The sequence below is a fragment of the Schistocerca nitens genome, chromosome 3, assembly GCF_023898315.1.
Source record: "Schistocerca nitens isolate TAMUIC-IGC-003100 chromosome 3, iqSchNite1.1, whole genome shotgun sequence".
In the NCBI taxonomy this organism is placed as follows: domain Eukaryota; kingdom Metazoa; phylum Arthropoda; class Insecta; order Orthoptera; family Acrididae; genus Schistocerca; species Schistocerca nitens.
The window spans coordinates 985,950,898-986,239,255 of record NC_064616.1 but is presented as its reverse complement, the minus strand read 5'-3'; the positions used below and the strand labels follow the sequence as shown (position 1 = coordinate 986,239,255).

Sequence of the window (288,358 nt, the reverse complement as noted above, 5' to 3'; positions counted from 1 at the left end):
ACAGGAGGGGTAGATTTCGACAGATGAGAGGTGGCGCATGATTTACTAGACGAACCTGAAACTCAATGTCTAAAAATAAATCCTAGACAACCTATTATTGTAGTAATTGTATTTAATGATAAAGTTACTTGTGTAATTGACAGTGGGTCTGAAATTTGTGCAGTGTCGCAGGAATTTGTGAAAGCTCTCCCAGGAAGTAAAGGAGTTGTGATAATGCCAGTAAGTAGGTTAAACATTATTGTGATCAGCGGTAGAAGCAAAAAGGTAGTGAATCAAGAGTTAATGATACCCATTACTATGGTGGGGTTCAGTTGGAACACAACTTTTTGATTATTAAGCGACATAGGGTTGAGATGCTGGTAGGTGCCGACTTTTTACAGAAATACAAAGGACAATTAGACTTTGGAAACAATGGGGCGGTAATAAATGTACGAGGGGAAACTATATCCATTCCTTTTGTTGGAGAAAAAGTGTCCATTGCCAAGACTTGCCATTACGCTTTTGCAGAACCACAGTAAACACTGAAGAGATTCTTGAAGACGGAGAAGGGAAAGAAGTTGGTCCTGTTGAAATAAAATCTTTTAAGCGATTGGGAATCAAAAACGTACTTGATTTAAAGAGATATTTAATGGGGCAGCAAATAAATAGCAGTAACTAAGAAGCATCAAGGGACGTGCATTCTTTGCGTTGTCAGGTGATTGACAATCAACAGGCACCCGAGTTGTTGACAATACTATTTTCCCTTTCTTTTCGTGTTGCCAACCCTCCTCTTCTTCATTCAGAACTTTAGCTACCTTCTTTCCTTCTTCCCTATTAGTAAATGGTGTACTAGAGTAGTACAACATATACAGAGAGCTAGTGTCCTATCAGTAAATGGTGTAGTAGAGTAGTACAAAGTATACAGAGAGCTAGTGTCCCAGTAGAAACTAAAAGGACTAACCAGAAAGAGAGAGGAATGAAAAGAATGCTTTAATGTAATGATACAGTAATATGGCAAGAGTTTTATACACTCCTGGAAATTGAAATAAGAACACCGTGAATTCATTGTCCCAGGAAGGGGAAACTTTATTGACACATTCCTGGGGTCAGATACATCACATGATCACACTGACAGAACCACAGGCACATAGACACAGGCAACAGAGCATGCACAATGTCGGTACTAGTACAGTGTATATCCACCTTTCGCAGCAATGCCGGCTGCTATTCTCCCATGGAGACGATCGTAGAGGTGCTGGATGTAGTCCTGTGGAACGGCTTGCCATGCCATTTCCACCTGGCGCCTCAGTTGGACCAGCGTTCGTTCTGGACGTGCAGACCGCGTGAGACGACGCTTCATCCAGTCCCAAACATGCTCAATGGGGGACAGATCCGGAGATCTTGCTGGCCAGGGTAGTTGACTTACACCTTCTAGAGCACGTTGGGTGGCACGGGATACATGCGGACGTGCATTGTCCTGTTGGAACAGCAAGTTCCCTTGCCGGTCTAGGAATGGTAGAACGATGGGTTCGATGACGGTTTGGATGTACCGTGCACTAGTCAGTGTCCCCTCGACGATCACCAGTGGTGTACGGCCAGTGTAGGAGATCGCTCCCCACACCATGATGCCGGGTGTTGGCCCTGTGTGCCTCGGTCGTATGCAGTCCTGATTGTGGCGCTCGCCTGCACGGCGCCAAACACGCATACGACCATCATTGGCACCAAGGCAGAAGCGACTCTCATCGCTGAAGACGACACGTCTCCATTCGTCCCTCCATTCACGCCTGTCCCGACACCACTGGAGGCGGGCTGCACGATGTTGGGGCGTGAGCGGAAGACGGCCTAACGATGTGCGGGACCGTAGCCCAGCTTCATGGAGACGGTTGCGAATGGTCCTCGCCGATACCCCAGGAGCAACAGTGTCCCTAATTTGCTGGGGAGTGGCGGTGCGGTCCCCTACGGCACTGCGTAGGATCCTACGGTCTTGGCGTGCATCCGTGCGTCGCTGCGGTCCGGTCCCAGGTCGACGGGCACGTGCACCTTCCGCCGACCACTGGCGACAACATCGATGTACTGTGGAGACCTCACGCCCCACGTGTTGAGCAATTCGGCGGTACGTCCACCCGGCCTCCCGCATGCCCACTATACGCCCTCGCTCAAAGTCCGTCAACTGCACATACGGTTCACGTCCACGCTGTCGCGGCATGCTACCAGTGTTAAAGACTGCGATGGAGCTCCGTATGCCACGGCAAACTGGCTGACACTGACGGCGGCGGTGCACAAATGCTGCGCAGCTAGCGCCATTCGACGGCCAACACGGCGGTTCCTGGTGTGTCCGCTGTGCCGTGCGTGTGATCATTGCTTGTACAGCCCTCTCGCAGTGTCCGGAGCAAGTATGGTGGGTCTGACACACCGGTGTCAATGTGTTCTTTTTTCCATTTCCAGGAGTGTAGAAGCTCTTGTGATGTGTAAAGATGTTGTCAGATTAATGTGTCAGAGACAAGAGAGGATTTCGTGCCTAACGAGAAAAAAGAAATTTGTACCTGATGTCTTTTGGAAAGCAGAGAGGTAGACTTACGCGTATTTAATGTTTTTAGTGATGTGTGTTTTTCTTGAATGTAGTGTACGATATGGGTTTAAGAACCACATAAGTTGGGATGAGTTGTGCTTAACGTTTTTCTATAAGGACCTTTTTCTATGTACTATACATATATATTATGTAATTTGGATCATGAGATGATGAAAAGCCACAGTATTTGGCTAGTGTAGAAGGTATATGTGTAGAGCCACAGAAGTTGAGCAGAGTTAGTTGCAGTAATGAGTAATGGATAGCCACAGTAATCGGCTAGGAGATTCAGTAATGTTCTATATGGAATTTTGTATTTTTTCTGGAATGTTGTGTACGAGATGTACAGAGACTCTGAGGTGGCATGAGTTATGTTCATATTTTTCTACAAAGACTTTTGGTATTCTGTATGCCAATAATGATGAGTACTCCTTATATAATATGTGTCTAATGTGTATTGCTTGACCCACAGAAGCTGGCGTATAGTATTTTCAGTCTTCCAGTCACAATATGGTAATTTTTTGTATATAGGATCTGTGTGAGGACTTTGCTAAAGCCAGAGGAGCTGGAAAGGATAATTTGCAGTAATTTTATAGGGACTTTTCTGTAGAGTAGGTATTCTTTGTATATAGTGGTATGTAAGATGTGCCTCAGAGCTACTGAAGTGGACATGAGTAATTTTAGTGATTTTCTAAAATTGTTTTCTCTTTTTGTAAGATGTATATTGGAAGTGTTGACGAATTTCAGGAGGTGGACTGAATGGTTTTCCGTGCTTAATGATCGTGTATCTATTTGTGTAATGCGTAATGATGTTTTTCAGACCCAAGATGGTGGCAGAAGTATTTTTCAGTATATTTAGAGATGATGTATTTTTTCTTTGTGTACAATAGCTTATTAGTGTAAAGTCAACAAGTAAATCTTGTATTCTGAAAGAAAGTTAAGAAAGGGTAAAATTTTGAATTAGCAATATTTGTAACAGTAACTTACTTAATTACACACAGATTTTGAAAATAAGATTTCAGTAGAAGTGCCAATTTTGGGTGCACTGTTAATGTTTTTAAAAGCAGTCATTTTTCACTGGATTAATTAATACTAAATGTAAAGAAATGTTGGATTAAAAATGAATATGAATTAGCTTGAAAAATAATTTGGATAAAATTTTAAAAAATTCCATTAAAAAAGTTTTGCTTTTAACTTTTGAATTTGAGAGGAAAGCTTTAAGAAATATTATCTATTACGATAAATGTGTGTGTTAGGATTAGACTGTAGAAATTGAGAATGGACGCTGAGACGTACTGTATATTACAGATGCTGAGAAAGAACTTAAAGTTGAGACAGAGCTGTACACTAAATACCAGACATGAGCCATTTTTGTGATTGAAGTGTAAGTGCTTATGACACATACTCATTTTACTTCAGTAGTGAAAACGTTTGAACCCCCCCCCCAAAGTATCCAAAATCTAGTGTGGTAGTTATAGACGACGTAATGCTACAACTAGATTTTCAGTAAAGTTTTTGGACGTCATTAGGAGTCAAAACAAAGTTAGTGTTTTTTAGAAAATGAAAGAATTGGATTTAAAAAAGAGTTTGTTATTTCAAAAACTTTTGTACAAAACCGTAGTGGTCGCACGGTTCCAGACTGTAGCGCCTAGAACCACTCGACCACTGCGGCCGGCTGAATAATAAAAGGTCATGTACCAAACTTGGAATCAAACAGATAATACTTAACATAGTTACTTATTTCCTTAGGTGAGGGGAATAAGTGATTTTAGTACGCGCCCCAGTGAGCATTATCACGGTCCGCTTTAGCGACAGGTGTGGCTATGATGCATACGGCAGGCCCCAAGTCAGCCACCGCCGAATGCTACTATACTGCAGGCTTCCAAAACAGCTTGCCATAACGTAACAAAACTTACTGCAAAAATCTGCAGTCGCATAATAGCTGAGACGCTACACACCCCCTGAGAAACTAAAAATTTTCCTGGTCATATTTTTATGTTTCTTACAATTTTTGTGTAATGTTTTTCCTTGGCTGCACCGACATTTCTCATTAAACTGTTTTTACGAAAAAATATTTTGTCATTTGAGAAAATTATTTAAATTACATGACATCACAACATGCTATATCTATTTACATCAGTTGTTAATGGCTAGGGCTTGATGAGATACAGGAAATTAATTTTACAAAAAAAAAAAAATATTTTTCATCAGCTGAAAAGAAATAACACATCTAAAGTTCTTACAGGATTCTTTACAATTTGATACTTTCTTGTTCAAAGAATGACTTTAATAAAATTCAACTTTCGAAATTTATGCATTACGATATTTTTTCAAAATTCTTTAAATTTTCAAACTTTCGATAATTATTCTTTCGTAATGAGAATAACAGTTTAAAAGTTAATATTTATATTTTGAGTTAGGGTGAGAGTAAATGAGAGTGTAGGTGAGTGTTTATGAGGGACGCAACGTCAAATTTCAATTCTATATTGTATTACACCTTACATAACTAGCAAGTGTTATGCCACCAGGGTGTCACGAAAACTGTAAATCCCCCTAACTGACAGATGACGTATGTCTACAAGTGTTTGCTATTGCAATAAGGCAGCCAGAAAAGTAATAAGAGGATAATCAGTTCTAAAGTATATTTCAAGCATAGTTTTCTCTTAGTTTTCGTTTGGTTTGGTTGGGTGGAACTTTTTTTTAACATTTCCAGCATAAAATGACGTAAATGTATCTGCCAATGTTGATTGGAGTAAGTTTAAGCGCGAATATGATCTTGAAAGATTGATCTGAGTGGCTGTTCGTTTTGATCAACCAATCAGAGTAAAGTCTTTCCCACCCATTGGAATCAGTTATATGCCGTGAAAGAAACGGCATTTAGACGGTCGTGGACTAGCTGCCGGATGAGAAATTCATGTCAGACATGACCGAAAAAGTTAGTTGTAAAATGAAGAAGTGACTATTATTTCGCGTTCGGTTTATACCGCCGTGCAAGCACATGTAATTACGGACAGTTCTGTGGAGTATGGGAGATTTTGGAGTGTTTGTTGTAGAGATAACCGCATGTGGAACTATCGCCCTTTGTGAAGAATTCTGCGTGGCATGTACAGTATGCATTTACAGAACATTTTTGGCGAGCATCTTCCTTTGAAGAATCCATTGAAAAGGACCGAGTGTGAAACTCATCTCGTAGCAGAGTATTGACTGCATTAATCTCGTAATATTTCAAGTTGGACTCTGGCTGTCTTGCGTGTGATATAAGCTGCATGAACTAGCAGTAAATGTGCAATCGACGTAAATGTGGGCTTGTTGACACACTATAAAAAACGTTAGTACCGGGAAGCGAATATTTTCAATGAAGGAAGGAAGCATCCACTTTTGCCCGTTATTACAAGAGATTTACAGGTTTAGTTTGTTACCTGATTTACGCCGATTATGCAATCGTAAGTATGGACGATGGTTTTCTTCAACGCTGCTTTCAACATCGTCTACATAATACCTACGAATGCAGAGCGATGGATGTTGAACGAACGCTGTACTGAGGTGGGTGTACATTCATTTGCAGCTTGCTTCACACTGTGCTAGCAAACGTTTTAACACCGCTCCGGTCACCGCGACTGTGCGTCCATCGCGGCGTACTGTCCAGGAGACTCTCGTGGCCTCTCCCGTACTGTCCAGCACTCCCTTGTCCGCTCTCAAAACGATGCTCCTCCCCCACTTCCGTATAGTCTCTCCTTGTGTCCCTTTTCGGACGATCGCTGTGATTGGCTAGAGCACATCTGCCCTGTCTCCATACCAACGCACACTTACAAATTTAATGAAACACATTGGAAATACTGGAATTACATTTAAATAACTTGAAATTAAATAAATATTTCTATGGCTGGACCATAAACACGCTCTAACACATTACCAAATACATCAACAAATTAAATAAACATATATCAAAGGAATAGAACAGAAATAAGCCAGTAGGCTAATGTCTCTGTGCTGCCTAAAACACTGTAAATAATTGACCAGTTTTTCATGAATATTATATATCGAATATGAACTGAGACACAGACAAATAAATATATTTATAAGCATGCTGCTACGGTTATGGCCTGACGTGATCGATATTAATAGACCATTTTGACCTCCAATAACTAATGTACTATTCAAGATACATACCTGTAATTCATACCAATTTAGGTTTACACAAATACCTTTACAAACACACGTCGATCGAGAAAATCGGATGAACCGTTTAGATTTTGGAAATTCGCTGCTGGGTGTTACTTGCATAATTTATCGTCAGATACTAAACTTTAAACTAATAAAGATATTGAAAATATGGTTACACCATCAGAATCGTCGTGTAAATAATGGTAATGTACATGTATGATTTTGAGGTATCACGATCCATCTGGCTACTATGAACTTTGAAATGCCTGCCATGAATGTTTTACAAAGTCCGCCCCCCTCGGCACTCCCGGCCTGGACCACGTGCTGGGGCTGCCCCTCTAAGGTCCGGCACCGCGTGGCCGCCGACGACGACGAGCTGCGGCCCCCCATAAGGCCACACCAATTCCGAACTTAGAATATTTTCAGGTCGCCACGACTCGCCCGTTACCTCACACACCTCCACTTACGGCGTACCAGAATGTTCAGAAGTAGCTCCTTCAGTTAATACAAGTTCATATAAAACAAATTACAAAGAACAGAGTTAAATGATTAAATCGCCTGGCCAATAGTGTTTACAAAATCGTTCTAGTGGTGTGGGAGCAGTATGAATTTTGAAATCTACAACTACATCTACTCTACTATTCGCAATAAAGTGCCTGCCAGAGGGTTCACTGAACCACCTTCAAGCTGTCTCTCTCCCGTTCCACTCTAGAAGGACACGCGGGAAAACGAGCACTTAAATTTTTCTGTGCGAGCCCTGATTTCTCTTATTTTATCGTGATGATCATTTCTCCCTACGTAGGTGGGTGCCCACAGAATGTTTTCGCAATCGGAGGGGAAAACTGGTGATTGAAATTTCATGAGAAGATCCCGTCGCAACGAAAAATGCCTTTGTTTTAATGATTGGCACTCCAATTCACGTATCATGTCTGTGACACTATCTGCCCTATTTCGCGATAATACAAAACGAGCTGCCCTTCTTTGTACTTTTTCTATGTCATCCGTCAGTCCCACCTGATGCAGATCCCACATCTCACACCAATACTCCAGAATAGGGCGGACAAGCGTGGTGTAAGCAGTCTCTTTAGTAGACGTGTTGCACCTTCTAAGTGTTCTGCCAATGAATCGCAGTCTTTGTTTGGCTCCACCCACAATATTATTTATGTGATCGTTACAATTTAGGTTATTTGTCATTGTAATCCCAAAGTATTTAGTTGAATTTACAGCCTTCAGCTTTGTGTGGCTTATCGCGTATTCGAAATTTTGCTCATTTCTTTTAGTACTCATGTGAATAACTTGACACTTTTCCTTATTTTGGGTCAATTGCAACTTTTCGCACCATACAGATATCTTACTAAATCATTTTGTAAGTCGTTTTGATCATCTGATGACTTTGCAAGACAGTTAATGACAGCATCATCTGCAAACAATCTAACACGGCTATTCAGATTGTCTCCCATATCGTTAATATAGATCAGGAACAATAGAGAGCCTATAGCACTTCCTTGGGGAACGCCGGATATTACTTCTGTTTTACTCGATGAGTTTCCGAACTGTGACCTTTCTGACAGGAAATCACGAATCCAGTCGCACAACTGACGCGATACTCCGTAGGCATGCAGTTTGGTTAAAAGACGCTTGTGAGGAACAGTGTCGAAAGCCTTCTGGAAATCTAAAAATATGGAATCAATTTGACATCCTCTGTCGATAGCACTTATTACTTCATGAGTATAAAGACCTAGTTGTGTTTCATAAGAACGATATTTTCTGAAACCGTGCTGACTGCGTGTCAATAAATCGTTTTCTTCGAGGTACCGGTACTTCATAATGTTCCATTATAATATATGTTCCATAACAATACTGCAAATCAACGTAAGTGATATAGGCCTGTAATTCAGCGGATTACTTCTACTTCCATTTTTGGGTATTGGTCTGACTTGAATAATTTTCCAGTCTTTAGGTATGGACCTTTCTGTGAGCGATTGGTTGTGTTTAATTGCTAAATATGGAGCTATTTTATCTGCATACTCTGAGAGGAACCTGACTGGTATACAATCTGGACCGGAGGCCTTGCCCTTAGTTAAGCGATTTAAGCTGCTTCGTTACACCGAAGATATTTACTTCTATGTTTCTCATCTTGGCAGTTGTTCTTGATTGGAATTCAGGACTATTTACTTCGTCTTCTTTGGTGAAGGAGTTTCGGAAAATCGTATTTAATAACTCTGGTTTAGTGGCACTTTCATCAGTGACTTCACCGTTGTTATCGTGCAGTGAAGGTATAGATTGCGTCTTGCCACTCGTGTGCTTTATGTATGACCAGAATCTCTCTGGGTTTTCTGCCACATTTCGAGATAGAATTTAGTTGAGGAAATTATTAAAAGGGTCTCACATTGAAGTACGCACCATATTTCGAACTTCTGTAAAACTTTGCCAATCTTGGGGGTTTTGCGTTCTTTTAAATTTGGCATGCTTTTTTCGTTGCTCCTGCAACAGCGATCTGACCCGTTTTGTGTACCATGGGGGATCAGTACCATCACTTATTAATTTATGTGGTATATATCTCTCATTTGCTGTCTCTTTGAAAACATTCCACAACTTTTCTACACTTACATGATCAGATCAGAAGGAGTGAAGACTGTCTCTTAAAAAAACGTTAAGAGCATTTTATCAGCTTTTGTAAATAGATATACTTCGCGTTTATTTTTGATGGTTGTAGGAGATACGGTATTCAGCCTAGCAGCAACTGCCTTGTGGTCGCTAATCCCTGTATTCGTCACAATACTCACTATTTGTCCAGGATTATTTGTTGCTAAAAGGTCAAGTATGCTTTGGCAACAATTTACGCTTCGAGTGGGCTCGTGAACTAATTGTTCAAAATAATTTTCTGAGAAAGCATTCAGTACAATTTCGGATAACGTTTTACGCCTGCCGCCGGCTTTAAACGTATAATTTTTCCATCATATCGATGGTAGATTGAAGTCATTACCGACTATAATTGTATGAGCGGGGTACTTATTTGAAATGAGACTCAAGTTTTCTTTGAACTGTTCAGCAACTATATCTTCTGAGTCGGGGGGGTCGGTAGAACGATCCAATTAATAGTTTAGTCCGATTGTCAGGTATAGCCTCTACCCACCCAACTGTATTTAATCTATCCTTTCTGATCACTGTTAGATCGTTTGAAAAAATTTCGGCTGAACTTATTTCCGGCTTTAGCCAGCTCTCTGTACCTACAACTAATTGAGCTTCAGTGCTTTCTATTAGGGCTTGGAGCTCTGGTTCTTTCCCAACACAGCTACAACAATTTACAACTACAATACCAATCGTTTCTACAACTACCTTACTGTGTTTTACCTGCCCACTTTTAGATGGACGTCCGTTCTGTGGTTCCCTGAGACCCTCTAATCTAAAAAAAACTCCCAGTGCCTTCCACACAGCCCCTGCTACCCGTGTAGCCGCCTCCTGTGTGTAGTGGACTCCTGATCTACTGAGTGGAACTCGGAAACCCACCACCCGATGGCGTAAGTAAGGAAACTGCAGCCTGCACGGTCACAGAACTGCTTGAGCCTCTGATTCAGACCCTCCACTCGGCTCTGCACCAAAGGACCACAGTCGCTTCTATCGACGATGCTGCAGATGGGGAGCTCTGCCTTAATCTCAGAAGCAGGACTGGCAGTCTTTACCATTTCCGCTAGCTGCCCAAAACCAGACAGAATCTGCTCCGATCCAAAGCGACACACGTCATTGGTGCCGACATGAGCCACCACCTCCAGTTGGCTGCACACTGTACTCTTCATGGCATCTGGAACCACCCTTTCCACATCCAGAATGACTCCTCCCAGAATGCTAAATGGCTTCCTTCCCTTCTTTGGCAGCCATGTTCCTAAGGGGCCTCATTACGCACCTAACAATGGAGCTCCCAACTACCAGCAAACCCACTCTCTTTGAATGTCCAGACCTTGTTGGCCATGAAGCTTCCTCTGGAACAGGATGGACGACTGCATCCGGCTCAGAGACATCGTCAGCCACAGAAAACTCCCGAAACCTGTTCGCCAAATGAACCAGGGAGGCCCTACGATCAGCCCCTTGGAAAATTTTCGCTGCCTGCCAGGCTTTGGACTGATCTCCCACTCGACCACGGTTGAGAGGTCAACCTCAGTGCAGGCAGTACCTGGGGCAGCCACAGCAGTAGACCGATCAGAGGACACATGGGATGTGCTCAATGTCCCTCGCATCCCCATGTTCGGTCCCCCACAGTGACGCCCCTTGGTAGCAGCCTCAAGCTGTGTGACAGAAGCCAATGCAGCCTGGAGCTGTGAGCGAAGGGTCGCCAACTCAGCTCACATCTGTACACAACAATCACAGTTCCCGTCCATTACTGCACTCGCTCCTGTTTGAAGCTCGTAAAAATATGCAACAAACGAATGGTGTACTCGCCTTATTAGCAGTGGGAAATCGAAGTGCTCTCTCACTGACGGTCTAACCGACAATGAGCTGTTCTAACCAAGCAAACAAAAGCCTGTACGATACGAGGGTCGATAGCAACGGCGGTACGGTACACTACACTGTTATTGAAGTAACAGGTTATGCCTAGTAAGCACTCAGACACGCAAGAATTAAAAAAATTAACTAATAACATACCCAGATAACTGAAAATAAGTCGCTCCTGTTTGAAGCTCGTAAAAATATGAAACAAGTGAAAGTTGTACTCGCCTTATTACTAGCCGGCTAGCGGTGCGCTCTCGCTGACGGTCTAACTTAAAATAACACAAATTATGAACGAAACGGCGTATTAAATAAACTCCTTCATTTCAGTTATCCATAAACAATCTTTTGGACAAGGAATAAAATTTTTTAAATGCACTTTCATTTATGAGCGATTTTGTGAGCACTTCTTCTGCCACTCACTCAGGACTAAGGCGCCTTCTTGCACTAATTTCTCCGTCGCACTACACACGCTCACACAGATTTATAGCACGAAGTATTGATCAACTCACATCAGTCTTTTGACCAAGTGCCTCGCAGAAATCGTGTCTGCCTCTGAATTCCAAGCTCCCCCATTTATCGTGACAAATTTGTCTACAAGGAAAACCAAAAGTAGAAATCCGTCACCCAACCATTTCCCAAGCCCAACCAGGATCCTCGCTAAGGATTTCCTCCGGCGGAAAACGATACTTTAGGAACAAAGTTACAAGGCAAACGACTGAATCGCAGTAAGCTCAAATTCCCACTAGTTCTATTTGATTGACTTTAATAAATTCTTCGAGTGAACCGCAGTAAGCTCAACTTCCCAATAGTTCTATCTGATTGACTTCAATAAATCCGTCCTACCTCCATGCACCAAAAATTGCATACCCATACAATTACAGTTACAATACCCTTCAAATTGACCACTAAATTCTTTGCCACACTCTTATACAAAGCATAAATCAATGTATATTTTACGTAAATCCACGAGGTCACTGACCTCCACCCACCCTCAGTGCCTAAACTTCCCCCTTTTGCACACATACAGTGCCACAATAAACTAACAAATTACTAATGTATCCCCAAAATTACTACTACTAATTGCAGATTAGAACAGATTTTCACCTCTGCTCTTTCTCTCTATACCCTTAGCAATGCTAAACTTCTCTCGTTTCGACATACGCGGCAACAACGACCATAACGTTCTATTGTACCAACGCCAGTCAGTCTCACTAGAATCACACACCTCCTTCATATGCTTATTTGTACGAACTTCATTACACAAACTACCCCCATCCACACTATTTACTTCAGCCCTCTCTAAATTTTCTGTTAGTCATTCCACACATTTCGCCGATTCACAACCCACAGCATGCGTTAATAAGTTTCGTTTCGCCTTCATTCGTGACTAGAAACGCGTAAATTCTTTCCTCCGAAGTATTAATACCAGTAGCTTTTACATCATTACATAAATTACCATTACTCTGTTTCTTTAAACAGAAATCATCTACCTCCGCCTATGCATTTTTAACTTCAACTGCTGGCGAGACCAATGCTAACATCGACGCTTTCCGCAGAAACACAATCACCCTCACTTGCAGCTGGCGAGACCAAAGCTACGCAGCCTCACTAACATCGTCGCTTTCGCCGACTCACATATACTTGCTACTATATCACCTACCTTACTGCAATTGCTACTGTTTGCTAATACCTCTTCAGAACTCTCCACACAATTTGCTTTCACAAAATTCATCTTCTCTTTAACTTATTTTGAACCACTGAATCTTTCCATTCATCACCATTCACACACTCATTTATTACACATTCATAACTTACATCATTCCCCGCAAATTTATTCCCATTACTTTTACATAAATCTATCATATATCTTAACATATTCCATATTACATATTAGTTACCTTTTTCCAAACATATCAACATTTGTATTATTACCATTATCTCCAGTCCTTTTCATCGCCTGTTCAGATTGCCATCCCCGGACCTGAGATGTGGCGAACATCAGTTTCCCAACCGGTTGTTACGAGACTGCACTTCTTGCGAATTTCCGCTGTCAAATCCGCCTTCTTTACTCGAGTCCCGTTCACGGAAGTTATCACTCCTGTTCGTTTTCTGACCATTCTGCTCATTCCAGCTACTATGTCCCTGAGAATTCCTTTGATTTCTCTCACGATTATTACATTGGTGATGATTATCTGGATTCCTATTTTGATAACTACCACCTGGTTTGCTCTCAGGTTTGAACTTCAAAGCCCTCTCTAATTTTTCTACAAATTCTAGAAATTCGTCCACGGAATCACATGGACTACGGAGAAGATCCCACTGCAAATTTTCGGGTAATCGCCTTTTTATCGTGGTGATATCCGTTAAAACCCCCAATGGATGTTTCACATGCATAAGCTTGCCAAGTTCGCGCTTGCAAAAATCTCTCATCGTTCCATTACCATACCTGTAACTCGGCCCATTTAAAAATTCATTTTGGATCCGTGTCTGTTTTGACTCACTCCAACATTTATTCCAAAAAACACTTTTCGAACTCTTCGTACGAACTACATTTAACATTTGCCCAAGACTGTGGGTCTCCCTCCGATTGCCGCTTAACGTATCTTATTTTCGTTTCGTCCGACTTGCCATGAACAAAAGCCTCCCTACACCCAACCAAGAAGTTTACTGGGTGATATCTTACGTCATATGAGTAACATTTCACAGATCCGGTATTTGCCCAAGAGATATTTATAACTTGTTGGGAGGCTAACGAATTCAAATCACTTTTTATCTGTTGCATTTATTTTTTAAATTCATTTTCGCTAGTGATACTGGACTCTATTTTATATTTAATTTTGCCCACTTCTTTGTCCCCCTCACCTACACGATTGGCAATGTCACTAATTGTTAAATTTATACTGGTTTTATGAGCATCTTGCGATTTTATACAGTCGTTTACCTTGCCCCCAAGTTCCATCCGTATCTTATCAATTTTTTCCCCAAGATCTTTTTCCACTGATTCGATTATAGATTTTACTCTTACAACTTCGTCTGTAATTTTCCCCATATCCACTCGGACACATTTTAATTTATCATCAATTGCTTTTTCAAGGTTACCCATAATTCAAATGGTTCAAATGGCTCTGAGCACTATGGGACTCAACTGCTGAGGTCATTAGTCCCCTAGAACTTAGAACTAGTTAAACCTAACTAACCTAAGGACATCACAAACATCCATGCCCGAGGCAGGATTCGAACCTGCGACCCTAGCGGTCCTGCGGTTCCAGACTGCAGCGCCTTTAACAGCACGGCCACTTCGGCCGGCTACCCATAATTGTTTCAACTTCCTCTTTCATAGTGGAACCTATTTCAGTTCGCATTGTACCCATATCAGTCCGAATTGTATCCGTAACTGTTCGAATTGTATTGATATTATTTGCCATTGTATTCATATTATTTCCCAATCCCTGGATTATTTGCATTAGCTGAGACATCATATCTCCCCCACATTCATTCCCCTTGCCTTAATTCCTACTAGTTACACTATCGCGCTCTGATTTCGGACTAAACGGCTTACTTCCGTTTCCAGAATTACAGATACTACGTGATTGTTTTGTATTCGCGAGATCTGTAAGTGGAGTTCGAATTCAGAGTTAAACACTATCTCTTTATTTGTGCAGGCACTTATCTGATCTGAGATGGTTCCCTCTGCCATGGTGATGCCGTCGGTTGTAGTGGAAGTCGACAATGAAGACTGCCCTGGAGTACTTGAAGACGCTGCCGTTGTACTGCTGTTGATCTGTGTCCGCCACTGGAGAAGTCGCGCGGGATGAGCCGAGCGGTCTGGGCGCTGCAGCCATGGACTGTGCGGCTGGTCCCGGCGGAGGTTCGAGTCCTTCCACGGGCATGGGTGTATGTTTGTTTGTCCTTAGGATAATTTAGGTTAAGTAGCGTGTAAGTTTAGTGACTGATGACCTTAGCAGTTAAGTCCCATAAGATTTCACACACATTTGAACATTTTTTTTGGAGAAGTCGCCTGAAGTAACTATTGATGATGCCAGTTACCGCGTGTTCCAACCGTCTCCGATACTGCTGTCCGTTAAATGCACTAACCGCTACTGTTCCTGCACTCAACGTATTTAGACTCAGAGTCCCCATACTAATTGCCTTTAACCTGGTAGATTAGGACCTCTATCGATAGCATGTGTTATTTGCGAAAATTACTGCGTAATTTCACTATTTCCAGAAACCTTCTTGCAGAAGAAAAAACCGATCTCACACTGTGTTTCGCGAGAGGTTCACTCTACAGAAATCTCCACTGGTTTTGCGAAGGTTTCTACACATCGCATAGTAAGCTGAACAACAGAGTGCAAAGGAATTACCACTTTGCAGGACACAAATCCCGGATGAGCCCCCAATTGCGGGATTTCAAAAACAAAATGAAATGGTGTGGTGGTGGCCCGCAACTACGTATCCACAGACTCAGAGATGAAATATTAAAATTGGCTGGTTTCGTTGTCTAGGGGCTCGGATACGTAGTTGCCGCATTACAAGCCAAATACTGCTGAATCTACAGTATACAATATGAATATACACACGAATCGAATGGTCGAAGGTTCCTATCACTCGGCAATTGCGAATTTTGAACGTGTTTTAGACATTTATAAATGAAAGACTGCAATTAAATAAATTCTGCAGGTACTGTTTTAACGACTTTAAATGATGAGTAAAATAGCAAAAGTACCTTTAAGAATGCCCTTAATTACTGTAAAACCCTTATTTGTGTCGATGGTCCAGCAATTAAATAAAATATAAGTTGAATGACAGGGAAACAATAGATTCCTACTTCACCTAATTAGTAATGAACAACAACATAGCTCTCGAGATATTCACTTCTAGACTCATACTATGTCGTCACTGTAGAAGCGACGGAAATCTCACCAGTGCACAAGTCGACCACGCGCTAACTGCTCCACTCTCCAAGTCTTTCCTGCGACTGCGCATTCGTCGCTCCGTACTGTCCAGGACCCTCTCGTGTCCTCCAGAACTCCCCTGTCCTCTCTCAAAACGAAGCTCCTCCCCCACTTCCATGCAGTCTCTCCTCGTGTCCTTTTTGGAACGATGGCTGTGATTGGCTAGAGCACTCCCGCCCTGTCTCCATGACAAAGCACACTCACAAACATAATGAAACACATTCGAAATACTGGATTTACACTTAAATAACTTGAAATTAAATAAATATTCCTATGGCTGGACCATAAACACGCTCTAACACACATTATTAAATACATCAACAAATTAAATAAACATATACCAAAGGAATAGAACAGAAGTAAGCCAGTAGCCTAACGGCTCTGTTCTTTCTAAAACACAGTAAACATTTGACCAATTTCTTCATGAATAATGTATATCGGATATAAACTAAGACATAGATGAATAAATATATTTATAAGCATGCTGCTACCGTTTTTTCGTGTAACTGTGGAGTACTTATGGCCTGACGTGATCGATAGTAATCGGCCAGTTTGACCTCCAGTAACTCATATACTATCCAAGTTACATATCTGTAATTTATACCAATTTAGGTTAACACTAACAGCTTTCTAAAGACATGTCGATCGAGAAAATCGGGTGATTCGTTTAGATTTTGGAAGCTCGTTGCTGGGTGTCACTTACATAATTTATCGTCAGATACTGAACTTTAAACTAATAAAGATACTGAAAATCTGATCACACCATCAGAATTGTCGTGTAAATAATGGTAATGTACATGTTTCTTTTTGAGGTATCATGATCCATCTGGCTACTATTAATTTCTTTACAGACTGTGAAATGTCTGCCACTAAGGTTTCACAAAGTCTGCCATCTTTGGCACTCCCAGCATGTCTCCTTCATCGGCACAGCGCGGGCCAGAACAATGCGCTGGGGCTACCCCTCTTGCTCTGGCCAAGGTCCAGGACCACAGGGCCGCCATCGAGCCGCGGCCCGCCGAGAGGCCCCCGCACGGCCACGCCAACTCCAAACTCAGAATATTTTCAGGGCGCGCCAACTCGCCCGTTATCTCACAATATCATACATTTTTAGGTAACTGTACCCGAGGATCACATATAAATTTTTTCGTACTGTAATATAAACGTTTCTAACAGTGTGATCTAGATTAAATTAAGTCGAATGCCAAATGCATAGACTAATAGGCAAGTTTATGCTCAGATTAAAAAAGCTGAGATTTTTTTTTCAGTACATGTCGTTTTGTTTTCTCTATCTTACATTATGGTTCAAATAGATATGGTGATATTGCTAACTGCTTTTGCTTATTAGGGGCTATAAGGCTAAACAGCTGTGATCACATAGGATTGATTTCCACTGACGTTGCACTCCACTGTAGATCATCTTTAAAAGTAGTGTCTTCTTGTGTTTGGTACATAGATGATGTCAGTCAATTCGCGTTATTTATGTTAGATTTTGCAGTCATAATAAAAGGGCAGAGTTGTTCAATGGATCAGTAATTTTAGTTAGGAAATATAAACATTTGTGATAAAGATTGGTTTTAATATACAATAAATGTATAAGCAGCAACAACGTTTATCATTTAGTATAATGAGTTCCCTTAATCATTCATTTCCGTTCAGGTTGGAATTTATATGTTAAAGAGCATTAAGAGATCCTAAGATCGGCTTCAGGGGGTAGTCAGACAGGGTCAAATCTTCATTTTAGCGTTTATTATTTTCCGTTGCACACAGTCATTTTACACCCGCCGGGAGTAGCATCTTGGAAGTTTACTGATGCAAAACTTGAGAGAATTCTGAAGATAATAGCTTCCAGTATCATAGGTGTAACGTTAATATTTTTATAGTTCATTAGATTAACTCTGTACATTTTTAGAAGCATCTCGATTCATTTGATATATTTTTTTGCTTATTGTTTGACTATGCAGTTGCATGATTTAAATTTGAGAAAAGTGTTTCATTGTATTAAGAAAGAGGCATTACCAATGACAATATCTGTGCTGTTGAAGTAGATTATGAGTAATTTAGCCATTACAAATAATTACTTTTTTGTATTTTGGATAATTTTAAATAAATATGGAATTGGTTAAAAAGGGGGCTCGAGCAGACATAGAGAATAGAGCTTCATGTTGCCTCAAGCATACAAATGCCTATGACTACTAGCATCCCACGGGAATGACAGCCCGTACATCATTTCTTGATCCATTTGCCGGGGTGTGAGGAAGTTGTACTGGAAGAACATTCCATTTAAATATTTACTAGCAGTTTTGTACTATAATAATTTTGGTAGCATAGTGGCAAGCTGTAAAGCAATACTTCATTACACCATGGACAGTAGAATGAGGAAATTTCTGTAAACAGTATTTCATTTTATGTATCTTGTCACACTTCCTTCCTACTGTCCTCCCTTTCCTGGCCGGAGTAAGAATGAATGAAAGTATGTGTACAGACAACTATGGAGGATGTGTAGATGGTATGGTAGTGGTTTACAAAGATAGAGCAGAAGGGAAGGCTGTGCAAAGAGGCTATCAGAGGCTTTAGGCTGTATAGCTTAGAGGGAGTTAGGCTGCTCAGCCAATGAGGGCTATGCTCTGCCCCAGTTTACATCGAGATTACATTAGTGGCCAGGTGCCACTGTTTGTCACTTTGTTGCCGGGGCCTGATGTGTGCAGTTGTCTGCACACCAGATGTCATTTTGGTAAGACAGTGCTGTACCAAAATGAGTTACATCATCGTCACTCAGGGTACAAATGTGTTTATTAAAATCAATATTGACACAGAAATATCAGAAGGTGGAGTAATTTTCAGAACTTTGATCGTTTAGCTACTTAGGGCATGGTTACTTGATGGGGTGCAGTCACTCAGCCTGGCATCTTTGGGGTAAAGTTAAGCTGAATGTTCAGTAAGTAAAAGTGGGAGCAAAATGTTTCATTCTGACATATGGTTACGTGGGTTTTTAGCAAAATTAACAATATTTTGTTTGTGTGGTAGTTGTACATGCCTTTGACATGAATAACTGGTTTTTTTAGCGTTCATGACTTACAATGTGGAACTTCTCATTTAGTTGCCAGCTTCAAATGAGTATTAACCGAATGTAAACTTCGTTAAAGTAGCGATTCGAGGTAAATTTTCATATTTTTGCAGTTTGCTTTGTACTGTGGTGTTTTTCAATATACTGAAGCATGTCGCTGTAATGAACATTGAACTTCAGTATTATTTGAGATAAAGTTAAACTACCCACTGTATAAGTATTTAGCTGAGCTCAGAGCCATGTGGAATAATTTTGAAGACATTTTATTTGTATTTAGAGGTAATTCTCTTTGTGGAGTGAGGGTTTGTACATTCTGTGCCAAGTGCAGTAGACACAGTTCGCTGTTGATGGCGCTCATTAAAATGCTTGTTGGCTATTGAGTAAGGTGTGTCAAGTACTGTATGCATAACGAATGTGCTTTTGAACATTTTATATATTTTTAGAAAAGTTTTCTTTGTGATAGATTTTGATGCTATGAGCTTGGCCATGTGTATTCTGGTTGATGTAGTGGGGAGAATAAAGGCTTACATCTGGTCAGAATAGCTGGGAATAGAAATCATATTACATACAAAGTGATGAATTTTTGTACATTTCTGATTTTTTTCATAAATTATCGTTCAGTTTAGTGGTTGTATTTATAATCAAAATAAATTAACTTCGATTATTTTTTGAAAGAAGTTCTGACGTTCTGTACCATGAGATGCTATAGTGCAAGTATCTGGTGGTCTCATTTGTGTGGCCTCTCACTTAGTAATGTTTAAGCAATAGTGTACAATGGAAACTGTGCTCTGGATGATAATTTATGATGAATGATGTAATAGTTTTGGTTTTTTGCTACCATTCCTATCTACCACATACAAACAACGGGCCACAAGTAAATTTCATTTAGGAGACCAACAATTAAAGTACCAGTTTGGAATTAATTAAGCAGTTTTATCTTGCATATTTGCTTAAAGATTGAGTCTAAACTATTTTCATGAAAATCAGAAAAATCTGTTTAATAAATGAAAGAGTTAAATCTTTGTCTGAATTCACAGTACTAGTTTTCAAAATTGAGAACTCTCCAACCTCTCATGTCAGCTAAGGAAAGAATAGCAGAACAGTCAAAAATTACTGAGAAGGACGGTAAATGATCTCAGATAGGAATAAGAGTACAGAAGGTAAGTTAGTTAAATGTCAGGCATAATGCAACAAACTTCCCCTCTACCCCCCAACCACCACTTTGATCTGATTGTCATGGTATGCCACTGCCATACAGAGCATTACCCATTGCGCAACTTTTTGCTTTGTGAATAGTGAAGTTAATACAATGAGCGCGAGATAACGTATTAGGCCATATAAAACTATTTTACGTTACAAGAGGATACTTAATGTGGTTTACCAAGACAGGCAGATCAAAATATAATGAAGATAAAATATCATAAAAATATTTCTGATGTGCATAGAATAAATAATAATGTAGATCGGCTTTTGGAATAACAGAACACCGAAAAAGAAAAACTGTAATGCTTTAACATGGTTATGGAAATTCTTGCACTAGAAAATTTTCTCGCTGGAAAATTGTTACAATAGATAATGCTATAACATTGGCTACCTTGTTACTGTTTTACTGTAATGTGACGCAACTTGTTACATTTCATTGTAACCTGTAACGCAACATATTGCAGTTTTGCTGTTACATGGAGGGTAACTCTGTATAGTTTTGCTTTAATACAGTGTGGAACTTGTTATAGTTTTCAGTTATAGTTTCAGCTATAGTTTTCAGTTATAGTTTTGCTGTAACATGGGGCAACTTGTTACAGTTTTATTGCAATTTGGAGTGCAACCTCAGTAGCTGACACACCCTCCCCTACAGTACTGGCAGTTGTCACCCTCAGTAGCTTACACCCACTGCACATACACACAGTCAGCTGCTGGTGTTAAAACACAGCTTCAGTGCTGTGTGTCTGACAACTGCTCTCATGTTATGGCACATACACTGTGAAATTAAGATATAAATACTAACAGTCTCTGGTTTTAGAACACTAAATCAGTTCTGAGTGCCTATTTGTTTGTATGAACCATCACTGTCTTGCCTCCTTAGCATTATCAGCAAAAGATGAGTCACGTTTTTTACTGCAATATAAAGTTAATATCCTAGCACATGAAAGCCTTTATACTTGGGAAAAACAACGTTTATTTTGTAATTCTGGTCGACAAGTAGCCCTTAAACTGTAAGTTAGATCAGCTAAAGTGCTAGTATGTTTTCAGCAGTGTTATAGAACCAATTTCTATGGAATTTGATAAATTAAATGTGTAGCACAAAGGTCAAACTACTCTCATCTACAAACCTACAATTTATTGCAGTAGTAGCAGTAAGTAAACTGTCACTATTTGTGTGAGTAATACAGACAATTCATGTGTTGAAATGTTTAATTCGAATGTTTGTTGTAGGTACAAAGTGTAGACTGCAGATCGAACTTTTCTTAACCTCTAAGATTTATCAGTAGTACCAATATCCAAGATGTTTGAGTACATGTCGTTTGTACTATATAGCTCAATTTACAAGATAATGAAAATGGGTTTCAAGTTTTTTCATCACTTTTACGAAATTATTTTCTATTTACCAATCATTTCCTTATCATTTCGTGAAAACATCTTCCAATTTTCATTATATTTACTTGAAACCGAGGCAGAAAATACAAACTATACCCACTGGAGATAAACATTTCCAACAAAAAACATAGAAAATATTTCAAGCAAAACTGTTTCCAAATTACAAACTCAATAGCTTGAAATTCATTATAATCCTCTCATTTCTTCCTTCCTTTGTATCTGAATTTCATATTTCCATCTTCAACAAATTGGAAATCAAACCCACTCGTTATTTTCAAATATTTCTTTGACGAAATAATTTCAAGTAGATTATCAAGCTCTATATACATTTTTTCTCCGTATTTTATGTTTAGGTAATCACATCCAGTAATGTTGAAAAAACATCTACTTTGAGCTCTTTAATTTTCAAGAACAATTGTGCATTGCTTACACTGTTGAGCTTTTTGAGTAGAGACGCCATTTGTATAAAAAATAATAACATAAAAAATGAACCATTTATAAAGTACAAACGATTTAAAAATTCCCAGTTAATATTCTGTGTTGTGCATCATATGTTAAATTCTTCTTTCCCTATGCAATTATGTATGCAAGTGTATCATCTGATATATTAGCACTAAAAGTACCATGTAACATCATTGTCATTTTACAAGTTGCCAGAATTTTTTTTACATGTGATGTTTATAGCATAGATAGGATGATTTGTTATGAAATTATTTAGACTTATATCAACATATCCTTTCAACTCTGTAATTCATTCAAAATCATGAAATGAATATTTTGAGATAATTATCTGGTGGCTGTAAATTCCAAATGTCTTGCAGAAACAGTTTGTTCCCTTCCATTTTCCAAATATGTTGTATGTCATTTAACATGATAATACTGGGTGATTCAAAAAGAATACCACAACTTTAGGAATTTAAAACTCTGCAACGACAAAAGGCAGAGCTAAGCACTATCTGTCGGCGAATTAAGGAGCTATAAAGTTTCATTTAGTTGTACATTTGTTCGCTTGAGGCGCTGTTGACTAGGCGTCAGCGTCAGTTGATGCTAAGATGGCGACCGCTCAACAGAAAGCTTTTTGTGTTATTGAGTACGGCAGAAGTGAATCGACGACAGTTGTTCAGCGTGCATTTCGAACGAAGTATGGTGTTAAACCTCCTGATAGGTGGTGTATTAAACGTTGGTATAAACAGTTTACAGAGAATGGGTGTTTGTGCAAAGGGAAAAGTTCTGGACAGCCGAGAACGAGTGATGAAAATGTAGCACGCATCCAGCAAGCATTTGTTCGCAGCCCAGGAAAATCGACTCGCAGAGCTAGCAGAGAGCTGCAAATTCCTCAATCAACTGTATGGAGAGTCCTACGAAAAAGGTTAGTTATGAAACCTTATTGTCTGAAATTGGTTCAAGCACTGTCTGCAGCTGATAAGATTAAAAGAATCGATTTCTGTGATTTTATCCTTGCTCAAATGGAAACAGATGAATCTTTCGTTTCAAAGATTGTGTTTAGTGATGAAGCAACTTTCCACACTAACGGGAAAGTCAACCGTCACAATGTCTGTATATGGGGCACTGAGAATCCGCGGGAAACAACTCAGTATGAACGTGACTCGCCTAAGGTGAACGTTTTCTGTGCCATTTCAGCCAATAAAGTTTTTGGTCCCTTTTTCTTCGAAGGTGCTACTGTAACTGGACTACAGTATCTGGAGATGGTAGAGAATTGGCTGTTCCCTCAGCTCGAACAAGAAGCACAACAATTTATATTTCAGCAGGATGGAGCGCCACCACGTTGGCACTTATCTGTCCATAACTACCTGAACGTCAACTACCCGAGGCGATGGATCGGCCGCCAGGCAGCCCGTGACAGAGCACTTCATCACTGGCCTCCAAGAAGCCCTGATCTTACCCCCTGCGATTTTTTCTTATGGGGGTATGTTAAGGATATGGTGTTTCGCCACCTCTCCCAGCCACCATTGATGATTTGAAACGAGAAATAACAGCAGCTATCCAAACTGTTACGCCTGATATGCTACAGAGAGTGTGGAACGAGTTGGAGTATCGGGTTGATATTGCTCGTGTGTCTGGAGGGGGCCATATTGAACATCTCTGAACTTGTTTTTGAGTGAAAAAAACCTTTTTAAATACTCTTTGTAATGATGTATAACAGAAGGTTATATTATGTTTCTTTCATTAAATACACATTTTTAAAGTTGTGGTATTCTTTTTGAATCACCCTGTATAATCATGATTACTTTTGCGATACATTTGAATTTCAAAAAATATAAAATAAGGTATATCAGAATCCACTGAATTACAATAATTTGTGATATGTGTCTCAAAAATTTTTCTTATCACTCAATCCTGATACCTCTGTAGTGTGGAATTTATGAAAATTAATCGGCATCTTAGGATTGTTGAATATAATTTTTCGGTTTTCAAGCATCTAATTAGGTTCACATTTAACAACTGGTACTTGAATTTCCATGTTCTCAACTACAATTTTGCCTTGTTTTCATAACATACCTTTTGTTTCAAACTCCAGCATGATCATAAGTAGACCATCTAAAAATAACATCATTTGTACAAAGCTCCAAGTAAAACAAACAGTAAGATCACCTACACACATTACTGCTAAATAATCTTAAAAAAACGATCGAAAAATTTTCTGTGGATATAATGTTCCATTTTATTGGTTCCTTATTTCACCATTGTCAAGTATATGTCCTTCCAATCATATATTATCAGCAAGAGACGAAGTTAAATGCAATAAATCTGATGTTGAAATAAAAGGAGAGTACTTTCTAGATAAAATATTATTTCTTTTCTTTATGGTGACTATATCAAATAGTTTTGCTACATATTTTTCAACTAATTTTTAATTATATTCTCTATCTTACGTTGGGTAATTTGTGCCATCAGTGCAAACAGTTCTAAGACTTATGTACAATTGAGCATGATTTGGATGTAGCCAGCCATCACCAATATGAATGTTAATTTCTATACCTCTATTAGGTATAATTATGTTTTTTACTTTTGTCATTTCCAAGGAAAAGAAGAAAACTGACATATCTCAATCTATTCCATTTATAAAGAATAAAATTTTCAAACTCTTTTCTAAAATAATTGGAACAACAGCACTACTGAATTCAATCTAATTTACATATTCATTAGTTACATTTATTCCTAAATCCTGAATTTTATCATGAATTGAAATAAATGAAGGACAACGTTGTTCATAAATTATAGGTATACCAAATTCGATCTTAGATATAAGTGAGCAATAACATTATTTACATGACGAAAATAATCATAATGTTCTACAAATTTTCCATCAGCTATGTATAAATGCATTCTCTCATGGCGATATATATTAATAATGTGTTTTCGTGTTTCAAAGTGTGTTAAGTCGTTAACTGCCCACAAGCTTTCAGTAGAGATCTCCTTTGCCATTCGCAGGTGGTTAACTGTCGTCTGAATACCGCTGCTGTGCTTATAGAACCGCGCCGCCACCAGTGACGTCATTGGTGCCTAGTCCTGCACCATATATGCCACTATTTTAGTGGTGCAACCGCTGCGCCCGCTCAGCTCCCCAGTCACAGGGTCCCAAGCTGTACTTAGCTGCAGTCCACCGTCTTTATTCAGGGTGTTGTCCGATATTTTGATCCCTATTGCTTCATGTATTGCGCTATCCCAGATGCCACTGATCTGTTTAATAATAGAAGAACCATTGAACGCAATTCGGTGTCCATTTTCCAGTTCATGCTCTTTTACAGCTGATTTTTCGGGATAGCGCAGGTGGAAACATCTTTCATATTGTATGCGACGCTGTTGACTAGTGTGGACAATCAGACCTACATAAAAATGCCCACACCTATACAGTATTTTGTATATTCCATGTGTTCTGAGGCCTACATCGTCTTTCATAGGATTCATAAGTTGCCAGATCTTTGCTTGTGACCAGAAGACTGTATCGATTTTATGTGTCTCCTTGAGTTGGCTAAGACGGTTTCAGATCGCTGTATCAAGACCCTTAGAACAGGCTGTTTCTGTGTTGGGTGCTGATAGCTGGGTGGGCTTGCAGTGAACGCTGTGACCGAGACACCCGTTGGGTTTTCGGCGGACATGGACGTCCAGGAACAGCAATGACCCGTCCTTCTCTACATCCATCATGAACTTCACGTGGTCCTGGATGTTGCTGGTGTGTTCCAAATACTCTGTGAACGTTTCGTGCCCATTAGGCCATAAGACGAAGCTATCGTCTACGTAGCGATAAAAACAACTGGGCTTTGCAGGAACCATGTCCAAAGTGATGTCCTCCTACTGCTCCATAAAGGTGTTCGCTACAACTGGAGCTAATGGGCCCTCCCTGTGACGCCATCCATCTGGTTGAAATATTCTCCACCATGTAAAAAATAAGATGAGGTCAGGGTATGTTTAAAGAAATCTACGATGGTGTCGTCAAAGCGCCGGAACAGCAGGTCTGTAGAGTCTGTGAGGTATGCACACGTGAATAGGGAAACCATATCGAAACTAACCATAATACCGCTTTACTAAAGCGTAGACGTTTAATTCGGTCAATGACGTCAGCCATATTTTTTAAATGGTCCACACAATGTCCAACATACGTCGACGGGAGACTGTCCAAATGTTTTGCAAGTCTACACGTCCACGATCTTCTGGTGGCCTTAAAGGTGTATCCTTCTTATGCACCTTTGGTAGACTAGAACGTAGGTGGTCTGAGTGCCAGCGGGACGAGGTTTCTAATAACGCTCTCTTCCAGTGACGACCGTTTGAGAAGCTCCGAAGTCTTCCTCACTATTGTGGATGTTGGACCCCAAGACAGTTTTGGTAGATACCTTCCTCCAGCATCCGTCGGATTTTCGCGACTTAGTTGCCTCCATCCATTAGGACGGCAGCGCTGCCCTTGTCAGATGGCAGGACGATGGTGAGAACAGTGGGCAGAGAGTCGGGAGGCCATTGCGTTCAACTTTAGTCATGTTTGGTGCTGGCGGCTTGGATTTTAAAAGAAAGCCCGCCCAGAATGCCAGATTGGTATCTACACGTTACCAGCTGCCACCACCTGGCATAGAAACATTCTGTTCTGAGGAACTTCGTACATCGAACTGAAACCTTCTCAAACGCCGAAAACCTGCTGAGGGAACTGAGCCACATAAACGAAGTTCTCAAGGAAAACGGTTACAACAACAGACAAATTTCGGAAGCAGTTTTATCTAAGCCACAGTAGCAGAAGACCTTCAAAGAGGACATGAAGAAGATTGCGTTTCTAGCATTTTGTGGCTCAATAACCCAAAGAAACATAAAATCGATACAGTCTTCAGGCCCGAAGCAAAGATCTAGCAACTAATGAAGCGTGTGAAGGGCGATGTGGACCTCAGAACACATACAAAATACCAAATGGGTGTGGGCAGTTTTATGTCGGCCGGACTGTCTCCGCTGTTGAACATCGTCGCAGAGAAAATGAAAAGTGTTTCAGCCTACGCTATCCCCAAAAATTAGCTGTAGCAGATCATGCACTGGAAAACAGGCACTGGGTTGCAGTCAATGATAGTTCTGTTATTAAATAGACCAAGAGCTTCTGGGATGGCGTAATACATGAAGGAATAGATATTAAAATATCGGCAGACATCCTTGATAAAGATGGTGAATTGCACCTGAGAACATATTAGAATCCTATGATTAGGGAGTTGAAGCAGGTGCGGTGCTCACACCACCAAAGCATTGCCATATATGGCACAGGAATGGGCACCAATGACGTCACTGGTGGCGGCGCGGCTACATAAGCACAGCAGCGGCATTCAGACGACAGTCCAACCACTTGAAAATGCCGGAAGAGATCTGTGCTGCAAGCTCGTTGGCAATTAACCAGCTGACTCAGCTTGAATCCCAAGAATATTTTATTAATTCCCTCATCTAAATTAAAATTAATGTTAAATAATTCAAATACTACAAGTTTTGGAACATGATTATCAATAATTGGTTCATTAGTTGGAATAATTTGATTATTAAATCCTAACACACTTCCAAAACTATCTTTTACATCTATAATTAATTTAATATCACTGAGAAATAACTCTATATAAACTTTCAGCTGCTTTAATGAATATACTAGGTTTATTTGTATACTCAAATTCTTCTAAATTATGTAAGCTATTTCGACCAAAAGGAATTTCCATTGTTTCTCTATTACAGTACAGTTTATTATTGTTTGACATTTGGAGTTAAAAGTGATGTGTAAGAGTCAACTACTACAATATGTTTGTAATTATCTCTTAGAGATACAGTTAAACTTTTCTTCAGAGCTGATGCATTACCACCTAATTAAAATGCTCTTCATTTGTTTCAACAAAAACGGATTGGGATCAATAAATAAGAATTCCAGAGAAGAAATTAAAAGTAAACAATTTTTCAGGCAGGATAATAACATTAAGTGGATATGGAAATACAACATTAATGATTGATAACAATATTTTAGCTCCAGAACGGTTAAACTGGGATAAAATTAATCATGTATATGTTTCTTCCAAATGCTTAGATCAACCACGATATCAGAAGTTTATAAAATGTGTAAAAATGTTATTTATATAAAATAATAATAAAATTACACCAGTGGATGAATGTGAAGATAATTCAGTTTTTTTATTTGATAATTCCTTTCTTGAAAATCACTATGCAGTTAGTGAAAATTTTAGTAGAGGTAGACATAAAGGAATGGAATCTTTGTCTTTATCTCAAACCTATTCAGAATTCCTAAACAGATAATGAGATATAATCTAATTTGTAAAATATGTGAGACAACATGACACAAATTCAAATTATATTTACCATGAGTTTGTTGGTAGAGATTTAACTCTTGATGATTTTTGAAAAAAAAATATAACAGATGCTGAAATCAGAATTGTTTACAATAGACATACAAGAAAAACTAATCATGGAAAATATCGAAACAAGATTAAAAATTTTCTGAGAATATAAACAATTTTTTGTCTTAATTAAATGGCCAGTAATACATCATAATTTAAAAAGGTAATAAAATACATTAATAAACCATGCTGAAGTATTTTTACAGTAAAAATTTAAAGAAGCTCTTGATTATTTAGAATAATATGAAAGATTGCAAAAAAAGTATGTCAACATTATACAATATCTCCTGGTCCTACAATGAAGCTAAATGTAGGCCACACACATGTGGTTACTATTAGTTTGTCAAATGTAAAAGTAAAACACATCATCCTATTAATTTCTATAAATCTATTAATCCAATTTAACAAATTGGAGCCTAATGTGTCATCATTCCAGTTAATACCCTGATCCTGAGGAAATTTGTTACAATCTACGATTTTTTAATAATTTACTAATCCACTTACCTCTTTAGGCAATATATCAGCTTAACCTTCCATGCTTCCTCTTTATATGATATATATACATTTAGCACTAAGAAATTATACAGCGATTTGTAGGTATTACTCAAAGGAAAGTGTTTTTCAGCATTTTTATTTACCACAAAGTAGACAAAATTTTCATCAGTCGTAGGGAATGGACGGCTATTGATTGAAAATCACTTGTCAGCAGAAAATACTGAATGCTTATTTTATAGGTAAAGTATTTTATTGTGATTTTTTCTCTCATTTTTACAAATTAGAGAACTTCACTCAGGTATCAAATCTTTCTAAACACTCGGGAACACAAAGGCATATGTTACATGACTTACAGTAGTATCTGGCCTCTTTCCTTACTACCTTTCCTGCAGCTTTCCCTTGTACCCAACAGACATTGAATCTTCAAGCTGGGTTTGTTTTCATTTCTGTTGGTGGCAGTTTCTCAGGAAAATTATGTGCTGTGAGTCTGTTTGCACTTGCAACTCCAGATACTGGATGTGTGCCTTTATTTAGTTCCACTCCTACTTTTTGAAGCAATTACTTTGCTAATGCACACTTTTGAGGTATTTTGATATTGTGAATAATGTTGGCATTCATAACTGCCCTCATAAAAATATGGAAGAAAATCTTTTTCCACCGTTTTAGACAAGTTGTAGTCTAGTACAACGTCTGGCTTTACTATGTCAACATATCTTCTCCTGGATTTTACACTGATGTGTGAAGCAGTCATCTTATGCTCTGTTGACAACATGTGTACATCAGGTTTGTCTTTCCATTTCAAACAGAGAAGGTGTCTTTTGCGATGAAATGTCATTTCTCCTTTCTTTAGTTTTTGTTTTATTAGGTGTCTGGGCAAATCTATCCTGTTCTTCATCACCATTCCAACTTCCAATGTATTTCTTTCCTATAACTCTTCAAGGACTGTAGAACTTGTATAAAATCTGTCCATGTATACCACATGTTCTTTTTCCAAGTAAGAGGAACAGCCTCAGCAGTAGGGATTTGACAGAACTGTCAACATTTTCCTTTCCTCCACCATAAACGCCATCATTCCACATGTAACGCATTTGAGCATTACTTACAACATACAGATTTATCCCATATTTCCCTGGTTTGTCATTCATATAAACACAGAATCCAATTCTTCATATTGCTTCATCCACAGTCAGATTTCGTGATGGATAAAACACTTTTCTGTATCTTTCTGTGAAAAAGTCCCAAACTGATCTTATTTTTTGCAGAGGGTCATAGCCTGGTTCTTGTTGAGGTATCCATAGCGCATTGGTATTCACATGTAACATCCTGAATATGGTAAAAAATCTGTCTTGTGGCATTAGCTGAGAAGCAAATGACGAACCAAGCACAGGGTCTTCGGACCAATAATCCATAAGTTTAGGTTTCTTTAAACCACTCATATACAAAACGAATGTAAAAAATTGATACACTTCATGTATCTTCACTGCTCTCCATTTCTTCCATAAAGATATTGGTTTGATTCTGTTCTGATGGAGAAGTTCAGAAATAGTTTCAGTAGCATATTTGTCTCTGAATTTACCTTTAGAAATATGCTGTGATCAAAAAATTGCAACAAACAGTCTAGTTATGTTGAAAATTTATCGACAGGAACCTGAATTCCACTCGTTTCTTCAAACAGAGATAATTCCGGGAGTGCATCAAAATTACACCATTCATTATGAAGGGCAGACAGTTGAACTGCATGACAATCCTGAATAATATAAACTTGTGCCTCAGCTTATTCATACTCACTACCACAGTCCTATCAGCAGCACAGGTTTCGTTCTCCAGCTCATGTAAGTCATTGTCGTCTTCTGAAAAGTCGCCGATGTCGCCGTAAAGATCGTCGAGTTCTGAGCCATTGTTCTAGAGTTGTTCAGTCTCTAAGTTTAACAAGCCATGTCCGTTAGCCAACCGTAGAACACGCGGTTACATCACAAATAAATAAGTTGGAAGTGAAGAACGTACGAGATACGTCTGTCGGATTTTACTGTTAAAACATAGTGAACATATCTAGTACGTCCATTGGGTCCAATGTCTTAAACAAAAAAATCATTAAAGGTTGAGATAATAAAAACATAAACTACATAAACATAAGTATGAAGATTATACATTAAATGCAATAATTACTAATGTTTTTTTTCTTACTTAAATAATATCAAAATATGCTCCAGAAGTTGTTCGACAGGATAAACGAAATAGAACAAAGGTTGAAGAGCTGAAAGATGTTTTTCAAACATGGAAGAAACAACTGAGAGCCGAATATGAGAAATATAAAGAAGAAGATCAACCTTTTATTGATGCAGTCAAACAAGTTCAACAAGGAATTGAAAGTTTACGTTGTAATATCCTGAAACCTTCTTAAGGAAATAGAGAAGTTAATATGATTTTTCGATAATTAACCACATACATTTTAGAAATACGAAAAATATGGTAAAGTTTTAGTAAATAGGAAACACATTAATCAATAATACACCATTCGAAAGACATCTACCAGGCTATAATTACTGTGCTCCAGAAGCAAAATTAGAAGAAGGATTAGCTCGATGAGATCAAAGTATAGATACATTAGAAATATATAATGTATATGAAAATATGATTATGCCTACAGAGATCAAAAAGATATACAAACTAGGCATGAAACAGATAAACAGCTTGAAACGTCTCTGCGAAGTCGTTTCACAAGACGAATTCGGTACAGCTTATTCACTTTACTATCTGATTTTAGCTCAGTTCATGAACTCTTCCAGAAAGACTGAGTACTCAAGTCGGCCTATTGAATATTATATGTGGGTTTTAATGTGGGGTTTCGGTTTTGTTTTGTGGTAAACGCTGAGTTGGTCATCGTCTGCTGGGAGCAGACGTTGTTGCTTCTCATTCGACGGAGAACACATGATGACCAACTTAGGTTTTCAACACCTGAACCGTGAGATTTACCCATCTTAGTCGTAGGCTGTGTCAAAGGCTGTTTTTGTGTGTGAGGTTGGTGACAGAGGGCTACCCCTCTGTTAGCTTCCGCTGCACAGAGAGCTAGGTAATCTGGAAAGAGAAAGGGGCACTTTTCGATAAATGCTTGGTGAGTACAGATCGTAGCTCTTAAGGGGGGTTTCAGGTTATAGGAAGTGGGTTGAGTTAGGATTTCGTATGTTTAACTGTTGAAATACTTAAGAACTTCAGCTTAACTGAAACGTGTGAATCGAGTTATTTTTCCAAATGTGCCATAATTATATTGCTTTAAATGGGCGATTTTTGGGTATCTGAGTTAAAAGTGTGGAAGTTACTTCGTTCATTTTGAACAACGGTGAAGTACAATTTCAAACGGTAAAGCTGACTGGGAACAACTGGTTAGGATCACTTCAACCATACGTGAGTGTAATACTGTGGCGAAGCGAATATGATTTTTAATGATTTTAATCTTATACTTTGTGGAAGTTGCTTTTGTCTATGTGTGTCGATTTTGTGCCACGTGTTTGGTAATCAATGACCCTTCAGGTCCACCACGGCACCGCAATAGGCTTTATTTTAACAGTTTGCTTTTTAAATGAGCTATAATTGCTTTGCTAATGCACACTTTATAGGTATTTTGATATTGTGAATAATGTTGGCATTCATAACTGCCGTAATAAAAATATGGAAGAAAATCTTTTTCCGCCGTTTTACACAAGTTGTAGTCCTGTACAACGTCTGGCTTTACTTTGTCAACATATCTGCTCTTGGATTTTACACTGATGTGTGAAGCAGTCATCTTATGCTGTGTTGACAACATTTGTACATCAGGTTTGTTTGTCCATTTCAAGCAGAGAAGGTGTCTTTTGCGATGAAATGTCATTTCTCCTTTCTTTAGATTTTGTTTTATTAGGAGTCTAGGCAAATCTGTCCTGTTCTTCATCACCGTTCCAACTCCCAATGTATTTCTTTCCCATAATTCTTCAAGGACTGTAGAACTTGTATAAAATCTGTTAATAGTGTGGAAGTTACTTTGTTCATTTTGAACAGCGTTGAAGTAGAATTTCAAACGGTAAAACTGATATGGAAGAACTGGTTAGGATCACTTCAACCGTACGTGAGTGTAATACTGTGGCGAAGCGTATATGATTTTTAATGATTTTAATCTTATACTTTGTGGAAGTTGCTTTTGTCTTTGTGTGTCGATTTTGTGCCACGTGTTTGGTAATCAATGACGCTTCTGGTCTACCACAGCACCGCAATAGGCTTTATTTTAACAGTTTGCTTTTTTAATGAGCTATAATTTCAGCAAGAATATCTGTTCTCTCGTGCACTTTCTACAAAGCAGAACAAGAGTTGGATTCGGAATGCACCATGTGCTCTAGTTGGGCCGTTTGCAAGCAGCAGAGTAAGTTAGTATGTTGAATAATTATCGCACAATGTCGTGGACTGGTTAAACCTCTCTCCAGAATAGTGCATGCTTAGTCTCATAATGCGATTCTCACCGAGATATTTTTGTGGTATGAATGCAAAGGAGGTGATAGTATCGTTGTTTCCCACCCCCGTGTTTTGTGTTTCTTCTTGCTATAGTTAAATTGTGCTCTGTTACATTCTCACGTAATTCTTACTTAAATATTTCTAGTCAGGCACCAGTTACATGTAGTGAGGATGTGCAACCAAATACTTAGATACAGTAAATACTCTACATGAAAGATAAATTCTGTGATGTGGATCTTACCCACTTACTCCGATTTCCAGTCCTGAATTAATCAAGTTGCTTCATGCACAACATGGAGTGCTATTTACATACTTTTAATTAAATTATTAAAGTAATTAAACTAATAATTTTCCAGCTCCATTTTTTTCTAAATGCGTAGGAAGAGGAAGATAATAATATGTTACAAGCTTCAAGAAACCACAAAGTAAAGAAAGTATGTTAAAGATGTTTCGCTTAGACAGAGAGAGCAGTTAGAGGAATAATGTTTGGAAAAAGAAAATTATGGATAAGTTGAGATACTGATGGAAATGGACAGGAATTTTTTATTTTTTAAATCTATACAAATGAATAACTTCAGTATCAGTTATTCTATGGTATCAAGTGGTAAAACTAAAACTAAATGAATTCAAATTAAAATCAATAATTATCAGTTACGTAGAACTGACAATTATGTAACTAATGTTCAATAAGAAACATAGAAAAGAGAAGTCCTCGAATTTTTCTTATAACATTATGTATAACTGTTATGAACAAAAATTATTGCATCAGAACAGCAGCTATAGCTAAATCAATTCATGATAAACAAAAACATATGCAGAATAAGAAGAACAAAAAGTCATTATTTAGTGACAGGGAACAAAGAAACACAATTAAAAATGTCGAATCATTAATTAAAATGTAGAATAGACAATTGTCAAATTTTGACCTTGAAATCTAGTTAAACAATTCAAAGTTAATAATTTTCGTGATGATTTTATTACTGATCAATTACCTGATAAACCAAACTGTTTGAATAGTAAATTTAGATATTTCTGATTATGTTGACTTTCATTGAATCAGTTATTATAAAGCCAAAAATATTAAAGTTTTGTTTGATTCCATCGGTGGCAACATACTGGAAGAATTAATAAGCTGTCTGGGAAATATTAACTATAATATAAGCCTGAGAGAATAAATCATGATGAACTAGTATGTAGTCATTTTTGGATACTTGTGTCAAAGGTATTGTCAGATTCATTCTACACTATTTTAAACTCAATAAATGGACATCTTTTGGTAATAAGATAAATGTGTAAAGCACTTGAGAAGTAAAATTAGGAGAATTAAAAATTTTAAAATTAGCCTAAAGTAGGATCGATCCAAACATAAGAAATTCACTGTTTCATAGTGAACTTAATCACACTTTTCAAGTAACTATGTTATATTGGTTTTACTGGTGAAAGATTAGTATATGTACGATCCAACTGATAAAAAGATGTAGTTAAAAAAAGGAGTTAGAGAAAATAAATTAAATAAAAGCGTTAAAAAAGCTGAATACACAAGTATTCTAACACAATTGAATAACTATCTCCCTAAAACAGTTATTAATGAAAAGATTAATTGTCTTCATAATGATAACTATGTCACTATAACACATCTCAGTGAAGAGATTTAACAGCTTCATAATTAATTAGAAGAAATTGGTATATGGGAAGCAAATAATTGAATTTTCAGCTATGACTGGAATGAGAAACAACTGTATAATTTTGAATATAAGTGTACAATGAAAAACACTGATACAAAATTTAAAGAAAGACATAATACTTAGTGATTTTGATATTACAGTAAGTGAAAACAATAATCTGTCTGAAACAAATAATATGAATCAGTCAATAATGGTAAATAAATCAAATTTTATAAGTATGAGATTAAAAGATTCAACTAATACTTTACCAGTAGATTTACAGGTAATTTAATAGGGTGAAACTTAATGTGTATAAATGGATGAACAATGTGATGTTTGAAGCCCAAAAAATTTACTGAAACTCATTATCTTAAAGGAAACTAAAAAAGATTAGAAAGATTGAAAGTATTTGCAAAGCATGTAAAAATAAAAGAAGTAGATCTCTTAAGAAGATTTATAAAATTGGTGAAGAAATTATGAATGAATTACATAGGCCAATGAGAAAAATTTTCAAAAGAATAAAGTTGGTTTCACTTGGTACAGCTGATTTATGGTAAGTAGATTCAGTAGAAATGAATTCTGATAACTTAAAGGAACTTCAAAAATAAAAGAAGCATATAAAGGTTTATTAAGTGTATAGATTTTTTAAATTTGCTTAGGCTGTTACAGATACAAATAAAACACCTAAAAATGATTTATAAGCCTTTGAAAAAATTTTGATACTACGAACTTTGAGAAATCTAGACAGGTAATGGAATACAACTTTACAACAAAGATTCTCAAAAACTTGTAAATAAATACAACATTAACCCTTACAAAACATTTACATAATTAAAGGGCATTAATTTCTCAAAGATTAAACAGTAGGTTGGAGGAAAGAAAGTGGAAAAAGTTTGCTTTTCAAGGTAATTACAAAAGGTTTAACTTAGTTATAAACTAGGATAATGATTATACTAACACAAAGCATTTCATAATAAATATGAAATCTAAAAATGTAGATAAGTTTAATTTAAATGATTTAATGTAATTCTGAGTTGTACCTGATGATGATAAACCACAGTTTAGAACAGGATACAAAATGTGTATTAGCAAATTGGCAGGAATTTTTGAAAAAGCTTTTCTGTAAACTGATCAACAGAAACATTTCAAATTGAAGATGTGAAACTTTAAGATCCAGTTACATAAAGACTGAAAGACATGAAACGAATTTTTTATGAATAAGAGCTACAAGAAACGAAACAGCCACAGGTATGTATTATAGAGAAAGTTATAACAGAAAGTGTGAAAAAGTGTGTTAAATGGATAGGATCTGGTAATTCTTTTGATAGTTGGGTAAACGAAGGTAAAATTATTTAACAAAAATTTCTTATATATGACTGGGTAGACTACCAACAGAGAAATTTGCACTTTCGTTTTTAATCTGTTTTTCTTCTTTTGCTGATGATAACGTATCTATATTCATAAATCAATTCACTGACTATTTTGTGAATTATTTATTTCACCTCAATGGTGATGAAATACGTATTTTTATAGATATTTCCAATAATGATTAATATACACCCATAACTTTATCTCCAATAATTTCTTTAATTAAGGTAAATATAGGCCTCTTTTGTTTATTTTATTACCATTATTATTAGTGTTGTTCAAAACCTCCTCTTGTTATTTTAGCTTCGATGGGATATATCGAATATCATTTTTTCATTGCTTGTTTTATTTGTTATCCACTGAGGTTTCTAATAAGATTTTATCAGCTAATGCATTGTTAACTTTAGCCATAGGCTCTTGAGTAGGTCATATAATTTAGTTTTAGTTTTGGCATTATGCAGATCATAGTTCCTTAGCATTAAATTAATCTTGATGGTATTTAATCTCATCAAATTTCGTGTTGTATAGCTCTTTATTTTCTTCTATTCTAAAAGTATATTTAATTTTTTCTTCAACCACTTTATATTTGACACATCCTCTGATTTATACATAGTGTAATTTATTTTCTGAGTAATCACCAGTACTATACGCAGGTAATCATGATTTGATTAACTATACTATACTATACTATACTATAAAGAACTGATCTTTTTGAAATACATCAGTTGGAACTATGTACATTATGTCATTCAACTCTATTTTAAATTTTTTTTAGTCATCATTCTTAGTTTTTAATTTCGATTTTTCTGTTTATAAACATGTTACAAGTTGTTGTTTTCACTTATCTTCTATTTTTAGTTAATTTTCAATTTAGATCATACTTTGTTCTCCTTCTTTTTGGAGTATATTTTCACATCAGTGATGAAACATCAATTGTTGCCCTTTTTCCCAGACATTTTTCTTCTTCTTTTATAGATGATAAACTATAAAAATAAATTGCTGATTATTAATAAATAGATTTCTTACATCTATATTCCAGGGGTCATAATTTTGACTCTGGTAAAATTTTTAAATTTAATTTTATCTTCTTCATCTACATATTTAGTAATAGCATATTTAATATTTTTGTATTTTAGTAATCAACTATATCTTTATCTTCAAAGCAAGGATTATTTTTTCTGTCAGTTAACACCAACACTTCCCTATCATTGTATGTAAGCTTGTTGTTGTTGTTTCCTACGAATGACTCCATTTAATGGAAAAACTTTTTATTAGAGAAATTTTTTCTCCAACACTATTAATTTTTAGTTTCATCTAATATTTCAGATAAATTGCATTATATTTTAAGTATGTATAAATTAAGATACTTATACTGTTTTTAGTGTTGGAAATAATAGTTGCAGATGATGAGAGTGAAGCATTAATACATGTAAATAATTTTGGTTTCTTGTATATACCAGATAATTTCAATAGTCATATGAGTGATGATATAGTCAAAGAACGTTATTACTAATGTTGTTTAAGTAAACAATTAATGTTGAAACAAATGGTGAGTTAAGGAAAGATGCCTTAAATCAGCCTTCTGAAGTTTACACTGAACATTATTTTGAGGTGTAGTAACGAAAATTCACAACGCCTCTACATAATGATGCTGCAGAGAAAAGCATCGTCAAACTTTGGAGGTAGGATGGCTGAAGTAATGATGCATATTCATAAAATTCTTGGAGGCAGACTGCTTCAGGAAGGTGGTGGGGTACTGTAAGACATGTCAATTGCAGAGTGGTATGGAACTTTTTTAATTTAGTGTGTATGTATATGTGGCTACGTGGAACGACATGCCACAATGATCTGTTAAAAGAACATACACATGTGCCACTCATCTTTACAAGCATCTCGCTAGTGACCAAATGGAGAGTAGCAAAATCTTACAGTCCCCACTATAGTAAACTATTATGTCAATTAATAGCTAGCAGCAATAGCACCAAAAGGACACATTAAAAGTGGTGTCAGTTTAAAACCTGCTAAGTAAAAGTCGACAACTAATGGAGGCTTGCATAGGATAAGACATGAGACTAATTTTTGAATTAGAGAGGACACAGATAATGATGCAGCACAACAATGCGCCATAGGCATAGGGTAAATATAACATTTTATGTCGCCAGCTTCCACTCAGTTTTAGTACAATTCTGTGGCATTCTGTACAACATATTACTTTACCAAGCATAATGCACAGTTAATGTTTTTCATGTAACTTTCTATATTTCTATATAATGCTTCTTTTTCATTTTAAATATAAATCAGTAATTTAAATTGTGAACAGCCAGGGTAGTGACCCTGCAACAGAGGGAAGCACTTTACTCCAGCTCTTCATAAGGGCTGCAGCCAAGACAAGTTTCAAAATGGCCAGACTTTCTCCCAAGCAAGAAATTGCAAAGCTACATTTGTTTCGGATGTAGTAATAACTGGGTTACATAGGGAATTAGTAGAGCGGAGATGGATTGCTATACACCAAGGCCTTTCTCTAAAGATGATATCGAGGAAAGTAGCCACCTCAAACCTGGTAAACATGATTTCCTGCAGTTGCAAGAAGAGATGCAAATGTGACTGCAGTTGCAGGAAAGCAGGTTTGCAGTATTCAGTTGTATTCAGAACCTGCAATGACCAGTCCTACGAAAACCTGCCTGAAATTTCGGTAGACGTCGATTTCAACATCTACGATTCCTACGAGCTCGACGACAACAACAAGATGGATAGGCTGTTCGAACAAGTCGAAGAATGATATCAGTTATACCTGCACTCGTATTCACTACGTTCACATGCGGCACATCTTCAGACAGCTTATTGAAAACATAAATAAAATTGCACATGACGCAACATGAAATTTAGCTTAAGATTTTCAAGCTTGGAAAATTTGCCAGACTTTCGAAAGCTGTATCTCAGGAACTACTAGATGTTTCGAGACCATATTGTTCTTAAGTTGTAGAAAATTTAATGTAGTCTAAACTGCATAGAATGATCGAAAACGTCCTTCTTCATTGTTAAAATGAGAAAAACCGAAAAAAGGTGCGAAAATTTTTCAGTTATTGGGAATTTGAAAAGTGATCTGGGTGGCCTCTGAGGTCGAAAACTTGGATTTTGCATTTCAGTCACATCCCAAGACAGGCAGATAAAAAGAAACATTGTAGCACCAGTTAACGCAGCTTACAATATACTAGGTTACTCGAATAGTTAGCTCAGTCCTAGATAAGAACATGGAAGTTACAGGAATCTTCTGCGACTACCCAAAGACTGTTCTTTGTTGTGGCCTGTGTGATACCTATATAACATATGGTTGAGATGGCCTCTATTTCAACCATTATCTTCCATAGATCCCTAGAACAGAACCATTGTGCCTATTAGTTGGAAGAGAGCACAGTTCCTACCCCTCTATAATAAGAGTAACAGAAATAACGCAAAAAACATTTTTTGCATTTAGACATAATGAGTTATCTTGAATAGAATGACCTTCTCCATGCTAACCTCCATGGATTCCGAAAATATTTGTCATGTGAAACTCAACTTATGCTTTCCTTGTACTACATCCTGAAAGTCATGCATCAAGACAGTCAGGTAGATGCACAATTTTTTTATTTCTGAGGAGCGTTTGACTCAGTACCACACCCATACTTAATATATAAATTACAGTCATATGGGGTATCAGTAGTGTATCTATGGGCAATGTGGTCCACACGGACATTCAACCATCTGTGAAGGGCATCACATGCCCATCACGTAGCCCCCACCATTGACGTCACAAGCCATGCCACCCTTACCTATGATATCATCATCATGTGACAAGCTATGGCACTTTTCACTGATGTCATCATGCTTCTAAGCTCTCCCTCCCAAGCCCCTCACCCACCCCCTCCCCTCCTCTCCACTCCCAATCACTCATTACACAGTATTTTAGTGGCCATTAAAATGAAGCAGCCAATCCCAACATAGCTGTCAAATTACGTAAGCTTCAGTTGAGCTGCATCAAAATGGCGACAGAATCAAAGCTATTTTCCTCTTAATTGCGTAAAATGCTATTATGTTCACAGATATTTGTTAGCACTACAATATTACCATACATAAACTTGAGGCGGAACTAGCCCAGTTATGCTCTGTAACCTATCCCTCCCATCCCTCTCCCTCATCTTGTCACCCCCTCTTCCAAACAGAGCATAACATTTTAGCACTCATTAAAATGTAATACCTAATCACACTGTAGCCAGAGAAGCCAAGTAGTGTGTGCTCAAATGTATTCAAACAAACTGAACTTTTTGCGCCACAATGAAAGGTATTTATTCAGAACAGTTCAGTGTCACTTAGACTGTCAGTGAGAGAGCACTGTGAGTTCATGCTGCTAAAAAGGCGAGTACACCGTTCGTTTATTACATATTTTTACGAGTTTCAAACAGGAGTTCCTTATTTTCAGTTATCTGTGTAGTTACTAGTTTATTTTTGTAATTTCTTGCGTGTTTCAGTGCTTAAGAGGCACAACATTTTACTTTAATTTCAATGTAGTCTACAGTACGGATCTTGTTATCGACCCTTGTATCGACCCTACAGTACAGGCTTTTGTTTGTTTTGGTTAGAACAGCTCAGTGTCGGTTAGATCGTCAGTGAGTTCCTGCTGCTGATAGATCTAGTACAATATTCGTTTATTACATACTTTTACAAGCTTCAAATAGGAGCGACTGCAGAAATGTATAGGAACTGTGATTGCTGTGTAGAAATGCGAGCAAAGTTGTTGACTTTCGCTCGCAGCTCCAGACAGTGTTGGCTTCCATCACACAGCTTGAGGCTGCTGCCAAGGGGCATAACTGTGGTGGGTCAGATGCGGGAGTGCGAGGGACGTCGAGCGAGATGCTTTTAATAATTTCCACAACGAAACTCTGTCTCTGAACCCGGCAGAAAGCCAAAAGAGATTCTAGTCATACATAAAGCAACCAGTAGCAAGACGCTGTCAATACCTTCACAGCCCGATAACAACGGTGAATTCACTGATGATAGTACCGCTAAAGCAGAGTTATTAAACACGGTTTTTCGAAACTCTTTCACCAAAGAAGATGAAGTAAATATTCCTGAATTCCAATCAAGAACAACTGCCAAGGTGAGAAACATTGAACTCGGTATCCTCAGAGTAGCAAAACAGTTTAAATCACTTAATAAATTCAAGGCATCCGGTCCATATTGTATACCAGCTAGGTTCCTTTCAGAATATGCTGATATAACAGCTCCATATTTAGCAATTATATACAACCACTCGCTCACAGGAAGTTCCGTACCTAAAGACTGGAAAATTGTTCAAGTTGTACCAATACCCAAAAAGGGAAATAGGAGTAATCCACTGAATCACAGGCCCTATCAATAACGTCGATTTGCAGTAGGGCTTTGGAACATATATTGTGTTCGAACACTATGAATTACCTCGAAGAAAACTATTTATTGACACACGGTCAGCACGGATTCAGAAAACATCTTTGTTTTAAAACGCAACTAGCTCTTTATACTCATAAAGTAATGAGTGCTATCGACAGGGGATGCCAAATTGATTCCATATTTTTAGATTTCCAGAAAGCTTTCGACACTGTTCCTCACAAGCGTCTTCTAACCAAACTGTGTGCCTATTGAATATCGCCTCAGTTGTGCGACTGGATTTGTGATTTCCTGTCAGAAAGGTCACAGTTCGTAGTAATAGACGGAAAGTCATCGAGTAAAACTGAAGTAATATCCGGCGTTCCCCAAGGAAGTGCTATAGACCATCTATTGTTCCTGATCTATACTATCGACATAGGAGACAATTTGAGTAGCCCTATTAGATCGTTTGCAGATGATACTGTCATTTACCGTCGTGTAAAGTCATCAGATGACCAAGACGAATTGCAAAACGATTTAGATAAGATCTCTGTATGGTGCGAAAAGTGGCAATTGACCCTGAATAAAGAAAAGTGTGAAGTTCTTCACATGAGTACTAAAAGAAATGAGCTAAATTTCGATTATGCGATAAGTTACACAAATCTTAAGGCTGTAAATTCAACTAAATACTTAGGAATTACAATTACAAATAACCTAAATTGGAACTATCACATAGATAATGTTGTGGGTAGATCAAACCAAAGATTGCACTTCATTGGCAGAACACTTAGAAGGGGCATCAGATCTAATAAAGGGACTGCTAACACCACGCTTGTCAGCCCTGTTCTTGAGTATTGCTGTGCGGTATGGGATCCGCATCAGGTGGGATCACGGATGACATCGAAAAAGTTCGAAGAAGGGCGGCTCGTTTTATATTGTCAAGAAATAGGGGAGATAGTGCCACACACATGACATGTGAATTGGGGTGGCAATCATTAAAACAAAGACGTTTTTCTTTGCGACGGGATCTTCTCACAAAATTTCAGTCACCAGTTTTCTCCGATAGCGAAAACATTCTGTTGGCACCCACCTACATAGGAAGAAATGATCAGCACGATAAAATAAGAGAAGTCAGGGCTCGCACAGAAAAACTGAAGTGCTCGTCTCTCCCCCTTGTCGTTCGAGAGTGGAACGGTAGAGAGACAGCTTGAAGGTGGTTCATTGAACCCTCTGGCAGGCACTTTATTGCGAATAGCAGAGTAATCACGTAGATGTAGATGTAGAAACTCATGAAAAGGCTGTGTCTTGCTGTATTTCCACTTCTAAAATACATCGAAAACGTACACACACACACACACACACACACACACACACACACACACACACAACGTTTATGCAATGAAATTACTGGTCAAGCAGCATTTGTGAACATCCATATTTCGAACCGTTCAGCGTGGTTGGTCCAAGGTACGGCGGACTGTAAAATTAAATTAAGCGTTGTCCATGTCTAAACTGTTCTATGTTGCTTCTATGTGTCTCTGTGTTCTTTGCACGTCTAAAAAGTCTGCAAGAATAAGAGAGCATGATGAAAAGTAATGCCTCCGAATCTCTTATGTGAGAACTCTTTAAACTTCTTTAAATAAAACAGATGTTACTAACATTCTACATGTTTATTCTCCATGTCTACATATTCTGACGATGAACAGATTTCTCCCAACGAGAAACCAGTTTGCTGGCAACCTCACTATAGGATTTTGACTTCGTTGATGGTACCATGACCTCATGTCTGCTTCCCCCTCTTCATAACTAGATGGAAATCGGATGGGACCAGGTTGGGACTGTATGGAGGAGGACAGATAACACTGAACCCAAAGCGTCAGCTTATTGCAAAAGTCGCAACACTCGTGTGTTGTCTGTTATTCTCACGCTGAAGGAGAGGGTATCCATAAATAACATTTGTTTCATTTAAACAGTTTTAAGATTCTTCATATAAAACATTCGGAGGCATTACTTTTCAGCACAACCTCGTACATTAGCAACACAAGAAAATACTAAGTTAATATCTCGCGTCACAAACTTATTTCCATACACACACACACACACACACACACACAAACACACACACACACACATACTGGTATCTAAAACATGGTTGTGAACCATCATATGAAGAGCCCCGATGAGTATGTCCACATTTAAATTGTTACAAAAGAAATGTGGCTGAAAAGTGACGTTTAGGCAAGTTTGTGGTATTTCCATTTTCAGGCCGACACTTCGTGTAGGGCACCATGGGCTCTGACCTTAAATATTTTCACATCTGAATCGTTCCGTGATGGCTGTCAAGTGTCACAATTTAATTCATCTAATATGTCTGCAAAGAACGTCACAACACAAAAAGGCAACATTTATGGCAAGAGCTACTATACTATTTCCATGTGCACACGCACACACACACACAAAATATTTATCTCCAGTGTTGCCATTTCGATCTCACACTAAGCTGTTGGTGGTTCACAGAATGACTGACATCATCTGACGTTCTTACAAGTTTTTTAGTAATGTGCCACCTCACTATGCATCATTTTAGGAAGGCAGAAGATAATGTGTCATGTTTTATGTTAGAGAAATATAGTCGATGATACTGACAGTTTAATTTTACCTTTTACTGCAAGTGATTTTGGCCTACTCGCTATTACATACAAAAACGTTTGAGGAAGGCTGTGACATTGACCAGTCAGAACTATGGTGCCAAGGTTCTCTAAAATTGTACTTTCATAACTGACTTCCAAATGATGCAAAAAGTTTAATCATAACTTTGCAAAGTACGAAATGCAAAAACACACGACGTAGCCACAGAAAAATGAATTGGCAAAGCTTCGTAATAGGATGACAAGAAGGTGTCTTAATGAGATGTTTATTGCAATGTATCAATTAAAACGAGAATTTTCACAATACACAAGGAGAAATTCATAATAGAAAATGTTTACATACAACACAACATGGCCTGATAGTGGCAAAACAACACAGAGGTAAAACATGGGCAAACCCAATGTTGGAACAAAATAAAGATGAAAGGTCTATACCTGGAAAGTACAATCTTTGCACAAAACTGTAATTATTTACCGAAATAAGTACTGCAAATGAAAATTCAAAATTTGCACCTAATAAATTTGTAGTTATTTCTCGAAATATGTAAGATTTCGAACTCAAAACACATACGATACTACCATCACAATTTAACTGTTCTACAAGATTTAAAACATACACGTGTCTTGCATACTGGCAATACCAATAAAATTAACAGGTTAAGCAGCACTTGTTGATGATCAGAGTTCGATATCCATACCACACTTTGCAACTTCTATGAACCCTTAGATTAGATGTTACACATCGAAACTCTCTATATTATTTATCTAAATTTAACACTACTTTGTGATTGGCTGCTTGATTCTAATGACTGCTAAAATGTTACTCTGTGATTGGGTGAAGAGGGGACAGTCAGGAGGGTGAGGGAGTGGGGAACGACATGATGATGTCATTGGAATGGCTTAATTTTTGATGATGATGACATTGCAAATAAGAAGATTTGGCTTGTTTTGTCAGTGGTGGGGGACACGTGACAGGCATTGATGACCTTCAGCAGATGATTGAAGGTCAATCTCTACCAGGTTCCCCATAGATATACTGCTGGTATCAAGTGAAATTTGTGACTGTACTGAAGATTTCTTGGTAGGTGAACACAGTATGTTATCTTCGATGTAGAGTTTTCGAGAGATGTGGAAGTAGCTTCTCCTGTGCTGCAAGTAACTGCGTTGGGACCCTCGCTGTTCATATTGTGTATTAATGACCTTGCAGATGATATTAATACGGGGGGAACTTCAAGAAGAAAGTGAATCTTTATTATGGCAGACCTAGTAAATTTTGCTGAATGCTACATTACACTTCAAAGTGACTAAAACACATGGCACTATTTTTGAACATAGTTCCCTAGTCTCTGTAAATAACAGTCATAACATTGTGTCAATTGGTCAATTCGTCGATGATGGAAATCTATGCCTTGGTCACAGAGTCATTTGAGAACTATTGTGTGAACGCCCTCATTGTTGAAAGATGGAAATCGCATGATACAAGATGTCAATTGCATGGCAAGCTAGCACCACCCACACCTGTGCAGCCTAGGTCATATTATTGTTACCATTTAATTATTGCTGAAAGCAACATTGCATTTGTTCCATGTATCGCCAGAACTTCACTGTGAACCTGTGGGAAATTTAGATACTTCGACCACGAGAATCGTATTGTCTCAATGTCCTACGCACTTCAGCTTTGGAGTCTGTTTCCAATTGCCAAACCATTTCACTCCCACATTGTGATGCACCTGCTATTCGTACTGCAACAGTCCTGTGTCCAAGTGAAACTGGAATATATCTTTTCTTCTGATAATACGTCACTTCTGTTCCGCAGGGAATTAGTGTGGGACTACATGTGTAACGTACTTCCTGAAGTCCCTACAGAGTAACCTCAGACTTTCGCACATGATTCAGTCATCCATAATGAAGTGCTGTTAGTAAAGTACTGCACAAATATTCATCTAGATCTTGATAAGATTTCAATGTACTGCAGAGTTTTCCAACTGACTACAAATGTTCAGAAAGATAATACTGTACACCTCATAAAGCGAAAAAAATGTAGTATCCCCTGACTGGAGTATCAACAACTCACAACTGGAACTTGTCAAATCATGCAAGTGTCTGAGTGAAACAGGTTATAGAGATACGAAAACGAAAGATCACATAGGCTCAGTCGTAGTTAAAGCAGGTGACAGACTTCAGTTCATTGGTAGAATACTAGGGAATCTGCAGTCCATTTACAAAGGATACTAGTTACAAAATCCTTGTGAGTCACATCCTAGAATACTACTCAGGTGTGTGGAACCTGTACTAAATCTATTGAGTAAATCATGTTACTTTCCTACTTGCTGTACAAAGATTTTCATGGACCACTGACATGGAGGTATTGACAATAGCATACCACAGTTATCTGGATTGAATAATAGCTGTGTCTTTCTTTTTCGGAAGATGGAGTAGCGTATTGCACATACTAAAACTCGAAAAAAATGTTAACACGTGTTCTGCATATTAAAGGGAACTTTGTGGCCCATTATTTACAAACTTCCTTCCTACACGTCTATGAAATCATAAAATTTTGACATAGAAAATTGGAAAAATATATATTGTTCATACACACACTTCCTGACAAAAGAAGTGAAGCACCTCGAAGGAGAGGAGGAAACGAAACGTAACTTCACAAGTTGAAAGGATGTGTGATGTTATTTCACTTTTTACAAAATCGCATCACGTTTACAAAGAAATTTGCAGGTTGAGTCCACTTATCACTATGGCTATGTAGCCCCCCTCAGACTGGATGTGTGCACTGGTTCGGTTGGGAAGGGTGTCATAAAGTCATTGTATCTTCTCCTGAGGCAAGCTAACGCACAACTATCGTAACTGATCCTCGACAGAAGAATCCACCCACTGTTTCTGATGCACTAACCCCTGAACTACTTTCTCTTATTACCTACCTTCTCTTGTGACGTCGCTTGAATCCAGAATACAAGATGGCGGACAGGGCGAGAAATTTAAAAATGATGAAAAATTCAAAGCTGGCGTGAAATTCAAATACAATATTGTTTTTTCTCTAAGTTTAAAATGGCGAGAAATTCAAACATAGGTCTGTGTTTTAGCCTAACTTTAAAATGCCGAGAAATGCGAAGAGAACTTGAGCAATGTGGGGTCGCTACGAGAGTGGGTTGTCACAACAGCTCTGCTGGCAGACGCCAGATCCAACTCGCGGGACTCAATGGAGCCCCCGGTATCTGGCATCTCCTACAGTGTGTCAGCTCTGTCACCATAACTTCGCCACGAGGTACTGCCGGCAGATCTGTCAGGCTGGCATTGCTGCCATGGTGTGTTACGGCTGCTTCGACACAAGGACACCGTTGAGACGTCACATGCTACCTGCCGCTCACTCATACATAGTTTCTTCGAGTTCCGAGGGAGTACTGTGGATATTTTCCACGCCGAATCTTTTATCTGCGAGATTCGAATGACACAGGCAACTTGAGACACCTCATCTCAGTGTCAAACTGTAAACTGAAGAAAACGTTTTGAGGACAAATTCTGGCTATTTTCGGAAGACAGCAATCGACTTTGAAAGACAAAAGAGAGTTGGATGTTTCAGAAACATTTTAGTGAATATAAGTCTTTTGCAGCTTAAGGGGATCATGCTTAACAGGCCAGCTACTGACCCTTCTACGTCTATTTCCTTACTGAGCACTGGCTGAAGAAATATCTCCGGGGTCTCTGCTAGCGTCTCATACTGGCCGACTGGAGTGCAGCCAGCAAATTGCCAGCAGACTTAGCGTGGCGTCCCAGTGGGGTAGGGCCCTAAGTTTGGGTGCTACGATTTAAAGTTCAGAACAAAAATGTGTTACCCCAACCCCACCACATCAGGGAGGGGTGGCAGGTATGATAATGCGCACTAGAGAACAGTAGTCAGACCAGTTATCATAAAAACATTTTTATGTTACCATCCAAGCAACCACATCAGGGAAGGACAGCAGTTATTAAGAAGCAGACATTAGGGAATAGCGCTAAACAGTGTTGCAACCAAACATCATAGTGGTTGCTGTTAAATTAGCATTGGAGAGCAGATCTAGCCAGTCTGGTTTATGGCCAACCCTCAAGTATGTAGGTTTTTCTTTATTGTTATTTTATCCCCTGCACCCCATATGGGCGAAGGAGGGCTGTCAGCGATACAAAATTCCGCTCTTGAGCCAAGAGCTTTAAAAAAAATACGGAAGACGAAAAAAATATTATTAGATGTTTAAAAGCTTGCAGATGGTGTTGAAAACTATATAGAGGATTAATTTTATTGGCATTTACACAAAAACATTTCGACTGTTTTGAATCAAAATCAAGATAAAAATTAAAATATATGATTTACAAACACAGCAGAGAAAAGGTGATATTCTACTAAGAAACAGCACTGTGCTTTCACTTAAAATATGTAGGACCTGCACTGGGACAGAAGGGTTAATGTGTTCTATAGGGTTAAGAGGTGTGGTTAGGGAAATATAGGGGTCTGTTTGGTAGGAAACTATGGAGATGGAGGTAGAAATTGGGATGAATAGTGAGAAGGCAGAAGGTGTGTGGGCAGGGCAGTGGCGTGAAGAGGGAAGTGATGGAGAGATGTGGAGATGAAAAATGTGAGAAGGCGCTGATGTGGACTGGGATACGTGGGGGAGAGTTATAGTGGGTAGGACAGATAAATATTGCAGTGAATCTCATTGTCTGGGAGAGGTAATTGGCTAAAGTCGCTGTGTCTTTAGACATAGCGACGTGGGGACATGTTTGTAAAGGTACAAAAGCAGACTGGGATTGGTGCTCACAGGGGAAATACTAGGGTTATTGGAATCTGTTTTTTAGATACTGCAGGATATCCATAGGTGTTTGATGTGGGTGAAGATGCGTGATAATTTGATAAGATGATGGACAAAGGTAAACAGATGCAGAAAACAAGGTGAAGTGCATGACGTTCAAGGATATGGAGGGACACATAGAACTTCCTTGCAGTAGATACTGATGAAACGTTTCCATAGGAGATGATGTGTCTGATCAAGGTTTTGTTGGGGTGGAGGATAATGGGGGGGGGGGGGGTGTAATCCCCAAGTTTGGCCAGTTAGTAGTTTTAGTCTATTGTGGGCTTTCTGTTGGATGGTTAGTAGGTGAGGTTACCATGTTAATTGTCAGTTGGGGGGATAGCTCAAGACATTTTACTGTGTGAGTTAACTGAATTGGATGGTCATAAATTGTAACGTAAACGTTATGTAGCTGGAAGGTCTGGGAAGTTCACCCTATAACTATTATCTGGATTTTGGAGGGGTTGATCTTGAGAAGCTATTAACCCTTTGTTTCCTGACATAAGAAAAAATTTACTTTTTAACATTTTCTTTGCAGAATTTCTGCTATTGTGGCCTCAAATGACGGTAGGATTTTTTGTAAAATTTTATTTTATTTTTCACAACTTTTTTCTCTCCTGGTACTTAGAAGTACCGTCAGACTCCATGTACAGAATCACAACATGCGCAGAAAAATGCTCCAATTTTTATAACTTGTACCTTATTCCACATAAATATTAAATATTTTTACATTAGAAAATTAATTAACCGAAATATGATATTTCTGAATTTTTTTTTTAAATTTCGCATAAATTTATTCTAGAGCAACTTCACAATACATAGTATCTTAGCTATACATTTTTGACAGTATATACGTATCACATATTTAGTGTTAGTGATACCTCATGAAATTGTAGGAAACAGTTCTTTTTCTCATTGCAGCACAAATACACTTTACATGTACTACATTGTGAATGTGGTCTCGACTGAATTTTATTTTTCGAACACATTTCGCATCGTCCTCTTTTACAACTGAACACTAAAAAATGGTTTCCTCGGTTGCCAAGACGTACTTCCTTCGGAACAGAAAAGTTATCCTTCCTTCTCTTTGGGAGAGTTATTTCATCTTTACCACAGTTTCTCTTTTTGAGATTTGGCACTTGCTGTTCATTCATTAGCCCTAGTGCCACAGCACACCTGAATTCCAGCAGTGGCAGTGCCCCATGTAGATAACTGAAACTGACGTAAGGATTGACAAAAGCAATTTCTATTGCTCCCCAGAAGAAACGGTGCCACCATTTCTTTGATCGCTTGTCAAGACCATAAGTTGAATGTAATCTGTCTGCATGATCCACACCACCCATGTTTTTATTGTAATCACATACAATAACTGGACATGGTATAGTCATACTAGTTCCATCTTTCTGTTTTCTTGTCACTACGCTCTGTTCAATGCCATGGAAGTTTGACGCAAAATATACTACTTTATTTTCCTTCCATTGAAATACTGTTAGGTCTAAAGATGACTCTGTGATTTGATTTAGACATTTTTCTTTAGGTAAATTCCCTGGCAAACCCTTCCTGTTTGTTCTAATTGTTCCACAGGCAAATGTATTTACCGATTTCTGTGTGAGAAAAAGTGGACAGAACAACTAGTGAGAGGTAACGCATTGTTGCTACAATAGAGTGTTCGCGCAACCTGACGGTACTAATAAGTCCGCTTTATATTTTCCACTTTATCTCATTCACTTGTAACGTAATGCTTCAAACTATTATAAAAAACAAAAGAAGGTAAGTACGTACAATGGAAAACTCAACGGAAGTTTCAATAAATTGCGCACAAATTCAGGCAACGCCATGGAAACAAGCACATACAATCTTCTGTTTTCACAGCAGCGCGCGAAAAACAATTTCAAGCTCTGACCGCCAAAGAGGTCTATGTATTGCACAATAACATCTATGAAACAGTAGAGCAGAGTTACTGTTACGTACCGACAGGCTCTCAGATCACGAAACTGCACCACGAGAAAATAATTAGAGTCAAAACTTACTGGTACTTTTAAGTAACGTCAGGCAACAAAGGGTTAATTGCACCAGGAGGTAAACTGATTTAGGTGAATTTGGAGGGATCGTTGAAATTTTTGGGATGTAGAATAGAGGGCGAGGAAAGCGGTCTCATCAGCATACTGAAGGAAGTGGACTGGCAGAGACAATTTGGACATATTGGCAGTATAGAGGAGATGAAGGAAAGGAGAGAGGATGAGAGGACAGAGCTTTGGGGCACACCTGCAGTGTGGTGGAAGGTATGGGAATTGGTGCTGTTTACAATGACAAACGATGGGCGGTTAGATAGGAACAATTCAGTAAGGTGGACATAGTTAATTGGAAGTGCATAAGTTTAAAGTCTGAACAGGAGACTGGAAAGCCAGACATGATCAGAGGCTTTCCCTAAGTCAGCGAAGACAGAAGTAGCTAATTTACAGTTGTTGAGCTGGTGAGGTAGAAGCTGAATGACGTACAAGAGCTGGTCACCAGAGGAGAAGCTGAGATGGAACCCACACTGTTTGATAGGAAGGAGTTGATGTTGGTTCAAATGTTAATAAATGCATTGGAAAAGAATAGATTAGAAGATCTTGCTAAACACTGAGATGATACTGATGAAGCAGGGAGAGGAGGAATCGGTGGATGTTTCTGCAGCATGAGAAGAAGTAGGATTTTAGAGGGTTTCCACTCTTCCTATGAGTACCCTGTAGACGGGAGAGTGTTCTAGAAGGCTATAAATGTGACTAGAAATGGGAGGGGGCAGTCTTTGAGGTGTTGACAGGTAATGTGGTCATTGCCAAGAGAAGAACTGCATTTTTCATGACGAACTTGTTTTATGTCGTGCGTTATGACTGGTGAATTTAATTCAGTGTGTGGTATATTGTACAAGTACTGGAAGCTGAGAGCCAGAGGTGGGACAGTGGTATTTGTGCATTCATGGATTGTATGGAACAGGGTGTAGTCAAATGGAAGTCGACTGAAATTGAGTTGATGTCAGCGAGATAGGGTGTAAAATGGTCATCTTTGCTCAGATTGTCAGGTAAGGGACAGTTGTTGTGAAGGAATGGGTAGTGAGAGATAGAATTACACTAAGTGAGTTGATGAAATGCTTTCCAGTACTTGGAGAGTTAACAGGGAGTGCAGCATTGAATCTTGTGCATGTCTGGCGCCATTCACGGATTGTCTTAGCGTTCAGTAAATTTCTCATCTATTTCTGTATTTTCCAGTGGCGTGTGTTTCCCAGCCAAGAGTCCATAGGAAGGAGCAGTATGTACAACGGAATTCTAGAAAATATTTATGGCCTGTGGTGGTAGTGGAGGTGAAGAGTGGGGCAATGACGCTATATTATCTTGGTAAAAATATGGGCTGGGGCAATGATGATAGACAGGGTTTATCAAAATAAACATCCGATTTGGCACGTCTATATTTCTGAAACTAATAAACATACACAAAGAATTTTGTTTTTTATGAATGGGAAACTCAAAAAGCTTTTCTTAATACCTTTTCATAGGTGTTCAATACGACCACCCCTGAGATACAAGGTATATGTCAATGCGGTATTCAAATTGTTCCCATACTGCAGCGAGCGTACCTTGAGTTACAGGTTCCACAGCTGATGTCTCGAGTTATAGGTTCCACAGCTGCTCTTATTCGATGTCTCAGCTCATTCATTCTTGTTGGTAACCGAGGCACATTAACAGAATCTTTTATTAACCCCCACAAGAAATAATCACATTATGTAAGGCTGAATCATTTGGTCCAGTGCGACCGATCCATCGTTCAGTAATCTTTTGATTTAAAAATCCCCGCACTTCCAGAGGCCAGTGTGGCGGAGCCTCATCCTGTTGGTAAATGAAGTCGTTGGAATCAGTCTCCAACTGAGGGAACAGAAAGTTCTCAAGCATATCGAGATATGAGCTTCCTGTAACAGTATTCTCGGCAAAGAAAAATGAACCATTCGCATTCTCCTGTGAAACTGCGCAAAACACATTAAATTTTGAAGAATCCCTCTCATGTTGTACAGCTTCATATGATTGTTCCGTACCCCGTATTCTCACAGTAGGATGGCCCAACTTCCATTTAAATGGAATTTTGCCTCGTCACTAAACACTAAGCATGGAAGAAAACTGTAATCCTCCATCTTGCCAAGAACGAAATTACAGAACTTTACACGTTGTTGTTTGTCACCTTCACGAAGAGCTCTCAGTAGCTGAATTTTGTGTGGTTTCATGTGTAAACGTCGACGTAACACACGCCAGATTGACGTCGGGGACATGCTGAGCTGTCGAGCTTTACGGCGAACGGATTTCTGCAGACTTCTTGTGAAACTATGGTCCTTCGACGTCTGTGTCAGACACTTGGGAACTGCCAGGCGATTTAGCTTTACACAAACAACCTGTTTCTCGGAATTTTCCATGCCATCGTCTAATTCTCTGTGCTGTAGAAGGTTCCACACCATACCTAGTACGAAAGTCACGCTGAACAGTTATTACTGACCCGCATATAAGCACAAAACGCTTTCTGCTGTCCCGATACCATTTTTACTAGAACTGAAGTGGGCGCACACTGCTGCTGCTTAGCGAGAACCATGTAAAACTCGAGAGTTTGCTCTTTCCAGTAGTACATTGTTCACGCACATATCTCACATAACATAATAGTTGTGATTTTTTAAAATTCGGATGATTCTTTTTGATACACCCCGTATGGTTTTGGTAGGAATATGAGCGTACAAAGCGTCTGATAGGATCTGCTGGCGGAAGGACGTCGTATGTATGATATCGTCACGTTGTTGGAACATTAGACAGTGGCTTCTAATCTGTGTATCAATGGATTCCCTGTAGGCAGTCCAGCTGGCACGAAAGTAGTCTTGAATAAATTTTGGATGGAGACTGGGATGGGGTGGATAGGAGAGCAGTTAGATGGCCACTCCCAACTGGATGGAGGACCTCTGCAGTGAGGTGAATAAGGAGGTAGAGAGAGGCTAGGATGACATCTAGTCTGGTGTTGCTTTCAGGATAAGTGTACTGTTTGGTGGGAACAAAGTCGTCTTGGAGAGTCTGTAAACAGATCTGCAGGGGACTTACTATAGGTGTCGACGTCAGTGACATTAACATAGGTCGAAAAGGTATGGATGATTTGGCTGAGGAAGTTATAGGGAATGGGGTGATTACTTCAGAGATTGATGGTTCAAATGACTCTGAACACTATGGGACTTAACTTTTGAGGTCATCAGTCCCTAGAACTTAGAACTACTTAAACCTAACTAACCTAAGGACATCACACACATCCATGCCCGAGGCAGGATTCGAACCTGCGACCTAAGCGGTCGTGCAGTTCCAGACTGTAGCGCCTAGAACCGCTCGGCCACCCCGGCCGGCTCAGAGATTGATGGTAGCACATGTAACTGTTAGGACTTTGAAGATAAGGGTAAGGATAAGATATTCCTTAGGAGTATTGTACACTAATGAGCCAAAACATTATGACTACTTCCTACCGCTAGGTTGAATGCCTCCTGATGCTGCTGTAGGCACGTGATGCAGTAAGGGAAGAATGTAAGCGGAAGAGAGACGATTTCACAGTCATCATATGAAGATAAGGACCACAAATGCGGAAATCCACTAATGTAATCGGTTTTTACAAAGGACACATTGTTGTGGCGCTGCTGCTGGAAACGAGAATCTCTGAAACCGCCAGGATGGTCGACTGTTTACATACTATTGTACTGAGCACTTATGGAAGGTGGTTGAATGATGGTGGAATAATGTGTAGTCCATGTGATACTAGACGTCCAGGTCTCATCACAAAAGGTAGAGGTCAGAGGATCCCCCTCTGTGTAATCCAGGATAGGCACCGATCTGTGGCACATCTGATGTCAGAGCACAATGCTGATGCAGGCACAAATGTTTTGTCGCACGCCATTCACAGGCTATTGTTGAATATGGAACTCCACATCATATGACCCCTACATGTTCCTGTGTTGACCCAACGACATCGTCAGTTACGATTACAGTGAGCACGACATCACTGAGTTTTCACAGTGAATCAGTAGAAACGTATTGCCTGTCGAATGAACCGCATTTCTTTTTACACCAGTTCGATGCTTAGCTCCATACATGACGTCATCCAGGCGAATAGCAGCTTGAAACCTGCACCATGGCACATATTCAGGCGAGTGAGAACAGAATTGTGGTATTGGGTACACTGAGTTGGGCTTATATAGGACCTATAGTAGTACTCGAAGACACCATGACAACAGCAAAATACGTGAACATTATTGCAGGTTACCTGCATCCCATCGTGGTTGAAGTCTTCTCTGATGGTGATGACATCTTCCAGAAGGATAACTCTCTGGGACACGAGGTCACAATCGTGCTGCAACGGCTCGAGGAGCATGGTAATGAACTCAGATTGATGTCTCAGCCAGAAAATGCCCCTAATCTGTACCCACTGGAACACATATCAGGCACCAGCTGTGCGCTCGCAAACTACCGTACCGTACTTTTTGGGAACTTAGTGATCTGTGAGTAGATATGTAGTGCCACATACGTCTAGAAAACTATCAAGGACTCGCAGAATCCAAGGACTCGCAGAATCCATGCCAATCAGAACCGTTACTGTGCTGTATTAGGAAAGAGGGCCAACAAGCTATTGAACTTGTGGTCATAATGTTTTGGCTCATCAGTGTGTAAGGGTTGTGGACAAACAGGAATGATCTTGTGGTGGCCAACTCCAATTCCACCTGTGGCCAGGTGAAGGGGATTATCTCTACGATGTAGGATATAGGGAGAACTTTGGATAGACTGACAAGGTTGGGCAAATGTTTCATTAAGGATGAAGATATGGACATTGTGCTGAGATAGGATATGCATTAAACAGGGCCTGTTGGTGGATGAGGAATTAACGTTGCGGTACAGGATGCTGTACTGCTGACACACCATGAAGAGACGCTATGTGGCAGATTCTAGGGGTGACAGGTGTACAAAAGTGGAGGCTTCAAAAGAGGGTGTCGAGAGAAGTGAATAACAAGTGAATGTGGTAGAGTGTACTGAACAATGGTTAACTTATATATACACAGCGTTTACATATTAAATGTGGGATTGAAACACATGTGTACGATTGACAAGATGAATCACGACTACTTAAAACATTGCAAAACAAAGTAGACGAAAAATAACGATACAGTAAAAAATAATAGTCTATAACTTATTTGTGTGATGCATTTTTATGGGAAGAAAAACTATACAGCCACCAACAGCAAAGCACTTCCTAGTGGGACAAAGCTGAAGGTTATAGCCACAGTGCCACTAGTGGGCTATTAGGAACTCATGCGGCTGACATCATGTTCAAAAAAATGGTTCTGAGCATGGTGGGACTTAACATCTGAGGTCATCAGTCCCCTAGAACTGAGAACTACTTAAACCTAACTAACCTAAGGACATCACATACATCCATGCCCGAGGCAGGATTCGAACCTGCGACCGTAGTGGTCGCGCGGTTCCAGACTGAAGCGCCTAGAACCGCTCGGCCACTCTGGCCAGCTGACATCATGTGTCATCGTGGCTAGGGTCTGCTCCAGGCACGCACGAGGCCACAAGGATCTGGTTGCACCACATGATATCTCAGCTGGATTCTAGTACTACAGCCAGAGAGGTTCCTGCCACCCCCAGTCCCCACAAATTGCACCATCTCTGTCGTAACTGCCGTCTGCTTCACGTCTGCTGTGCAGCGAGCTACGTTAATTTAAGTATTAACTGTATTTTTTTTTACTTGTCACTTCTTCCGTGTGTTTTTGCTTTTAGGAAGCTTTAATTGTCGAGTGCTAGTAATAGTGTTCCATAGATTTCGTGTTTGTTTTGAATACAGTCAGAGAGAGTCCCTTTAGTCAGCCATAGTGCCAGTAGTGTTAGTGTTTGTTTTCAATACAGTCCAGAGACAGGTAGTGCTATTTTCATTGTTTTCTACAAGAAGTGTCTAGTAACCACAGTTTAGTCAACTATCATCCGCCTTTAGTGAATTAGCAGTCTAGTTAAAAGTTGATTAACTCTCTACAGTAAATTGAGTTCTTAGGATGGGTAGGATGTGTGACTGCTGTGTACGGACGCAGGAGGAGCTGGCCACTGTTCGTGAACAGCTGAACTTGTTGATGGCAGCGGTCAGCCGTCTTCAGGCTGCTGCCTCGGAGTGTAGCGGCAGTGGGGAGTCTGGTGCGTCGCATGGTACACCCCAGGTGTTACATGCTTCACCAATTGTCCCTGCTGTCGAGACATCTTCGCGGGTACCGGGCGCGGTTGGGCCACCCTCTCCCCAAGGGGAGTGGCGGGTTCAGTGGCGTTCGGGGCGCACGAGGAGGAGGGTCAATGTGGAGGCTGGCCGTGTGGCATCGCCCACTCTGCTTGTGAGTGGACATGTGGCCGCTCCTTCGGCAAGGTCTGAGCAGGCACACGGGGGAAGGGGTTTATTAGTTACTGGGAGCTCTAACGCTAGGCAGGTGATGGAGCCCCTTAGGGAAAAAGCGAAAAGGTCAGGGAAGAAGGCCAGTGTTCACTCTGTCTGCTTGCCGGGGGGTCTCATCCGACATGTGGAGGAGGCCCTGCCGGCGGCGATAGAGAGAACTGGGTGCACCCGACTGCAAATTGTTGCTCATGTCGGCACCAATGACTCCTGCCGTCTGGGTTCAGAGGTCATCCTCAGTTCATACAGGCGGTTGGACGAGTTGGTGAAGGCAGAAAGCCTCGCTCGCGTGGTGGAATCTGAGATAACTATTTGTAGTATCGTTCCCAGAACCGATCGCGGGCCTCTGGTTTGGAGCCGAGTAAAGGGCTTAAACCAGAGGCTCAGACGATTCTGCAGAGATCTGGGGTGCAAATTTCTCGACCTCCGCTATCGGGTGGAGAAATGTAGGTCAGGCGTGCACTACACGCAGGAAGCGGCTACAAGGGTAGCGGAGTATGTGTGGAGTGCACATGTGGGTTCCTTAGGTTAGAGAATTCCCTCCCTAGGCCCGACAAGATGCCTCCTGAGACGCGGCAAGTTAGGAGTAGGCAAAATGCAACAGGGAATAACAATATTAATGTGCTAATAGTAAACTGCAGGAGCGTCTATAGAAGGGTCCCAGATCTGCTCTCACTAATAAACGGTCACAATGCCCACATAGTACTAGGGACAGAAAGTTGGCTGAAACCAGATGTAAACAGTAATGAAATCCTAAACTCAGATTGGAATGTATACCGCAGAGACAGGCTGGACAGCGAAGGGGGAGGCGTGTTTATAGCGATAAGAAGTGCAATACTATCGAAGGAAATTGACGGAGATTCAAAATGTGAAATAATTTGGGTGAAGGTCACGGTTAAAGCAGGCTCAGACATGGTAACTGGATGTCTCTATAGGCCCCCTGGCTCAGCAGCTGTTGTGGCTGAGCACCTGAAGGATAATTTGGAAAATATTTCGAGTAGATTTCCCCACCATGTTATAGTTCTGGGTGGAGATTTTAATTTGCCGGATATAGACTGGGAGACCCAAACGTTCAGAACGAGTGGCAGGGACAAAGAATCCAGTGAAATTTTTTTAAGTGCTTTATCTGAAAACTACCTTGAGCAGTTAAACAGAGAACCGACTCGTGGCGATAACATATTAGACCTTCCGGTGACAAACAGACCCGAGCTATTTGAAACAGTTAATGCAGAACAGGGAATCAGCGATCATAAAGCGGTTACGGCATCGATGATTTCAGCCGTAAATAGAAATATTAAAAAAGGTAGGAAGATTTTTCTGTTTAGCAAAAGTGACAAAAAGCAGATTACAGAGTACCTGACGGCTCAACACAAAAGTTTTGTCTCGAGTACAGATAGTGTTGAGGATCAGTGGACAAAGTTCAAAACCATCGTACAATATGCGTTAGATGAGTATGTGCCAAGCAAGATCGTAAGAGATGGAAAAGAGCCACCGTGGTACAACAACCGAGTTAGAAAACTGCTGCGGAAGCAAAGGGAACACTTCACAGCAAACACAAACATAGCCAACGCCTTGCAGACAAACAAAAATTACGCGAAGCGAAATGGAATGTGAGGAGGGCTATGCGAGAGGCTTTCAGTGAATTCGAAAGTGAAGTTCTATGTACTGACTTGGCCGAAAATCCTAAGAAATTCTGGTCTTATGTCAAAGCGGTAGGTGGATCAAAACAAAATGTCCAGATACTCTGTGAGCAAAATGGTACTGAAACAGAGGATGACAGACTAAAGGCCGAAATACTAAATGTCTTTTTCCAAAGCTGTTTCACAGAGGAAGACTGCACTGTAGTTCCTTCTTTAGATTGTCGCACAGATGATAAAATGGTAGATATGGAAATAGACGACAGAGGGATAGAGAAACAATTAAAATCGCTCAAAAGAGGAAAGGCCGCTGGACCTGATGGGATACCAGTTCGGTTTTACACAGAGTACGCGAAGGAACTTGCCCCCCTTCTTGCAGCGGTGTACCGTAGGTCTCTAGAAGAGCGTAGCGTTCCAAAGGATTGGAAAAGGGCACAGGTCATCCCCGTTTTCAAGAACGGACGTCGAACAGATGTGCAGAACTATAGACCTATATCTCTAACGATCAGTTGTAGAATTTTGGAACACGTATTATGTTCGAGTATAATGACTTTTCCTGGAAACTAGAAATCTACTCTGTAGGAATCAGCATGGGTTTAGAAAAAAGACGATCGTGTGAAACCCAGCTCGCGCTATTCGTCCACGAGACTCAGAGGGCCATTGACACGGGTTCACAGGTAGATGCCGTGTTTCTTGACTCCCGCATGGCGTTCGATACAGTTCCCCACAGTTGTTTAATGAACAAAGTAAGAGCATATGGACTGTCAGACCAATTGTGTGATTGTATTGAAGAGTTCCTAGACAACACAACGTAGCATGTCATTCTCAATGGAGGGAAGTCTTCCGAAGTAAAAGTGATTTCAGGTGTGCCGCAGGGGAGTGTCATAGGACCGTTGCTATTCACAATATACATAAATGACCTGGTGGATGACATCGGAAGTTCACTGAGGCTTTTTGCGGATGATGCTGTGGTATATTGAGAGGTTGTAACAATGGAAAATTGTACTGAAATGCAGGAGGATCTGCAGCTAATTGACGCATGGTGCAGGGAATGGCAATTGAATCTCAATGTAGACAAGTGTAATGTGCTGCGAATACACAGAAAGAAAGATCCCATATCATTTAGCTACAATATAGCAGGTCAGCAACTGGAAGCAGTTAATTCCATAAATTATCTGGGAGTACGCATTAGAAGTGATTTAAAATGGAATGATCATATAAAGTTGATTGTCGCTAAAGCAGATGCCAGACTGAGATTAATTGGATGAATCCTAAGAAAATGCAATCCGAACGCTAGAGCTAGACAGAAGATCATTTACAGATATGAGGAACAGCAGTGGACATAAGATTGGACCTTGGGGAATCCTATAGTGACTTCTCACCAGTCACAAATATGTCCCTGGATTATATTGCTTGAATTACTGAGTGCAGCTTCCTGCATTCTTTTGGTTAGAGATGACATTATCCATTGGTTCGCTATACCATCAAACCTATAAAACTTTAATTTATCTAGGAGAATACTGTGATTCACATAGTCAAATCCCTTAGAGAGATCGCAGAAAACACCAACCAGCGATATTTTATTGTTTAATGCTTGTAAAATCAAGTGATTGTGCTTGTAAATGGCATTCTCAGTAGGGCCATCCTTCTGAAATCCAAACTATGATTTACTAAGGATGCTATTGTTGCTAAGGGTAAAGACTATTCTAGAACACATCATCTTCTCAAATCTTTTGGAGAATGAGTTCACCAGTGAAACAGGTTTGGTAGTTATTGACATCTCTCTTATCACCTTTCTTATAAAGGAGTTTAACAATGGCATATTACAGTCTTTCTGGAAAAATTCCTTGAGTTAGTGATGCATTACGTATTTCAGATCAGACTGGGCTTATTACATGGGAACAATCAGATGAACTTTTGTTTTTGAGAGAATGTATAACTTTCTTAATTTCAGAAGGAGAGGTAAGTGATTCATTCATATGACTGAATTTTGTGGAAGTTACTTTTTCAACATACTGCTGTGATTTTGCTCTTGAAGTGTTCCTCCCCAAGCCTCCTACTATATTTAAGAAATAATTATTAAACGAATTTGTTACCTGTGAGTCATAATTTAGAGTCCTTCAATTTAATTCAGTGGTGATGTTGTCTTGTTCTATAGCTGGCTGTCCTGTGTCTCGTTTCACTACATTCCATATAGCCTTAAGTCATTGATTTCTAACATTATGTGCATGTTCTTTAATTCTTTAATACTCTTTCTTAGAAATTTTGAGTAGTTTTTGTAGAATGCAACTATTACAGGGTCCATACTTGCTCTTGCTAAAAAAAATACCCCTCTAGTGATCCATGGGTTTTTATGTGGCTGTTTAGTGTCCTCTCTGATCAGCTTATGTGGAAAGCTATTTTCAAATAATGATATGAGTTTATCATGGAGTATATTAAATTTGGTATTAGCATTTTATTCATTGTAAATTACATCCCATTTCATCTCCTATAAACTATTCTTAAAAACATTTGTCCTAGAGTCATGAATTATTCTAATTCATTTCTACTGAGGAGTATCTATAACGTAAGGTGCTATGTTATTTATCCTAACTAACTATGCATCATGATCAGAGAGAGTATTTGTTACTGAGTAAACAGTAATTTTTTTACTTTGAGTTTCATCAAAGAAAACATTATCAGTTAGAGCCCTAATGATGTGTTGCAAAATTAATTACTGAGACCAAACTGTAGTATCCAAATAACGTTTCCAGATCATTTTTAATCATAATCCTGTAGAAAATCTATTGGAGACACTACAGTCTATTAACTGCTCACTGCTGTCTGAGAGACAGCACAGTAAGGAATCCAGATTCCCCACAAATAGTTGAAACTTCTCAGTAGAGTTCTGTATAAATTTACAGTTAAAATTGAACTATTTTTCGGCATTAATTCACAGGCACACACTTCTATGTGCTGTTCTCTGCAAATTTTATTTGTCTCAGCGTATTTGAACTTGCGTTCTGTCTTAATGTATGTAACAACTTCTCCCTTTCCTATGCTATTTCTACAAGATTAAGCTGCAATAGTGTAATATTTTACACGTAACTTATCTAACAGTACGGTTATGTGGTGCTTAATCAGTCATTATGTTCAGTGCATCATGATGAACTAAAATAAGACAGAATAGAATATCAGCATACTTCAGATTTTATCAGACATGTGATACATACACTATATTTGTGCAACTTTAATTGAAAACTATATTAATCAGAACTAAATACAATCTGCAATTGTTGCTATAACTCTAAAAAAAGGTCAGATGATTGAAACTCATATTTTTTATACTCAACAATCCACGATAACAGGAGATGCTTGCATCTCAACATCACAGACGACACTAGCAACAAAACCCAGCGCAATTTACATTGGGCAGTGCAAAAATGTAGTGAGTAAGCGATCTGCTTCACGCTTTGCTCACAAATACTTTCAAATATAGCAAATATATTTATAAAAAGGTATAACTTTACTGTTCAAGAAATGGAATATGAGCTTCATATGTAACAAGACCATCTACAAACAGCGGAAGATTTTGAACGCAGAAGATAATTTTCATCCCATGGTGCACTGCTCACTATACAGGCTTTGGTTAGTCATTCACCATGTGTGAGCAATGGCCTGCCTTAGGATGTCACCTGACTCATTACATTTTTAATCGTAGACATGCAAACTGTACAATATGCATCCCATTCATGTTAAGTGCACCGCATTTTATCAGTACATTGCTACAGCTCACCTTGGTGTTAGCCTGTGTATGAAACTGAAATGAATTCGAAGTTACACTTTGCTCAAGACAAATCTTTTCCAATGGAAGGCATATCTTCTCACGAGTCCATTGGACATCAACTACCATACATGTAAGGTTATTACTGCGCCAAAAGAATGAAGAAGAACGCATCTGACAATATTTAACCCTTGTATAAAATGAAAGGAGTCCTATGTGTAAGAACAGACGTAAAAATCAAAGCTTCATTTGTAAGGATTTTATTTTTTAAATCGTGACTCATTTCGGGCTAACAGATGCCCATCGTCAGGTGTAATTACCGAAAACAAACAAGAGAAGTGTGCTAAACAAGAATTTTTAAATACGTTTGTTCACATAAAATAATGAAAACTATTTAGTATTATCATATATAAAATTCTAACAGCGGTCAGGTTAGTATGATGTAAAGTGAGAGATGAATAAGTCACAATACCGTCGCGACAACTAAAAAAAAAAAAAAAAACAAAGAAACCGCCTATGTGAACTGGCTTGGTATGAGATAAGAACTAGAACACTAACGTGATGTGCTGTGACCCAAATTGCTGGGAGACTGGGTGAAGCAGAGGCCACCATAGGGCATGCAGTGGAGTACGCAAAGGAAGGAGCTAAAGTGTAAACTTTGATGTGACAGTACTATGGCCATCTGTTAGGACGACTGGAAGTAACCGTCTAGCCAGGTCATTCACATTTGAATTGACAATTGTAAGTGCAAAATTAGAGAAATAATATTATTAAGTGATGTACAGCCACTAAATGGCATTTGCTTCTCACTTAATGGCAAACATTTTATGGTTCAGTTAGTTTTTACTCTGCACACTTTTCAGAATTCTACTTCCAATAAAATTCTGAAAACTTTTAACAGCTTTATTAACTACTGATTATGGCATACTACTGGAACCTTGCTAAATGTTTAGCTACTATATAGCGTGTGTCTATCACTTATGTCAAAAAGATTTATTGTTAGTTTAGGTTTTATTCTGCACAGGTCTCTTTAAGCCACTAGCATTTTATTTACTGGTTTTTACCATCTACTCATTTTGTTTCCTCATTTTAATGTGTTAACTAAACCTTTAAAATAATTATGCTTTTCTAAGTGACTGCATCATATACATCACTTTATAATATTTTCTCTCCAGTTCTGCATTTCAAAAGTAAAAGCCTTAGAAATAAAGTGGTGATTTTCATTTCTATTACGATTCTCTGTTGTGGATGTCCCACCAACAGGATTCAGTTAGAAAGGTCCTGACAATATAAAAGTATAGACGGATTAATGAGCGTACAGTGACTGCATGCACTGATTTCATTTCTTCATTTTTAACATTCTTTAAATTAAGCTGGTGCTAGCTACATTCATTGCTTTTCTGTGTAAGCTTTAGAACTGAGGACCGCACCAGAACGGGGTAGGAGTCGCAAGCGACATGGCAAAAGTGATCCCCTTTGGGGAAAGGGAACAAGGTCTTCTCAGAATTGCGAATAGTGGAGTGGGAGGTGTAGCTGCCCTCACATTGCCTTAGGAAAGCCATCTCGTCTAGTGTGATACTGGCACGCAGCCTATTGTGCAGTTTATTGTCATATCCAATTTGGTCACCCAACCTGAAACGATTTGTTCTGAACAACAGGACTGCCAGCAGGAGGTAGGTATTTAGACCATGTCTGCGTGGAGAAATCAAAGAAAGCCACGAAAGTGAAAGTGTTTGACAAATGAAGGAATGGTAAACCAATCATGAATCTCAAGTTCTGGTTTATGATGGTCTTAACATTATGGAGCTGTTAATTATGGTGACAGTAATGGTGTTCCACGTTTGACTGGTTATCAGGAATCGTGGTACCAGCATTGAAAATTTTGGAAGGTTTGTGGTTCATTGCCTCTAGAACGAATGGGTACTCCTCGAAAGGGTAAGAGGGGAAAAAATGAGAGAGATAGCTGCCACTTGTACCTCATACAGAGAATTTAGACATGCTCTCCTCTCGAATGATTTGTCACAAGAGGTGCAGCAACAGATAAAACACGAAATGTTAATGTGCGATAATTTGGTAGCATCTGGCTTCAAGAGACCTGTGAAGTTCTTTGAAGAAATGATTAGAAAAAACCAATTTTTCGTGTTCCTTATCGCCAAGGCGATTCTGTTCCATACTGCTACATGAAACTGCCAATTAATTACTAAAAAGTACTAGAGGGATGCTGCAGCAAAGATGTGGAAGCATTGAAAAATGTGCTTCGAGAATTAGAATTTGTATTTGATGAGTATAATGCAAGGGAGAGAAGAAGAGATCACAACAATAATTTCAGTGGGCCTCCATGTTTTATAGTATAAGCTACTATTGTTTGTAAAAAGTGAAACAGTCATAAGAAGTGGTCTGCAACAAGCTACGATAATAGGATATGTAGAACAATGGAACAATAATAAGTGATTTAAATAGCAGAGAGGTGGCGTGCACATAGGCCCAACTACGTCCTCTTTTGTGTGACCCAACGGGTCAGTGTTAAACAACATTCAGTCGGTGCAGAGTTGTCATATGAAGTGGAAACTTGTAACCAAGTGCCACAGTGCCTCACTGACATCACAGGGTGGAATATCGGCGTGTGAGTGATTCAAATGAGGAAGAATGATTGGTGTCTGGGAGGTGAGTCTGTCGTTCTGTGACACTGCAGAATTTACAGGGAACTTTGCTTCTACAGTGAGACGTATGTGGAACCAGTGAAGAGAAGAGGGCTGCACACAGCACTGGGAGGATACTGAATGACACAGTGAGAACACAGCGTGAGATGATCACCCTCTTATCCACTTGGCCATAATGGACAGAACAGTTTTGTCCACAGTGTTGGCGCGATGTTGGAGCACTGCAACAAGTGTAGACACGTCTGTGTCAACAGTTCGACGCCGTCTTCTGTGGGCTGGATAGGTGGCATGCTTTTATGTCGTCTTCCATTGACCAGAACCAACAAATGCGACCGACTGCAATGGGCACATAAATGCTGACACTGGCATGCTGAGAGGCAAAATTTAGTGTTTTCAGGCGAGTGCCATATCAATTGTCCCACAGTGATGGCCACTTACATGTTTGACACTAACATATGTGAATGCAATCGGGCAGACTCTGTTGTTGAACAGCATAGCAGACAAACAAGTGTGATGCTTTGGAACGCCATTGCCTCTAGCACGCGATCTCGCCTCCTATGTTTTGAGGGTAATCTTTACAACTATCCTTGAATCATGGAGATTTTATAGTCTGAGGCACTGCCCCTCCTGCAGCCAGTTCCACATGCTGTATATCAGTAGGACAGTGCCAGATAATGCGTAGTGAGGAATATGCATTCCTTCTTCAAAGAACCATTGCTTCCTGGCCTGCTAGTTCGCCTGACATGTCTCCCATCGAACATACATGGGATATTATAGTCCATTGGCAACTTGTTTGTTCAGATCTTCCTGCAGCCACAGTTGGTGCATCATGGATGCACATACAAATTGTGTGGTAGAGGAGTCCCCATCACCATATTCAGGTGTTCTTTGATTCCATGGCACTATGTCTAGCAGCTCTTACTGCAGCACATGGTAGCGCTGCTCCATACTGAATTTGCACAGTGGCAGTGCATGTACAGGCTTGTGATGCCAATCGTTTGTGTAGTGTTGTGTCCCTAATCGGTGGAATAAATTTCATTGTGATCACATCTGTCGGTCTTGAAGTTTCACTTCTTCTAAACAGTAGAGTACTAACAGACATAGTAAGTGATATCGACTGTCAGGAGGAGGTAATCATTTCTGTAACCACCAACCACAGAGAGGAGAATACAATAGCTACTAGAATCATAAAAATGGACAGCGATTTGAGCAAAATTTGCCGCACCAGATCAAGATAGGGAGCAGGTAGATACCACTGACATCAGACTGCCTAACCCAAAGAATGAAGAGTGTGGGGGTACCTCATCAGAACAATGACTAAATATAACTGCGAGGGATGCTGCCATTAGACTCACCAACCAATTCAGAATCAGCAGATTAATTTGATTTAATATGATAATAAATGGAAGCCTATTAGAGGAAAAATGCTACTAAAAGTGATACTTGACAATGGGAACCAAATTTCAGTTATATCAGACACAGCATTTCAATGATGCATCAAGAATTTTTGTTGCCCTGTGCTGTTTTTGAAGAAAACGAGAATCAGAGGAGCCATAGTGAGTAAATTCACTGAAGTAAATCGACAGACTAGATTTCCCAACAGAAAATTTCTTGATGGTACCTAAATAGGGTATCGATTTAATAGTAGATATGGATTTTCTCATGATAATCAAGTAATATTAGGTCTTGGCTGTGAGGAGGCCATTTTACAGAAAGGGACAAAGCAAGCTATACAGCACAAATTCCAATGAACTGCTTGAAGCTTTGTTTTGAACATGAAGATTGTGTAGAACTAAAAGTAAACAGGAACTATTCAGTGAGGTCAAATCGAGCATAAAATTAATGGACACTTGAAACAGCTTCAAAACATTCATTCATGATAAAGGGAAGAACTACAGGAAATATCACGTACCAATGACGAAGTATTTTCACTAAAGCCGAGAACAATCAAAAACCTTCAGTATGTGTTTAAAGTGAAAGATCATCAGAAATTTTTCGTACCTCTACACCCCATGTCACTTGCCTACAGACATAATGCTTTCGTAGAAATTCGAAGAATGTTAGAAGATGGACTGATTAAACCAGTTGTTTCAACTCACAATAGTCTGCTGTGGGTGGTTGATAAAAAATACAGGTCCATTTGCCTTTTACTGGATTCTCAACAAATCAATAAGATAATTGCACCAGAAACAGACGGGTCAGAGAAACTCGAAGAATTATATTAGAACAAATAAGCCTCGGTCACAAATATTAAATCAAAATTGACCAGGTTTCGACGCTACTATGAGCGTCATCTTCAGAATTAAACTAACTGTTCTAAAACATATTAGGTATATAATACATTAATAAAATTAAAGTTTGTACTGACTCGAAAGAGTGTCGTTGCAATCCTTGTTCACTCAAGTACGAGCAGCCCTTAGCGGCTCGCCACTTATTTACAACTATTCATGACGTCGCCTTTCCGGCTTAGATTTTTTTTAAAATGTGACTTGTAAGTACTGCATCTCTTTCCAGTCAGTAAAAACTTTAATTTTATTAATGTATTATATACCTAATATGTTTTAGAACAGTTAGTTTAATTCTGAAGACGACGCTCATAGTAGCGTCGAAACCTGGGCAATTTTTATTTCATATTTGTGACCGAGGGCTTATTTGTTGTAATATAATTCTGACACGGTCATTGAACCTTAGCAGCTATGTTCAAAGTTTTACTCGAAGAATTACTACAAAAGTTACACAGAGTGAAGTTTTTCTCCTCAATAGACTTGAAGTAAGATTTTGGCAGATACAGTTACATCCTACGTGAAATAAATATATGGCCTTTCTTTTGTTTGGACGATGCTATCAATTCTGGTCCTTCCCATTTGGTTTAACTTATCATCTGCAGCTTTCATTCGCAGATTACATGGCACCCTCAATGAATCATTGAAAAAACATGTGCCAAGTTATGTTTATGATGAATAAATCATGGAAAGACCATAACAGATTTCTAAATGGGCTGATCAATACCTTATAGTATTATGGTGTGACCACCATCGCAGAGAAATCCTGATTTGGGATAACAAATGTAGGATTCTTACAAGGGAAACTCCCCATAGCACTACTTTCACACTTAGTCATAAGTTGGCAAAGTGGTTAGCCCGTCACAAACTGAACACAAAGCAAGCATGAAAACAGGAAGGTGTGCTGAACTGTGAAAAAAGAAGCAAAATAGAAACAGTGAATTGTCCAAGCTCATTATGTTCAACATCGGGCATAGCTATGTACCTGCGGCGTCGTGGTCACTGTGTTGGACTGTAAATGGGAAGATCAAATTTCAAATCCTGCTCATACTCCAAATTTTTTTTTTCATAAAATTATGAACTGTCCATCCAGTCGCTGATGTATCTTTTGTCCTTCTGTAGTTCTTGAAATAGTCATACTATACATTAGTTACGGAATATGTCATATGGTAAGTATATATTACAGTCTCAAGTAAACGTGATGAATAGTGAGAGCAGATGAGATGCCGCATCGACCTTTTACAACAATGGAGACAACAAATAAATGGATGTGAACTATGTTATACCAAAGGAATTCAAAACTTCCAAAACGAAACGCAAGAGTCATAACATGTGACACTTGTGTAGAAGAAATAGGAGGTGCAAACGTCTAGAGGTTCCTTTTTTACACCTCGGTGTTGCAAATGGACGCTACACCACGACACAGACACAAATCTGAATATAGCGAACAGACACATCAATAACCAGACGGACACTTGATAATTTTGTAAAAAAATAAATAAAGTAAAATTTGGGGCATTAATGAAGTTTGAACTCGGATCCCCTCCTTCGCATTCCAACACCATAACTGCATAATCTCGACGCCATGCCTACACAAGTATGCTCGATGCTGCACATCTTGAGCTTTGACCATTCACTGTTTCTATTTTGCTTCTTTTTTCACAGTTCAGTGCACCTTCCTGTTTTCATGCTTGATCTGTGTTCACTTTTTGACAGGCAATCCACTGGGCCATCTTATGACTAAATCTGAGGGGGATGCGATGGAGAGTTCCCCTTGTTAGGTCACATTGTCATAGCAGAGGGGATATCGCGACTTCTGGACAAGATCCTGGCCATCATACTATTTCTATCACCAAGAAAAGATTGAGATGATTCCTCGGTCTTATTAATTTTTATCATCGTTTCATAAAGGCTGACAGACTGGCAACACGACGGCTGTGTGGAATTATGGGAAAGAAAACACATTCGGTATGCTCCGCAAGTTAAAGGCACCGATATTTTCACCCCTCAAATTAACAAAAGATTTTTGCATGACCAGTGACAGTGCCAAGGAAGAGTCGGCCTAATGATGTTGTAAGAATTCGAAGCGGACGGAAAATGTTAACACAACACCATAGCATTGGTAGCCTTGTGCTGACAAAGAGCGGAAAGAATTACTCTGTAACTGAACTGAAGGCACTGTTAGTGGTTTGGGTCTTCAATAAGTTTTGGTACTTAATGTACGGACATAAAACAAGAATATATATATATATATATATATATATATATATATATATATATATATATATATATATATATTATTATTATTATTATTAGCGAATGTCCCCATGGGAGAACGATAAGCAGGTGATTAACATTTCTTAATGTTCTTCTTATTTTCCCAGTATTTCTTCATTGCCTCCCCAAAGGCCTTCTTCCTTTCTTCGGTCCACTTTGGTCGGAAAGGTTTAGATTCCGTCTCTGGAGTAAACTTCCACTTGTCGATTTTTCTTCTGAATGTATCCCGGTCTGATGTGTTTGTTATGTCAATTTTTGCCTTTTTCAAATCCTTCTTAACTTCAGTTACCCAGGGTATTGTTGCCTTAAGTGATGTCATATAGTCCAATAGACGTTTAGTTAACCTGTTTCCAGGTAATCTGTCTATATGTCCATAAAACTTCATCCGCCTCTTCCTGATATCTGCCTCGATGTTTGATATTTTTTCGGTTGTCTCGGTAGTCTGCAGCCTGTATCCATCTTGTGTGTATCGTGGTCCTAGGATTTTTCTAATAATTTTTCTCTCTACTTTCTTAATTTCGTGTAAATCTAATTTTCTATTCAGGGAGAGTGTTTCACTTGCATATGTGACTGTTGGTTTGATGACTGTGTTGTAGTGTCTGATTTTAGTGCCTTTTGATAGACATTTCTTGTTATATATATTTTGAATAAGTCCGAATGCTTTCTTGATTTTCTGTAATCGGTTTTTTTGTGCTATTTTCTCAAGTCCTGTTGGTTCAATAACTTCACCGAGATACTTAAAGTGCTTGACTCTAGTTATTTCACCATACTTTGTTTTTAGTTTCGAAATATCTAATTTTGAGCAGATGAATTCTGTCTTCTCAAAGGAGATTTGCAGGCCAACCTTCTCAGCACATTCTTTAAGTGTCTCAATTTGTTTTACTGCTGTTTCTTCACTGTCAGTTATAATTGCCAAGTCATCTGCAAACGCTAAATAAGGGATGTTCAATTTTCCTTTACCTCTTCCTAGTTCAATTGGCTTCCACAAGCTTTGTTTCCTTAGTGTTACTTCCCACTCTTTCATAACTTTGTCCAAAACTATATTGAATAATAGTGGTGAGATCCCATCTCCTTGTCTTACTCCTGTTTTAATTGAGAATGGTTCCGAAATTTCCCCTCTGAATTTAATTTTTGATTTGGTTTCTGTTAGTGTTTGTTCAATTAGTTTTCGGGTTTTAGTGTCTAGGCCTCGTTCTTCGAGAATGTGACATAGAGACTGTCTGTCTATGGAATCGTATGCCTTTTTGAAATCAACGAATGTGCAGATTATTGGTTTTGACCTGATTGCTTTAATCTTTAAAATAGTTTTAAGGTTGAATATCTGTTCCGGGCATGATCTATTAGGACGAAAGCCTGCTTGGTAATCTGAAATTGTATGTTCTAGTTGTTCTTGTGCCCTCTTTAGGAGACATGCAGATAGAATTTTGTAGGTAACTGGTAAAAGTGAAATGCCTCTGTAGTTGTTTACGTCTGATCTCTCTCCCTTTTTGTGCAATGGGTGAATTAGTGCACACTTCCACTCCTCTGGGATATTTTCTGTCTGCCAAATTTCTTGGATGATGCTAGTGATCTCTTTTAACGAATTTGGACCAAGGTTTTTCAGTAGTTCAGCTACAATTCCATCTTCTCCCGATGATTTATTATTTTTGAGTTTTCTAATGTGACTATAAATTTCTTCTTGAGATGGTGGTAGTGAAGTCTCATTCGTGTGTTCTGGTTGTAATCTGGGGAATCTTGTACTTGGTTGTGGGCAATTTAGGAGTTGTGAGAAATATTTAGCTAGTTCTTGGCAATTTTCTTTGTTAGTTAGTGCCAATTTTCCATTCTGTTTCCGGAAGCAGAGATTTTGTGGAGTGTATCCTTTGATTTGATTTGCGAATATTTTATAAAAATCTTGAGTGTTGTGGTTCTTAAAGTTTTCTTCAATTGTGTTTAGCTGTTCATTAAGGTATTTTCTTTTAGTTTGTCTAAGTATTTTAGCTGTTTGTTTTCTCACTTTGAAAAATGTTTGTTGTGTGGTTTCTGATTTGTCACAATTGTAATTTAAAAAGGCTTGTTGTCTCTCTTCTAATGCGTTATCACAATTCGAATTCCACCATGGATGCTTGGATATTTTCTTTAACGGAATCAAATCTCTTGCTTTCTGTATAATTTTCGTTCGGAAATCTTTCCAGTTGTTTGTTGGTTGTTTATCCCATGCTTCTGTAATTTCTGATTCCTTGATATTTTTCAAGTCAAATTTGGGAATTAGTGGTGATTTCCTTTGGCGTTTCCTTTTTGGAGTGAATTTAATTTTAACTCTGGTAAGGTAGTGGTCAGAATCTATATTTGCCCCTCTGCGGACTTGAACGTCGTGTATTTCTTTCTGGAAGTCATAGGAGATCGCAACATGGTCTATTTGAAATTCACCAAGCTGAAGGTTTGGTGATCTCCATGTTTTTTGTTTCTTGGGGTCTTTTCGAAGTGATGTTGTCACGATTTTTAGGTTGTTTTGCTGACATAACTCGATGAGTCTCATGCCGTTCTTGTTTGTGAATTTGTGTGCAGGGTAATTACCGACTGTTTTTTTATATTTCCTCTCTTTGCCAATTTGCGCGTTGAAATCCCCTAGAAGAATTTTTACATCCTCCTCTGGAATTTTGGACATTTCAGTTTCGAGTTTTTCCCAAAATTTTTCTGTCTTCTCCGGTTCTTTTTTGTTGGCAATGTTGGTAGGTGCATGAACATTAATAAATGTATATATTTTGTTGGTGTGCTTGATTCGCATGGTCATTAGTCTGTTACTGATTTGATTTATGTCTATAACAGAGTCAAGGGTGTCCTTATTTACAATAAAAGCCATGCCAAATATTGCAGCTCCTTTGCCAATTTTCTTGTCTGTTTTACTTTTAAAGATACGGTAATTGTTGTAGTCTATTGTTTCTGAATCAGTGAATCTGGTCTCTTGGAGAGCAAGGATTTGAATTTTCTGTTTGTTGAGTTCTGTTGTAAGATTATGAAGTTTGCCTGTCTGAATTAGTGTCTGAATGTTAAAAGTGCCAATAAATGTATGGGACTTTCGTGGACGTTTACTAGAGAACTCCGACTTTCTCTGTCGTACGAGCCCAAGCTCCCCAGAATCCGATAGCTTGGTTGTCGCCACAGGGCGAGTGGATTGGCCACCTGGGGTAATATTAATTTTACTTGGACGAATCATACTGCTTGTAATTAAGTTCCAGCTAATGCTGGGTAGTTAGAACCAGGGATTGTTAGTTCCTGGAGCTTGGTGTTCAGCCGCACCTCACATGGTGAACAGACGCTGGCCAGAGTACCGGTGGTTGCCACACAGACGTGTCTGGGCTTTTCAATATGCTTTATCTTGTTGATAATGCTTGCCTCTTCCGCCAGTTCCGCCGTACCGATGATCTTCATCTCCGTCTTCACTACCGTTGAGGTCTTCGCCGTATCCCTGGCAAGGGACCCTCACAAGGTACTATCACCCGGGCCAGGTGAACCAAGGTTTTTTTACGAGGTGTTACTCCTCCCCCCCCTCCTTTTACAACCGGGCTTGGGACCGGCTTAGGCGGAGTTATATATATATATATATATATATATATATATATATATATATATATATATATATATATATATATATATAATGCACTTTAGCTCTTGGTGACTGCAAAATTAACTCATAACAGGTTAACAAGATGGGTACTATACAATAGTGAGAGAGTCACCAATTCGTTATGCTCATCTGCAAAGCTTTACTCTCTGCTCAAAATTAATAGGCTAAGAGACACAATGCTGCCAACATAGTATCAATCTCATGTGTACCTAATATATTTTACAGGAAACGAAAGCTGAGAGAAAAACAGGCATCTATGACCATCGCAGCCAGTAGTAACAACTCGCACGCTTTTTTCTGCGACATGAAGTGGATCTTTCAAACGGATTTTCAAAAATAATTTGCTTTTTGTTTCCCAGAATGTTTTCAAGTATTCACAGATTATCAAATAGCTTTGCACTTCCATTCCCCCAATGTTTTACGGTATTTACGACTGACATACAATTTTCTTCACATATTTTATCACAGCTTCAATGAACCAAGTTCGGAACATTATTCAGACATTTCTGACACATTGTAATGGGAAAGGTGATTACATAACATGAAATTCCATGAATTAGATGTCGGGAAATAAATTATAAACAGTAGGTAGTACTTAATGACACACTTGCTGGACCCACGCAACAATATTTATTCGTTGGTATTACAGACAAAAGGGATCCTGTTCTACGTCATTTTTTACAAATCGCTAGGAGTCATGATGCACCCTGAAATTCGGACTGGCCGTGTAATGGATTCCACCGACTGGCTCTGTCAGGCGCTAGAATGGTGACAACCCTCTGTCGTGGAGGATGGATAGATGTTTTCAAGAGAATGAAGAATTCGAAAATGAAAGTTCCAAAACTAGCTGCAATAAGGTACTATATTTTTAATATATTACACGACAGGCCTGTTTCTTCTTATTGCCGTCCAACGTTTAGTTGGAAGTAATGACCGTGTTGCATCTATGGTAAATTTTTGTATGGTCTTGGTAAGTATAATATTTTTATAGTTACGAAGCGTAAAAATACGGTTTTGTCATATACTTTGACAGTTCACTATTTTGACAGTGCTTTACATCACAGTAACGAACTAATTATTTATTCTCGGATGGCTGTCTACCTGTGTTTGCCTTCGGCAGCCATTTTCTCTGTGGCAGTGATGACTTGTTGAGAACATCTGCACACAAGCAGATTTTCCATTGGTAGTGGGGAATAAAGTAAGAACACATCTTCATATAGTTACTGAAAAATATGGTTTGGTTAGTCGTCCAACGGCTCTGACAGTGATTTTGTGAGTCATCGTATGAAAGAGTTGAGTGGACAGTTCAAATTTTTGCATATTATATTTATTTAAAATGTGATGCAAACGGGTTGAATGGACAGTTAAACATTTTAGATACTATATTCACTTAAAAAGTGTTGACCAGATAACTCCTGTTTTCATGAATATCAAAGATACAGACTGCAATTTTTGTTTACTCACTCAGATAAGGGCACTTTAAAAGATAAACCTGCTGGGAGCTGGGCTCGATCTTAGGACCTCGTTGTACGAATGAGTGCGTTTAGACGTGCGCTACCAATCCCCAAATACAATCAAATTGTAGTATGTGTTACGAACAGCATCAGATGGATGGGAGAACTGTCATCCCCTCTCCTGTAAGGAGAAAGACATATAACTTAGCATTTCTGATTTTCGAACTTCTGTAAGGACATATTATTCATGCAGAAGTGATAGGCGCCATCCGGAAACCACTCACCCTTCGATCGCTGACGAGAAACCGTGGTTCTGATTTTTGAAACTAATTGAGACCCACCACAGTATAATGCTGTCCTTCTACATCTGTGTTCATAGCAGAATACGTGTTAGCTTCTAAATCGAAGAGATCAGTGTACGAATCATTTAACCCTCTAATTGTTTTTCGTTTTTATCATTGTTTTCACATACTACGACTGCCGCTATGAAAAAGAAAGTCGAAAATTGGAATCTTCGACTTGAATTTATACTTTTCAAGAGTTACTCAACATAATTTCTTTCGCTGTTCACAATATCGAATTAATTCCTGTTTCTTGGAAAAGATATTCGAGTTCAATACATGACGATAATCTTTATGCGCGTTGTTCTAGTGGGTGCCAATGACGTCAGAGGTTGGTTTTTGCCCACTATGCGAAGGTCTCCCGTTCGATACTCACCAGAGACAGCAATTCTCGCTAAGACGAAAAGGCTTACTTCACATCTGGCAATACCAAAGGAATAACGCCGAACCCGCCATTATTCGGAATTCTCATCAAATATGATGCCCTCCCTCTACCGACTGGAATGAAATCGGATTAAAATAGACCATGGAGGAGACGGTGTAGGGGCCATTTTAAATTTTTTACGTTGCTTATTCACAATTTATAGCTTTTGCGTCATTACTGAAAAAAGAAATAAAAACATAATTATGTGTTTGCATACGAAGGTTTCGAGAAATTCGAATGGTGCAACGCAATTCTCTGTTACACGTGTTTATTTTCTTACTATTCAGATTTGTTTCCAGATTATAGAACAACACTGTGAATGACATGAATAATTTCCTCATGACCTTCGAGATACTCATTCGTATTGAAATTATATATGTGTTTGTTTTTGTGACGAGAAGAACATAATGAGAAGTATACAGAAAGGCAAGAAAAATGTTAAAAAGGCAGTACTGTTCTCGAGCTGTCGTCGTTTGCTGGCCAGTGGTATGTCAGCTATTGAAACTTACTAAATATGCTTATATTTTAACAAAACTCTACTCTTATGATTTTTCATTTCAAAAATCGTTGTCTTAACATTACGCCCCATAAGTTACCGTATGCTTATCATTAATTATTTTAATAAGATACTGACTTTGGATCAATTAGCTGCCGCAGTAAAAGTTCACATTGGATTGTCAACAATTTGGTTTTGGGTACTAAACAAAAAATGGGCTTCAGTTCGTCATTCTTATTCCAGTACATACAATATTCATTTCTGTATTACATATGCAGTTACGAGGTGCTATTAATAAAATTACTAACCATTGCTCCCTGGAACTCGATGGTTTATTTTTCTTTTAATACCGTTAGAACTCTTGTTTTGAGATCAATTCACGATGCCTGGTAGCTTATTATATTAATGTGTACTGTGCATCTTTGGAAGACCATATAAACGCGTTAAAATGGAGTTCTGAAGAAGGTCTTCCATTATGTCCTATTGTAAGCATTATCGGCACTCCAACGTATGACTTAGCAAGATATCTTGCGTCTCTACTGAGCAACCTGTGGGGAAGTGATCACATCATATTCACAACTCTGGTGACCTTATTAATAAACTGAAGTCACTTCGACTCAACGAGTAGCTCTTATTAGTAAGCTTCTATGTAGTCTCACTCTTCTGTAGAGTCCCTCATGAATTCATTGTCACTCATCAGCAGTAAGTTCAAAGCTGAAGTAACAGCGCTAGTTCATCGTGCACTTTCCTCAAATTGAATGTGTTGCCACGGGTAGTCCTCTCTCCCCTCTGGTAGCAAAGTTTTTTATGGAAGGCGTTCAGGTGAAGGCACTTTACTGGGCAGAACTTAAACCAGAAGTCTTATCTCGGTATGTGGTTGATACCTTTGTAGTGTGACCCCAAGGTCAAGAGGAATTGGCACGGTTTCTGTAACATCTAAATTATATCCAAAAGAGCATCAAATTTACGGTGGACGTGGAAAAGGCGGCTGTCTGCCATTTCTGGGCGCCTTGATCAGTTGGAAAGTGGATATATCATTGGGGTATTCCGTCTGCCGTAAACCCACACATACAGACTTGTATTGGCACGCTTTGAGCTGCCATACCCATTACAAACGATGGGCGTCCTTCGAACTTTGGCGCGCTGGGCACACAATGAGTCTGATGGAAGGAGCTGGAACATCTACAATCAGTGCTGAAAGAAAATTGATATTTTCCACATCAGATTAGCACATCTATATATAAGAAGAAACATGACCACCCACAAGATCTAGAGGGGAAGGAGGAGTTCAAGTCTAGGACGTTCATCCCGTATGTCGGCAATGTTTCATCGAAATTAGGCATACTCTGGAGGAAACATGTCAAAGTAATCTTCCGCTCACTTACAAAGACTTGTGCTCCTCTCGGTTCGGCAAACGACGATCTGCGATTGCGAAGGGCTGAAATCTACCGAATACCTTGGCAGTGTGGCGAAGCCTACGTTGGTCAGACAACGCGCACAGTGCGTGGAAGATGCACTGAACATGATCGCCACACTCACCTTTCGCAGCCATAGCCGAGCATTGTACCTCCACAGGACATTCCAGGGATTATTCTGGCACGGAAATCGTGGCCTCGACGAGATCCTTCTGGGATTCAGTTATTATGTAATCGGTGGAAATACGTTTAACTGAAGATCTTATTAATCATGACGGAGGCTTTCAACTGGATAAGGCGTAGGACCCAGTGACTTCCTTAAGTTCTTCAGAAAGAAAACTTTTATGACCGAAGACACACGTCTAGCGAAAGTTAATTTTACTAATTTTGGCATCTGAATTTTAACTCCGCGAGTGCGCATTCCTGCAGAGAGCGTGCATGTTGCACCACCGTTACGAATGCGCCTGCGCGCCATAGATGGAGCAGTATTCGAAGAGGGCAGGAAAATCGACAGGGGTCGCTCATGTAGCGGCTGCCTTTGCAGATGCGTCTCAGCGGTAATTTTTAGTACAACGTTAGTGATGTGAACCAGCAGTCTCCAGTGCAAGAACACTCACCAGAAGGGGGCTGAATGGCTCTCAGCTGAAATATCGTGACAAGAAGTCGACCTTATCCAGCTGCAATCCCTAAACTTCCTTCGGTAATATTATAGTTGTAACGTTAACCAAAAGCGTTAAAACCATTGGAGACGACATTTAGAATAAATTCTTCATTTTACGTTCCATTGGCCCCGCAGCATAGTATACGTCATTGTAAGACATAATCAATATGAAAGCTTTAAAACTAGCTGCAGTAAGATAATGTCTTTTTAATATTTTACATTGCAGTCATGTTTCGGCTTATTACCATTATCAAGTGACATCCAGTTGGAAGTGACGACCAATCAATCTTGATACCGTAACTGTCCCGTTTCTTCATATCGTCTCCGATCTCTAAATTGTGATTCTGATACCTTCACTTTGTAAACGCATACACCAATATTCTTAATCACACACAGTTTATAACTTTCTTTGGTACGCCATCACATTCTAGATAAACTCATGCAACATACATGTTGTCTTGTACCCTCAGGATGAAATGTGAATGGTTCACTACTAAACACTGACTGCTAAACCACGTTTTCACTTTACTGATTGATTTTCCGTAACTATCATCCTGAAAGCCCTACACTGGACACTGATGTTGTTGATGACAACAATGATAAAGAAGAGGATGATGAAGATGCGAGATGTCCCACAATTTCTACTCTGTAGTATAAGACACGAATTCATAGTTTGTTAACATGAACACAGCTATACACACAAACAAATTTGGAAAGAAAATATTTCACTCCAGACCCTGAAATTGACGTTGCTGGCTGATGCTGCAGCTGTTGTTCAAGCTCTCCTGGTTTGTGAATGATATAATGATGTTCAGATTATGATCCAATTTGCAAGCTCACGCACTTAGACCCACTGCCAGTCAAATGATATGCATTGATGAGTAGTAACAGTGTGTGAAAAAAAAAGAATTAACAAGATGGATGAACAAACTGCTGAGTTTGTATGCACACAACCGAGCGAGGTGGAGCAGTGGTTAGCACACTGGACTCGCATTCGGGAGGACGACGGTTCAATCTCGCGTCCGGCCATCCTGATTTAGGTTTTCCGTGATTTCCCTAGATCACTCCAGGCAAACGCCGGGATGGTTCCTTTGAAAGGGCACGGCTGACTTCCTTCCCCATCCTTCCCTAATCCGAGCTTGTGCTCCGTCTCTAATGACCTCGTTGTCGACGGGACGTTAAACACCAATACCCTCCTCCTCCTTTGTATGCACACATTAAACCCCCTCTCTGGTGCTGGCAGCATGAGTTACCAATAGCACATCTTAACAGGTGGTGCACCATGACTGTGGTGGATTGAGGGGGTGAGTGGAGGAGGGTTGTAGATGTAGGTCATTAACCAGCTAAGGAAAAGTGTGTGTCTCAATTTTGTAATGATCTACATTTACATCAACCTCTGACCATGCTCACCTCCTCTTCTACCTGTCACCACAGTCAGGCTGATGAGGGCTATCAGAAACACATGCAGCAGGGAGAAGATTTTACATGTGGATACAAACTCAGCATTTATTCAATCTGTCTAATTAACTGCTTTTTGCACATAAGGTTTCCGTTCATCAATATGTATCACTCAACCATCAGCAGATATGTGTGAGCTGGCAGATTGAATAACAGTATCTACACTTTGTCAGAGATGTTGTTTAGATACTGTTGTTGGTAGTGGAGGTAATACAAAATAGGCTGTTATGCGAGCTGTGCGTGTTAGACCAGTACAATAACGTTATGAACCACATTTTATAGAACTAAAGTGTGACTCAAAACAATATATATTTGGAATAATAGTACAAAGTACTGATTTGTCATACTGTTGCATTCACAATAAGTAAAATTCCACATGCCACATAGAATGTATTTTTACTAAGAATACACTGATCAACAGTAAATGATTTGTTATGCACAAAACTTTTACATACAGTGTGTTCACATTTCTTATCGAGCCACCTTTTCACACTGTATAAGACAAATGTCTTTACTGTTTCAAGATCTACACAAATATTCCTAATTATGTACACTAGGCTTATCGTTATCTTGTTGTACAATATTTTGTGCACAGAAAACTAAATATACAGGGTATCCCTCCTAAGTGTCGTCAGGCACATTTTTTCTGGTGTTTCAGCAGATATTTGCAATTACGCTTTTGCAGTGTAAAGCTGGAATCAGCCCAAGTAAATATTACTCATCACGTGTTTCATGCAACACCCATTGTCTAATATAGCGTCGGTTTCCTTACCGATAAAAAAAAAATCTTAAAGCGGAATTTTAAGTCCCCGTTTGCGTTTGCTATAGCGACCCCAAATTAGTAATATATTTGATATTTGTTTAATTGGTATTTATTGACAGGGATAGAAAAACACGAAGAATAGCCAGTACTCCAGTAGCAACAGCTCTGTGCCGGCGCGAGGTGACTGCTACCACAGGGTAGCCAAAATCTAACATAACAGTCGCGACACTCTGCTGTAAAAGTTGTTACTGTTTGACAGCTGGAGTTACACTAGCACTCCAAGCGGCGAGAAAGGAGAACGTCAGATGCATCGTAAGTGTAATGTTTGTTTTGCATCCCTTTCCTATATGATTTACGAAACACTTGAATTATTTTTTTACCTCCAAGAGTTTGTGTAATATTAGAAGACAGAGATGTTTCTATAAACGATTCTAAAACAATCGCAAGTTGGGATAAAAATAATGAATCCAATGGCAAGCTACAACACATTCGTAAAGAAACACTTGTCCCATTGGATAGAACTGCAGCTTACCACGTTGATATCAAAGAAACATAAACATACAGATTCACACGTAAGAAGTACATCACACGTAAGAAGCACAGACCTGTACCTCTACTTGCAAAAGGGATCGACACACCATTTGTCGTTCTGTTGGCGTACTGCGTTTTAGTCATTGTCACCTGTTGCTACTAGTACGAACTTCATCTTTGTATTACTCTAAGTGGAACAAGCAACTGTCAAATAGAAGGAGAAATGCGCAGTGTTTGTAAATCCTAAGTCCTCAAAGCCAATAACACTTTCAGAAGTAGTATCATATGTTAAATTTTCCATTAGAGACATTTCATCTAATGACATATTCACTACTTCTTTAAAAGGTGGAATATATTGTCACTTATCCCACATTTTCTTTGTATGCCTTCCACATACCTCTGTAATGTACGCACTGATGGAAGCATAAAACAGTCTGACAAAACCTGTATGCCTCAGTCCTGTAATATAATAAATTTAGAGCAAAAATGTTATTTACATCTTTCCATTTTGCATCACATTTCTCCTTCAGTCGCATGCTAATCTGGCTTAACAACAAGTCAAGGGCATCTGTTTCTAAATATCAGGATCCTATAGTCTTCAAAATTTTTTTGTCCTTCTTCACTTGATCCTTCTGATATAGTTCTGGTTGCTGTCTGTACTTAAAATGTTAGACACTTTCCTTATCCTGTAATAGTTTTGCACGAAATCTAGCGATCTGCACATCCTGGCACTTCACAAGAGTTTGCAAGACACGAATAACTGCACTTAATCTAACCACTTTATCGTCAAATCAGGTTTGTGTTGACGATTCAGGCGAATCTGGCACTGATATATGGAGAGTTGAGCTGGCTGCTTCTGTGACATAGGATTCTTTTTACAGCTTTAGGCGGATTGTCGAACCTTTGTGGCAGTTTCCTCTTCATCGTCAGTTGAGGTGGCTTATTTGAGAAGTCAGGCAGTGAGAGTTACTGCATTCCACACGAAATTATTATTATCTGCATTCATGAACTGTTTTTGTCCGAAGTATAGCGAAAAAAACTTAACGTTATATGAAAAGGTAAACAGGGTCTTTTTTCATAAGATCTTCTCATCTGCTATTCACTAGCCACTTTCTGCTCCTAAAACGAAACATTAATCATTAATACACACGAAATTTGCAAGCAAATGCTGACCATACATGATGTTATATACCTGTTAGTGTCCTTAAGAAACCTACAAAAAGGTGGATGAGGTATCTCCTTCTTGTTGTTGCTGCAATTTATTACATTACAGATGCTCCCGTTTGTAAAAACAATTATACGAGCAAAAATAAAGAACTAATATTCGCTTTCGCTTTCACGCTCGCGCCAAACTTACTGGGCGCTTGGCTCGCTGCTGGAGCAGTAGGCAACAAAATTGAGTTGTAGTGTCGCGACTGTTACGTTAGACTGTGGTGCAGCAGCGCTGCTCGGACACTGCCAGAGTACTGGCTGTTATTCGTGTTTTACTGTACTTGTTAATACACACCAATGAAACGAATATCACACTAGTGTAATTTTGGATTGCTCTTTCGAACGGGCTTGTAAAATTCCGCTTTAAAAATCGTTTTGTTTGTAACAGAAAACAGACTGACGATTTCCGTCGACAATGGGTGTCGCATGGAGGACATCAGGAGCGGTATTTGTCTGGGCTGACTCTAGCTACACGTTGCAGAAACGAGATTGCAAATATCTGCCGAAACACCAGAAAAAGTGCGCCTGGCGACTCTCAGTTGCGGGCGCTGATACCTTCGTCTTTGAGCACCCGTAAGCTGCGAACACACACACACACACACACACACACAAACACACACACACACACACTTAGGTGGAAAACAATGTATGCGTATATCGTTTTTCTCACAATCATCTGGTTTGTATGCATTCCGACTGTACATATTTCATACAAGCACATGTGAAAAGAGAGGCAGATTAGGATTTAATGTTCCTTCGACATCGAGTTTATTAGAGACGAAGCACAGGATGAGACTGTTCAAGAATGGGGAAGGAAATCGACCATGCACTTTCAAACGAACCATCCCGACATTTGCCTGGAGCAATCCAGAAAAATAGCAGAAGAGCTAAATTTGGAAGGCCAGATGTGGATTTAAACCGTCGTCTTCCGGAATGTGTGTCCAGTTGGCTAATACTGCGCCACCTCACTCGATACTTGTACATGTATTCACTCACGAAATGTGATGATATAGCAGTAATTATTTTGTCTAAGAATTTACGGTTTTGCAAGTATGGATAAAACGAGATGCACACATGCAGAGATGAGATACTTTCTACTACTGTATAGAGAGTTAAAATTAATTAAATTTCAATATCTTACTGTGCCTAAATATACAGTGTGTAACGGGTTGTTGTTGTTGTTGTGGTCTTCAGTCCTGAGACTGGTTTGATGCAGCTCTCCATGCTACTCTATCCTGCGCAAGCTTCTTCATCTCCCAGTACTTACTGCAACCTACATCCTTCTGAATCTGCTTAGTGTATTCATCTCTTGATCTCCCTCTACGATTTTTACCCTCCACGGTGCCCTCCAATGCTAAATTTGTGATCCCTTGATGCCTCAAAACATGTCCTACCAACAGATCCCTTCTTCTAGTCAAGTTGTGCCACAAACTTCTCTTCTCCCCAATCCTATTCAATGCCTCCTCATTAGTTACGTGATCTACCCACCTTATCTTCAGCATTCTTCTGTAGCACCACATTTCGAAAGCTTCTATTCTCTTCTTGTCCACACTAGTTATCGTCCATGTTTCACTTCCATACATGGCTACACTCCATTCAAATACTTTCAGAAACGACTTCCTGACACTTAAATCTATACTCGATGTTAACAAATTTCTCTTCTTCAGAAACGATTTCCTTGCCATTCCCAGTCTACATTTTATATCCTCTCTACTTCGACCATCATCAGTTATTTTACTCCCTAAATAGCAAAACTCCTTTACTACTTTAAGTGTCTCATTTCCTAATCTAATCCCCTCAGCATCACCCGATTTAATTTGACTACATTCCATTATCCTCGTTTTGCTTTTGTTGATGTTCATCTTATATCCTCCTTTCAAGACACTGTCCATTCCGTTCAACTGCTCTTCCAAGTCCTTTGCTGTCTCTGACAGAATTACAATGTCATCGGCAAACCTCAAAGTTTTTACTTCTTCTCCATGAATTTTCATGCCTACTCCGAATTTTTCTTTTGTTTCCTTTACTGCTTGCTCAATATACAGATTGAATAACATCGGGGAGAGGCTACAACCCTGTCTCACTCATTTCTCAACCACTGCTTCCATTTCATGCCCCTCGACTCTTACAACTGCCATCTGGTTTCTGTACAAATTGTAAATACCCTTTCGCTCCCTGTATTTTACCCCTGCCACCCTCAGAATTTGAAAGAGAGTATTCCAGTTAACGTTGTCAAAAGCTTTCTCTAAGTCTACAAATGCTAGAAACATAGGTTTGTCTTTTCTTAATCTTTCTTCTAAGATAAGTCGTAAGGTTAGTATTGCCTCACGTGTTCCAACATTTCTACGGAATCCAAACTGATCTTCCCCGAGGACGTCTTCTACCAGTTTTTCCATTCGTCTGTAAAGAATTCGCGTTAGTATTTTGCAGCTGTGACTTATTAAACTGATAGTTCGGTAATTTTCACATCTGTCAACACCTGCTTTCTTTGGGTATAAGTGCAAATATTTCTATTGGTAACTGAGTACGATGTATTGAAGAACATTACATCGGTATTTGCATCATTTGCAGACTAATAATTATGGTTATTACAAGCTATACATTGTTAGATTGGTTAGTAGCGCCAAGTTTGTGTGGCAAAAGCACACCATTAATGCTAATTTTTTTACCTGGGCAGCAGTTAAGTTGCTGAAGTGTGGACACATGAACGCAAAAAGATTAGTCTATACCGACAGACATAGTCCACTCAGTTGTGCAGCATGCAGAAGAAGACAGCAGGGCATAAAGTTTGTGACATATTTGTGGGAAGACTGTTCGACGCAGTGAAAAACAACCAACACAGTGATGTGTGTACATATTAAGGTGCCACATATAAAAATACCTTCACTTACATCCATTAACCCCTGCAAGTTACATTTCCAGCATCAAGATATTGGTATGCTAGAAAACATTTCACTTAGGCAGCAGTGTATCCAGAGTGGCATCACAAAATAAATGCGCAAACTAGACCTCAGCAAATTGTCATTTGGTAGATAGTATTTACATCATTTATTCGATCCACACACTTTATAATTTCAACGTTACGTCTTTCGAATGTTGTCACTGTCATGTGAGGTGGTGTCACAATTCGCTTTCACCAGGCAAATAATGGTTTGAGCCATGATGTCTGCCACCTGTGACTGGACTAACGGTATAGACTTTCAGTGTTGTGGTCTGTGAGGATACTTAGAGTCCAAGTGTTGTAAATGTTAGGATGTAATAATCTCGTACGAAATGAAGAGGATAGGGCAATGACCTGTAGATGGTGAGATTAGTAAATGTACTGATAAATGGGCTTAAATCTTCGACATTTGTAGCATGATAGCCTAAAAACAATATCATTTTGTGAAATCACTTTGTCTGAAAACTGCATCTGGATTTTTGAATAGTGCTCAGTAAACAAGTGGGAGGACAGGTGAGAGAGTTGACGTTATGATGCTATAAAAGGTGGGCATCTGTCGGACTATCAAATCAAGAACAAGGTTTACTAGGTCGAAATTCCAGCATACGGCGCATGGGGTGCACCTAGGGACAGCGTACGTGTCACCAACTATCTGGAGGAGAGAATGGGGCTGAGCTGAAGTGGACTAAAGCCCAAAAAAATAGGAGAGGAGCTTGGAGGAGAGGTGCATGCTATCGGTCGAGAGGCTGAGAGTGCAGAGAGAGAGCGACCTCCTCAACTCAAACTCTCCTCCCATCCCCCATAACCTCATGTGACATGTTTTTCACACTTCCTATCAAACGTTGGAGACATCGCTCGCAGAGTGAGCCCTGCCAACAATTCATAACTAGTACGACCACTTCAAGCCTGAAACGCAGACTGTTCCTGGCACATAAACCATGGGAACGCTACTGTGAGTGGACGACAACTTTGAACATGAAATAAAGAATTAAAATTTCTGATAAACTGTTACTAAATCACTCCCAGTAATAAACAGGTCGTGGCCAAAACAACCCTTTCCCCTTAAGATGTGAGCGCGTTGGCTAGTAGTTCCACACAATCCCGTGGACAGACAGGTTGCCCAGATAGAGGACTTAATACTATCTGAGGGTAATGTCAAAAGAGATCAAATAATCGAGAAGGGGCTCAATTTCAACAGTTACAATGAAGTATCATAATTTGGTCAAACACAGGGTTACAAATAATGACAGTGGGCAGGAAGTTCCGTTTAGTTCTCGCTTGCACAGACGTTTGGAGACCAGAGGAGGCAGTGGACTGGCATAGTGAGTCGTAGTGGGAAGGTAATGGGGCTGCAGGTGGAGGGTAGCACTGCCCATGCCAACGTGATAACTCGTGCATGAATCAGTGGCAGTTGCACGATAGTATTTATAGGATACCACGGGATGCCCAATACAATATAAGGGATATAATTTAGGGGGAGCCTTCTTTCATACAAATATACAAATGTTTCAGGTGTTTACTGAGAAAACATGGGTTGTTTAACAAATCTTTAGTAAATCAGACAGGTTGAACGAGAGAGTAATGTTCATTTCCATGTTACAAAGTCAATGATCTTCTAATCAAAATTTGTGAAACTCATTAATGTGATTAATCTTGAAAGCAGAAGTAATATTTCTTAATAGTTTCCTGTTTTCAATGGGTTATGCAGAGTATGAGTTCCAAGTCACATGACATGAAAGGAGTGACATCTCAGACTTTACATTTAACAAAATCTTAAAATAATAGCTACATTAAGACGTAGTTCTATATTGCGTCTCATAATTCCCCATCGGTAACACATATAACCAATGTACAACGACATCTGTTGTATAATCACGGTAACACAAACGCATTTTGTAGTACTAAATATTTGCAGACTAGTAATGTGTAGCCCATGATTGGAGGTGGTGGAGGAAGAGATAGAGATTTTTATGCGTCCAGTACACAAGCGATTCTGACTAATTTCATTTTGGGCAGTTACCCAGTACAGAGGAAGAGTGTGATGACATGTCAGTATACAGTGAGCAAATTAAAACAAGGATAAATGCAAAACGGATAGGATAAATATTCCACCACAAAGGATTGGAAGCCAAGGCAGAGCCAAACTCATTTTCTTTTAATAGGTAATTTCATAATTGTCATAGTGATTGTGACAGGAGGGTCCAAAGAATATGTTGAGAGTATTTTCTATTTTCAGTTAAACATGATTTAATCTGCAGTTTAGCAAGATAGTAGCAAGCAGACATAATTCTATAGAGTGACTGGAACCAAGCAGCCCTTTATAAAACAAAGCAACTGAGTGAGGTATATTTCATCTTTTTATTTAATGTCCTTTATTTCCATGTTGAGGGTACCTTCTTTCCAGGAGGAAAGAGAGGCAACGTTTGTCAAAGAGTTTCTTAGAGTGAGAAATTACAGTCAGTGACTATAACTGATAGACCTCTGAGTGACATCAGTATACCTTAAATAGGTAATTCTAAAAGCAGTATGGGTGTGTACTGCCTAATTCACTTTTTCCTTTGCATTGGGGCCGCCTACATGAAGTGTAAGGGCCATGACGTCATCACTCTTATAAGATATGTCAGCAGCCTGATCAGTGATGTCGTTGTCCTTATCAGTGGGAGGCCCCCAGCCCCCCTCATCTCCAACCAATCACAGTGTCATATTAAAAATCCAAAATGGTGTAAATAGTCCAATTGCATGAGTGGAAAATAAATAAAAAAAGAACCTGCGCCTCCCCTCTATTTCCAACCAATCACACATTTCAGCACCCTTCATCTCCAGCCAACCATAGTGCTGAAAAAATCCAGTATGGTGGAAGTACCACAATTGGGTTAATGGGAAAGTTAAAAACGCTCCCCCTCCCTGTCCCTTCCTGCTTATCTCTATCCAGTCAAAGCACAGCAAGATGTTGGAAAGAGACCACTCGTGTGCTTTATACGTCACTCCACACACTCTATCACCAACCAGTCAGAGCGTAGTGTTAAAACAGTGTCAAATTACATAATTTCTGACATACACATCAAGTCACTCCCGATCTGCTAATCCTTATTTCACCAAATCATACTGCAGAAGTATAAATGCAACCAATGATGGAAACAGCTGAATCTGTATTCCCCCTCATCTTCTTCCATCCAATCAGAGCGTAGTGTAATAATGGTATCGAGTTACATTACTTAATTACAGGCCAATTATATGCCTTATATCCGCTCCCCTCCAACCAGTCATATAGCACAGTATTAAAATTCCAACATTATGGAACAGACTAACTGTGTGCTTTATACTCCATGCCCTCCTCCTCTCTATTTTCATCCAATCAGAGCATAGTGTGAACATGGTGTCAAGTTACATTACTTATGTGCAAACCAGCTGTGAGCGTTATACCCCTCACCCTTTTCTGTTTTACCAACCAGTCATATAGCGCAGTATTAAAGGTTCAAGATGATGGAAACAGTGTGCTTTATATCCCATGCTCCCTCCCCTTTATCTCCAATAAATCAGACTGTGGTGCAAAATTAGTGTTCAAATGGTTCAAATGGCTCTGATCACTATGGGACTTAATATATATGGTCATCAGTCCCCTAGAACTTAGAACTACTTAAACCTAACTAACCTAAGGACATCACACACATCCATGCCCGATGCAGGATTCGAACCTGCGACCGTAACGGTCACGCGGTTCCAGACTGCAGGCCCTAGAACCGCACGGCCACACCGGCCGGCAAAAATTAGTGTCAAGTTACATTATGTAGTTGCAGATCAATTGTGTGCATTATAACCCTACTCTCCTCCTCTCTCCAGTGCAGTACTAAAAATCAGAGATAATGGAAATAAACCAGTTGTGTGCCTTAGACCTCACACACATTCCAGTAAGTGCTATGGTAAACTTTAAACCCATAACTGTAAACACTATTTGCTAAACAGTAAACGCTAAAGGGAAACGCCGAACGCTTAAGGGTCGCACCTGAACGTACTGCATTTTTAGCATTATCTTCACCCTCGTAGTGCAACTGATCTATAAATGAGATATATCTCAAAATTCTTACACACAATTAGGATCATTAGTCAAAGCATTTCCTAAACAACCATTGAGATGTTTATTATATTTTGGTAGACTACAATATTTATAATAGTATAAAAAACGGAACACTATTTCTCTGCGGTACCATTTTCTTTGGAACAACTGACTGCACAGCTTGGAAAAAGAGTCAGAGTACAGACAATATTTACGTAAGTGTTTTATTGTTCCAGTTTCCTTCTCTGATGCTGATCTGTGAAAAAGACAAGTAATTTATTTTGCTACAACAAAAATATTTAAAAATGTAGCTCAAATATCACCGACATCATCATGTTATAAATTTTTCAGGAAATAGTAGGCTAGGGCGGTAGAGGAGGTCATTCTAAATATCTGTACCAATTTTTGTGAGTTTAACTTCAGTCATTTAGGAGAAAAGTGTACCTGAATGATGAAAATTCAAGTTTTCGGTAAATCGCAAAAGAAGTTTTGCAGATTTATTAACTTACCACTATGCTCGTTTAGAACATTCCAGCTGCACACTCCAGTCGTCTTCCTGTTTCCTTATACTCCATACTCTTTCTCTTCATTCTTTTCTTTATCCTTGACTCCTTAGTAGTAGCTTCTGCAGCTGTCTCTGCTTCAGTTATCCACCCCTTATAAATAGCAGTTACAGCTGGAGCCATATTCATTCCCATCTGGATATTCAATTTCTTCATAACATTGATCCTTGAAATTGCACCGTCACTGAATGTTATTATTGCATCCATTACACCAATCTTCAGCACTGTCAGCCCAACAAATACAATTTTGAGTATTCTCTCCAATATACAGCTGCTGAAGCTTTCATTTGCATTCTGAGAGAGACCGTGCATAGGCCTACATTGCCTAAGTAGATTTTATTTGCTAGATCTCTATATATACAGGCCTAACTGCCTCCATTACAGCAAGTGGTAAGGAATGCTTGTGGGTGTATTGTATGCCTGTAGCATTGCTCAACCAGTTCTTGCACCACGAATCTTCCCGTTTTGGTCACATGTTTCCCAAGCAGCTCGTCTCATGTTCTCCAAATCTCCTACATTTCTTCTTATTGCTAGTCTATAATATTGAGTCAAAGAATCAATTTCACTTTTTGTAAGATGACCTGGACCACCTATGTGTTTTCCATATGACAGTGTTTTTTCCACTGAAGTCTTTACGTCATTTTCTCAGCTGAACTGCCATTTTTTGCGCATTCCCAACACATTCAAGCTTTTCTATAAGAGTGTCCCCATATGGTCTGTCATTAACGACAGTAGTGTGTCCTTTACAGTCTCCATCCTCAAGGTAGCCTACGTACCTCACACCACGACTGATCTCTGGTCTTCTAAAAATGTTTAGAACTGCTTTCGTTTCCATGTTTTTGCTTGGGCCATCAAAGTTCTTTACACAAACATGGGTGCCAATAAATTTACTTGAACAACCCTGGCAGTGCTTTTTTTAGACAGTTTACCAGTTTCAATAAATGTGGGAGTTACAACCCCATTCAGAGAAGTATGACCTCTCTTGTGCCAAGATCCATTAAATGCTGCTACAATGTCTGTATTCTAAGACAAGGCTACTGCTTCTTCTGCTGCTCTTACACCACATAAAGCATTATGTATTAATTTATTTTGTCTATCAAACCTCAGTGGAGGCGGAGGTAAATCCATCACTGCACAAAAAGTCTGGGCAACTCTCCTTCCCCTTCCAATACAACGCATTCCATAAGCAAGCTGCTGAATATTTACACTGTAATGTCGACTATCAGTTACTGGCGATGTCATAGTATCACTGTACAGCTTACAAGAGTTACAGCCAACCACTAACCGACTTGAAAGACCCTTCCTAGCTGAAATGTCCTCAGAAACGTCAATACTATCTTCACAATTGCAATACGTACATTTCACAGCACTCTTCAAAAGTCTTGACAACATATTTAGGTTCACAATAACATTTCCGTCGTTGTTGCTGCTCACAATACTACTACGCTTGTTATTACATTCAGAAAGCGAAAATTTACGTCTAAAAGCACTGCCTGAAGACACAGTTTCCGCGGGGGGCTTTTGAAGCACTATGGGACTCAACTGCTGAGGTCATTAGCCCCCTATAACTTAGAACTAGTTAAACCTAACTAACCCAAGGACATCACAAACATCCATGCCCGAGGCAGGATTCGAACCTGCGACCGTAGCGGTCTTGCAGTTCCAGACTGCAGCGCCTTTTAACCGCACGGCCACTTCGGCCGGCATTTGGTAGTTTGGAACTGGTTACCGTGAAACTTTGATTTGGGGCTAAATTTCTTTACTCTCGGCATCTGTAGCTAGGAAACACACACACAGAAACAAAACAACACACAATAACTACAAAACCACATGTGTCTGAAATTCCGAAATCATATATTCTCAGATCTTTGTTTTAATTCGAACTATAGCCTTCTAGACATGCCTGTACTTTGGTTCCGAGAGTAAGTGCATTCTAGAAAACACCTGTGTTAACGATCCGTAACTAACGACGGAAAAAACGGAAGAACAAAATAATGCATCACATATTCGGACGCACTCCAGACTAACAGATGGGGGTTGCCCCTGTGCAACATTACATTCAACCTCAATTTTAGAACGAACGGAAAATGGTAATTCCCATAAACTGTACATTTTGGAAATCAGCATGAGAGACCTAGAATTTTTTTTTTCAAATTTTTGGTCATTTTCACAAGCATGTCCCCATAAGGGTAAATGCTAAACGGTAATCGCTAAACTCTAAACGTCTAACACTAAACACTAAAAGTGTTATGCTAAACAGTGAATGCTAAAGGCAAATGCTGAATGTCAACCACTAAATGGCAAATCTTAAATGCTTAACTCCAAACGGTAAACGGTTATTGCTAAACCCTTAACGGTAAATGCTGAACGCCAAATGTTTGATGGCAAAGGCTAAAATGGTAAAACCTAAATGGTAAATGCTTAACACAGAGGGCAAATGCTAAGCACTAAATGGTAAAAGCCTAGCGCCTAATGCGCAGTGCCTATCGATTACTGGCAATTATCAGTGATAGTGACTATCATTGATCACTGGCCATCATTGAACACTAGCCATTACTGATCACTATCACTGACTGCTGGAAATATAATTACAGATCTCTATTAAAATTATGATGATATCAAGCTAAATTATTTCTGTGAAACTCAAAGACGATTGTGTACATAAGTGTAACTCAGGTATAATATTAAAAAGAGAAAGATCCCAATATCAGAAAGTTATGCATAATATATGTATACACATATATCTGTATTTCTTATGCCAAAAATACTGAACATACCTGTGTTGACTAGTTATCATTTCTTGCCTCACATACAGCTGTATCGAAATTACCTTATTATTTTAATATATCACTGAGGAATAAAACAAAAACAAACAATACATAAAAATTACAATTTTGCTAGATAAAAATTTTTGCTGGGAGCTATTACATTTTGTACCGTCATATGCAGTGGAACTATAAGAATTTGATGCACATTCTACATTACCCTCCACACTTTTTACAGCATCATCTATTGGAAACTGTAGTTGCTAGGCATTTGAGTAGATATTTGAAAGAACTCCATTACGCAACCAACATTTCACTGCTGTATCTACATTAATTAAGTCAAGATGGCACTGACAGTATTTTGTGTGCAAACTGTATACATTGTGAATAGTATATATATACACTCCTGGAAATTGAAATAAGAACACCGTGAATTCATTGTCCCAGGAAGGGGAAACTTTATTGACACATTCCTGGGGTCAGATACATCACATGATCACACTGACAGAACCACAGGCACATAGACACAGGCAACAGAGCATGCACAATGTCGGCACTAGTACAGTGTATATCCACCTTTCGCAGCAATGCAGGCTGCTATTCTCCCATGGAGACGATCGTAGAGATGCTGGATGTAGTCCTGTGGAACGGCTTGCCATGCCATTTCCACCTGGCGCCTCAGTTGGACCAGCGTTCGTGCTGGACGTGCAGACCGCGTGAGACGACGCTTCATCCAGTCCCAAACATGCTCAATGGGGGACAGATCCGGAGATCTTGCTGGCCAGGGTAGTTGACTTACACCTTCTAGAGCACGTTGGGTGGCACGGGATACATGCGGACGTGCATTGTTCTGTTGGAACAGCAAGTTCCCTTGCCGGTCTAGGAATGGTAGAACGATGGGTTCGATGACGGTTTGGATGTACCGTGCACTATTCAGTGTCCCCTCGACGATCACCAGTGGTGTACGGCCAGTGTAGGAGATCGCTCCCCACACCATGATGCCGGGTGTTGGCCCTGTGTGCCTCGGTCGTATGCAGTCCTGATTGTGGCGCTCACCTGCACGGCGCCAAACACGCATACGACCATCATTGGCACCAAGGCAGAAGCGACTCTCATCGCTGAAGACGACACGTCTCCATTCGTCCCTCCATTCACGCCTGTCGCGACACCACTGGAGGCGGGCTGCACGATGTTGGGGCGTGAGCCGAAGACGGCCTAACGATGTGCGGGACCGTAGCCCAGCTTCATGGAGACGGTTGCGAATGGTCCTCGCCGATACCCCAGGAGCAACAGTGTCCCTAATTTGCTGGGAAGTGGCGGTGCGGTCCCCTACGGCACTGCGTAGGATCCTACGGTCTTGGCGTGCATCCGTGCGTCGCTGCGGTCCGGTCCCAGGTCGACGGGCACGTGCACCTTCCGCCGACCACTGGCGACAACATCGATGTACTGTGGAGACCTCACGCCCCACGTGTTGAGCAATTCGGCGGTACGTCCACCCGGCCTCCCGCATGCCCACTATACGCCCTCGCTCAAAGTCCGTCAACTGCACATACGGTTCACGTCCACGCTGTCGCGGCATGCTACCAGTGTTAAAGACTGCGATGGAGCTCCGTATGCCACGGCAAACTGGCTGACACTGACGGCGGCGGTGCACAAATGCTGCGCAGCTAGCGCCATTCGACGGCCAACACCGCGGTTCCTGGTGTGTCCGCTGTGCCGTGCGTGTGATCATTGCTTGTACAGCCCTCTCGCAGTGTCCGGAGCAAGTATGGTGGGTCTGACACACCGGTGTCAATGTGTTCTTTTTTCCATTTCCAGGAGTGTATATATATAAGACTTTCATGCTGATTTCCAGAATACACTGGAGGACTCTACTCCTTCATATTCAGCTGTTGCCAAGTGGACAAATGAATTTAAATTTGGTTGGGAGAGCGTAGTTGATGATCCGCGCAGTGGTCGGCCAAGATGTGTAACTACTCCAGAAATCATTGCAAAAGTGCACAAAATGATCATGGAGGATCAGCGATTGAAAGTGCGTGAAATTGCTCACGTTTGCCAGATGTCATCTGGATGGGTATATCACATTTCAACTGAAGAATTAGAAATGAAAAAATTATCTGCAAGATGGGCGCCGCGACTCTTTTACGCTGGATCAAAAACGCATGAGAATGGACATATCAGAACAATGTTTGGCTCGTTTTAAGAGAAGCGAATAAGATTTTTTGCGCCAGTTTGTGACCACAGATGAAACTCGGGTGCTCTACCATACCCCAGAGACAGAACAACAGTCAGAGCAGTGGAAACAAGCTGATTCTCCGCCGTTAAAGAAAACAAAGCAATTATCTCGGCGGGATAGGTCATGCCATCAGTGTTGTAGGATGCGAAAGGGGTTTCTGTTTGCAGATTATATCCCCTCTGGGCAAACAATTACTGGCGGATACTATGCTAACCTCCTGGACAAATTGCAACAAAAGAAACAGGAAAAAAGTCCAGGTTTAGCAAGGAAGAAGTCATCTTCCATCAAGACAATGCGTGCCCGCACACATGTACCGTCGCCATGGCAAAATTACGCGAACTCAGGTATGAATTGTTGCGACAGCCACCTTATTCACCTGATATGGCTCCATCAGACTTCCATCTCTTCCCAAAACTGAAAATTTTTCTTGGTGGATGAAGACTCACTTCAAACGAAGAATTGATAGCTGTTGTTGACAACTATTTTGCAGGCCTGGAGGAAACTCATTTTCCAGATGGGATCAAGTCACTGGAACATCATTGGACAACGTGCATTAATCTACTAGGAGTCTATATTGAAAATAAAAAATTTTCAGTGATGTAACTACTTTTTTCTAATCCGTTCCGAGAACTTTTCAAACCACCCTCGTGGCATTATGTGGGGCTGACATACGCAGCTGGTGGTCATGGAAGGCGCCGTAACGGCTGTACAATACAGGAATGCCTTTCTCGGACCGATAGTGCAACCATATCGGCAGCATATTGGCGAGATGTTCGTCTTCATGGACGACAATTCGCGCCGCCATCATGCACATCGTGTGAATGACTTCCTTCAGGATAACGACATCGCTCGACTAGAATGGCCAGCATGTTCTCCAGACATGAACCCTATCAGACATGCCTGAGATGACTGGAAAGGACTGTTTATGGACGATGTGACCCACCAACAACTCTGAGGGATCTGCGCCGAATCGACGTTGAGGAGTGACAATCTAGACCAACAGTGCCTTGCTGAACTTGTGGATAGTATGCCACGACAAATACAGGCAAGAGAACGTGCTACTGGGTATTAGAGATACTGGTGTGTATGGCAGTCTGGACACCACTTCTGAAGGTCTCGCTGTGTGGTGGTACAACATGCAATGTGTGGTTTTCATGAGCGATAAAAAGGGCGGAAATGATGTTTTTGTTGATCTCTGTTCCAATTTTCTGTACAGGTCACAGGACTCTCGGAACAGAGGTGATGCAAAACGTTTTTTGGTGTATGTGTTATGCCTCCCCACATAGTCAGTAGGGATTTCTGTTGTGCAGAATCAGGTATTGCAAAATCATATTCCTCAGAAACGCCAGTCTCCCACAAACACCAAGCATGAGGAAACAGACATACCTGAGAAAGATGAGAAAACTGTTTTTGTTTCTGGGGAAAAAACCACTCACATGGGTTTAACACACTCATTTTCTTCTTCTCCCGACTGTAAGGCTCTAGAGAGAACCAAAGGAGTCGTTCTAACCTACAAAAGTTGTGGCCTGAACCATATCAATATTTATTTGTATTATCTACAGAGAATTCCCTAGCTAATTGTTCAGCACAGAAGCTCATGTCACAGCAGCAATAGGAGGCCACCAGTATTGGGGCAACCTATGTTCTACCCCACGCTCCATTGTTGCCAGATATATCCAAGATGGCGGCGATGACGTCATTCAAGATGGCGGATTTTGGCAGGAAGTTTGAATTTTGGCGGGATGATCAGTCAATTGGGCTACCTCCACTAACCTAAACCCCTCCCCCAGAAAATGGTGGGAAGTTCAAATTCCATCAGGATAATCCATCACACCACGGTTACCTCTACTAACCAAAGAAAATAGCGGAAAAGAAAGTGCATGTGGACTACCTCCACTAACCTAAGTCACCTGACTGCCACGTCCTCCTAGGGATTGGTGGGAAAAGCACTCAGCCAATGCTGGACATAAGTCTGTATTATTTTGCATGCACAATTTACTTAAACAATTAGAGGCAGCAAAGTAGTTTACTTGGGCTTGCTCCACTAACCTAATTCATCTGACCGCCACTTCATTCTAGGGATTGGTGGGGAAAAGACTCAACCTGTGCAACACATGTCTTAATTATTTTGCATGCACCACTCTTTATTTAAACAATTTGATGCAGTACAGCCATCCAGCGTATTCAACATGGAGTCTGAAGTCCAAATGATGTAGTACACAGTACTGCCACCAGAGGGTGCTGGTGTCCATTCCATGACGTAATCCAAGATGACGGTATAGGGTCGGGGGGGGGGGGGGAGAAGAAATGGCGGGAAACAGTGTGGTCACCAAGGGGTCCCAAATCCAACTGACCTAGTACACAGTACCACCACCAGAGGGCGCTTTCGTCCGTTTCGTAACATAATCCATGATGGTGGAGGGAAATGGAGGGAAACATTGTGTTCGCCAAGAGGTCTGGACCTAGTACACGGTAATGTCACCAGAGGTTGCTGTCATCCATTCAGTGACATAAGCCAAGATGACTGTCTGGAGGGAAAAATGACTCAGCTTGTGCTGGGCTGTTGGAGAGAGGAAGGAGTGTACATGTTTTATTTTGGAAGACTTTATTTAGGGACCGCTTTGAGATAGTGTATTTATCACACTGATACAAAACACATGCTCTGACATCCTTGGGGTCATGCTACACAGCCAACAGATCTGTAAACTACCTCTAAATAACGCTCTGCAGACATGCAAACAAGTCCTAAATTACCGAAATAATTTCAGTTCAGACACGGAAACTCCTCCTAAACAATGCAGTACACGAAATCAACTTTTAAACTGTCAAAATTACGGATATCACAGCCTACAGACCTGCGTGCAAAATAATGCAACAGACATGGAAACAATATACGCAGGTGCCGTCCTCCGCACACTGTCCACTGGACCGCATAGAAGGCTAGCGGCAAACCCCGCTAAGTGATGCAGGAGCAAAGACCTATTTGCAGACTGCAGATGCTACTAGGTGGGCCGCACACACATGTGTTCACCACTGCTGGTGTGAAACCTCCCTCTACCTGCGTCCAGCAAAGAGCTAATTGCTGAGCGACACTGCAGAAATAAGTGCCAGAATATCACAAGCTGCTTTCTCGCTAGCAATTCTAACGGACCAAGCATGACGTGTGGCTGACGCATCGCCGCACATAGCTACGTACCACTGCAAGCGCATCTTGCAATGTTCTCAATATTATACTGAAGCCACATTGCCATCTAAAAAAAAAAACCTTTTCGAACTCTAGGAAATTGCGTAGTGCTCCAGAAACACTTGACGCTCACTCTCTTATGTCTCAGCTTGTACGCACGGAAATTCTTGCCCTAACAGAACCTGTTTACGAAAATAGCGCAGAATAACAACGAGTGCATTCTTCCCCGCAGTCCTAACATGAAACCACGTCCATCACGTGTTACCCTTCCTAATTTCAACATACGCAAACGTTCTCACCGCTATGTACAAACTTCTATTTCCCAGCACAATGGACATCTTGTGAATGAATTGGACGTTATGACTGGCTCTTTTCGAATTTACCCGCCGAACTACAGATGCCACCAGTATGGAAGAACCATCCGCCATTTTTTTCCTTCTGCAGATGAGGCTTTCAGCGTCAAAAAACAACTATTTTACACAGATCGCCATATTGGACCAACAATTCAAATTGCAAAGCGCCCCTGTATATCATCAGATTATGAAAAACACTGGTCACTCAATGAGGACAGATGCTTGAAAATTAGAGCGTGAAACGGTTCTCCAACCCATCAATATATCACCACTTTCTGTGTCGATGTAGTAAACATACAATTCGTATAATACGCCATACAAAAATCACATCTTTCACATCGTTCATACATATACCGCAAAGACAGATAGCACAGTAGATATATTCGTGACACTGGATATTTCCCTGTGAGGTCAGCAGTCATCCACTCCTGACGGGTGACCAGAGCGCCCTCAGAGGGCCGAAGTCACTTTCACAACTGTTCTACAAATTCGAGCTCATTTCACCTCTACACAAAAGCATTAGTGTTTCTGGTCCAGACCTGCTTGCCTGCTCGCTTTTCTACACCAATCTTCAGACTCAGGGGTTACAAGAGCATATGTTGTTTTCGCATTGTTTGCCATTATATTATACGATTTTCACAGTTGTTCTAGATATCAAGCCCACAGCACTATCCTACCAATAACTTGCGCTACATAATTCCGAAGATATACACTGGAAATTATTTCTATACAAACCTGAAACTTTAGCTAGGTGGGGCGTGCTGTAAACCACTGACTAACTAGAAACATGTCACGTCTGCGGAGGCATTTATGAGGAAACTCGAGAAAAATAGAAAAAACATATTTCCACCCGTTAACACTGATGCTGGTGATGTAGCAGATTCCAAATCACCCCTATAATTTACAAGGTCAACTAATGTGTTATTCATGTCTAGAGAACAGGTAAACATGCCCCCCACATGCTACATGCACACACCACAATCGATTTTCCCTCAACCAAATGAAGCCGTGAAATGTGCAGAAGCAGTGAATCGGACAATTTAGGGTTGAGGGAATTATAGTCCAGCGCAAATACACGTCCATATTGAATCTTCTCAAATTTCCACGCGATCACAAAAGCTATCCAGAAGATACTAAGTATTACTTCACTACCCGGCTCTCTAGAGGACAACCCAGTTAAGATGTCTACATTCCCACACTCCAACAGGTCTCTGCATTCGGACGGCTCCTACACTTAACGGGAGACGTGAATCATTCCTGCCACAAGTCACAGGCGCTGCACGCCAAGCAAGAATAGACAGAATTTTCCTAGGAAAAAAATCGGCCTCATATATATTTTATCCCTGTACTTACATCTAAATGTTACGATGGCAGTCTCAGTTGAACGACATTCCTCAATGAGCAAAGTATTGGAAATACACCATGCTGATGGCCATGGTTATGGAAATAGAAATATCGGTACCATTCTTATGACTGGACATACTCTTCCCTTTGCTATCACAGTACTCCACGTCAACCGTACATTCCTTCTGACTGGACATAGTTATTTCCTCTGCACATGTTGGAACACAAACACATACTTTATATATCTGATGGTCAAGATGAAACTATCATACACCCCCTACTACTAAGTATAATACTTCTTCAATAACAGATTGCTGGTGATACGAAATAATACTGACCTGAAATCAACGATGAGTGGACATGTCTCAGAAGTTGTTCTTGCAAGTGCTACCACTGTGTCTTAGAAAGAGAGACGTAATCGTCTCACATGTTAAGCTTTATAAATCGAGGTATGGCATTATCTACGAATGAATTAGTTTTCCAGACAAATACCCTGACACTGAATATAGACGATGCACCCTCGAAATACAACTGCCGAATTTTGAAAGTGATTCAGCTAACGATCGTGGTATGTAACAGGTATTTGCAACCTCCTCACTCCGCTGCTACTAGATATTTAACCAATATTTGTAACACATTCTGTCTCGATGCCATATCATATTTCTGGCACTCTCATATCTTGAAACGAGCAACTTTCTCGAACCTTTCTGCTCCAGTAAAAGTCCAACGTGGTTTTTGCCAGTCTCTATGCATCTTGCGACTGCTGCCATTTCTGCAGCATTGTGCATGAGTTCGCTCCAATTTAAGACGGAACTGAACAGAAGTTGGAGAAAACCATATCCACCACCTTCTTCAACCAGTGTAGAAACCGGGCGACCTGAGTTAGTGCGACAAGACCATGTTTTGACCATTTGGTGGAAAGAGGCGCATTGTGGTGCATCCCCAAACTACATACAAATACTACTGTATGAAGCAGACACGTGGCCCTCAGGTCCCATTCACGTCTACAAGCCCAACATGCTATCATTGTTAATCTGTAACATCCAACAGAGAAAAATTACGAACTATAAAAGCTCCACTAACTTGATCCGATAGAGCACTCGGTAAGATTTTTACCGCATCTCTCTCCTATCATATATCGAAAACAAATACCACATGTACGCCGCTGGCATCGGGCACATGTGACGATCCTATTAAATATACAGGTGTTGATCCACTGCACCCACCAGTTTAAAGTTTCATCACCTATATTATAGGAGGATGACTTTATCCCACAGACCATACTGTAAGTCGCAAGAGACGCTCCTGTGACACTGTGTCGTTGTTTGAAACATTCTTTATTCTGCTGTAACATGATTTGTACACTGCCATATATTTTTTTTCCACCACGACTTCGAGGTCTGTGTCAGATTCTAAACTAACATTAACACATTCTGATCCATTGCTTCTCGCAGAAAACTAGACGACGCACGGTGTAAATCATCTTGTCACTCTTTCTACCATAACATTCCACAAACACTGGATGATTTTAAATTATTATTATTATTTAGCGTATGTGGTTTTCAAGTACAAATGGTTTCATGTTTAAATACATACAGACAGATAAAGATAAAATCAACATACATTATAACACATAAATAATGTCTCGTCTTATGGACATTCAATTAAGGATAAAGTAGGCATACACAGGTTGTTACAATAAGGTATCTTGTCATAGATAAGATAAAATTATCATATAGAAATTGTTGCTATAAGGTCATTCAGCAATCACATATATGGAATCTATAGAGTCTCTTTAAAGTTCTATGTCTAGGTTTTCCAGCTACTCGACGGCTGCAGGGGAGGCTGCATAAAGTTCTCGAATGGATCCTTTAAACGCACGTTTAGGGCATTCCTGAATGATGTGCTGGATCGTTTGCTCTGGATGTTCACAATCGCACTGTGGTGAATCTCGTATGCCCCATCTACAGAGCATCTCGCCACTTCTGCCATGACCAGTTCTGAGTCTATTGAGTATAACCCAAGTTCTTCTTGGCAGGTCTGTACCAGGTAGGTTTCCACCAGGTGATATTTCATTGCAGTTCTTGGATAGTCCAGTCTGAGACCATTCATTTTTCCATGAATCCATAGCATCGTAAGACGTAGCCATAAGGTTTTGAGCTGTTCTCCATGGTGGTCTTCTAGATCTTAGTCGGGAAAGATTTGGGGCAATGTACTGATGGATTGGAAGGTTGGTATTGGAGGAGATTTTACGCCATTCATTAACTAAGGCGGTTTGCCGCCTAAGATGTGGTGGATCTATACTGCAGAGAGCAGGAAGCCAAGGTAGTGGGGTGGATTTAATGGTCCCAGTTATGGTTCTCATGGTATTGTTTAGTTGAGTATCCACTTTAGACGTGTGGCTGCTGTTAAGACAAACAGGGCTGCAATATTCCGCAACAGAGTATCCCAGCGCTACAGAAGAGATCTTCAGAGTATGTACATCAGCTCCCCAGCTAGTATTGGTGAGGTTTTGAATTATATTATTTCTTGTATGTATCTTAGCAGCAGTATCTATTAGGTGTGGTTTGAATGTAAGCGATCTATCCAATTTAATACCAAGATATTTTGGGTTTGGGTTACGCTTTAACTTTCTACCAGCAAAGGTAACGTCAAGGGATCAGGTTGCCTGTTGGTTGTCTAAATGTAACACTGTAACTTCTGACTTTATTGGGTTAGGAATTAATCTCCAAGATCTGAAATATTTACCCATTACTCCAAGGTCTTGGTTAAGGGAGTTTTCACACTGTTCAAAACTTTCATGTTGCACAGCCAGGGCCATGTCATCTGCATAACAGAACTTCCGCGTATTTATTGTTGGTGTGTCGCTTATGTACACAATGAAAAGTAATGGTGCCAATACAGAACCTTGTGGTAAGCCGTTGTTTGAAACAATGGTTCGACTCTTCTTTCCTTCTAGATGAACTTCAAGGGTTCTATTGCTGAGCATATCACTTAGTAATTTGTACAAGGTCTGGCAAGGGATAATCTCAAATATCTTGCTAAGAAGACTATGCCTCCACACAGTATCGTATGCAGCGGTTAAATCTACAAATGCAACAGCTGTTTTAAGTTTCCGTTCACAACCGTTCTCGATATGTGTTGTTAAAGCCAGTACTTAGTCGCAGCAGTTACGTTGTGGTCGAAAACCAGCCTGCTCGATGGGGATTCTTTCATTCAAAGTCGTCCCATTACGATTATACAAAAGTTTCTCCAAGAGTTTGAAGCAGGTGCTCAGGAGAGAGATTGGTTTAAAATGTTCAGGCCTGTCTGGTGTTTTCCCAGGTTTTAATATTGGCAGTACTTTAGATCTTTTGAATATCATAGGCACTCGGCCTTCTTCAAGGGTGTTTTATAGAAGTTCACGAGCCAGTTGATAATATTTTACCCACTATACTTAATAAATTCTGGGTATAACTCATCTGGCCCAGCTGCCTTCCTAGTTTTGATGTTAGAGATAGCCGTTTTCAGTTCTTCCACTGTGAAAGGTGCTGCACGATGTGATCTTTCAGTAGCTTGTCTCCACCGTGTTTTAACTAGTTTCTTAATGTTTCTGGCGGTTTCTTTGTCAAGAGGTGCCCTGGACATATTGGCTATACGGCCTGCAATTGCATTGGGAGTGGTTTTTGCTCTTTCACAGGGATTGTATGCACCAGATCTTAGTTTCCTGAGTAGGGCCCACGCTTTTCGACTGGACTTTCTAAAGTCTATACCTTCCACGGTTTTTTTCCACTTTTCTCTTCGGGCGCTGTCAAGTGACTCGATAAGTTTCTTTGCCTCCAGATCCTAGTTTCCTGAGTAGGGCCCACGCTTTTCGACTAGGCTTTCTAAAGTCTATACCTTCCACGGTTTTTTTCACTTTTCTCTTCGGGCGCTGTCAAGTGACTCGATAAGTTTCTCTGTCTCCCGATTCTTTGAACTCGTTATAGAGGCGTTCAGTTGTTTCATTCCAGGCAGGTGTATATTCTTTCCTGAAACCGCGTGGTATAGATTTCTTAGCTGATGCAATAAGAGCTTTACTAAATCGTTCATAGTTGTTAATGATTGGCTTTATCCACCGTACAGTGGCATTGGCATGTTTCGCGTATGACTCCCAATCAGCCTTTTCAAAATTCCATCTTGGTTTTGGAGCTGATTTTATAAGAGGGACTTGTATTCCAATGTGGACAATGACAGTTCTATGCTGGCTGTGTGGGAAGTTAGTTAATACTTTCCTGCTTGGTGGGTAACCTTTACCCTTGTGGTCTCTACTAACAAAGCACAGATCTGGGTTGAAACCGCGTTGCCATCTAGCTGACCAGAAGATGTGTCTCTCTTTAGCATCATATATTAGTTGCAGGTCTTCAATATCTGCCCACTCAAGTAGGGCTTGGCCATTATCATCGTTTTCACTATAGCCCCATAAACTGTGGTGGCTATTGAAATCGCCCATTAAGAGGGTAGTGTATTTTGTTTCAGGGAGTGCTTCTTTTGGCCATTGGATGTTAGGAGGCTTATATACATTGACTATTGTGAGGTTACTTACTAGTGTTTCTATTAAATATATGTTATCCGAAGAACTTATTTTTATTGGAGGCCAATTATCAATGTCACTACGCACGTATGTAGCAGATCCATAGTTTTCATGGTGAATAGCTCCAGCAACGGTGTATCCACTTATGAGACCTCTTTGCATGCGATCTGTCTCGTGGTTTACATGTGTTTCTTGGGCCAGTATGACATGTATATTGTTATCCAGTGCTAGTCTTGAGAAGATATCACATTTAGTCTTATTTATACCTTCTATGTTAATTTGCAGTACTCGGGCTGATGGGCCAAGGTCTCTTGTCATTGGGTTTTGAGAAGACCCATTCATTTTATTGTTTGCTTCTATTTCCACTTTTAAGCCGCGAGATGAGTTCACACTCATAGTGCAGCGCCACGATAGTAGTAGACTTTTAGCTACCTTTCGGCATTGCCGGGGTGTACCACTTGGAGGCAATCTACTTTTACACGCCATGATTTTGAATAAATAACAGTTACAACATAAGGAAACTGGAAGAGTTTGTCGGCGTTGTGGAGAGTTTCCCAACTGCTGTCCGAAGGTGATTGACGACCTCTACATTTAAACTCATCTGTCACACTGACGGAATTGCTGATGTCTCTGCGTTCCATTTCAACTGATTCCTCACATTGCAGTCATTTATGCGATAGCTTTTTCGGTGCTATCCGTCCCCAGAAAGTGTCGTCACTCCACAAAAACTCTTTCTCCAACTCAAACAAGCGTTGTCAGTAACTCATTACTTGGTAATTAACAGCATACCAGTGGACGGATTGGGTGGAAAACATGCCATCAATGTACTGTAATAGTAAACATCACAGTTGATAGTGCGAACAATTTTATCAATTTTACAGTAATTTCAACACCGAGCAATGCTGCAACAGCATGTTTCCTTATTTCAGTTTCATAGCTAAACCGCCCCCCCCCCCACCACTCTACTTTGTGAGTATCATTGCGAATGTAGATAGATAACTGTTCAGTACGTACATTTACTGTTGGTGGATATGGCTTTCTCCGACTTCTGCTCAGTTCCGACTTAAACTGGAACGATCACATGCACAAAGCTGCAGCACTCGCATGATGCGTAGAGACTGACTAAACGCACGTTGGAATTTTACTGGAGCAGAAAGGTTCGAGAAAGTTGCTCGTTTCAAGATATGAGAGTGCCAGAAATATGATGTGGCATCGAGACAGAATGCGTTAGAAATACTGGGGAAATATCTAGTGGTGGCAGCGTGAGGAGGTTGCAAATACCTGTTACATACCACGATCGTTAGCTGAATCACTTTCAAAATTCGGCAGTTGTATTTCGAGGGTGCATCGTCTATATTCAGTGTCAGGGTATTTGTCTGGAAAACTAATTCATTCGTAGATAATGCCATACCTCGATTTATAAAGCTGGTATAGCTTGTGTGTGCGTGTAGAATCAACACCGCTTGTAACAGTAACATACAGTTGTTGTGGGGATCGAGTTTTTTAACATGTGAGACGATTACGTCTCTCTTTCTAAGACACAGTGGTAGCACTTGCAAGAACAACTTCTGAGACACGTCCACTCATCGTTGATTTCAGGTCAGTACTATTTCGTTTCACCAGCAATCTGTTATTGAAGAAGTATTATACTTAGTAGTAGGGGGTGTATGATAGTTTCATCTTGACCATCAGATATATAAAGTATGTGTTTGCGTTCCAACATGTGCAGAGGAAATGACTATGTCCAGTCAGAAGGAATGTATGGTTGACGTGGAGTACTGTGATAGCAAAGGGAAGAGTATGTCAAGTCATAGGAATGGTACCGATATTTCTATTTCCATAACCATGGCCATCAGCATGGTGTATTTCCAATACTTCGCTCATTGAGGAATGTCGTTCAACTGAGACTGCCATCGTAACATTTAGTTGTAAGTACAGGGATAAAATATATATGAGGCCGATTTTTTTCCTAGGAAAATTCTGTCTATTCTTGCTTGGCGTGCAGCGCCTGTGACTTGTGGCAGGAATGATTCACGTCTCCCGTTAAGTGTAGGAGCCGTCCGAATGCAGAGACCTGTTGGAGTGTGGGAATGTAGACATCTTAACTGGGTTGTCCTCTAGAGAGCCGGGTAGAGAAGTATCTTCTGGATAGCTTTTGTGATCGCGTGGAAATTTGAGAAGATTCAATATGGACGTGTATTTGCGCTGGACTATAATTCCCTCAACCCTAAATTGTCCGATTCACTGCTTCTGCACATTTCACGGCTTCATTTGGTTGAGGGAAAATCGATTGTGGTGTGTGCATGTAGCATGTGGGGGGCATGTTTACCTGTTCTCTAGACATGAATAACACATTAGTTGACCTTGTAAATTATAGGGGTGATTTGGAATCTGCTACATCACCAGCATCAGTGATAACGGGTGGAAATATGTTTTTTCTATTTTTCTCGAGTTTCCTCATAAATGCCTCCGCAGACGTGACATGTTTCTAGTTAGTCAGTGGTTTACAGCACGCCCCACCTAGCTAAAGTTTCAGGTTTGTATAGAAATAATTTCCAGTGTATATCTTCGGAATTATGTTGCGCAAGTTATTGGTAGGATAGTGCTGTGGGCTTGATATCTAGAACAACTGTGAAAATCGTATAATATAATGGCAAACAATGCGAAAACAACATATGCTCTTGTAATCCCAGAGTCTGAAGATTGGTGTAGAAAAGCGAGCAGGCAAGCAGGTCCGGACCAGAAACAGTAACGCTTTTGTGTCGAGGTGAAATGAGCTCGGATTTGTAGAACAGTTGTGAAAGTGACTTCGGCTCTCTGATGGCACTCTGGTCACCCGTCAGGAGTGGATGACTGCTGACCTCGCAGGGAAATATCCAGTGTCACGAATATATCTACTGTGCTATCTGTCTTCGCGGTATCTGTACGAATGACGTAAAAGGGGTGATTTTTGTATGGCGTAGCATACAAATTGTATGTTTACTACATTGACACAGTACATGGTGATATATTGATGGGTTGGAGATCCGTTTCACGCTCTAATATTCAAGCTCCTGTACTCATTGGTAGAGCAGTGTAACTGAGTACGAGTTTTTCAGTGTTTGATGATATGTAGGGGCGCTTTGCAAATTTTAATTGTTGGCGCAATATGGCGATCAGTGTAAAATAGGATTTTGTTGCTGCTAAAAGCCTCATCTGGAGAAGGAAAAGAAGGCAGAAGGTTCTTCCACACTAGTGGCATCAATAGTTTGGCCGGTAAATTCGAAAAGAGCCAGTCATAATGCTCAATTCATTCACAAGACATCCATTGTGCTGGGATACAGGAGTCTCTACATAGCAGTGAGAACGTTTGCGTATGTTGAAATTCGGAAGGGTAACACGTGATGGACGTTGTGCCATGTTAGGACTGCGGGGAAGAGTGCATTCGTTGTTATTCTGCGCTATTTTCGTAAACAGGTTCTGTTAGGGCAAGAATTTCCGTGCATACAAGCTGAGACATAAGAAAGCGAGTGTCAAGTATTCCTGGGGCACTACACAATTTCCTAGAGTTCGAATTGGTTTTCATTTTAGATGGCCATGTGGCTTCAGTTTAACATTAAAAACGTTGCTAGCTGTGCTTGCAGTGGTATGTAGCTACGCACAATGATGCATCAGCCAAATGTCACGCGTGGTCCATTATAACCGCTACGGAGAAATCAGCTTGTGCTATTCTGAAACGGATTTCTGGAGTGTCCCTCAGCAATTAGCTCTTTGCCGGCCACAGGTAGAGGCAGGGTTCACACTAGCAGCAGCAAACACATACATGTGAGGCCCACCTAGTAGCATCTGCAGTCTTCGCTCTCTTCCAGTCGCGCCATCAATGGCGCCTAGGTGAACACTGATTTCTAGAGGAATTTCTCAGGTGTCAAGTATGAAAGGGATGCCGCCACCTCATGCTTGAGGAACCCAAATGAGCATCTGTGCATGGCTTCACAGTCGACGGCCACGTCCGTTAGCGGGGGCTGCCGCTAGCCTCCTGTGCAGTCCAGTGGACAGGGAGCAGCAGGCGGTACATTCGTATGTTGTTTGCTTGTCAGTTGTACTATTTTGCATGCAGGTCTGTAGGCTATGCGTGATGTGGACAGTTTAACAGTTGATTTCTTGTCTGCACATCTGTGTACTGGATTATTTTGGAGGAGTTTGCGTGTCTGTACTGAAATTATTTTCATGATTCAGGACTTGTTTGTGTGTTGTCAGAGCGTTATTTAGGAGTAGTTTACAGGTCTGTGGGCTGCGTGGCGTGATCCCAAGCACCTCAGAGCATGTGTTTTGTCTCAGTGTGATAAATATACTATCTCAAATTGGTCCCTAAATAAAGTCTTCCAAAATAAGTAAAGTACACTCCTTTCTCTCTCCAACAACCCAGCACAAGGTGAGTCATTTTTCCCTCCAGACAGCCATCTCGGTTTATCTCACTGAATGGACGACAGCACCCTCTGGTGACATTACTATGTACTAGGTCCAGACCTCTTTGCGACCACACTGTTTCTCTGCATTTCCCCCCAACATCTTGGATTACATCACAGAACAGATGACAGTGCTCTGTGGTGGTGGTACTGTGTACTAGCCCCAGACCACATGGTGAACACACTGTTTCCCGCCATCTTGGATAATGGTACTTGCATCATCAGCTAAACTGGATGGCTGTACCACATCAAATTGTTTAAATAAAGACTGGTGAATGCAAAATAATAAAGACTTATTTCCCACACATGCTGAATCCTTTTCAAACATGGTTCGAATGGCTCTAAGCACTATGGGACTTAACATCTGAGGTCATCAGTCGCCTAAACTTAGAACTACTTAAACCCAACTAACCTAAGGACATCACACACATCCATGACTGAGGCTGGATTCAAACCTGCGATCGTAGCAGCAGTGCTGTTCCGGACTGTAATGCCTAGATCCGCTCGTCCATAGCAGCCATCGAGTCCTTTTCCCACCACTCCTTAGGAAGAGGTGGTGGTCAGGTGACTTAGGTTAGTGGATGTAGTCCAAGTGCCCTTTCTTTCCCGCCGTTTTCTAAGGTTAGTAGAGATAGCCCAAGTGACATTTCTTTACTACCAAAATTCAGACTCCCCACCAATCCCTAGGAGGAGGTGGCGGCTGGGTGACTTAGGTTAGTGGAGGTACACCAAGTGCCCTTTCTTTCCCGCCATTTTCTTAGGTTAGTTCAAGTAACTGTTATGTGATGCATTATCCTGATGGAATTTGAACTTCCTGCCGTTTTATGGGGGAGGAGTTAGGTTAGTGGAGATAGCCCAATCGACCGATGTTCCTGCCAAAATTAAAACTTCCCGCCAAAATCCGCCATCTTGAATGACTTCATCTCCGCCATCTTGGGTGATTTCATGTGCTGTTGCAAAGTCTACATGTCATCATCTTGGATACATCTGGCAACAATGGAGACTGGGGCAGAACATAAGTTGTCCCAGTACTGTCACCAATGTCCTTGCCAGTGGCAAAATTACATGCATCTTGCATCCTGTTGAGTGTCAACTATAGCATGCTTGTCTCTTTGCCTGGCTCTATACACTCCATAACACTTACCCTAATATCTTTATATTCTTCTGTGGCAGTCCATATTTTAGTGTGTGCTGTTTTGATCCAAAAATCAATAATTATGAGTACTCTTTCCGAAACTAGTGTTTTCACCAAACATCGTAAAACTTTTAGGCAAAAATCTTTGTTTCACAAAGTTTTTTCTTCAATACATATCATTTCTTTATTGTGTGAATTATTGCCTGCTGTCTTCGAAACCAGTAAGAAAATTAATCGCTCCACTAGTTCGTTCACATTATTCCAGTGAAATGGAAATGTCATGTGGCTAGGGCCTCCCATCGGGTAGACCGTTCGCCTGGTGCAGTTGGTGATTCAGTGGATATTACCTTCCAATCTCTTACTCCAATGCATTTTCGTTCCTTCTCTTACATAGCACGTTATCATCTCTCATTATTTATCCAATAATTTCGTTTAATGTGAGCTTAATACTTTGAGTTGATTTATAGCCTCGGTTTGAATTTGATAGTTTGTGAGAACGCTAGCTTCGTTTATAGGCATTGCTAGCATTGAGAATTTTGAAGATTTCGTTCTGTGTAATACGTTTTAGGACATTTATTTTAAAAAATAAATTATATTATCCTCTCTTTCCTTGTTATCTTATATTGTGAATTATTAAACCATCTTCACCGGTAAATCACCAGTCATCCACACCCTTGCTGTCAGTTCAAATCCAATGCCGTACACAGTACTGTACGTTCTGTCTACTAGTTTACTAAAAATGACGTTGCCAGTCTAGCCGTGCTTCCGGCATTACTTTTTCTTGTGACTCTTCTCCTGCATTCATAAATACTTTAGACCCATCTCCTTCATTGGGTATGTCCTATTCTCCTGTCATAATGGCTCACCCATATCCCTAGCGATTCAGAAACGGTGAAACAGGTCTAAATTGTCTTTTCAGCACACAGTCAGCTTCAGCTTTTCTTTTATGCTACAGAGCCAGGTTCCAGCAGTATTTCGTCAAGATGTTACACTTAACTTTTGAGTAATCTTTCGTTTAATCGAAATGAGAAAGATATTGACAACTGCAGTACTTAATCACAATGAGTAAACGTTTCAATTTTTAACACTGCTCGCAGCATTAGCTGTTAGGTGTGTTAAACAGTATTTTAACAATGTATGGATGTTAGCTACTGGAGGGAGGAAAGTTATATCTCCTACGTAATATACACAGTCCAGTCACATTAATGTGACCTCAGCCTATGTTGGACATCAACGTGCAATAACCACTCACAGATGGCAGGTGTCATCACTAGCAGTGGAGCACATACAAAGCGTGTCATGGGTACACAGAAAATAGTGTAGTCGTCAGCGTAATGCAGAAACAGAGAGATGTATCTGATATCCAAACTGACATTCGGGCCAAGAGTGGAAACATTTACATGCCACTGGGGTTGAAGCATACAGTGCACGGCAGAATGGCGCTATCCAAAACCGGCACCGATGCAACTGTGGTGTACCACCCACCACAAATGACAGTGGCGAAGAATGGCTGCAGAGATGCGTACGGGTTAACAGATGTGCAACTATTAAGCAACTGACCAGCCAGACGAACCGAGGAGCTACCAACAGTGTGGCCTTGACGACCATTGAGCAAACGTTGCTGCTTATGGGCCCGTGCGGCAGGTGTCTGGTTCACACATCAACGCTGACAGATGTTCGTGGCCGAAGAAGGCTGGAATGTGCACGCCAGTGCCGCAAATTGGCGTCCACTGAGTGGTGACAGGCGGCCTTTTCAGATGAATCACGTTTTATGCTCCATCACGCAGATGGCCGTCGGAGGGGTCCAGGCCAGAGAAGGGACCGTCACGATTTGGGGAATGCTTTCGTGGTATTTCCTGGGTGATCTCATCGTTCTGGAAGGAACGATGAATCAACATAAATATGCATCTGTCTTTTGTGGCCATGTCTACCTCTACATACAGTATGTTTCTTCTTTGACATGATGGTATCTACCAGCAGGACAGTGCAATGTGTTACACAGCTTGCAACGCAAGTGTGTGGTTCGAAGAGGACCGTGATGAGTTTACTGTACTTCGTGGCCACCGAAGTCCCCGGATCTTAAACCAATCGGTAATCTGAGGAACTACGTCGGTCGGGCTGTTGGCGCCAAGCATTTTCAATGGAGAAACGTAGCGCAGGTAGCCACGGCACTGGAGTAGGCATGGCTCCATGTCCCTTCCAGAACTTCTGACTGTCTTCCTACGCTCTCGCAGTGGTCAAGCTTTTGACAGGTGGTCAGATCAATGTGACTGGACAGTATATATAAGAGGCATAGTGTGAGCTACCTTTGTCAGTTGTTTTAGAACATCGAGCGAGTAACAGTGTTAGTAGAGACCATATGTCTCATACTACTGATTATACACAGCATGAAGGTGAGCCCTACTTTTTGCAAACCATAGTTGTTGCTAAATGAAACAATGTGTTCTGGGTAACGACATAAACGTCATCGTTATATCAATAGTATTCAATTTGTATTCTACAAGCGTATTTGGGAAAATAATGTTGCCAACCCTGTTATTCACGATAGTGATGAGTGCAGTGGTCTTCTAATTTAAGAAGTACAGTGTAAGCTAACTTTCTCAGTTGTTCCTTTGATGTCAAGCGAGTATTAGTGCTACCACAGATCAGTTGTCTCATGCTGTTGATTATACACAACATGTAGGTAAACATAACTTTTTTTGCATCAAGTAGTTGGTGTTGTTGGATGAAACCAGGCATTGTCCCTGTTTTCTTTACGTTTCAGGTGGGTGGCAAATTGACTGCAAAATAATTTCGAAAGGCAAAACAGGCTTTTGCTGAAGGTTTATTGATTACAAAAGCTGCTGAGAAATTGAAAATACGCTTCGAGCAGATTGAAGAGTGGAAATGATTCGGATTCGAAGGCAAGTCCTACTATGAATCACATAGTTGAATAAAATCACTTCGCAGGGCTCATCCTGTAGACTAATATTTTCCTTTTTATCTGATGGGTATAAAATGGACTGCTGAATATTTACGCAAGGCAAAACCAGCGATTTCTGCAAGTTTATCTACAGAAAATGCAGCTGAAACTTTTAAAATACCTCGTAGCGCGCTACAATATAGATTGAAGAGTGGAAAGAAAACGGACTTGAAGGTAAGCTCTACTTTTGCATGACACAGATACTGAATAAAACGATGTGTAGGTCATCCTGCAAAAAAGTTAATCTTAGAAATTTCTTTTTTATGTTTTAGGTGTGTAGAAAAAGGGCTGTAGAAGATTTGGAAAAGGCAGGTTTCTGCTGCGTGTTTATCGATTAATAAGACAGCAGAATTTTTTAAAAAATATGTCGTAGCATACTGCAAACGAGATTAAAGAGTGTAAATAAATAGGAACAGAGCCGAAGGGGTTTGATTGTCGTCTGAAGTTCACGATGGCTGTTGAAAATGCTCAAGTAAAGGACTATGAAACTCCATATGGAAGCATTCAGTTGGTTGAAAGACGCTCGGAAAAAGTTCATTTCACACATTCGGAGTATTCGGAGTAAGTCCATGCATTTATTGATTTGGATCGAACAGCACGCACTAGTTTATGGTAACAGATGGCGAGAGATCGGAATTGAAAATATTTGCCAAATAACCGAGAGAATTCTACGTCAACAGCGTATAGCACAAAATGAGGGAGCATGCACAGGTAAAAGGCTGCAAGATTAATGCAGCAGCGTTTATCTGTCACAAGGCTGCAGCCAGTACTGCTTAATTATCACGGTTCGCTCGTTAAAAATATTTTTTACCAGAATTACTTTTTTAATTCAAAGTTGCGTCACAGAGAAGCAAATTCCGGTTTATCTGTTTCCTTTCTAAGAGACCCGAAATGATGGAGAGATTCAGTTTCTGGGGTATCTCAGGAAGCGCATGTTCTTGGGATGATAGCTCGGAAAAAAACACCAGAGTAAGAAACTTTCTGAGTAAAGCTTACTACTCACATTTTTGCAAAGCTTTCACGTTTTTTTTCTGCTGATTCAAAAGGGAGACATACTATAAAAGCTCTAAAAAATCGCTTGGAAGACTTCAGTTGACGCTGAACCGTATGACAGTCAACGTTGCAGTCGCTGCCTTCAGGAAAGAAATGTAAGTACAGAGGAAAATATAATAGCTAACTATAAATGTATATTTTACTTATCAATTACTTACTGTAATATATGAAAGCAGAGATTCCATGTTATAGAGCTTGAAGAGTTTCGGGAGTGCAGTAAACACTGTACGCCAGTCAGTGTTGGAGAAACGCAAAACGCGTCACCATCAAATCTGGAGCAACGATGCTTGTTCATCTGAAGGATCGCAAAATATATCAACAATCAAGATACTCGGCCATCAGTCCCGCCAAACTCGATTTCGTCAACAACGGTGAGTATCATACAGTGAAAGATGTTAATATTATATCTCTAAAAGAAGGCTGTTGTTCTATTTGCAAGAGCGTTTAGGTCTCACATATAAAGTCACTTATGACCTGAAAGCTTTATATAGAAGTCGATGAGTGAATAACACAAATAATACAATTTCTTCAGAGAGAGTGCTTTACCATTTTCTAACATTGATTTTTAAGGTGTACTATAGTTTCTAGGTACACTCTCATGTCCAGCTTCACTTTATCTTTCCCTACACTTCAGATAATAGTCCATGCTTTCTCGAAGTTCCTCTTCAGGGGATAGTATTACCTTATTATGTGAATGACTGCCTGTTACTTTCGAAACCAGGAATAATACTAATCACTGTACCACTTCATATGCGGTTGATATCAGCTATCGATTTGTTGGAGATCATATTTTACTTATGAACGTCACGCTCTTCTTCTTCGCCGCGCGTGATTAGCCGAGCGGTCTAAGGCACTGCAGTCATGGACTGTGCGGCTGATCCCGGCGGAGGTTCGAGCCCTCCCTCGGGCATGAGTGTGTGTCTGTCCTTAGGATACTTTAGGTTAAGTAGTGTGTAAGCTTAGGGACTGATGACCTTAGCAGTTAAGTCCCATAAGATTTCACACACATTTGAACATTTTTTTCTTCTTCTTCCTTATCATAATCATCAGCATTTTCCCCATTTTAATCATTCACTTCTTCTTCTCTACCTTCAGCTTTCATAAATACAATTTTAACGTCTTTTTCTGTCTTCTTTCGCAATAGTTGCCTCTGTCTTTGAGAAGCAGGTTGAAGGGCACACTTCTTCTTGAACCACATCTTCCTCTCCTCTACCAAAAACCGTGAACATATGTAGGCACAACTGGATTATTGTCTATAATTGAAAATAATATCTCATTAATATTTCTTTTAAGTAATGGTAAGAGACCATGTACATATTGTTTTTCACATTTTTTACTTATTCAGTCTGGTGAGAATTTGAAGTGTTCACACCTTCTTTCCCTCTGACAAACCGTGGCGAGATTGTTTGTATCCAACATTAGGCAGAGCTGGATTAAGGTCTGAAACTGAGAAGCATATAGAGAGTGCTTTACCAGTTCTGAACACTATGTTGCTTTTGAAGTTTATGATAGTTACGAATATGTTCACTACACAGACTGTTTCAGTTCCAGTTTAAGAAGGTGATAGATAGATTTATAAAACATACACTCCTGGAAATGGAAAAAAGAACACATTGACACCGGTGTGTCAGACCCAGCATACTTGCTCCGGACACTGCGAGAGGGCTGTACAAGCAATGATCACACGCACGGCACAGCGGACACACCAGGAACCGCGGTGTTGGCCGTCGAATGGCGCTAGCTGCGCAGCATTTGTGCACCGCCGCCGTCAGTGTCAGCCAGTTTGCCGTGGCATACGGAGCTCCATCGTAGTCTTTAACACTGGTAGCATGCCGCGACAGCGTGGACGTGAACCGTATGTGCAGTTGACGGACTTTGAGCGAGGGCGTATAGTGGGCATGCGGGAGGCCGGGTGGACGTACCGCCGAATTGCTCAACACGTGGGGCGTGAGGTCTCCACAGTACATCGATGTTGTCGCCAGTGGTCGGCGGAAGGTGCACGTGCCCGTCGACCTGGGACCGGACCGCAGCGACGCACGGATGCACGCCAAGACCGTAGGATCCTACGCAGTGCCGTAGGGGACCGCACCGCCACTTCCCAGCAAATTAGGGACACTGTTGCTCCTGGGGTATCGGCGAGGACCATTCGCAACCGTCTCCATGAAGCTGGGCTACGGTCCCGCACACCGTTAGGCCGTCTTCCGCTCACGCCCCAACATCGTGCAGCCCGCCTCCAGTGGTGTCGCGACAGGCGTGAATGGAGGGACGAATGGAGACGTGTCGTCTTCAGCGATGAGAGTCGCTTCTGCCTTGGTGCCAATGATGGTCGTATGCGTGTTTGGCGCCGTGCAGGTGAGCGCCACAATCAGGACTGCATACGACCGAGGCACACAGGGCCAACACCCGGCATCATGGTGTGGGGAGCGATCTCCTACACTGGCCGTACACCACTGGTGATCGTCGAGGGGACACTGAATAGTGCACGGTACATCCAAACTGTCATCGAACCCATCGTTCTACCATTCCTAGACCGGCAAGGGAACTTGCTGTTCCAACAGGACAATGCACGTCCGCATGTATCCCGTGCCACCCAACGTGCTCTAGATGGTGTAAGTCAACTACCCTGGCCAGCAAGATCTCCGGATCTGTCCCCCATTGAGCATGTTTGGGACTGGATGAAGCGTCGTCTCACGCGGTCTGCACGTCCAGCACGAACGCTGGTCCAACTGAGGCGCCAGGTGGAAATGGCATGGCAAGCCGTTCCACAGGACTACAACCAGCATCTCTACGATCGTCTCCATGGGAGAATAGCAGCCTGCATTGCTGCGAAAGGTGGATATACACTGTACTAGTGCCGACATTGTGCATGCTCTGTTGCCTGTGTCTATGTGCCTGTGGTTCTGTCAGTGTGATCATGTGATGTATCTGACCCCAGGAATGTGTCAATAAAGTTTCCCCTTCCTGGGACAATGAATGCACGGTGTTCTTATTTCAATTTCCAGGAGTGTAAATTTTACTCATAATGTACGAAGTTTTGTTCACAAAATGCTATTCATTGCCGTTTCGACTTCATTAATGCAGATACAGCAGTGAAATCTTGGTTGTCTAATGGAATTGCTTTAAATATCTACTCAAATTGCAAGAAACTATTGTCTCCCATAGGCGATGCTGTAAAACGTGTGGAGGGTGATGTAAAATGTTGTAGGTATGGATAACACACAACTTTTACTTACAGTAATGCATACCAGGTCTTGCACTGTAGTTATTACCCATGGACATGGAGGTGTGGAAGTTTCAGTTAATCAGGGAACTATTTTACAGCCTTAGCTTCCAATCTAGAAAACCATGCTTGTGCAGAGGAAATTTCTGGTCTGGGTGTAGCGCTGGGAGGCGGTCAAAGACATTGTTGCGTGTCTCTTATAGTCCCTACTGATATAATAAATGTGTTAGTCTGCCAGGTGGCATTTTTACAGGAGGTACTCCAGCTTACAGGGAAGGGGTTTGACCGGTAACATTCAAATTAACAACTGGAAGAAGTGACGGGTAAGCGTATCTTCAAATTGAAATTATCTTTAAGCGAAAATAGAGCACAAACAGTGGCGTAATAGTGAGGCAAGGAGGATTTTTTAACCAGGTTCAAAATGGCTCTGAGCACTATGGGACTCAACTGCTGAGGTCATTAGGCCCCTAGAACTTAGAACTAGTTAAACCTAACTAACCTAAGGACATCACACACATCCATGCCCGAGGCAGGATTCGAACCTGTGACCGTAGCGGTCTCACGGTTCCAGACTGCAGCGCCAGAACCGCGCGGCCACTTCGGCCGGCTTTTAACCAGGTAAAACATTTGTGAGGGTGCTGTGACTTGAACACTGACATTAGTTAAGATGCACAGAAACATTATGGCAGGCATCTGTTAAGGTCTGAGTTTATATTGTAACTCTAATTGGGTCTTAGTGTGTACAGCTTTCACATGTAACTGGGCTTCATATGTATTATAAAAAAAGAATATACAAAACTTAAGTTATTTCCCAAATGGCACTAGCAGTGGATAGTACCCAAGCATCAGTAACAGGTCGTAGTCAACAACATTTTTAAACTTCTCGTAATGTTGCACTAACCACACGGCTGTGGCTCTAATTAATTGGGTATTGGGAATAAAACCGTCCTATTGATGTGTCAGTATCACATTTTGTTAGGCAATTGTGCCCTGGGTGTTTGCAGTAAGTGACATTGCACAGTGAATGATGGACTTAAGTACAACTCAAGTGACACTGAACCAAGCTCTCTTACAAGGGAACATTCCCAGGTGTAAATAAATTACGTTGATGTAACTTGGTCAGGAAGTAGAGCGAAATTTTTTCGTTTTTGCCCAATTTTACTTTCAAGGGGCGTAGCACACCCCAAAAGGTCATTTGGCATGTTAGGTGTAGAGGTAACATCTTTGAAATCATGAAATATAAGAAATGAGTTCCATATAAAAATTGAAATGCAGTCAACTTCCATGAAAACTGTGCTATCAATTTTTTATAATAATTTGAAATTTTGTAAAATACCCCACCACCATCACTTAATGTTGAAAAATGAACGCGTTTGTTAGAAGAGAAATTAAAGAAGCTTTCATGTCACATCCATCCACTTGTAATAAAGCTGGTTTCTGAAAACACAATTTGCTGTCAGAATATTTTCAGTGTACTTAATTAAAATATGTAAACATTCCTTATTGTTTGAATTAATTGTTTTAATTATTTTTGTTTTATGTTTTAAATTGTAATTTTACGTTTTAAATTTATTTCCTTTTACAATTTTAATTCACCATTTCCCACACATGCATCTTGTTAATTGAAAATAATAAGCAGCTCATTATTAGGATATAAAATCATCATAATAATGATAATTTGTAAAGAAAAGCTTAAAACAGAACTTTTTCTTACTCCACCCTCATAAATGAACGAAATTTCTTCACATAATGTATATGACAGAGAACACTATACTAAAAAAATTCAGAAGGACTTCAGATTGTCACAGATAACCCTTTACATAACCGAATTTGTAGCAGGCATATTTCAGTACACTGATAAGCCTTGGCAAAGGGAACTGATTATGTAGTAGTTACTCAGCTTGGTTACATTTTTTCTCAGATGGAGGTGGACGCCATAACCATTCAACAGAACTAGAGCTTAAAAATCTCTCAAAGTTCTTCCAACAGCAAAAGTCATACACATTCACGACTCTAACTGTGCTGTCTAGCCCTCTGGTGTCACTAGATGCAAAGTTCCATGTCTTCAAGTATGATGCTCTATACAGTTCTTTCACATTGACAGCTCCAAGAATTTAACAATAATATAGATTTTTCTCACTCACTGGGAAAGAAAATATCTTTCAAAAACGTTTTGAGCTGGTCAGACATTTGCTTACCAGATTTCGACGCCTCCACAAGGGCATTTGGGGTTTCAAAAAGAGATTCTCGAATTCTTGGTCCCAACTCAGCATTAGTTTCTTCTAAAACTGTGAAAAGGTGGGCAGTCAGTGCGAAAAAACCATTTTGACCGCTATACCCAAGCTATGAAACGACTGAAAAGCCTAATATCTCTTTCTATACTTTTACTTTTTTGATGAGCTTAGATTTCCATATATTTCTAGTAGCTGTCCAAAATGATCAGAAAGTCCTGTTTGTAGAACCTTTGTTGTATATACACTGCTATCTGTACTAGTGATGGTAATGTCAATAACTGACTCAGTTTCCAAAGTCATTCTTTTAGGTTCCATTACAGTTGCCCTCATATTGTAATGTATTAGCAGCTCCTCAAGTTTTCGCTTTCTTTGTGTCTCTCTTCCTATATCAATGTTAAAACCACAACATATTACATAAACTTTCATTTTTTTCTGGTAGGCTGGACATTTTTTAAGGAAAGTATTCTTTTCACCATTTGCTCTCAGTACACATATTCTGCACAATAACTGTACAATCAAAATCTATTTATTTGCTTTTGGGTAAATTTTTGTATGTATCATTCACACTGTTATCATAATACAAAGTTGTTTTAGTAAATATTGCTATTCGTTCACCCCTTTATTCTGATCTGCAGAAATAACTTGCAAGAACATAATCGTTTGTAGTAAAACTGCATATTTCAATCTCTTTTAATCGATGTCCACTTATATTTGTTATGTTTGGGCATGTTTCACTTGCATATACTTTACTTCTAGGTTTTTATTGCTAAAGTATTGTACATTTTGATGTAGAATTCTGACATTCATTTCTTTTCCCTTGATGATCAAATTCTGTCTCTGTTAGATTATCCTGTTCATATTTCTTATCACTAATGTGTAACTTCCAGTCTTTCTTCCTTGACTATACTGTTAAAAATCGCCAGCAAAATGTTGTTGAGATGCCATCCCTTTTCACACTAGAGGTTCTTATAGGTACTACTTCACTTGACTTTTCTTTTTCGATTTGTGCAACTGCTGCTTGTTGCTGATGATAAGCTTCATTTGTTTCGTGTTTTGGAGTTAGTTCCAGTGATATATGCTCTTCTACTGAAGTGTATTTTGAGTTTTTATTGATTGTATTAATTTATATTGTGAATGTGTTAAGATCCAGCCCCATCTCATTAGCCGGTTGGAGTGGCCAAGCGGTTCTAGGCGCTACTGTCTGGAACCACAAGACCGCTACGGTCACAGGTTCGAATCCTGCCCCGGGCATGGACGTGTGTGATGTCCTTAGGTTAGTAAGGTTTAAGTAGTTCTAAGTTCTAGGGGACTGATGACCACAGCGGCTAAGTCCCATAGTGCTCAGAGCCATTTTTTTTCCATCTCATTACCCCTAGTTATTTGTTGTTCCTCTTCATAATTGGTTTGGCTTTTGAACTAATTTGGAGTGACATTGTTTCTTCTTCTGCAGCAGATTTTGGATTTTGATTATATTTCATCATTTCTAGTACAGAGATCTCTCAGCTCAGTTCATTATTCTCAGACAGATCTTGAGTAACTGTTATAGTTGATATAGATATATTGGTTGTCCTTGGTGATCATTTTTTCTCTGTTTCACTTATCAAGTCTGTTTTCACTCTGTTATGCAAAGTAGTATTCCTTTAGACATGAGATGCAACCCATGATTTGTGTAATCATTTTGGCTGGGGAAGATGTTTATGTGAATTACTGTAGCATGATCATGCTTAGTTGCTGTTTTCATTATTTGCCTGTTTAGTTTATAAATAGAATTGTTTTTGCTGGTGATGTCGAATTTGTATAGGATTACACACAATATTAATTTTATCTGACCTGTATAGCGTATTACTCTAGCAACAGCCTTTCGAAATAGGTATAGCTTCTTTTCATTGTAACTGTCGTTTGTTCCAGCAATCACTATTACATTGTAACTTTAATTGTAATATTTCGTCTTTTCATTAACGTTTTCTGTATCTTTGGAGTAATGTGCACCTGGGTTTAGAAATGAATTAACGGTGTGTTTCTTTTCTAGAGTATAATTCAGAAAGTTTATGTACTGCCTACTGTGACTGTTGCTTGGTAAAAGAACATTCCGTTATGGGACAAGTATTTTTCATCTTTATTAACATAATTCGCTTCTTTTGAATTTCTACTTGATTGATATTTGACGATCGAATTTCACCGTTTCTTCTAGGCAGATGTCCAGGCTGTTTCAAACTAGTACACTTGTAATGGAACTCCTCGCTTTCTGATCTGGTGCTATTCTGTATTTTTGCCCTGTTTTTTAATTATTTTACAGTACCTTTGGAATGGTTGCGAAGGTTCATATGATGACAATCTTCTTCCAAAAATCTTCCAAGTCACCACTGAGGCTGGTAGTTAAAGATCTCAAATGTAATATCTCTTCCTTCGATGGCTTCATGCTAAAAGTGGAACTATTAATTTTTGATGCTATTGCTGCTCTCGTGTGCTGAAGGCACTAGCTGATTGCATAACTACAAATGGATAATGTGAGCCTCCCATGCTCACCTCTGGAAAAGAAACCCTAAATAAAATTATAATTTTTTACAGGGAAAATTTCTCAAAAAATGAATGGTTGTAACGACATTCTAACTACTTGCATCCTGAAAAAGAGTGTAATAATAACAATATAATAAATTATACCTCATTCCACAAAGAATTTGCCCGCAAAGATTGAGATCGCCCTCAATTCCCACCACTCAGTAGAATCGCTTCCCCAGAGTCACCGTGCCATGGCGGCCCTCTCTGGCCGTTCTCCTCCATACTGGAGGGAAGAGGAACCTGTTACCATCCCCGAACTACCCCTTGCAAACAGGTGCATCATTGCTGCCTTTACCCTGAATTTATGCTGGTACTAACCAACCTACAGAGTGACCACATCTCTGCCTTGCCACTACTAGCAGACGAACTCTTAATACAAACTCAAAGTTAATTAACCCAATGCAATGTAGAGGGATTAAGGAAAGGAAGTGCATTTATGTAATTATGAATTAAATAAATAGGTTGCCCATTTCTTCACTCGAGTTATAACATTTTAAATTTGGAGAAAATGATTAAAGTATCTCAAATATCTATAGCATTCGATATAATGCGACGGAACAAACTAATTATAATGAGATGGAACAAGCTTTTCCCTCTCATCACTTCCTCCTCATGGTGAAAAAATGGACTAAATGGGTCCTTGCCATGGACGGAGACATATGGACTTTTTTCATACCACTCTTATATTTTTTATTATCTCTAAACCTTGACCAGGGGGAGACCGTAGCTCCCAGTCAGGTCTGTGCATCATGTATCTACTAAGTCATTGTAAACAATACCAGATGTACATCAACCATTTTGTCTATGACTTAGACAGTTTCTGTTTAGATAACCTTCTTTTGGAACAGAAAACAATTCCTAACTGTATTCATTTTCTAGCGACAGTGTCATATCAAAAGTAAAGAAAATCATCCAGACTACTAAGCCAGTTGCATCAGTCATGTAGAAATTATAAAATTTATATAAAACAATTAACTCATTGTACTGAGTATACTTAAATATACTACAAATGAGTCTTATGGTACAACAATCCAGTGCCCTGTGCAATCCTCTTCCCCCTATTCAACATCACCAAAAATGAAACATAACGACTGTGAATAGTATTTCCACGTTGGCTACCACAATTCGTCAAATACAACCTTACAACTATCAAATATTATCAAGAAATTTATTCTAAATCATTTTTCTTTCATATTAATTAGCTCTGTTAATCAATATACTACAGATTACATCATCTTTATCATCCTTTAAAGTAAGTAATTATAAAAAACACATACATAATATTCAAAAAAAGTCACAAATGTCCTGGTTAATCGATCGTGTAAGTTCACAATGAACCACTTTGCACTGCTGACATCACGCCACCAGAATACATAATTGCTATGCAATACTCATAACTGTATGACCAATCATTCTACTCCATTTTTTCTTTCAGTTCGAACTGTACAGTAATTGACTCGAACTCGGGACCTTTGCCTTTCGCGGGCAAGTGCTCTACCATCTGAGCTACCGAAGCACAACTCACGCCCGGTACTCACAGCTTTACTTCTGCCAGTATCTCGTCTCCTACCTTCCAAACTTTACAGAAGTTCTCCTGCGAACCCTTCTGTAAAGTTTGGAAGGTAGGAGACGAGATACTGGCAGAAGTAAAGCTCTCCTGTGAACCCTTCTGTAAAGTTTGGAAGGTAGGAGACGAGATACTGGCAGAAGTAAAGCTGTGAGTACCGGGCGTGAGTCGTGCTTCGGTAGCTCAGATGGTAGAGCACTTGCCCGCGAAAGGCAAAGGTCCCGAGTTCGAGTCTCGGTCGGGCACACAGTTTTAATCTGCCAGGAAGTTTCATATTAGCGCACACTCCGCTGCAGAGTGAAAATCTCATTCTGTACAGTAATTGATCACAAAGAAACTTTTGTAACCGTCAGGTGTGGCTTGTACAGTGCAAATTGGCTCCTCATGACACCCAAAGAAAATAAATCTTAAGGCAGTCATTCTTCCAGCTATACTCATTCCATGACCAATACTTGCTTCAAAAAGCAGATAAAACACAACACTAATGCAAATAATATTTCATGAGTGATGGAAAGATCATAATTACTCACTTTATAACTCAAACTCCAACCATTTAACTGATGAACAAACAATATATTGCAAAACTTCATTAAAAAACTGTCAATTCACCAAGTCACCAACTTGAAGCATTTACATTGACACACTGTAACACTTATATCGATTAGAAGTAGGTTTATATTATGTAACTGTGTCTCTGTAATTATGAAGTGTGTATTCTTTGTCAGTTAGGGTCACTTATTTGTGACAGGAAATTAGAGTATTGTAATGTATATATGGGAAAAGATAAATGATTGTTTAAAATAATGAAATTTTATAATATGTTTAAGTTTATAAGATAAACAATGTGTATTGGAAGCTGGTCCATCCTTAGGGCACTTATATTGTAAAATGTAAAAGATGTAGTGAAATCCCTCCACAACGGAAGTGGTATGGCGCGATGTAAAAGGTGGTTTCGGTGGTCGAACTGGGTGGCTCCTTAGTGTGAACGGTACGCAGTCAGTGGCTAGCTGTTGCACGGTACACATCGAAGGTGCCAAGGGAGGCAATTGGAAGCATCTTTGCAAGGAAATTTGCCTCGGACGTGGACTTGACTGTTGCCTGGTACTCTCGGCAATTAGGAATAGCTTTAACACATTAAAAATCTGCCGCCAAGAAGAAATTTTATAGAGCATTCCAACATCAAGAGCCGCGAGTACAGTTAGCCACCATGTCGCTTGCCACCACAACTTCGCCCCTGCTCCACCAACTTCATGCACACAGATATGTATCAGAGCATGGACCAGTTAATTTGTGTGTGTGATTTTAATAATAATTGAAAAGCTACAAATCAGTGTTTGAAACCGTATCTTTTATCCTGATCATGAGCGTATGCAGGATCCCCTCCTAAGTGTTTATTAAACCGAGTAATCTGTTTCAAATGCACTATTATTGTTTATTTATGTGTGTCAGATGTGCAAGGATCACTGAAAGTGAAGCTAGTTAGAATTTTAATAAAGTACTCTCAGCTTCTTGCAAAGTATCGTTTTGCAAAAATTCAGTGCCAGACTGTGTAAATGTTACTGTCTAAAATACATGCTTCACAGGCGATGAAAAAAGACAAATAAGGTATACTCATTTGATACGTAATTTAGCTTTGATTACTATCATGAACGAATTTTGAAGTTAATTGAGCTCAGTGTTGAATAATTTGCCTTGAAAAGTAAAAATATAAACTATTCCAAGTGAAGTTAAGAGTTAATTTTGTTTGAATTAGTCTTTGCTACTGAAGTAACCTTAGAGCTTGACTAGTGATACCATACTAGTTTATGGTCTCCACTATATTCTTATCATATTAGAAAGATAGTTGGAATATTACTACCACTAAGGAAATTTGTTATATTTCTGTAAATGGGAGTATAAACAGTGTGATTGTGGTATTGTTTATTTTAATTGTGGTATTCATATGTCAGTTAAGTCAGAAGCCCATCCTGGCCAATTTTAGTTCTGCACTTCTTGCAGGAACATTTCAGTACTAATCCAAGTAACAATATTGAGTGTAGCTCTTATTAGTGTGAGTTTGGTACGATTTTGCTTTCTATGATTACTAGTATGTACATTATTGGTGACTGCTGCTATAGACAGCTCAGAGTGCCCCGTGTCAGTTTGTATCCTATGTGCTATTCAAAGGGAAATTTTAATAAAAGTCACTTCAATAATCAATATTCAATTTTCTTAAACATATCTTTTCAAATTAATGTGCCTACTTGGGCTGGCGATTGTTCGATTTTTCATTCGTACATGAATTTTACTACTTTCATTAACCCCAAAGTTAAAACATGTTTAGTTTTTATGTTAATTGCACTCTATTCAAAATTATATTCTGATACCTTCGTCCATTAGACACACTCACGGTCAAAACTCAAAATCCTCCCATAGCATTAGCTTTTGTCACGGTGGGTTATTGTTATAACGTCCTTGACATAACGTCTTCATCGACACATAGGGTGTGATCTAAGGACAAGTGGAGGACCTTCTTCGAACGACACTTTGAGGATCGACTAGTAGGAATCACACACATTGCACAATTTCGTCACAGTGAGAAGGAGCACAGCTTCATCATAATTTTTTCCTATTTCGCTGTTAATGAATGATTTCTCTTACATACGCTAAGTTCCTAGACATTCGTCATTAGCCCCTCATTTCTGTCATCAATGTCATTTCTTGCCCAAGTTCTGATAAACACTCACTTGCTGTATCTCATAACATGTCGTTTATCAATCCCGATCGCTCACTACTGCACGAATCCGTTAGCTCTTATTTGTAACAGAAACTTTTTTCGCCTTTAATGTCTTCCTTGATTCACAGCACTATTCATCCAAATGCCTTCAAAGCTTCTCTTTTCCTACCATCCTACCCAGAGTTCTCTTATTACCAACACTTTCTCATTTAACCACGAGTACTGTCCTTATCACTGTATCTTGACGCAGTTCCTTCCCACCACCTACTAATTCTTTAAGTTCTAGAGAAGCACCAGCGTCATGTTGCAAAACCTTTGGCCATAGTAACGAAGAATTTAGTCAGTTCTGTCCCCTGTTACCATGTCTGCGTCTCTATCGCTTCCTCATCTACTGGTCTCATCTTACTACAGTTCCAGAAATCATCACCCACCTACTGTCCCAAGCATTGTCCCCATTTCTGCAAATCGTGACCAGTGCTTACGTCACCTCAACCCCCCCCCCCTAGTGTGTGGACAGGTGCGTCCCGTCGTTCTGCCCGATTTAGTGACACAAACCGCGACATACCGCTACCGGCTGACAGAGCTCGCAGTGGAGGGGAGCACCGCACCCCCACTCTGCTTTTCCCATTCAGACAGACGCAGACGCAGGTGCCGCAGGGCAGAAGACAGCTACGTTGCCTCGTCGGACGCTTTCACAGCACTAATTCTTATACGAACGTCTTGCTGGTACCCGACATGATTCCTTCTTCCTTGCTCCAACACTCGCGCACCTTACACAACAGTTACAAACAGAGAGAATTGGTATAACGTCTAGGTAACAGTTCCTTTTCTCTTTCTTACTAGATTCTCTGGTTAACTTAGGAATGAAGACGTCTAGGTAACAGTTCCTTTTCTCTTTCTTACTAGATTCTCTGGTTAACTTAGGAATGAAGAAACCTGTCTTAGACGGCCTTTACTTTTGTGCATTTTTCATTGAGTCATACATTTATTCCTAACATAATATTCTCTTACGAGTGTATAATATAGTTTACATTAAATGACAGCAGTAATAAGTAATTTGTTCCAGCTGATCTTTTGCAACCTGACAGTTGGACATTTAAAAACAACTACCTTCAGCACGTTTACTAAAATTTAGGCTTACACTATTAACAAATCATAAATTCAGCGACTCCGTGTTTGCTTTTACATTAAGGAGTTATATTTACAACCGTTACACTAAAATTAACAGACTAACCTACCAAAAACATTTAAACACCTTCTGATTATCACAGCCTGACAATCGAGCATAGCAGATACATTACCCTCGTTTGTGTATTTTCTGTCTAATTACCTATCGATTAAGAACAAATGGGACACACACAAAACAAAATTCAAGAGTTTGTTTACTTCTAATTTCATTAACACGTAATTCTAGCATTTGCAGAGAGGTGATTCACAACACGTTTGTTCGGTACGGTGCAATGCGCAGCAGTGATCGGACGCTCGCTGCAGGTATCACCGCCCACACAATGCACGCCGGGACAAAGGCAGTGACCGCCAAGCAGCGCACACGCTTTTCAATGTAGTCTACAAATACAGTCCACTTTTACCAATCGTGTATGTACTTAATTTTTACCGCCCTTCCTTTGCAACGAGTGATATGCATTCGTTTGGACTGTGGAAGGAGCGAGGCAGCACAGAATTTACCCCGCGTTTTGCGGCTGCCTACATTTTGGTCCCTTGGTTGAGGATATAACTAGTAGAACATTTTCCAGTACAAAAGTTATGTGCTTTGATTTGCACGTATCCGGTTATTGTGGCTTTTTGTGTGATTACCATACACTCTGTGATCGACGTCTGTGCTAGAGCTCTCCACGGTACAAACGCACCTCGAGCCAGCGGACGTCGTAACAGCCGAGCAGCTCCGACAGCACGGCACCAGTGCATCGCATCAGTCGGCGCCGTCTCCGCCAGCAGCTGCAGCCCGGTCAGGTACAGTCATCCTGCTCTGTCACCAGCCTCGCTCTATTTCCTTAATCTATTATCCTTCGTGCTAATCTCCTGAAACGTGGATCCTGTGGGGAAACGAAATTTAGTTAAGGAAAGAGCAGTTATCGAGTCACGAGTGACTAGGCTCTCCACATTTATTAATAGCTTTCGAGAAGGATCCAATCTGAACGACATCAGAGTAAGGCAGTCACTGCTAAATACAAGCGAGGGTGAATACCGCGACATCCAAACTCAGTTAGAGATTAACGATGTAGAAGAATCTCGTGATGCAGACAGGGAGTCGTTTGAAGACTTGTGCTTAGATACAGAATCGAGGATAGCGACACTACTCCAGTCAAATGTTGTGTTACCACCTAAGTTTGCAAGTTCGTGCAGTGCACGTGAAATAAAGCTCCCAGCAATTTCATTACCAAAATTCAATGGTAACACAGCAGAATTCGTGCACTACTTCCATAATTTTAAGGCATTAGTTGTTAGCAATGAAGCCTTAACTGATGTCCAGCGATATTATTATTTATTGTAATGTGTGTCTGGTGAACCTCGTAAGCTGGTTGAAAACTTGCCAGTTACAGAAAGTAACTTTAAGATTGCACGGGACTTGATCGTTCAAAGGTATAACAATCCCAAGTTAATTGTCGATTTGCATGTAAAAGAACTTCTGTTCTGCCACCGTCAAAGTTGAATCTGCTAAGGACTTACGGATGTTGATTAATCGGCTAATGAGAAATCTGTACGCGACTGAGGTAATGCAGGTCGGCATTCCATTTCGTGAAATACTGCTCTCGCACATTTTGTTGGATCGTATTAGTGGGACTCTGAGGAAACAGTGGGAATGTAAAACAGCTGACACCACGTTTCCGCGTCTGAAGGATCTGGTGGCATTTCTAGAAACCAGCTGTCAGACGTTAGAGCTCATTCATCCAGACAAAATGCTGCCGCAATCCCAGCAGCCGGCCGCGAAGCGTACTAAGCCAGAAGGGTACATACAGTTCTCGACGTACATTTCTCGCGACTGCTCCCAACTGTGCATTCTGCAATTCAACACATAAGCTAAGTACGTGTCCTAAGTTCAAAGAGAACGACATTGCTACCAGAATAGACTTCGTGAGCAGACAAAAACTTTGTTTCAACTGTCTGGGCGCGAAGCATAGGCAGAAGGAATGCCGTGCCGGCAACTGCCGCACTTGTAACAAACACCACAACACATTATTGCACAAGGTACAAGCCAGTAGTAGTGACAGTAGAAACCAAGAAACGGATGTACAATAACAGCAAACATACTGCACAGTGAAAGGAGACCACCAACATGCAGAAGTGTTATTATCTACTGCACTTGAAAACATCGTCGACAAAAATGAGAAGTTGAACAAATGCAGGGCACTTTTTAACAGTGCCTCACAAATGAACTTTATGTCTAGGAGCTTAGCATATCGGATAGGACTACAGCTCAGTCAGCATCCGATACCAATAAGTGGCTTCAGCGACGTTCGAACGGTAGAGTCGTCCCATGTCTGCAGTGTGTACATTTCCTCAAGAGTTTCTGACTATAGCGCACATGCTGTCTGTGCATTACTACCGCGTATAACAGGGCCACTCCCAACAGCAGCCCTTCAAACCTCCACCTGGCAACTTCCCAAGCACGTAAGGTTAGCAGACCCATCATTTAACAAACTTGGTGAGATTGATCTTCTGCTTGGAGCATCGATCTTTTTTGATATACAGTAGAACAGCCTGGACACCTCAAAAGGGATAACTACTATAATGGTCGCCTAGTCGTAGATATTGCTATAATCGCACTATTTCACTCCCATTTATGGAGCTTGTTAGCACTTGATATTAGGTTGGCGCCATTAAAATGCATTGTGGTAATCGCTGCTGCTTGCTTGATCGCTGCTGTGTCTTGATGTGAATGCTGGCTCTAAATCTGGTTGTCTAGGGGTAAAAAGATGAGGTCCCGTGTTTTTGATGTGCTTTTGATGATAAATAATGAGCGTAACCAACAAATATTTAAACTTCAAATATTAATTACTCTGGTGGCCATGTTAATTGCACTGTCCGCCAAAGACAATGACACAACACAAAGTAGCACTTCTTTTACATATTCTTTGCAATGTTTATCCACCTCAAACAATAACACACAAACACTTTACCAAAGTGACATTCAGACTCAACTCCGACCCTTCTTGCTGCTTGTATTTATAACCTTGTCAAAGAACTACTAAAAAGAGATATAGTTTATAAGTCACATGTACATCTGTTATCGAAATTTGTGCAGAAAAGTTATTAATTTACATCGAGTGACATAATTTAACAGGTTATTAAAATGACAGACAGATTTGTTGACTTGACAGAATAATTCTTTGTTACAAAAAGGCCGTTTTCTAGATGTTTGTCAATTGACTTCTCTAATTTGCATAAATAAGTAAATAACATGAATTATTAAGAATTACATTGGTTTTCGTCTAAAATAGGAGTGTTTATGTGAATACTGAGTGTAAACGATCCTAGTGAACAAATAGGTTTCAGTGGGTGATTTTTATTTAAGGAGATCCAAAATCCGTAAGTTGGCCACTATTTTTCGTACTTCATATTAATTATTTAAGATGAACTTAGTGTTTTCACATTATGACATTTGCTGTATCAGTGATCAAGTGATATTAACTTTTGTGTAGGTCAGTTATTCAGTATAATTTAATGGGTTGACTGTTTATGGAGACATGCAATAATTGTTAACATACACAATAACTTTTCTATAATCATAAATACTCATTAAACTGGTTGAATTTGGAGGGTACCGCATACTTCGGTAAAGTAAAGCCTTTAATAGGTTCCGTTACACCACCCAACCTTACAGGAAACATCATTTGGTTGGATTGTGTCAGGAAAGATACCTCCTCATTCAGTTAAGACCAATGCTCGACGAGTACTGTCATGCCTTGCATGCAATACCAGTCTTAACATTCTTGTCGAAAGGTTCTGGCAGCAAGAAGTGAATTCTGTTTCTGTGCACACAAAAGAAGATCGATTGTGTGAGGAGAATTTTGCGAAAACTATTCAGAGGAATGCAAATGGTAGATCTCGGTGAAATTACCAGTGAAAGATAATCATGCATGACTGGGAGAGTCCGTAAAGAATGCTACATGCTGCTTACAACGCTTAGAGAGAAGGCTATAGCGACAGCCAGAATTAAGGACACAGTATGTCAGTTTCATGAGAGAATATGAAGACTTGGGTCATATGGAACTGGTGATAATAGATACGGAGAATTGCATGTATTACATGCCACATCATGCAGTGCTTAAAGAATCAAGCAGTACTACTAAACTTTGAGTACCGTTTAACGCCTCAGCAAAGAGATCATCGAACACTTCCCTCAATGTGCATCTTGATGGTTGGGCCAACAGTACAAGATGACTTATATTCAATTGTCCTGCGGTTCCGAACACACAGATATGCTTTCACTGCTGACATTACAAAAATGTACAGACAGATTGAAGTTGGAAAAGAAGATCAAGGCCTACAAAGAATTCTATGGCGTGAGTCTCCCAACGAACCTATCAAGGCTTATCGCTTAACTATAGTCACTTGTGGTACATCAGCAGCTCCCCTTTTAGCAACAAGATGTCTATTAAAACTAGCAGAAGATGAGAGAACAACATATCCAAGAGCTGCAACCATGTTAGAAAGGGATTTCTATGTAGACGATGTTTTGAGAGGAGCTGACACCATAGAGGAGACACACAGTCTGCAGGATGAGCTTATTAGATTACTTCACAGTGGAGGGTGTCCTCTTCATAATCAATCCCGCGTCCGGCCATCCTGATTTAGGTTTTCCGTGATATCCCTAAATCGCTCCAGGCAAATACCGGGATGGTTCCTTTGAAAGGGCACGGCCGACTTCCTTCCCCTTCCTTCCCTAATCCGATGAGACCGATGACCTCGCTCTTTGGTCTCTTCCCCCAAACAACCCAACCCAACCTCTTCGTAAATTGTATGCAAACGATTCAACATCGCTGGAAAACATCAAACCTGAACATCGTGCAGCTCAAATACCGTGGAGTCTGGGCAACGAGCAGCAAGAAAAAGTGAAGACTTTGGGTCTGTTGTGGCGTCCTCATAGCGATAGCTTCCAATTCTTAGCCAGTAGTGCAGAAAACAGTAATGTAAGCTGGACTAAAAGACATATACTTTCTCGCGTTGCCTCTATATTCGATCCTTTGGGACTTCTAAGACGAGTGGTAGTGACTTGCACGGTGTTTGCACAACATCTCTGGCAAAGACAAACAGAATGGCACACGCTGTTACCAGATGACCTGAAGACACAGTGGGAACAGGTGAATAATCATCTACCATCACTGAATAGGATTCATATCGAACAGAGGGTGATCAGCAACAGAGCTAAGTGATTGGAGCTACATGTATTCTCAGATGCCTCTGAGCAAGCATATGGATTAGTTAGGTTTAAGTAGTTCTAAGTTCTAGGGGACTGATGACCTCAGATGTTAAGTCCCATAGTACTCAGAGCTATTTGAACCAATTTTTCTGCTATACATACCACCCAGTCTACTTATCCAGATGTTTTCTGTAGAACAGGATTCCATCCTTCATTCTATAGAATTTTTGGAGCCCCCTCTCCCGTTGATCATTTAGCTTTCCTTTAATTATTCGACAATTGGGATCTTGGTCCTGTTCGCCTCCTACCTTAGTCATGGCATTCCCTACAAAATTTCGAAGGTCACACCTCGCATATACAGTAGTTCATAAATATTCTCGTCAGGTTCAGCATCACCTTTCTGTGTAACTCCAACGGGACCTATGGATGGAGTGTCTGCCACCACGTTTTGGGGGCGTGGTACATAGATGATCTGAAATTTAAATTCCTGAAGGAACATGACCAACCTCATTAATCTCTTGTGGGTTAACTTAGCTGTCATAAGGAATTGTAATGCCTTGTGGTCCATATATATTTTTGTGACTCTTCCAAACAGATAGTACTGGAATTCATCGAAACCCCATACGATCGCTAATGCTTCCAGTTCAGTGACTGTAAAATTTTGTTTGGCTTTATTAAGCACCCTACTCGCGAAAGCGATCGGTTTAGGCACTAATTCGCCATTTTCATCCCATTCTTGGAACAAGGCCAGACCCAGACCGCTCTGGGAACTGTCTGAATACATGCAAAAAGGCTTACTAAGATTTGAGTGTACAAGTAAAGGTGCAGACAATAATGCCTCCTTCAAACTTTCAAACTCCCTTTGTACAACCTTATCCCATTTCCACAAACTCTTCTTTCCGGTTAGGCTACACAAACATGGGGTGGCAATCTTCTTAATCTTAATGAACCTCTTGTTAAAGTTAATTAACCCCAGATAGGCTCACAGCCGTTTCTTCATCTTTGGCACTGGATATTCTCTAACTGCACTTAATTTCTCAGGATCAGGGTGTATACCTTCCAGTGTCACTATATGTCCTAGAAATTTTATCTCTCCCCAGCTGAGTTCGGACTTTCGGAGATTGAGTGTAACACTGTACCTACCAAATGCTTGTAGTACCTGATTCACGACTTTGTTGTGTTCTTGCCACGTCTGTTCAGCAATCAATATGTCTTCGACACAAAGTGTTATCTTCTTCCGCAATGATTTGGGAATGACAGAGCTCAATGCTCGAATATAAGCGGCTGAAGACACATTAAGGATGAATGGCCATTTGCGAAAGACATAACAATGCCCACACCAAAGGAATGCTGTATATTTTCGGCAAGATCTATCGCTCTCCACCTGCCAGTAGCTGGCCGTCATATCCAGAGAACTGAGAACAGTCACCCCATGGAACTTTTGCAGTTGTTCATCAATTGTTTCAGGCCAATCGGATCGGTGTCCCTGTTGCCTCGAATCCAGGACAAGTCTCACTGATCCATCTTTCTTGGGAACAGATATTATGGGGTTATTATAAGAACTTACACTACGTTCAATTACTCCTTGTTCTAACATGGAATCGATCTCTCTAGATACTTTCTCTCTGTTGGCAAGTGGTGCTATCCATGGCCATACAAAAGCCGGCTTATGTGGCTTCTCAGCACCGTTCCCTTAGTCAAAATTATTGTAAAGATTCTTGGCACGAAAATGGGAGGACCAAGGCAGACACAAACACCTCTCCTATACACAAAAAACAATTTCCTTAAAAATAAAACATCCTATAAAATTAACAATGTACGACACACGCAAGCATCCTGACCTTAACTATTTTCAAGAACAAACTGGTAACTCGTTGCCAGTGCAATTTGACACCACATGGGTGATCGACAACAACGGCAAATTTTTTGTACTCACCTCACTGTTTATTCTTGTTTTCAATCTATACAATTATTCACATGCACACCCTATTATTTACCAATTAGTTAGGATGTGGAGCATTGTCTAGGTTGCTGCTTGCAACTGGGGGTTAGTCATGAACCAAGAGATCTGTGCACAAAATTTATGAATTTGCTAAAAAATTACATCACACACTTAGAGCCTGACGTAACTCATACAAAATACCTGTATATTCTAGTAGGTTTCACACAGAATCATCATGTAAATTTCTCACGAGCATTTATGACCGCGTGTTGAGCTAAGCAGGTGGGGTGAGGCCCCATGTTACCTTAGCAAGACCAGTAAGAAATTTAAAACTGCAGAACGCTACTGCTAAAAGTGAAACTATATGATTTTTGATGCTAGTGCTGCTCTCGTGTACTGAAGGCACTAACTGATTGCATTACTACAAATGGATAACGTGAGCCCCCCATGCTCACCTCTGGAAATGAAACCCCAACTAAAATTCTAATTTTTTTACAGACAAATTTCTAAAAAAGAATAATGGTCGGAACGACATGCTAACTATTTCCATCCTGAGAAGAAGCGTATTAATAACAATATAATAAGTTATACCTGATCCCAAAAATACTTTGGTGGCAAAGATGGAGATCGCCCTCGATTCCAACCACTCAGTTCAACAGCTTCCCCCAGAGTGATCCTGTCATGGCGGCCCTCTCCAGCCATTCTCCTCCACCCTAGAGGGGAGGGGAACCTGTTACCAACCCTCAACTACCCCTGGCAAACAGGTGCATGAAATGGTTTAAATGTCTCTAAGCACTATGGCACCTAACATCTGAGGTCATCAGTCCCCTAGACTCAGAACTACTTAAACCTAACTAACCTAAGGACATCACACACATCCTCGTCCAAGGCAGGATTCAAACCTGCGACCATAGCACCAGAGTCGTTCCAGACTGAAGCGCTTAGAACCGCTCGACCACAGTGGCCAGCTAGCAGGTGCACCATCGCTGCCTTTACCCCAAATTTATGTTGGCATGAACCAACCTACAGAGTGACCATATCTCTGCCTTGCCGCTACTAGCAGATGAACGCGTAATACAAACTCGAAGTTAATTAACCCAAGGCAACATAGAGGGATTAAGGAAAGGAACACATGCAACGAATGTGTCGCCACAGTTAGTGGCACACTGCAGTTGCAAGTGCAGTTTCATGTGCAAACACCAAGTTTTTAGTGGCGCAACCTAAGAGACACCATTTCTGTTAAGCTACAAAAATTTCGTCTTGGTTGTACTTCGTTGCACCACTTTCCTTCCACCACTGCTCCCCGGTGGCTGCATTTGGAAACATGAGCATTCTGTCGCAGTTACCATAGAATAGTCGCTGCTGTATGCCATTCAGTTTCAGTGTGTTTTCATTTAATCACTGAAAAAAAGTGAAAACAGATACACTTAGCTTCTGGAACTACAAGTTGATTTTCTTTATCAGTGTGTGTGTATGTGTTGCAAACCAACGATGTATCTCACAATCTTAAAACACTTTTGGATGAATAGATAAATAAACTTAATATGTAACCAAAACAATAAGTCTTATAAACTTTGTAATCTGCGAAAACAAGTACTGTATAGATTGTGGATTATATGTGGGAAATAGACTCCAAGTGTGATGTGGCAGCCTTTAAATTAATAATTAGTTATTCAAAATGCTTACATCATCGAATAAAACAAATTCTAATATCTTGCAAGTGTGGTATGTCTGCAAATGATATTTACATACAATCTGTTGCTCAGTTTGTCATAGCAGACAGCATTTTCATCTCCAATTGTTTTGTTTTATAAATGGGTATGTGGACCCTGATTTATTCCAGTGTGGAACCTACTTTTGAAGCCAGTATTTCGGTTTAGTCTTACCTGCATCTAACTCATGTCACAGTTCTAATGCCATAACCTACCCTATAACAATGATACCAACCCATATGAGGTCAACTGACATCATATTGAAAGGTGTGGTACTATGCAGAATTTGTGGCATCCTGTGTCAATGGTAGCTAACGCTGCCACTACAGTAGGCCACATTAGTTGCTGTTTGAACCTGGCTTAAGCCTAGCTCACAATCAGCAAACAACTTCCTGTCGATCTGAAGTTCAGAAAAAAATACGAATCTCTAAAAAGGGGTACCAGAAGATATTATACCCACCAGGGGCAACAGAGACTGATGACTGTGGTGGTGTTACATGGAGCAGGAGTTTCATTTAATATTTAGTACAATATTAGAAATGATAATCTTACCAGCGAAACATCAGAGTCGATTTCATTCTGATGCAACTTTCCAAGCTAATATAACATTATACGAATACAATGTGTGTATTAAATGAAATTATTGCTTCTCTGTTATAATTCGAAAAGAGACAGAAGCGATTTGTAAATATGAAGTACAGGATGACACACGGGAGACGGACAGTTTTTAATGAAATAACACTCAGCCACCTTTAAAATTAATGCATGTTTATTTACACAAAATCAAAGTTCATTATTTACCATTTTAGCTAAAAACGTCATTTGTGAAAAATAATGTCGTCGAGGTGATATCCATCATTTCAAATGCAGGACTCAAGTCTCTTCTCAAAATCCTCCATCACACGGACTACAATCTCTGTAGGGATGGCAACAATTTCTTGAATGATTGCATTCTTCATCTCGTGCAAATTTCGTGGTTTGTGGCTATAGACACAGTTCTTAAGGTACCCCTACAGAAAAAAGTCACATACTGACAATTCGGGAGACCAGGGAGGCCAAGGAACATTGCCAAAACGTGAGATAATCTGGCCAGGAAACATGCGTCTAAGAGCTGTCATTGAAGTGTCTGTGGTGTTCGATGTTGCCCCATCCTGCTCGAACCAAACCCGTTTTAAAGGGATTCGTCGTCGTCTTAGTTCTGGTTTCAGGAATGTTTCAAGCACACGGATGTAACGAACTGAATTACCGGTAACAGTAACTGTGGCCCCATTCTCTTAAAAAAAATAAGGTCCAATGATGTCAACAGAGCCAAGAGCACACCAGACTGTTACTTTTTCTGAGTGTAGAGGACACTGGTGGATAAGGTGTGGATGCCCTGGAGCCCAGTAACGTAGGTTTTGCTTATTCACGATCCCGTTTAAATGAAAATGAGCTTCATCGCTCATCAATTAAATTTCAGTTTAATTCGATCCCATAATCACTTGCATTCTGTAAGCCAAGTCTTCTCGTACAGCAAAATCAGTTTCCTTAATCTGTTGGACAATGAGCATTTTGTAGGGATGGAATTATAATTCTTTGTGGAAAATTCGTCTAACCGATTCACGATTGATTCGTAACTCACTAGCATGCCGTGTAGCTGACCGTCCTGGGCTTCTGACTGCTCATGCCTCACCCTTTCAACATTTTCTGGTGTCGTTACTCTGCGCCTCGGGCCAGGATGCTTCTTATCCAATATGTTTACAGTTGATCTGAAGTTTTCCACACATCTGAGGATTGTGTTACGGCTTGGAACAGCTCCATGTCGACCGACATTAAACCGCGCACGAAACAATCGCTGCATACAAATAATAGACTCGCCACTTTTCACGAAACTGTCGTAGACAAACACTCGATGTTGCTAGTCCCACTGCTCCATAGTGACTGAGTAAATGAAATGGCGTCTTGTGTGGATCAGAACTATGCCCACCACGACCACCTCCCACCACCACGCCCTCAGTACTATGCAGTTCAAAACCATCCGTCTCCCGTGTGTCACCATGTACTTTTTGAAACATTAATGTTTGTTATTCTTTGTTTCTATCCCTTTATTTTCAGCATTTACAGCAAATTCAAATAAGTAAGCGATAGATGTCACATTGTGTAGTTTGGTTGACAGTTCTCAGCTATGTTATTCACAGGCTAGTTTGCTGTTGTTCTGGATCATTAATTCATAGAAGTAGAACTGGGCAGTCACAATGTTTATGATGTTCACCACTGCTTGTACATACCTTCGTCATACACTTTTGAAGTTATTTGCATATACAAATCCAGTTTCTGCTATGTATTGGTTGTTAATAATTGTATGGCAACTGGAAACTACAGTTTTAATGTTTGACAATATTGTTTATTAACTATTTTGGTGTGTGTGTGTGTGTATGTGTGTGTGTGTGTGTGTGTGTGTGTGTTTACTAGTGTATAATCATTTCAGCTTCAAACTGCCAATTTTTATTTTCAGATTCAGTTTAGTGATCCTGAAACTTGTGGAGTGAGTATACCATTAAGCACTCCCATTTACTCTACAGGTAATACATAAGAACTGCTTCATAAATATTAGATTATTAACTTACAGCACTTTATGTATTTAATGTACCCAGAAAAATCTCCGAATTGTGAATATTGTAAACATACCGGCCTCAGATTGTTGCAAAGTCGTTAAAACAGAATGATATATTTTCAAGTGATCTGATACAATTATACAGACATTCACCAGGAAACCCTGGCTGTTTCGAAAAAAGTAGAAAATAGGAGGAAAGTTGTGTTGTTAGGTAGTAGCCAGGAAAGATGTGTGGGCTAGATCTTGTAGGAAAAATTAGGTGAGAGGTGCTAAATCACAAATGTTTTCAAGCTCAGTCCATGTCTTAGCCAAGTGATAGAGGATGTAGGACCATTGTGTAAGGGTTTTACAAGGAGTGGAAAACAGTATTTACAGGGATCAGAACTATTATATTGAGTGCGACCTGTTAAAAATAGCAACTGCAACGAACCATACAAATGTTGGCTTGGTTGTTGGTTTCATGCGGTACAATCAGCTCCATTTTAACAGCTCTGTTACGAGGATCAATATGGAGCTACATAAGCTGCTTTGGGGTGTCTACTTTGTCAGGCATAGATTTGGTTCCTGTTGATACTATGATCAACTATGATGATGGGATATTATACTATGATGATGAGACATCGAAAGGCATGACCTGCACCTCAATAGGAAAAGGAATAAAACTGGCTGGGATGATAGCAAAATCTTTAGAGGGGGGGGGTACTGAAACTCATGGGAGTACCTCATTTTTAGGCTAAGATCAGTGTTCAGTGATACAACATCGAATGAAATGAAGCTTAATCAGAAGCTCAGACAGACCAGTATAGATGTTAAAATATCACAAGACTCATAAAAGTACAGTGAAAAAGAATGTTAGTGTATTGCATCAGAATATCAGGGTATTAAAAAACAAAGTAGATGAGCTAGTTGTTTGTTCAGAAGATTTAGAACGGTGGGTGGAACAGATGTACTACACCTGTCTGAACATCATATAGTCACAGGTATGGAAAAAGTAAATGTAGGTGGATATAAGATTTGAGCACATGTACATAGAGACACTATGGAGAGAGGAGGAGTTGCCATATACATATGTATTAAAATTTATCATACTGTGAAAAATTTTGAAAACGAAAAAAATTTGTGTAGAGCAACATATAGAAGCATGTGTGTATGAGCTTAATCTGAATGACTTTACTTTTATAATTGTAGATGTTTGTAGGTCACCATTGGGAAATTTTCAGCTAATTTTGAAAAACTTGGATTCTTTGTTGCTTTATCTGTCAGACAGAGGTAGCCAATCATTGGTTGTGGGGATTTCAGTGTAGATTTTCTGAAAAAGTTCGATTGTAAGCTTAACCCTGAAGCATTTTTGGTTCTTTCAATTTGTTGTCAGTAACTGATTTTCCTACATGGTTAGTACAGGAAAACAGCACACAGATAATGATTTTATAGACTACAATACATTTAATCAAATAAAAACTTTTCCTTTTAAGAATGGACTGTCTTACCACAATGCACAACTAGTTACAGTACATGACATAGATTCATGCAGTAATGAAAAACAGTCCTCCAAAGTAGTGCAAAGTAGTGCAATTAACGATTTAACAATTGCAAATTTTAGGGAAAACTTTCAATATTTAGACTGGGACGAGGTGTACAAGGAATCTGGTTCTAATTTAATTTTTAACCTATTTCATGATACCTTTGTGAATATATTAGAAAACAATTTCCCTAAGTAAACAGTGAAACATACTTGTAAGATAAAAAGCTGTGGCTTGCTAAAGGGATAAAAATATCTTCTAAAAAGAAAAGAGAAATGTATCTTATAGTTAGAAGGAGTAATGATCCAGAAACCATCAAATATTATAAAAACTACTGCACTGTACTAAGAAAAGTTATTAAAGAGTTCAGAAGTATGTGCATTACGTTTGAGATTAGCCCCTCTGATAACAAATTAAAAAAGAATTTCGAATATTGTTAAAAGGCAAACAGGGCAGCCGAGAGCACAGGAAGGTTGAATTTCTATCACACTAAATGAAAAGTTTGCTAACAAAAAGTCAGAAATAGAAAATATTCTTATTAATCATTTTTAAGTGTTGTAGAGAAAACAGGATCCAGCTATTCACTAGAAAATTCAAGGCTTTATATGGAAGAGGCAATACCTATAAATTTTGATAAAATTGAAATTCAACCCATCTGCCCTACTTAAATTAGGAAAATAAGAAATTCACTCATAAGTATATGCTCACATGAAATTTATGGTATTTCCAACAGAGCACTAAAAGCTTGTTCCCAACAGATAATTAGGATTCTCAGCCACATATGTAGAAACTGACTGAAACAGGGCATTTTTCCAGACAGCCTGAAATATGCTATTGTTGTACCATTGCATATAAAAGGGGATAGGTCTGATGCTAACAAGTACTGGCCAATCTTGCTTCTGACAGCTTTATCCAAAATTCTTGAAAAAGTAATGTATTCAAGAGTAGCTTCACATATTTGTAAAAATGAAGTACTGACAAAATGTCATTTTTGTTTTCAGAAAGGGTTTTGAACAGAAAATGCTATATATGGTTTCAATGATCAGATATTAAATCCTCTGAATAACCGAACATCGCCCATTGGGATATTTTGTGATCTCTCAAAGGTTTTTGATTGGGTGAATCATGAAATTCTTCTAGATAAGCTTAAGTATTGTGCTATGAGTGCGATAATGTACAAACAGTATAATTCATATTTAACTGGAAGAATGCAGAAGGTTGTCAATAAAAGTACAGATGGTCTGCAAACATCAGTGGAGTCCTCTAACTGGGCAGGTATCAAGAATGGTGTCCCACAGAGTTCAGTCTTGGGTCCCCTATTGTGCTTAATATATATTAATGACTTACCACTCTATATTCATAAAGATGCAAAGCTAGTTTTTCTGCTGATGATATAAGTATAGTGATCACACCTAACAAACAAGAATTAGTTGATGAAGTTGTAAATAATATATTTCAGAAAATTATTAAGTGGTTCTCTGCAAATGGACTCTCACTAAATTTTGACAAAACACAGTATATACAATTCTGTACAGTAAATGGCATAACACCATTGAAAAATATAGGCTTTGAACAGAAGTCTTCTGCTAAGACGGAACACTCAAAATTTCGAGACTTGTGCATTGATGAGAAATCGAATTGAAAGAAACACATCGATGATGTGATGAAATGGTTAGGTTCAGCTACTTATGCTATTAGTAGCATTAGGGTTATTGCAAATTTTGGTGATTGACATATCAGTAAATTAGCCTAGTATGCCTATTTTTGTCTCTACTAAGCCTCATCTTTGGCACATTGTAATATGTTTGTTGATAAGTCAAGGTCCCACTCTGCCAAAGTGGAGACCCGGGTTCGAGTCCCACTCAAGAGTGCAATTTTCAACTTCTGCTACATTGTGCACACCTTCGTAATGGAAGTCTGCAGTCATCATTTATCTCTGTGGAATACACACACACACACACACACACACACACACACACACACACACACACACACACACACACACACACACATTGTTGCACTCTTAAATTTCAGGTGCCAGGATGACACAGTTGCAAGTTCATTTGCATGCTTTAGTTAAGAGATGAAGCACAGGCAGTCATAAGCGAGTTATTAGAAAACAGTGAATACTGCTGTCTCCAGCTGCCAAACACTTTGGTCCATGAGCCAGTGCAAAGAAAGAATTAGCTGAGCTACAAATCACACTGCTTCAAAAGCAGCATGATGAAACACAGACAAAGGAGGGAGAGTCATTTTAAGTGAAGAAAAGAAGCCTAGAACAGGATTAAAGAAAATACACTGAAAAGTCTAAATTGAATGTAATACATCTTATCGATGAAAAATTTATGAATTTTTATTTAATTAGACTGAAGGATTGAAATAATCGACAAAAGTATTCCTTGTGGCATTTTGTCCATTGTGTTGTACATTCCCATCATTCATCAATTACAGACATCTCAGTTGCTGCTTGAAAAACTTATTCCCTTTACTAGCACTTAGAAGCATCTTTCCCACCTACCATACAACCTCTCAACAATATTTCTGGTTCTCGTTTGTGATCCATTGTACAAATTTTCAGCTCTTGTCCTTGGGTTAGGAGTTAGAGGAAGAAAGTGATGTGAAACAGCACAACCTGAATACACAACTGCCCATTTCTCCATCTTCAAGGCGAGTGCTCAGGCTGGAATTATTAAATATAGTCTGATTATATGCTGAACCAGGTCATCAATAAACAATGTCCAATATTTTCAGCTCATAGGTGGGATCTGTTAAGGAGAAATAACCTTTCTTTCCTCTGTATTCTTCTGCAGTGATATGACACAGGAACGTTATCTTCATAGGGGTGCAATCTGATGCTATTTTCAATAAACACTTTTCTGAGTGAGCAATTTCTTCCTGTATACTGGGAAACTTTAAATATGCTGGAGCAAGTGAAAGGATGGCTTCTGAGACTCGTTTAATGGCTCTGCTTGCTGTCCCCTTGTCAATTCCACTGAAGTCTCCACACTATAAATGGCTTAACTTTAAAAGTAACTCATACATTTGTTGAAGACAGTCATTTCTAAAAGAAAAGACATTACATAAATTTGTGTGGCATATAAAGTTTATTTTACAGTGATTCAATATTGAGAAAATGCAGCCACAAGTGTGTAAAAGTAATGTAGATAGTATATTGACGGCCAGTTGGAATCCAATGACATATGAAATTGCTTTATTTCAATGAAAGCGACTTTATGTATAACGATGCATGATAGGATTTTAGAAAGCATTCTGGAGCACAGTGTTTGGTATAAATGCTAAAAATCAAATGAAAAGAGTCTCGATCACGTTTTCAGATTTTTTAATTTGTTTGTAGCCGCTTTTGGCCTTTTCCGCAGGCCATCTTCATCTCGCTCCATCTACCGCCATCATCGGCCAAAACGTTGAAGATGGCCTGACGAAAGGGCCAAAATTGGTTGCAAACAAATTTAAAAATCCGAAAACGGGGTCAAGACTGTTTTTATCTGATTTTTAATGCATAATAGGCTTCAACAACAGACTTACTGATGAAATTAAATTATGCCTAGGTACAGAAATGGTTAAAAAGCATATAGTGAAATTCCATGATGATCAAACAACCGTAAATGGAACTTACTGTTTACTCCTTGTCATGCAGCCTGTATAATGGTGTTTCTGCAGTAAAAGTGGAGATACTGTTATTCTAATGGTTGCATACCATCATTTATTTTCCTTGCCCTTGACAACAGAAATGAAATCTGGTGTGTCAAGACTAGAGAAAATTGCTGTAAACTATTGATTCTTTAGAAACGAGCCATTTGTGGACCCATATCTAAGGCATCACTTCATTTAATTGGAAAAACTGAAGTGTTAACCACAGCAAATATGTATATTTTAAAAGAACCACTATTCATTAAAAGATAGCAATTCAACATATATTTTGATTTGCATCAGTACAACACAAGAAATATAAATATTACATCTGCAAACTTCTGTATTAAGAAGGTACACAGTATGGAAGATTAATAACGGGTCAACACACTGCCTATACCAGCTCTGATTCTTCCTGCAGTAAAGACAAAGAACTTTCCTTCGCAAAACCTGTTTTACATGCAGTGTGACAATTATTGAACTATATGAAAAAAGACATGAATTGATTACAAATTACAGTGTGTTTACACGTTATTAAATATGTAAACATCACTATAGCTAATCAGATTTAGGTTATGACAAATCGATATGCCTGCCATCATTGGCGATGATGTGGCACAGACGACTAGTGAAATTCTGCATGGACTGCTAAAGTGTCGGAACATCGATGGTGTCGATGACCTCCGGAAAGGCTGCTTACAGCTCAGCAATGGTTTTGAGGTTATTGCTGTACACCTTGTCTTTAATATAGCCCCACAAAAAGGCGTCGCATGTGTTCGGATTGTAACGGAACCTATTAAAAGCTTTACTTTATCGAAGTATACGATACCCTCCAAATTCAACCAGTTTAACGAGCATCTATGATTATAGAAAAGTTATTGTGAATGTTAACAATGAGTGCATAATATGTCTCCATAAACAGTCAACCCATTAAATTATACTGAATAACTGACCCACACAAAAGTTAATATCACTTGATCACTGATACAGCAAATGTCATCATGTAAAAACACTAAATTCATCTTAAATAATTAATTTGAAGTACGAAAAATAGTGGCCAACTTAACGTATTTTGGATCTCTTTAAATAAAAATCGCCCAGTGAAACCTATTTGTTCACTAGGACCGTTTTCACTCAGTATTCACATAAACACTCCTATTTTAGACGAAAACCAATGTAATTCTTAATAATTCATGTCATTTACTTACTTATGCAAATTAGAGAAATCAGTTGACAAACTTCTAAAAACCGACCTTTTTGTAACAAAGAATTATTCTGTCAAGTCAACAAATCTGTCTGTCATTTTAATAACATGTTAAATTATGTCACTCGATATAAATTAATAACTTTTCTGCACAAATTACGATAACAGATGTACATGTGACTCATGAACTATATCTCTTTTTATTAGTTCTTTGACAAGGTTATAAATACAAGCAGCAAGAAGGGTCGGAGTTGAGTCTGAATGTCACTTTGGTAAAGTGTATGTGTGTTATTGTTTGAGGTGGATAAACATTGCAAAGAACATGTAAAAGAAGTGCTACTTTATGTTGTGTCATTGTCTTTGGTGGACAGTGCAATTAACATGGCCACCAGAGTAATAAATATTTGAAGTTTAAATATTTGTTGGTTACGCTCATTATTTATCATCAAAAGCACATCAAAAACACGGGACCTCATCTTTTACCCCTAGACAACCAGATTTAGAGCCAGCATTCACATCAAGACACAGCAGCGATCAAGCAAGCAGCAGCGATTACCACAATGCATTTTAATGGCGCCAACCTAACATCAAGTGCTAACAAGCTCCGTAAATGGGAGTGAAATAGTGCGATTATAGCAATATCTACGACTAGGCGACCATTATTAGATCCAGAGAATATGGCGGCCAATTGAGGCCTATGCCAGTAGTCTCTCGGTACCCCAGAGCCAGAATGTGGTCCTCAAAGTGCTCCTCTAGAACATTAAACTCTCTCCTGCTTCGATGGGGTCCAGCTCAGTCTTGCATGAACCACATCTTGTCGAAATCAGGGTCACTTTGAATAATAGGGATGAAATCATCTTCTAAAACCTTCACATGTCATTCGGTAGTCACCATGCCATCAAGGAATATTGTATCGATTATTCAGTGATTGCACATTACACACTACAGTCACTCGTTGAGGGTGAAGAGATTTCTCGATCGCGAAATGCGGATTCTGAATCCCCCAAATGCGCCAATTTTACTTATTGGCAAACTCATCCATTTGAAAGTGGGCTTTGTTGCTAAAGCAAACCATACAGAGCGTACTAATTCCCATTACACCTCACGGACAACCATGCAGTTTGAGCATCATAATGCAAGCCATTGGGAAGTTTTGACGATTTTATTTGATATAGTTCAATAATTTCCACCGTGTATCTGAATGGTGAAATACCATTTATGCATACTTCTTGTCTAATATTACTCGCTGACAATTCTTGAGGAATGTAGGCCCTGTTAATCTATTGCACAAGAATTGAAATTTTCTGTTTTTCTGTATGCAGTGAATATTTGTATGTCGAATAAACGTTTACTATTATTCATAAGTCAGTGACTGAATGTTGATTAGAAGGACCTATAAATTACAAAATAGTCCTACACTAATATTTCGCATAAAACGATTAAAAGTTATTATTTTGTTGCAACTGGGAGTGTTGCTAAGTCATATTTTCTGCTTTTGATATAACATGACTATGAGAATATTTAAAAAAAAACTACTTTTAGTTTGAGAGGGAGGGGGGAGGAGGAGGAAGAGAAAAATCTGGCACCCTCTGTTTGCTACTTCTAAACTCTAAATGTTCTCTAACAACGCAAAAATTTTAACAGGAGTGCCGCCTGTAATATCTGAGAGAACAGTGAGGCTTTTACTTTGATTGGGCGTATTTTCCTATTATATTTTACACAGGATGAGGATACATTGCTTTCTGATGCTGCGATAACACCACAGCAATAAACATGAGATACCTTCATGGGCATATTTTTCCAGTTTATTGTAATGAATAATAGACTTACGAAATGAGACACATTTGCAGACTTTCCTGTCAATCAGATGCTGCAGTTTCTGTTTCATAAACTCACAGTCGTCATATTCTTCGAATTTATTAGGACGACGTCGCATTTTCTTTTGTTTTCTCATTGTGGTAAACATTTCCGCGAAAATCTCTTCATCAATAGTCTTGTAAAAACAACAACGCTGTTCTATTGTACATATAAGCAAATTTTTTTCCATCTGATTTTTTGACAAACTAGTGTAATTGATGTTCTGATTTCATTTCTTTTTTGTTCCATGTCACTGTGTTAAGAAAACTGTAAATAAGTTTCAATGTGAAGATTAATGTTTATGTCAAATGACATGCAATATTGTAATAGAATTGAAATGTAACAAATGTTGAAACTGTTGTAAGATGTTTAAAATTGTAATAGTGCGTCTGGTCCATACGTAGGCAATGTGTTAGGATATGTAGAATGCAAAACTTCGGGTGAATACCCGGCCTGTCAGGGAGCGGTAAAAGGTGGATGGCAGGCGAGCACGGGGAAATGCGCACGGGCACTGCACAGCACAACGGGCTCAGCAGTAATTGTTGGAGTTTGGCACTGGTTTGAGCAACACCTTCTGGAGCGAGGAGGCTCTCCTGGAAGACGTAGCTTCACTGAGCCTCGGGTATGCTGTTCCAACGCCCACACAGCATGGCAAAAGTCCATAGGCGCTAAATGGAAAAGTATTGCGACGCAAAGAAGAATTAAAGTGCTGATACGTCAAGAGCCATAGCTGTGGTTGTATGTGTACTCTGCGCCTCGCCATCTAGCCGCCTGCCAACCACCGCATTGATACAAGTAGGTTGAAACTTTTAGTACTGTATTCGTTTGGACCATAGAGTGAACTGTTCAATAATAACCTAAATTTTACCAGAACTTTCCCATCATTTAATTATCCTCACAACTAACCTAGACAGGGTCCTTTCCAAATGTTGTGCAATCCGAGTGTCCTGAAATCAAAATTAAATTTTGTGTTAATAATAACTACTTGCAGACCTAACTAAGTTAGAATGGTGTTTAAAGAACTGTTTTGTTAATGAACCAGTAAATGAATAACAAAGGTCTAACGAAGTTGAAAGATAATTTTAATATTGATATAGTAATGAAGTTTAATTATTTCGAGACAAATATGAAGGTATTTAAATGAGAAGTAAATAAGATAAAAATAGTAGTAACTCATATACTGGAAATTTTGAATGCATGATAATTTCAGTAATAAATTTTTTTAATATAGTGATCATAACAGTTTCAGGGTCCGACCCCCCCCCCTCTTTTTATTCATTTGAATTCTGAAGTGTTCTAAATTGATTTGACCAGCAAAAGTTAAAGTCAATATAAAAGTCTAAATTTATCAGTGTTTTATCTTTATCAAAATTGACATTTTGTGTGTGGCACCTATGCCCGATTTTAATCAGATGAATAGACAGTATGAAGTTCTGTAGTATACATTATAGTGTAGTGTTATGTATTCATGGTTTTTCCATATCAGTACAGAATGTGAAACTATCAGTTCAATAGATTTTCTGGTTCTAAAATTTTACTATATTATACAGTGTTACTACGTGTTGTTTTGCATGAATATACACCAACTTGTACAGGGAAGAAACTCAGTTAATGCCTAATTAGGCTGGCGACCATATTATTGTCACATTGGTAGCATCTTCTGGTATGCTTTTGATCCATCCAGACATGTGATTGCATTTCGGACTTACTTGACGGACCATTGTTATTACAGAGTGGATGTAAGTCTGATTTGCCACCATTCAGGTACACACGGTCGATATCTGTAAGAAAATCCTTTCTCATAGGGTGAACCCTACTCAATTACCATAGCACAGGCTTTAACGAGTATTGTGTGCCCCACGCGCACGTTACAGTCTGATTCAATAATTCTTGGCTACACTCCCAAAGTGCCATCGGCTATTCTCCAGATAACATCGCTAGCTGTGCTAATTCGAGAATAGACCTGTGGTGTGCGTACTGTAAGACCTTCGGTACACACACCATCAGATTGTTTGACTTGTCGCTCTAACGAAGTATGCGAGTGTTAGGAATATGTCTCGTGGCCTTATCGTGGTGTGTTTGTCTTCTGCCATTAGGTCAGACTATAGAAATGCCACTTGCACGCTTAGAGTAGCAGATTGACGGTGACCAACTTTAAACACAACTTGATTAATTTTCACACACATTTATTAAAATAATAACAAGCATAAAATTTACTTAACTTGATTCTGGATGCTATTTAGAATTGACATTCTGAAGTTCCTTTGGTATTGGTACCTTAATCTTATTCTCACATATATCTCTGATACTTGAGAAAAGTGTCTATTCATTTATCTTCATGGCTATGAACAGGAATATGGTAATCTTATTAGGCACAGACTGAAACTTGACTATAGACTGGTACAGACAAATGTAGAACTCGTACAGACTGGTACAGGCAAATGCAGACTGGTACAGACTGGTGCAGACAAATGCAGACTAATGCAGACTGACTAATCGGAGGTCTGTACACTCGTTATAATACCTCGCGCGTTCAGGTATCATTGCGCGAGTGTGATCCACGAGGAGAAAGATTCTATGTTAGCAGCAATCTCATTGGCTGCGTTACATATTAATACGCGGATCGGCGGAAGCAGAATATGGTCCGTCTCTAAGGCAGCGCCATCTCGTAGTGCGGAGACGGACGAGCGCTGCGCCTGCGCTGTTGTGCTTAGTGGGGCGCGATCTCGTGGGAAAGTTGTGTACGCGCTGACTACGCGTAACTATGTACACAACAAGACCCTAATCGGGATTTTTTCGGTGTTCATTCAGTCGGCCCTGACCATGAAAATCTCCAACTTACTGAAAGCTACAGATCCAAACCCACATGGTTCACAGAAATTGACAAAGATGTGAAAAACAGTGGAATTAGAACGGACATGATAGATAGAATACATTTTAGAGAAGCAACACAAAAGGCAAGATTTCAGGAAATAAAGAGGTCTGCAAAAGGAAGAAAATGGACCCATAAAGAAAAGGAATGACACCCTCGAAAGATGAAGGAAGTCTGGGAGCAACAAAAATTAAACACAAAGATACAAAACCAATGTTGATATTTCGTATCCTCCAAAAGGGTTATTCAAATAAATAAATAAATAAAATGAAATATTTATATCTCAAATAAAAGTGGATATTTCTACAATCCAGACGAGGTACAACACAGCAATCTTCCCCAGCCACTGTAGCCAAAACACTAGCTCTAAGCAAAGGGGTCAATCACTTTGAAATAAAACTGCTTTCACATATGCAACAAATGTGTCGCCACAGATGGTAGCATACTACAGTTGCAACGCAGTTGCAATGCCGTTCAATACGTGAACTCCCAGTTTTTAGTAGCGCAACTCAGGAGACACATCATTTTCCACGCCACAAAAAGCTCAACTTGGTTGAACTTCGTTGCGCCACTTTCCTCTCCCACTGCTCCCTGGTGGTAATATTTCCAAGCACCAGTATTCTGTCACAGTTATCGTGGCGTAATTGCTGCTGTAATTCATTCGATTTCAATGTGTTTTAGTATAAACCTCGTGATTTGTGAGACCAAGCATTATATAAATTGTGGGTTATATGCAGGAAATAGTTCCCTACTATGACGTGGCAGCTGTTACACTAAAAATTAGTAATCGAAATGCCTATATCAACGAATACAATAACGTAATTGCTGCTGTAATTCATTCGATTTCAGTGTGTTTTAGTATAAACCTCGTGATTTGTGAGACCAAGCATTATATAAATTGTGGGTTACATGCAGGAAATAGTTCCCTACTATGACGTGGCAGCTGTTACACTAAAAATTAGTAATCGAAATGCCTATATCAACGAATACAATAACATTCTCAAATCTTGGAAGAGTGGCGTGTCTGCAGATGTTATTTTGATGCTAGCTACTGGTTATTGCCACTCCAGACAGAATTTTCGTCTCCGAGTGTTACTTCTGTTATAAATGTGTTTGTGCCCCCTGATTTATCGCCGTGTGAAATCTATTTTCAGGTCCAATATTTGGGTTTCGGTTTCCTTGTATTTAACTCGTGTCACAGCTCTAATGCCATAAACTGCACATAACACTCGTACCCAGCCATATGATTTCAGTTGACACCATACTGAAAGGTGTGCAACTGCGTAGAATTTGTGTGAACGGTAGCTCACGATGCCGTTACAGAATGCCACGAGCTCTGGTGGCACATTAGTTGCGTGAGTTGAGTGTGTGTACCCGAAGTAAGGGTGTTTCATCACAGTGATTATATACCAACCTCCTTGACGGCAGTGATTGCTTGTTATCCGACGACCGTTGGAATGTCTGTGCGTAGAAGTGCTTTGCAGATCGATTGAGTGTGAAGGAAGCAGGCCGGGCGTAGTTTCTAGAGAAGATCTGGAATCTGACAGTAGTGGCGAGGCGTTAGCTGTTTTGGTACTGTGATGTATTTTAGTTGTTTATATTTCGTATGTGTATTGCAATTGTTGTATATGCATTGTTTTTCAGGATGCCCCATTCCAACTGGCTGGAATTTCGAGGACTAGCAATTTCCAGGGCATAATAGTCGCAGGAGAAGCGCCCGAGTCGGACGAGGAACGCGCGGGTAACATTCTTTGGTAAACTCATTCGCGATTTTATGCAGCTTATTGAATGTGCAATACTTTAAAGACGATGCTGTGTTGCGCCTTGTATCGATCGCACTTCATCATGTAATGGTATCTACCGTAAGTTGTTTTTCCGTGTAATATTAAATACGTCAATAGCCCATTAATAAGTACTGAAGTAATTGTGGAGAAATTATTTTCGAAATTTATTTTATGACGAACAATTTAAGAACTAGATTACAAATTACAATGGTAAGTGTTTTCGCACAGAAATAGCGCGTAATACTTGGGTCAAACGTAGTTACTTTCCATTCTACACAACCTAAAACTACATAGGGAGATAAAAGAAAATTGGTCTACCCTATGTTAAATTAGCAGTACACAAGCCCCAATTCATGTTTTGTGCTGTGTGTACTGAACAACTTGTACCCATTTTATACGTGATAGATTGGCCCACAACCAAATAGTTTTCAGCATTGTTTAGTTTGAACAAAGAAATTGTTTGAAGTACAAAATAATATCTTAAGTGTGATTGTTTTCTGGCTACTATTTCCATATGGGGAGATACTTTCATTTCATATCTAAACTTCTTTGATGGGGATAAATAACATAGTGCCTTACAGTATGGATACTCTTCAGTGGGTGTCAGAATATTTGACTCTAGGCCAGATGCTTTTACGAATAGTTGAAAAGAGATGAACGGTGATAAAATATATATTGAAGCAAATGTTAACAAAATCAATTCCATGATAAATTTATATCGTCATTTGAAAATAGCTTTCCATATAAGCTAAGCAGAAAGAACATTAAACAGTCATGTTAAAAAAAAAAATGGATCACTAGGGGGGATTAAAGTATCATGTGAGAGGAAAAGGGGAATGAATGTGTTGGCAAGAAAAAGTAGAGATCATGCAGTAATTGCACACTATAAAAACTATTCGAAATTGCTAAGAAAGATTATTTAAAAAAAAAGTAACATGCACATAATTCAGAAATTGGTTATTCCGACAATAGGCATAAGGCTATGTGGAATGTAGGGGAACAAGACACGCAACGCCAGCCACAGAACAGGATGACATCACCATTGGATTGAATGGAAGGGCTATAAATAACGTCACAGGCAGAAAATATATTAATAAGTTTCTTAAATATAGTAGAAAGCCCAGAGAGACACAGTTCAAGAGAAAAATTGCAGCAATATGTGGAAAAAGTAACACTTGTAAAATTCAGTTATATGAATCTCGAAAATAAATTCTCATCTGGTTTTGATGGTGTTTCAAATTGGGCAATATAAATTTGTTACCATGTAATAAACCGCCTTATCTGGGATATGTGATGCATCAGTAACTCAACGCATTTTTCCAGACTGAAATATGGCATTGTTTAACCCCTCTTTAAGAGATGTTGATATCTACTGACCTGTTTCACTGCTGACATCAATTTCCAAAATCTTTGAGAAGGTGATTATTCTATAGGCCCTACTGGTATCTCATCTTAGCAACAATAATATCCTCAGCAAATCACACTTCGCGTTTCAGAAGAGTTGCTCTACTGAGAATGCCATTTGCATGTTCACTCTCCAAATTTTACAAGCATTAAAAAAGAAAATAGTACTGGTTGTTATTTTCTATGGAAGTTTCATGGGCTTCATGATATGCCCAACCAATGTGTGATATATACAACCAAAAGAATGCAGATACTGGTTTTTAACCAATATAGTCTTTTGATGTAATTCTGGCTGGGGAGAAATCACATAAGGGGTTTCACAATAGGTCCACAATTGTTCCTCATATATGTAAACAATCTTCTGATACTTAAGAAGCAGAATTTTTTTCTTCAGGCGAGTCTGATATTGTAGTCAATCCAAGCCCATCTACAGAAACAGAAGAAATGGTAAGCAACATTCTTAAAAGTGTCATTGACTGGTTTTCTGCAAACAGTCTCACCCTCAAGTGTATTAAAAAAAAAAAAAAAAAAAAAAAAAAAAAAAAAAAAAAAAAAAAAAACACAACATATTCACTTCTACACATCAGGGGGTACGTAACCAAATAACAAGTGTAACACATGGTGAGGAATTAGAGTAATAAACAGGGTGGAAACTTCAAAATTCTTTGGTGTCCACAATAATGAGAATTTCAACTGGAAAAGGCACATTTTGGAACTCCTAAAACAACTTAATTAGCCACATTTGCACTTGGAATCATTGCAAATCTTGGGAGAGAGAAATCACTGTTGTCATATTTTTATTCACTAATGCCATAGGGAATAATGTTCTCAGATAAAACTCATCTTTAAGGAAGACTGTCTTTGTTGCTCAAAAACATGGTGCATTAATATGTGTTGCTCACCCACATTCATCTTGTAGACATTTGTTCAAGGACTAGGACCTCTGCTACTTTACAGTATATACATTCTCTCATGAAGTTCGTTGTAAATAACCCTCTACAGTTCATAAGAACAATGATGTACGTAATAACCATTCCAGAAGGAAAATTGACATTCATTACTCCACATTGAGGTTGTCATTAGCACAGAAAGTGGTGCAGAATGATTCAACACAAGTTCACTCATCCAATGATACAAAATGTCTGGGAGACAGCAAAGTAAAATTCGTTAACAAACTGAAAAAGTTTCTCTATGACAATTACTCCTAATCTGCAGAAGAATTTCTGTTGTGTAAAAGTTGGTGGATAAGAATTACATCTGCATATTTCTTAAAAAAAACTAAACTTCAAAATGTTCAGCATGTAGCCATATTAGCAGGCTCACTATATTCACATTTCTGACTAGAAAATGTTTGTCCATGGACCATTTTAACAATAATGAGACAAATCATGAGCTGCATTACAAAACATGCAGTTGCATAGATGTAGAGAAAATTATAGTCCATAAAGAAAAATTTCTATCGCCAGTCACACACTACATGTCTGTGGAAATAGTCTCTTCAAAGAAATCACCTACCTTTGCTCCAGCGATTAGGGAAAGCCATGAAAAAGCATAATTGGGTGATCAGGCACCGAAAATACAGTTTTAATAAGTGTAGATAACAGGAAGAAAATGTTGGGAGTGCTGGATTTTTAAGAGCAAATATAACTACCAAGAAGAAAGTAAGGTTTACAAAAATAATTTGAACAATATTAATTATGGTATTAAATACTACAGAATACCTAAGTAAAGGAGAAAAAGAAAGGAAACCTTGCTGTAATCACTGCCAGCTTGAAAAACTCTACAGTATGCAAAGAACTTATCGATACATTTCTTTGATTGTTAAGTCACTTTTTACAAACTTTTTTTTCTCCATGCTTTTTCTGTGAACAGCTACTTTGTCATTTACTAGATACTCTGTTTATTACCTACATTGCGTTCATACTTCGTAGGCCATAATGTTGAAAGTAGTGTATTATTTCCTTTTCCATATTGTTCATGTGTGCACTTTATTAGGTGTGGTGAGAAGATAGATTATGTAGTTTTAGAACCATGTGTGAAATTTTATTCTGAAGTCTAGTTCGCAAAGTAATTCTTTCCTTGTAATCTCCCCCATTGGTTTTTGTTGTTCACCTGCTTGGCGATGTGACTGCATTGAACTGTCATTTCAGAGAAGTCAAATTTCCATATGGCCATTACAGTCTTGTTTCATCTGTAATTAGCTCATTATTGACATTACTGTGAGAGTAATCTTCGTGTGTTCCTATGAACATCTGTGAAATGTGCTTGTACAAATTCCTAGGTAACATTCTGTGGTTAGACCCACCTCCCCAAAATCCTCCAGGGAACAAAACTGGCTTATGCCTCTCCTGCAATAACTTTTTTCGTGTTGTATTGCCTTAGATATTCACACCAAGGTATATCTTTGCTGCAAAGAAGGTAGTAAGAGGAGTACCTTGGGGAAGTGCAATTGGTCTGTTCAATCAGTATGTTCATGAATGTTCGGTTGACAATAGAATTATGTACAGAAGCATCGCTTACTTCAAGAATTGTTAAGAAAGATGGTACCTGTAGCTGATAATCTCTTACTGTTGAAACTGACATGTAACTGTCGAAATAAACAAAGCATTCCAAAATACTCAAAATATCCACGGGTGTACTGCCGGTCTACAGTGTCCAACACTGTAGACTGGCAGAACACCCGTGGATATTTTGATTATCAAATACGCTGGGAGAAACTCAAGAATCGCATTCCAAAATACGTTTAAAAGGTTGCTATTGTTTGACCACACTATCATAAACCAATCACTAGAGCAGTTCGCAAATTATCCGTTTGGAGGAATTTGGAGAACACTCACCAGCACCAATGTTCTTTCATCTAGTTTTATATCCCGATTCAATGCTCCAAGTTTTATATCCTTACTTAATAAGCCATGACAATGTTTACAATGAAATGTTTTTTGGCAAGGCAGTGTTATTGCTGGCTGACATGCAGAATGCCAGATATTCTTGCAGCTGGCAGTAATGCTGTTGCTGTTGAAAACAAAAAAGTGAAACTGATACGTACAACAAGTTCCATGTATTGGTGATTGCTGCAGCGTAAGTGATAGAAATGAATATGTAAATGGTAATAACATATTTGAAGGTGAAAATTGAAGTATGCTAGGGAGCAGTGAAAGTGGTGGCTGGAGGGGCAGGTGTAGAAGGCACCCCACTCCACCTTTTCTGCATAGTTTTCTCACTCAGTTGCGACAGGTCAGAAGCCTCTGCCCAGTGTGTGTCCAGCCAATCCCAACAAACTGTCAGCAGGCAATGCTGTCTGCCACATGTGCGCTCAGTATGTTATGTGGTGCTGACTTGAGAATGATAGTACCTGCAATCTGCAGATAGCCCATTGTAGTATTGAATTTAGGATAAGAAGCAGACTGACTTCATTTCAACAATTTATTATTGTCATGAAGCATGTGTCAGGAAAATACTTTCGAAAATACAGCGTCTATGTGAATATATTCTCTTGCTTTTTAGAAGGTATACGAAAATACTCTGCCCTCCGGAACTAACACTGACCAGTGGTATATGCTGGCAGTTATTCTGCCTTGTACTGATAATTTTTTGGGAAGGTTAGGAAAGGGATCTGAGAGAGGGAACAGAGGTCAGTTTTCGGGGTGGTAAGGAACAAAAAGCATAACATTTATTGCTGTTACATGCATTGCTTAAGTAACACTGTTCATTTATTCATGAAATATTCTTGCTGGATTTGCAAGGTACAAATATTAGCTTTGGTCTGTTGGTAAAGCATATTCAGATGATCCTGCATGACAATGTCTGTTTGGTTTGCCAGTCAGTTCTTACAACCTGCAATTGCCTTTTGATTGAGCTAAGTCTCATCGAGAGAGAGATTTTCTTCTTTCCTACAATGTTGGATATCTCCATCAGAATGAGTCTTCCATCGTTGCACTTTCTGTACCTAAATCCCAAAGATTTTGGAGTTTTACCACTCAAATGATGGCCCTTTGTGACAGCGATCATGTTGTGTGAAACATGTGCTACCTTTTGCATTGTAGAATACTTTCCAGTGACAGAATTTAAATATAAAACAACTTCTTTCTGGAAGTCTTCCAAATTGTTGAGTTGTTCTTCCACTTATCTTTTCATGAAGACTGAAACTTCATTTCTTCACCACAGGTTTACATTGCCTGTACTTCTTCAAATATTCTCTGTAAAGTTCATAGTGAAACACCACATGCCCTTGTTGTTGCTTTCTGCAGTGCCCAGAAGATTTTGTTTCTTCCGGCAGCATCAATGAAGTGCAGCATTGCCACATAAATTATGTTAATGATAGGTAAGCACTGGGTAGCTGTTGCTTCTTAAGATGCTGCCTGGGCAGTATCCATGATAGAAAGTATCCATGATGGAAATGGCACAGTGGCAGAAGTGAGAGCTTAGTCACAGACTAAGCTGGACTAGGCCAAAGGTGTCCAATTGTCACTTACAAATGGAGGAAAGATGCGGGATGGGAGGAGCTGACCTACTCCCTTCAGCTGCCACTTTCACTGCTCCCTAGTATATAGTACAAAACACCCTCACCTCCTTACAGCAGGAATGAACTGAATAAGACTGTACTGCTAGTAACAAGTATGGGGACTCTAATCCAAATTGAGTCATCCCGATTTAGTTTCCATGTTTTATTTAAATTAGTGCATGCAAAAGCCAGAATGGTTACTACTGTAAAGTCATGTCCAGTTACATGGCCTAGCCTTCTCAAACTAGATCTCTTCTGATAAAAATGCCTCTATATATGAATTTTCTTATGAACTGCAATATGACCTGCCCCAAATCTTTGTTAAAGTGCTACAGTTTGCTGCTGCTGCTGCTGCTGCTGCTACTACTACTACTACTACTACTACAACTACAACTTCTTCACAGTTCCTGAAACACTTTCACTATTGGTAATATTGTGATTGTGGTTAAAATAAAAATTTAAAAAAAACAGCCCATAGTCACATTGTGATGTCTGTGGTGTGTTGTATTATGCCATTTAACTGACAAAGCTACATTTATGGTGCCCCTTGCCATCATATGGGTTAACCGAAGTGTAAAATACCACTACACAAACTGTCAAATGGCCATCTTCCAGCCTAATCCAGACCATAGGCTGCACTACAGATCAGTCTGTCAACACAGCCTACATTCTGAAGATGTAGATGCTAGAGAAATATTATCAGTTTTCTGTTCTCTTTTTGTTTGCAAATTGTGACGTCGCACGCTACATCACCATTACATTATGGAACAAAGTTGAGGTCCAGTATTGGTAGGCTGAGTTGACCCAGCCATTCTGTCAATGTACCATTTTTCATTCTGTGAAGCACAATTCTTACAGGTTAGATATGTTCTATGTTACTAAAATGACAGTGATCTAGGATGTGGGCATAAAACAGTAATTAGATCCTTCTGTCACCCACCAGACTCATCTCCCAATGTAACTGAAAATTTTAGAGAAAACCTCAATTTGATTGTACATAAGTTTCACAATCAATAGGGAGAATTACAGTTTTGCAGTGGTGGGTGTGATAAGACATCCTGTGACGCATTTCTAAATACTGTTCTGAAAACTGCCTAGAACAGATAGTTCAGAACCCACTCATGATGGAAATATTTTTGGATCGAATGGCAGCAAATAGACCTGAGCTCTTTGAGGATGTCTGCATCGAAAATAGATTAGTGAAACGGGTTTAGCTGTCAATAGAGCAATGCTTGAAGCCTTCAGTGACTGCTATAGCAGAATATTGTCAAATTATCTTTCACAACAGCCAAAGAAATTCTGGTTGGATGTAAAGGCTATTGTGGCACCAAAGTTAGTATCCAGCCCCTAGCGAATGATACTGGAACTGAAGCTGAGGGAGTAAAAAGTGAAATGCCTTACTTTGTTTTCAAATATTCATTCACAAAGGAAAACCTAAGAGAACTGTCATGATTTATTCCTTGTACCACTGTAAAGATGAGTGAAATAAGTATTAGTGTCAGTGGTGTTGGAAAACAGCTGAAATTGTTAAAGTTGAACAAAGCTTCAGGGTACGATGGAATCTCTGTCAGGGTCTGTACTGAATTTGTAGCTGAGTTAGTACCTCTTCTAACTTTAATCTGTCGTACATTCCTCGAACAAAAAACCACGACCAGTTCTTGGACGAAAGCGCATGTCACACCAATCTACAAGAAGGGTAGTAGATGTGGTCCACAAAGCTCCTGTCCAATATCCTTGACATAGATTTGTTGTAGAGTCTTAGAACATATTCGAAGCTCAAATGTAATGAGGCTTCTCAAACAGCATGGATTCTGAAAACATAGATTATTTGAAACTTGGCTAATACTTAACATACTGAGAGCTGTGGATTAAGGCAGTCAGATAGCACTCTGTCTTCAGACCACAAGTGGCCCATAGGGACCATCCGACCGCTGTGTCATCCTCAGTTGAGGATGCGGATAGGAGACCGTTCTCCCGGTCGTTATGATGGTTTTCTTTCATCAGAGCCGGTACTATTCGGTCGAGTAGCTCCTCAATTAGCATCACGAGGCTGAGTGAACCCCGAAAAATGGCAACAGCGCATGGCGCCCAGGATGGTCACCCATCCAAGTGCTGGCCACGCCTGACAGCGCTTAACTTCGGCAATCTGACAGGAACTGGTGTATCCTCTGCGGCAAGGCTGTTGCCAAGGCAGTCAGATAGATGCAGTATTTTTTTATTTCCAAAAAGCATTTGACTCTGTACCACACCTATGCTCATTGTCAAAAGTACAATCGTGCGGTATCAAATGAAACTTGTGACTGGATTGGGGACCTTTTGGTAGGAAGGATGCAGCATGTTGTGCTGGATGGAGAGTCATCGTCAGATGTAGAAGTAACATCAGGCGTGCCCCAAGGAAGTGTGTTGGTGCTCTTGTTGTCCATGTTTTATATTAATGACCTTGCAGATGATATTAATAGTAATCCCAGGCTTTTTGCAGATTGTGCAGTTAACTACAATGAAGTAATGTATCAATGAAGCTGCAGAAATATTCAGTGAGATCTGGATGAGATTTCAGAGCGGTGCAAAGATTGACAACTTGCTTTAAATGTTCAAAAAGTAAAATTGTGAACTTCACAAAATGAAAAATGTATTATGACTATAGTATCAATGAGCCACTCTTGGAAGCAGCCAACTTACACAAATATCCGAGTGTAATACTTTGTAGGGGTATGAAATGGAATAGTCACATAGACCCAGTCATGGGTAAAGCAGATGGTGGACTTCTGTTTATTGGAAGAACACTGGGGAAGTACACTCCATCTACAAAGAAAATTGATTACAAATCAGTCATCTGACTCATTCTCGAATATTTCTCAAGTGTGTGGCATCTGTACCAAATAGGACTAGAAGGGGATATTGAACCTATACAAAGAAGGGCAGCACAGATGGTCAGAGGTTACTTTGAGCCATGGGAGTGTGTCACAGAGATTCTGAAGAAAGTGAACTGTCAGACTTGAAGAGAGGCATAAACTATCCCAAGAAACGTCTGCTAATGAAGTTTCAAGAATCAGCTTTAAATGACGACTCTAGGAGTATACAAATCCCTTTGAATGACTCACATAGGGATCGTGAGGTCAAGACTAGAATAATTATGGGACAAACAGAGGCATTCAAACAAGCAGTCTTGCTGCACTCCACACATCAATGGAACAGGAAGAAACCCTAATAAATGGTGGAATGTGGCATACCCTCAGTCATGCACTTCAGTGGTTTGCAGAGTATAGATGTAGATGTAGTGGCAGCCTTAGAACTCCATTTCCATATTCACAAAACCCAACAATTTACCCATGTTGTCTAGAATCCAAATAGTCTTCCATTTTAGCCAGTCAGTAATGTCACGTTTTCTAGAGAAAATTTAGTTGCAAACTGTTGACTGTTATAATGTATCATCGATAACATTAAATTTTCCAGTAGGGAATCCTCAAGCCAATGCTGAAATATTTGAAATCACTTCCTTAGACTTCAGTAGGCATGAATGTTGCACAGCTTCATCTCCCTAAAAAGTAACAAATATTTGTTACTAGTACATGCTTGCAGTCTGCAGCTCATGGTCTTGTGGTATCGTTCTTGCTTCCCAAGCACGGGGTCCCGGGTTTGATTCCCAGTTGGGTAAGGGATTTTCACCTGCCTCAAGATAACTGGGTGTTGTGTTGTCATCATAATCATAATCATCATCATCCATCCCCATTATGGTCAGAAGAAGGCAATGGCAAACCACATCCGCTAGGACCTTGCCTAGTACAGCGGTGCCGGTCTTTTATGTTCTGTCAAGGAGTATGGGACTTCATCATCACATGCTTGCAATTAAATGCTTATTAGTTTCGATGGTTCTGAATCATTTTTTACCTAATGGTTTTCTGTGTTATCAGAAATGTCATGTGAATTTTTAGCTTGCTCATGATTCTTTCAGTATTTAATCTCATTCAGAATCTTCCTAAATATTATTGCAAGGCTGTTCTTATGCGTTGCACCATGATTGTCAAGAAGGTAAAGTTCTTTATTTCATGGTTTTACAGAAAAATGAGAATAATAAGAGGATTTGACTTCTTGCTCAATAAAGTAATAAGCTGAGTCTGGAAGCCTTCTACGCATTGTAAATGTATAGTCAAAGTTAATGTTTTGAATGTCACAGCACACTAATGGAAAATATCATTTAAAACTGCCACTGTGCTGTACTTTAAAAACATTACTGATGGTAGCTGTATTTTGCAATTTGCAAACATGCTTGAGTGAGTAGTAGTAGTAGTAGTAGTAGTAGTATTCCTCACATCTCTCGAGATGGTTAGAAAGTATCACGAATTTGGCAATTTGTATTAAGATGATCAAGTAAGATATTATGATTGGTGCCTATCATGCTTGGGCTTGTGGGTCGGTCCTTCCTTCCTGATAAGATTAGTGTCTTGAGAGAGAAAAGCACAGAAATCTTAAGATTAAATTCATAGCACAGCATAGTAGTACAGTTGCTGTGTGGGTACCAGAGGCTTTCACTGTTCACGGAACTTTTCATAAGAAATCTGTACAAGCTTGAGTTAATATTCACACTACAGTGATCAGGTCGAGAGGCTTGTTTGATACTGGTTGTCTGCTTTGAACAGTGGTGTTACATTAGTGGCTGCTGTCACCTCAGAGCTTTTGGTGTGTATTTTCAGTTTGGTTCTAAGTTTGCCAAGACAATAAGTGTGGAAGCACAAAACCTGATGTATGACAGACTGGTCTGTAACTAAGCCCATTTGAAAAAAAATCACCAGTGATACCACATTGTAGCTGTTTACAATGTTCATCCTATGTCACTGGTCAAAGCTGACAATCAGAATCAAATATTCCCCTTTATCCCAGTAAGGGCCAGAACTAGGACTTTTGGGCAGTGGGGAGGGAGGGCAATCTTAAATTTCCTCTCTCCTTGTTTCATCCTCCCCCCCCCCCCCCCCCTTAAAATTTTTAGCTAGTTGGTGCTGTATGGAGACTATACTCAAATTTCTTAAACCTTGTGCTGAAACTTTTTTCTCCAGAGGAAACAGATGGGGAGGGCAAGGAATATTTTTAAGGCTGTAGTAAGATTGGGGTCACCTTTTCCCTGCCAATTTACTTTTATAAATTAAACTTAATGTGGATGATGCAGTGGTATCTTGACTGCCTTTATTGCACTATTGCCAGTGCATGCTGCTCAAAACTTCCAATTTCAAAAATGAATTCTCCTGGTAATGATCTTCTGTATAGGAACTGCCAATTCACACCACACAAAAAGCAAAGTTACTAATTTTCTCCGGTGTCTTAAGCCTGGTACTTGGCTGCATTATCACTGTCAGTTATTTCTAACCGGGACATACTGAACAAATTTTCCTGTGAATGTTCAAATACTTTGTCCTCAAAGAGCTTATTGGCCATTTTTTTTTCTTTCCGCTAACTGTTTTCTCCGAGAATTCCATTAAAATCTCATTATTTTCTACTAATACTGTGGCCTCAGAAATAGCTTCAGAAGTACAGGAGTCCCTAGAAATTTTGAGAAAGCTCTAAAGGTCTCGACTATTTTGAGCAGCTTTAGCAATCTAAGGTCTTCTCTTTGCAGAAGGGGGATGAGATGATAGATATCATACTGGAACAACAAGACAAAACAATAAATTTTTCCTCTTATTCCTTAAAACTGATTTTACCTCGGTGTTTGTTTCTTTTTTTGACAAGTTATAAGATTCAACTTCTTCAGGAGCCTTTATAACTTTATTAAAATGCATGTAAAAAAACTTCAACCACCTGTACTATTGCAGATAACTTCCACATGCCGTGTGATTTTAATGTTATGGGTACATGTTTTTTTAATGTCTCACTTCTCGAAATTGAAGCCACAAAGAATAGGTATAAATGATGGATAGCTCCAAACAATGTTTGAGCATCAACAGATGCATCGGCTGTGTGCGCTCCTACTAAGTGTGGGCTACATTTGTTATAAAATAGACCAGTTCTTTCTTTTCATGTACTCTTAACTGGACACCTTTGTACTTTACAGCAAACGTTTGCTCAATTGTCATTGGACTGCCCTCTGTAGTAGTTCATGTTCGAACCATCCTGGTCTATTTTTTGCAGTATTTCTTGACTAAGACCTTCATCTGTTTTCTCTATAACCGTAAAAAAAGACAACCCCACCCCCCCCCCTCTCCTGAGCCCAGTGGCCACACACTGTTATTCCTCCAGACTAAAAGATGAGTGTTGAGTAATGTGCAAGTTTGGCATACAGACTACTGACCTTACAGTTTTAAATCATAGCTGTGAAAAGTGGAGTAGGAAGTTACTTTTCAGTGGAGGTAGTCATGAAAATGTGTTGCTTGGGAGGTAGAACAGCAGCCTGCGTTTCTTGTGTTTTTTGCTTAATATGGAAACCATTGTCCTATAACATCTGTACTGCCAATCAGTATGTTTCAGTTGACAACCCTGTTAAGTACAAAGCAGTAAAATTGTTAGCCTGGTCACCTTGCATGTCATGGCTACACATTTCCCAGCTGAAAAGCCAATACAGTGAGCCTGAGTGTGAGAAAGATTTGTGATTGGGTGACAGCAATGCTCCTAACATGTGAATCTCATAAATACGTATCGGGATTATTTTAATTGAAGCATAGAAAATTTACTTGTGACTGGTTGATACAATCAAGTCTTTTAGTGCATTTCTCCCATTTATGTGATCTACAGTACATTCAGTTATATATAATGTTGCCTTTAGTAATGCTGAATTTGTGATAGAGATCCTTCCCAAAGCTGTATGTGTGCTGTTGACTACTCATATTATTAGTAATTAATTTCATAACTTATTTACCGCGTACCATTGATAGCTTGCCACTGCAGTGGGCAAATGAACATGTCTTACCTAGCTTTTATTGAGAAAGCTTCCAAATTACACTAAGCATATACAAGATACGAGCTCTTGTGAGGACATCTCCCAATCCTTGCATGATTCTTCCTCTCCTGAATAATAGCAATGATTTCTTGCCATCATCAATTTAGTGTGATTTGCTGGAATATTGTTGCTGTTGTATTGTGTGTAGATGAAAGGTTTTGTTCCAGTGCTTCTTCTCAGGGGTATATCTGCTATTTTTCCAGCCTTCAAGCTGAAAGTTATGATTTTCAGGTATTTATATCTCGTTTTTAGTTTACCTGTACTTGTAGTTGGGGAGGGAGGATACTTCAGAGTTTCAAGTAATCAGTGTTTTTGGAGTATACGTAAAGCCACAGAATTTACAGAGCAAGCCATTTGAGTGCTCCACTTTTAGAAAACAGATAAATAGAAATTTAAAGTGTCTTTTAATTTTTGTTGCGATACTAAGGATGTGAAATAAATTTGTACTTACACATGTTAAGTGTCGTATTGATAGCAGCACCATCTTGAGTTCCGGCTGGTTAACTCTCATTTAATGTTGGGCAGTATCATACTATTGAACATTACTCACTTGTCTGACTCCCACACCGTTTATCTAATCACTTGTTGAGTGGCTATTTAATAATCTGAAAATAATTGGCTCATTCCTAATTGAACAAAGAAACTGCCTTCAGTGAATTAAAAAAAGTTGGATTTATGTCTTTAATTCTTAACAACATTCAGCAACTGGCACTTGTCTTTCCTGTGCTTTAACCTCCCCCCTCCCCCCTTCGTCCTCTCTCTCACACACACACTCATCATTTTTAGTTCAAAAATCTCAACAGTAGTGTCCATTTCCCATATTTCAGAACCTGGTACTGTGAGCAGCCTCAGTAGTGCTGCCAGTATTTCTTCAGAATCTTCGCTGACAGCAGATGTGAAGGAAGGATGTAAGGGAAAGGAATCAGAAAGCAAATACAGCTCATTGCTGCATAAATAACTGCGTGAGTTTATCATAGAATAAATAATGCATGAAGTAATACTACGTGCATAAGTTTGTCTGTAATTATTGCTTTTGTGTGGCTTTGGTAAGTCCTGCTTTGTGTAAAGGAATGAAGTCATTGAACTTATTTAAACACGCGTTTCAAACAGTAACGTGATTGAGGAGAATATTGTCATTATAAACTTGTTATTCAGATTTCTAATTTTCATTGCAAATTATTTATTTATCCATCTGTTGATAATATAAATTGTATGGATGCTAGCAACACACAAATATTTACAATACAAAGATACATGCTAAGAGGTAAGTGGTGGCTGAATCTAGTTCAATGTTCATGTAAAGACCTGTTCTGTCAGTACTGATATTCCTCTGTTTGCAAAATTCACACAGAACAGTCAAGATACCCTTAGATTTAAACAACTCGCGTTGAGTTTTCTTGCTACTTTCTGTCATGATTTGTGCAAAACTTTTTTGTAGCTTAAAGATTGTTTGTATATTCTGCTCATTTCTTCCCCAGAATATTATCCCATAACAAATTAGAGACTGAACATATCCAAAATATGTTGTTCTTGTGCACGAGCTACTATACGAGGTGCGGCTAGAAAAAAACCGGACTGATGCTGGAAAAAACATTTATTTACAATTATTTAAAATTTCATGTTATCTTCTTCAATGTACTCTCCTCCTCGGTCTCTACACCGCTCCATACGAATTTTCCACTGTTCATAGCAATGCTGCAGATCATTTTCGGTAAGTCCATACATTACTTCTGTCGCTTTTTCTTTTACTGCTTCAACAGTCTCAAATCTAGTTCCTTTCAAAGCTGACTTGACTTTAGGGAAAAGAAAAAAGTCACAGGGGGCCAAATCAGGTGAGTAGGGTGGATGATCTAAGATGGGAATGTTGTGTTTTGCCAAAAACGTCTTCACTGACAACGCACTGTGAGCTGGGGCATTGTCTTTGTGAAGGATCCATGACTTTTTCCTCCACAAATCGTTCAGTTTTCTCCGTACTCACTCACGTAGGGTAGCCAGGACGCTAATGTAGTAATGCTGATTTACTGTTTGTCCCTCTGGTACCCAATCAATGTGCACAATCCCTTTGATGTCAAAAAAAAAAAACTATTGTCATTGCCTTGAATTTCGATTTTGACATTCGTGGTTTTTTCTGTCGTGGAGAACCAGGAGTTTTCCAATGCATCGATTGGCGTTTAGTTTCGGGATCGTAAGTAAAAAACCACGATTCATCGCAAGTAATAACATTTTGTAAGAAGGTGGGATCACTTTCAATGTTTTCCAGGATGTCAGAACAAATCATTCTTCGGCGTTCCTTCTGTTCAATTGTGAGACACTTTGGAACCATTTTTGAACACACTTTGTTCATGTTGAAACTTTCATGAAGAATCTGCCAAACACTTTCCATGTCAACTCCTGTTTACTCAGATACTGCTCTGATTGTTACACGGCGATCTTGTCGAACAAGTTCACCGATTTTTTTCAATGTTTGCATCAGTTTTTGCTGACAATGGTCTGCCAGTGCGAGTGTCATCACTGGTGTCTTCGCGGCCATCTTTAAATCGTTTAAACCACTCAAACACTTGTGTTCGCGATAAACAATCATCGCCGTACACTTGTTGTAACATTACAAATGTTTCACTTGCAGATTTCCCTAGTTTGAAACAAAATTTGATGTTAACACGCTGTTCTTTCTGTACACTCAACATTTTCCGACGCACAGACAAAACGTCAACTACTTAAAACAGACGCCACGGGCAGACTGAGTGCAGGAGGCAGATGAAACTCGAGCAGTAGGCGGAGCGAGAGTCACGTGACAGGCCACGCGACTTTCAGCCTTATTGCATTCGTTTTACTGTTTCACCAGTACTAGTCCGGTTTTTTTTCTAGCCACACCTCGTACGCTGAATTTATTGTTCTAAGTGCAAAGCACGTTGAACCTATTAGCTTCCCAATGGCAGTATTATTCTCAGTCAATATGAATTCCTAGAAATTTTCTATTTGATACACATTCTTTGAGCTCATCTTTCACTTTTAGTTACTTTTGGGTTTTCTGCTTATGCAGTAACCAATACTTTTTTTTATGTGAATTTGTTGTCTACATACGTGGTGGTGTATCACCGATAAGAATGTTACTGTAATTGGCAACCAGTAATGTTTCACCATGTTTGACACTCTGGGGAAAATCATTGATATATATCAAGAAGAGTATTGGGCCAAGCACATTTCCTGGGGGGGGGGGCTCCAATATTAATGTATTCTGGGTTAGTGAGGTGTTTTATGATATGGTTGGAGTTTGTTTGAGAGATCTCTACCCGTTGCACTTTGTTTTTCAGGTACAAATGAAACCATTTATTTCTTTCCTCCTTATACCTGTAGTGTCCAGTTTAATAGAATTGTGTGGTCTACTGTATCACAGGCTTTGCTGAAGTCAAAGAAGATACCTGGTATAAAGGCTAAAGAGAGACCATCAAACTAACGACCAATTTCACTTTTGCTGGCTTTCTCAAAAATATTTGAAAAGGTTGTGTTAGTGTCTCCTTAAGCATATGACTGCAAATGATATATTGTCCAAGTCACAGTTATGATTTCTGAAGGGTTCTGATATAGAGAAAGCTGTTTACACCTACAGTGAGAATGTACTTAATTCATTAGATAATAAATTACAGGCTACTGGCACTTTCTGTGACCTGTCAAAAGCCTTTGACTGTGTGAACCACAGCATTCTCCTAAGTAAATTAGAGTATTATGGTGTCACCGGCAATGCTGCAAAAAGGTTTGAGTCTTATCTATCTAACAGGAAACAAAGGGTGTCGTTGCGAAATAGCTGTGCAGTAAGCAGTCTGTCTTCATCTGACTGGGAATTAATTACATGATGTGTTCCATATTGGGTTCATTGCTTTTTCTTGTGTGTATATTAATGACCTCTCATCTGTTACATTGCCATATGCTAAGTTTGTTTTGTTTGCAGATGATAATCACTGCAATAAGTAGCAAGTGAAATTTTCACTGACATTAATAAGTGGTTTAAAGCTAATTCTTTGTCATTAAACTTTGAGAAGACCCACTATATGCAGTTGAGAACCTGTAAGAGATTTCCTTCCAGCACGAGTATAACATATGAAGACATGCAGGTCGAAGAAGTTCAGTGTTAAATTTCTGGGATTACAACTTGATTATAAATTCAGTTGGGAAGGGCATACCACAGAATTGCTTAAGTGCCTAAACAAGTCTGTATTTGCCGTGAGAAATATGTCAGATGTAGGAGATATAAATACAAAAAAAAAAAAATTGCATACTTTGCTTACTTTCATTCTATTATGTCATATGGGATCATATTCTGGGGCAACTCGTCAAACTGAGCAAAAGTTTTTAGGGTGCAAAAGCGTGTGATGAGAATCATTTGTGGTGTAAATTCAAGAACATTTTGCAGAAACCTGTTAAAGGGACTTTGTATTCTAACCACTGCTTCTCAGTATATTTATTCCTTAATGAAATTTGTTTCAAGTAATACATCTCTACTTCCAGCCAATAGCTCAGTACACAGTATCACTACTAGGAATAAGAAGAATCTACATAAAGGCCTAAAATCACTTACTTTGGTCCAAAAAGGGTCCAATATTCAGGAACACACATTTTCAATAAATTGCCAGCAACTATTAAAAACTTGGTTTCAGATAAAGTACGGTTTAAACAGAGTTTGAAAGACTTTTTGATAAGCAACTCCTCATACTCCATAGATGAATATCGTAACAGAGACTGTTGAGTCAGCTTAAGTAAAAATATCTGTTAGATTTCAGTTGTGACAACACTTGCTCACAACAGTCAAGATTAGATATTTTGTGTACGATAAATTTATTAATAGTGGACAACAGTGTTACGTTCTGACAGTGTTACGTTCTGACAGTGTTACGTTCTGACAGTGTTACGTTCTGACAGTGTTACGTTCTGACAGTGTTACGTTCTGACAGTGTTACGTTCTGACAGTGTTACGTTCTGACAGTGTTACGTTCTGACAGTGTTACGTTCTGACAGTGTTACGTTCTGACAGTGTTACGTTCTGACAGTGTTACGTTCTGACAGTGTTACGTTCTGACAGTGTTACGTTCTGACAGTGTTACGTTCTGACAGTGTTACGTTCTGTAAATATTAGCTGCCCCGGTTTACTGCATTGTATTAACGTATTTTCGACTATCTCCTGACAAATGATCAGGGTAGTAAGTATTATATTCAAATGTTTCATGCCATACTTTGACATGTTCCACACACATGAGAATCATCTCATTTTTTGGGTCTATGGAACGAAAACTGAATCTGATCTAACCTATACGATCTCCTTTGTTTAGTGCTTCCGGTACATTTGTAAAATGAGCTGTAGCTGATGGTCTGCTTGTGCCAGGCCTGAAAACAAACTGTCCTTTACACAGAAGATTGTACTTTGTTAGGTACCTCATGAGCCTAATTTTTATTGATTGTATTACTTTTGGAAACAATGACAACAAAGAGATAGGCATATAGTTGTATATCTTTTCAGGGCCGCCTTTCTTATGTAGAGGCAGGACAACTGGCATGCTTTAGTGTCTCTGGGAAGCAACCTGTGGTGAATGATTCATGTAAAGCGTCTTTGATGTCTATACAGTCTTTTAGCAAGCACACATGCACTTCATCAATACCTACTGAGGTTTTATTTTTTAGGTTCCACACAACTTTGTTCAGTTCTTCTGCTGTGGTGGGCCGCAGCATCACTACGTTTGGAACATATTTCAGTGTTCTACAGGCTGTATTTTGTCAAATTTGTGTCGTAGTTTGGTAGCTATGTTGCTAAAGTATCGATTTGCGAAGCATGCTAGTTTTTGGGGTCATGTATTGTGGTACCATTGTGCTGAAATTGTATGTTTACCTGTTTAGTCATTTTTTTCTATTTTTTTTCCTGTTTGGTGATATTCCAGGCTGCCTTCATTTTGTTTTCTGCCTTTTCTATAAATTTATCAATAAGCAACCTTTTTGTTGCTAGCAAAACTTTTCTGTGTATGTTTTACATGTTTGGTAGTATTTTTGAAATGCAGGATCATTTCGGTTGTTTTTTATGCTGATGAGGTGCTTGAGGGCTGGGAGGAATTCCTTATCACTGTTTTTTATGCTGCTGAGGTGCTTAAGGGTTGGGAGGATTTCCTTATCCCATTCGTCACCCAGTTGCTTTTATTTTATGCTTTAATGACTCGGAGTGCTTTTGGGAACACTTCTTTGAACTTGACTTAAATATTGATGGAACCTTTGAAATCTTCCCGTCCGCACTAGGGTCTGTGTACACTCCTCCTCATCTTTCACTGTTCATTTGTGTGGCAAATGCAACCCTTTATGGCTTAGAGAAAACAGTTTCATCTTGTACATTTATGTTTAATTTTAAGAACTGATTGGAATGGTATGAAAGTCCAAGGTTATCTATTACATCATGACAATTTTCTTTCTCAAAGTCGGTTAGTATATAGTCAGTGATTAATGCTGAATGCTCTGTTACCCTTGTGGCTGTGGTTAATCAGTGGTTGATATTCAATACTTATACATAATGTTGCAGGACCCATCTGGTTTCAACGTGTTCTGTAAATCTCCACAAATAAGCATTTTACCTTAAGATTAGAAACCATGTCCAGTACTGGGAATAGTTTTGCTGTGAAGGTACAAGGTGGTTTGATAAGTCTGGTAAATTTCCATGTAAGAAGGGAATATTTTCGTTGAGCCTTCATAGTTGGTAAGTGTGATTATTCCAAAGATCATATAAAGAATTTAAACAATGTACAGCATACAGTTCATTGTTGACAGCCATCTGATTTTGTCTGTGTGTCAACTGTGATTGAAAATGAAGGAAACAGTTTTTGCTGTTACTAGATGTTTTCATTTGAAGGGTTGGACTGGCACACAAATAGAGAGGTAGATGAAGTTCATGTGGGCTGTGCACCATCATAGAAGACCATTTACTTTCAGATTAATAAATTCAGATGTGGTCGGACAAGCACTGAAGACTAAGCGTGCTCCATCTGTCCAGTTGTGGTCACTACAAAGGAAATCATTGACAAAATCTGTGATAGGGTAATGCAAGACCAGAAGCTGTGTGCAAGATAGGTGCTGTGATTGCTCATAGTTGACCAAAAATGCATCTTATGCAATGTTTGAACACAGTGTCTGGTGATATTTAGTCACAATCCACAAGAATTTTTGTACTGAACTGTGACTGTTGATGAAACCTGGATCCTTCATTACACACCACAGCCGAAACAATGGACGAACCCTGGTGAAAGTGCACTGAAGAAGGTAAAAGACCATTTTGTTAAGTGGTAAGGTGATGTCCACTGTCCACTGTCTTCTTCTTCTTCTTCTTCTTCTTCTCCTCCTCCTCCTCCTCTCTCTCTCTCTCTCTCTCTCTCTCTCTCTCTCTCTCTCTCTCTCTCTTTTTCCCCCTGGGAATAATCCTCATAGATTATTAGGAAACAGTCAGAACCGTAACTGGACTCTATTATGATTTATTATTGGATCATTTAAAACTAGCATCAGCTGAAAAGAAACCAAAGTTGGCACGCAAAAAAGTGTTCCTTCACCAAGATAATACACCATCCCACGCGTCAGTGATAATGGCGAATGTGCATGAATTGGGCTTTCATGTGGTTCCTCATCCATGCTATTTATCAGACTTACCCATTTGCCTTTTTCCTGTTCCCTTACTTGAAACTTTGGCTTGCTGGGAAGAAACTTTTATCGAATGAGGAAGTGAGTTGCAGTCGAACAATATTTTGCGGAGTTTGATAGAACCTATTTTTCCGATGGGATGGAAAAACTAGAGAATCACTGGACCAAGTGTAAATCATTCAGAGGAGATTGTCTAGTGGTAAGGTGAAAATCAAGGTGGATTGTTTATGAAACAAACATTTTTTCTTGCCTTTTTTTACCAGGCTTATCAAACCACACTTTTATCTTTTACTGTTGAGAGAATTGTAAATGCTTAGTACAGTTAGTCTTTGAAGCACAGATGGCTTTCATGTCTTTATAGCTGATACCTCTACATGTTTTTCCTCACTTACTGAAATGATGTCACTTCTAACTTTATACATAATCCCTTCCTTTACATATACAGATGATCCACCACTTCTTTGTGTTTTACTGTAACAGCATGTTAGATTTTGAGAGTTTAGATCCACATGTATTATTTCAGATCCCCTACTCTAATGTTTTGTTATGCAAACAAGTGAGCTGTCAATAGTATGCAGCTGCACTTCTAGATGTTGCTCTTTCTTTTGGACAGGATATTGTGGTGGAGTACTGAGAAACACTGAGCTGTGCTTATTTTGGAGACATTTTGTTTTTCTTTTCTTCGTGAGAAAGGTATTTGGAAGATGAGGGGCTATAGTTTTCTTATCCACTGTTGCTTCTGCTGACTCCTAGCCTTTTTTTGCATGTTTTCTTGGCACTGATGATGGTTCTATCACTTCTACTTCTTTTTAAGGTGTTTTCGCTGTTCCTTTTGGGCCTGGTGATGGTGTTGACTGTCACTTTAGTTTTGAAGTTACATTAGTGTTTTATTTTTATTTTTTTTATTTCCTTGGTTATTCTGTTTTCCAAATATACTTTCTCCAAGCCATTCAGATGTAGTCTTTGTTTTATGTGGAATTTCTGTTAGTTTATTTGCAAGTCCATGGTCATGACTGTCAGAAACCACTAACAGTTGGAGTTCAGTTTTTAAGTCATTTTGTGTTGTTCCACTAAACACAACACAACTTTGTGACAGCAACTTTGCATTTTCCAATTCATGCTTGATTTATTATTGGTCTGTGTCAGTATATTTTCTTCTCCTACCTTATTCACATTGTCCTTTCCCTTTTCACATCATTCACAAGAACTGTATACTGCACTTCCATAATCAGTGTTGTCCACTTTCTTGTAAGTGTCACACTATTACACACAAATTTTAGCATCTTCAGTTGACTTTTTTGTGCTATGGTTTGGTAATACCCATTTTTAAAGTACCGATTATAAACCTTAAAATTGGTATGCATTCATTCAGTTTGCTAATGTCATCCTTAGTTTCCACAAATTTTCCTTATACACCATTATTCACTTTCTTTTCGAAAGACCTATGCTTAACTTTTAGCCTAGCTGCCATCTTGAAAGCAATTTAAAAATATGTACAAAACATTCTGGGTTTGGTAGCAGCTCGAGAAGTGTGTTATTGAGGACTGATGGGATAGTATACATAGTTTGCAGTAACTCCTATCACAAAGCTCCAGAATCTTACAGAGAAGATGTAATGTGTGTGATTAAAAAAAAAAAAAAAAAAAACTAATGGCTATGTAATTAAAGTGTGTGTGTGTGTGTGGGGGGGGGGGGGGGGGGTTGTCTGCGTAACATATGCAGTAATTGGCACACATACTCTTAATTTATTCTTGACATGCTTTCGGTCATTTTCATCCGCTGCATGTAGGTGGTTGGAGCTCTTCTCATAGCTTATGTAACATGTGGGAATGTTAATACAGCTGATTTACACAGCCATTTACATAACGGTTGAACATGTTACAGATTGTTCGTCAGTTGATTCTGTATTAGTGCCGGTGTGGTGTCAGGTGTATCAGGAACTATTATTACAAGATGTGTGATGGAAGATTATTTTTGCCTGGTGCTATATGCTGTCTGATTTTTGTCTCTCTCATATTTCCGATATCATGATACACAATAGTTTGCTTCACCCTGAAACACCCAAGATTGTGGATACAATTGAGTCCGGTATAATATTTTGTTGTACAAGTCTGATTCACGTTGTCAAGAGAAACACTTTGGCTTGTTACAGTATCCTGCCTTAAAAATTCCAGATGGCTAATGTAGAAATTTAAACTCATATAAAATGTTTTGTTGTACTCCAGTCTCAGTGAAGTGAGCAGGTTATACAGAACTCGAATATAGGGAAGACAGTTTGAATTAGAAAGAAATATTAGTCTCCTGGTATCGCAGACCAAAGTAGACCCCAGCAGTGTTTCTTTTACTTTTCCAATGCAGTATTTGATGAGGTGATTGAAGTTGGGTTACTATTTTTGTCTTATTCATACTGTCTTTGTCTGGGGCTTCTCTGTGCTGTATGTATGGTTATTAAACCATATCGTCCTCTTATTAATACATTTGTCTAGTAGATTGGATGGGAATTATAAACCACTTCAAATTTGATGATAGTGATTAATGCAACCCTCCCGTAAAGTAATTACATCAGTATCTTGATGGTGCAGATTAGTTTCCTATCCAGTGTTTGCTGGGCACGTAGTGTCAACACACTATGTAATAAATCTGAAATCAGTTTTGTATTACTAACAAACAGAATAATCTGGAATTGCATTTACATCTACGTGATTACTCTGCTATTCATAATAAAGTGCATGGCAGAGGGTTCAATGAACCACCTTCAAGCTGTCTCTCTACCGTTCCACTCTCGAACAACATGAGGGGGGAAAGAGGAGCACTTAAATTTTTCTGTGCGAGCCCTGATTTCTCTTATTTTATCATGATGATCATTTCTCCGTATGTAGGTGGGTGCCAACAGAATATTTTTGCAATCTGAGGAGAAAACTGGTGATTGAAATTTCATGAGAAGATTCCGTCACGAGGAAAAATGCCTTTGTTTTAATGATTGCCACTCCAATTCACGTATCATGTCTGTGGCACTATCTCCCCTATTTCACAATAATACAAAACAAGCTATCCTTCTTTCAACTTTTTCGATATCATCTGTCAATCCCACCTGATGCAGATCCCACACCGCACAGCAATACTCCAGGATAGGGTGGACAAACATAGTGTAAGCAGTCTCTTTAGTAGACCTGTTGCACCTTCTAAGTGTTCCGCCAATAAATCACATTCTTTGGTTGGCTCTACCCACAACATTATCTATGTGATCGTTCCAATTTAGGGTATTTGTCCAGAATGAGATTTTCACTCTGCAGCGGAGTGTGCGCTGATATGAAAATCCCTGGCAGATTAAAACTGTGTGCCTGACAGAGACTCGAATTCGGGACCTTTGCCTTTCGCGGGCAAGTGCTCTACCATCTGAGCTACCGAAGCACGACTCACGCCTGGTCCTCACAGCTTTACTTCTGCCAGTATCTCGTCTCCTACCTTCCAAACTTTACAGAAGCTCTCCTCCAGGAGGTGACTGTGTCAATAAATTGTTTTCTTCAATGTTCGAATACAGTATATGTTCCAAAACCCTACTGTTAATCTAAGTTAGTGATATGGACCTGTAATTTAACGGATTGCCCCTACTTCCATATGGACCTGTAATTTAACGGATTGCCCCTACTTCCATTTTTGGGTTTTGGTGTTGTAATGGAACATAATAAAGGCTTTACTTTAATGAAGTATGCGATACCCTCCAAATTCAACCAGTTTAACGAGTATTTATGATAATAGAAAAGTTCTTGTGTATGTTAACAATGATTGCATAACATGTCTCCATAAACAGTCAACCCATTAAATTATACTGAATAACTGACCCACAAAAAAGTTAATATCACTTGATCACTGATACAGCAAATGTCATCATGTAAAAACACTAAGTTCATCTTAAATAATTAATATGAAGTACGAAAAATAGTAGCCAACTTAGGTTTTTGGATCTCCTTAAATAAAAATCACCCAGTGAAACCTATTTGTTCACTAGGAGCGTTTTCACTCAGTATTCACGTAATCAATCCTATTTTAGACGAAAACCAATGTAATTCTTAATAATTCATGTTACTTACTTATTTATGCAAATTAGAGAAGTCAGTTGACAAACTTCTAAAAAACGACCTTTTTGTAACAAAGAATTATTCTGTCAAGTCAACAAATCTGTCTGTCATTTTAATAACATGTTAAATTATGTCACTCGATGCAAATTAATAACTTTTCTGCACAAATTATGATAACAGATGTACATGTGACTTATAAACTATATCTCTTTTTAGTAGTTCTTTGACAATGTTATAAATACAAGCAGCAAGAAGGGTCGGGAGGCAGTCGGAATATCACTTTGGTAAAGTGTGTTTCTGTGTTATTGTTTGAGATGGATAAACAATGCAAAGAACATGTAAAGGAAGTACTACTTTGTGTTGTGTTATGGTCTTTGGTGGACAGTGGAATTAAGATGGCCACCAGAGTAATAAATATTTGATGTTTACATATGTGTTGGTTTCACTCGTTCTTTATCATCAAAAGCACATAAAAAACATTCGTAAGTGCTTAGCACTCCAAAAAAGTGTATTTGTGCAGTGTGGCCACAGTGAAAATATGTCAAAGTGAAAAACAAAAAAACGTGTGTGTGTGTGTGTGTGCGACTACGAAAAACTATCATCACACCGCTCGGAAGATTAACGTCTGGATTATGTCAATGGAATTCATCAATCAAGACTTCAGCTTCGATAAAACCGAATAAAAGTGAAGAAAGCCAACAAGAACCCCGACCACGACATCATAGCATAGCTACATAAAGCAAGGTATTTTGTTGTTGTTGTCATTTACAAAATTAATAGTGAACATGTCTCTACCTGAGAGTGATGAGATCGTAGGAAATGTAAAAATTAAACCAGGGGATGGTGAACAATTAAACTTAAGAGTGGCTAGCAGAATTTGCAACTCAACTAAGCTCGCAACTTAAACATTCGAGTGAACAAGTAAGTTTGAAACTTAAAGAAAACACAGATAGACTGGATAAGTTAAGTTTGAATTTTGATCTATTAAATTCTCATCTCAATGAGAAGTGTGAGGAAATTAAAACTACCCTCAGTAAGGACACTAGAGAACAGTTGATACACTTCAGACAAGAATTTCAAGTTAAAGTTGAAAGTTTAAATGAAAACATACAAGCTATCACAGACAGCATTGCTGTCATCTACAACAGAGTAGATACTGAAGTTGAAAGATTAGATCAGAGAATAGACAAAACATCAGAAAACCTTAAACAAGAATACAACCTGTATACCACTAATGTAGATACAAAAGTAGAAAATATACACACTAAATATACACAATTGGAAGATGCATTTATGTCAAAACAAATGTTTTACAATCAAAATACAATGAATGGGCACATCCAAGTGAAATGCTTTCCTGGTGAAAATCTGCACCCTATTGACTTCATGCATCAATGTAAAGATATGTTTGTTGTAGGAATGTCAGATAACATAAAAATTAAGTTAGTAAAATGGTTTCTAGAAGGGGAGGCCCTATCCTGGGCAAATGAGAATAATGATTCTTGGAATACTTTTGAAGAGTTTGAAGCTAAATTTATTTGTAAATTTTGGTCACAATCCATACAAGCCAGATTAAAGTCAGAATTTCTAAATGGACCAGTGTATAGAGGGAAAGTAGGGGGAATGCAAAAATTTTGCAGAGATCAATTGAAAAAACTGGCTCATTTGAATAACTCTTTTGATATTATGACACAAATTGATGTTTTAAAAATGAGGTTACCAGAGAGACTGCAGTGGGAATTGGTCCATGGACCAGACGATTCAATGGAAGAGTTCCTGAAATTTGTAGATAGATTAGATAGGGCCTTGGAAAGAGAAAAATAACCAAAGTTTTGGCTCTGGCAACAACCAGTATGGGGGGGTGGAACAGGAATGTAAATAGATTATTATGGGAGGAGAGACTTTGAAAATTCTGGAAATAATGCTCCAAATAGGGGAGATAGGAGATATGAAAATGATTTCAGAAACAATACACAGGAGGGAGGATGGAGGAGAGATAACAGGAATGATAGAAATAGGTATTGGGGAAGAGAACTAGAGAGAAGGGGGTTTGTTGAAACTAGTGAACAAAACGACAACTACAAACGGACAGACCGAGGAAACCAGCCGGGAAACTGTGGACAGTCCCACTAGATGTCCGTAGTTTTGGGGCTAGACAATATTATGACAGGACAACACATAACCGAAACTGGAAAAGGAGAGGATACAATGTAAAGAGTAAATACCATGAAAATACTGATGTTGTTAGAATGAATAAATTAGAATTTAATAAAAGGTTTTGGGATACTATGAGTAAAAGTGATACAGTTAATAAAAACAGTGTTCAAACACAGGTAGTTAGTGAAAGTGCAGAGGTTGAAGGTATTGCAGAGTTCCATAGTTGGGCTGAAAAAGATACTGGTGTTAATAACAAGTCAGACACACCACAAATAGAATCTATTTTGGGGGGTTTATTTGGTAAGAAGGGGGATGACGAAGTGTCTAATGGAGCCAAAGACTCAATTGCTGAGATTCAGGTACATAGGGGGGAAACTGAAGATGGGGTCGTTGTGGAGGAGGAGGAAGAAGTAATAGAGGGACATTTAAATGATGATCCTAAATAAAGTGATGTTATTGATGAGAGTGTGGAGGAAGAAATAAAAGTATTTGTAGAATTGAAAAGTGATTATGTGGTAAAGGTAAGTGATGTGACAAACATGGGTAATGATTGAGGTTAACTTGAGTGAAATGCAGACTAGGGAATGTGTATCTGAGGACAAGCTATTGCCTATTGGGAACTATGAAACACTAATCTATGAGAATGGTAATAATAATAATAATATTAAAGAAAATATAAAGGGATGGAATGTAAATGTGTGTTTTCAAGAAAAAGGGGAAACGTTTTTAGAAGTTTTGTGGAACAACTATGGGAACTGTATAAACAAAGATGCCTTTTGGAAAGAATTAGCAAAGGTAATTGCAACCTTGTATCCTACATGGTGGACAAGAATCCGTAGTGGATTTTATAAAAAATGGGGTGAAAACAGTAGTTTATTAAGTGACAACACAGTGTTAAGAGGAACAGATGAAAACAAAGGTTTATGTTTAAATGTCAAATCTTTGCAAACAGAGAGGGATGTGTCTAAGTGTAGGAAAGAGACATTAGACTTAGGAACTAAAGAAATTGAAAATGATCTATTGTTTGAAAATACTGAAATAGACAAAGATGTTGAGCTAGGTTGTCTATATGTTAAAGTAAAATTGACATTTGTCCATTTGAAATAAAAGAAAGCCCACATCCTAATGCGTATAGACTTATCTTTCCCAGATTAAGAAGGTTATATGGATTAAGAAACATCACTGAATTGAAACCATATAAACATGATTAAGCACATTTCCCTTTTTGAATACAGTCACTTACCCATTTTCCGTAAAGCATTTTACCAGCAAAGATTTTTACTGGGTGTGTCAGATAGCAACTATCACTCATCCTATAGACCCTGGAAAAGTTCCAGATCTCTGCGAGAATGTTTATATATTTTTATTGTCACTATTGAATATTAAATTTGGAGACATCTTCTTTACTTGCAAGGGGCAAGTTTAACCATGCATCCAAAAAGGTGACAAACATTTATTACTTTCTGTTCGTATTGTTGAATATGGGACATACTTGCACCAAATATAAAAGACAATGTAAAAATTGTTGTGCAAGACCCATCATTTTGTTACTATTATTTTCTGAGGCATTAGATTTGTGTAGAATTTTCTACAGCTAATCAGATATTCACAAAGTTTGATGTTTGTGTTATGTTGTGACCAAATTAAGTGTGCAATTTTGGTATTAATATGCTCTTGTACTATCTTGACTATGTGTCTCAATGGGAGACAAGTTTTTAAATATTTTCTTTTTTTTTTAAATGCATATTACATTCATACATGTGACTTCTCTAGTGTTTGTGTTCATATATCATGTCCATACTTATAATTATGTTCTTTGTTTTCATTTCCTTTATGTGGCTCAAAAAGAGCAGACAGTTCCAATATTTTCCTATGGACATCTGACCTGTCCATCTATGTAATATATTTATGTTCCTTCTATTATCTTGATTATTCTGTGACTCAACGAGAGCTGACTTTGAAATAATTTACATATATTTTTTATATATCTTAACATCGCATGTGATACATTTGTCTGTTTTTGATCATTTTCCATGTGGCTCACTGGGAGCAAAGATTAACAATTTTTTTTACTTTCATATATTACTAAATATTTTTATTATGCTGTCATACTGAGAGCCATAACACAAAGTGCATTTGAAACAACACAACTAAAATATTTGCAGGAAAAAGTCATTTTGAAACGGTGTAACGGTCATTGTATACATACACATTATGCATAGTAAAACAAAACAAAATTATTAAAGTAGTAATTTTCCAAATTTTAACCATTTGACACATTTGTCCTAGTCGGCTAATATCATTAACATTCTGTAAATGATATTACCCGAGGGGGGTATTGTAACGGAACATAATAAAGGCTTTACTTTAAGTATGCGATACCCTCCAAATTCAACCAGTTTAACGAGTATTTATGATTATAGAAAAGTTCTTGTGTATGTTAACAATGATTGCATAACATGTCTCCATAAACAGTCAACCCATTAAATTATACTGAATAACTGACCCACACAAAAGTTAATATCACTTGATCACTGATACAGCAAATGTCATCATGTAAAAACACTAAGTTCATCTTAAATAATTAATATGAAGTACGAAAAATAGTAGCCAACTTAGGTATTTTGGATCTCCTTAAATAAAAATCACCCAGTGAAACCTATTTGTTCACTAGGAGCGTTTTCACTCAGTATTCACGTAATCAATCCTATTTTAGACGAAAACCAATGTAATTCTCAATAATTCATGTTACTTACTTATTTATGCAAATTAGAGAAGTCAATTGACAAACTTCTAAAAAACGGCCTTTTTGTAACAACGAATTATTCTGTCAAGTCAACAAATCTGTCTGTCATTTTAAGAACATGTTAAATTATGTCACTCGATGCAAATTAATAACTTTTCTGCACAAATTATGATAACAGATGTACATGTGACTTATAAACTATATCTCTTTTTAGTAGTTCTTTGACAATGTTATAAATACAGGCAGTCGGAGGCAGTCAGGGGCAGTCAGAATGTCACTTTGGTGAAGTGTGTTTCTGGGTTATTGTTTGGGATGGAAAAACAATACAAAGAACATGTAAAGGAAGTACTGCTTTGTGTTGTGTTATTGTCTTTGGTGGACAGTGGAATTAAGATGGCCACCAGAGTAATAAATATTTGATGTTTACATATGTGTTGGTATCGCTCGTTCTTTATCATCAAAAGCACATAAAAAACACGGGACCTCATGTTTCTACCCTAGACAACCAGATTTAGAGCCAGCATCAGCATCGAGACACAGCAGCGATCCAGCAAGCAGCAGCGATTACTACAATGCATTTTAATGGCGCCAACCTAACATAAAGTGCTAACAAGCTCCATAAATTGGAGTGAAATAGTGCGATTATAGCAATTAGCAATATCTACGACTAGGCGACCATTACAAAAGTGGGGGCTCGTCCGGGATCTTTAAGTGCATAGATGATAATAGTGCAGCGACTAATTTCGTAAGTGCTTAGCACTCCAAAAAAGTTTATTTGTGCAGTGTGGCCACAGTGAAAATATGTCAAAGTGAAAAACAAAACAAACGTGTGTGTGTGTGTGTGTGTGCGTGCGTGCGTGCGTGCGTGCGCGCGCGCGCGCGACTACGAAAAACTATCATCACACCGCTCGGAAGATTAACGTCTGGGTTATGTCAAAGGAATTCATCAATCAAGACTTCAGCTTCGATAAAACCGAATAAAAGTGAAGAAAGCCAACAAGAACCCCGACCACGACATCATAGCATAGCTACATAAAGCAAGGTATTTTGTTGTTGTCATTTACAAAATTAATAGTGAACATGTCTCTACCTGAGAGTGATGAGATCGTAGGAAATGTAAAAATTAAACCAGGCGATGGTGAACAATTAAACTTAACAGAGTGGCTAGCAGAGTTTGCAACTCAAATAAGCTCGCAACTTAAACATTCGAGTGAACAAGTAAGTTTGAAACTTAAAGAAAACACAGATAGACTCGATAAGTTAAGTTTGAATTTTGATCTATTAAATACTCATCTCAATGAGAAGTGTGAGGAAATTAAAACTACCCTCAGTAAGGACACTAGAGAACAGTTGATACACTTCAGAAAAGAATTTCAAGTTAAAAGTTGAAAGTTTAAATGAAAACATACAAGCTAACACAGACAGCATTGCTGTCATCTACAACAGAGTAGATACTGAAGTTGAAAGATTAGATCAGAGAATAGACAAAACATCAGAAAACCTTAAACAAGAATACAACCTGTATACCACTAATGTAGATACAAAAGTAGAAAATATACACACTAAATATTGATCACATCTTGCCACTGGCGTGCTTTATGTATGACCAGAATCTCTTTGGGTTTTCTGCCAGATTTCAAGACAGAGTTTAATTGTGGAAATTATTGAAAGCATCTCGCGTTGAAGTACACGCTATATTTAAAACTTCTGCTAAACTTTGCCGGTCTTGGAGATTTTGCATTCTTTTAAATTTGGCATGTTTTTTCGTTGCTTCTGCAACAGCAATCAGATCCGTTTTGTGTACCATGGGGGATCAGTACCATCATTTATTAATTTATGTGGTATACATCTCTCAATTGCTGTCGATACTATCTCTTTGAAATCATTCCAAGTCTTTTCTACGCTTACATGATCAAATCAGGAGGAGTGCAGACTGTCTCTTATAAAGGCGTTAAGAGCATTTTTTCAGCTTTTTTGAATAGATACACTTTGCGTTTCTTTTTGATGGTTGTAGGAGTTACCGTATTCAGCCTAGCAGCTACTGCCTTGTGGTCTATAATCCCTGTATTCGTCACAATACTCACTATTTGTCTGGGATTATTTGTTGCTAAGAGGTCAACTATGCTTTCGCAACCATTTGTGCTTTGAGTGGGCTCGTGAACTAATTGCTCAAAATAATTTTCTGAGGAAGCATTCAGTACAATTTCGGATGACGTTTTATGCCTGCCGCTGGCTTTAAATGTATAATTTTTCCATCATATTGAGGGTAAATTAAAATCACCATCAACTATAATTGTATGAATGTGGTACCTATTTGAAATGACTCACGTTTTCTTTGAACTGTTCAGCAACTATATCTTCAGAGTTGGGGGGTCGGTAAAATGACCCGATTAATAGTTCAGTCAGATTGTCAAGTATAACCTCTACCCATACTATTTTGCAGGAACTATCTACTTCAATTTCACTACAAGGAAAACTACTTCTGATGGCAATAGATACTCCACCAGCAGTTGTATTTAATCTATCCTTTATGAACACTGTTAGATCATTAGAAAAAATTTCTGTGACTTCTGGTTGTAGCCAGCTTTCTGTACCTACAACTATTTCAGCTTCAGTGCTTTCTATTAGGGCTTGGATCTTTGGTTCTTTCCCAACACAGCTACAACAATTTACAACTATAATACTGATCATTTCTACAACTAACTTACTGTGTTTTACCTGCCCCATTTTAGACGGCCGCCCTTTCTGTAGTTTCCTGAGGCCATCTAACCTAAAAAACTGCCCAGTCCCTACCCGTGTAGCAACTTCCTGTGTGTAGTGAACTCCTGACCTATTAAGTGGAACCCGGAAACCCACCACCCGATGGTGCAAGTCGAGGAATCTGCAGCCTACACAGTCACAGGACTGCCTGGGCCTCCGATTCAGACCCTCCACTCGAATCTGCACCAAAAGACCACAATCAGTTCTATCGACGATGCTGCAGATCGAGAGCTCCGCCTTAACCTCTCAAGCAAGACTGGTAGTCTACCAGTTCTGCTAGCCGCCCTAAACCAGACAATCTGCTCCAATTCAAAGCGACATGTGTCATCGGTACTGTCACGAGTCACCACCTGCAGTCGGCTGCACCCTGTACTCTTCGTGACATCTGGAATGACTCCCACCGAAATGCACACCGTGCACACTGGCTATCTTCCCCTCCTTGGCAGCCGTGTTCCTAAGGGGCCTCATTACACACCTAACGTAGAAGCTCCCAACTACCGGCAAACCCACCCTCTGTGAATGCCCACACCTTGTGGGCTGAGAAGCTTCCTCTGTACCCGGCTAAGAGACACCATCAGCCACAGATAACGCCAAAAACCTGTTTGTCAAATGAACTGGGGAGGCCGTACGATCGGCCCTTAGGAAAATTTTCATTGCGTGCCAGACTTTGGAATGATCTCCCACTTGACCACCACAGAGACTGGCTGGACAGTGAAGGGGGAGGCGTGGTTATAGCGATAAGAAGTGTAATACTATCTAAGGAAATTGACGGAGATCCGAAATGTGAAATAATTTGGGCAAAGGTCATAGTTTATAAAGCAGGCTCAAACGTGGTAATGGGATGTTTCTATAGGCCCCCTGGCTCAGCAGCTGTTGTGGCAGAGCACCTGAAGGAAAATTTGGAAAATATTTAGAGTAGATTTCCTGACCATGTTATAGTTTTGGGTGGAGATTTTAATTTACCAGATATAGACTGGGAGACTCAAACATTTATAATGGGTGGCAGGGTTAAAGAATCCAGTGAAATTTTTTAAGTGCATTATCTGAAAACTACCTTGAGCAGCTAAACAGAGAACCGACTCGTGGCGATAACATATTAGACCTTCCGGTGACAAACAGACCCGAACTATTTGAAGCAGTTAATGTAGAACAGGGAATCTGCGATCGTAAAGCGGTTACTGCATCAATGATTTCAGCCGTAAATAGAAATATTAAAAAAGGTAGGAAGATTTTTCTGTTTAGCAAAAGTGACAAAAAGCAGATTACAAAGTACCTGACGGCTCAACACAAAAGTATTGTCTCGAGTACAGATAGTGTTGAGGATCAGTGGGCAAAGTTCAAAACCATTGTACAATATGCGTTAGATGTGTGTGTACCAAGCAAGATCGTAAGAGATGGAAAAGAGCCACCGTGGATCGACAACAGAGTTTGAAAACTGCTACGGAAGCAAAGGGAACACTTCACAGCAAACATAAATATAGCCAAAGCCTTGCAGACAAACAAAAATTACACGAAGTGAAATGTAGTGTGAGGAGGGCTATGCGAGATTGTTCAATGAATTCGAAAGTAATGTTCTATGTACTGACTTGGCAGAAAATCCTAAGAAATTTTGGTCTTGCGTCAAAGCGGTAGGTGGATCAAAACAAAATGTCCAGACACTCTGTGACCAAAATGGTACTGAAACAGTGGATGACAGACTAGGTTAGGTTAGGTTAGAAGGCCGAAATACTAAATGTCTTTTTCCAAAGCTGTTGCACAGAGGGAGACTGCACTGTAGTTCCTTCTTTAGATTGTCGCACAGATGACAAAATTGTAGATATTGAAATATATGACAGAGAGATAGAAAAACAATTAGTCTCTCAAAACAGGAAAGGCCGCTGGACCTGGCGGGATACCAGTTCTATTTTACACAGAGTATGCAAAGGAACTTGCCCCCTTCTTGCAGGGGTGTACTGTAGGTCTCTAGAAGAGCAGTGTGTTCCAAAAGATTGGAAAAGAGCACAGGTCATCCTCATCCCCATTTTCAAGAAGGGATGTCGAACAGATGTGCAGAACTATAGACCTATATCTCTAACGTCGATCAGTTGTAGAATTTTGGAACATGTATTATGTTTGAGTAAAATGACTTTTCTGGAGACTAGAAATCTACCCTGTAGGAATCAGCACGGATTTCGGAAAAGACGATCGTGTGAAGCCCAGCTCGCGCTATTCGTCCACGAGACGCAGAGGGCCATAGACACGGGTTCCCAGGTAGATGCTGTGTTTCTTGACTTCTGCAAGGCATTTGATACAGTTCCCCACAGTCGTTTAATGAACAAAGTAAGAGCATATGGACTATCAGACCAATTGTGTGATTGGATTGAAGAGTTCCTAGATAACAGAATGCAGCATGTCATTCTCAGTGGAGAGGTCTTCCGAATTAAGAGTGATTTCAGGTGTGCCGCAGGGGAGTGTCGTAGAACCATTGCTATTCACAATATATATATATATAAATGACCTTGTGGATAATATCAGAAGTTCACTGAGGCTTTTGGCAGATGATGCTGTAGTATGTCTTGAGGTTGTAACAATGGAAAGTTGTACTTAAATGCAGGAGGATCTGTAACGAATTGACGCATGGTGCAGGGAATGGCAATTGAATCCCAATGTAGACAAGTGTAATGTGCTGCGAATACATAGAAAGAAAGATCATTTATCATTTAGCTACAATATAGCAGGTCAGCAACTGGAAGCAGTTAATTCCATATATTATCTGGGAGTAGGCATTAGGAGTGATTTAAAATGGAATGACCACATAAAATTAATCGTCAGTAAAGCAGATGCCAGACAGATTCTTTGGAAGAATCCTAAGGAAATGCAATCCGAAAACAAAGTAAGTACGTTACAGTATGCTTGTTTGCCCACAGGATCATTTAGTAATCGCGAAAGCGTTACGGAGATGATAGATAAACTCCAGTGGAAGACTCTGCAGGAGAGCCGCTCAGTAGCTCGATACGGGCTTTTGTTGAAGTTTCAAGAACATACCTTCACCAAGGAGTCAAGCAGTATGTTGCTCCCTCCTACGTACATCTTGCAAAGAGACCATGAGGATAAAATCAGAGAGATTAGAGCCCACACAGAGGCATACCGACAATCTTTCTTTCCACAAACAATACGAGACTGGAATAGAAGGGAGAACAGATAGAGGTACTCAGGGTACCCTCCGCCGCACACAGTCAGGTGGCTTGCAGAGCATGGATGTAGATGTAGATGAGGGGTCAGCTTCAGTGCAGGCAGTATCCAGGGTTGTCACAGCAGTGGACCGAACAGGGGACACATGTGACATGCTCGATGTCTCTCACATCACCACGTCCTACCCTCCACAGTGATGCCCCATGGCAGCAGCCTCAAGCTGTGTGACTGAATCCAACGCAGTCTAGAGCTGTGAGGAAGGGTCGGCAACTCAGCTCACATCTGTACACAGCAATCACAGTTCCTATCCATTACTGCAGTTGCTCCCATTTGAAGTTCATAAAAATATACAACAAATGAACTGTGTACTTGCCTTTTTAGCAGCAGGAACACGAGGTGCTCTGTCACTGACGATCTATCCGACACTGAGCTATACTAACCAAAACAAACAAAAGCCTGTACGATACGAGGGTCGATAGCAGCGGCTTGCAAAACAGCGTTTGTGTAGTGAATATCTTGAACATATTAGTTTCCCTGCAGAACTGCCCTTGACAGCTGGTGTCCGGTTACTTCACTTAGTCATAACAGTTCAGCCTGTTTAGCTGCCGCACATTTTGGTTACCTACGTAAATGTATCGCCACAAATGTGTTATTTATCATTGCTTGCAATAAATTACTGCTGGTGCCCTCTAGGAAATACACAACGAATAATTTACTTACATTGGTACTAATAATTAGCTACACTTCTGCTTCCCACCTCAGACCCATTCAGTGTCAGTGTTCCATTCGTTTGAACTCTTGCACTGATTTTTTAGTGTGTCGCCTCCTGCATTGTCATTGAGTGGCATGTGCTGTGGCTGGAAAGACTGAGACCATGCTGTCGGCTCTCTTACGAAGGTGCATTTAGATGAGCCATGTTTTATGGCAATATTTGGGGGCAATAAAATTGCCATCAATGTTGCTTCAATAGACTTCAACCTTGCAGTATGGCTGTGCAGTAATGTTGGTGTTACTGGCTGTTGCCGGTAGTTGACAACTTACTGCCAAGGAGTTGCTGGTGTTTTCTACCACCGATGGAGAATATTTCATGTTGCAAGGCAACATTTGTCTCTGTCCTTGTCTGTAATTACTTCCCTTTTGCTCTCATCTTTGTTTCCTACTTCTCTTCTAAAGTACTTCAGTCACATGTTTTGCTTTTGTTTGGAAGTTCCTGCATGTACATGTACCCAAATGTGTTGCAGTTGTTTGTTGTGTACAGCAATGGAGAAGTGAACGAACAAAAAAACTGAATTTTATAAATGCGATTCATCTACAACCTGTTTTGGGATGTCAAAATTAATGTAGAATACAAAAACTGTGATCCGAAAAAGAGATGGAAAGCTGTTCCCGATCAGCTAGGCATCACACTCGACAAAGCATACATAAAATTCTGAAGTCCTTGAACTTAAGTCAGATACAAGGCAAAACAGTTGCATAGGAGAGTAGAACTGTTCATTCATGTGGTTTGCATTTGATGTCATGAGTTTCATACCGTCTTAAAGCGTACCTACACTACTGGCCATTAAAATTGCTACGCCAAGAATAAATGCAGATGATAAACCGGTTTCATTGGACAAATATATTATACTAGAACTGACATGTGATTACATTTTCACGCAATTTGGGCGCATAGATCCTGAGAAATCAGTACCCAGAACAACCACCTCTATCGGTAATAACGGCGTTGATACACCTGGGCATTGAGTCAAACCGAGCTTGAATGACATGTACAGGTACAGCTGCCCATGCGGCTTCAACACGATACCACAGTTCGTCAAGAGTAGTGACTGGCGTATTGTAAACAGAACCTCGATTCATCCGAAAAAATTACGTTTTGCCATTCGTGCACCCAGGTTCGTCATTGAGTGCACCATCGCTGGCGCTCCTATCTGTGATGCAGTGTCAAGAGTAACCACAGCCATTGTCCCCGAGCTGATAGTCCATGCTGCTGCAAATGTCGTCGAACTGTTCGTGCAGATGGTTGTTGTCTTGCAAATGTCCCTATCTGTTGACTCGGGGATCGAGACGTGGCTGCACGATCAATTACAGTCATGCGGATAAGATGCCTGTCATCTCGACTGCTAGTGACACGAGGCCTTTGGGATCCAGCACGGCGTTCCGCATCACCCTCCTGAACCCACCAGTTCCATACTCTGCTAACAGTCATTGGACCTCGACCAACGTGAGCAGCAATGTCGCAATACGATAAACCGCAATCGCGATAGGCTACAATCCGACCTTTATCAAAGTCAGAAACGTGAAGGTACGCATTTCTCCTCCTTACACGGGCATCACGACATTTCACCAGGCAACACCGGTCAACTGCTGTTTGTGTATGAGAAATCGGTTGGAAACTTTCCTCATGTCAGCACGTTGTAGGTGTCACCACCGGTGCCAACCTTGTGTGAATGAATGCTCTGAAAAGCTAATCATTTGCATATCACAGCATCTTCTTCCTGTCGGATAAATTTCACATCTGTAAAGTAGTAAAGGAGTTTTGCTATTTAGGGAGTAAAATAACTGATGATGGTCGAAGTAGAGAGGATATAAAATGTAGACTGGCAATGGCAACGAAATCGTTTCTGAAGAAGAGAAATTTGTTAACATTGAGCATAGATTTAAGTGTCAGGAAGTCGTTTCTGAAAGTATTTGTATGGAGTGTAGCCATGTATGGAAGTGAAACATGGACGATAAATAGTTTGGACAAGAAGAGAATAGAAGCGTTCAAAATGTGGTGCTACAGAAGAATGCTGAAGATAAGGTGGGTAGATCACGTAGCTAATGAGGAGGTATTGAATAGGATTGGGGAGAAGAGTAGTTTGTGGCAGAACTTGACTAGAAGAAGGGATCGGTTGGTGGGACATGTTTTGAGGCATCAAGGGATCACAAATTTAGCATTGGAGGGCAGCGTGGAGGGTAAAAATCGTAGAGGGAGACCAAGAGATGAATACACTAAGCAGATTCAGAAGGATGTAGGTTGCAGTAGGTACTGGGAGAAGAAGAAGCTTGCACAGGATAGAGTAGCATGGAGGGCTGCATCAAACCAGTCTCAGGACTGAAGACAAAAACAACAGCATGACATCTTCGTGGTGTAGCAGTTTTAATGGACATTAGTGTACATCAGATCAATAGAAAGCGGTTTAAGAAATAAAGTTTTTGACAGGACTGTGTTCGTATTCTCCCAAAAAATTTTAGGTGGTAGTTCTGAAGTGAAGTGTTAAAATATCACTTCCCTTGTGACTGATGAAGCATTATCGTGTGAACTGTTTTGTAAATTTATAAAATAGATGTAATATGATCAGTTTTTTATGTGACATTGTTTTGTAAGTTACAATTGTTTTATTATGATGATTTCTTCCATTTGGAAAAAGGCATCCACTTGAGGACTCATTGCAGAAAATGATATATAAATACCCAAAGTTAGTATCAGCTTTTACAAATGTTAACCTTTTAAGTGTGCATGACGGATATATCCGTCCATGTTCTGCTATTGCACAGTGGGTTCGACGGATATATCCGTCCACTGCGTTCTGTGGCTAGTAGCTAGTGGCAATGGCGAGTTATCAGCCTGCCGTTGACACGGTGGTATTAGTTGAGCCTCGTCCACTAGATGGCAGCTCTTGTCACGCAACACAGTGTTCTAGGCTAGTTATAACATTGTCCACCCGAGTGCGCGTCGAGAAAATGCGTCCTGTGAAGCAGCCGCAAATGTGCACCTTTTTCGTCTGTATTTACTGCAGCGTTAGTGAGTGATCTTTTGCAATGGCGAAAAGTCATTCACGAGATTCGGAGATTGAGAAGCTGCTTTTAGAAAGTGACGAAAATTTCAGTGACAGTTATGAAAGTTTTAAAGATACAGATGTTGAGGCTAGAGAGACTTCGATTCAGAAACATATGACGACGAGACGCTACTGCAGCAGGTGGTACCTAGTGAATTTGTGCGTGCTAGTTCAGTTTGTATTCAATATTTGTTCAACGGTAATAGTGGTACAGTTGTGCCTCTAAAACAAAACGATGTGATGAGTTGTTTTATGTGTTTTGTGGATGATGCTTTGTGCACAATGATAGCTGAACAGACGAACTTAAATGCAGAACAGTTCATAGCTTCTCATCCCAATTTAGCAGCACGCTCCAGGGTTCACAGTTGGCAGAATACTACACGCAGCGAGGTAAAAACACTTATTAGAATGCTTGTACTTCAAGGAATTCTTCACAAACCAGACCACAAAATGTACTTTTCAAAGAGGGAATCAGTTGACACACCTTTCTTCAGGAAAGTGATGAGTGAAAAGCAGTTTCATCTTCTATTGAAATTCCTCCACTTTGCTGACAATACCTCATATGATCCACTAGGCACTATCAGCAGAAAACTATTCAAAATTCACCCCATTGTGGAGCATCTGTGGCGTAAATTCAGATCATTGTACATGCCAGAAAGGAACATCACCATTGACGAATCGTTGTTGCTCTGGAAAGGATGGCTTGGATGGAAGCAATATATTCCATCAAAGCGTAGCAGATTTGGCATCAAATTGTACGAACTCTGTGAAAGCAGATGAAAAAATAACCTCTTGAATTGTTTTGGAGCTTGCACACGATCTACTCGGGAAAGGCCACTGTATTTACCCTGACAGCTGGTACACCAGTACAGATTTGGTGGACAAACTAACCAGCAATAACACCGATGTTGTCGGCACAATTCGGCAAGACAGGAAGGGCTCCTTGACTTCATAAAAAAGGAAAAACTGAAGAAAGGGGAGTACATAACAGGGTACAGAGGCAAGAAGATGGTAATGAAATGGGAAGACAAAAAGAGACATTTTTATGGTTAGCACCTTCCATGACCCCCCCCCCCCCCCCCCCCCCCGTGGGTCCGGGGTAAGAATAGGCCCGAGGTATTCCTGCCTGTCGTAAGAGGCGACTAAAAGGAGTTTCAACCGTTTCGGCCTTCCATGTGATGCTCCCCCTTGGGGTTTGACCTCCATTTTTCAAAATTCTACAGAAGTAAGAGCCTTTTGGGGAAGGACACCTTACATGCTTACATGGTGTACCACTGGTCCTCAGTGCACTAAGACCTTCGCACTCAGCATTGTAACGGCGTTGTAACCATACCCACTATTCCTCAAATTGGGCCTAAACACCTGATGGGTTGTACAAGTTACGCCCATAGTGCGTCCCCATCTGCACCTACGATCATGGACTTTCCATGGCACCCAAAATCCAGCACGGTAGCCAGCCTGTTGTGGTGGGGTCATCATGTACCCTCTAGGTTGTAGTCCCCTGACAACACAGGGATCATACTGCCGATACCTGAGCTGCACCCTCCCCACGTCGGCCAAGGAGTAGATGCCCGTCTCCTTGGGGCATCAGGACTCCCGGCAACGATCATCCTGCCAGGTGGCCCTTGCTGAGGCTGGGTGGCGCCCATGGGGAGAGCCCCTGATCGGAGTGGGTGGTATCGGGGCGGACGTTTCGCAGATGAAACGTCAACATGTTTCGGGTCGCTCTGCGGCCGAGTCTTTTAAAAAGAAAAGTATTGTCTCTGGTTCTGGTTCTCCTGCCCTTTCCCCCTCGGCCACTCCCTGGGAGGAAGGACAGGCCCGCCGGTTTGGGGCAAAGTACTTCCCCTGCTATTTAGTCTGTTCTCGGACCGATGGGGGGACGTTCGCCACCTCCAAGCCCATGTTCTTTGTCCAGCACATTGAGGACATCTTCGGGGAAATCGAGGCTCTCAGTAAAATGCGTTCGAGGTCCGTTCTTATAAAGACCACCTCCGCCACTCAGTCGGCGGCGCTCCAGGCGTGCGACCGACTAGGGGACATCCCAGTGTCCATTGTCCTGCATCTGGCTCTGAATAGGGCGCAGGGGGTTATTTTTCATTGGGACCTCCTGCTGCAATCTGATGAGGAGCTCAGGGCCAACCTGGAGCGCAGAGGAGTGCATTTCGTCCGGCGAGTCCAAAGACCGTCGCATCGACACCGGGGCCTTTATCCTCGCATTCGAGGGGGACATTCTCCCGGAGAAGGTAAAGGTGATGTGCTACCGGTGCAATGTGCGACCTTACGTCCCGCCTCCTATGCGCTGGTTTCGGTGTTTGCGCTTTGGGCACATGTCGTCACGGTCTGAGGCTGAGCCCCATTGTGGACGCCCTCTTCGTGAGGAACATACATGCACCCCACCACCTCGGTGCGTTAATTGTCCTGGCATCCACTCGCCTAGATCCTTAGACTGCCCCGCTTATCAGAAGGAGAAGAAGATTCAAGAACTCAAAACTTTGGATCGTCTCTCTTATTCTGAGGCCAGGAAGAAGTATGACCGCCTCCATCCCGTTACGTTGACCACTTCGTTTGCCTCAGTCATGTCCACTCCTTCCACAGTATCCTCGCCCCTATCCTGTCCCCCCTCCACCTCCTCCCCCCATCCGGGGTCTATGCCTCCGCCTCCCAAATCCCCCCCTTCCAAATTCTCCTCACCCGCGGCCCCTGCCCCCGCGGCCCCAGGGGCCACCCTTCCTCCTCCCCCCCCCCTGCCGTCTGAGAAGCGATCCTCTTCTCAGGCGTCCATCGGGGAAACGTTCTGGACCCTAGCTTCCGAGGTCCGGCGTTCCAAAACGGTCCCCACGCGTGAGGACCTTCTTCGGGTCCAGCCCACCATCCCTGTGCCTCCTCGGACTTCCAAGAAGGCCTCCAAGAAAAAGTCTCTATACCCCTCTCCACCCCGGCGTGTTTCGTCTGACGCTCCATCCGTGAGTCGCTGCTCCCGGCCGTCCTCAGTTTTGCCGGGACGCTCTGCTGCCAGGCGCTCAGCTGGCCTCTCGTCGGCAAATGATGCTGCCCCTCCTACACAACCCGGGACTGTGGCCGCAGCTGGCGACAACTTGATGGAACAGGATCCGCCTCCCGCCAATTGTAGCGTTGTTCCCTCGAAACCTGGCTCTCTGCGGCCGTCGAGGTGACCAGCTCTTGCCCCGTCTCGTTCCCCCTCTTTTTTGACTAGCGATGGCCTTGTTACATTGGAACATAAGAGGTATTCGATCTAATCGGGAGGAATTACAACTGCTCCTCTGCCTGCACTGTCCGGTCGTCCTTGGTCTCCAGGAAACCAAGTTGCGCCCAACTGACCGTATTGCCTTTACCAACTACACCTCGGAGCGGTATGACCTCACCCCTGTGGATGGTATCCCAGCTCATGGTGGGGTCATGTTGCTCGTTCGGGACGATGTCTATTACCATCCCATCCCATTGACCACCCCACTCCAAGCAGTAGCTGTCCGTATTACTCTTTCTGCTTTCACTTTTTCAGTTTGTACCATCTACACTCCATCGTCATCCGCAGTTAGTCGGGCTGACGTGATGCACCTGATTGTTCAGCTTCCTCCGCCGTTTTTATTGTTTGGCGACTTCAATGCCCATCATCCCCTTTGGGGCTCTCCTGCATCCTGTCAAAGAGGCTCACTCTTGGTGGATGTCTTCAACCATCTCAATCTTGTCTGCCTCAATACTGGCACCCCGACTTTCCTCTTGGACTCTACTCATACCTACTCCCACTTGGACCTTTCGATCTGTTCTACCACTCTTGCCCTTCGGTTCGAGTGGTATGTCCTTTCTGACACCTATTCGAGCGACCACTTCCCCTGTGTCATTCGTCTCCTGCACCACATCCCATCCCCACGTCCTTCGATCTGGAACATACCGAAAGCTGACTTGGGACTTTACTCCTCCCTGGCAACCTTTCCGGACCACGATTTTCTCAGTTGTGACAGTCAGGTCGAATACCTCACGGCTGTTATCGTCAATGCTGCCGAACGTTCCATTCTTCATACTACCTCTTCTTCACGTCGCGTTTCCGTCCTCTCGTGGAATGAGGTTTGTAGAGACGCTATCCATGCTCGACGATGTGCTTTACGCACCTTTCGCCGCCATCCTACGTTTGCGAATTGTATTGGATACAAACGACTCCGAGCGCAATGCCGTAGAGTCATCAAAGACAGCAAAAAAGCTTGTTGGGCCTCTTTCACCAGCTCCTTTAACAGTTTTACTCCCTCTTCTGTCGTTTGGGGTGGCCTGCGCCGGCTGTCGGGCATTAAGGCCCACTCCTCGGTACCTGGCCTGACCTCAGGTAATGAGGTCCTTGTTGATCCCGTGGCTGTCTGCAACGCCTTCAGCCGGTTTTTCGCGGAGGTTTCAAGCTCCACCCATTACCACCCTGCCTTCCTTCCCAGAAAAGAGGCAGAAGAGGCTCAGCGACCTTCCTTCCACTCGCTGAATCTGGAAACTTATAATGCCCCCTTTACTATGCGGGAACTCGAATGTGCGCTTGCACTGTCCCGGTCCTCTGCTCCGGGGCCAGATGCCATTCTCATTCAGATGCTGGCACACCTTTCTCCGGCGGGCAAAAGCTTCCTTCTTCGTACCTACAATCGCGTCTGGACCGAAGGTCAGGTCCCCATGCGTTGGCGTGACGCCGTCGTTGTTCCTATACCCAAACCCGGGAAGGATAGACACCTTCCTTCTAGTTACCGCCCCATTTCTCTTACAAGCTGTGTCTGTAAGGTGATGGAGCGCATGGTTAATGCTCGGTTAGTCTGGATTCTTGAATCTCAATGGCTACTTACCAATGTCCAATGCGGCTTTCGTCGCTGCCGCTCCGCTATTGACCACCTTGTGACCTTGTCGACATTCATCATGGACAACTTTTTGCGAAGGCGCCAAACGGTAGCCGTGTTCTTCGATTTGGAGAAGGCTTATGATACCTGTTTGAGAGGAGGTATCCTCCGCACTATGCACAGGTGGGGCCTACGCGGTCGCCTGCCCCTTTTTATTGATTCCTTTTTAACGGATCGAAAGTTTAGGGTATGTGTGGGTTCCGTATTGTCCGACGTCTTCCTCCAGGAGAACGGAGTGCCCCAGGGCTCCGTCTTGAGCGTAGCCCTTTTTGCGATCGCGATCAATCCAATTATGGATTGCATTCCACCTAATGTCTCAGGCTCTCTCTTTGTCGATTACTTCGCGATCTACTGCAGTGCCCAGAGAACATGCCTCCCGGAGGGCTGCCATCAGCGTTGTCTAGACAGCCTATACTCGTGAAGCGTGGCAAATGGCTTCCGGTTCTCTGAAGAGAAGATGGTTTGTATCAACTTTTGGCGATATAAAGCGTTCCTTCCGCCATCCTTACATCTCGGTCCCGTTGTTCTCCCATTCGTGGAAACAACTAAGTTTCTAGGGCTCACATTGGACAGGAAACTTTGTTGGTCTCCGCACTAGAGATGGGGGATCCGCTCCTGAACTAATTCATAGAGTTGAATCTTTCAAAGGAGTGAACAATCAGTGATTCAGAAAAAAAGAACGGTAGCTCCAAACGTTTCCACAGCAGAGAGAGAGAGAGAGAGAGAGAGAGAGAGAGAGAGAGAGAGAGAGAGAGAGAGAGAGAGAGAGAGAGAGAGTCTGAGTCTGAGCAGACCAGTGGGGCCTCTGCTGGTCAGAGCACTGCACGCCACACAACACAGCCAGTGCCGGCCTCTACCCTGCTTCTGCCTTGGCTGCCTGCATTGTGCAGTGCCCCATTGGATTTTGTGTTTCACATATGCCGTGCCCTCTCTGTGCTTCCTCTGCCGCGTGCAGTGTCTGGAGCAGCTAACTTAGCATCGCACTCCGTCGGTGATCGTTTCAGTCGCATGTCCTGCCCTCTGGGCAGTTGATGCGAGCAACAAGACAGAGAGCCTCCTAGCGGAGAACATAAGAACTACTTGCAACAACCTGCTCGCAAGAGAGCGGACGATTTGTCTCGGAGCGGGTGACTGGCGGCCGCTCACCGCTCCCCCCACCCTCGGAACTCGCCCGCTCGACGCTCACCCCACCGTTCTCGACTCTAGCCAGAGCGTTGAGCAAAGCAACTCGGGTGTCACTCTGGTCTCTGCGGTCTTAGCTCACACAGTAATACAGCTCGCGGCTCGACCTGCTTGACTCGGCGCCTCTGCATCGGAGTTCGTCTCTACTGGATATTGTTCTTCGTAGTAATACCGTTATGTGTATTACATAATTATGTTATGTATACATCATTTGTTTTTATTTTATTTTTATTTGTTTAAACTGATCAGATTAGGTTCCTGACGGATCCTCTTACTATAGCATTTTTTATTATGGTCACTCGAATTTACGCTTTAATTACGAGCGAACCGATAAACGTATAGCAAAAGTGATACAACAATATTTTCCTTGTTTTATTCTGCGGAAGGCTATATGCAGCACTTTGGGATATTTTTTTCTTATTGTAGTATGGATTTTGCGATTTTAGGCGTCTTCGGAAGGAAACGTTCACTTTAAAAATATATGGCTTGCGATGTATTTGTACGAGGTTAATGAAATTTTAATACATTATAGCCAAATATATTGTTAATGTAAATCTCTCGTTACAACATTTTCCGATAACCCAAAAAACCACGATAGTGCAAAATAAATCAATAATCAAAAACTTTGTCATATCGTGGAAATTTCAATCAACAATACAAAATTCTTACTCATTATCTGTGTTACTTCAAAATAAGATCAAATAAGATCAAAATACAGGTATAGTACTGGAATAAACCAAGTTTAAAGGGCAATGTGCCTTCCATTTATTTTCTATTGTGAATGAGTGGTGAGTCATGAAAAAGAGCTAGTTCATTTCAGGGAGTGAACAGTTCTGATCCGATCTCTGAAAAGAACAGTTTTTCCCATCTCTACTCCGCATGTCTCTTATTTGGCGGCCCGTTGTACACGTTCCCTTAATGTCCTCAGAGTTCTTAGTGGTTCATCTTGGGGAGCGGATCGCACTGTCCTGCTTCGCTTGTATCGGTCCATAGTCGGACCGAAGCTGGATTATGGGAGCTTCGTCTACTCGTCTGCTCGGCCATCCCTCTTACGCCGTCTCAACTCCATCCACCATCGGGGGTTACGTCTTGCGACCGGAGCCTTTTACACTAGTCCCGTCGAGAGTCTTTATGCTGAAGCTGCCGAATTACCATTGACCTACCGGCGAGACGTACTGCTGTGTCGGTATGCCTGCCGACTGTTGTCAATGCCCGATCACCCCTCTTATCAGTCCTCCTTCGCCGATTCTCTCGACAGTCAGTACGGTTGTATGTGTCTGCCGACCTCAGCTCACTCCCAAAGGAGGGTACTCCAGCTGCAGTGTATTGCTCACGGTTTGTCGAACTTCGTGCTCTACTTGCCGGTCACACCTTTATTTACACCAATGGCTCCAAAACTGACGATGGTGTCGGCTGTGCCTTTGTCGTTGGTGCCGCCACCTTTAAATACCGGCTCCTTGACCAATGTTCCACCTTTACGGCCGAGCTTTTTGCTCTCCATCAGGCCGTTCAGTATGCCCACCGCCACCGCCATTCATCGTATGTACTCTGCTCTGATTCCCTCAGTGCTCTTCAGAGCCTTGGAGCTCCCTATCCGGTCCATCCCTTGGTGCAACGGATCCAGCAGTCCCTCCATTCTTTCGCTGATAATGGTTCTCATGTCAGCTTTCTGTGGGTTCCCGGACATGTAGGAGTGCCTGGGAATGAGGCTGTTGATGCTGCAGCCAAGGCTGCAGTCCTCCTGCCTCGCCCAGCCTCCCATTGTGTCCCGTCATCTGACGTTCATGGGGTTGTTTGTAAGAGGCTTGTGTCATTGTGGTGGGATGCTTGGTCATCCCTCCAAGGAAACAAGCTCCGGGCAGTAAAACCGCTCCCAACTGCTTGGACAACCTCCTCCCGACCATCTCGGCGAGAAAAGGTCCTTCTGACCAGGTTGCGGATTGGGCATTGCCGGTTTAGCCACCGCTACCTGCTCTCCGGTGACCCAGCCCCGCAGTGCCCTTGTGGTCAAGCATTAACAGTGCGCCATGTTTTATTGTCGTGTCCCCGCTTTAGTCAATCTCGTGTTGTCATGTCCCTGCCATCTACTTTACCGGATATTTTAGCTGATGACGCTCGAGCAGCTGCTCGTGTTCTGCGTTTTATAACTTTGACTGGCTTGTCCAAAGACATCTAACCTTTTTACTTATTTTATCTGCATCTTTGTCGGGACTTTCTGGTGTCCCCCCCCCCCCCTCCCCTTGAGTTTTACTAGATTCCATGTGCTCTAACAACTGTGACTGGGCGCTAATGACCTCAGTAGTTGAGCGCCCTTAAACCCCACAAAAAAAAAAAAAACCTTCCATGACGGTACATTTGTTAATGTAAACTCGAATAAGGAAATCGTTCAAAAGCCACAAGTTGTCGTTGACTACAACAAGAACAAGAATATGGGGGGCGTGGATAGGTGCGATTCTCAGTTACAGAGCTACCAGATGGCCAGAAGCAGGCTGAAAAAATTCTATCAGAAGCTTTTCCACCACTTGTTGGACATTGCATGCTACAATGCATACATTCTGTACAAGAAGCATGGTGGCGAACAAAGTAGAATGAGCTTCCTGATTAGTCTTGGTGAACAGTTGACCATATCTTCACCACATCAAGGGACATCAGTAGGACGACCACCTCGAACACCAAAAGCAACACACCTTACAGCCAGGCGTTTTCCAAACCTTCTGCCACCCACAACGAAGAAAAGACCAACAAGTAGGTGTGTGGTGTGTACGAGAAAAGGCCTTCGCAAAGACACTTCATACGGTGGGCAGAATGTGAAGTTTCCTTGTGTGCAGCACCTTATTTTAAAATGTTTCACACTGAAAACGATATGTAATATTGTGAAAATACAGTTTTGTTAACTTCCGCAATATATTTTATTCATTTCCACCTAATATCAATTTAAATTCAACAATGAAAATGCGAAGGAAAACCTGAGAACAGTGCGCAGCACCACCGCGAACGGGCGCGCTGTCGTATATTACCCACTGTGGAAGAAGCGCACGCGTGCGCAAACTACCCACTTCACAGGTTAATGGGAAACATCCCTGGATTGTAATACAATGATTACTACTAGACAGTCTGTAATACACGCTATGAGTACATTTGATTCATGATTGTTGTTGTAGAATTATTCTAGGGAAAACATCAGAGAAATTTAAATTACAAAAATATTGTCATTCGGAAGTATAATCCCTTTAGGCTGCATTCATGTTCTGTAGTCATTTAAAAAGTCAGTTATACATCATCATTTGCTCTTAGCTTCAAATTCACTATTCTGAAACAGAAAGCTTTTTGCACATGCTGCTGCTGCTGCTGCTGCTGCTAATAGTGATCCTTCTCCCCAAGAAAGCTCTATGTAGTCTTGTTTGTTATGACCTTGATTGATTAAGAAAGTAGCTGTTGTGAATAGGATTTTGCTGGATAACACCAATATTTTAGTACAGCTGTTTATATTTGGCAAACATTTGATTTTTCAGTAACTGCCAGCGTTATCTCACTGTCCTTCTTTTGAGTGATTGTCAAAAAGTGTAAGAAGAACCTTAATGATGATGATCAAATCTCCGTGACTAAGAGCTGAAGCAATTATTATGTACTGATAATCAATATTTAACATTTCAGTTTTCATCAGTGGTTGATCTATATAGTTGGTAGTTAAGTGACCGTTTCACGGCGGAAATATGCATTTGCTGTAGTGGCCTTGTTGATATACAGAAGCACTTTGTTTGATGAAACTTCCTGGCAGAATAAAACTGTGTGCCGGACAGACTCGAGCTCGGGACCTATGCCATTCACGGGCAAGTGCTCTACCAACTGAGCTACCCAAGCACGACTCACGCCCCGTCCTCACAGCTTTACTTCTGCCAGTACCTCGTCCCCTACCTTCCAAACTTAACAGAAGCTCTCCTGCGAATCTGGCAGAAGTAAAGCTGTGAGGACGGGGCATGAGTCGTGCTTGGGTAGCTCAGTTGGTAGAGCACTTGCCCGCGAAAGGCAAAGGTCCCGAGTTCGAGTCTCGGTCCGGCAAACAGTTTTAATCTGCCAGGAAGTTTCATATCAGCGCACACTCCGCTGCAGAGTGAAAATCTCATTCTGGCACTTTGATGTTTGTAGTGGTGTTAGCATTCAAGTAAATATAGCCATTCTTTTGACCGAAAATAGTGAGGAAAGTAAAGTAATGTTTCTGACAAATTATACAACAGAACGTACATATTTTGAGAATGAACAGAAGGAAAGGAAAGCAAAATGTTTTCCAAGCAAACCAAAATTTTATGAGAAAAGTAAAATTTATACTGAACTGAACCTGGCTTCTATTTTTGTTTATTTTTTTAATCTTTGTTCTGTATTTTAAAATGTCTAGATGGAAACTCTTAATTGTGAAATGCTTTCCCCATGGACAACAGTTTTTATCTCTTAAAATATATTGGTTATTCTTCAACATTTTTAAAATGATGCGTGAATTGTGAATAGGGTCCACTTCCAGTGTACTTATTTACTCTCATCATTATGGTCTGTTAATAATGTAACAACATTTAAATGACACCATCTGCGTTCGTAAAGAAACTTAGTACAGATGTAAAATGAAATGCCATTTTTCTCACATATTCTATAATTTCATGTTAACCATTGCAATGGTATAGTCGATAAATTTTATTACTATGACTGTAGACTCACAAGATTGTGCAAAATACCAGTTGTAACAAAAACAATTTTGTGAATGTAGAATATTTCAGTTGAATATTTGATTTCAGGTTGAAGGAAATGCGGCCAGTAATATTATAGTTACGCAAAGATGAATTCTGAAGGGTCAATTATTGATTGATTGTAAAAAAATTAATTTTGTAAAATTGAGTGGAATACAGTTCGCAGCACATCACGTGAAAATTTGCTGTTTCAGGTTAACGTAACATTTCACTCCATAATAATACATCAGAGTTTGCATACAGCACCCTCACAAGTGTAAGTAGAGATCTGAACTTGACAAACCAACAGCTTCTCAGATCTCAGGTACAACTTCAAGAAGCAGCTACATCTCTTCATATATTATAGTCACATCTCACTCAGCTGAATACTAAAATAGCAGCACCAATGTGAAGAGGAATAACTATGATGAAACAACAAATGTAAAACACAGACTCTGTCATCCTAATACACATTTTACAATTATAGTTCACTAAGTGTTTTGCTAAAACATTCAGTAAAAATTTTTTCCTCCCCAAAGGCATTGTGTTCTGCATTGCCAATCAAAGATACTAGTACCTGATGTGACACATAAGTGACACAGATGTGATTTCTTTTTTCTGGGAGCTAATATCTTGACACCATGAAAATGATGATAGGATTTTCTCCGTTGGATGAGACTTCTGAAAAGAGGTGGACTTAATATTGTTCTTGTGTTAGGCAGAAAAGGGCTGTAGAAAAAAGATTATAATTCTAAAAAATTATTTACTTTATAGTACCCACCCCCAAATTTGTTGTTTGATGTGGAAAGAATACATTCGGCCACACAAGGACAACTTCAAGGTTACTCAATAGAGAACTGAAGCGGATATTGGATAATTACTCCCACAATGGTGGAACCATGTGCTTTTTAACCAACTTTTAAGAAAATGCAGTGAATTTTCTTAAATGCAGTGGCAAGAAATCAAGGGTACCATTATTCTGCTGAGGTATATAAAAATAAAGAGGTGAACTGTGGTTTATAAAAGACAAAACAATTCAGTTTTCACTGAAATTATTTAATGTATTTCTTAGAAACATCCACACGTCTGTAGAGGCATACATGAAAGGCATGTACATCATTTGCCACTTCATTACAACGCAGACTGCTTGCATACAAAATGTATGTATTATCAAGAGTGGGGAAGTACATAAATCAGATAATCATTCTACTAAAGGAGTAATATTTGTGAAGGACACAAATAAAGGGAATTAAGAGTGAATATTCTCAATAGTGGATATTCTCAATAGAGAGCTGAAAGTGGAGCAAGTGGGAGAGGTGCGTTCTTCACTGCAACAAAATTTGTTATAAATTATAATGATCTATTACCTAAATCATACAGTGAGCTCTGGGATAAGCAGATGGAAGAAGTGGAAAATGTCTAGCAGACTGTAAATAATGGTTTAAATAGTATTTTTTGTGTAATTTCCTTAATCCTGGCTTTTGAATATTTACTTTGTAAGATTTGGACACAATGGAATTGTTGCTATGATGAGAATTTGTGGGTAAATAAAAAAAAATTAAATGAACACTGGTCATTGTATAGCAAGAACAGCGTAAATCTGACTTCTTAGCTCTGTTTTAAAATGTAGTGGCCACCACTTAAGAGCCATAAAAACTCACTAATGAAATGTGCTGGACAGGCAAGTTCATAGAAGGCACTGTCACGTACTAGGGACAGGGACAATAGAGAGAAAATTTCTGGGATCATATGTGTAGTAAAATCAGGGCTGAATTGAAAACATCCTGATTATATCAGATGGACAAAAACAGATATAAAACGTTGATAGTTCATCCAACAGGAATCCTACAGCAGAAGCAGTATTGTTAGCTTTCGGCACAAGCAATTATTGTACCTTATGAAACAGAAATTGTAGGTAGAAAATGCCAGACAATGGTGGTGGGGCAAATACAGATTCATATTCTAGAGGAAAAAACCTTTTTTCACAAAGCACCTAGCATCCAGCGCACGCTGGTCTATCGATTATTCATATGATTTTGAAATGCATCCCTGTTGGTTTTTGAACATTTTTGAACACATTATAAGTTGATATCCGAATATATCATAAGTTGAGTTTTGAATACGTGCATATTGTACATGAGGTTTCTGCCAGGAGAATCCCTGTTGCATCTAGAGATAAACTTTCCTGCAAACAAAAGAGGACGGGGCTATACGAGCTGAGCGGAATAAAGCCGAATGGGTGAATGAATGCCAATCACTGTTTATTTACGTTGTTGACTGTTTTTGCGAATGATTAACATTCTTATAATTACTAGTGAAAGCCACACATTCAAACTACCAGAGTGGAAATAAATGACTAACAGGAATAACAGGTAAAAAAGATTACATGTTATCTTCTCGGTGTATCCAAGAAAATGAAATTTTGGCAAAGTTTTTGGCCAGACCGCAACACCAGTAAGGGCTAGTTGTGCAGTCCCTGGCTAGCAGGTGCATAAGTTCTGTTGTGGGAGTACTGCTGAAAACGTGTTGGACGAACACGTAATAATGCCTAACCGGAGAATAAGTGCGGTATAACTAAACTGGTGATTGTGGCAGGGTTAGTGAAGTTGACCGGAGAATAAGTTTTGACACTGGCAGGAATAGCTACAGAATTAGTGATGACAAGATTGTTCCCTAGAATGAGGAAGGAAAAGAAATGGGGACATCACACAAATTATGGAAGAATATGACAATTCGAAATTTTTACAAAAATTTTGTACCACAACTTTTCGATCTCATGCTTGAGAAGCTGGTGCCTATGAATGGAATGGGAAACTATTTCCTAACATAAAGCTTTTTGCTTGTAGTAGGCCTTGGCATTTGATATTGGTACTTCGTGAATTATATGACCACTTGTTCCAAAACAGTCTCATTTATTTGGTGTGTGTTACAATTGCTGCAATATTAGACAGTATTTAATTTTATCTGGCAGATAGTGACAAAATACACATAATCAACTTGACAAACCACACCAGTCTTGGGTACTATTTGTATTAACAGCTTTTTTAGTATTAGACAGTGACATTTCATTTTTTCATGTAGCAAAATGTTTGATGAGCTTTGATGAGGTATTAGATTCTTTCCCAGAAAGAAAAGCACGCCATGTAAAACTGTTGCAAGTTTAGAGAGGAAAAAAATGCTAGGACTTACGGATTGAAGAAACATGCACTGTCTTGCATGTCTCTTGTCTTTACTGGTTTTGTGTGTTCTATATTTAATGTCATACAAAAGAGAAAGTTATTAGCTAATAGGCAATAAATAGTGATAATTTTCTGAGGAGTTCTTGTTCTCTTGGTTACAAATAATCCCATCCAGAATTAATTGAGAGTTTTATAAGGAGGGGCAGCATGTCAAACTGGCCAACGGGAAACAGGAGAGGCACCACGGGACATTCTAATTTCCACTGTCCTAGGTGTAGTTTGATGGCATCCATTACAAAATAAACACGTTTGAATTTTACAGAACGAAATACAGTGATGTGCGATAGAAGAATGCTGTGTGAAGAGGCGTAGCACTGCACTTTGGGACACTTAAGACCAAATAACGTGGCTTACATTTCCTCAAAGACATATGTTTTCTGTTTCAGACTCTTCAGAAAGATGTGCGCTACAAAATGAACACTTTTTGAAAAGTTGTTTTAGTATTTGGCGTCCTAACTCAAACGCTGGAGGGAGGGGGGGGGGGGCATTATCTAGTATTGCCACGGTTTGGAAATACCATAGATTCGGGACTGATAAACAGCGCAGTCTGAGTTGTAGTGGGTAGTCTCCACATGACCCATGTTTACGTTTAAGTGATTTTGCTGTTTCTTCTTCATTTATTGCTCTCACATCAAATGAAAACAAGATGGATTTCTGTAACTGGGAGCTATCAAGTGAGTTAAAATACATTCACATAATTACGGAATGCTAAAATAAGTTATTAGTTTCAGATTTTATTTTATTTCCATCTTTATGACAATCCAGCATTATTCGTCTTGCACAACAATGAAATTATTTTTGTCAGTTTGCTAAAGAAATTTTGCTTTTATTAACCTTTCTCGCTGAGGGCAGTCCATTTATTTGAAACAAAATGTTTCATTCCACACTATTGGCTAGTTTCAATAGTTTGCTGAGTTTAAAGTGCATGTTTTCATCTTCTGGCACATATGGCATTATGCCATACTAAAGAATCAAAAATTAGGTAATAAAGTACTGGTACTCAAAGAAAATTTACATCTGAATCCGGACATACAAGTGTACACTAAGCCGAATCATGCATTTTGGTATGGTTCACGAAATTCCGATGCTCTTGGAGTGTCCTCTGATGTCTTGTTTCTTTTATGGCATAATGTAAGATATTTTAATGTTTTACACGTACGAACATATGGGCTTCCTGCGTCATTGTAGTTGCACAGGTGCGGTGACGTGCAATATCTGGCGCTCTCTGGCTATTACTAAAACGAACCTATTTCTAATATGTTGCGGGTAAATATTGCAAATTGTGGTTTGAAAAGTGTTACTTCCAAAGTAAATTTCTTTTACACAAGATGAACTATGTGCGAGAATGTACAATGAATTTCTTAAATCACACACCATTTATTTGACTCTCATTAAAAAAAAAAAAAAAAAAAAAAAAAAAAAAAAAAAACTCTTGGAGGACGACCATTTAGAAAAATTTCGAGCCCAGATCAGACATTTGTGTCGTTATTAAAAATTTTACTGTCACATTTGAGTGATGTATCTTAAAGTGTAACACGCATAAAAGATCAAATTTATGTGTGAAACCTTACATTCTCTTAAAGCTTATTAATCTTTGAGGCCAATATTATATGAAAAAGCTTTTCTTTTCTTCTAGTAATGCCATGTATAGTAATTTAAACCATTAACTTTTCCTGTTTGTGGGTGCGCTGCGTGACTGATGTTGCTATTGGCGGACTACATCACATGTCCTATGTACTGAATATCCGCCGTCATTGGCTGGCGAGATCACGAGACATGACCTATTACTTTCTTACACAAGCACCTCGCAGTCTAGATTTCAATGCTTTGGAAAGTAACACGCGGTGTTTGGTGGAATTGCTAATACGAAAATATGCAGCGTACATGTTACTGCAAATCATAGATCTTTCCAAAAAGTGATTTTTCTCCCGCTTAAGTTTCATTTTGTAATGTGCCGGGAAATTCTATGCTGGCGTATAAAACCATAATGATTCAACAGATCGATAAGTTTTACAGTTCCGAGGAAAAGTATACTGTCACTTTTTAAGTGTGTTTTCACCCTGGAGAAACTTTATTTTGAGCTGGGAAAAATTCGGGAATTTTTTTTCCTTGTCTGTGTATACACCCTGTATTAGTGCACAATTATTAATAAAACATCCAGAAATGAAGAATTTCTAACTGCTGACACAAAGGGGCTTCAGTGGGAATGGCAGAAATTGGGCTGCCATGAGCTACTCCAATATCTTTGAGGCGAAAGAAATAAATTGCCTTTTCCACCAGCATATTCCCATGAGTACATAGCCAGTGAAGCTGCCAAGCATAACTTATGCTTCGATGTCTGAATTCTATGCTCCACGTGTGTTGAAGAGTGGCCCTGTGACATAGTTGAGGGGATGCAAGGCCTGCTGCCTAAGGGATGAATTTTGAGTAGAAGTTAATCTTCTTGAGGACTACTAACATTTTCTAGTAGGTTCTTTGGATTAGAGCGTGCATCAATTGTGGCTACATGTCATTCTATGCATATGCATGTTATGTGTCTTGCATTGAGTGAGTGCATACACTATAGCTGTACAACCAGAGAAGAGCCTCGACAGATAAATTGGGCTTAGCAAGGCTGCTTCATGGGCCTGCCGCAACCAGTCATGTTTGTTTCTAGGTGGCAATGTCTCTTTGTTATGGTAGTCATTCACCCTTCACAGTCAAAAACTGCTGTAGTGGGCAACAGCATTAATAGGGCTCTTGGCTCTGTGGTTCACAAGGAATGTTGCATTGTCAACTTGACTGAAAGTGCACAGGCAACAACTATGTTATGTTCCTGCACATTGGCAACATCACAGAACAGCCCACCAGAAACTGTTCCCCAACTGAAGAACAAGAATACTTCGGAAATAGGTTTCCTTGCCTGGTTGGGAAATATTTGGATCCTTCTAGGTGTTTCAGCCATTTTGACAAAACTCGCAGAATACACGGAATACCACAGAAATCAGTCACTCATAGTTTCATGCACAAAAACCAAAATAGAATGCTCAAATATATCGGGAGTTCACACAGAACAGAACACAGAAATAGACCAAGTACTGATTAGCTAGCTGCGCAGCTGTCCTGCATGTTCCCGGCCCAGAGGCCACTGTTGTGGACTATAATAGTGCTGTTACATGTCAGGAATCTTCTTTCACCATTCAGAGTATAGGTATTCCAGTTTTTCTTCCAAAACTTCTGTTTGTCAAAATTAATCTTAAAGTCATTGTCTTAACATGGATTGTAAATTTTTGAAATGCCATACTTTGTTCTGGCCAGTAAAAATGAGCTTGTTGAATTACTTGGTGGGGCTTACAGCATTTGTTCCAAGTTTCAGTAAGTAACCTAGAAATATTGGAGTGTTTGGAACACCAATTGGGAGAGGTAGGTACTTTATAATATTCCTCCTAATAATCTGGACAGCTCTGCCAGTATAAAAATCGGATATGAATTTATGATGAAGTGCATGTTTATTGTAGACTTTGCCCCATATAATGGAAGTGTTCTACTCAGCTCCTTGATGACAACTATTTGTGTAGGCATGGGAATTTACCTAGCTTAATCTTGAGAAAAATATTCAGAATGTCAAATCTTGTGAAGCACCATGATAAATGTTGAACTGTGCTACCGTCTCTTAACCCGTATGCAAATCAGTGTACTGTTACTGCAAGAATTACTCCATTATAGGAGTGCAGCTATCAGGTTAAGACATATAATATGCATAGAGACCTTTAGTTAAGCTGTGCATAGACAAGCTGCGATTGTGTGCAAAATGCAGTTACGTACATCAATATGTGACTTTAAATGTCGCCATTTGTAACTGACCCGCTTTAACCTCTTAATTACTATGGAAATAAGTTTATTTGTAAGAATAAATGACATAAAACTAAAACCAGTTTTGATGTTATTCAGGAAAAAATGCAATTTGTCTATTAAATAAAGTTGTATTTGCTCTTCAGTTTTACTTTCTCTGTGATTAATGTTTGTTCTAAACTTTGTATTAAAAGAATAAATATTAAATTGAAAAACAATGCAAAGGTGACCAGAATGTTTATTATTACATGGTTAGTTAGATATAATACAAGAAAATATTTTATTCAGCTCTAAATGAAAGCAATAATGTTTTTTTCCATTTCAGTGATATTCAGTTTGTTCATATGTGCACTTGCTGTTAAATATTCCAACAAAGCAGTGGTACTAAAAAATATTGCCATTAATTCTATAATGTGGTTCCTCTGTAACACTCCAAAACAACATTTTACACTTAGTGTACATGTTGTAACATCAGTGCCCTGCATACAACCACCAATAAATGTTGACTGGCACTTTGGATTGTATTCTTCAGATACTATTACTTTGGCAGTGTTTATTCACAGAGTAACATGTGTGAATCCATGTTTTGTCTAAATAAACTACTGGGCTCCTCGTGCATAATGTTTCCGTAAAAATCGTATGTAGTTAGTCGTTTTTGAAACCGTCAACTCATTTGTAATTATAACTTGTTTCTGCAGGCAAGATTTAAAAACAAATTTCATGTACAGATACTTTTCCACAACTGGAGATGAATGGTAGTGCCCTGTAAGGTGCCTGCTATCTGCCATATGCCTGCTGCATATTAAATATGAAATAAGTTGTATTTTATTTCTATGTCCTTTATCTTGTAAGAAACACAATCAAAGCTGTAATCGGAAGGGAAAGTAGAGCAACAATAAACAGAGATAGAAGAAAAAAAATGGTTTTATGTTAGGCTCAAAACAACAACATACTAGATGGTGACCTTACATGCTATGGACTTTCGCAGAATGTGGCCATTTCATCTGGTAGACATCTCATGAATGAAAGGCCACTAAGATGAACAGTTTATGGGTAAGGTACTACGTACCTTAAAACACTGAACCATTCGGTCCAATCCCACACCTTCCCCTCTACTCTGAATCTACATCAGTACTCCACAATCTACCTGTCTGTGTGTGACGGAAGGTACTTCTGGTACCACTAAGTGATCTCCCCCCCTCCCCCCTCCTGTTTCCACTCATAAATGGCACATGGGAAGAGTGATTACCTCCAATTTCTTGAATTTTGTCCTTATTGTCACTTTGAGAGATGGGTGTAGAAGAACTTCTACATTATCTGACTTGTCGCAGAAAGAACTCTCTCAAAATGTCAGTAGTAAACATCTCGTGCTCAGTGCCTCTCTTGTAGCATCTGCCATTGGAGATTTTAGAGCATTTCTGTAATAGTCTTGCACAGACTAAACAATCCTGTGACAAAACGCATCACTCTTCTCTTTCCCTCCCTCCCTTTGCACCCCCCCCCCCCCCCCAAATGAGTCCTACTGCGTAGAGGTCCCAATTTGATGAACAGTACTAAAGAATCAATCGAACAAGTGCCTTGTAAGCCATGTCTTCAGTTTATGTATGAAGTTTCCTTTAGATTCTTCCTGTGAATATGTCGGCATCTATTTTTCCTACTATTTGTTTTATGTGGTCATTCCACTTAAGGTCGCTCTGGGTAGTTAATCCTAGACATTTTACTGTAAACACTGTTTGCAGCCATTTGTCATCAATAGCGTAGTTGTACAGCAGTGGATTTCCTTTCATATGTATTGGCAATATGTTACATTATTTATGTTCAGGGTCAACTGCTAGAGACTGCACCACTCATCTATCCTATATAGGTAAGTCTGCAAATCTGAATGAACTTATTATGGTCTTGTTACTTTCTTGTAGACAACCATATCATCAACGAACAGTCTTAAAGGGCTTCTGACACTTTCTACTAGATCATTTATGTACATTATCGCACTTCCTTGGGATACCATGGGAAGTACTCTTACATATGTCAATTTTCTTCCATTAAGAGTGATTTCTTGTGTTCTATCTTCAAGGAAATCTTGAATCTGGTTGCAAATCTGGTCTGATATTCCCCCCCCCCCCTTCTTTCCCACTGAACAGCAGTGCAGGACGGTGTCAAATGCTTTTCTGCGGTAGAGGAATGGATCAACCTGAGCCCTATTGTCTACAGTTCTACGGAGGAACAGAGTGAGCTGAGTTTCACAACGTCTCCATTTGCAAAATCCATTGTTATTTTTATAGAGGACATGTTCGTTCTCCAGAAAGTCGTAAAAAATATTCCATAATTCAACAGACGAATATCAACAGTTTTGGCCTATAATTACATGCATCTGTCCTATGACCCTTCTTGCAAACTGGAATGACCTGAGCTTTTTCGCAGTCCCTTTGTTGCTCCAGTGATGTATGATAAACTGCTGCTAGAAGAGGTGCGAGTTCCTTCAGATAATCTTTGTTGAATCTTACAGGTATCTCATCTATTCCTGATGTCTTTCCACTGCTAAGTGATTGTAGTTGCTTTCCTATTCTGCAATTGTTTGTCAAGATCTGCCATTTCAACATTCATACGATGATTGAAAGAAGGGTCCGTATTATGATATTCCACAGTGAAACCATTTCGGAAGGCCAAATTCAGTATTTCGCCCTCCCTGTTCTCTTCCTTTTCAATGTCTGTATGGCCGCTGAGTGACGGAATTGATTATTGTGAACTGCTTACTAATTTTACGTAAGACCAAAACCTTTTATGGTTTTAGTCAGATCAGTGGACAAAATTCCACTTTCCAGGCCACTGATCAGTTCTCTCATTGCTCTCCTTAACCTCATTTTTTTCCCTTCAGCTTTTGATTGTCCGCTAGGCATTTACTTCTCTTGGATCTGTAATGCTCTCTTTGTGTACGTAGCAGTTTTCTAACTCTTGCTATTAAATCATAGTGGGTCTCTCCTTCCCCTTAAGACCTTGCTCAGAACATATTTGTGTGAGGCATATTGAACGATGCTTTTGAATTTTTCCATTTTTTATGTTGACTACTCAGGTACTGTGCTGTTTGTATGCTTTCACTCTCCCTACCCTTCTTAACATTTCTTGTAAAACCTATAGTCGCAGTTTCTATCACAGTTTTCCTGTGCATTAACTGATTCGGTAAGTTCAGTTCTGTTTCTGGCTAGGTGGTCTAAGATAACATGTTCGTGGGTTAACTATCTGCTTGGAGCAATTTTTGGACCTAACGGTCAGAATAATGCCACACGAATGCCTGTCTCTGGTACTAGTTTTGATAATCTGACTGTCTCCCAATCCATGAATGGCAAGTTTAAGTCACCCAGTATTACAATAGCTTGATCAGGAAACATATTCACAGAATTTTCAGTATCTCTCTGGAACGCCAGAGGGAATTGAGAATGGCCTACGAATCTAAACAGGACATGTCATTCGTACCATCACATGCTACTATTTGTAGCTGGTTGCACCCAGTGCACTTGATAGCCGACAGCAGGGCCTCCTCCATATTTTGGAAAAAGACCGCTTAGAAGCATACAGGGTGCAGACGCATTTTTTTCCCCACAGTGCCTTTTATTTCGGTGAGGAGATTCAATTACCTGCCTAATGTTGGAGCTCACAATGACTAGCATACCGTATTTACTCGAATATAAGCCGCACTCGAATCTAAGCTACACCTGAAAAATGAGATTCGAAATCAAGGAAAAAAAATTTCCCGAATCTAAGCCGCACCTGAAATTTGAGACTCGAAATTCAAGGGGAGAGAAGAGGTTTAGGCCGCACCTCCAAATCGAAACAAAGTTGGTCCATTGTAATATGAGACACAATTTAGGTCGAATGAATGACGATACAGCTACAGTAGTTTGGTTCGAGTCATAAACTTAGCAGTTAAGCTTTACCAGGTAGCCATTGCTATGCGTCAGGCGCTCCGTCCGTATTTATACGGGTACTCTTCCTTTTTCACGTGCTTCGTCTGGTTTGAATCTATTGCTTATTTTGCTTAGATCTGATAAGTGCCGTTTTCTTTGTTATAGGTGTTTACGTTACTCTAAGCTGAAAATGCATTACTGTACTGTGTCATGCATTGTTTGTCGCATTCTGATAGTGCGTGTTTACGGACTGTCGCCACTCGCAGCATGGCTTGCTTTTGTGCGCGCTACTGCCGCTAACAATAAAAAAAAAAGAGAGAGGAATCGTCTCATTAGCGAAACAATGGCAAGAGACTGCTATTTGTTGTTACTTACACTGCTGTTTCTTTGATAATGATCAACAAGAACCAAATAATAGACTGCGTATGATAGGACATGTTCTGAACGAGAGTTTAGCGAAAAATTTTCTCTGTTTGAAAATCTTTGCGGCCGCTTCTTTAGTACATCAAATTCTGTACACAAATTAGTCATCTTAGATTTGAAAATCTAGTCAGTTGCCGTGCTTCATTTCTGACTGTATCACTTAATACGAATATAAACATGACACGATACATATATTCTTCCGCGTTTGCTGTTGTCTCACTCTAGTCTCGTAGTTTATTAGGCAGGCAAGATTTAAATGAGATAGCAGCAAACACAAAAGAAAACATGGCAAAATGTTTATATTCATATTATTCTTATGGTGAAGAGAATACTGCATGTGATTCACAATTCATGAAAGTTCCTATTAGCAACCATCTCTTGTCACAGGTATGAAAAATTTCAGAACGTAGAGTTGGCCATATTGACAAACATCCCAAACAGTCTTGCCAGTCGGATTTTCGTAGTACATTGAAATTCTGCTACATTCGAAGATGAACAATACGGAGTTTGTATTTACTTCATTGCATAATGTATGAAAATGCAGTGGTCGAAACTCGGGGCGGAGAAAAAAAGCTTGTCTTCCACCTTTTTTTAAAAAAAAAAATTTATTTACTGACGCAGAGGTTTTGGCGCCAGTATTTATCTTTGTGCGTACAAACCATGCCTGTGTAGCGCTACATATATTCGACAGCAGAAGTTCGTTGTGGCGGCACCTACCAACGTTTTTCAGAACTCCCGCTTGCTTTGCACTAGATTCTAAGCTGCAGGCAGTTTTTTGGATTACAAAAACCGGAAAAAAAGTGCGGCTTAGATTCGAGTAAATACGGTACCCGTTGTCTGCACTGACACAGACTGGGCAGGAAAATCAGCTGCTGGCCTGCCAGGAGAAACATCCCATGCTTTCTCAGAAGTCTTATGAACACTGGGTAACACCTCTTACCTGTTTCTCTGGTTTAAGGAGCCAGACATGTGGCCTGTTCCTCTTTTGTCTCCCATCCAGACACATGCGGACTCACCACTGTCCGCCACACACACTCGAGTGGAGACATAACAGTCAGATGTTGTGTATCACAAGACGCAGTGACAACCTGGTCACTAGAGGATTCCAACGGCACCAGAGGTGTCACAGGTCACAACACCAGCATCCTGATGTAGCCAAAGCTTTGAGAATCAGCCAGAAGGCTGTTGACATGGTCAATGCAGATTCCATCTGTTTACGGTCTGCAGCAAAGTTTCCTTCTGTCCGCTCACAACTAGCACTGTCCCTATGCCTATTGTGCTGTGTGAAAACTGAATAAGACAAAAAATATAAACAAAAGAGTCAGGAGTAACTGAGAAAGTACAGACAGACTTCTGCAAGAGAGAAAATTGCTCAACAATGGTGCTACTGAAGTTCGTATGTTCACAAAATATAATGAGAACAAACACTAAAATATGCTCTCCAGAGTTCTCACTGTAGGCTAAGGTCAGAAGCTGTACAGGCTCTTAAAATACACATTACTCTACTAAAAATGGATTTACCAACAGTTACTTTTTAGTAGAAACACTGATCAAACTCTACGGTCTGTATTAACACAGATTTAAATGGACTTACATGATGTGCCGCTTCTGGCAGCAGGGAGCTACCTGAGAAACTTGCCTCACACCAAGATATACACCAAAATTAACAAAAGAAAACTTGAGAATAAGTTCGTGAACACTAGTCTTCTCAGAAGTCCATTAGAATACCACTAATCTAAACCTCCCCCTTGTCAGTTTCTTTGTAGCTTTCTATTTTGTACGACATAAGCTGTAAAGGTTTAGTGAAGTTACTATTTCTTTGTATTAATAATATTCCAAAAACTGCCACCAAATAGCACAGTCACTCATGCTGTCAGGGCATATTTATTGCGGGAACTCGATCACTTTTTCTGTGGATTAAATACTTCCAATTCTGCTTGTCCCAGCATCTTTTCCCTTCTACCATAATTTGTGCACCATTTACTTGCTTAGTTTCCACATTTTGTCACCTTTTCCATCTGCATTGTCACAGCATTCTCCTTCTGTTCATAAATTAATTCAATTTTATTAACAGCAAGCTTCCACTGTAAGCTAACAACGTGCACTACTTTAATTTGAGCATGGCTGTACCTAGTCATGTTACCAATTAGTATGCACTACTGCCAGGTATATGGTTCACCTGCTGAGTAATATCATACTTATGGTGACTCACTCAAAAAAGTTTATCCCTCATGTAAATATATAAATAAAAAAACTTAAATCCACAGAAAATAAGTTAACATTCTATCAATAGTAGTCACAGCTACATTAGTAACGTACAAAAAAGGAGTGACTACTGGTGCCCAACTGCCTTGAAATATTTCACAGTTCTTCAAATGGCAGATCGTGCCCATTGTATTTTGGCTTTTGAAACTAATATACAAGGAATAAATAAGACGCTGCACTGAATTTGCTGGGACATACTCTCAAACTCAGGATTCAATCTTCCCTGTCAACAGCACATGCTAAAAGTAATGAGTTTAGTACAGATTTCTTCTACTCTTGCCAAACGCGTGACTTATCTCAAATAAAATGATCAAATTTTCATTTTACTTTTAATGTTGCAGGCCTACCAGGGTGCATACATGCTATTCCCTGAGAAGAGAGGACTACACCCCCTTTTATGGCTCAGCCCATCAACCTGTTCTGTGAGAGTCTGATCCTTTTGTTCTCAGTCTGAGCGCCAAGAAACCGTGACATCAAAACTGTGTTTACACTCTCGACGGTCCCATGAAGCACGCTTTAGAAGTAGTGCATTGGGAAGGTCCCGAGTATTCTAAAACTTATGCTCTTATATTTCGTATCCGTACTCCCTGTTATGGGTTAGTTGACACTCAAACCTTGGAGTTGATCAATCTCTTGTACAACTTGATGACTGCCATGAGGCCTCCAGCAGCCACAGCAGAGCATCGCATCTGGTGCCGAGTGTCTGCCGGCAGTCACGCAATCGCAAAAGAGCCTTCCCCCCCTCCCCCCATGCTGTGAACCTAACATCCATTTGTGTAGAGTCTTAGAATATATTCTGAGCTCAAACCTAATGAGACATTGAGACATCTCTAACAGAATGACTTACTCCATGTCAATCAGCACGGGTCCTGAAAACATCAAACGTGTAGAGATTGCCATCTTGATTTAAATGTCCAGAAATGTAAAATTGTACACTTCGCAAAGTGAATAAACGTAATGTCCTGTGACTAGAATATTATGGAGTCACATTTGGAATCGTTTAACTCATACAATTTGTAGAGGTATGAAATGGAGTAGTTACATAGGTTCAGTCATAGGTAAAGTAGTTGACAAACCTTGGTTCATTCATAAAACACTAGGGAAATGCAATCAATTTGCAAAGGACAGTGCTTTAAAAACCTTTATGCATGGAATATCGATCATGTGTGGAACTCACACCAGATGGGACTGACAGGGTAAACTGAATGTATACAAAGGATAGCACAAATGGTGACTTTTTTTTCTGTGAGAGGGTGTCACAGAGAAGCTGAAAAACCTGAATTGGCAAATGTTAAAAAGATAGATGGAAGTTACAGTGTGAGAGCCTACTTACAAAGTTTAAAGACCCAACTTTGTGTTGAATATGAATATACTACAACCTCCTAAGTATTACTGCCATAAGGATAGTGAAGACAAGATTTGACTAACTGCAGCATGCTCAGAGGTGTTAAAAACACGGAATGCTGCCAGCAGACACAGCAGCGGCTCACGCTTGCCAGCAGCCACATGCTCCACTTTGTTTCGTACAGAATATCTTGTGGTGGTGTGTAAAGTTACAAAAAATAAGTTCAAATTGTTGAACAAGATAGTGTACCCAGTTTCCTGTGCACCAGTATAAACTCAATCCAGAAATACAAATTAATGCACAGTGCTGCACTATGTACTCCACTCAACATAGTGAACTGTATGGCCGCTTGTTGGCTTAGGGTGACAAGTGTAAACCTCTGCTGTGTCTGCTCTCAGCCTTGCAGCAGTTGGTGTGCTAGCAATCATTCTTCCCGCACTCTATATGTAAATGGAACAGGAAGAAGTCATAAAATGGTACTAGTAATTTTTGACAGTTCCTGTTTCTGCATTTGAGCAATTTAAATATGTGGACTGCATAAATTACTATGAGAAGAGCAGCCATGAACAGCTTGAAGAGTTAGTAGAGTGTTTAACTGCAACCTGTACCATTCACATCCTAAAGAAATTCAGCAATTCTGTAGGCTCAGGTGAATCATGCTTTCAGATCATTAGCACACTGTAGGCCAAATGTGAACAGTGGTTCAGATTTTCTACACATTTCTTAGTGTTGTGGCAGTGTCCATGAACCATGGACCTTGCCGTTGGTGGGGAGGCTTGCGTGCCTCAGCGATACAGATGGCCGTACCGTAGGTGCAACCACAACGGAGGGGTATCTGTTGAGAGGCCAGACAAACGTGGTTCCTGAAGAGGGGCAGCAGCCTTTTCAGTAGTTGCAAGGGCAACAGTCTGGATGATTGACTGATCTGGCCTTGTAACATTAACCAAAACGGCCTTGCTGTGCTGGTACTGCGAATGGTTGAAAGCAAGGGGAAACTACAGCCGTAATTTTTCCCGAGGACATGCAGCTTTACTGTATGATTAAATGATGATGGCGTCCTCTTGGGTAAAATATTCCGGAGGTAAAATAGTCCCCCATTCGGATCTCCGGGCGGGGACTACTCGAGGACGTCGTTATCAGGAGAAAGAAAACTGCCATTCTACGGATCGGAGCGTGGAATGTCAGATCCCTTAATCGGGCAGGTAGGTTAGAAAATTCAAAAAGAGAAATGGATAGGTTAAAGTTAGATATAGTGGGAATTAGTGAAGTTCGGTGGCAGGAGGAACAAGACTTTTGGTCAGGTGAATACAGGCTTACAAATACAAAATCTAATAGGGGTAATGCAGGAGTAGGTTTAATAATGAATAAAAAAATAGGAGTGCGGGTAAGCTACTACAAACAGCATAGTGAACGCATTATTGTGGCCAAGATAGACACAAAGCCCATGCCTACTACAGTAGTACAAGTTTATATGCCAACTAGCTCTGCAGATGATGAAGAAATTGATGAAATGTATGACGAGATAAAAGAAATTATTCAGGTAGGGAAGGGAGACGAAAATTTAATAGTCATGGGTGACTGGAATTCGTCAGTAGGAAAAGGGAGAGAAGGAAACATAGTAGGTGAATATGGATTGGGGGGAAGAAATGAAAGAGGAAGCCGCCTTGTAGAATTTTGCACAGAGCATAACCTAATCATAGCTAACACTTGGTTCAAGAATCATAAAAGAAGGTTGCATACCTGGAAGAATCCTGGAGATACTAAAAGATATCAGATAGATTATATAATGGCAAGACAGAGATTTAGGAACCAGGTTTTAAATTGTAAGACATTTCCAGGGGCAGATGTGGATTCTGACCACAATCTATTGGTTATGATCTGCAGATTGAAACTGAAGAAACTGCAAAAAGGTGGGAATTTAAGGATATGGGACCTGGATAAACTGAAAGAACGAGAGGTTGTAGAGAGTTTCAGGGAGAGCATAAGGGAACAATTGACAGGAATGGGGGAAAGAAATACAGTAGAAGAAGAATGGGTAGCTCTGAGGGATGAAGTAGTGAAGGCAGCAGAGGATCAAGTAGGTAAAAAGACGAGGGCTACTAGAAATCCTTGGGTAACAGAAGAAATATTGAATTTAATTGATGAAATGAGAAAATATAAAAATGCAGTAAATGAAGCAGGCAAAAAGGAATACAAACGTTTCAAAAATGAGATCGACAGGAAGTGCAAAATGGCTAAGCAGGGATGGCTAGAGGACAAATGTAAGGATGTAGAGGCTTGTCTCACTAGGGGTAAGATAGATACTGCCTACAGGAAAATTAAAGAGACCTTTGGAGAGAAGAGAACCACTTGTATGAATATCAAGGTCTCAGATGGCAACCCAGTTCTAAGCAAAGAAGGGAAGGCAGAAAGGTGGAAGGAGTATATAGAGGGTTTATACAAGGGCGAAGTACTTGAGGACAATATTATAGAAATGGAATAGGATGTAGATGAAGACGAAGTGGGAAATAAGATACTGCGTGAAGAGTTTGACAGAGCATTGAAAGACCTGAGTCGAAACAAGGCCCCGGGAGTTGACAACATTCCATTAGAACTACTGATGGCCTTGGGAGAGCCAGTCATGACAAAACTCTACCATCTGGTGAGCAAGATGTATGAGACAGGCGAAATACCCTCAGACTTCAAGAAGAATATAATAATTCCAATCCCAAAGAAAGCAGGTGTTGACAGATGTGAAAATTACCGAACTATCAGTTTAATAAGTCACAGCTGCAAAATACTAACGTGAATTCTTTACAGACGAATGGAAAAACTGATAGAAGCAGACCTCGGGGAAGATCAGTTTGGATTCCGTAGAAATGTTGGAACACGTGAGGCAATACTAACCTTACGACTTATCTTAGAAGAAAGATTAAGAAAAGGCAAACCTATGTTTCTAGCATTTGTAGACTTAGAGAAAGCTTTTGACAATGTTAACTGGAATACTCTCTTTCAAATTCTGAAGGTGGCAGGGGTAAAATACAGGGAGCGAAAGGCTATTTAAAATTTGTACAGAAACCAGATGGCAGTTGTAAGAGTCGAGGGGCATGAAATGGAAGTAGTGGTTGAGAAATGAGTGAGACGGGGTTGAAGCCTCTCCCCGATGTTATTCAATCTGTATATTGAGCAAGCAGTAAAGGAAACAAAAGAAAAATTCGGAGTAGGCATTAAAATTCATGGAGAAGAAGTAAAAACTTTGAGGTTCGCCGATGACATTGTAATTCTGTCAGAGACAGCTAAGGACTTGGAAGAGCAGTTGAATGGAATGGACAGTGTCTTGAAAGGAGGATATAAGAGGAACATCAACAAAAGCAAAACGAGGATAATGGAATGTAGTCAAATTAAATCGGGTGATGCTGAGGGAATTAGATTAGGAAATGAGACACTTAAAGTAGTAAAGGAGTTTTTCTATTTAGGGAGTAAAATAACTGATGATGGTCGAAGTAGAGAGGATATAAAATGTAGACTGGCAATGGCAACGAAATCGTTTCTGAAGAAGAGAAATTTGTTAACATTGAGTATAGATTTAAGTGTCAGGAAGTCGTTTCTGAAAGTATTTGTATGGAGTGTAGCCATGTATGGAAGTGAAACATGGACGATAACTAGTGTGGACAAGAAGAGAATAGAAGCTTTCGAAATGTGGTGCTACAGAAGAATGCTGAAGATAAGGTGGGTAGATCACGTAACTAATGAGGAGGTATTGAATAGGATTGGGGAGAAGAGTAGTTTGTGGCACAACTTGACTAGAAAAGGTATCGGTTGGTAGGACATGTTTTGAGGCATCAAGGGATCACAAATTTAGCATTGGAGGGCAGCGTGAAGGGTAAAAATCGTAGAGGGAGACCAAGAGATGAATACACTAAGCAGATTCAGAAGGATGTAGGTTGCAGTAGGTACTGGGAGATGAAGAAGCTTGCACAGGATAGAGTAGCATGGAGAGCTGCATCAAACCAGTCTCAGGACTGAAGACCACAACAACAACAACGTGGCAGGAATGCTTTCTTTTGTCTGACTTATTGAGTCTTGGATGGTGACACTGTATGTTGTAAAATATTCAGTGTGCCTTGTAACACTTTCAGGACAAACATCTAGACGGTGGGTGGGCAACAGGTGGACCGTGGTCCAGACTGAACCGTGATTGGTTTCAATCATACAGTGCTAACAACATACGATTCAGCCTGTTACAGTGTTAGAAAGTCACACAGAACAGGGGCCCTCATACATTCAGTATTATTATCAATATGCCAATATAGTGACTGTCTGAGAGCGAATATTGTCGTATTTGCAATACTAGAAATATTGGTGAACAGTACTGAAGCCGACCAAAATATTCATAGTATTACCAATGTGTATTGAGCGTGTGATTGTGTGTTTTGTGTGTTTAACAACTTGGCATTCTGTTCACATTTTTCCAGTTTGATTTCTGTATAATAGAGCCACTATACGAAGTGTTCAAATGATTTAGACTTTCAAACTTTTTAGACTGAACAAAGAAATGTCATGATTTACTTAGTGTACTAGAAACAACCTGTGTGTATACAATCAGTCATCAAAAGTATTTTTGGACAAATATTTAAAAAATGCATGCTAATAGTACTTGTGGATAATGCACACTATACAGGGTGTCCCACTCAAACCTCCTTGATTTCAAAGACCCAGGGAAAAAACCACAGTAGATAAGACAATGAAAAATGCACCACATTGTAGAACATATCAAAGAATTTATTTATTTATCGTCAATACACCTCTACATGTGAACCATTTGTAGTGCAAAGAATATAGAGTCCACACTCAATTTCTTGCCAAGTTCTTTGTAACATTTCCTCTGTTATTGTTGCAATCGCATTAGTGATACAATGTCACATCATAGGAATATCGTCCACTTTGGTCGCATACACGCGGTCCTCCACGAATCCCCACATGAAGAAATCGAGCAGCGTAATGTCAGGTGAACATGGTGGCCAGGCAATGGGTCCTCCACATGCAATCCAACGATTGGGAAATTTTCTATCCAGGAACTTGCAAACAGCCGTTGACAAATGTGGCAGAGCTTCATCTTGTTGAAAAATGATGTTGGGTTGCAAGTCTTTTATCCGAGGGTACACAAACTGCTCTAACATGCCCAGATACTGACCCATTCACTGTTTGTTCCACAAAGAATGGTCCAACAATCCTGTCGTGCATTAGCCCGCACCAGACATTTAGTTTAGAGCTATCATGAACATGTTCAGTGATGACGTGCGGATTTTGCGAACCCCAAATCCGAACATTATGCTTATTAACCCTTCCTGATAGATGAAAGGTTGCCTCATCTGAGAATAAACATCTTTCCAGGAAGTTGGCATCCATATCAATACGCTGCAGCATATCCGCAGCAAATTGCTGTCGGTGTGGTTTGTCGTTCAGCGTCAGATGTTGCAGAATTTGCACTTTGTAAGCACACATATGAAGATGCTGGTGAACAACACGATGCAGTGTTGATCAAGGTACATCAGGTTGCCTAGATGCTTGACGAATTGACCTACGTGGGCTCCTGAGAAATGTTTGTATGATATCCTCCACTGTCTCTTCTGAAACTTCGTAACGTGCCACCGCCAGAATGTTTCAGAAAACTTCCTGTTGCCAGAAACTTCCTGTACCATTCCTTAATTGTTTTCACATCAGGTGGATCACATTCATACACACGACGATAATTTATTTGCACAGTAATCGGCGATTTTATTTCTGCAAACCACACTACTGCTTGCGCATGCTACTGTGGAGTTGCCATTTTCACTTCATGTGACCATGCTGCACTCTGGCAATGATACTTGACACTTCTGATGCAGGAATATAAATTCTTTGAGATGCTCTACAAATGTGGTGCATTTTTCATTATCGTATCTACTGTGGTTTTTCTCTCCTGGGTCCCTGAAATTGGGGAGGTTTGAGTGGGACACCCTGTATTTTAAACACTCGAATGACCTGCATATTGCCAAAACTCACAAAGTTATTCCTAATTGGTTGTCAACTGGGATTTCCTATCTATCTTCTTGGCGCATTTTTTGTTTCTATTCTTTCTCGTATTAACATGAGTAAATAATTCCTGTCCATTGTGGACATATTAGAATACTACAACTGTTGAAACTGAAAGTAATTTATGACAAATTAGTGGCAATCAGGTGACTTCATTGGCATGTATTTTTCCATAACATTTCAGAATGCCTGGCATCCCATTTTAAGATGTTTGCATTTATTTATGTAACATGAACATAGTTTCTTTACTAACAGTGTTGGAGAATTTTGCACCGGAAGTTTTTAAAACAGTTATTGTGAAATGTTGTATGTAAATAAACAATACTGACACACAAATAAATGTAAACATCTGAATATGGGGTGAACTTTGTCCGATAAATGTTAATGATACAGGCACAAGAAGTGATGCTATTGCATCATGGGATGAGGCAGCGTGCGAGCTTAAGTAAGTGTGTGAATCAGGCCCGCAGGTCACAAATGGTTGCCAATTCCCGATTGAGACTATAGTGATGAAACTAATCCCTTCCTTTTCTGAGCATGTCTCGAGTCAGAGCATTCACTGCTGGTGTTGTATACAGTGTCACAGTTCATCCAGAGATACTGGAAAAGGGGGGGGGGGCACATGAACGGAGAGATTCTGACAAACCACCACACGAAAAAAAGAATCCCATACCATGAGATCATGATACCTTGGAGGCCAGTGGTGCAATGAGAGATCCATATGCCTGTTTAAGGTGTACAGGCAGCAGTGTTGTACTCTTGACAAAACTCATGTCACTCAGTTGTAACTGCATTGCACCTGTTGAAATGGAGACACAAAATGCCATTTGTTTTGCGATGTGTGCCATCTCAATTTGGCCTATGTGGGATAATGAATGAGCTAGCTGCACCAGGGAGACCCATGTGGGCATGCAAATGAACCTGCAACTTACTATTAGCTCCTGGTGATAATGGTGAACAGTCTGCTGAAAATTTCCGTGTTATTAACTGCTGCATGGGTATTAAACTGAAAACAAAGTGGTTGTGTATCTGAACATGAGTAACACAGAATTTCTAACACATGGATGTTCATTTCAGCAGATCATTCCTCAGAGTATGACTGTACCGGCACTAAGTGTCTTATTTTACTATGACACTGGCAGACTGTTGCAGAAATAGCTGTTACGTTGTTTATGTCAAACAGAACATAGTGGGCATGGAGGAACTGCATGCGGCTGATGTGGACTGCCTGTTCTTGACTGCCATAGAAGCAGGGTAATTCTTGTGATGCCAAACTAGGATTTAATGTGGTGGTGGTGGTGGTGGTGGTGGTGGTGGTCATTGTCGAATTTTTTTGTGTTGTTACTGATCTATTTGTGGATTGGCTTGTTGAATGATTCAAATGCTTGTTCCATTTGCAGAATTTGTTCTGATGTTGAATCAGTTCTGACATTCTTGATGTACAAATGAGCACTTGCAGTGTGAAGCACAGAGGTCTACCAGATACCATGTGTTTATTTAGAGGTCATTCAATAAGTAATGGAGCACTTTTTTTCCCCTTCTGAAAGCAGGTTGGTTTGGGTTTTGTTCAGGATTCCAATACACCATATTACTATCCACTCTTTTGCGTATAAAACCCTATTTTTCAACAATCACCGTTCAATGCAATGGCCTTATGCCACCTTTTCTGGGAGCGCCTGTATGCTCTCATGGTACCACTCTACTGATTGGCTCTGACACCAATGTCTTGCTGCATCATCCATGTACTGCTTCCCAGGAAGTGCATTCTTCATTGGGCCAAACAGAGGAAGTCGGAAGGTGAGATATTTGGGCTGTAGGATAGATGAGGAACAGTCCAATGAAGTTTTGTTGGAGTGATGACAGACACCTCACCCAATGACTCACCATGCTTTTCTTCACTGCCAGGTCTCCGTAGACATTCTGCAAGTGCCTATGAATATTTGAAATGTTCTGGTTCTCCACCAAAACAAACTTGGTAACAGCTCTCTGTTTGGAACGTGCTTTTGATACAGATGCCATTTTTTGAAGGTTATGCATAGCACCAAATGTTAATGAAACTATGGGGGCAGTAGTGAGAATATCCCACAATGCCAACAGCAAATTTCACAACCAAAATTGTCCAAGAAAAGTGTATCATTACTTATTGAACACCCATCTTACAGTAGTTGGCTGTTGGCAAATCATACATTTCTACAAATGACAGTAAATCATCAGCATCTGGTGTCATCATGTCTGACTCTGATGAGGGAGGAAAAAAGAAGCCTTCTGGCTGTGTGTTTCATCTACATTAAACACTGAGAATTGTTGGTGTAATTATCATTCAGTGTGATTCCTAGTCCTATTGGTCATTCTCAAGTTATAGGGAAGCTGGAGGCAACACAGCAGGTGGAGAAGGTAATGGTAGAAGACCTTTGTTGGGTAATGGAGAGCACGTGGTGTGTAATCCCAGACTTCTTTTTGCTGTTTGTGGTATTGTGTTTCTTGCTGTGTTAGTTTTTGTTGCTGTTTTTTCACTGTTGCTGGTGCTGTCACTGCTGCTTCTGTTCCTGAAGCTACCGGAGCTGTTTTCTCGCAACATCATTTGTTGTCACTGCTAACTTACCATTTTTCTCTTTATTGGTTCACTTGTAAAATTTTAACTATTGTGTCAGTTTTGTCAAATCCAGGCCAAACTTTATTGAAGTTAAACACTATACAAAAACATTCATGCCACAAGGCATAGTTTGTAAATCAGTAGGCAAATAATAATAATTTCTGCATTCTGCTTCCTACTCTCAAATGAGTCCATAGCAATAGCTGTTGTAGCTTGACTGATAAGGGTTTCAGGTGAGCCCAGAAGCTAAGTCCTTGAGCAGCAGTTTTGGTAGATGAATTTGTGTGGTGAATGCTGGAGGTGAATAGCTTGTTTGGAGTCATTAACCACAAGTGACCATGAGCTCTTCTGCAACAATCACTGGCCATGCCAACGTGGATGCAGTTACATCCCCACTGCAGAATATGCTGCCCCATGATGTATCAGCACTCCCAGATGCTTAAATTCTCTGGAGGGTTTGTATTGTTAGTGCTGCTGGAAATGAAAACTCATATCATGTTTCACAGAATCTAAATTAAAATCATATTTCCTAATATGTTCAGTGATGAGAATTTTCCTATAAAATTATGCATCAGTGTAAATGTAACACAGCACTCAGCAACAGCTATTACATTGCTGTAGCACTCAGTGTAACTTCGGCTGGCAGCACTAAAATATAAAACACCAACAGCCCAGTGTCTGCTGAAATCTACAGATTCAGGTACCCAAGGTAGGAAAAATGTTACACTCTATAAAATACTTAAATAGCTTGAAACTAGCACACATCTTGGTTTGTTTGCATGCAAATCTTCATATTAACTCATCATGTGGAAGGTTGGTCAACACTTTCTCAAATCCTCTTGTTCTGCCATGATTCTTGCATCATGCCCATTCAAGTAGCATCTACAGGATCAGTTCTTATTTGCTTTACTCTAGTGCACACTGACAATGTCAACTGCTAAAGAGCATATATGCAAAAAGTTGAACCTTGTTATAACTGAAAATCTTCAAATACATACAGGCTGTGGCATTGAAGGCAAGATCTGTCAGTGCTTTCTAGTGATTGTTCGTAACTAAATGAAGTGCTCATAACATGCAAAATGTATAAAATGTATCATTGCAAACAAACTTCAAGTAATTATTTTGTCACCTTTAACAAAACAAATATTTCATAAAATATGAAGAGCTATATTTCATTAAAGTCACAATTTTTGAATGATGTACAGATTTTGTTCAGACAGACAGTTTCTTGGCTTTTGTCGTAGCATCATATAACAGTTAAGAGATTTTTAATAGCACAAAAATGTGCTTTGTAATGCTACATAAATTAATTGGAAAGAGAATACTGCTAAACATTAACCAAACTAGAAAACTGGTGTTGCTATTAAAAGGGTTACATGATAAAATCACATCAACTTTGATCCCTCTCCCATTTTCTATAAAGCAGGAAATTAATTTGACATTGCAACCACCTGCTCAGTACAACATTGATGTCCACCTTAGGAATGCTTTGCGAAAATAATTGTGCTGACATGAACTCCACAAGTGCTTGATATAGGTTTCTGGATGTATGCGACACCAGATGTTTCTCACAGGTAATCCAATTATCAATTATGGGCCAGTTGTTAGTGACCAAGGAGCGAGTGCATGATAGTGTAGCATGTGTGTTCCATGCAGTTCAGATCAGTCGAATTTGGTGGTTAAAGACATCAACATGAATTCGCTATTGTGCTCCTCAAAGTACTGTAACATTAGACATAAGTTTTCTGGGTATGGTACCATGTCATAATGTATAAAACTACTGCTGCTGGAGAAAAACCAACATTTCGGCCATGGTTGCAGCGGCCTACTTCTGGGTATACTGGTGCACATATAGGCCCAGAAGAAGGCTGCTGCAACTGTGGCTGAAACGTTGGTTTGTCTCCAGCAGCAGTAGTTTTATACATTATGACGCGGTACCATACCCGGAAAACTTATGTCAACTGACTCAGGCTGCGGAAGCCTAGGCAATTATATTACTGTAGCATTGTTCTGTCTTGTAACATGGACAGTTATCATGTGCTGGTAGATTTGATTGCTGTCAGGCCAGACACCAATCCTGAAGGGATGCAAGTAGTCTGCAACAATGTTCAAGAGGTCTACAACCATCATGGTATCTTCGATTACTACCACACTTCCCTTTAAAGCTGAGCTGAATGTGCACCGCAGCATAATACTGCCTGAATGTGCACCGCAGCATAATACTGCCCCCCACCAGCTTGTGTCCATGCAGTGTGTGTTTCGAGCAGCTGGTTACCTAGATATCAATATTTCTGAAAGTGGCCATCTACATGGTGTAACAAGAAATGTGATTTCTCTGGCTATGTGACATGTTTCTGTTGGTCCATTTTAAACCTCCATGACCTAGTGCCCACTGCAGTCGTAATTGACTATTTCATTGGGTCAGCATGGCAACATGTAAAGGTTGTCTGCTGCGGAGACCCACGATCAACAATGTGCTGTGATTGGTGAGTTCGGAAACACTTGTCTGCAGCAGCAGCAGCAGCAGTATTATACTCTATGTTGTCATCTGTTGCCCGATATGCCACCTGTCATGCTGTTAAGATTGTGTGTTGAGTTATGATGTGTTTATGTCATACAACTTCTCAGCTACTTGTGATTTCACTATCCTTAAACTTGTTCACGGATGCTCAGAAAAGTAGCATGCAGACAGCCTTTCAGATTTGCTATTTTCTAAATGCTCATTCCCAGGCACCAGGTGAGAACTGGACTACTCCAGTTGGGACTGTATGTGTACATGTGGTTTTAATGTTTTTACTTATATTCACTGTACTGAAGATGGCCACACAGTGACTGAAATCTGAATTTGCAATAAATGTTGTTTGTGACTGATCGCTGTACCCTTTACTTCTTGAAACCCCTAGTTCTGCAATTTTGTGTCCTGCGATGCACTATTCCTTGTAGCCTGAAAGAGGAAATGCTATTGAACTCAATGAACAATTGATTGTTTGTAGCACATAACTACACCAAACTCCATAGCACTGTTGTCCTGCAGGACAATGGTGCGCTGCTTAACATATTGACAGCTACAAGGCCACTGCCAGTGCAACAAAGCTGCCTGCTGTGGCTGCTGGCAGCCAGATGACAGTCAACATTTAAAGGGGTTACTGGATGGCAGTATTAATTCTTAAGGATAAGAGCATATTGTTCCAACTCAGACCACAATAAAAGACATGGTTGTGAGAAACCACCTACTATTTATTAGGTCACAGCATGAGAGCATAACATAAGTAGAACAATACAGATTAGTGACATGTACAAAAGAGCAGTCGGTTATCGGGAGCGAATTGCTGTCGGCCACAGGTAATTGAGGCACCGTCTACCGTAATCGGCCTCTGGTTGACTATCAGTGCAATAGCCATATATGTGATATGTGCCACGATAGTGTCAGTGGAGGTGTAGTAATGTGTGGATTACTACTCTTTCGCTGGCTGGGTGGCCGAGCGGTTCTAGGCGCTACAGTCTGGAACGCGTGACCGCTGCGGTCGCAGGTTCGAATCCTGCCTCGGTCATGGATGTGTGTGATGGCCTTAGGTTAGTTAGGTTTAAGTAGTTCTAAGTTCTAGGGGACTGATGACCTCAGCAGTTAAGTCCCGTAGTGCTCAGAGCCATTTGATTACTACTCTTTCCTTGGGAGGGGGGGTGAGGGGAGAGTGATCACATGCTAGCTCCTCGATGACACGCTGGTGGTGACATATCCGTAGTGTCTGAAGCAGTTGTCCTGGGCCCAAACCAGTGAGTAGTGGCAGAAGTGTAGACACATGTGCGTTCCTCCCCCGTGTTACGCTACAGGGCCCAGATCAGATTTGGGGGCGCAAACCGTGAAGACATTGGTGCCACTGCAGACAGCAGCAGGGGAAGGTACACTGGCTGTGCAAGATTTCGCCCAAGCTCCTGCCCCTGGTTGGAGTCCTTTTGTAAGAACTGAGAAAGGATGTAATGTCCTCTTCTGTCAGAAATTCTGCAACATATTTATGCATTTGCATTTTGAAAGTCCACCTGATATGTTTGACCTTGCCATTGGATGCGGATGAAAAGGAAGTGCCGTAATGTGGTGGATGCCATTGCACTAGTAGAAATTTTGAAAGTATTGAGCCAAAAATAGAAGACACATTGTTTACAACCAGCCGGCATTCCACCTCGCAATCAATACCGGGCCAGAAGACATGCTGATGTCTCAATTTTTTATTGTGAGAGGCAACCCATTGATGTTGATGTAACAAGTTGAGAACCTCCCTATGCAGTGTTGCTGTAATCACAACATGGAGAGTACCCCTTTCCGTTGACAACAGAATGACACCACGGAACACAGAAGACATTACAGAAGGCACAGAAGTTCCACAACAGGTCGGGTGCCCAGCCAGGTGGACCGTCAGGCCACCCTTGTCGTATCGTGCCAACTTGTTAAAGCACTGGATATGCAGCTAATGCAGATGCAGTCCTGGAGCTGTTAATAGGGAAAGGATCGACAGTCTATCCCTCTTTTGTTCAAAGTTGAAAACACAATTTCTCCCCAATGAAACATGGATCAGCACTGGTGGGCAGCTGAGATGGAACATCCACGTTTGGGTGCTGTAATGTAGGGTAGAAATGGGTCTCATAACTATATCCTGACAAAGATGAGGCCCAATGTTGAAAGCAATAAGCATCTTTGTTAGGTAAAGCAGTGGAAGGGTGAAACAAGGTCTATGATCTGTGACTAAGTGGGACTTTTTACCTTATAAAATATATGAAATTTTCATATGGTATCAATTATCACAGGGGCTTGTTTTTAGACTTGTGAACAGTGCTGCTGAGCTGGTTCCAACAATTGGTACATGAGCAGAGGTATCAAAGACAAAAACAAAGCCTCGCAAGTGTCTGCATCTGTTGCTCTAAATGCGACGAAGTGCTGGCGGAGCCGTTGCTCATAAGTTTCCGAATTTTCAGCAGAATCGTCGTACAACGGAAATGGTGGCGGGTACATCTGAGACAGTGGAGCCTGAACAGTCAAGATAGCCATGAGCTTTATCAAAATTGTCATATTAATCCTACACTAAATGAATAATTTATTTTTAGTTATTAAATCATGGTAAAAAATTATTTCAGTAATTTTGAGCATAAAAAAAATGAATTATAACTTTAAAGATTTCTCAAATTTTCATTTATTGTTCGATTATGGGTACAATACAAAAAATGTGCGGAAACAGTACATCATGCAGTGAGACTAATATCTGATATTGTGCAAAAATGCTACCTATGCAGTGTGACATGAAATGGGTTAGATTAGCATCATTTAACAAACTGTACAATCAATATTTCATAGCTTCTGAGATATAATTCAGCACAATATAGAAAAATAGTCACATTTTTGCAAAACTGTCAGTCACCATGAAATATTTAGAAACAAACCTTAAAAAAAAAAAAAAAAAAAAAAAAAAAAAACCACCCTTATTCAATGTGATAAATTTCGAAGCAATCAATGTTCTTCACACACAGAGCTACTCCACAGTTTTCACACTGTACTACCGTAAATGCCTTGCAGCTGGCACGCTTACAACGTTGACGCTTTTCCATCACTTTTGGCCAATGAGCAACACTATCTCTCGGTACATCAATTGTCGGCTGAGCTGCAACAGAAGACCTTTTCGCTTCATTCTGAGGACTGGATGTTGGTTTACCTCGCTTTCCTTGTGTTCCCCCTACTTTGCAGAGACTCTCCCAACGTCCATCCGAAATTCAAACAATTTAAGTATTTTTAAACCTGTATTTTGCTTTGCAACACGCTTGTAGAGAATCCAGGCATTGATGGTTGCAACATCTATTAGATGATAAAATAGTCTGAAGTACAATTTTTTGCTCCTCATTACAATTTTTTAGCATCCAAGCAAACTGACATGAAGGTCCACACCCCCCATATGTTTATGTTCCTGTATCACATAAGGAGCACATATCACTTTTCTCTATTTCTTCTTGCGACTGTACCTTTCGACTGCACACCTTGGTAGTTCCCCTGCATATGTTGACTGTAATGTTACACATTTATTGTCTTTCCGTACTACAGAGGATACATCTGTTCCACTTACGTTTGTCACATACACCACAGATGTTCACCTTGACTCCTTTTGCAAATCATCATCCATTGGAAGTTTACAGTCTGGAATTCTGTTTCTCTTAACAGTTGCCAGAGACAAAATTCCTTGAGAAGCCCAGTATGTCATTAGAGGTAATGATGTGTAGTAGTTGTCAAAGTACAACTTATAACCCACATGCTTTGGAATAGATCGTGCTAATCTGACAACCACATTGCTACTGGCACGCAAGTCCGGTTCATCTTGCAAGCGGTGTGCTGGAAGATTTTCCTGTCCAGTATAAACTTCAAAATCATAAGTGAAGCCAGATATACCACACAACATGAAAATTTTGTAATCCCATTTGTGTGGCTTATCAGGCCATAGTGCGCTCCCCCCCACCAAATTCCCCTCCAGCGCCTAGTGTACCTCCCTACGTCGTAACGTAGCTGCAGCGGCTAAGTCAACACAGCCATGCATAATTACCCACCCACCTCCGCAGGGGTCGGAACCCCTGCAACCCATCGATACATTATGATCAATAAACAATTAAATATTAGATGTAAAAGATAAGAATTTTAAGTGAAACTAGATCTAGTCTTTTTTTTTAAAAAAAAAAAAAAACTCACGAGATAGATAAGGATGCTTCGCAACTTTAAACTGATCAATAAAATAAAGAATAAATTTTTAATTATAAAAAGAATTGTAAACATGAGTATATGAAACAGAAATAATAAGACAGTGCCCCAGTGAGCTAAAACACCAAGAAGAATCGCTTCTCGGCTTTTGGCAAGATCAATGTGTAAGAGTGTGTATCAGATAACAAACTAAAAAAACAAATTCTTTATGGCTGTGTGCTCCGCCATATTGGCGGGTGACCTTGAACGAGTTTCGCTCGGCCGCCGCTAGGGCTCGCCGGAGCGCGCTATAGTTTTAACTAAGCGCGCTCCGCTGGAAAAAGGCATTTCCGGGCCGCCATTGCACTACTGAGCAGGCTTACTTCCTGTCGTGCCCAGCTTATCAGTGACGTACATCCGCCATGCAGGCAGCAGCACGCTCATTTGACTAGAGGCAGCCGCACGCAGCACACAGCCTGCTGTACAGGAGGAGGAGATATACAAGAAGATCAAGAATGCCAGTTTACAAGACTGTGGACACTTTCGCTATGACTCCAAATAATGTATCACAAGAAGAACTACTTACAGGCCAAATAACTTTTGTTGGTGCAAAATTAATTTTTCTTGTACAACAACTGAGGTGGTTACTGGAAATAGTTGGTTAACTATTGCTATTGTACGAGGTAGTGATAAACCTTTAGAAGGTTTGGAGGCCTACTATGATAGAGACATTGTTGCTTATCGTACCTTTTCCATTAGTGTTCGGGGCGATAGGAATTTTGGTACAGCTGTTGTATTAACAGACAAACCATTTTCATTGTATACAAGAAACAATGGCAGATCTGGACAAAGCCATAGCGAAATGCAAGCTAAGGGAGGCCCTGGGCCTGGACGGGATTTTTGTTGAACAGATTAAACACTTTGGTCCCAACATTAAACAATGGCTACTGAAACTGTTTAACAATTGCATCGAAACAGGTCAGATTCCCACAATCTGGAGGAAGGCTAAAGTTATTGCCATTTTAAAACCATGCAAAAATGCTGATGACCCCAGAAATTTCCAACCCGTATCACTTCTCTGCCATATCTTTAAAATCTTTGAAAGAATACTCCAGGATCGCCTCTCCAGTGCCATACAACCCTACCTAATCCCCCAACAAGCAGGTTTCCGCCCAGGGAAAAGCACTACATCTCAGGTAATTATCCTCATGCAGCTGATTGATGACAGCTATGAGAACCGGAAAATAACCGGTGTCGCCTTTATAGACTTGACAGCCGCATATGACACCGTCAACTTACGTCTGCTAATGAAGAAGCTGTATGCCATTACCAGGGACTTTAAATTCACATCCACAGTTAGAAGTCTGTTACAGAACCGTAGGTTCTCTGTGGAATTCCAAGGGATGCATAGCAGGTGGCGGGCCCAGAAAAATGGTCTCCCTCAGGGCAGCGTACTGGCACCCTTACTTTTTAACATATACACCAACGATCAACCACTGCCAGCTGGTATGGAAAACTATATCTACGCCGATGATCGTGCTATGGCCGTACAGGGTGACTCCTTTGAGGATGTTGAGACAAAGCTCACGGATGCGCTAGACATGCTCTGTCAGTACTACGCCGTCAATCAACTCGAGCCGAACCCTAGCAAAACACAAGTTTGCGCCTTCCATCTCTGTAACAAGCAGGCATCCCGTAAGCTGCGTGTCTTCTGGAAGGACACACTCCTCGAACACTGTGTTAACCCCAAATACCTAGGAGTAACCCTAGACAGGGCTCTGATGTATAAACAGCACTGTATTAACACCAAAATGAAGGTGAGCGGCAGAAATAATATTCTTCGGAAAATAACGAACTCCTCCTGGGGCGCAAAGCCATAGGTAGTGAGGACCACAGCACTAGCAGTTTGCTTCCCAGCAGGCGAATATGCAAGCAGTGTCTGGTACAACTCTACCCACGCTAAACAAGTCGACATTGCTCTGAACGAGACCTGCAGGCTCGTCACTGGATGTCTGAAACCGACGCCAACAGACAAGCTCTACCATCTTGCTGGGATTGCACCTCCTGCAGTGCGAAGAGAAGCGGTAGCCTATAGTGAAAGAGCGAGGGCAGAGAGCCACCCCCTCCACAAAACTCAGCCAGCCACCAAACGCTTGAAATCTAGACGCAGTTTTCTCAGAGCAACCGAAGATTTTAGCGACCAACCTGGATCTAGGGTGGAGAGATGGAAGCGGCCGGGAGAAGGGCACTGGATGGAACCAAAGGAAGAATTGGCACCAAGTTACGACGAGGACTGGGTGGTCTGGAGATCACTAAACAGGCTACGCACCAACACTGCACGGTCAAGAGATAACCTTTTGAAGTGGGGATATTCTACTACATCTAATCTCTGCGTGTGGAGAGGTGCAGACGACCCAGCAAATGTATAACTGCCCTGAACGTCCTTCACACTGCACTTTAGAGGATCTGAGGTTGGCAACCCCAAATGCTGTCGTCGTAGCCCGCTTATGGGCCAAATGCCTATAACATTTTGTTTCTGTGCACACATATTTGTATATATATTTATATATATTTTCATACGCCTGTAATTAATTTTGTTTTCTGTGTGCTATTCATTTTTTTTTATATTCCTGTATCCATGGTGCTTCTGACACGAATAAAAAAAAATCGGGCATATAATTCTTTAGATGGTGCCTTGATTTTGTTGCACACATCTGCTCATCTACTGCAAGATTATCTTCAAGTGGTTTTGTGGAAAACTGCTTCTTTAGTGACTCTACGACTGGACGAATTTTATGCAGCTTACCACAGTTTGGCTGGTCATAAGGAATTTCCTTGGTGTTGTCACTGAAATGCAAAAACTGCCTCAATTTCTCAAATTTATTCAATGACGTTGTTTCATGTATCACAGATAGCCCCCACGGTTGGGTTCCAATACAGCCTAGTGTTTCTTGCAGACGTGACCGATGATAGATACAGATTCCTATGAATTTTGAAAGATCTTCAGAGTTCGTATTATATGGCTTTGTTGTATCTATTTGAACACTGTATAATATTGTTTGTTCTGCAATGTGATTCAGTAACCCATCTGTAAACATATATTCGATGAACTGAAATGGTGTTTCCAAAGCACAAACTTCATCTGGTAGATGGAGGTTCCTCTTGAATATTTTTTATCAACTGGAAAATCTAAACTACGCAGCTTCCATGTTTCATGATATCTTCTCAGTTTTTTCCTTAATGACTCAGATTTATCATTCATGTTAGGCATATGAGGCAAGGAATCTGGTTCTGGAACTGTGGAGATGTGTGATGTTTCATTATTACAGTTTTCAGATTTATTGTCAACTATTGTCTATGTTTACAGTTGGGTCAGCAATTGAGTCATCTGATGATGTATTCTGGAAGTGAAGATGATTTCTCAAGGATGGCAAGAATATCATCCTCTTAACTTTTTTTTCCGACCTTTGTCGTCAATGAATTGTACGCCCGTGCCTCTAAAATAAAAATAATTTACATCCATTACTACTTCCATAAGCAACGAAAGCTTTTATTTAGATTCAAATAGCAATTTTCTATGTAAGAAACAACTACAAATAAATGAATCTGGCAATTACTGTACACAGTAACAAATACCTTTGTTGCATGTTGTAGCAAAAATGCTACACTTATATTTTGATGTATTTTCCCCAATAGAACCAAAAGAAACAGATTCAACATTGATATCTATAATTCCATATCTTTTCTGTAGAAAAATGATTTTTGAAGACTTCAAAATTTCGTATTTGCTTCGTAAATGCAGACAGTAATTAAATATAGTAGACATCCGCTATTACAGATCACAGAGCACGTTTGTCAAAGATACAACGAACAATACAGCAGAGATTTAAGAGATTTCAGGAACAACAGTGTTACCACAGTCTAATATAGTTGCGACACTCACTGCTGTGAAAGTTGTTACCATTTGACAGTTCAAGTGACACTAGCAGCCAGAAAGCTTGCCTTCCACTGACAGCAGATGCGACGTTAAAATAATGTTTGTTTTTTAATTCGTTTTGTACGTAATTTACAAAATAGTTAGTATATTTTTGCGTCACAAGTGTTAGGATAACAGTGAGAGACATAAGTGATTGTGAAATATAAGTAAACAGAGCACAAAATATTGAATGAAGTGACATAAGCTGTAACATATTCTTGAAGAAATAAGAAGTAGCATACAATCACACTTATTCCACCGAAAGTAAGAGAATACACACTGTATATCCCACATATGAAGTATATAGATGCTCTTCCTTGTGTAAAAATGAAGAGAGAGATCACTTTTCATTACGTTCTGTTTTGCAGGAAGCCTGTTTCCAAAAATACAATTTCCATCTTATTCTTTGTGGTATCAGGTTTTCTCAATAAAAAGCATAACTTTAAAAACATTATTATATCCCATTGATACATTTACCGAAAATAAAATTAAATGAATGAGTCAGTCCTAACACTTTAGCAACCCAAATGAGCCAGCTCCATCACTTTTTTATTTCTTCTCTTGCTCCTACAGACTGTCTTGATTCCTGAATTTAATAATTTAAAAGAGCCTCACTTTCACAAACAGTCTTATTAACAGCAGCTTGGTTTCAGCACAGCACCCAGGTGGAAAATTGGGGATGTCCATCAACATATTCACAAAGAAAGCACCAAAATTACTTATTTGAGCATATTCATCAAAAGTAGAAGTCATCTTACTCTCACAATGAGTTAAAAATTCTTTGACATCTTCTGTACAAATAAATAGGCTTCCAAAGTTACCTTCATAACCTTTAAAATGTCAATAAACCTTGGCATTTGCATCTAAGTCTTGGCTGACATCTACAAGTACTGTCCTACATTTATAACAGTCATGAATTGTAAGCAGTTTCTTTAGTACATAACCAAACACGTATCTCATGCTGTTTTCCTCTCCGAGGTCTATTTGGACTTCCACATTTGGTAGTCTGATCACTGAACTCGTGCCACTGATGTCCAACAGTGGTGAAACAAGTAATTTGGGTGCTGCTTTCATATCCACTATTGTCTGACCCCAGTTGATCCCCTCACAATTGGAGGTAGCTACACTGTGTGTGTTCATTAATTTGCTTAAAGTACAATTATTGAATGCTGCCCAAAACTGTCGTGGTGATGGGTTGCTACAAAACCCACCTTTGTGCCTTATCACAGAAAAGGTTTTCCAGTGGTTCTTGATTAATTTTGCGTGTTAATTAATATAGCTTGGTTCCACCCGAAACAATATCAACAAACATGTTCAAAGCGCTTATGTTACCCAGAAGTCCTTTAACACACTTCATCCCAGATGAAAAATTTGTAGATGTTGATGGGAAACGTATACAAATTTCCATGACTTCATTGTCTTTAAATATTTCCAAATGTCTTGAGGCACTTGCAATGCAGTTGCTAAAGGATGCAAGCCCTTCAACACTATATGCATTAAATATGTCAAAAATATCGTTTACTTTTTGGCAAAAATCTGCAGTAGCAGATGATGATATGGTGCAACAAGTAACTCTGTTGCTACTGTATGACTAAACACATGAACTGCAGTGCTTACCTTCATTTTTGAAAATGCTGGCGGTTGGACAGCTCTTATAGTGAGCTTGGGGGCCAACTTGTACTTCCTTTCACAATCACTTGAGTACAACTGACAAATGTCCTTCCATGAAGCAGTGCCAATCCACCCTTCATCTGTTGTGTGGATAATGTTATACCTAAATAAATTATTACGTATGCTTTTTTATCAAGTGTGGGGTGTCATAAAAAAAAGTAGATCTTACTCTCTTCGTGTACTAAGCATGAATTAACTGGTGTCATACCCAGTCTGTGCCTCCACTCCACTAAATTCGAGCCTTGGTCAGTCACCTGTTATTACAACCAAACCAATCTCTGTGAGTTTTTTGACAACTTCAAAAAATATGCGCGTCAGGTGCCTACTGGTCCTTTGGAGTAATAATATACAAATGGCTGTTTAAAATTTTAGAATATGCCGTTAATCGTTATAACTAATGCAGTATTGGCAACCACAGATGTACGTATGAAACTCATGTCTTCAAATCCAATATCACGATCCATAGAGCTGTCATATACACTCCTGGAAATGGAAAAAAGAACACATTGACACCGGTGTGTCAGACCCACCATACTTGCTCCGGACACTGCGAGAGGGCTGTACAAGCAATGATCACACGCACGGCACAGTGGACACACCAGGACCCGCCGTGTTGGCCGTCGAATGGCGCTAGCTGCGCAGCATTTGTGCACCGCCGCCGTCAGTGTCAGCCAGTTTGCCGTGGCATACGGAGCTCCATCGCAGTCTTTAACACTGGTAGCATGCCGCGACAGCGTGGACGTGAACCGTATGTGCAGTTGACGGACTTTGAGCGAGGGCGTATAGTGGGCATGCGGGAGGCCGGGTGGACGTACCGCCGAATTGCTCAACACGTGGGGCGTGAGGTCTCCACAGTACATCGATGTTGTCGCCAGTGGTCGGCGGAAGGTGCACGTGCCCGTCGACCTGGGACCGGACCGCAGCGACGCACTGATGCACGCCAAGACCGTAGGATCCTACGCAGTGCCGTAGGGGACCGCACCGCCACTTCCCAGCAACTTAGGGACACTGTTGCTCCTGGGGTATCGGCGAGGACCATTCGCAACCGTCTCCATGAAGCTGGGCTACGGTCCCGCACACTGTTAGGCTGTCTTCCGCTCACGCCCCAACATCGTGCAGCCCGCCTCCAGTGGTGTCGCGACAGCCGTGAATGGAGGGACGAATGGAGACGTGTCGTCTTCAGCGATGAGAGTCGCTTCTGCCTTGGTGCCAATGATGGTCGTATGCGTGTTTGGCGCCGTGCAGGTGAGCGCCACAATCAGGACTGCATACGACCGAGGCACACAGGGCCAACACCCGGCATCATGGTGTGGGGAGCGATCTCCTACACTGGCCGTACACCACTGGTGATCGTCGAGGGGACACTGAATAGTGCACGGTACATCCAAACCGTCATCGAACCCATCGTTCTACCATTCCTAGACCGGCAAGGGAACTTGCTGTTCCAACAGGACAATGCACGTCCGCATGTATCCCGTGCCACCCAACGTGCTCTAGAAGGTGTAAGTCAACTACCCTGGCCAGCAAGATCTCCGGATCTGTCCCCCATTGAGCATGTTTGGGACTGGATGAAGCGTCGTCTCACGCGGTCTGCACGTCCAGCACGAACACTGGTCCAACTGAGGCGCCAGGTGGAAATGGCATGGCAAGCCGTTCCACAGGACTACATCCAGCATCTCTACGATCGTCTCCATGGGAGAATAGCAGCCTGCATTGCTGCGAAAGGTGGATATACACTGTACTAGTGCCGATATTGTGCATGCTCTGTTGCCTGTGTCTATGTGCCTGTGGTTCTGTCAGTGTGATCATGTGATGTATCTGACCCCAGGAATGTGTCAATAAAGTTTCCCCTTCCTGGGACAATGAATTCACGGTGTTCTTATTTCAATTTCCAGGAGTGTATCAAATTTTCCATTAGTGACATCTCATCCATAGACAAATTAACAATTATATCAGTTTCTGGTAACTGCTGCACTTTCTGCTTTAAAAGATGAAATATGTTATTATTTATCCCACAATTTAATTGCATATCTTCCACATACCTTTGTAAGGTACGTACTGATGGAAAGCTAAAACAGTGTGATATAAAACTGTATGCCTGACTACTATAATACAACAAATTAAGGGCAAATAATTTAGTTTCATCTGTCCATCTAGCACCACGTTTTCCATTCAGTGGTATACTGACTGATTTGGCTTATCAATAAATCGAGAGCATCTTTTTTTTTTTTTTTTTTTTTTTCAAGTACTTGGAACCAATACTTTTTAAAATGAGCTTGTCCCTTTGTACTTGTCCTGTGACGTGGTTCAGTTTATTCTTACGATGGGCACTTTCTGTGTCATGTAATAATTTTGTACGAAGTCTAATGATTTGCACATTTTTAGATTTCACACGATTTTCCAACACACGAATAATTTCACGTAATCTAAGCATTTCATCTTCAAAAGATCTCTGTGTTGCAGATTCCGTTGTTAGTGATTTTATATGTCTCTCTCGTGTAGTAACACTTGTGGTAGCTGTTTCTTCTGTGTCAGGAGACAGTTTTATTGTTTTTGCAGTAACACTTTCACGTTTGTATGACAACTTTCTCTTCATCGTCACTAGTTGTGGCTTATTCGGCACGTCAAATAACGTAGGAACTGCATTCCATACCAATGTCTTCTTTTCCGCGCTCATGAACTGGTTTGACCCAAAATGTAACGCACAAAACTTCACGTTATTGTGGAAATAAAGAACATCTTTTTGCAGCAGGACCTGTCTTCTACTATTTATTAACCATTTCTTGCTCCTAAAAAAGAAAAACGAATTCAGTAATTCAATACATTTTAGAAAAAACCGTAAGTTTAGAAAAAAATCGTAAATAAAGAGTGGTCTAATGTGATGTTTCATACCTCTCAGGGTCCTTAGGAAACCTAAAGTATGACAAATGTGGTGTCTTCTTCCTATTATGACTGCAATTGATTGCGCTACGTACACTGTCTTTGGTAAAAACCATGTTAAAAATTAATATAAACGATACTGTTTACATTTACTGAATACCGTATTCAGCAGCGTAGCTTCTCCACCGCTTGGGGCGCTGTTGTCGCGGTGTATAACAAAAATCAGCGAGTGTGTCGCGACTGTGTATATTAGACTGTGGTGTTACACATAAGCTCACAGAAGTCAAGGACACACTCTGACACAAGTGCTGCTGCCATCTGTTGGAATTCTACAGATTTACGAACAAATAACTTACATGTAGCAAAAATGCTACAGTATGCAGTGTAGGGTTAAGTTGTTGCTGCTGCTGCTCCTCGAGAAGCTGTCTAGATGGGGAAGTTACACGAAAAAACAGTCACATGAAAGTTCTACTCGTCACCCCTTTGTGTTCTACCTCTGAAGACAACAAAAGACATTATCATGATAAACCAACAACTATTTATTGAGTCACAGCGTGACAGCATAATGTAAGGTAGAACAATACAGACTAGTAACATGCACAACATTGTCGAATGAAGCCGATGCGCGACCCTATTGGGTGCAGGCAACTGAGCACTGTCCACAGTAGGCAGCCTCTGGTAGGGCGCACTGAGCAGCCAAACAGTGGGATACTTGATGCTTACACACACACACACACACACACACACACTCTGTGTGTGTCGTTTATGTGGAAGTCAAGAACAACATTCAGACTTATCCGCAGCAAATATTAGACGCTATATCTACATCCATACTCCGCAAACCACCTGACGGTGTGTGGCGGAGGGTACCCTGAGTACCTCTATCGGTTCTCCCTTCCATTCCAGTCTCGTATTGTTCGTGGAAAGAAGGATTGTCTGTATGCTTCTGTGTGGGCTCTAATCTCTCTGATTTTATCCTCATGGTCTCTTCGCGAGATATACGTAGGAGGGAGCAATATACTGCTGGACTCTTCGGTGAAGGTATATTCTCGAAACTTTAACAAAAGCCCATACCGAGCTACTGAGCGTCTCTCCTGCAGAGTCTTCCACTGGAGTTTATCATCTCCGTAATGCTTTCGTGAATACTAAATGATCCTGTAACGAAGCGCGCTGCTCTCCGTTGGATCTTCTCTATCTCTTCTATCGACCCTATCTGGTACGGATCCCACACCAGTGAGCAGTATTCAAGCAGTGGGCGAACAAGTGTACTGTAACCTAATTCCTTTGTTTTTGGATTGCATTTCCTTAGGATTCTTCCAAAGAATCTCAGTCTGGCATCTGCTTTACTGACGATTAATTTTATGTGGTCATTCCATTTTAAATCACTCCTAATGCCTACTCCCAGATAATATATGGAATTAACTGCTTCCAGTTGCTGACCTGCTATATTGTAGCTAAATGATAAATGATCTTTCTTTCTATGTATTCGCAGCACATTACACTTGTCTACATTGGGATTCAATTGCCATTCCCTGCACCATGCGTCAATTCACTGCAGATCCTCCTGCATTTCAGTACAATTTTCCATTGTTACAACCTCTCGATACACCACAACATCATCTGCAAAAAGCCTCAGTGAACTTCCGATGTCATCCACCAGGTCATTTATGTATATTGTGAACAGCAACGGTCCCATGACACTCCCCTGTGGCACACCTGAAATCACTTTTACTTCGGAAGACTTCTCTCCATTGAGAATGACATGCTGCGTTCTGTTATCTAGGAACTCCTCAATCCAATCACACAATTGGTCTGATAGTCCATATGCTCTTACTTTGATCATTAAACGACTGTGGGGAACTGTATCGAACGCCTTGCGGAAGTCAAGAAACACGGCATCTACCTGTGAACCCGTGTCTATGGCCCTCTGAGTCTCGTGGACGAATAGCGCGAGCTGGGTTTCACACGACCGTCTTTTTCGAAACCCATGCTGATTCCTACAGAGTAAATTTCTAGTCTCCGGGAAAGTCATTATACTCGAACATAATACGTGTTCCAAAATTCTACAACTGATCGACGTTAGAGATATAGGTCTATAGTTCTGCACATCTGTTCGACGTCCCTTCTTGAAAACGGGGATGACCTGTGCCCTTTTCCAATCCTTTGTAACGCTACGCTCTTTTAGAGACCTATGGTACACTGCTGCAAGAAGGGGGGCAAGTTCCTTCGCGTACTCTGTGTAAAATAGAACTGGTATCCCATCAGGTCCAGCGGCCTTTCCTCTTTTGAGCGATTTTAATTGTTTCTCTATCCCTCTGTCGTCTATTTCGATATCTACAATTTTGTCATCTGTGCGACAATCTAGAGAAGGAACTACAGTGCAGTCTTTCTCTGTGAAACAGCTTTGGAAAAAGACATTTAGTATTTCGGCCTTTAGTCTGTCATCCTCTGTTTCAGTACCATTTTTGTCACAGAGTGTCTGGACATTTTGTTTTGATCCACCTACCGCTTTGACATAAGACCAGAATTTCTTAGGATTTTCTGCCAAGTCAGTACATAGAACTTTACTTTCGAATTCATTGAACGCCTCTCGCATAGCCCTCTTCACACTACATTTCGCTTCGCGTAATTTTTGTTTGTCTGCAAGGCTTTAGCTATGTTTATGTTTGCTGTGAAGTTCCCTTTGCTTCCGCAGCAGTTTTCTAACTCAGTTGTTGTACCACGGTGGCTCTTTTCCATCTCTTACGATCTTGCTTGGCACATACTCATCTAACGCATATTGTACGATGGTTTTGAACTTTGTCCACTGATCCTCAACACTATCTGTACTCGAGACAAAACTTTTGTGTTGAGCCGTCAGGTACTCTGTAATCTGCTTTTTGTCACTTTTGCTAAACAGAAAAATCTTCCTACCTTTTTTAATATTTCTATTTACGGCTGAAATCATCGATGCCGTAACCGCTTTATGATCGCTGATTCCCTGTTCTGCATTAACTGTTTCAAATAGTTCGGGTCTGTTTGTCACCGGAAGGTCTAATATGTTATCGCCACGAGTCGGTTCTCTGTTTAACTGCTCAAGGTAGTTTTCAGATAAAGCACTTAAAAAAATTTCACTGGATTCTTTGTCCCTGCCACTCGTTCTGAACGTTTGGGTCTCCCAGTCTATATCCGGCAAATTAAAATCTCCACCCAGAACTATAACATAGTGGGGAAATCTACTCGAAATATTTTCCAAATTATCCTTCAGGTGCTCAGCCACAACAGCTGCTGAGCCAGGGGGCCTATAAAGACATCCAATTACCATGTCTAAGCCTGCTTTAACCGTGACCTTCACCCAAATCATTTCACATTTCGGATCTCCGTCAATTTCCTTCGATACTATTGCACTTCTTATCGCTATAAACACGCCTCCCCCTTCACTGTCCAGCCTGTCTCTGCGGTATACATTCCAATCTGAGTTTAGGATTTCATTACTGTTTACGTCTGGTTTCAGCCAACTTTCTGTCCCTAGTACTATATGGGCGTTGTGACCGTTTGTTAATGAAAGCAGTTCTGGGACCTTTCTATAGACGCTCCTGCAGTTTACTATTAGCACATTAATATTGTTATTCCCTGTTGCATTTTGCCTACTCCTACCTTGCCGCGTCTCAGGAGGCGTCTTCTCGGGCCTAGGGAGGGATTTCTCTAACCTAAAAAACCCCCATGTGTACTCCACACGTACTCCGCTACCCTTGTAGCCGCTTCCGGCGTGTAGTGCACGTCTGACCTATTCAGGGGGACCCTACATTTCTCCACCCGATAGCGGAGGTCGAGAAATTTGCACTCCAGATCTCCGCAGAATCTTCTGAGCCTATCGTTTAAGCCTTCCACTTGGCTCCAAACCAGAGGCCCGCGATCGATTCTGGGAACGATACTACAAATAGTTAGCTCTGATTCCACCCCGCGAGCGAGGCTTTCCGCCTTCACCAATTCCGCCAACCGCCTGTACGAACTGAGGATGACCTCTGAACCCAGACGGCAGGAGTCATTGGTGCCGACATGAGCAACAATTTGCAGTCGGGTGCACCCAGTTCTCTCTATCGCCGCCGGCAGGGCCTCTTCCACATCTCGGATGAGACCCCTCGGCAAGCAGATAGAGTGAACACTGGCCTTCTTCCCCGACCTTTTCGCTATTTCCCTAAGGGGCTGCATCACCCGCCTAATGTTGGAACTCCCAATAACTAATAAACCCCTCCCCCCGTGTGCCTGCTCGGACCTTGCTGAAGGAGCAGCCACATGTCCACTCACAGGCAGAGCGGGCGGTGCCACACGGCCAGCCTCCACATTTACCCTCCGCCTCGTGCGCCGCGAACGCCGCTGAACCCGCCACTCCCCGTGGGGAGAGGGTGGCCCAACCGCACCCGGTATCCGCGAAGATGTCTCGACATCAGGGACAGTGGGTGAAGCATGTAACACCTGGGGTGTAGCTTGCGACGCACCAGACTCCCCACTGCCGCTACAATCCGAGGCAGCAGCCTGAAGACGGTTGACCGCGGCCATCAACACGTTCAGCTGTTCGCGAACAGTGGCCAGCTCCTCCTGCGTCCGTACACAGCAGAATAAGAATAAATTTTCAGGCAAGTTTGCAGATTATATTAGTTCCCTTGGGGGGGTGTTAAAGTTGCTGTATATTATTTTTGTACCTCACAGAACATATGGTTTGGTGCAGAAAGTTCAGTCCAGTAATTAGTGTTGCACACCGGTCTCCTGTTTTTACCTCTTGTTGAGCTGCTTGATGTAACTACTAAAGAGGATTTTCAGAACATTAATGCCAGTCGTTCTGTGAGTTCACCAGTGGCGTAGCGTGAGGGGAGACTTTGAGACTTAGTCTCCCCTGTATTCCTGCATTAAAAAGATGCAATAGTAATTCATAACAAAAAATATAAACAACTTTCTACTAAGAGCACTAAATGTGTGGAGACATCAGTTTTGTAGCCCGCGCCGCCGCACCCTGAGTATTGGTGTATCTGCCTGCTTGAGACTCGATTGCTCTCAGTCTCTGCCTCCCTTCCCTTACCTGGCTGTGTGCGCCTGAGTGTTGTGGCATTCTCGGCTCCCCTCCCCTTTTCTCTCTTCCACGAAGGCCGGTGCGCTGCACTGGCTAGCAGATATCGAGACTAGTCTCTGCCGCTTCTATGCTGGCTTTTAACACGGAAGTGATCAGTCGCGCAGTTTGTGTTCATAGTCATTCTTGTGTGATTTTTGTGCATATTTTCGTTGTGTCGCCAATCTTACAGAATATTTATTAAAAACGCCTTTTTCTACATTAACGTACGAAGAAAAGTACGAACTGAAGGACAAACGAGCTACTCCTACAATCAGTGTAGTTTTACGTGAAGCCAAACAAAAACGCACTTTTTAGACAGCCTGGTACGAAAAGTATGCTTGGCTGACTGCGAATGCAGTTAATAACAGATTATATTGTTATATATGTTTTCTGTTCGGTGGTGAAAAGAAATGATGCAATGAGGGCATTTGTACAATAAAAAAACTTTGACAGGAAAGCACAAAAGCATCGGATATCAAAACGTCATCTGCAGAACAAAGAATCATTTCAGTTATTGGGTAAAAGTGGAATTGAGCACGCCCTTTCTGAAGCCGCTCGTCTGACAGCAATAAAATACAACAAACAAGTTGCATCCAGCAGGAGAGTATTGGCTCGTCTTTTTCAGGCAATTGTATTTCTTTGTAAACAAGAACTAGCCTTTCGCGGCCATCGAGAAGACGAATCCTCCAGCAACAAAACTATCTGGAATTGTTGGATTTACCACCTCAAGGAGATCAGTTAATCCGAGACCATCTGTCATCATCTTCAACCTTTAAAGGAACTTTTCCAGACATACAGAATGATGTAATAGAAATGATAACTCTGGTAGTTAATGAGAAAATAAAATCTGAAATTCAGAACTGCAATTTCGTTTCGATTCAGGCTGATGAAACATTAGACGTGTCATGCAAGAGTCAAATGAGTATAATATTCAGGTACTGTAATGCAGACAAAATTAAGGAAATATTCGTTGGATTTTACGATGATTCTGGAGATAGAACTGCTGAAGGTTTGTCAAACATTATCCATGCAGTATTGAAAGAATGGAGGGTGGAAGGAAAAGAAAAACATATGATGGCGCTTCAGTAATGGCGGGCAGAGAAAGAGGACAATAATTGGTGAAGCTGTTCTGTCCCTATGCGCTTGTTTATTCATTGTTACGCACATCAACTGAATTTGGTACTGTTACGCGCCTCCAAAATCATACGAAAAGTACGCATGTTTGTAAGTGACCTTACTGCATTCCATTCGTTTTTCAGCAAATCATCAAAACGAACTGTATTGCTAACTGGGAAAGGATTTGAACTGCGACATGCAAGCAACACTAGCTGGAACTTTCGTTCCAGGGCAGTTTCAAGAACATCTAGTCATTTCTCAGGGCTATATAGTGTTTTTAATTATATATTTAATGATACACACTGTCAGTGGGATCCAGAATCTTTGAGCTCTGCTGTGGGAATGAAACGACGGATGGATGATCCTACGTTTGTCTACTTGCTTTGCTTCTACCGAGGGTGCTTTGATCATCTCTATAATGTTCTTCAGACAAAATCTGTCAGTATAACTGCTTGCCACGACGAAATAAAAACTGTTTTGAGAAACTTACGACAATTAAGAACGGAAACATTCGTTGATGAATGCATTAAATGCAGCTTGTGTTTGAATTGCAACTTATCATTCAGTGACAGTCAAGACATCTCTCAGGGCGCTAACTTACGAGATACTGGATTTGCAAATTTTTCAGATGGAAAGGTGGTTTCAAGATTTTCCCCAAATTCAGTTTGTTGAACTTTTGAACGAAAACTGTTTCCCGAACTATCAAATAGAATTCCCAAAGTTGAAACTGCTTCAATTATTAGAACAGTATCCTTTTTTTCAGACGAGATCAACTTGAAAATGAACTATGTAACACAAACGCTGATGAGAAAGAACACTTATCTCCAAGAATCCTCTTAAAGTACATTGCCAACAATGATTTGGACTCTGTTTATGAAGAAACAACGAAGTTCCTGCGTTTGGTTTTGACCCTATCCGCAACTACAGCAAGCAGTGAACGAAGCATGAGTGCTCTTAAACGAGTGAAGAATTATTTAAAGAATTCAATGTCCAACATCTGACTGTCGTGTTTGAGCACGTTAGCAATAGAATAGACACTACTTGGAGAGCTATCCAGTGATCAGATCTTTGTAGACCGAGTTATAGACTTATTTGTGGAAAGAAAAGACAGGCGCATTGCACTTGTGTACAAGAAAATATTAAGTGTTTCTTCTCTTGCTGCTGGAATTCTACAAATTTGTCATCGTTTCTTGAACAAGTTAGTTATTATTATTTCATTATTATTATTATTATTATTATTATTATTATCTGTGGCGGTGGTAGTTTTAGTAGTAGCTGTTGTTTTATTGGATGCATTTTGTTTCATTTGTTTAAATTATTGTTTATTGTACTATTTTGTCTCCCTATAATAACTCCAGAGTCTCCCAAAGCTTTACAACCACGCTACGCCACTGGAGTTCACATACCCTAATAAATGCAGCAGTGAGCCGGCCGCGGTGGTCTAGCGGTTCTAGGCGCGCAGTGCGGAACCGCGCGACTGCTACGGTCGCAGGTTCGAATCCTGCCTCAGGCATGGGTGTGTGTGAAGTCCTTAGGTTAGTTAGGTTTAAGTAGTTCTAAGTTCTAGGGGACTGATGACCACAGATGTTAAGTCCCATAGTGCTCAGAGCCATTTGAACCAAATGCAGCAACACTTCGTCAGAAAAAAAAGAACATTTCAGAATCAACTTCTCCATCTTACACAGACAGAAAAAGCCAATTGCAGTACTGGAGTGAAGCAAAAATATCTCAGATTGTCAGTTGATGAACTTCTCCTTTTCAAGCTTCCAATTTGTGCAGCTGTTTTATTAGTAGATGCTACAGACACACCAGTCAGAAGTGCTATTTTCTCGGACTTATTTCCAAGGCCATTCATAATTATGCTAGTTCATACTAGTTTAAAACCAATTCGTCACGTGCCACACTGTCTGAGCAACGAACTGGAGTGTTTTATGGTGATCCCAACATGCCTGCAGGTGTGCTGGTTCCTTTGCAGAGCTAGAAACATTGCTTGTGCACGTATGGAACACACAATATTTTCAGGAATTTAGTGATACCAAAATGTCCGTGGCCTTTCTGTTCTGCCTTTTCTAATATGGAAAATATTTAAACCCATTAGTCGGCTGCATATACTTAGAATTTTTTCCCGTGCATAAAGCAAATTCTGTCGTATTGTTGCAAAGAAATGCATTTAATAAACATTAATTTTCAGGTGGAATTGTTTGGCAGAAATGAAGTTCAGTACCTAGTTCGCATTGTTGTCGTTATGGACACTTAATTTTTCCCGCAAAAGATTTATTACTGATAGACGGCGACACCAGTGAGGTCAACGCATTTGCCCAAGCAATAGGTAGCATGCATCCAAAAGTATCTTTTACTACTGAAGTTGAAAAAGAGACCTACATTAACTACCTTGACCTTACTATTAGGAAAGTTCACAACAAATAAGTTTTCGATTTTCAGAAAACCTTCTTGTAAAGATAGTATCATCAGTGCCAGTTTCTACTATACTCCCAGGTACAAAAAGGCCTCCTCCACCTCCATGATACACCGGCTCCTTCGTCTACCTTTGGCCAAAAGTAAAATATGTGAAGAACTCAGCATTTTAAAGCAAATTGCTGTAGCGGACGGTTTTATGTAAAGGATGTCACGCGCCCTTACACTCGGCTAAAGAAACGCATAAATGCGGGTCCACACTGAGCGCGCCGTGCCATGCCGTGCCGCGCTGCGCAAAACGGCTGTGCGCGGCTCTGCGCACTCAGTGTGGACGGCGAACCGCAGTTTTCCGGCTGTTGTCGGTACATCAAAGGACACACACACACACACACACACACAGTCGGTAAAGAGGGAACGAAAACCAGTCCTATGAAATTAATGGCAGAATGTCCCTGCAAATAGAAAAATGTTTTAGGAAAACTGATGTGAGATGTGGCTTTCAGGTTAACACCATCCTACAACTGCAAGTAAAACATAAACTGAAAAGGACGTATGACAAATTTTATAGATGCGGAGTACACAGGATTGGTTGTGGTAGCTGTGACAAGTATTATATCACTCAAACAGGCCGCTCTTTGAACATGAGGTTTAAAGAACATTCACAGGCACGGAATCAAACTGCTTTTGGTCAGCATTTATCTGACTCTGACATTCCTTAGGGAACACTGAGAATAGTATGCGTGTTCTTCATTTATTAGAAGAGCGTGTAATTTTTAAAGTGTAAAAACAAGCGCCAACAAAAGCGCTAAATTGGCTGGGCGGTTTCATGCCCAGCATCTAATTTGCTTTGTCTGGAATGTTCAACGCTAATCAGATGACGTTTATTTATCTTCCTGGTAGTTTCACGTAGGACAGAGTGCCTTATGTATTTACTTCATTTTCTTACATTGTGCCCGTAATTCTAGTGTTTTCTTGTTCTTCTCTGTTTACATAATATACTTCATTAACTAGATAATCTTGCTCGTGCACTGGACAGGGTTTTATCATTCTTTTCTTGGAAGGGCGTGCTGCACGGTACGAGGGGCCCTCTAGCGGTCACATTCCTCTAACCATTTTTTGCCTATGCGGTGTTCGGCGTTCTGGCGTTAGCGCCAACAGAGGGTGCTGATTACGTGGGGCACTGTGTTTTCATTCATTGGGTTTCTTTAGCTATTTGTTTTGTTATTTTTATATTACTCTGTGTACTCGGAGAGCTGTTTATTATTTATGTCATTATCTATAATATCGCCCCATGAGCGTATGTCAATTGCTGTCTCTTAACTTTTTCCTTGTAAACAATTAACTATTGGTGTGTTTTATTTCATTGCATTTGTTACTGTAATGCCTCACACCTTATAAGCCCGTTACAGACTTCACTGATTGTATCCCCTCTTTATTTTACATCGCACAATTATCATTTAAGAATATGTGTACGCTTACATTAGCGACATGTGGCGAACTTACAACACAAACAGGCCGGCCGAAGTGGCTGAGCGGTTCTGGGCGCTACAGTAGGGAACTGCGCGACCGCTACTGTCGCAGGTTCGAATCCTGCCTTAGGCATGGATGTGTGTGATGTCCTTAGGTTAGTTAGGTTTAAGTAGTTCTAAGTTCTAGGGGACTGATGACCTCAGCAGTTAAGTCCCATAGTGCTCAGAGCCATTTGAACCATTTTTGCAACACAAACATTTTGTGGCTACGGTATGGCAAAAGTTTGTTTTGAACAGTATTGCTGCTGACGAGACGACTATTATATATGATGTGTTGGTGAATGTGCCAACACCTTGTAGATAGAGGAGGCCGAAATGCACGCTATCTAACGCAGACGGGCATGAATTCTGGAACAGGAGAAGTAGTGAATTCTAATAAGAAAAGTATGCAGCTCCTCTAATACTTAACTTTTATTTATCCTTGTTGTGAATACAGCATTCTAGACGAGACATTTCATACGATAACTATCAAACTATGTAAGGCTAATGGCGCCTTGCTAAGTCGTAGCCATTAACTTAGCTGAAGGCTATTCTGTCTCTCGGCAAATGAGAGCAAAGGCTTCGTCCGTATAGGCGCTAGCAACGTCGTCGTACAACTGGGGCGAGTTCTCGTACGTCTCTCGAGACCTGCCGTGTGGTGGCGCTCGGTCTGCGATCACACAGTGGCGACACGCGGGTCCGACATGTACTAATGGACCGCGGCCGATTTAAGCTACCACCTAGCAAGTGTGGTGTCTGGCAGTGACACCACATTCCTCCCCCGCAAATCGGCGAACGGTCGTGTTATAAGGCTCCCGCCCGCCGTGGGGAGGACCCCATGTTGACGTATGCGATGAGGTGGGGAGCCTAACAACAGGCGAGGCTGTGCCACCCGCACCCGGACATTCGGTCCGAGGGGAGCTAGGAAACGCCTGAAAACCTAGTCCAGGGTGCACGTCAACATGCGGTGTATGCGCCCGTAATGAGACAGGAGGGGCCGAAGGATCGACCTCCATTGCGTCGGGGTATCCGACGCGCGATGACGACATCTGGTCCGGAGCGGGCAAGAGTTCCATGGTGGAGGACATCTGGTCACGGGAAGCGAGCGGCGGCGCGTGACCCAGGGAGGCGCCAGGCGGTTGCAGCGACGCGTCCACTGCGGGCGGCGCCGGCGGGAGAAGAGGCGGCGGCGGCGGCGCGTCGCCATGAGGCAAAACGGAAGGCAGCGTCGGTAACACCTGGGGATGAGGCGAGCCAGTAGATGGGTCCCCAGGGCGCTGACCGGACGGCACCGTCGCTGAAAGCAGACGGGGAGCGGCAGAACCCAGGCAACGACAGAGGCGCAGCTGATTGAGATGCCGACGCACCTCACCAGAGGCCCCCAAAACCAAATACATCGCGCGGCTGAGGCAGCGAAGAATGCGCCCTGCGAGCCAACGCCGTGAACCGCGATAGTTGCGATAGAAAACAACGTCGCCAGGAGCAAAAGCAGTAGTCTGCCGCTGCACTGGAACCTGATGCGGCGGATGCAGCAAAGACATCAAGGTTCGATGAGGACGACCATGGAGCAACTCAGCCGGCGAGCGACCATCGCGGGGCTGAGAGCGATACGAAGACAAAAAGAGCAACAACGCGTCCTCCCTAGAATGCGACTCTTTCAACTTCAACATCTGTGACTTGAAAGTCCGGACCAACCATTCAGCGGCACCGTTTGACTGAGGCGAAAACGGCGCGGATGTCAGATGTTGAATACCATTGACCTTGCAGAATGACTGAAATTCTGCGGACATGAATTGTGGGCCATTGTCGGAAACAATAGACTGGGGAAGACCTTCAATGCAAAAAATAGCGGACAACACTTGGATGGTGGCAGATGACGTCGTGGAAGACATCCGGACAACAAAAGGAAAATTACTGAAGGAATCCACCACAACAAACCATCGAGCATTCCAGAATGGACCAGCAAAATCGATGTGCAAGCGTTGCCAAGGGGAAGTGGCTTTTGGCCATGCAAAGAATTTCCGCGGCGGGGCGGATTGTTGTTCGGCACATGCCACGCAAGAAGAGCACATATTCGTAATCGCAGCATCGATTCCGAACCTAGTACAGTGCTGACGAGCAAGTTGTTTTGTACGCACTATACCCCAATGTCCTTGGTGAAGAAGCCGTAAGACAGAGGACTGTAACGAACGTGGGACCACGACTCTGGATTGATCATTATCCGAACGCAACAACAGAACACCACGTCGTACAAAAAGTCTCTCCTTGTGAGCAAAAAATCGGCGAACCAACGGATCCTCGATCCGTGACTTTGACAAGGGCCATTGCGTAGCAACAAAACGCAAAACAGTAGCAAGGACAGGGTCAGCAGCTGTGGCTGTAGCGACACGACGAAAATCAATCGGAAACGATGCGACCACATCATCGGTTTCCGAATCAATGAACATGCAAGCAAGTTCGGAAGAATCGAATGCTTTATCCTCAGCAACAGGCAAACGGGACAACGCATCAGCATTTCCGTGCTTAGCAGTGGACCGATACAAGATATCGTAGCGGTACTGCGAGAGGAAAAGAGACCAGCGAATGAATTTCTGCGCTGTACGTGGAGGTACAGGCTTGTTCGGATGAAAAAGCGATGTCAACGGTTTGCGGTCTGTGATGATGCTAAAGTGACGACCATACAAGAAATCATGGAACTTAGTAACACCAAACACGAGCAAAAAACACACATTTGTCCTTCCTCAAGCGAAGACCATTTTGTCGCAAGACCTGAAATAACGTTCGTAGGTTGGCTAAATGTTCGGCTTCTGTCTTTCCGGAGATCACAATATCGTCCAGATAGTTCGCAGCAGTAGGGACCGACCCGCAAACAGTTTGTAAATATTGCTGAAACAATGCAGGGGCGGATGCACACCCGAATGGCAGTCTTTTGAATCGGTACAATCCAAGATGCGTGTTAACTTTCAGTTCCAAATGTGCTTCATAGTTCTTAGCGCAACCAAGGCCCGGTGCAAAAATGTCTGCAAATTCTTCACAAAGACTAGCAACACTGGCGGAAGGCACAGTCTGATTCACGGGTAGGACCTGATTGACTATAGACATGTTAAACAACTGAAATAAATCTAAACCAAACAAGTTCACTGCAGTAGAAGAACGAAGAACGTAAAATGACACAAGTTTTGTTTGTCCCTTGTATGTGGCAAGAAGGCTGCACTGTCCTAACACAGGTATCTGCTGTCCTAAGTAACTATTGAGCTGAACATTTGCGGCACGCAACGGAGGCTTGCCCAGCTGTTTGTACGTGTCTTGATTGAGCAATGAAACTGCAGCTCCGGTATCGAGCTGGAATGGTATCACTTTGCCTCCAAAGTCTAAGTCTACAAAAAGTTTATTGTCCTGCTGACGACAAGAGCGACTTTCACGTGCAATTTGAACTGATACAGGTACAGAAGCACTTGCGACTTTACTGGATTTCCGGCGACGTCGACGCACACTTTTTGTGGGACGAACACAGTCACTGTTAGATAAAGTGGCACTGGACGGGGTGGAATTAACGACATGAATGTCCATGGGCGAAGGTCCACGAGCCTGATTGTCCCTGGTTCGTTTCCGGCGCGAAGCAAAGGGCCTGGAGTGGTTTTGATTGTCTGATCTCAGCTTTTTCTGGCAAACCTTTGAACATGTCCTTTCTTATGACAGTAAAAGCAAATAGCTTGGCGTGACGGGCAATTGTCACGCGAATGTCGAGTTGCACACCGCGGGCATGATTTGAGCACGGCATTGGCATGCTGACGCGGCACACGTGTTTGCGAGCTAGGCTGCAGCTGTGCGGACGGGCGCGAGGGCCGTTTAGCGTCCCGTGCTGCGCGCCCGGCAGGCCGGTCAATGCGACACACAGCTGGCGAAGTTTCAAATGATTCCGTAGCAAAGTCAAGTGTGTCTTCCCTATCCAATATGTCTATCACTTGTTGAAGGGAGGGATTAACTAGTTTCAAAATCTGTTCCCGTATGCGAACATCAGAAACGTTCTGTGCTATTGCATCACGCACCATAGTATCTGAATACAGAAGTCCACATTCACATGCAAAATCACAATCCCTAGTAAGTCCTTGCAATGTTGCAACCCACTCCCTATTAGTCTGACCGGCCGTACGTTTGGTACGAAAGAACGTATACCTTTTTGCAACGACATTGACTGTTTCCTTGAAATAGGCATCTAAAGCAGACAAAATTTCTTCGTAGGACGGAGTTGTGACGTCGCGTCGGGGAAACAATTTCACTATCACACGGTAGGTGGACACACCGACACAAGAAAGCAAAAACGGCTGCCGCTCATTACCTTGAATTCTGTAGGCGGTTAGATGGAAGCCGAACTGTCGAGACCACTCCGGCCAGGTCTCGTGGGCAGTGTCAAAGCTACGAAACGGAGGTGCAACCGCATGTGGTGGCTGCGGTAGCGATGAAGCGGCGGCGGCCGCATCGGTTTGCAGCGCACGTTGACCCTGGACGAGCTGTCCCAGGGCATCCAATAACGCCTGCGTCTGCTGATTCTGCAAGCGATAAAATCGGACAGTACATCTGGCGAAGCCATGACACAAGTAAATGTAAGCAATCAGAAAGAACACTTTTCCTTCGTCGCCAATGATGTGTTGGTGAATGTGCCAACACCTTGTAGATAGAGGAGGCTGAAATGCACGCTATCTAACGCAGACGGGCGTGAATTCTGGAACAGGAGAAGTAGTGAATTCTAATAAGAAAAGTATGCAGCTCCTCTAATACTTAACTTTTATTTATCCTTGTTGTGAATACAGCATTCTAGATGAGACATTTCATACGATAACTATCAAACTATGTAAGGCTAATGGCGCCTTGCTAAGTCGTAGCCATTAACTTAGCTGAAGGCTATTCTGTCTCTCGGCAAATGAGAGCAAAGGCTTCGTCCGTATAGGCGCTAGCAACGTCGTCGTACAACTAGGGCGAGTTCTCGTACGTCTCTCGAGACCTGCCGAGTGGTGGTGCTCGGTCTGCGATCACACAGTGGCGACACGCGGGGCCGACATGTACTAATGGACCGCGGCCGATTTAAGCTACCACCTAGCAAGTGTGGTGTCTGGCAGTGACACCACAATATATACTATTATTAATATATGTTTGACAATGCTGACTCTGATTTGTTTTGCATTTGACTATGCCACTATGGCTCCAGTATATTGGGGTATGTTTTTATAAAACAGTTATGCCTCATCATAATTAAAGCGCGCAAATGCGCATGTATGTCAATAATACTTTTCATCACGGTCTATTTTATTGTTTTAAGCTGTAGACAATCTGCTTGTTGTATTTATGTTTTTCCCATGTTTTACTGCAGATCAGAAAATGGTCGTTATACAACAAAACTGGTAGTCCGATGACATAAAAATTTGTGACCATAGGCGTGAAGTAAAGGAAATTTATAAATTCGTATCCTGTATTAATTCTGCAGTGCCATTTCTTGTTGGTAAAATATTCAATAATAAAATTGCTCCAACTGCTTTTTGTTGACTTCTCACAATTTTTGTTGTGTACCTGATTCCATTCAGATTGAATTTCGTTGCTGTTCATTAAGTACTGCCTGTGGCACCTTGTAACTTTGAGGAGGAAAAACGAGATCTTCCATTGTTTTAGCCTTGGTGGGATTTTAATCGCTCTCAGAGTATTTGGTCTGATGCAGAACATGCGTGTGAGGGAGATAATTCTCAGTGCCTCATTACTAAGCTCTGCTTGTTATCCTGGATGGTCACAGTTGAATTCAGGTTTGGCAAACTTGGGATTTGTGAGCAGGGGATGATCAACTGACACCATTAAGAGGTACACTGGAATGTTATAAAAGACATGTCTGGGAATTAAGACACGGTTGGAGAAAAACTCATAAAAACGTTTTTTTCGAACAAAATGTATTTTTACAAGAAAAGCATTTCTTAAACTGTTTTTCTAAATAGTTGCCACTACTGTTCAGTTATTTGTCATAGTGGTAAACCAATTTTCCTACGCTCTATTCATGGAAAGATGACACCAGTCGTGAGCCACGACAGTGAGTGGCGTGGTCGTGGCCTGAAGGGGGGTAGAAGAAGGCTCGCCATGAACAGGCTTAAGTCTGTTGAGAGAGACTGTGACAGCTGAATCTTTCATCTGGATGTCATGGGTGTTGGCTGAGCGCCAGAGAACTGGGTATGGGCCGGGATATAGAGGTTGGAGGGGAGCACGGACAGTGTCATCTCGGAGTATGACGTACTCGCAATTGTCCAGAGATTTCGGGACGTGAACCTTAGGGCGGGAATGGTTGGCGGGCGGAGGGATGTGGAGGTTGACGAAGTGGCGTCTGACGCGGTCCACGAAGGAAAGTAAATCAGACTGAGGGAGAGAAACGGAAGGGCTCACAAGTTCGCCAGGGAGAACAATGTTCTAGCTGTATACGAACTCGGCTATTGTGCCTTTATGAGGTCTTCCTTATAGATCGCACGAATGCCAAGTAGCACAAGGGGAAGGGCCTCCGTCCATAGAGAGTCGTTGCATCAAAGAGCAGCCTTGAGAGTGAGCCCATTACTTTGCGGATGATATGCTGTGGTATGGATGCACCAGATGCCGCAAATGTTACAAATCCCGTTGAACAGGGCCGACTCAAATTGTCTGCCTTGGTCAGTCGTGATGATAGCTGGACATCCGAAACGCGATACCCATGACTCGACGAAAGCTTGAGCAACAGTTTCTGCCGTAATATTGGGGAGGGGGGCAACCTCAACCCAGCGAGTTGTTCGGTTGATAGATGAGAGAACATAATGATTGCCGTTAGAGGGGGAGAGAGCGCCAACAATGTTAATGTGAATATGCTGGAAGCGCCCAGGAGGGATCAAAAAGGAGCGGGGGGGGGGGGGGGGGGTGAATTGTGCTTGTGTACTTTGCAGCGTTGGCACGCGACGCAGGAGCGTGCCCATTGCTGGTAGTCCTTGTTGACATTTCTCCACACAAAGCGCTCCGCTACGAGGTGGGCGGACGTACGAATACTGGGGTGGGCTAAATTATGCAATGTGTTGAAGACAGCTCGACGGAGCTTGGTTGGGATGAGGGGGCGTAACATGCCCGTACTGTCGTCACACCAGATCTCACCAGAGATGCCAGGGAAGGTGGTGCGGATGAAGTGTAGTGAAGAAGTAGAGTCTGAAATCAGGTTTTGTGTTTCCTCCTCAGCGGGTTGGAGGTTAGGCAGTTCAGAGAGGTAGAACAGCGAATGGACGGTATCGATTCGTGAAAGTAAAGCAGCAACTACATTGTCAGCACCATTTATGTGTGTGACATCGGTGGTGAACTGAGATATGAAGTCCATGTATCTGAAGCGGCGAGGAGGCGGGTCAGCTGGCGGGTTTGTAATGGCCGCAAGCCAGGGGTTTGTGGTCCTTTAAAACATGGAAAGGGTGTCCCTCAACATCTGTTTTAAAATGCTTAATCACTTCATAGACCGCAAGCAACTCCCTGTCAAACGCGGAATATTTCCGTTGTGCATTGGTGAGCTTGCGCGAGAAGAACTGCAGAGGCGAAGTTTGGCCGTTGATTTGTCTGGCTAAGGATCACGCCAATGGCAGTATTGCTTGCGTCTGTGGTGATGAAAAGCTGTGCATTGGGATGAGGATGCACAATGGTGCAGGCCTAGGCAAGAAGATTTCTGAGGGCAGTGAAAGAGTCAGTCAGGGGTCCACGGAACGGGCCGAGATCCAGAAGTCTTGGTGCCTGCCAAGGCATCTGTCAGTGGAGCCTGAATCTCCGCAGCCCGAGGTGATAATAATTAACCGTCCCCAGAAAGCACTGGAGCTCTTTGAATGACGAAGGTCTGGGTAGGTTCAGTATTGTTTGTACTTTCTCAGGGGGCAGCGAAATACCGTCGGCAGAGACCCGAAAACCAAGAAAAGTGACAGCGGGTTGATGTAGCTGCAATTTGTCCCGGTTGGTCTCTATGCCTGCTGCCGCGAGAGTGTTCATAACAGTTTGCACATGTCGAATGTTGTCCTCGACGGAGGAGCTGAACACAAGAATGTCATCAAGATATGCAAAGCAGAATTTTAGTTTGAATATTACTTCGTTGATGAAGCATTGCCAGGTCTGGGTTGTGTTTTTCGGACCAAAGGGCATGAATCGAAACTGAAATAACCCGACCTGGGTTGTGATTGCTGTCTCCTTGATGTCTTGAGGTGCCATGGGGATCTGGTGGTAGGCCCGTTTGCAATCAATGACAGAGAATATGGTCACGCGTGCGAGGGAACTGGTAAAGTCGGCAATGTTGGGTATGGGGTGGGTGTCCATAATTTTTCTAGCATTTAGTCGACGGTAGTGTCCGCACATGCGCCAGGACCCGTCTTTCTTGGGTGTCATATGTATGGGCGTAGACCAGCTACTGGCAGAGGGTTCAATGACACCGGAGCTTAGTAGTTCAGAGATCTGATTTTTAAGGTCTGAGAGGCGCTCGGTCCAAAGTCGACGTGGTTTACTGGAGATTGGGGGACATGGCGTGAGGCGAAGCTTGTGAGCCGTGCCATTGGTGACGACAGAAATGTTGCCGGCAGCGCGGGAGGCGGTTTGTTTACAAATTGTGGCGGGCGGGGCAGGCGAGGCGTGGTCTTGGTGTTCAGAGCCACTCAGTGGATCCAACAGGAGCCGAGGCGGAAAAGTGTCCCAGGAGTTAACGCAACAAGACGGCCGCCGGCCCGAAGCAGTGGCACCATGGTCAGGTGAGCTCAGTAGAGTTCGTGAGCCGTTAGTGAGTCCATTGTCCGAGAGCACGGTCATGGGGGAAGCGCTTGGCATGAGTGCACTGTTTGTGTTTTCAGTGGCAGTCGCACAGCAGCGAGCAGGAGCCAAGGTTGCATAGTTTGAGATGCTGTCCACAAGGGGCGGGATAGGAGCCGTCAGTTCGGGAACACGACACTCGTTGCGCATGCGCACTTGTGTCCGGCTGAGTGTCAAACGCTGCCGTGTTTAGGGGGTGTGGCCCTGCGGAACTGTCAGTACACGTTATGGCAGACTTGATAGCACAGTTGCGAGGGGTAGCGGGAGGTAAGCACACGGAGGCTCGATTTCTGGGACTGCAAGCAGATTCGGCGCACTTACTGACCTTGCATTGTCCTTGCTGTAGTGTCTGTAATTCCTTTGCTGCATCGGAGAGCTGGAGCTGAGTTTCGTGGAGCTGGAGGAAGAGCTCAAAGTTTTCCTTGTGTAGGCGTGCGACGTTTTCAAGCTCGACAAGGCACTTGTGCATTGTTTCTTGTAACGTCGTCGGCAGAGACGAGCATGTACAGATGAGATGAGCTTGGACTGATGTGTCACGTGGGGGTTTGCTCGACGGAGCGTAGGGGAAGTGAGTCTTGAACGGGTGATAAAACATGGTGTTTCGCACTAGGTCCGGTGAAAGTTTGTGGTGTCGCAAGAAGTCAATGCCTAGTATAGGTTCATCAATTTCGCACACTAAAAAAGTCCACTCGAGTTTGCAGTTTGCGGAGAATGAAACGACATGGCAAATTGAACCCGAGCATTGTAGTTTAGTTGAATTCACGGCTTGCAGTGAAGTATGATGAGGGCGGATGTTCAACGACACTAAGGAGGTAGGCAGCAGCGAAACATCAGCGCCTGTGTCCACTAGGAAAAAGTGTCCCGACGAAATATCTTTAATATAAAGTCGTCCGCAATTATCCGGCCGTTCCCGGACAGAATGGAGCACTGGGGGGTGCCTGTCATGTGCGCAGGAGACGGCACCCGGACTTACCTGCGATTTGCGTTTGGGAAGCAGCAGGGTGGTCTGCAGTTCCATGCCGCCTCACCAAACCGTGTGTGGAAGTAACAGTATGGATAGTGCGGTTGCATTTCCTGCGGAAAGTTTGTAGCCAGAGGCGGTGGCCGAGGTTTGGTGGCTGCAGCAGGTTCGGCTGCAGGAGGGGGTGTGACCGTTGGCGGAGCCGGTGATGTCCCAGTTGCTTGTTTACTGCTTCCCGGAGTGAGCGGAACAATCGGTACAGTGCGGCCCCAGGCACAGGACGATCAGCCTGAACCTGAGACTTGTCAGGTTGGCAGTGGCTGGTGAAATAGAGCAGTGATGCATCATGTAGCTTGTCAGCAATTGTCATTCTTTGCTCGACAAGTTCGGGAGACCTCTGAGCCAGAGCAAAGCGGATGTGAGGAGATAGTTTATCTGACCAGATGGCGAGGAGAGCTGTGTCAGAGAGTAGATCGTCGCTGACCAGGGCACATAGCCGTCTCCAGAGCTGGGAAGGTTTGTCGTTGCCTAGTTGCTCGATGTGGAGCAGTTGCCGTATTGTTACCTCAGTTGAGCGTGCAAGCTGACTTAGAACTGTCTTCTTGGCTAGAGTGTACTGGGTAGCTGAGTCCGGGGCGTCGACCAGGTCAGCAATCAAGTCGTCCTTGTCGTGCAGGTGGGTGATGAGGCACAGAAACCTGGTTGACTCGTCAGTTTGTAATGGTCAAACACTTCGTCCACAATTTTGAACCAGGTTGTTGCTCTGTCGGGATTAAATGGCAGCAGCATCAGTAAGTGTTGTAGAATGTTTGGAAGAACAGGCTGAGTTGAGTTCGTCGGGGCACTGCCTGAAACGAGCTGTTGTTGCTGTAGTATTCCAGGAGAGTGTGCCTCCAGGGAATGTGGCGACGACGGCTGTTCGGGTGGCAGCGTGAAGGTGACGCGTTGTGGTTGAGCACAATCCGTCGCGACGTGGATGGCTGGCACGGGTGAGACACCGTAATGTGTCGCTTGCGGAAGCTCAACACATTGCGGGTGTGTTCAGATTGACACATCATGGAAGACCGACGCGGATGAGGCACCGAGATGTGCCGAGAATGGTAGCGGAAGGTTGACTGGAGCTGGCGCGAGGGTGACAGGTGAGAAAAAGTTCAGAGTTTGAGAACGCATGTTAGTCTGCGGAAAGCTCGACGTATGATCAGAGCCAGGGCCACCTGTGTTGCAGGGATGCTGCGGAGGTGCAGGCTGTCCAGAAGCACAGTGTGGGAAATTATGTCGAACTTGGGATGGAATGTGTGAATGTTCACTGTTCATAGTCACTCCACTCAAAATGGTGTACGGATAAGGTGAATGTCGTGGCACAAAACACTGAGGCGTAGCAGCAGGACGGAGATGGAGGTCAGGCACAGATAACAAGTTATTGTTCCTGTTGCAGGCCGAGGTATCGAAGTAGGAAGGCATGTGCTGATGCTGAACCGAGGCAGGCACGGGCATGGTCAGATGCTGAGGAGGTTGACCTGTGAACGAAGCAGTTCCAGCCACGTGGCAGGAATCTGCGTGGTACTGCACAGATTGCGGCATGGCAAATCGTTGTCCTTGTGGTGATAGGTTGTCCAACGAAGCATTTGCAGAAATCGGCATTGGTCCCGCACTGCACGGAGATCCGTAAGAGGTAACTGCACCGTCAACGAGGGATGGCACATGTGGCAGGAACAAAGGCGTCTGATAGCCAGAGTCATGCACACTCCTAACTTCACTTACTGTTGCAGGCTTGAAAACGTCCAGTGAAATCGGCGTAATCGTGGAGTGAGAGGCATCATGTTGCAGTCCTGGCAGGTGTACATCGCCCGCAACATGACGCATGTCGATCACAAAATCCGGCATTATGCGCTGGGCCGAAGTCATTGTGCGAATGCTGTGTCAATGTAATACACGCGAAAATAACAGACGCGGAGGTCGCGGACACAGTAAAAAGGTGAAAACCGAAGACGTTACAACTTGGGGTCTCCAGTGAGGTGGATGTTCGGGTGGGTTACACCAAACAACACCAATTTAACAGTAGTTCGTTTATTCACCTAAACACATCAAAGGCTCACAAAGAACTGACATGGCGGAAAAACCCAAAGACCATGCTCAGCACCCAAAGACGATGCACGGAGTCTAGAGACAAACGTATATCGATGCCGGTGTCGACCTCATCGGCACCACAAGTTTTACGGGTCTGAGGGAAAGTGTGTTGTCACATAACATGAAAAAAAGTACATTAACTCGGGTATAGTGTATATTCACCCAGGAAAATGTGTATTCCATTGTCTGCGTATGAAATAGTGTTCCCAATTTGACTCAAATAAACAGACCACCATGCTTTGTAATAATAACATATTAATAGAATTATACAGTACCCTTTGTTTAATGAGGGTTGTTTTAATATGGAAAGATGTGATCCACTTCCCTAACAACCTACACTCCCTTCTTCAAGTAAAGAAGTGAATTGGTGCAAAGCATAAAGCTTTATTAAAGAAAAACCCAACATCGGAAGGGGATGGCTCTGAAATGGAATTAGACATATATTCCAAGGAATGATCCATTCTACAAGCTTTCCTCAGTCACCCTGGAATCACCACCAAGATAAGAAAACATTGAGAGCACTTTCGCCATTAGAATGACTTATTGATTTTACTAGTGTGGGAGTGGATTCGAGACTTATAAAATAGGTGAGCTTTAGGCTGACAATTCAAAGAGGGGTGGGGTGACTGGACTGGGTGTGTTTGCTAACAAAATACAACTCTCTTCCCTAGTCTTGCTTACCACCCATTTATAACCAACTACTACAGGAAGGTTATGGTTTAATGCCTATTGATGAGAGATTATTAGAGATAGAGCACAGGCTTTGAATATAACAAAGATAGGGAAGTAAGCCAGCTGTGTCCTTTTCAAAGGAACCATCACGGCCTTTACCTTGATTGATTTAGGGAAACCACAGAAATCCCAAATATGGATGACAGGATGGGGTTAACCTTATCAGAGACCACCATGATAACTCTTGTCCCATTTCATGACAAATTCCTGAATTCACTTCAACAACCACAATATTGGTGTCTGTCAGAATGACCTTTGCCAGAGGCAGATCAGTGTGATTACTGCTTTGCTCAAAGGGAGAATGCTCTTAACTTATCCTGTCGAAAAGAGTGGCATATTATTGTTTTTACATACAGTATGCATAGGATTCTGCTTTCTACTCACATAGAGAGACTGGAATTAGGAGGCTGTTGTACTTGATTCCACCAAGTGCGAATTATGTTTGTTACAGTTCCTTCTCCATGTGGAGGAGAAGGGGTCAGCATGTAGTGAGAGACCATTGTAATGTCCTCTTAAAGCTATGAAACAAGTCCTGGATCTCCAAGTAGGTATCCACTGTTACTTTGATGAGCTGCATAGTGAAGAGGCTGTAACAAGTGGTGTGTGATCATGTCATTAAAGACATCAAAATTGAGTAACTCTTTGTAAAGTGGGTCCAAGAAGTGCTGTTCAACTCTTGATACATTTATTCAGTTGGAGACTGAAATACCAAACATTTTCATTGGAGGTAAAATCTTGTAGGGGTCTTCTTGGTCATTAAACAAGTTTGTGATACCTGCTGGAGACTTAGAATCCTTTAACAGCTTCATAACCGCTAACATTTGAAAAATATTTCTGGGCTGAGCAATACTGCTACAAATTCGGGCATTTCCTTTCACACAAATTTATCCATCAGAGCAAGTTACCCTTCAGGGAAGTAATTTGGTTCGATGTTGCAATAATCGGCATAGTATCCGTAATATAGCCTGCACTGTTCATTACTGTTTATACATGACTTTTCTATCTTTTGCGTATCCGTCAGCATATGTATCTTAAACTGTAATTGAAACTTCAGAGCTTGACCGAATAGTTGTAGCACATACACATTTTAACTTTTAGGTGTATGTGTATAATTTATTTGTTCTCATTGATTTTTAATATTGCATATTTGGCTGAGGAACACTTAGGGTTTTTTAATGAGAAACTCTCGTGAATGACATATTACTACACTTGGGATGATGATTATCTGTAACTGAATCAGTGGTGGGACCTATGAGGCCAATATGTCCTGCATATTGCAGCTGTATATAAAAAAAATTTCTGTGTGGTCTGTGTTTTTGTGACTTACAGATCTTTACCTAACAATGCTGTACTGTCTACCATAAGGGTGTAAAGTTGGCAACAGGCGTTACAGAACATGTTGCAGTCTCTGCATGTTTACAGAGGATGTTGAGTTGACTCTTTCTCAATTCACTCAATAATGCAATTATTTTACAAATGAAGTTAACACCATTTCTTTCCATCTCTCTAAGAGGTTCGTTACATGTTTTTCTAAGTTGTGTAGTCAGTGTCATGTTCATTAATCTCATAGTTTCTTCCACTAACCATCAATTTCTGTTTCACATATGGCTTTCCACCTTAATAATTGAAGTTATTACATGCTGGGTATGGGATATTTTAGTAACAAATCTCACATTACACTCCTGTTTGACCACTGTCAGTTTCTTCATTCCCTAGATTCTCATGTGCAGTGGTACTGGCACCCAGACAGATCAAGATACTCACAATTGGGAGGAGTGAGTTTCAAATTCCAGACCAATTATCCAGATTCTGGTTTCTTTAGTTTCCCAAAGGTGACTAAGATGAAATTCGAAATGGTTCCTTTACAAAGGACTCGGATGATTCCATTTCCCATCTGTATGGTGACCATGCTTGTGCTCTATCTCAGATGATGATGTCGTCAGTGGTAGGTTAATCCCTAATCTTCCAGCCTTCCTCTTGCTCAGCAAAATGACTTAATTCTCATTTTGTTATCACTGTATCCTGAATGTCTTGAACCATTTTCGCTGCTGAGTGTATCTTTGTGGTACTTTGCTGTACACTCATATGGTTTACACCAGTATTCTGGAGATCCTTATCTTGTGCAACAAATTTATCACAAAGATACTCCTTCACCTCAAAAAAAGGTGAATGTTCAAATGTGTCAGGTCTGGAAAGTACTAAGGTTCTTACAGTAGAATCGGTTATGACACTTTGTCTGTGTCTGGTAGTGGGAATGTGGTCATACACTGTGACAAGGACAGAGTGAGAGGAAGTGTTCACAGCTGTTCTGCATAATCTGACAAAGCCACTTGAAGAGCAGTACAGTAGCCAATCAGCAATTTTGCTTTTGTTCTGTACCTAGACGTCAATGAGTAATACCCTTGATACCACCAAGAAATAAGCAGACATCCATTTTCAGAATGAAACAGCTTGAACTCCTATTTTTTTCATGGAAAAAAAAAATTGTGCCTGTCCAGTGATTGCCATTTGCTTTATCAGGTGTTGTGATAAGTTAGTTTGATGAATGTTTTCTTATTATGTATATGAACAAAGCTTCCTGATAGCTTTTTTGTCAGTGAAGAGCAGCTTTTTCTGCAAGTAATCTTTGTAGATGAAGTCACTTTTCTAGGTATAATGAATGTCCATTTATGTTAATTCCTTGGCTGTTTAAGATGCTGTTTGAAATGTGGTTCACTGAAACTGTTCTCATGATTCATAGTAATTGGTGGCAACTCATCTAAGAGAATCCAAGCACTCCTAGAGGTCTCCAATATCAGTTGTTCAACAGTGCTGAGCCCTTTCATCCTACAGATCAGATATAGGTCACTTTAGGAGTCTCGTTTCCATATTGGCTATTTAAGTATGAGAGACAGTTTGAATTTTTCATGCAGTTTATCGATAAGTTGGAAGTGTCAGTACAAACTATGAGTCCTTGCTACTGACATATACAGGCATGCATAACCTTACAGCTGAATTTATATTCTGCATGCTGTCTACTTCTTCCAAGCCTCAGGTACATTATTTCAGACAGTTTCAGCAATACGAGTACTTCTAATCTTTAGTACCGAAACTGCACCTTTGGCAAAAAATCGCACCATCACACTTAGAAAAAAACTGAACAAATCTCAAATATTTACACAAGAAAGTCAGTTGAAACATACATGTGAAAGAATGGATTGCCATTATAATATGAGATGTTTACTATTATGCATAATGGTGCAGCATTCAAGTAGAACATGGGGTTTATAGAACAATTTCTTTATTTGTGCACTGTGTTGGTATATGTACCCTGTTCTGGCAATGGACAGGAGGTGACTTGCTGGCACATGTGCGCAACTTCTACCACTGTATTAACAAATTCTGTGGAAGCGTAATAAACCTTTTATCTGCCCTTTCACTCCCCAACAATCATGACTTGGAAATATCGGCCAATAATATGACCTATCTCATTGTTGTGGATACAACTTCTTTTGGAGTATTCTTCTTATTTAACTTTACTGCCCCGGGGCAATGCATTTTTAGACTCAAAAAGGCTTTGGCTACCAAACAGATGTAACAATTTGCTACAGAAATATGATGCATCCATTTTTATAATACGCTGAAGAGCCAAAGAAACTGGTACACCCGCCTAATATCATGTAGGGCCCTGGCAATCATGCAGAAGCGCTGCAACATGACGTGGCATGGACGCGACTGTGAAGTAGTGCTGGAGGGAATTGACACCATTAATCCTGCAGAGCTCTCCGTAAATCTGTAAGAGTAGAAGGGGGTGAACATCTCTTCTGAACAGCACTTTGCAAGGCATCAAAGATATGCTCAATAATGTTCATGTCTGGCAAGTTTGGTGGCCAGTGGAAGTGTTTAAACTCAGAAGTGTGTTCCAGGAGCATCTCTGTAGCAATTCTGGACATGTGGAGTGTCGTATTGTCCTGCTGGAATTGCCAGTGTCGGAATGCACAGTGGACATGAATGGATGCAGGTGATCAGAAAGGATCCCTATGTATGTGTCACCTGTCAGAATCATATCCAGACATATCAGGGGTCTCACATCATTCCAACTGCACATGCCACACACCATTACAGAGCCTCCACCAGCTTGACAAGTCCAGGCGAGGCATAAAGCTTTGTGTCAAGTAGTCATCAAGGGTACACAAGTGGGCCGTCAGCTCTGAAAGCCCATATCGATGATGTTTCATTGAATGGTTCACACTTGGACACTTTTTGATGGCCCAGCATTGAAACCTGCAGCAATTTGCGGAAGTGTTTCACTTCTGTCACATTGAACGATTCCCTTCAGTTGTTGTTGGTCCTGTTCTTGCAGGATCTTTTTCCGCCCACAGCAATGTTGGAGATTTTATGCCTTACCGGATTCCTGATATTCACAGTACACTTGTGAAATGGTCGTACGGGAAAATCTCAACTTCATCACTACCTGGGAGATGCTGTGCCTCATCGTGGGTGCGCTGACTACAACACTACGTTCAAACTCGCTTAAATCTTGATAACCTGCCATTGTAGCAGCAGTAACTGATCTAACTGCGCCAGACACTTGTCGTCTTATATAGACGTCACCAACCACAGCGCCATATTCTGCCTGTTTACATATATCTGTATTTGAATATGCATGCCTGTAGGAGTTTCTTTGGTGCTTCAGTGTATATGGCATACAGATTTAGCCACGGACATTATAATATATTACATGGTGTTTTTGCAGTATAATGGCTTCATTAAATTGGAAATGAGATATCATTACTATCACTGAGTTTGTAGACTTGATAATGATGCAACAATCAACTTTTTATGTGGCACGAGTTACAAATTAAAACATTTCTAGGAAAAAAATCTTAAGTTACTTCTCCACAGTGGCGGTAGATGTAAATAAATATAGACTGATCTATACATTTGAGAATTTCTCCTCGAAATGATCATAAAGCTTGCTTCAACTAATTATTGTTATCTTTGGCATTTGTTTCAGGTTAAAAATTGCCAGATTTCATTCTAAGAACATCAACGAGAGAAACTTATAAGGGGACTGCACTCACAAGATTAATGGAAAACTGAAACCGTGCGGTCAGCCGACTCCGATCATGGTTCTACGTGTACGTGGCTATCCTGTCGGAACACCGCCTCGAACTAGAGGACCGCTAGATGAAAACTGCAATGGTACCATCCATTGGATCACTACTTTTAATGTACAGCACTTCCCAGTTTGGCAGTACTCTAGAAAATGCGTTAAAGAATGTCCTATTTACAACTCTATGCTCCGTGGTTCCAAAGGAGAACATAAAATTGTCTACGATCAAAAGTTTTTTATTCCTGTGTGCGATGAAGGTGGTAGAGAACAACTGATAAGGACTGGTCTGAATGGTGATAGTGAACAGGAAGAGATTCATATAACAAATAATGGATATGTAGGACCTGGTGGGTATGTAGTAGATGATAGGTTTGCAGGACCTTGTGAAGCTGATGGAGAAGGGGAATATGTATGGATTGAAGTATCTCTTGAGGATGATGAAAAAGATGGTTCTGTAGAAGCTGATGGAGCTGCAGAAGCTAGGGGCACTGCAAGAGCAGGGCAAGGTCGACCTAGTGGTGATGCAGGTGGCACAGCAGCAGGAACAAGTTCAAGAGGGTACAAGTCAGAAGGAAGAGGCAGAGGAGCAGGAACAGCAGCAGCACGTCATCCACCAGAAGCCAACAGATCCACAAAAGTAGAACGTAGGGCATCCTGCATGCGCATAGCTACCCATCCTCCTGTCGCTAACCAGTTTCCAAATGCTACAAGTTCACCAGACACAGCACAGTCCCAGTCAAATACTTCTTCACCCGAAGAACTGTCAGAAGCTAAACCTATTCCACTTGGTCCACAGCCGTCTACAGGAAATAGACCACTGGCAGTAGTTGCCCCTGTGCATGCTGATTATAATCTTGCAGTGCCACCAGATCATCATCGCTGTCATCACCATCGTCGCTGTCATCATCATAACAGTGCAGTTGGCAATTGTAATTTAACAACCACTGATAATTCACATGGGAGAACCGATGTCAATGCCACTGCCACCAGGGACAACAGTCAGTGGATTGAGATAATCACCATCCAGGCAGCTAAGGAAGAAGTCGTAGGAAGTGCCAGTGGCCCGAGTGCCGCCATCCCCGGGAGCGCCAGTGGCCGGGGTGCCACCATCCCCGGGAGCGCCAGTGGCCGGGGCGCCACATTCCCCGGGAGCGCCAGTGGCCGGGGCGCCACATTCCCCGGGAGCGCCAGTGGCCGGAGCGCCACAGTCCCCGGGAGCGCCAGTGGCCCGAGCGCCACAGTCCCCGGGAGCGCCAGTGGCCCGAGCGCCACAGTCCCCGGGAGTGCCAGTGGCCCGAGCGCCACAGTCCCCGGGAGCGCCAGTGGCCCGAGCGCCACAGTCCCCGGGAGCGCCAGTGGCCCGAGCGCCACAGTCCCCGGGAGTGCCAGTGGCCCGAGCGCCACAGTCCCCGGGAGCGCCAGTGGCCCGAGCGCCACAGTCCCCAGGAGCGCCAGTGGCCGGAGCGCCACAGTCCCCGGGAGCGCCAGTGGCCGGAGCGCCACAGTCCCCGGGAGCGCCAGTGGCCCGAGCGCCACATTCCCCGGGAGCGCCAGTGGCCCGAGCGCCACAGTCCCCGGGAGTGCCAGTGGCCCGAGCGCCACAGTCCCCGGGAGCGCCAGTGGCCCGAGCGCCACAGTCCCCGGGAGTGCCAGTGGCCCGAGCGCCACAGTCCCCGGGAGCGCCAGTGGCCCGAGCGCCACCGTCTCCGGGAGCGCCAGTGGGCCTAGTGCCAACATCTCCAGAAACACCAATGTCCCACGTGTCACCCTTGCTGGAAATGCTAGTGGAGCAGGCACCAACACTGTCATCAGAAATACAAATCCGACCACTGTCATCAGAAAAGCAAATACGACAACGGTCATCAGAAAAGCAAGTAGCACCACCGCTGGAAATACAAGTGGCCAGAGTACAGCCACTTCTGGAGACAGCAGCACAGAAGACAGCAGCACAGAAGACAGCAGTGATGGAGACAGCAGCAATGGAGACAGCAGTGCCGGAGACAGCAGCGCCGGAGAAAGCAGTGCTGGAGACAGCAGCGATGGAGACAGCAGCGAAGGAGACAGCAGCGAAGGAGACAGCAGCGAAGGAGACAGCAGCGATGGAGGCAGCAGCGCCGGAGGCAGCAGCGCCGGAGGCAGCAGCGCCGGAGGCAGCAGCGCCGGAGGCAGCAGCGCCGGAGACAATAACATTATAGACAGTGGCGAAGAAATCATTCTTTGCCCAAAATGTTTTAATTTAGAGACATTTAACAAATATTTTTATTTTATTGGTCCTGGCACTGTTACACTTCGACCTGGCAAAAGAATTATTGAGGCAGACGACACAAAAGAGTCCAAGTTCGAAAGAGGAAATATGAGAGGTAACAATTCCAAACGTAGCAAGGTTATCTATACCAGCGTCATTGTTTCTCCTAAGGAGGAATCTTCCAGACGGGAGTCCATTTGCCGTGAGAGAAATAAAAGGGATAATTTATGTCTTGAGGATAGGGTTGCAAAACGCAAGAAGTTGTAATCCGCTGCAGTTTTAATTTGAACTGTATGGAAAATAAAAGCAATTAATAAAATTAGTTTGTATTAATCTATCTAGAGAATAAGTGATTGAATGTGCTCACAAGTGGTGCAATATGTTAGATGTTGTGGGGCGGCGAGTAAGAAGGGGGAAATACGATTGCTGTACAAATGTTTGAATGTTGTCAGTTTCTGGCTATTAGAATGTTGTTAATGCTGTCTTTCGCCGTTCTCAACACTGGCTCTCTATTTACTTTATAGGCCCCCAGAAAGTGATTTAACAAAACGTGAAGCCTGTACGTAGAGTTCCTAGTGCCCACTTTATCTGAGAAATCTATTATAGCTGCAGCTTGTAGCTCTGAGGAATCAGGAGATTGTCCGGAATTTATAATCAAACACGATTTTTCAAAATAGTTGAGTATATTCTGAAATTCACTGGTAAAAACACAAGTATCCTTTCAACCTAACTATCAGAGCAGTTCAGAGTCTAATGCGCTGATGCAACTATAAATGTCCGAATTAAATGTTAAAATGAATGCTCGCCATAATTTGATGAGAGTATTTCATCAAACGCCACGCTAAATTGTTGGTAGAATGTCTGTCTCGCGACGGCACGTGAAAATACGACAATACGCAAACTGAAGCTAGAAAATGAAAATCACTTGAAATGATTTCATGGTTACGCGCATCTCGAGTAACTGACTACGGCATCCGAGGCTGTTAGTAGCAGTGATACCGGCGCGGCGCGACTGCCGACACAGATGGCGTGTCATTCAGCGTCTGGAGAGAACTGGGGCCTTGCTTCCTCACGCAGTGCTCTTATATATAAATCCGCGGTGCGGACGGCTAGGGGAATGCCTGATCAAATCGGCTGTCCCGACTAGCCGCTGGGCTAGTAACGCACCACTTCAAGTTACATAATAAATTATAGCTTCTCTTGCTGATGGCCGATGAAGCTCTTAATTTAACTGTGCATTCAGCACGCAGGTAAGTATTGATAATAAAATTTTGACGTGGCTAAGTATTGTGGGCGAGAGAATTAATTTAATTGCACTGCACGCAGCAGATGAGCTCTGAACTGTCCCTTTTGAGATCCGCTATCGCTATAATTTTATAGGTATTCAAACGAAACTTTTCACATCTTCATATTCATAGCGGACCTCCAACCTATTTAAATCTGAACATCCTAGCCTTATTTCTTAGCCTACTTAATCTATCTTGCTTCCTTCAGTTTTGAGACGAAAACCAGAAAATCATGAATTTCCACTAAAATCTTAATTTGTGAAATCCAAAGTACAGTTTTTATTAAATCATTATGAAAGCTGAATCTAAATATAAATTTTGAAGTCTCTAGCTCTTTTCTGTTGCACCAATTACTTTTGCAGAAAAACGTTCAAATTTCGGAAATGGCTTAAGTTATCGAACTGATATTTAACACACATTAATTTATCATTATTTCTGACATGATAGAACAGTTTTAGGTCATTTGCTTGATTTTTAAGCTATTGCGCAACATTTATGACGTCAGAGCTAGTTACAGGACTGGCTGGCACACAATGGAAAGACTGATATGCATTTACTACAGCGTGAGTAGGCTGCTTCCCTACAATGTTACCTTAACTGTCTGTTCTATCAGTTCTTGGAGGAATATTTTATGTATTATGAGTGTAGACACACACAACATTTGCGTAACATGCTACAGTATTTATTATTTATTTCATAAACCAGTTTTTGCATGTTATATTATCATTGGCTACAAAGATAAAATTGTGAGGCAGTGAAATTTTATCTAAAACAAATTAAAATAGTATGAGTAAGAGGAGTAATTTACAACATGGCCTGGGTGAGATTATGAGTATCAGCAGTTAAAGTGGCAAATCAGGGAGCTGTGTCTGTTCATTCAGTATTAAGCTTGGGCAGATGAGCATATGTATATTAATTTCCATTGTTTCAGCGTAGTTCATCTTCCTTCCTTTATGTATGTGATGTAATACTTCATGTTGCACTTTGTAACTAGGGCCTTCTTTAAGCAGGTGGTCTGCACAAGTGGACTCTCCTGTTTCAAGTTTCCAGCTCATGTGGTATTTCTTCAAACGAGTGTACATTGCCCTGTCAGATTGACCTATGTAGAATTTCCTACAATCACAAGTAATTTTATATGTTCCGCACTCTTTTGCAAAGCTGAAGTGTTGTCGTTCTTTTTGTGTGCATAAAATGACTTTTTAAGTTCCTGGATTTAAGCTTTATGACTACATTCAGTGAGACTTTCCCTAAATATAGAATTGTGCACCATTTGTTGTGTTCTTGAGGTGGTGGGTTGAGAACAGGGTAAAGAAGATACTGTGCCACGTCACAAGGCCGGGAGTGTGATGGAGGGGTTCGCGGAACACGGTGTCAAGTTCCAGTTGATGTGCTGGACCCCTAACTGGCCAGATCTGGGTTGTGATTGAACAATGTGGTGTGAGAGCTCATTGTGCTGCCTCCCCCCGCCCTCCCCAGAATTTATGGAAATTAGGTCTACCATGGCCTCATTGCTCCCATGCCATGATGCTTCATCATTGTTATCTGTGCTAAAGGAGTGTATGTCTGGTCTTGTAGCTGTCATTATATACATCAAACAATCTGTTAATTCTCTGTGCAGTTTGTTTCCAACTATGTCACCACAAGCATTTTCACTGGGTTTGATTTCCATCAGTCTTTTACAGTAAATCCTTCCCATGTAAATTCTTTTCAGTAAGTTTTCAAGGTAAACATGTTGAGTAAAACATTTTGTCATGGTTCCTCTGTATATTGCTAAGGAATAATTTTGGTCCCCCAAGTTCTCACATTCAAAAGTTTTACTTCTTCTCAATATTGGTGATTTTCCTTCTGTGATTCCCAGCAATTACATCATCTAGATACAGTATCAAGTAATTAGTATAATAATCAGTGCTTTCAACATAGAGATATCTATCAACTTAGGATTGTTGAAATCCAATTTCCATCATAAATTGTCAAATGTGGAGTTATAAGTTCGTGATGCCTGCCTCAGTCCCTATAAAGTTTTATTTAGTTTGCACACAAGTCCTTCCTTAATCTATATATCATGAGGAAATTCCATATAAATTTCTTCAGTCAGTTCTCCATGCAGAGATGCATTGTGCACATTCATTTGTTCCATAAACATGTTCGTTTGCCACACTAAGAAAAATTCTCATCCTGTGGAGCATATGTCCTCTCATAGTCACATCCTTTTACCTGAGCACACCCTTTGATAACTAAATGTCCTTATAGTCTACATTTTGATATTTCCAGATGCAAGTCTTTTTACTCTGAAAACCCACTTACTGTCAATGTCTCTTATTTGCTGGAATTGGTATCTAAGTCCCACCCACCATATTCCTCTGATTACAATTGTTTTCGATCAGTGGCACACGACCTGGCTGACCACTCTTCTGGTCACATAAACAAGGAGAAAATTCAGTCTAGGTGTGCATGTGTCATTGTCAATCTAGAACCTACATGCTCAAAAACTTGAGCCATTACATCTTTTTTGTGTAGATCTGTGCAGCACAAATCAGTTATCTACAGATGAATAGCTGCTTGTCTTCAGTGTTTGTTTTTAATGTCAGATTCTAGTAATTTGTTACACATTTAGATGACAGACTGAAATCTAGCAACCCACACATGTGTGAGGAAGAATAAGGATGATTTAGTGGCAAGTGCGAGTAGAGATGACACAGACATGATGTTTGCTTTCAAATACTTGGGGTCACTATATTTTCTATTGAAGTGAGGCACCACTTGATAGCACATTCACATGTAGAAAAAAATTCCATGGAATCAAACCTGATTAAGATTCATATGTGTAAGAAGGTGTATGCAGCTGCAAGATTTCATGCAATTGTAGATAGGCTAGCAGCACTTTACCTAGTTATGTTTGGTTGATCCCATGTAGTTTCACAAAGATTCATGTAATATGTAGTTGTTTTGTCAGTTGAAATGGAAAGCATTCTAACTGTAGTTAACATAGTCTACCAGAAATCAGAAATTGATGACACACAGTGTTACAGTGGCTAAAGATCCTGCCATTTAAACATTACTTTAGAAGCAACAGTAAACCTCTACTAGATTCCAAAGCCTAATGGCCACTGTTTTAGACCATAAAGTATGAACTCATACCATGTTTGATGTTTAGTATGGTCATACTGTTATTTTGAAAGTACTCTACTACCTAAAAGAAAGTCTTTATATATTGGAGTGTAGGTTTTTGCTTGTAGTTAGTATGTTGCAATATATCTGTGTTGTGGGAACAAATCTTAAACTGGTGGCAATTTACACAGATACGATTTGTCCTCAATATGTAGTTCTGATTAAAAAACAAATACTATAATGCTCTCTCACATAAACTTGAAATCATGATCTCTACATGCAAAAGTGTGCTTAGAGTAGTAATTGTTGTACCACTTGTGTATTTTACATATGTAGTTAGTCAAATTTTCTGAAATATTGCATTTTGATGGTAGGCAATGAAAACCTCGTAACTCTGTTATCAGAGAGAAATTTGAAAGTGCATGGATTTCTCTAATCTGTCAGTAGCTAGGCTTCTACTATATAGTTACACATGTTGCAACATTATGTGTATGACTAAATATATAAAGAAACCATTTTTGCTTCTCCTGTAAAGTTTAACAAAAAGGAGTTAAAGAGATTTTCATTGCTTACCATAAATTTGTTACTGTGATGGAGGGCTAGGTATAGATTTTGTCCAGGTCTCTGCAAATAATTATGGTTCCTTACTGCACTGAAACCATCAAAACAGAAAGGAACAGCCGAAAAATGTTTCTTATGAAGGATATACAAAATGTGGCATATTCTTTAACAAACTAGCTGACTTGGGCCAATGCGAGCAAATGATTTCTCTGTTCTACAAAAAAGTGTTATATATTAAAAACTTTTTGTATTGGTTATTGGTAATATATACACATTTTTTAAGTCTACGAAACCTTATGTTTTGGTGTTCAGTTGTACCGGCAGTGCAATGAAGAGAATTTAGTGTGATGCAACATACTTTTCAGATGTAGCACAATACATATTTCTCTACGAAAAATAACGTAGTTTTAGTTAATAATTGTGAATTCTGCTGTTTCATGTGCAAAATCAACTGTAATGTTAAGTAACACATATATTCAAGAGTGGAAGGATTGTAATTTCAAATTATATAAACATATTACTGTGCAATTTCATAGTTGTAACCCCTCTCATGATCTTGATTAAATGTTTAGTGAAACTTTAAATTTCTCCAGAACAATTCGTCAAATAGTAACATGCTCTGTATAGTAAACACCTACTGTTAATTAAATAATTGAGCAGTTCTGAAACATTCTTTGTATATAAAATACACTCAACTGTTTGTTAAATAGTTCATGTTTTTCCCATCCTAAACAACAATGCAACCATACTTTGACACTTTATGCAAGATGTTTATTCAGTTACAGCCCTCAATTTATGTAAGGAATTGCTTTCAATTGATGAGTAAACACAAGAGGATGCCAGGTCCTTCACAAGTGTTTCCCTGAACTCGCCTCCAACTTTTTATTATGGGAACACACAGCGTATTGTGTAGTCAACTCCAGTAAGAACAGAAGTTTGATTTTTCAAGTGCATATGAGCAGCTTTCATAAGTTTATTCTATAGTAAAATCTAATAATACTTTAGCAAGTCATACGGCATCACTAAAGCTTTTTAGGACTTAATGGCATTATTATTTTTATATTTCAGTACACTGCAAGTATATGAAGACTAACAAGCACCATTCACTATTACAAATGGATCAACATTCATTTTTGCAAAATGTTTTTATTGGATACACATTATCGGTGGAACATTATTCCCACCCGGATCAACTCTCACCAAGACGCTCTCATCATCACACACCAGAACACCTGTACCACCAAAACAATCATGTTCAACAATGTTTTTGGGTGCATTATGTGTTCCCATTTCTTGCCGTGTGAGGCCACACACAACACACCCAGAAATACCATCGAACATGATTGTTTTGCTGGTCCAGGTGTGGGGAGGCATACTGTTGCATGGAGGTACTACCTCCAAGTCTTTGAACACGGTACACTCACCAGTTAACATCATTGTGACACTCTACTGCTTCCTGACATGTGTCTTTCCAAGAGTACATTCGGCTCGGCCCAAACTTCATTTTTATGAATGTCAATGCACAACTGTATTGAACACCACAGGTGCAGGAGCTTCCAGAACGAGAGGATATTTGGGGAATGGACTGGAATGCCCATTCTCCTGCCTGAATTGCCATCTGTTATCTGTGGGATGTGTTGGGAAGACATGTTGCAGCAGATCCACAAATGACCATCCTGCAATTGTAAACTGTGCTGGGAGGAAATTTTTATTTATTTACTTGGCATCCTTGTATCTCATCATTATAAAAATGATATAGGATTTGTCATACATTGCCTTACATAGAAAATAGGACATGAAAAGATTTACAATTATATGTCCATAAATATAATATTATTACATATAACATGAAACCATATGCATAACAACATTCATAATATATCTAAAAACAGCCAGTGCCAGCACTTTCGTTTGGTAAGTCACATCGTCTTTGTTTTTAGATATGTTTTTCCCACGTGGAATGTTTCCCTCTATTATATTCATAACATTCATAATATGCTAGATTAGAATAATAAATGAATACAATTTAGTTTTCAATGAGCATTTTGGGTCATTATGGCAAAGGAAATAAGCTACTGTATATTGAATGCTGGTGATTTTAAGTATTCCTAATTTCCTTTGGTCGTGCACTAAATAAAATTTTTGGCTGATAAAGAACACTTTTTTTATATATAGCTTTTGTGTGAATTTCTCGATGAAAGTTGTCTCTATTTCTTGTTTTGTAGTTATGAACTTGACTGTTTAACAAAGAATGTTCCTGGTGTGCCTTCATAAAACATATACTTTCATAAATATAGATACATGGTAGAGTCATGATTTGTAGTTCCTTGAAAACTTTACATGATTCTGTGTGTGTCATACCTCTGATTATCCTTATAGCCCTCTTTTGGATCACAAATGAGTGTTTGGCCATACTGGTTATAAATTGCTGTGCCAGTTGACCTATTTTTCCTAAAACCATTTTGCCCCTTAACTACAATTTGATTTTTATTAAGAAAATGAGACAGTCTTTCATGCATTACTCTTTCAATTACTTTTGAAAATCCAGATAACAATGATACAGGCTGGTAATTGATAACATCAGACTGGTCACCCTTCTTGTAAATGGGCTTGACAATAGATTTCTTTAGTTTTTCTGGGAAGTCTCCTGTGCTAAATGACACGTTTATCATGTCAGCAAGTGGATAATGTATGTATCTTGTGCTGTTCTTTATTACTTTGTCTGGAATCCCATCACAGTCACATGTCATTTTATTTTTTAGCTGATTTAAGGCATTTTGTACCTCTAATGCAGTAACAGGGTATAGAAATATGGTATTATCATTAATTGATAGTTGCACTCTTAGTTTTGTTGTGATATTTCTGTAATGTGTGTTGAATATGTTTGCTATCTTTAATGGACCCTCAACTGTTTTCCCTTCACTTTTAATTACAAGAATGCTGTGTTTACTTTTTTGTTAGTACCTTTCCTAATATATGAGCCATTATTTAGTTTCTTAACCGCAATAATAACTTTTTTTATATACTTTCCTGTAAATTATCGCATATTGTTATAATGCAACAGTATTTTTTGCAGATTTTTTTAATTCCCTGTGTTACCCATGTCTTTGTTTTGGTTTTAATTTTGACTTGTGTAAATGCGATATCATAACAATGCCAATAACTTGCTAGGAATCATTCAAATTTTTTACCTACATCACAGGTTGATTCTATGTCCCAAGTTATATATTTTAACGTGTGATTAAAAACCCTTATGCTGTCCTTATTTACAAATCTTTTCTCTCTTGTATTTTTCATATACCACTGGATCCTAAAAGGATATATTAAATAATGTTAACGTGACTGCCTTATGATCCGAGAACCCCGTATCTATTACTTCAGTGAGATGCTCACACTTATTCTTATTGACAAATACTTGATCAATTATTGTTTCAGACCCATTTAAACATCTATTGTCTTGTTACTGTTGCTGTCATATCATAAGATAAGAACACATTGGTCAGTTGTTGTTTACTGCAGTTAGTTTTAAAATTAACATTAAAATCTCCAAGAACAATTGTATTTGTTAATTGCTGTTTGAGCTGATTTAGCAGCATTTCAAGGTTGTGAAGAAAAGTAAAATTCCCTGATGGTGATTTATATATGCACACAATAAACATTTTCAGTTTCTTTAACTCTCATACACAGTATTCAAAGTCTTTTTCTATGCATTCTGCATTACTATATTTAATTTCTTTTGCATCAAGACCCGTCCTAACATACATGCGTGTACCACTTACCACTATCCTTACTATTAACTCTACAAAACACGCTTATCGTTTCAAATTCATGAATAATGGCAGCACATGACTGTCTCTTTCAACCAATTCTCGTTTACACATAAGACTGCAGTTTCTTTTAAATAGTCATTTAGAAGGACTTCTGCTTCACCTAGCTTGCTGCCTAAACCCTGCACATTTTGATACAAATTCAGTGCACCATTTACCTTACTATTTGTGTGAGCTGCCTGCCAATAAAAAAACATGGAAAGGTTTTGGTGGAGCTGTTTTTCTTCTGAGCCGAAGTCTAATGTTTCCTTCTGATACTTCTTCAGCTGGTGGTGGTGTGGATGGTGTTTCATCTTCTACTGAGCAATATTCTTGCAGTTATTTTTGTCCAACTGTAGTAGATTCTGCTGCTGGTGTGGTTTGTTTGCATTGATAAAGGAGCTGAAACTGCTAAATCATCTTGCCCGTTGACTGGTTCTATTGTACTGGTAGTGGATTTTGCTGGCATTAGTGGAGGAGCTGGAACAACATCAACTATATCGTCTTGCCTGGTTACTGCTTCCAGCATCTGGCCAATTTCTTGGCACAGCACCTTATTGCCCATTTTATTAGAATGCATGCCATGCCTTGTATAGCAGTTTCTTTCTATGGAATCCACACTTAAGAAATGTGCTTTTCAATAGGCCTTGCATATTTTCGAGTATTTCCTATTGCCTTTTTTTATTTCTGTGTTTACACGTGACTAATCGGAAAGATCATGCCTACATGGACTTCCGACAACAGTGACAGTTTTCTTGCTAATAGTGTTTATTACTGTCTTAAGATCATGTGTTGCTTTGGATAGTTAGTTACTAAAGACATCGTTTACTCCTGCAGTGATTACAATATGGAACCCCCTACCACAAGAACTCCTTACCAAAGTTGTGGCCAGCCTAGGAGCACATTGAAAATTATGTTTTGCATTCTGCTGAGTTCACCCACCCTATTAACACACATGTTCTGCCTTTTGCTTGCTACTCTAAATATACAAGTATCAATTATGATAAATCAGTAGTCACTTAACAGTTTTATAAAATTGTCTTTCTCAAGAAAATACATTTAATCCTGAATTGCACCTCACATCTGTACAAAAATTTTACACCACAATGAGAACATGTCCTTGGTTGAAGAATCAAAGAACTATACCTGAGTCATGATTTTCTATGGGGGAGAGATTTGTAACACTAGTTACAATTGGGGAAAAACAATTACAACACAGAAAGTGTCAGCAATGATCAAGCCACATGCAAGGAGACTAGTATTAATACTGCCCCTGCCCCTCCCCCACCCCAAATAATAATAATAATAATAATAATAATAATGGTACTCCATCTGAGGTGACAGATTGATCTCTAGCATACTGTGAGATCTACGTTACGTTGATAGATGGCAAACTAGTTACAGGTTTGTGAATACGATGAAAGTAAGAGATTGCTCTGTAGCATTGCCTGATCTCAAAGTTTCATACCGCAGAATTACAAACCAATGCAAATATAACAAAACACACTGTAGATGTTTTCTTATCTGCCACAGGCTTCAATTCGTTTTGTCACCATTTCTTTTCCATGCATATTTTCCAGGTGGGATCTCAATTCCAGGCATTTTGAGCATGTGCAAGCTTCACACTCTGTGCACAACACCTTAGAAAAGAACAGGGATATGTGGTAAGCAGTTTCATAAAGTGAAACAACTACCAGTAATATATTATCCGTGTTAATCTTCACCACAATTTGCATGACAGCATAACAAAGGATCAGGACTAGAGATGGCGTCTCGTATAGAAGTACTTATGAACTGCTCTGTGAAAAGCAAATTCTGTGCATCTGTAAAGTGTATATTGTGCAGTGGAATTGTTTGTAAAGGGATCAGAGTTTGTTTTACATTCCAAAAATGGTACCATACTGAATGTTTCGCTGTTAGTACCTTTAATAACTCTATTTGCGAGTGTGGTGTGCTGTCATGCAATGGTCATCAGGCGGCAGTCAAAATGTTTACCGAGGGCCAAAATGAAAGTGTTTGGACTTCTCTGCAATGTGATATGGAAATGTGTGAATGGTATTCAGATATATTAAAAAATATAATGAAAACCCTTCATAGTAATTATGACAATATGAGTGACGATAACAACTGTGAATATGTTAATACAAATGACACCAACAACTGTGACTATGTTATGCATCGTAAACCGTGTGAAAACACGTTCCATACAGTAGTAAACAGTCATCTCGGTGCACATGAAACAGAAATAAGTGCACAGAAGACTGAAACATATAATGAAAACAGTACAAACACACATGCGCAAGTGACCACAATGTTAAGTACACAGAAAGTGAAGAATACAATAACACCTAAGGGTACTGTGAAATGTGTACATAAACAGGTTCAAATAACCTCACAAGCTCCCAGATATAATGTGACTATACACTCTGATAGCCATGGATGTGGCCTTGCTGAAATCTTATGCGACGATTATTGTGTAAACACTTCTTCCATTGTAAAACCAAGGGCATCCATGGCGGAAATCACACGGAACATAAATGATGAAAAATTCTCCAGTTCGAGTCAGTATGCAGTCATAATTGGGGGCGCTAATGATGTATACATGAACGAGTTATCCAAAGCCACTAAAAATTTGAAAAAAAAAAGAAAAAAGTTTGAGCACTGCAAGAAGAATACCAGCAATTATTGTTGTTGGATTTCCACATAGGCACAACCTTATGAACGTTTCTATCGTGAATAAAGAGATCACTAAGGCCAATTGACAGTTTGGGAAGATCTGCAAAGCATTCCAGAATTCACATTTCCTGTTATAAATTACCTGGAGAGAGAACATTTCACACAGCACGGTCTACATCTGAACACAAGGGAAAAACACTACTAGGATGAAAAATTCAAAACTTACTTCACTCATTAAACAGATGCATGAACAGTGAACCTTTTGCTGTTCTGCCTCTGATAGACAAGTCCACAGTATCTTCTGCAACACAAAAATTGTCATCAGAAACAGAACAGGCTATACCAGCGGTATCAGCAACGGCAGTATCAACTACACCTCCAGAAGCTTAAGAAACCACCCGCCCCTTGAGCAAAAGAAGAGTGTCTCCACCAGGCCATCTGAAGGATTTTTTATTCAAGACAGGGAGCAACCAAACAACGAGGTGAGCAGTGTGAGGGATTCAAAAAGACAACATATCATTAGTTATATTATATCAAAATGTCCAGGGTCTAATTAGTAAAATTGATGAACTAGATGTGCTTTTGATGGATCAATTAAAGGATATTTCAGTTTTATGTATAAGTGAGCACTGGCTGAAAGAAAACCACGCTTGTACAGCCAGAATAACAGGATTCAAAATGATCAGTAGCTCTTGTAGAGACAATTTTAAAGGGGGAGGAACATGTATATATGTGAAACAAGGAATTGAATGTAAAGAAATTAAACTCAGTAAGATAAAACACATTGAAAAAAGAGTTCGAATACAGTATGTGCAAACTTATAGAACCCAAAATAATTATTGTGTGCATATATCGTTCCCCATCAGGGAACTTTATGATGTTTTTAGACTTTTTAGTGAATTAAGACATTTTACAGAGAGCATTATTGTACTTGGTGATTTCAATGTCAACTTTAAAATGAACTGTCAAAAAGTATCAAAACTAAACAATTTGTTATATTCACAAAATTTAGCGCCATCTGTCCATGAATGCACTAGATATGGAAAACACACTGAAATGATAATAGATCAAATATTTTTTGACTTGCAAAAGCTAGATAATGTTATTGAACCACAAAGCAATAAAACTCTATATAAATAATGTACTGGGCAAAAATTCTAGAACACGTGAGAAATATATCTACAGAAGATATATCAATGAGGGCAATATTAGGGTTTTTAATTATTTATTAAAAAACTCAGACTGGGATTTAGACAAACTCGACACCGTGGATATGAAATTTGAGTCATTTCTAACTTGTTATAAACATAACTATGAAATTGTTTTCCCTCTTAAGAAAATTAAAATAAAAAGCAAGCCTAATACTTGGGTAACACAAGGGATACGGAAATCTGGAGAGTGACTTAGAAAGCTAAGTATATCAGCCAGGCTAAATCCAGCTCTGAAACATTATGTCAGCTGTTACATAAAATTGTACAGGAAAGTCATTAATCCAGCAAAGCTTTGTTATTGAAAGTGAGGACAAAACTATAAGTGATCCTTTAAGTATTGCCAATATATTCAACCTTCAGTTTGCAAGTATTGTACAAAGCCTCATAAAAACCCAAAGATTAAACATAATGTCTGCACAAATCCTAAAACTATGTTCTTATACCCTATAAGTGTACAAGAAGTACAGAATGCAATCAACAAACTAAAAAATAAATTGTTTTGTGGCACTGATGGCATACCAGATAAAGTACTTAAACACAGCATAAATATTGCTCATCCTCTTGTAGACATAATTAATGCCTCTTTCAGCACTGGCACTTTCCCTAAAGAACTAAAGCTGTCAATAATAAAACCATTATATAAAAATGGTGATCCTCACGATGTAAAAAACTTCAGACCCATATCCTTGATATCCTGCTTCTCAAAAGTTATTGAAAGAATAATGCATGAAAGACTCTCTGCTCTCCTGAACACAAGTAGAATATTAATCAGTGAGCAAAATGGCTTCAGAAAAAATAGGTCAACTGAAACAGCTGTAAATAATTTCCTAATACTTCTCCTGATCTCTATAGATCATAATGAAGTAAACTGAGGTGTTTTTAGATTTATCAAAGGCATTTGATGTGATTGATCATGAATTATTGCTTGAGAAACTATATAGCTATGGTGTACATGGTACTGTTCACAGCTGGTTTAAATCATACCTGTCAGACAGATACCAGAAAGTAGAAATAGTCCACGAAGGGACCTCTTACTTTTCAGAATATAAGAAAGTTAGTAATGGAGTGCTGGGACCCTCTTGTTCTTGATTTTCATAAATGACCTACCAAACTGTTTAACACTAGCTAATGCTGTATTGTATGCAGATGATACAAGTCTTTTTATTAGAGCTCAAAATGAGACTGATTTGCAACACAAAGTAGAAGTAACAAAAGAAGAAGCAGGAAAATTGTTTAGAGATAACTGTTTATTTGTAAATGGAAAAAAAAACCAGTGTGGATGAATTTCAGCCACGTATCGAATAAAGTAAAGCCCAATTTAGTATTAAAACTTGGTGAACAGAAGATTTTACAAACTGCAAACACAAAAATTTTAGGTATCTGGTTAGACGAGCATCTAAAGTGGGATAAACACATCGAATTGCTCAATAAAAAGCTAAGTAAATGCTAAATGCTGCTACATGCTCAGAATGCTGAAAAACTGCTACAGTGAAAAAACAGTAATATGTGCTTATTATGCTCTTATGCATAGTCTATTGCAGTATGGTGTCTTATTTTGGGATAATTCAAGTCTGGCAAACCGGTCATTCATTAGTCAAAAACTAGCATTAAGAATAATGAAAGGGGCTGCACCAACAGAGCCCTGCATGGAAATTTTCAAAGAATTTCAAATAATGTCACTTCCATCTTTATATATCTACGAAAGTATCTGCTTTTTCAAATCTCACACCCAATTTTCTTCTTTAAATAGTGAGTGCCATGACTACCCAACAAGACAAAACAATGATTTCCACAGAGAAACACACAAAACAGCCCAATATCACAAAGTGCAATATATCACCACAAAATCCTTTTCAGTGCTCTTCCCTTAAGCATCAAAAAGATAGAAAAGTTTTATATTTTTAAAAATGAGCTTAAAAAAATGTTATTAAGAGAATGTTTTTACAGTGTTACAGAGTACATGGATTTTCAGAACATAGTGGCCAATGATAATGATAGTTAATATTTGAACAAATGTATGAAAATAGTCTGCCTGTACATACTATAATTAATTAATTATTGTTTGTTCTGTTATTCATAGTGGTCAGTGATAATGATAATTCATATTTGAACAAATGTATGGAAATAGTGTGCCTGTACACACTATAATTAATTAATTATTGTTTGTTCTGTTATTGTCTACTACAGTGGTCAATGATAATGGTAAGTCATATATGAAAAACAAATGTATGAAAATAGTGTGGCGTAGAGCGCCATAAATAGCGATATTTGTTCTGTGTGCAAGTGTGCTATCTTTGAGGAGAGGGCTTTGGGGCAGGATGTAGGACGCTAACGGCAGTTAGCCTCCGGACTTGTATCTGTGTAGAAGCTAAGTGAGAATAAATCTGTATATGAGAGAATTCTAGTTGTTTACCTACAACTATACCATATTCCCTCACTGGTGACCCTGTTTTTGTGTAATACGCGTCCGAGTTACCGCCCGAAGGTTATTTACGTGCCTACCGCGTCGGGTTTCTCCGCGATTGCGAGGGCCTTTGTTCAGCTCCAGACAATGGCCTTTCAGCATTCACCGCCGCCCAGATTCCAGCAACATCTCTCCAGCGCTCCTGCCGTCATAGTGGACATGCCGCAAGAATCTTCGGAATCCTTCAGCCAGAACATGCAGTGGAATTCATCGAGTGCCGCCAGTATCTTCCAACCGCCAACGGTCGTGGACTCTGGCTTTGTTAGCCTGGACCTTCCCACGTGTTCTCCACAGAGTGTTGTTCGGAACATTCCTACTCTTGTGTCAAACACACAATTCAATACAGTTCGTGGCGTCGAGCGAGGTTTTGCTACTTTGGAAAATCCAGTAGAAAATTCAAACTCGAATCAGTTCCCGCCACGTGTGTATCCTTCCGCGCCGGCTAGTCAACAGGTGTTCAATGCTCGCCAAACAGCAAATATCACACTGAGTGTGCATCCTAGTGGACGTGTGTGGGATCCTTGTGTTGCTTCTAATCAAGTCAACAATTCTGTGCGGGACAGTAATTACTTCGACATCTACAACAAGCCCCACCACTCACGGTCGGGTGAATACTGTGTGCATAACGGACATTCACCGGCGTACTTAAGCACTTGTGGCTTCTCTCCGAGCTACCACGTCAATGAGAATGCACATTTTGACTACGATCCTCACGCCATTCGAGCGTCGGCCGCTTCTCAGCCGCCCCCCCCCCCCCCCCCCCCCGGCGTCAAGTGAATTTCGCGATTCCCGCATTACGGGATGCCAATAATTCGGACTCGCAATCTTCTGCATGCTCTACTTCCGTCTGAAGTAATAGGCGCACCTCTGCAGTGACTGCAGTGCCGAATCTGCCGAAATTACGAGACTTCAAACCCGCTCACCCGGAGTTCTGGTTTAACCTGGTTGAGCAAACATTCAATGTCTGTGCTTTGGACGATGACGCACGCTTCGCCTGCCTCACGAACCGTATTCACGACCGCATCGATTTAATTTACGATCTGGTCAAAGCACCCCCCCCCCCCCCCCCCAGCAGGGAAGTATGTTGTGGCGAAACAGACGATATTGGAGTGCGTCTCAAAAACCAGGAGAGAAAATGTGCGACAGCTCATCTACGAAGAGCGTCTCGGCGGCAGGTCTCCGTCCCAGCTGTGGCGGTGCATCCGTCTTCTCGTCGATGAGCAAGTTATGCCTGATGACACGCTCGCAGAAATCTGGACTGAAAAGCTGCCTTTGCCTGTCCAGACTGCAATCTCTGCGTATGAAGATAGGCCAGTAAATGAACGTTTACGCGCCGCCGACAGAGCATACTCCGCCAGGCAATGTGAGCTCCGTGCACTGCATTCTGGACGAGACCGTACTAAGACGGTTTCTGACGCCACGCCCTTGTCTGGTGCTGCTAATAACAAGTTTGTTAAACTAGCCGCCCTGCCTGCACCTTCAACTCCCCACAACGACAGTGCATCGGCCTCTGTGGAAGACTCTGGGGCACATACTCCATCACCTAGCAACTACCCACAGGAGCACAGGCCCACCCAACCTTACTGTTTCTTCCACGCGAGATTCGGGGAGCAAGCTCGCAAATGCCAGTCACCGAGTTCTTGCCCAAACTCCAACCGCAGGTAGGCGACGGTGCCACCTCCTGCGATGTAAACAACGGGCACCCTCCCACGTTGCACTCCGTTTCGGACAATAACAGTAATTGTGGTCGAGTCTATGTTCGCGATTTACGATCAGGTGTATGTTTTCTGGTAGACACTGGCGCAGATGTCTCTTTGCTGCCGGTTCGCCTAGCAACCAATAAAGTGCAACCACACAA

General features: G+C 40.5%; 1 protein-coding gene and 1 non-coding gene across 2 annotated transcripts; both read left to right on the top strand.

Moving 5' to 3' along the window:
- Window positions 1-152,089: 152,089 nt before the first annotated feature.
- LOC126249514 (autotransporter adhesin BpaC-like) lies at window positions 152,090-271,655 on the top strand. Its single transcript, XM_049951166.1, has 4 exons — window positions 152,090-152,192; window positions 152,265-152,374; window positions 166,062-166,196; window positions 269,045-271,655. Exon 4 carries the CDS (start codon window positions 269,157-269,159, stop codon window positions 271,653-271,655), a length of 2,499 nt encoding a protein of 832 aa, XP_049807123.1. The 5' UTR covers window positions 152,090-152,192; window positions 152,265-152,374; window positions 166,062-166,196; window positions 269,045-269,156.
- Window positions 201,675-201,749, top strand: Trnas-cga (transfer RNA serine (anticodon CGA)). Its single transcript has one exon. It is a non-coding gene; the product is annotated as a tRNA-Ser (tRNA).
- Window positions 271,656-288,358: the final 16,703 nt, after the last annotated feature.

Coding starts and splice junctions, on each gene's coding strand:
- LOC126249514 (XM_049951166.1), top strand. CDS start 269,157: ATGGTTCTACGTGTACGTGGCTATCCTGTCGGAACACCGCCTCGAACT.